At 38.0% G+C, this 288,358-nt stretch overlaps 3 protein-coding genes and 1 long non-coding RNA gene across 14 annotated transcripts; 2 read left to right on the top strand and 2 right to left on the bottom strand.

Moving 5' to 3' along the window:
* Positions 1–48,424: 48,424 nt before the first annotated feature.
* Positions 48,425–78,662, top strand: LOC149792278 (ras-related and estrogen-regulated growth inhibitor-like protein A). Its single transcript, XM_089970831.1, has 4 exons — positions 48,425–49,367; positions 61,753–61,809; positions 75,167–75,243; positions 76,263–78,662. Exons 1-4 carry the CDS (start codon positions 49,304–49,306, stop codon positions 76,734–76,736), a joined length of 672 nt encoding a protein of 223 aa, XP_089826957.1. The 5' UTR covers positions 48,425–49,303; the 3' UTR covers positions 76,737–78,662.
* Positions 55,436–60,144, bottom strand: LOC149792279 (uncharacterized). Its single transcript, XR_016423540.1, has 3 exons — positions 59,430–60,144; positions 57,817–57,872; positions 55,436–56,005 (listed from the first exon to the last, which is right to left on the bottom strand). It is a non-coding gene; the product is annotated as an uncharacterized LOC149792279 (long non-coding RNA).
* A 1,628-nt stretch (positions 78,663–80,290) lies between the features above and the next one.
* Positions 80,291–242,247, bottom strand: LOC149792276 (uncharacterized). 8 transcript variants are annotated; one of them, XR_016423535.1, is made up of 3 exons: positions 241,503–242,219; positions 238,030–238,142; positions 80,291–81,384 (listed from the first exon to the last, which is right to left on the bottom strand). XR_016423535.1 is itself a non-coding variant. In XM_089970827.1 (2 exons), the coding sequence occupies exon 1, from the start codon at positions 210,887–210,889 to the stop codon at positions 210,512–210,514; it is 378 nt and encodes a 125-aa protein (XP_089826953.1). In that variant the 5' UTR covers positions 210,890–211,898; the 3' UTR covers positions 207,285–207,571; positions 210,503–210,511. The 8 variants fall into 8 exon arrangements, 1 of the variants encoding a protein (XP_089826953.1); XR_016423536.1 differs by lacking the exon at positions 241,503–242,219 and adding an exon at positions 239,879–240,042; XR_016423534.1 differs by lacking the exon at positions 241,503–242,219 and having other exon boundaries at positions 80,291–80,806; positions 81,254–81,384; positions 238,030–238,375.
* Positions 104,836–231,173, top strand: LOC149792277 (uncharacterized). Of its 4 annotated transcripts, none has more exons than XM_089970830.1 (4): positions 104,836–105,000; positions 112,103–112,226; positions 212,369–212,515; positions 230,354–231,173. In XM_089970830.1, exons 2-4 carry the CDS (start codon positions 112,202–112,204, stop codon positions 230,437–230,439), a joined length of 258 nt encoding a protein of 85 aa, XP_089826956.1. In that variant the 5' UTR covers positions 104,836–105,000; positions 112,103–112,201; the 3' UTR covers positions 230,440–231,173. The 4 variants fall into 4 exon arrangements, 3 of the variants coding, with proteins under 3 accessions (XP_089826956.1, XP_089826954.1, XP_089826955.1); XR_016423539.1 differs by lacking the exons at positions 104,836–105,000; positions 112,103–112,226 and adding exons at positions 112,253–112,367; positions 227,723–229,886; XM_089970828.1 differs by lacking the exons at positions 104,836–105,000; positions 112,103–112,226 and adding an exon at positions 112,253–112,367.
* Positions 242,248–288,358: the final 46,111 nt, after the last annotated feature.

Here is a 288,358-nt window from a genome sequence, read left to right as displayed (position 1 = left end):
TCACTTCTGTATTTTTTCTTCTGACTGACTAACATATCATAGGCAATGCAATGTTATTTCTTTTCGAGAGTATGGGGTAGCCCTGAAATGTTTTTGGGAACTTGAAGCTATGGCGATCGCTTAGGTTATAAGATGGCGGCCTCCTCTGACGACAGGCTTTCTCACAGGATAAGATCTGCTTCTTCGGAAAAGAGAAGAAGAACTCTTTGGTGTCGATACGACAATCGACAAAGCCTTTGTCAGGTTCATGCTGCTGCTGTTGCTGCTCTCTCTCTGCCGTTTATGAAGTCTGTACTTCTCCATCCATTCTTCTTTCTCCTTCTTGAATTCCTCCTTGAAGAGCTCTTCTTTCAGGTCTTCAGTGACTTTCAACATTATGATATTGTCTATCTCTTCAGGTCTCGGTATCAGACTTGTCATGACCCTATGCAAATTCACGTAGGCTTCGTTCAACTTGGCTAATCTTGAGCACATCTACGTAGGAAGATAAGTTAACAATGGATGGGCAGACTGGAGACTTCCCCGTTTTTATTGTCAAAGCGCGGACGTGAAGGAAAATATTGCTACACGGTTTTCGAGCCGGAACGTTCAAATAGTGTTATGGGAGGGATAGAAAGAAGTCAAAGAGCATGAATCAAGATTCCTATAGCCAAACAAACCACAAAGGCATTTTTTCCTTCAAAACACAACATTTTTTTATTCATACTAACAAACAACTCTAACATTTTTTTAACAATAATCTAACACTATAACATCAAACATTTTTTTCAAATACCAAACATTTTTTTTCAATTCACACTCTACTTTAAACAGGGCTGACAACGTTGTGAATGAAATTGTGATTTCCACTGTTGGAAGTCATCAGGCCATTGATGGACACTACGTTTCCTAGCTTGAGACAAAAGATAAGCATAATGGTCACAAAACCATTGATCTACTTTCACATCGTTTCTAGAAGAAGAACGAGGATCAAAATGAGTCACTAAATGTTCTAAGGAATAGCCCAGGCTGCGATGATGCAGAAAATACACACAATATTGTCCACACACCAAGGAATCTGTGCGTGGTAATTTCACATTATTGAATCGGGTGGTTTGAGCATTTCTTCTCATAAAGTCGATGATATCGACTTCCAAAGGGGGCAATCCGTACGAATCGAAATATTCCACACATCCTTCTTGAGGAAAGTAAACGGCTACCCAGTGGGTTCCTGGGAGATGACTGTCGTCCGTGTTGATCACGTAAGCTAGATGGTCTTGAGGTTTGCGATGAGGGAGTTCATCTTTAGCACAGACGACGGGATTCCAAGAAGACGTATACGAACTGTGGTTCAAAAGGTAATAAAGTTCCCAGGTATCCATGTTTTGTGCGCTTTTTTCTTCTTCTTCACAGGTAATAACAGGTCATCAATTCGATCCTGACTTTTTGCTTGAAAATGTCTGACAAATAACAGTTTCTTCGTTTCGTTTCCTCACTCTGATTCAGGAGAGCTTCGATACGATCGATCTCTTGAGTGTTTAATGGTGGACAAGAATGTTCACGCAAGTCTTTATACCACTGATGCAACACGACTTCGTCCGAGATGAGACTCCAAGCTTCGTCCAGATATTCGTCCAATTTTTCTTCTTGACTCAGCACTAGGCATTCATCGTGTTGAATTTGACTGGGATGATCGTTATGACATCCATAGCAATCTTTCTTGATCAATTCCTTAATTTTTTTTCTGTCAAGACTATAGCATAACAGGAAACTATATGTGATTCTTGTTCTGGCCATCTAGACTTCATCATGATGACTTCTTCGTCTTTGTCTTGGGGTTCTCCTTCCTCAGGATCTTCACATTCCATGTCCAAAGAATCCCTACTATACAAACATTGATAAAAGTCTTCCATGACTTCTAATAGTGTAGAATGACTTCTCTCAAACTGTTGGTTTATATCGTATTGTCCAATTCAGCATACAGGAGGACGTTCACCGTATTATCTGCGCGTAGATTTTCTGCAAACTGAAATTGCACACGCATCTGGCCGGATTTTATAGGGTGAAAATGTCCCTCTTCGCTGTCTTGACTTACAATTCGTTAGAGAACCGTTTTCGAAAATGGAGTTTCACTGTAACTTTCCCTTTGGAGAAGGGAATATTTTGTCCCAGATCTCCTTTTATAGCAATGTTGACAGTGTCTAAATACGACTTACTGACGGGTAAATAGTGAGGATGTACAAATTCACGGTGTACGTGATAGGTGTTTGCACCTTCCTGGTCATTGTTTGTGGTACTATCCACTTTGAAAGGAATGACACGCAGTAACGGAACAGAGGTGTGTCCCACCACGTTGTACTCCACCACATCGGAATACACAAAGATCAAATTAAGCCCTTGGTTCAGTTCTACCGGGTTTCCAAAAGCTCTGTAAAAATCCATATTACTTTTGATCTTGGGGCTCATATTGTTTGCGACCATTTCTGCATGTCCACCCAAAATTTCAAACAAACTACCATTGAACCTGAGGGACAATGTGTCCGTATCTTGAAATTTGATCACGAGACGATGAGCCACTTTATGGTACTCAATCTTCACACTTTTTTTGGCTCTGTTCAGTGCTTTGCCAAAGGCTAAGTTGAACCTGTCCGCAATAGTGTCCACCAAATGTTCACCACTAAAATAATAACCTGAAGGAATTTTCAAGGTGTAGATAATGAAGGCTGGATTGCTGGCTGGTCTTGTGTCCCCTAAAAACCCGATTTTGTTGATTTCTTCCTCCAATTGGGCATTCAGGATTTCCACCTCGAAAGTGTTTTGCTTTTCGGTGATCTTTTTGATTTGTGTTGGGTGAATGATTTCCACTAAAGCCACTTCCCAATGGGCTTCGTGATCTAACTGGATGGTCTGAGGTAATTTGACCGTGTAACAGCACAACGTGTTGTTGGGAAACACCTCCATGGAACTGTCACTGGGTAAGGTTAAGTAAAATTGGCTGTTATTGCTCATAATTCCAGAGTTTTGTGGCTCTCCGAGGCGATACTGGAAGTCAAAGGAGTGTCTCCGCCCAAAATGGAGTTGTTGTTGGAGTGGTGGCTGGCACTGACACTGGACACAAGGTTCCCGTGGTTCCCGTTCGAGGAGAATTTCAGGGAGGGATTGGGAAGCAGGTAACCGATGTAACTGCTCAATACAATGGTCCAGAATTGTTTGTCTCCTTGTTGCAAACTCAAATTGGCGATGGCTGCCCCGATGACACAATACACCACGAAGATTTGGCAGAAAAAGACGATTTGCGTTTTAGGCACACGTTCTCTATACCTCACCCACAAGGGTTGTTTTTGTAAATCTTGCAGAGAAGAATTGGGTGAAGGAGTGATCGCAGTAGCTGAATCTGTGTGAAAGGGCATGATGGTCACTTCTTTTTATAGTCGATGACGTGCGAAGCGTCGATCCAAGAATGATAACTGGTCGGATATCCTTTCCAACGTACTTTAACTTCTTTGACGTCGTTTGCCCACTTTACGGTTTCTGCTAGTTAGCACTCCACCCACCTCGAGAACACAAATAATAACATCTAGTCAACAGCCGACTATACCTAACAAACAACCCGTCCCGGAAAGAGTGGTGGCAAAACAAAGGTCCAATTATGTTAGACAAACGGTATGGCAAACTCAGATGTAATTATCGGTGGCACTACGTTCTTTTCTCACTCCGATACTACAGGCAATCTCAGCTGAAATAACAACCACAACAACAATAACAGCGACAGACACCATAGCGGCGGATTTGAAACTATCTACCTCAACTGAAGAATTAGTATCAGAACCAGAAAAAGAAATTGAGGCGGTTGAGGAGGAGGAGGGGGACGCTGACCCTCGTTGAAAAGTACACCGAAATGGGGCTAGATCAAGCATTGTATGACGTCAACATAGCAGGGCAGTTTATTAGAGCCATACAATACGTTGCCTACAGATCTCTAGACACCTTTAAACCAAGACCTTCTCAATGGGGATTAGGGGTCAGAGTTCTTCCCCAATTCTACAGACAAACCTACACTGGATACCCCCTCAGTCAACTGGTAGAAGCCGCTGCTTACATTATCGCCCATCATGGCTACGCATTTCCTGATATCAAGACTCATGAGACTAGGAGTGCGGGAAAGAACGTGAAAGCAAAAGAGAGACGTGTTACCTTCGAACAGAAAAAACAGACTTTTTTTAGGGCTCCAAAAGATTTCTTTTTATTAAATAGGGAACCATATTTGGCTTGGTATCCCTCCTTGACTAAACTATTCTCGAAACAAACTTGACCCATTGGAACACTGCAACAAACTTAACTTTTTAAACCTAACAGTGACCAAACTGGTATATGTCGCTTAGACATAATAATTTAAATAAGATCAGTATGGCTATTTTTATGTACACTAAGTACTAACATTAGATAGATATGTTAGGAAATTTAACAGACTCGTTAGATTTGAACTAATTGCACAGGTGGTTAACACATTATTGGTACTTATTATTGTCGATTAGCAAAAAACGGGACTTGATTTGAAATAAGTACGGGCTAGCGTTTTGGTGAGTACTTAACATCCATGGCTGTCTTGCTGAGCACCTTTTTCCTCCTTTACCACGCTCGGACAGAAAAATGAGTGTGTGGTGAGACAATTCCCACTCATGTGTAAAGCCTTTCAGTCAGGTTGTTAAGGACTAGTTAGTCCTACACCTGAGTGGCTAAATTTAAAAATAGTCTGTGAGTACATAAAAGCCTGGGGGATGAGGCTCTCTTTCCTTCCCCAGGAGTAATTAAAAATCACGCGGTGCGTTATTGAACCAGTGATACATGCTCCATTAGAGCGAAAATCACTTTAATTCAAGTAAGCAAGCAAGCAAGTTCGGGTACCGTCTCTAGCACTCTTGATGACACCAACTGTCTGGGTTATTTTCTTTCTTGCAAGCCCCTATGTTCCACTTCTGTTTGTGATAATAACTTGTGATACTTCACATTTCCTAAAGTGGAAATCTTTACAAGCCGTACAAAATACAAAACTTATATGACTTTGGCTTTTGACACTTGCACAGACTCTTCACTTTATAAGTGTCACGAGAAAATTGTATAGCCAAGTTTTTACCATTTTCAAAAACACGCACACACTTGCAGCTTGACCAGAAATATGTACATCTTGTTTTGTGGATAAGTCACAGACAAGTCCAAGCATATATAGGTGGTTATGAACATTAGGAATATCCCCTCATTTTTTCAGAAATATCAAAGCTTGTATGTGCATTTTCCCTTTTCCACTCTATATTAGTGCTTAGATTTGTTCCAAAACAAAAAGAAAAAAGAAACGAAATAATTTTGAAGAAAAAAAGAAAAACAACTGAATTTTGAATTCAGGTTTCTCTCTGTTTATAATTTTTTTCAAGTTGATGGTGCATGACAGAGTACATTCGCCTACGTTTCCAAAGTGAGAGGCATTTCTTCACATGTCATTGCCTTTGCTAAATTCGGTTTCATTGGTTAGTTATCGTTAATCTTTAATTTTTTTCATGCATTTCTTTTTGATAGAAGATTTAAGGCTTTCTATTGTTGTAACGGTATTTATGTTGTTTAGTCTGTTGATGAAATTATCTATAGCAAAGTGCTTAAGATTTTTCAGCTTTTTTTATTATTTCAAGCCCTACAAAAGGAGACCAAGTTTGTCTTCAAAGACGATTGAAACTCTAAATTACACAGGCGTGAAGGAAAAACATCGTTGTGTTTAATCTAATCATGCTTGCCGTATCTCTTTGTGTTTTAGAGGTCATATTTCTTCTTAAGTAAATACACGCATCAATAGACAGACAGATTGGGTCATCATCCTTGAGTTTCACTGTACTTTCGGTTCTTTACTTCATACAAACCCCAAATTTATTAGTTTGAAAAAAAAAGATAACATGCCCCTCAATACTGTAACACGTTTGTTCTGATTCTACCGATGTGAGTGTGAGTGTTTATGTCGAAATGTTTAAGTGAGATATAAAAAAATGGTCAGCTTGAAAACGCGAACCAATACTGTGACGCTCAGTATTTTGATGTGGTAAGAGGAAATGGTACAACACACACACACACAAAGAGGGCTTGTAAGTTCACATTTCAGTGTCTGCACTGTAATGGTAACAACGCAAGAACATAGGGATTATTATGCCACACAGTCCTAGAACAAAACAATGCATCACCCGTTGTAAGCCATTTCATTGGCTATACTTATTTTCTTACCGCGTTCGCTTCGAATTGACTTGAGTAGCTATTCACACAGTGACGAGAATGGCCACGCTTTACTGGGTCTATCCTATAGGCGATTTATATAAAAAAAATATTTTTAAAAATTAAACTAATGCACGGACAATCGTACCATGGGCGATCCCATGGAAATTGTGTCCGTCTTATTGCAAAATACATCAACATTTAATTTAACCGTGCAGATCGCTAAACAAACCTCTGATAATACACATTTTGAAAAGTGTTGTGTGACACGGATCGCCATTGTCGTTTGGTGTCTACTTTCTTCTTCGAAAAGAGATCGTTTCGTCTTGACTATAAAAATTTAATTTGACTAAGTTTTACGCACTACTTGAACTCATACATTTACGTTGTAGGTGTAAGCCGTCGTTCTCAGTTTTCTGGAAGTTCGTTTTTGCGTTTATCAGATGTGATACTATTTTGTATGGACCGAACGAAATTTCTTTTGGCATGAATCAGGACTCGTGGTTTTGTGGCAGAAATGGAGAGCATTGATTAAAGCCCAGTTATGTCGTCTTCGAAATCGCTGACACGGATTTGAACTAACACTTCAGGTTTTGTGTGAGGCGATACGGTACATCATTGCCTTTTACTTCCTCAATGAAATCGTTTCATCTTATTGCAAAATTACATTTGACTAGGTTTCATACGCAGCAGGTCTCTGTATATAAGGAGAGTGTCTTAGCGTCAGAGTATTCATTCCGCTCTCAAACGATCAAAGATGGAAGAGTCAGCATAGATCGACCTGCTGGTCAAATATTTGCTAAAAGTCACACGAAAGCATAATTCACATGCGAAAGTGGCAACAAAACTTACTCTTTTGGTCGTTGATTTGATGAGAGTCATACGAAAGTGTGTAAGTGCTAATGAAGTTCGCTATATCTGCAAAGGTAAATGGGTATTTGTCTCCAAAATACCTGCTTCGTCTAAGAAAGAGAGACAAAAGTCAAGATACCTAATATCGTTGTCAGGAGAAAGGACACTGGAATTCAGAGTGCCCTACGAGAAAAGAGAATAAACAAAATACAAGACGAAACAGAGAAGAGGGATTCAGAAGAAGAAGAAGAAATTGAAGATGATGAAGAACTTGTACCAGTAAAGACATGGAAATGGAAAAATTGACAATGTGAGCCGATGCGTTGGCCCTGATGTGAAATTTCATACTACCTTCTAAAAGAGAATAGACTAGAAAGAAAACGTAAGTGTCTCTTGGTCTTGACATTGTATAATAAGGATGGCGTGTTTTGTTTTTACTCACACTTTATGAAATTGTGCTCTTTCACCTCTCTCTATCCCTCTGGATCATGTTTTAGTTAGAATTGAAATGGAAGGATGTTTTCCTTCACGCACGCTCTTTAGGCATGCAAGTCCGTAAACAATAGTCAGTCTATTCATCCATCATTTTTGTGTCTTGATGTTTCCTAAAGCACACACTGATGCCATAAAATAACGGGTTAAATGGGTTTTGTAGTGTTGGGAGTGGGGGTGGGGTGGGGTGTAGGTGTTTGGCAGAGTTGGTCATTGCAGGTGAGGGCTTAGGTGCTTTCAAAAAACTTTTTCTTCCTCACTCTGTGTTGATGGAATATAATGGGTTATTTTCTTCACTCTCTGTTGATAGTATATATAAAGGGTTATTTCTTCACTCCGTGTGGATAGTGTATAATGGTTTTCTTCTTCTTCCCTCTGTGGTGTGCGCGCGCGTGTGTGTGTGTGTGTGTGTGTGTGTGTGTGCGCGCGTGTGTGTGTGTGTGAGTGTGTCTGCGCGTATGTTGTGTGTGTGTGTGTGTGTGTGTGAGTGTGTCTGCGCGTATGTTGTGTGTGTGTGTGTGTGCGCGTGTGTGTGTGTGTGAGTGTGTCTGCGCGTATGTTGTGTGTGTGTGTGTGTGTGTGCGTGTGTGTATTGGTCTCTGTTTGTCCCTATAAAACTCACTTTATCCCTATCAGATACACTCTACCTACCTACCTACAGTAGCGCGTATTCAGGTCAGCCACTTGCAACACTGTTGCCATTTAGCCCCTAGTGTTCAGTACAGTGACGTCACTGACGCTGGAAATTTTGAGACTATAAATATCGACTTGGGGATTTCCACATTTTGTGGAAATTTTGAGACTATAAATATCGACTTGGGGATTTCCACATTTTGTAGCTATACATATATACTAGAATTCATAAACAGGAACGTCACTCAAGCTGAGGCTATAAAAAGATAGTGGGATTTTCCAAAGGAAAAACCCACAAGTTGGAGCTATAAATAGATAGTGGGATTTCATAGGAATTTCAGCTGATTATAGATACATAGGTATTTATCCACGATCGTGACAGAAGTTGATATTGTAAGTAGTTACTAATTTTATCCATTTTAGTCTAAACCATTGTAACTTAATTTTCGGGGATATGTTTATTTTCCTTTAAATTCTGGGACAATTTCGTCATTTTAACGTTACTTTTAGTCACATCCATTTTGTCGTTGAGCATTTCCTTGATTATAGCTATTTATAGCATCATTACAATTATGCAAATTTTTGAACACCCCAGCAAGATTTCAGCTCTTGGTAATGCTTTATATATAAATCCCACGCTTGTACTAGTGTATGTATGTTTCTGTGTCTGTTGTGTTTGACCCTCTACCATCATTGTCCCTAGATAGTCCCACCATGTTCAATTCCCCTTGACGCTATACAGATCCACCATGTTCAATTTCCATATGTTAAACTCCCTTGAGGCTATATCCCCCAGGGGTTTCCGTAATGTTAAATTTCCCATTGTCCCTAGACAGTCCCACGATCTATTCCCCATGTTAAATTTCCCTTGTACGTAAAGTGACCCACGATTTATTCCCATGTTAAATTCCCCTTGTACGTAGATTGTCCCACGATTTATTCCCATGTTAATTCCCCTTGTACGTAAAGTGTCCCCCTTCACTACTCGCATTCATGTGTACTGACAAAGAAGTAATAATTTTTACCCTAGTATTTACTATCAGGCCAACTTATGTATGGTCAATTTTAGTCAAGTTCTTATGTTTGCATGCCACAACTATTTAAACTATACTTACAATATCTTATTGATTTTCAAAACAAACAAGAAATATGATAACTGTCAGAAAGCATGTAGTGCCCGTGTAAAGCAGGATGTAGTTTTTGGACCAAAAATGTTTTTGATACCCCCAAACCAAATTTGCTTTATCTTCCTTAAATAAAGCAAGTTTTCAATGCAGTAAGAACTTAAATATTTATAATATATTTCCTATCAGAAAATATGAAAATATGGATAAATTTAATTTAGTTAAAATTTTAAATAAAGATTTAAATTTTTTTAAAAACCTAAATTAAAAGTAAGTTTCCATACAAATATTATGCAAAAGCTGCCATGTTTTAGACAACAAAGTTAATCAATGGACCACATTTAAGACGAGTGTTAGCTTGGATCTGTGCGAAGCACGACAGCTCACATTGATTTCTGAGGCAAACTGCAATAAGCCTGTTCTAATATATATATATATATATATATATATATATATATATATATATATATATATATATATATATATATATATATATATATATATACCTAATCTTTAGAAGCATTAGACAACACCTATAACATAAAAAAACACAATGATATGATTACGAAAGTAAACACCATGTAATCAGAAAACATTAAAAAAAACATGCTGAGAATATTTAAGGTAGGAAACATTATTAGATCTTTAAGTTTGTTCTTGCAGTCGAAATAAGTGAGTTTTGATAGCCCTCTTAAATGTTATCACTGTGTCTTTGTGTCTAAGTTCAGTGGGCAATTCATTCCACGTTGCTGGGTCCTGTTATGCAAAAGAACGCTGTCCATATGACTTTGTTTTCATAGTGGGAATAATGAGTATACGAGTATATGAGTATATGTGTGTGTGCGTGTGTTCAAACAATGCCAAATGCTTTGTATCGTGTACGGTGGTCAGCCCGTTGTTAGCATTCATATCAGCACTCTCAAATTCCCCATAGTGATTCGACATGTACCATGATGCAAAGCAAACGTGTAAAGCGTTTTCAGCGTAGAAAACCATACAATAGAAAACATAGCTACAGGGAGGCGCTAACCTACGGAACAAGTGGTACTAATCTCTCACGAAGACCTATGTGACATCTTTGAGGCCTTATATCATATGCGCTAATCCTGGTTAATTTTGCTGGGTACATTGAACATGTCTTAAAGTGGCCTCAATATCGCCACCTGTTTGCTAGAGAGAGCATCCAAGCTAATCTAGAATTAACACCTAGTTCCAAATACCAAGCCAGACTTGAAAGCGCTGACATATGTAATTTTCATTTCAGAGATCAGTAAGTTGTTGTTGTTGTTGTTGTTGTAGTGTTTAACGCCATTTTTCAGCACACGATAGGCTATACATGGCGGCCAGTATTAATGGTGGAGGAAGAACCCTGAAAAACCCAGGGAAGAACCACCGACCCACGAGAAGCTACTGGCAGGCTTTCCCACGTACCCACGCTAGCCGAGCCTTGGACTCGAACCCACGCAGACAGAGGTGAGATGGCAGTGGTCCGTAACGGAGAGCGCTTTAGACCACTCGGCCACTCGGGGCCCCTGAGATCAGTAAGATGTGTGTAAATGAAGTGACAATATGCTAGGTAAATGAAGTGACAAGATGTAGGTAAATGAAGTGACGAGATGTAAGTAAATAGAGTGACAAGATGTAAGTAAAAGTGATAAGATGTCAGGTATGGAATGTGCTAGCATATGAAAGAACATTAATCATGACATAGTTGCACTCAGAAATATGAAACAATGGACATGTTCCTATTTTCCCCCGAAATATATGCGGCCTCTGGAAATAGATTTATCAGTGTATGTTCAGCCAATTATCGACAACATAACTAAAAAGGTACACTAAGCTAGATGTCTTACAGTTTAAGGCAACGTGGGAAGGGGTATGTTTGATCATTTGCGCAACAATTGGTACATACAGAGAAGTTAAGTAGCGATACACTAACTTCTAAGATATAACCACAAGAAAACTAAGACGGAAATAACATGTTTGGGTAATTCACGTGCATACAGTGATTCATATACCGGACAGATCGACTCTAGATAAAAATATGTCCTATGTCATCCACCAAAACAAGGATGGGCAATTTGCTAGGGGCAGATACAAATGTACTTTTTAAGATCAATTATTACATAGTTAAGCCCAATGATCTGTTTGAACATTTCCGGTGTATGTTAAGAGAGCTAGTTAACAATTATTAGGTAGAATGGTTTAATAGAATGTGGTATAAGGTTATGCTACAATGTCGTACATTGTCCAAGTACTAAAGTAAAACGATATTACCATAAGTAAACTTTTTCATAGTAGAAATAACATTTTGGGTTATTGTAAAGTGCATAAAGAAAATTATATCCGTGAAAGGGCAACTATAGATATCGTTAGATCGTATAGTATCTGCTGATGTGAAATTCTGACCCCTACAAGTTTGAACAAGGATAGCCAGTTCCTCCATGTGGGACTTTTAACCTTATTAGGCTGTGCAAAATTAATTAAAAAATCAGCTGTTTGAACATTTCTCGTGTATGACTTAAGGTATCAGCTAACAGTTATTATTGGTAATTAATAATACTTACATTAGAATGGTTCATTAAAATGTGATTTCAGCTTATGCTATAATTTCGTACTTTTTCAATCTATATCTCAACCAAATTTAAAAATGTAACGGAATGAATTTAGTGTTAGGCTCGCTTCGTGTTGCTTTTTTTCCTACATCTAAATTCATTGGACCAGGTGCAAGTCCATTTTATCCTTCGTATCTATATTTATGTTTACATTTTTCGTTCTTAGACAGGTCAAATTGGTGTATTAGACGGATATATGGTCTTTACATCCACAATTTCCTTAAATATCATATAACTATTTTTAGAAACAATTATTGTAAGCCGTATAAGCAGATATGTGTTATTCATACATCACAGAATCATAGACACATTAATTAACTTCTTCTACCTATAACAAATAGTGTAAATTACCTATAGGTATAATATAAGTAGAACAATATTTTCTTGGGTTCTAAAAAAAGGTTTCATCCTGGCTTTTAAAGACGATTTCTTGGGAAGAATTCAAACCCAATAGCCACCTTTTGAACCTATTTATGGTGCAGTTATACATACATCATGATAATAATTGGCATCGATTCCACTAGGCCATAATTGTGCACACTTTTGGGAAATTAAAAATAATTAATTTGGTAGGCATATTGCTAATTGTATAGTTCTAATTGAATGCTGTATATATAATATGTCAACAGTTCATATTTCTATTTCAGTTAGTAAGCATGCCATCCCAATTTAAAATTTCAAGATGGCACACTTAAGGGCTCAGTTCACAACTATTTTCCCTACATAGTCTCTATACCAGGGATGCACAACCTTTTTCGGCTAAGGGCCAGACTGCATTTTCTAAGACCACTCGAGGGCCGCAAACACTAATTTCTTTAATATAATTAATGTTCACCGGTCAGATTTCTGTGTTGTTTTAATTTGCCCTGAGGGCTGGACAGAACACGCTCGCTGGCCGGATCCGTCCCGGGGCCGTGGGTTGTGCACCCCTTGCTCTATATATTTGCCTATACTGAACTTTCCAGCGTGCCCAAATTCTAATAAAATTTACATTAATCTAATGCATCTTCAAGGACTAACTCCAGTCAAGTACTTGTGAAAGGTTAACGATCATTTGTTCAGTTAGGAAAAATTGTTAACAAAACAACGTGTCATGGGTCACAGATTGCACTTCTAAGCACGCATCAGTGCGATATTACTCTCTATAAACTGTCGCCAACCTTCACACAGATATACATATCATAATGTTCATATTCTACCGAAATCGTTGAAATCAATACCAAGAATGTCTAAATCTAAGTCACAGATCACAACCAAAAGAAAAGAGAAAAATACTCTAGAATCGGTTGGGACTTCATTTGTGGATACTGGCCCGGAAGTAATCATTTTGACCTGAGTCCGGATGAAATTCTACGTCATATGCACCAATATCACAATTATTACATCAGGGTCATTACTCATAACAGTAGCATCGGCCTGTTTCAAGAGTATTTTATGGATGGTATTTATTTAATGAACATTGAACATCCTACAGTTTTAAAGCAGCTTCGCTCTTCAAAAGATGCTGGCCAATCCAAGGAAAATGACCATCTATTATCGCTTGCATTAATTCGTTAGAAGGTTTGATTAAATGGAAGAATCATTTGAAGCTCAGAAGGTTTTGTGCAAGACTGGCTCGGAATTCGTTGACGATTGATTTAAAACAGCTTGGGTTGAAAACAGTTACTAGCCAGTATTAAACGAAGTGACCAGATACCTTTGAATGAGATTGTCACAGGTGATGAAATGCAGATTTCGAGTGTACGAACAGCATACCAAAAAGTGAATGGAAATGGAATTTAGTTGTATAATGAGACCAAGAAAGTTTGTTAAAGTGCACGGCGAGTACAAGGAGGGATGCTCTCACACGCTGTTCACTAACAAAATATTTTGTTCTACAGCGTATAAATATTCAGAACGATCTGATATCCCTCACTCCTTGTGTTGGAGACGACAATACAAGAATACAGGAGAAATAAAGCTCCTCTTTCTCACACGTTCTCTCTGTGGCTCTACAATTCCTTCTGGACTATCCTCAAACGATACCTACCCTGGCAGATTATTCAAGGTGGGAACAGCCCACATTATTGGGGTAAGGGCTGGCTCGGCTTTCGGCGCCTCAATACAAAAGTGATTAATTAATATCTCCAGTTAGCTTTGTGTACAGCATGTAGTCATCTGCTTTCTCTTTAACACCAATTTTATTGTCGAGGTATATTGAACAATCTCCAACACCACCCCCCCCCCCATTATCTTCTCAACCTCTTTTTGCCTCAGCTGATGTTCTAATATATAATTTGAATTTATACGCATTTCTTCTTCTTCTCTCGTTTTCATTCTGTTTTCTTCTTTTTTCTTTTCCTGTTACTTTTTCTCTTTTCGTTCTTCATTCTTTTTCTTTTTTCTTTCTCTTTCTTCTTTTTTCTTTTTTTTCTGTCTACTTCTTTTTCTCTTTCTTTTTCTTTCTTCTTCTTTCTTCTACAAATTAATTACTACATTAATCACCTGTTGTTATCCTTATCTCTTTGTAACTGTATTGTTTTTCAGTATTCTTCCTCATTGTTTGTGTTGCTGTTATTGTTGCTGGCACTTTATCATTTGGTATTGTAATGTTTCTTATAGGATAATTATTCCAGATTATACACTTACAAAGTTAAAGGAATAATGCTACTGCAATATAGGCATTTCGAGCCATAAAAATGAATGGTCTTAATAGCGGAGAAAAGGAAGGTTTTCCTTATTATTGTATTACTACACTTTTCTATTACAGTGGTAATGTAATGTTTTCAACACGGTTTCATACCCGTGTAGTAAACTACCGTTAGCGAATAGTCAGTGATGCATGACCAGTTACAACGAAAATTAAACACTTCGCTTTCAATACAAATGTAAATTATAGATACCCGTGTATACCTTATAGCTATTCTTTTGTGATTAAAACAAATATAAAAGTAATTTCAGTAATTGGTACTTCAGAAAGACAGCGATCGCATTCAATAAAAAATCTGTGCCATGACCTTTACACACGTTGTTAGGATTTCGTGACTTACCTTTTGGCGTAACTTGATAATTGATTAGAGGTAGACTTTTGCAACCCTTGTTCACTAGGGCAGAAAATGGACCATTTTGTCAGACAATTGTAAACAGTATGGTTAAAATCCATACCAACTTAAAAGATACTCTATTGCTCTTTGATAAATGACACCTGAAACTGCCCCTGTTAATTTCAATTTAACAAGCAATACTTGCATATTCTGTTTCGAAATAAAAAAAAATGTCGCGTAACCCACCATATTTTATTGTACTATCAATTTACCACGGGAATAAAGCGAGGTGAGCTATTAACTGTATTACATTTTGAAGGTTCGAGATACATTGACAATTAGTTAAAAACAATATCATCAATGCATCAGCCGGAAGGAATGACGGGCGTCTGTGTAATTTAATTCCATAGTGGAATATCTTTGCATGTCCTTTATTAGTCATGTGTTGTCACACCTTTAAAAATAAAAGTATCACCACTTCCTCATGCCATTTGATTTACTCAGGGATATGAAAAAACATGTTTCCCATAATTATACACGAAGTATTGGATCACAGGAATATACTTTATATCAGAGGTAGGCAAACTTTCCAGTGCAAGTGCCGCATACACAAATTTACACCTTTTCGCGGGCCGCATAGTTCATTAAGTAAAATAATTAATATTTGAAATAGCAAAAACAAAAGGTTTTTCTAAATAACATCTAATTAATTTTCAGTTGTTAATATGTTGTTAAAATTTGAAAATTTAAACTTAAACTTCAAACGAAGCACATTTATTTGATAAACAGAGTAACATAAACAGAGTCAGTGCGAATGATGACTTGTTCCTAGGCCGCATGAAAACCCTTGGCGGGCCGCATGAAAGCCCATTGCGGGCCGCATGCGGCCCGCGGGCCGTAGTTTGCCCACCCCTGCTTTATATCTTCTATAAACTGTCTGAATATATTATTTTGTCTAGCAATGATTATTGCGTAACAATCTGGTTACTTTGAGTGCCTTAGACCAGAAAATATCGTGATAAATCAATGCCAGGATATATCAGATCGAAATAAACTAAGCCTAATTATACAAACACGACAATAAGAAGCGCATTGGGGTTTTTGGTTTAATGAAAACTGAATTATGATTCGTTCAGTTTTAAAACATAAGTATTAATCCTGCGATGCACCAACATTTTTAAAAGAAGAACAAACAAAGATGGGTGGATGTCAGAATAATTTGAATATATGTTGATCTAAAATTGGTCTTTGTTACATTAATTAGCCAAATATAGCGAGGTGGTCTTTATTACATTAATCAGCCAAACATAGCGACGAAATAAATGCATATGAGGCTTTTAATGTTAATATACCTTGAACACTATTTACGAGCATGAAGATCGTGTAATCGTTAAAATTGTTGACATACTTTCAAAATTATCACTTTCCACTACTTAAACAGTCTGAGAAAAAAAACGTGAATGTTATGTCATTTTTAAATATATGCGATACAGTTTGTCTGTAAGAAAGTCACGTGTAAGCTTGTCCCTGATACTGAAAAACAACATTATGCTTATAACGTCATGAGCGTCTGCGTAGGCCTAATTGTGTCGCGAGCCTTGGTATTAAGAATGCACATTTCTTTGACCTATTTACCGTATTCCTTGTTGAAAATTTGTTGAAACGAAAATTTTCAACCACTTTTTATCGGTTACAATACACTAAAAAACTGCAACGTAATTCATGGTATGCTCTGATTTGAGAAAGAGAAACTCCCCTGGACAGGAAACTCAGAGAAGAGGAAACCCCACTCTCTTGGTCCGACTCTCTGGAAAGAAACTCGGAAAATCTTCTTTCCTGCCCACAGTAGTTTACCGTCGGGTGGTATTTATCTAACCCACATCAGTGCATATAAAGTTTGGTAACAGCGCATTAACATAACAGCTTATCAACCTTTCGAGCTAATCAAAATATTCGTCATGGAAAGAAACAACTTACATCCACAAAGCAAACACTCAACACGAACGTCAAGTGTAGACTAGGAATATTAAATCTTAGAATGACGAAGGGAAGCTACAAGGAGAATTAAAATGTAAGAAAGAAAGCAGAAATAATTGCATAAAGGTCTTAAAATGAGTACACTTCATCCTGCCTATTTTGTGTTTCTGAAAGTTTAATAGTTTTATAAAAATCAAAGATGGAGTGATCATGTTCGTAGTACAGAGAAGCACATTATTTTGACCAACTTCCGGGTTGAGGACAATCGACTATTCGTTGCGACGATCAGCACAGACAAGATACCACAACATTTGGAAAGATATATCCTCGTAATCTTGGTAAACTAAAGCATGGAGGAGGCAGTAAAGGAATATGTTAAGAAAATCTTGTATGTTGTTGTTATTGTGGGGTTTAACACCATATTTCAGCACACGATAGGCTATGCATAGCGGCCAGTATTAATGGTGAAGGAAGAACCCGGGAAAACTCCGGGAAGAACCACCGACCCACGAGACGCTACTTGCGAGCTTTCTCACATACCCACATTAGCCACGCATACAATGGTGAGATGGCAGTGATCCGTACCGGAAAGCGCTTTAGACCACTCGGCCACTCGGGGCCCCGAATGTTGTAAGTATGTATTGAACAAGAGAAGCAATAATAATAATAATAATAATAATAATGATGATGATGATGATGATGATGATGATGGTGATGCATTGGGAAGATTAGCTCTTTCATTAAGGACAAATTCCCTAACGAGTATTCATTGTATGCCTGGATGTATATGTAATCTTATTTGAAATTATCGTCGCACTTATTACATGGTACTTGTATATGTAGTCTTATTTGAATTACCATGACACTTACTACATGGTATTTGAGACTATTCTCTCTGCTGTAAGTTATCTTTGGAATTTATTGAGATATACCCATCAGACGTTTGAAAGATTCAGGATAAAAACTACTTTGGAAAAGTGTCCATCAAATGACAAGATTTGACATCTGCCATTTGATAAGTTTGAAATTTCAAATCTTAAGAACTACTAATTTTCATTTAATTGTCTGTGATTAATACAATATTTTAACAACAAACATGTTAAAGACCGAATTAAGCGGGGCACAGGGGCATGAGCATCCCCCCGTCGTTGGGCCCCTCCCCACCCATCCACTCCGGTTGTTATAGATAAACCATAAATGGGCCTAACTCGTCTAATCTAGCTATAGCAATTATATACATATAAAGGACAGTTAAAGGACTGCTTTCAGGGTGTAGATATATAAGTCCTCCTCCCCAATCTTAAGTTTCCAGCCCTCCCCCAAGCATCAATCAGGCCCTGGACACATTATCCCATAAGAGGATACGATATGTATTATAGCGGTCATGTACTGTGTGTTTATGTGCCAAAGTCTGCATAGCAAAAGTGATGACCTGGATGAGGACAGCGTAGTTAAAAGTAATTCACGAGAACTCCGTCCAACATACAGCAATCATTGCTTGATGGCTCTTCCTAAATGACCATTCACATTAGTAATTGCCATTAACTACCCAACAAGAAAATCACCTTCTTTGCCCACTGTTGACGTAATAATACAGGTCACTAATGTCTTAAATCTCCGTTGTTCTGCAAACGTTGCTAAACACCTATTAGTAAACTTGCAGCAGAGAAAGTTAACGTGGCAAGCGTACTTTTCCTTAGAGTACATATTCCCATGTGGCTGATTATATATATGAAATACTTCACTAATTAATACCATCTAATCAGTGGAAAGCGTAAATTAGTCGTGTTTATGTAACGCATCAAAAAAGTGGAACATAAGGAATAATTGACGTGTTGATATAATTCATCTTCTTGGTGGAACATAAACAGTAGTTGACGTGTTGATGTAAAGCAGTGCTTCCCAAAGTGGGCGATACCGCCCCCTTGGGCCGATGGGATTACAGAGGGGACGCTAATGCTGAACAATGCTTGTTACGGGGTAAGGTAAGGGGCGCTGAGGATAAATAAGGGGCGGTGGCACGAAAAAGTTTCGGAACCACTGATGTAAAGCATCTAATTGGTGGAACATAAATATTAGTTGACGTGTAGACGTAACACATCTAAACAGCAGAACATTTGTGTCAGTTGACGTGTTGATATAACTCATGTCAGTTGACGTGTTGATACAACTCATGTCAGTTGACGTGTTGATATAACTCATGTCAGTTGACGTGTTGATACAACTCATGTCAGTTGACGTGTTGATATAATTCATGTCAGTTGACGTGTTGATATAACGCATGTCACTTGACGTGTTGATATAATGCATGTCAGTTGACGTGTTGATATAACTCATTTCCGGTGCCGTATTGATATAACTCGTGGTATAACTAATCTGTGTTTATTCAATCTTCTTATTTAAAGCTCCAATGCCGCCGTTACGTGGAAAAGATAGTATATGCCAAATCATCGAAATAATATTGCATTTTGAAAGATAGTGGTCCTAGATGTCGTTGGGTTCCATTAAAACCAGATAATATCGACGTTTAAACACATTATGAGAATTGGGAAACCAGGTCATTTTTCACATAAGTACGGCGACATCCGTAGGTCAACCGATTTCAGTCGAAAGCTGGAACACAAGATTAAACACACATTTCTAAATAGTAGCTTACATTAGTGATCATTTGAAGTTTATGAAACTAGCCCAATATTTTCAAGCTCGCAAAGGCACGGAACTAGGAAAAGATACAAATGTTTGGATTTGGTTCATAAATTTCAATGAACACTCATGTAACATCTTCAATTTATGGAAAGTTATCACAACTTCTGCTATGCACAATAATGATAAAGGCGACCATAACGACAACGACAGTTAAAGAAAATGCTACTGACAGTGACAGTTAAAGGCAATAATAACGAGAATGCAGAAAAAGACAACGATGACGACAATTTAGGTAAAGGCAATACCAGTGACAATGACAATTAAAGGCAATAATAATGACAGCAACAGTTAAAAGCAATAATAACGAAAATGCAGTTAAAGGAAATGCTAACGACAACGACCGTTAAAGGCAATACTAATGACAATGACAGTGATGAGTGTTACTGTTATTATAACGTTCACTAATTATAATAGTATAACTTCTATTAATGTTTGCAGCACAATGTCTCTTCATATTAAATTTAATGATTACGATAGAATTTCAACTTGTTATAAGCGGACGACTGTTAATTATTCGTATATGAAATATATGTAATTAAGAACAGGAAATCAGCTTGTAAATTGAAAGAAGTCAGTCTTAATTAAATGATAATCTGTGTATTCAATTTTCTTTAAACCATGCCTAGTTACTTGACATAATGGAGTTCTGACGGACACCGATACGAGATCATGTCATGCTGACCTTTTGAATCAACAATAAAATTACAGCTTTCAGATTTACGAAATTGAGGAAAGCCATTCCAAAAATATCGGTTTCTAATGAGAACTCCCTATATGTAACGATTTGTGCGCTATTAAAAATACGTTGACCTGATATTTGAGTAGTCGGCAGAAGAAAAAAAAAAACCTTTATCGGTACCAGTCAGATCTGTTATTAAAAGATGATAGAGAACTGAATAGAGCTTAAGTCACACATATCGGTGGGCGGATACAACTCATGCCTTCAGTAAAGAAAAGCACCTATTAATTCCTATATCATTACATCGGCGTTCAGTGTTTTTTTTTTTTACAATATATAAATAGTTTAAAAACATCTGTGACCAAGGAGTTTGTCAGTCATGCATAAATTTATAAAGCAAAAGATCATAAAATGTTTATGATTCAATGTGCTGTTTGATTCTAACAGAAATAGCTATGTGTTAAAACAAATGTGCATTGGTTCATTTGTGAATAATAATAATAAAACTTCTCTGTTGCGTATCTAAATTGTGAATCTATCTAGAGACAAAGAGAAAATTTGACAAAGGTTTACTTATTTTAGCACACTACATCGAAAGAACAAAGATCTTTTCCTCTCTTCTGGACGTAACATTTGCACTTAATTTTAAATTAGGAAGCAAAATGAATACATAAAAGCACTTTAAGAGTCGAATATTTTGTAATGCGCCTTGCTTGATTACAATATCAGTTTACCACAGGTGTAAGGCAGGGTGTGCTACTAAATGTATGATATTTTAGGTTTCTCTTGTCATAAATCCCTCATAAATAGACAAGTAGCACATCTGTGCCAGTCGGTATCAGGACAAGACACACAATTAAATACCTTATATAGACACAATACTCCAATGTATGTGATTTAAATTTCCAGTTGTTAGTCGACTGCACAAACACCTGAAAAACGGCACCCATCGCCTTGCCTGCACACACAAGCCCATATTCCCTCACGACTAAGCACATATCACAAGAAAATGATGTTACTCAATCGGTGTTATATGCACTCGTGTGTAGCAGATACACTCGCATGACGACCTAATGAAGAATTCTTATATATATATATATATATATATATATATATATATATATATATATATATATATATATATATATATATATATATATATATATACGAGCGACCAAGTAATAGGTAAATATGACAAAAGTTTTGTCAATCTAATATGGCGTTGCAAGAAACACATTTTAATTTTTGCTTTCTTTTAGAAGAAACAATCAAGTTTGTGTTGATAATTTAATCAGTTGTTTCTATTTTAAAGTGCGATAACCCAGATTTCGTAAAGTAAAGGTAAATGAATGAACAGGATTCTCCGAGTAGGTAACTTAGATGCGGATGCAAAAGTCAGTATACTCTACAAACAGTTATGTATGCACAGGATATAAGAGGTAAAAGAGACTATGTTAAATTTTTCTGTCTAATTTTCTTCCAAGCAACGACGTTGGTTGGCATGTTTACGATATAAACACTTAAAGCCAAGAAATTAATATGTCAGATGTGCAAATGTATACAAATTATAATCAATATAAATGTCTGGAATACATAACTGCATATGGCATTGATATTACATGCATTCAGAGTATCCGTTTGATCGTTGCAAAATGGTACATCTCCATTATTGTGACAGCTATTACGCAGTGGAATGTTTCCCAAACTAGCTATAAAAGTAACATCTCTCTTTAGAGTCGCCTCCAATTTTCGTGAAAACCTCTCTACTGCTCTCACTCACTTAAAGCACAATCGTACCATAAGGCACGCAACATATTCCATACCCCCCCCCCTTCTCTCTCTGAAACATGCTATATTCAAGTACACTTACCTTATAAAGACAAGGCAACTGTAATTTACCCAAAGCAATATGAAATTTGAAAGAAGTACTTCCTCAAAGAATTAAATTCATTTAAAACAGCTTTTGCTTGGTTAATTAAATGTGACATTGTTTTCAATATTCACTAAATTCTATTCAGTCATAACAATACATATAGCCTATATATATATATATATATATATATATATATATATATATATATATATATATATATATATATATATATATATATATATATATATATATATATATATATATATTTGGACCCGCATTTAGGTTGTTGAAGGCCTTATGAGTGAACAAACAGTCAGCTAAAGAATAAAGGCACTTAGGTATACATGGAAGCAAGAAGAATAAGTGCAGATAAAAGACTATCCATAAAAATAATAGAACGGGCATTTATTACACAGGTTGTAAAACGAGTTTACCGAAATCTGTCAAACAAGAATAATGTACCATGAACAAGTTGCAAATTACAATGGAGAAGTCAGTACATTTTCATAATCCCCTAGCAACCTCCCCATGACCCTCACATAAAGCACGCTCACTTGGAGTCTATTATATGTAAATAAAGATAAGGTACGTATTACCTTCTGAGGTGAATCCTTATGTAAATCTACCCTGAAATTTAAGTTTGTAATTAAACCATTTGGTTTCATGAAATGTACATTTTTCAAATGCTGGCGAAAAGAACAATTGTGGCCACCAGAATCCAGTTTCTTTTTTTAACAGGGTAAAAGATGCAATTATTTTTCATCTTCCATTGCACTATCGCCGATCGATTCGTGTGTATGCAGAACGTTTTCAATAAAGATTGGTTTCCCATATTTTCGAGAGAAATTTAGTTTTAAATTTTGACTTAAAGTTTAAAATACCTGTTGAAGAATTTGTCAAAAAGGTTATGTGTTCCTATTTTGGACGCAGACCTGAGAATCAAGGATATGTCATTTGTTCAATAATATAACATTATGGTAAATAAAAACATAGATATAATATATTTTGGTGGTTGGATTTGCAATTTAAGCAACAATGAATACAAAACTTGTTTCACCAGCTGATTGTCCAATTTAGCTGGTGTCTTATAAAGCAACTTACAATCAGTCACATCTTTTATCTGGCAAGTACGGCACGTAGATTTTACTTTATCCGTCCTTTATTTTGGTAATTATAGCATATGCATTGTACTAGGGTCATCTTTTATGTGGGCAACTGCGGCACATGCATTGTACTACGACCGTCTTTTATGTGGGTAAGTACGGTATTTGCATTGACTTTTATCCATCTTTTATGTGGGCAAGTGCTTCATATGCATTGTACAAGGACAGGAAATTATGGAAACATAATTATAACGGTTCTTCTGTGAATCAGAAAAAAGGTACATGAATGAAAATACACGAGTAAGTAAACACAAGATGATGAGATCTAACATGTTTGTCTCACTGTTAGTTTTTATTCTTTCTATCTATTAACACAGGTGGAATTCAAATATTAGTATATGAAATTCGAGGTATGAACAAAATACACGATTTCAAATGTATGCCGATAAAGTAACAACATATCTAAAATGTCCAATGTACGATTAAATGTAACATCACTGATAATGTACTATCACCTGCTGTCAGAGAAATGAATGTGTAAATCGCACTCTTACTGTAACTACATTGAAATATGTCCGACAATCTGAGCGATACCTGAATAGAAAAATCCTGAAATACTGTTATATTTACCAAGTAAATCCTGAATACTAGTATATTTATCAAGTAAACCCTGAGTACTGTTATATTTACCAAGTAAATTCATATCAATATTTTAATAGCACAACACAAAGGAGAACACGAATGAACGCGATGAAGGTTCATTATAACACATTACCGTTTATACTCGCTTATAAGTGGAGTCAAACTGCAAATAACAACGACCCTGAAATGCCGTAACAAAATGTGCATACATATCAGGGTCTACGTTGTTTGTTATACTGATTGCTCCTACAAAACTGCACAGACCCAGATCTGCCAGCGCATTATGCAGTTATACTCGACTTGCAACATAAACGAGTACTACAGAGACATTTAATAAGAAACTACTTCTACGGTGTTGCCAGAGATATGAAACTTTTGAACCTGTAACATATCTGTCACATCAAAGTAGTGGCAGTCAATGGTTAATGTTTAACAAAAGAGCTCCTATGTCAGTTACCCCGAAGTAAACATCAGTAGCTTGGAAATCATTCAATGAAAAACAGCCTGGGCATTCACCTCTAGAAGAAAACCCTCCTGTTAATAACTGTAAAGAATGGTTACACTTCTCAATTTCTCATACAGTGTTTATGTCTCCAGAACGTATTTGTAATGTCCCTATTTCGTTTTTGATCTTACAAATTAAGACCACTTGCTTTATATGCATTCCGATATAGATACAATTGGGTACACGTCCATTGTAACAAAAGAAAATGGAAGCCGAATTTTGTTGCGAAATTGGCTTAATATGGTGCATTTTCAATCTGGAACTTATTTTAGTTGCTGTGTCACTTTGCAAGGGGAAATAACAATGAGCAAACATGATACTTAAAATAGACATAGAAATATTGCAAGTTTTAACCTACGGACGCATGGAGCGTTCGACCGATTACTACCAGAGTAGGACTTAACAAGAAAATATCAACGTTTACGTAGGTGTTACGAGTCTATGATCTTAAAATAAGCATCAAAAAGGAACGAAAAGCAAAAAGCTTTGTAAAATTCAACGAATAATTTATTTTCCTAGAATACAAAGTAAAAATGTAATAAAAAGAAACTTACGGTAATACAGATCAAATCCCAGACTAGTCCTAGAAATACTGACACAAGTCCTAAGAATTTAAAGTCATGGATAAAATTCAGTCAAAGTGTAAAATAAATCCAAAAACTGAGATGTGTCTGTAGTAGTTCCTAGAGTGTTGATGTGCCGACAGTCTTTTATTGACTTACAGTAATATAATTCCAGGTTTGAATTCACCATACATTACAGTGAATGTCTCAATCCAAGAATTATATCAGAGCACTTGTTCATTTCCAGAGAAACAATTAACTTGAATTCAATAATATGAAGAAATAAATTTCCAGCCCGAAGTAAAATACTGAACACAACTTAAATTACACCTCGATTGTGATAGGTCTTAAAGCACGAAAAAAACATCCTCTAAGTTGCAATATTGTATAGTTCTCTTCTCGACCGCAAGTCCCACTTAGCAATTTCTATTTAAATATAAAAACGAAACTATTATCTAATGGAAACAAACCTTCTCGAATGTTCCTGATGTTCATAAAATACATTTTTTATAGTTATTATTAGAAACCAGAACCTGGACTATGCCAACTACATTAAAGAAAGAAATGACACAACCTAGACCTAGATCCAAATAAACGTTTACTTCTATTAATAATAATACTGATTTTAAACACATACACATAGAGAATAATTTAACTATGTATTAGTTGTTTACAGAATAAAGTGCATTCAGGTCAAGCAGAAATAAACTCAGTTTTGGACAAGGTCATGTCCAACATACAATGCTACATAACAATAGCATTCAACGATTTTTTTTAAAGGACCAAACTAACTGACAAACAATGCCAATTAAATATAGATCACAGTAGATCACTCATGATAAAACAATAATCACACAAATATATACTTAATTCATAGTTCCAGTAAACTGCAAATGTCATAAAATCACCAAGCAGTATGCGTGTGACATTTTTTAAATAAACTCTTCTCCTTAACTCGTGCACAGAAAGCAACTAGAATCATACCAGAATCATACTAGAATCATACCAGTCTCATACTAGAATCATACGAAAGTCATTCATACATGGTCATACCAAATCATTCAAGAAATTATACCGAAATCATTCATACTAGAAGCATACCAGAATCAAACTAGTATTATACCAGAATCATACTAGAGTTATACCCAAATCATTCATACTAAAAGCATACAAGAATCGTATTAGAATCATACCAGAATCATACTAGAATCATACGAAAATCATTCATACAGGGTCATACCAGAATGATACTGGAATTATGCCCAAATTATTCACACATAATCATATCAGAATCATACTATAATCAAACCGAAATCATATTAGAATCAACCAGAATCATACTAAAATCATACCAGGATCATACTAGAATCATACCAGAATCATAACAAAATCTTTTCTGAATCATTCCAGAGCCCTACTATCGCTAGGCTGCTGAGCAGCAAGAGTTAACGCTGGTTCTGCAAATGGCTGCTATTTATTTGGTGATAATATCTACAAATGGCTGCTATTTATTTGGTGATAATGTCATGTTTACTTATACTCTGTACACATCATGCTTACTTATACTCGGTATAAGTCATGCTTACTTATATTCTGTATACATTATGCTTACTTATACTTCGTATACGTCATACTTACTTATACTATGCACAGATTATGCTTACTTCTCCTCTGAATTCATCATGTTTACCTGTACTTCGTATACGTCATACTTATACTCTGTCTGCATCATGCTTACTTCTACTCTGTATACGCAATTCGGCCTGTTGGGTTTGTTTGGGTCTTCCCAGTTTTGTTGTTAACATTATGTATGCTGTAATGCAATTGAATTTTCATTTGTAAGCAAGTACTTAGGTTAGAAATAGTAATAAATTGGCAATGAATAACGAAGACCCTTATCACTGGGGGTAGGAGTGAGGACAAATACACGAGAGTAGGACGAACAACCCATCTTTATTCTTTGAACAAAAAGAGCATGGTATCTGCATAATAGAACTGATTTAAATCATTGTACAGAGTTCGAGAAATAAAATGCATCAGTGCTATAAACATAAAGGTATCAGAACACTTCACCAAATATTGATGGGGCTCGAGATGTATTCGCCCGAGCATTTATTTTAACAAGTCTCATGTACATTTATTTTAACAAGTCTCATGTACATTTATTTTAACAAGTCTCATGTACATTTATTTTAACAAGTCTCATGTACATTTATTTTAACAAGTCTCATGTACATTTATTTTAACAAGTCTCATGTACATTTATTTTAACAAGTCTCATGTACATTTATTTTAACAAGTCTCATGTACATTTTTTGCTTGACCCACATGGATTCGGCTCGCCCCAGATTCATGTCGACTTACATTTTAATACATGGACTTATCACATCAAGTGTTGTGAAAATTTGTGTACGGCTAGCTGAACAGAGGAAGATATGAAATATTAAATAATTTGTGACAAGACAGCGCGTGATTGTAGAATATGCAATTTCCACAAAAGCATAAGTCAGAACTGTAATTTTATTTAATGTTATATGTAATATCATGAGTAATTAAGTTCTTTTGTTTTAGAAAATGCATGCAGATACATGTGTTAGTGGTTGTTGCTTTGCTTAATTTACAAAGATATGACTTATAGGGAGGGACTATTAAAATATTTAAACAACAATAATAAATATCTTTATTCTCTGTGGGGTTGTTTTGGGGGAACATAGTGTCTCTTGTAGAAATGAATAATGACTAGGAATCTACATTGACGAGTTGCATGTCAACTTTAAATCAAATTTATACATTAGCTCAAAACAATTTTATTTCGAAACACGTTTACCTAATAGTAAGATTTGAAAGGTACGAGGATTTAGATTAAACTTTTGACTCTTCTAGTATCTTCCATCACACTGTTTAAAACGAGAGAGAGAGAGAGAGATGGAGAGAGAGAGTGAGAGAGAGAGATGGAGAGAGAGAGAGAGAGAGACGAAGAGGGAGAGAGAAGTAAAATTAACTCAGTTTGCATTTAACTAATTACATGACACGTCTTTTAATTAATCAAATATTTGACATGCGTCTGGTTTATTTAATTTAACTTTTTTTGGAATAAGTTTGTGTCAGGTGAAGAATAAACAATATTATACATATGTCAATTTCTTCTATATTCATGAAAAAATAGGTCTAATTTCGTTATGGGTCCATGGCTTGTAAGCGAAATCAGAGGAGGAAAAAAGTCAGAACTGAAATTAGAAACTGATTATTTACTAGTTTAGCATAATATGAATTACTAGCATGAATTATATAGCTTCTCTTTAACTTTAAGGTATGACATGACATTCATATATACTAAAAAATTATAAGATACATAATTAAAGTAGGATAGAATTATATTAACATAAATGCAATTCATAAGTAAAAGTTAAATGTTAAAATTTCCATGATTCTTAAATAAATAAAATTCACAAACTCTATGCTTATACATACAAAATATTAAAAATTATTTACACTAACCTGCCAGGTGGATTTTGGAAGGTAAAAAACATCTGCAGAAAGCTTTTGAAATAGCTGGGACTTTAGATACGAAAGAATGGGCTTTTTATAAAAGACACACTACTCTTTCACTTTGGTTGCTTATTGTGCACAGGTGCAAAAATATGAGCATTTTGTTCATATGGCCTACCTGCTGAATTACCTTATATATGTTTGTATATGGTATGTGGATTACATACTTATACCAGTGACAGCGAGAACTGTTTTTTTTTTAAATATATATTTATGACTATTAATATATGTTATAAATCAATAAAAGGAAATGCAAAAAATTGGCATACACCAGTCATTGGAACAAAACTCTTTTAATTCTTCTACTAATTCTTCAACTTTGTTCCCGATCTATGTGAAATTTTAAAGCCATGTAGCATGATAGTTTAGTAACATCGGATTTACTGGGTACGCATCTTGTAACATCGTGAACAGGCACTTGTCCTGTAACAGAATTAAGAAGCACTAGTCTTGAAACATAATTAATGGAGACTAGCCTTGAAACATAATTAATGGGAACTCTTCGTGCAACAGAAATAATGGGGACTAGCCTTGAAATAGAATTAATAGGGATTAGCCTTGAAACAGAATGTCCGCTAGACGTGCTAAAAAATGGCACCAAGATTGAAACAGAATTAATGGAGGCTCGTCTCACAGCAGAAATAACGGATACCTTTCGTACAGCAGAGAAATAAGGGGGACTTAGCCTTGAACCATAATTAATGGGACTAGCCTTAAAACAGAAATAATGGCACCAACCTTACAACATAATAAATTGGCCTTACCTTCAAACAGAATTAATGGAGAGTAGACTTACAACAAAATCAATAACACCATTTTTGAAACAGAATTGATGAACATAGCCTTGAAACAGGACAATAACTGGAGAGGAAAATTCCATTTTTGTAGAAAGCAGACAATCTAAAAATAACTCTTAAAGGAATTCCATTCATTCATTTTTTGTACACGACGGAAGAATAGTACCGCATTTTAACAAGCAACCTCCCGAACAGACATGCAAAGAATACTAATGTACATTTTAATAAAACGTTTCATCGGTATTTAGTGCAAAAGTTAAATACTAATGGAGAATTGTAGACTGCAATACATTTTCGTCCGAGCACTTTGCATGCTAGGTCTTCAAATAAAGCCCAATTTTCTTGTCGAAATATACATGTGCAATTATATTTTGCGTACATTTGTGATGTTTTATGCATTTGCAAAACAGATCTTCGCCCGATTTATCATATTCCCATGAGAAAAGCAAAAATACTCGACTCAGTCGACCAATATTATTCACTATGTCACCTATATAGGGACTTTATTTATGATAAACACAGAATCAAATGTTTTCAATTTGAATCACTTTTGAACTGAAATGTTTTGCTTTCACAAAATTGTGGCTAACCAGTTACGCTAAATCCTTATCAGACAATGCACTCCTATTACTTCAAGGGGGCAGGAATTATCACTGAAAAATTGACAATTTCGCCAACCTAGCTCTACACTCAAGTGGCATTCTTCACAGTGGATGGCGGCTTGAGATAAGTTCGGACAAAGATTTCACACTTTACAAGGGAAATATGCCATAACTGATTTATCTTCCCAACAGGAATTCATACAACATTCCAAATCATGTATGTATAACTAGTTCACCATCAGGAGGTAATTTGGGATAAACATCCCCTAGTAAGACCCGGTTTGAAAGGGTGAATAAGGACATTAAGGTTACGAGGTTGGACTTATGGGTCATTTGGCAAGTTGAATTTAAAAATATAAAAAACGTTTAATGTTGATGTGATTATTTTCATCGTGAAGTGTTACTACCTAAATGAAAAGATGCAGCACTCCACACCAAGCCAATAAAATACCATAGCAGAGGGAATGGACAGTACAGTAATATGAATTTTTTTATAAGCATGCCATTTTATCGGATTTGCCGTAGATATCGAAATCCCTTGGGTATCTTGCAGCTAGAAGTGCTCAGTTAAGGTGAACAATAGGTATTATTACAAGTATAGTATGCACCCATTTGATTTTTATTAAATGCTTTATATATGTTGACTAAATTTTGAATGTTTTTGTTTACGTTAAAACTTCAATACGTCAAATCATCACGATTTACTAAAAGCCCTTACAAATGTGCAGGAATATTTATAGCTCTCAGTTTTAATTTTTGCATAATTTCATGCAATAAAAAAAGGGTTTCTAAATTACCATTTTGAGAGAGAGAGAGAGAGAGAGAGAGAGAGAGAGAGAGAGAGAGAGAAATAGAGAGTATTTAAGACGTGATGCTAGAAAGGTGAATACTGTGTGGCACGATAGAAACGTTTTCTTTACCTGATGGAAGGGGAATAAAGTTTCAAATTATAGGCATGCAAGAGATGGAAATCGGAAAACTGCTTGTTATGTACACGTACATTAAAAATACAAACATTATTTCACCTAAAGTCAATACGTAGCTCATTATGTGAAACTTTATTTCCCGTGATGTCAGTACGTGACACATTAGATAAAACTGTATTTCACCTAAAGTCAATACGTGGCACATTAGATACAACAACATGTGACAGGAGTGATAGTAACACATGTAATAAGTTCGCTTCATCAAAAAGATTTGTATTAGTATGCAAACGAGATTTACTGTAAAACTATATAAATTGATTGATAAATAAGAAGCATGCATACTGGGTTTATGAGAGAGAAGACATATTCTTACATTCAGTATAGAAAACTATTGTGTTTAGCTGAATACAGCACAGCCGAGTTTTCCCGCCTTAATCAATGCACAAAATGACAACAAGTTAGAAAAATGCTTAAGGAATTTTCTATTACATAATGTCTGAAGATGTACTAGGTAAACAAATGAATCGATCTAATTATGTATCTTTAAAATCATATTCAAACGCTTTTTCTTTGGATAAAGAACATGCGAAAATAAATTGGGTTGGATATAATAAAAAAAGAACCATGAACCATGGGCAAGGGGGCTCGAAAGTGGGAGACGACCCTGCCCTCAACAAAACCAAATATATCTCACGGTTACAGATGCATCCCGTGTTACTTATATCGGCTTTCCGGGTTAAATTATATGTGTATTTTGTTGACACTTTTCAATGCTATTATTTTGTAAGCAAATTGCACCAATTGGCAATCTCTAAAGACGGCTGGAAATGTTTTGTACATTAAAAATAATCCATGAAAATTAGGCCATTTAAGACGGGAGGTACTGAAAGCTGGGTGATTGACGATGTTGTGTTGTTGCTGCTTTGGGTTTAATGCCATTTCTCAGCACAAGATAGGATATTCATGGCAATGGCGGCCAGTGTTACCGGATGAGGAAGAACCATTGAAAATCCCAGTAAATGCTACCGACCAAAATGAATCTACTAGCAAATTTTCTCACATACACACAACACTGGCCGAACCCGAGACTCGAACCCAAGTGGACATTGGTGGGATGGTAGTGATCGGTCAAGGCAACTCGACCACCCATTTAAGACGAAAGGATCAACCTGACTGAAAACGAGTTCAATTGCAATCATTTATGCTTAAATGTAAAATTGGCCGTTGCACACAGATAACGGCAGTTCAAAGAGCGACTTTAAAATTGAAATCCGGGGCTTTAGTTATGTGTTTGATATTGAGAGAGTACATTCAAGCCACTGTAAATATAAATAAAAACGTACAAACTCGACTGTATGCAATTCTACTAATGATGACTTAGGGAGCAACATTTATAGATCAACATACACTAAGAAGCCACTGAAAAAAAGGGTTGAAAATACTCAGAATGTCCAAATAGACTTCCACGAATTTGTTTTCATATACAACAACAATGATGGCAATCATCAGGTTGCAATTTGTCCTAATATATAACAACGATGATGGCAAACATCGGGTTACAAGATACGGGTGTTTTTTGACAGACGTGGTACAACCAAGGTGTAGGAAATGAACTAATGCTTATGGGATTGTTCAAGCAAAGATGTACTGATACTGACATACAAACGTAGAACGCAAACAAGGATTCTTTTAATAGATTAAGACGCCTCCAAATCAAATGTTTCACTTTAGTTGAACACCAACCATATCTGGATAAACCTCGTATTTTAGCTTTTCGTGCAAGCGTAGAGGCAAATATCTTAGAGATAGGGTAAGCATAAGTAGATACAACCACGTTCCATTCTACGAAAGAATGTGTTTGTTTTATAAAAGTTTGCCAGTGTAGATCTTTTTGACTGAACGTAAATATATTTTTGTAAACCTTTCAACGAATACATATTATCGGCACTGCCTAAACGCAATCATAAGTATTCAAAAGTGATCAAGAATTATTTGAGTTATTACAATTTTGGAAAATATGAATATTGTCAACCCGAGAATGCATTTTGCAGAACAATAACATGGCTGCTAGAATATTTGAAAATAACAGTAGTTTTCTATGTTCTAGTAACGCTCGTATATATTAAAAAAGTGTGCTCAATATTCATTTGACAATTAGCATCATTATTTCTCTCTTTTATAGGCAGCTTTTTGTAATTTAACACGTAAGTAAACTTCCCATTGATCTCCGATTTCATGACGTATGCAATTTGTGACTATTAATCTTGTATGCATTCCATTTTGAGGCGTAGGATTATATTTCTGACACTTCAAAAAGAAAAATTTAACTTTTTCGAATTTAATTATCTCCTGTCAGCGTTACCTTGTATAATTTAGTACACGGGTTTATAATGTTTACAGTCGCATTAAGTTAAAATTCCACACATGCCTGCTTTAGGAGTATTTGATTGCAACATCGCCTGTCAGATAACTGAAGTATCTACCACGATATAATCGATCTGCAGAATGAACGAAATAAATATTTGTGCATAGCAGTATCATTTATTCCGGTTTCTAAAAACAAATCAGTTCAGTTCATGTTAAGGTTGCCTACTTCTTAGAAACGTAACAATATTGTTTAGCAGTGAAACTGCCATCGACTGAATGAAGCAAGGCATGAATTTCCACGCTAAATTCATGCACGTATGCTATATAAACATGATGGCAACACAAACTGTGTCACCTGTGTATGTATAATACAGATGCACATGAATGTCAGTGGCATGGATATTTTACATGACAGTTAGTTAAAACCTTTTTCTTTCCTCCATTCACCACATATACTTTTAAATACACGTAACTTGTAGATTTGATTTGAATTTTAAATACACGTTACCTGTAGATTTCGATTTGAGCTCGTTTGCTCTAAATTCCTAGCACTACAGTGCGTTTGATTCCTATTATTATTACAGTGTATTTGATTCCAATTTACATGACAGTGTGTTTGATTCCAATTATGATTACAGTGCGTCTGATACTGATTATTATTACAGTGTTTTTTTTTTTTAAATTACCATTATCATTACAGTGTGTTTGATTCCAATTATTGTAACAGTTTAATTGATTCCGATTATGATTATTGTGTGTTTGATTAATATTATCAATACAGAGTGTTTGATTCCTAATGTCATTACAGTGCGTTTTATTCCTATTACCATTACAGTGTGTTTGATTCCAGTAATGATTAGAATGCGTTTGATTCCGATTTTTATTACAGTGTATTTGATCCCTATTATCATTACACTGCATTTGATTCCAATTATCACTACAGTGTATTTGATTCCAATTATCATTACAGTGTGTTTGAATCCAGGTATGATTACAGTGCGTTTTATTCCTAATAACATTATAGTGTATTCTATTCCAATTATGATTACAGTGCGTTTGATTTCGATTATCATTACCGTGCGTTTTATTCATATTATCATTAGTGTGTGTATGATTCCAATAATCATTGCAGTATTTTTTATTCCTATTATCATTACCGTGTGTTTGATTCCGATTATTATTGCAGTGTGTTTGATTCATATTATCATTACAGTGTGTTTGATTCCAATAATGAATACAGTGTTTGATTCCTTTTATCATTACAGTTTGTTTGATTCCTATTATCATTACGTTGTGTTTGATTCCTACGATTTCTTTTATCATTACAATATGTTAGATTTCAATTATCGTTACAGCGAGTTTGATTCCTATTATCATTACATTGTGTTTGATTCCTATTATCATTACATTGCGTTTGATTCCTACGATTTATTGTATCATTACAATATGTTAGATTTCAATTATCGTTACAGCGTGTTTGATTCCTATTATCATTACAGTGTGTTTGATTCCTATTATCATTACAGTGTGTTTGATTCCTATTATCATTACAGTGTGTTTGATTCCTATTATCATTACATTGTGTTTGATTCCTACGATTTCCTTTATCATTACAATATGTTAGATTTCAATTATCGTTACAGCGTGTTTGATTCCTATTATCATTACAGTATGTTTGATTCCTATTATCATTACATTGTGTTTGATTCCTACGATTTCTTTTATCATTACAATATTTTAGATTTCAATTATCGTTACAGCGTGTTTGATTCCTATTATCATTACATTGTGTTTGATTCCTATTATCATTACATTGTGTTTGATTCCTACGATTTTTTTTATCATTACAATATGTTAGATTTCAATTATCGTTACAGCGTGTTTGATTCCTATTATCATTACAGTGTGTTTGATTCCTACGATTTCCTTTATCATTACAATTTTTTAGATTTCAATTATCGTTACAGCGTGTTTGATTCCTATTATCATTACAGTGTGTTTGATTCCTATTATCATTACATTCTGTTTGATTCCTACGGTGATGCTCTGCAGTTTCGTTTTTTGTAAAGGGTTAGGATAACCACTTTTCCGTACTTTCCTTACTGGTTATAATGGCTATTTATAAAAAGACCTTGAATATCCTAGGTATTTTTAAAAGAACTTTTAATCGCTTTTTCGCTATATGATTGATGATTGTAATTAGGGTTATAGAATATACTGCTTGGCTTTACTTCAGATGTGTACCTGTAAAAAATGCTAGCCCTGCATAGTCATGTTTGCTTTCTGCACATCATTGATAATTTGGAAAAATGAGCTGACGACCTTTTTTATATACTTTTTATTGCATATTAATTATTTTGTATTTCGATTATTACATTTGCAGAAACTGATATTGTCTAATCTAGTAAAATTACTTTTCCCTATTTCAAGAACTGCTAAAGACAGTGTACTTTAGACAAATTCATGCTGCTATATTGAGTACATTGGAGCAGTCATTGTAGTTAGCTGTATGATTAGATCGTATAAGCCACATGACATGAAAGTAACATAGGGGTATGCCAAGAAGTTCTCGAATATGCATGATGCAAAACAAACTTAATCTTACACCTATCACTCTCTCAGAAGTTGCCATTATAAGTAGAGCACCCTCCTCAAGACCACAAAGGTAATTTTGGCTATGTAAATGAAACATTTATGTTGCAAGTATCCAAACATTCCTTTTGAATAATTTTCATGTTTTTTTGTTTGTTTGTTTTTTTTACCCAACGGAACAATATTCATTAATAGCAGAGTTCCACGAAAACGCAGTCCCTCCCGCTTCTATAAAGAAAATTGAGCCATTTTAAAATTTCACATGGCATATTCTCAACATCGCATCCAATGTTATTCTAAAAGACATGAACATGAAACGTGCCACAATTATTCAGGGGATGTCACTAATAAATTGTATAGTTTGAAAATGGATGAAACAGATCAGGTTCATGTAGGTTAAAGGGCATTGTACAGATTGTTATCTAATTCTTATAACGCTAGGACATGTACTAAGCGAATTTGCTTTGTCATCAAGTATTTGTTAATTACATTGAAAAATAATGAAAAAGAATACTTTCGTTAAATATTGTCTCTACTTCATGCCACAATTTTAAGTTTGAGTTCACTCCTATGTTTTAAGACTTCTAATTTCCCCATATTTAAGGTCATATGCACATACATAATGTCAAGGGAAACATTGTGTAAGCAAGAGAAAAATAAGCAGAATTATCTTATTTTTATATATAACATCAATGTTAATGTTCCATTTTGTTGAGAACATTGTACATGATGATTTGAAAACACGAAAAATAATGATAGAAATGTTCGTATTTATTTTAGGTGTCGATCTACCGTTTCGTATTTCACAAAGCGTTGGATTTTTAAAGATGAACAATTTCTAAAACTTCCCTTACTTTTTATACTGGCTATTTAAAAACAAACACCTTATGTATCCTAGGTATTGTTAAAAGAAATTTTAATTACCATTATTTGTTGTCTGATTGATGGGTGTAATCAGGGTTATAGAGCATACGGCTTGGTCTTACTTCAGAGATGCATGTATGAAAAAACTGATAGCTCAGTATGGACTTTTCAAATCCTGGACTTCAGAGGTAAATTGCAAACAAAAGAGCTGATAACTTTTTATATTTAAGATATTTTAATTCATTCGTTAAACTTTCAGAAGCTGGCATTGTCTAATCTGGCAAAATATATTTTCCTTATTTGAATAACTGCTAAAAATAGTTTACTTTAGACTAATTCAGGCTGATATTTAGCACATGGGATCAATCATTTCAGTTAGCTGTATGCTTAGAACATGGACAGTTTCCACAAGTACAATATCCAAATAAATTCAAACACAGTACATGAAAGTAACATAGGGTATCGACAACATTCGCTCGAATGTGCATGTTGTAAGTTCAAACAAACGTCACCTTACACATTCCACCCACTCAGAAGTTTATATTATCTGTAGGGCACAAACGTCATTATTACAGTGTATATTATTTCTGTTATCATTTCAATGTGTTTGATTTATATTATCTTTACAAATTGTTTGATTTCTATTATCGTTACAACGTGTTTGATTTCTATTCTTATTATAAAGTGTTTGATTTATGTTGTCTTTACAGTGATTGATTTATTTTGTCTTTATAGTGTGTTTGATATTTATTATCCTTACTACGTGTTTGATTAGTATTTTCAATACAGCTTGTTTGAATTTTATTATCGTTACAAAATGTTTGATTTCTATGATCATTATAAAGTGTTTGATTTATATTGTCTTTAGTCTTTGTAGTTTTTGATTTATATTGTCTTTACACTGTCTTTAATATATATTATCGTTACAACGTGTTTAATTTGTATTGTATTTACAGTGTGTTTAATTTCTATTATCTTTACAAAGTGTTTGATTTCTATTGTTTTTACAGTGTTTGATTTCTATTGTCTAACAGTGTTTGATAGAAATTACGTGTTTGATTTCTATTATCATTACCACGTGTTCGATTCCTATATTCATTGCAGTGTGTTTGATTTCTATTATCATTACAACGTGTTTGATTTATATTGTCTATACAGTATTTGATTTCATTTATCTTTACAATGTGTTTGAAATCAAATATAGTTACAACATGTTTGATTTATATTGCCATTGCAGTATGTTTAATTTCTACGGTCTTTACAGTGTGTTTGATAGCTATTATCTTTTACAACGTGATTAATATATATTATACTTACAACGTATTTGATTTATATTGTCATTACATTGTGTTTGATTTTTATTATCGTTACAACGTGTTTGATTAATATCATTATTACAAATTGTTTGATTTCTATTATCGTTACAACGTGTTTGATTTATAGTATCATAACAGTGTGTTTGAATTATCTTGTCATTGAAGTGTGTTTGTTTTCTATTAACGTTACACCGTGTTTGGTTTCAATTGTCTTTACAGTGTGCTTGATTTCTATTATCATTACAAAGTGTTTTGACTTCGATTGTCTTTACAGTGTTTGATTTGTATGGGCTTTATGGTGTTTGATATCTATTATCGTTACAATGTGTTTGATAGCTATACTCATTGCAACGTGTTTGATTTATATTATCGTTACAATGTGTTTGATAGCTATAATCATTACAACGTGTTTGATTTCTTTAGTCATTACAGTGTATTTGGTTTACATTATCACTACAACGTGTTTGATTTATGTTATCATTACAACGTGTTTGATTTATATTATCATTACAACGTGTTTGATTTATATTATCTTTACAATGTGTTGGATTTATATCATCTTTACAACGTGTTTGATTTATATTATCATTGCAACGTGTTTGATTTATGTTATCATTACAACGTGTTTGATTTATTTCATCTTTACAACGTGTTTGATTTATATTATCATTACAACATATTTGTTTTATATTATCTTTACAACGTGTTTGATTTATATCATCTTTACAACATGTTTGATTTATATTATCATTGCAACGTGTTTGATTTATATCATCATTACAAATTGTTTGGTTTCTGGTATTATTACAAAATGTTTGATTTCTATTGTCTTTACAGTGTTTGATTTCTATAATATTTACAGTGTGTTTGATATCTATTATCGTTACAACGCGTTTGATTTTTATTATCATTACACCGTGTTTGTTTTATATAGCCTTTACGCTGTTTGATTGCTATTAACATTACAAGGTGCTTGATTTCTATGGTCTATAGAGGGTTTCATTTATATAGTCTATATAGTGCGCTTGATATATATTATAATTGCAGCGTGTTTGATTTCTGTTATCATTACACCCTGTTTGGTTTCTATTGTTTTTAAAATTTGTTTGATATCTATTATCGTTGCAACGTGTTTGATTTCTATTATCGTTACAACGCGTATGATTTCGATTGTCACTGCAGTGTGTTCGATTTTTATTGTCCTTATAGTGTGTTTGATTTATATTGTCTTTACAGTGTGTTTAATTTCTATTATCAATACACTGTGTTTTTAATTATATTGTCTTTACAGTGTGTTTGATTTCTATTACCATTGCAAATCTTTTGATTTCTGTTGTCTTTACAGTGTTTGATTCATATTGACTTTACAGTGTTTAATAGCTATTATCATTACAACGCGTTTGATTTCTATTATCATTACAACCTGCTTGATTTCTATTGTTATCACGGCTTATTTGATTTCTATTATCATTACTGTGTATTTGATTTTTAGTTTCATTACAGTGTGTTTTATTTCTAATATTTTTAGATCGTGTTTGATTTATATTATCATTACAACGTGTTTGATTTATATTGTAATTAAAGGTTGTTTGATTTATATTGTAATTACAGGTTGTTTGATTTATATTGTAATTACAGGTTGTTTGATTTATAATATCATTACAGTGTATTTGATTTCTATTATCATTACAGTGTGCTTAGGTTCTGTCATTTTTACAACGTGTTTAATTTGTATAGTCATTACCGTGAGTTTCATTTCTATGATCATTACAGTGAATTTGATTTCTACTATCATCACAGTTTTTTAAAAATTCCTATTATTGTTACATTGTTTTATTTCTATTATCTTTACAGAGTTTTTGATGCCTGTTATCACCTAATTTGCTGGCTTTTTTCTTCAAAATGTTCACTAAATGTGGCAAAGTTTTAAATACAAATATGGTTGGTTTGAAGAGGTTACAATAACCACAAAAAGTTGGACTATTTCATATGTCAGTTGAGCGTGTGTGAGTGAGTGAGTGTGTGTGTGTGTGTGTGTGTGTGTGTGTGTGTGTGTGATTTGGATTTTAACGTAACTTGAACAAGTGTTCGCTACGATATATGCAGTTTGGCAGTTTATAGTGATGTCTACACTGGGACATCATGCCACAAACATGTAGCATGATGTCCCACCCAGTCACATTATCATGACACCAGGCCGACCAGTCCTAACACTAACCTCTTAATGCTGATCGCCATGCGAGGCAGATGATGGTACCATTTTTATAAGTCTTTGGTATGACTCGGCCGAGGTTGGAACTCGCGACCTCCAGCATCCGAGGTGGACGCTCGAAACGACTTAGGCTACCCGAACAGTCTCAGTTAAATGTATTTATTCTTTACCATCTATATTTAAATTGTCAAAGAGTCGTATACAGGTGTATACATACCTATCTATATTTGACCTCATACAGGTGTACACACATATCATTTCTTGCTGCACCTGGAGTTGGAGTAAGTCCTAGTCTGCAATAAAGATACCACCCTATTTATATACAGATCACGCAGTTTCTAGGCAGGAAATTTATACTGGAAAGAATATTTTATTTCTTTTATAATCAATTATCATTGTATTCCAGTAAATTGATTTATACACGCCAATACACAGTATGCAATTAACTACACAATATAATCGCGTATACCTGTTTTTATAATTGTGAGTTTAAATTGTCCCTGTCTGTTTTCGAAATGATCAATGCAAATAAAACTCGTGTACCATACTGACCATGGCACATAAAATGCGTTTGTTACCAAAAGTCTCGAACTGGTTATTCAGATTAGAAGACTTGATCAACTGCTATTTATATTTAATGTCATTGTTTGTCTGTTAGTTTTAATTTTTAATTTTGTTTCAGTACGGGTTATTGTAATGTAACATTGTTTGCTGGACTTGACCTTGTCCAAAACCGAGTTCATTTCTGCTTCACCTGACTGACTGTTTTATTTATTTTTTATTTCATTTATGTAAACAACTAATTGATTTATACACGCCAATACACAGTATGCAATTAACTACACAATATAATCGCGTATACCTGTTTTATTCTATTTTATTATTTATTCTCTATGCGAATGAGCTTATTATTCAGTTAAACAATAAAAACTAAAAATGTTGATCAGGGTCAGGGTTTCAGAGATTCCTAAGTGAATTTTATAGGCTATTGTGTTGTAAAACAAGGCTCATTGAATCATTTATGAAGGTCATTTTCCATTAGGTACTGGTTGTTTTTAGAAAATGCTAACTGTGACCTGAATTCAAGCAGAGAACTATATTATCTTGTGACTGTGAGGATTTTACCAGTCGTGCTTTTACATCTAGCACTTTAAGTTGTATCATGTTGTGACCAGTTTGGGCTGAATTATATTTTCTTCCAATTATTGAATTCAAGTGGTTATTGTCTCTGGAAATACAAAAGTGCTCTGATAAAATTCTTGGATAAAGACATTCGCTGGAATTTATACTGAATTCAAACCTGTAATAATATTTCTATGATTCAACAAGAGACTGTTGACACATCAGTACTTCGTAGGCTTTAACAGACACGTGATCACCTTCAATTTTGGATCTCTTCGGGACTTGAACTGAATTGTATTCAGGACTTTTTATTACTAGGACTTGTATGTTTAATTCTTGATTAATTTTGGATTTAATTCGCAACACCGTATGTTCTTTTTATCTAATTTTTCACTTTATATTCTAGGGAAATAAATTATTTGTTAAATTTGACAAAGCTTGTTGTCGTCACTCTTTTCTGTTAGTTTTTTTTTACGAACATAAACTAGTAACACACCACAGAAAGAGGTTACAAGTTGATAATATAAATTAATTAAATATAGACCACAAGAAGAACACATTTAAACAATTATAATAAAAGTTCATTATATTTGGACCAATTACCTTTGCAAATAGCAATGCCCATAATATTTCAGATTGTTAACTTCGACAGAAGGGCGTCTTTACACAATTTTAACATGCATTTTTATTGGAATCAAATGGGTTACAAAATAGCTTTATAAGAAACTAACATGAGTTAGAATCAAGTGATAATTACATGTATATCTATTTCGTATATATATATATATATATATATATATATATATATATATATATATATATATATATATATATATATATATATGACAGTAACATCACCTGTAAGAAAATTGTCACACCTGTCGTACACACGTTGATGCTGATTATTACCAGCTGAGACTAAAGTGTGACGCGTAGTTCTATGATCTCATTAGCCCCACCCAGACCCCTCCCACTCCTCGTGATTTTATACAACACTATACGGCTATTAACACTATTAGGTGTTGTTGACGCAATGGTAAATGTGAACAGGGAGTAGACAGACAATCAAGTTTAAAATGGAAGTAAAAGAGTATTGTTATTTTTAATACTTGCCAAATCTTCAGTTTACCCAAAAAGCCAAACATAACACATTTGGTTTCTGAATTAGCTTGAAAATATTTTAACATTATAATAAAGCAAGTGGCATATCAGTAAATAATGGCGAAGCGCAATTGATTTAGAGTTCTATATCCAGCTGTGGCTCATATTCCTATAAGATTACCGGTAGGTGCGAGTGCACTGTAGTAGAATCCAAACGCACTTAATTTTGTTCAAGAAATGCATTCATTCCGCTTTGTAATATAATAATAAGTTATATTTAATATCTATACCTTTAGTTAGACCCTTGTACCACATTCATAACAACCTCTTGGAGTTTAATGTAATACATGAACATATTCGTATAATTTGCTTGATGGAGTTTATTGTATTCATTTATATTCTCTGTCAAATTGTGTGACCAGCCCCGCTCTTAAGATATCTTTTATGGGAACTCGAAAAACAGTACCCCAATGGAACTCATTGCGACTTGATTGAAACGTACATAGACCAGTACATTAGGAACTGATAATCAAGTGTCGCCGTGATATAATTCAATCGAAACATGCCGGGACCTTTCTAAGAATAAATTGGCATGCATTCAAAGTCTGGCAGCTAGTACTCTCACTGTTTCTCCATTGGGTAGTGAATGACGTTGTTTGCCAGTCTGGCTATGTTTTGGCAAATATCCCCTTAATTGCAGTGTACGTTTAGCATAGCTTCAAATCGGTGTAGTGCATACTGGATGAAGAGTACGCAACTTCTGTTATTTTCAAAGATAGCGGATGATAGATATAAGCGGTCACACGAGTATCGGAAGTGTGGCGCAGTTACCATCAAAAGTTCGTCCGTCGGCCATAGCATAGTCCTCACAATTGGTTATCTCCCGCTGCAAAAATAATACCACTGCAACAACAATGTTAACTTTATGCTAAATGCTTAGATGCTTAATACCGTGTGCTTACATAATTGCATTACATTCGATTCTTCGTGCATTTTCTGCGATCTTTTCACTATAACGGCTTTCGTACAGAATGTAATACAGTCTTCTTTATTTCTGAATTTCCCTATGTTAACATTATCTGAGTTTAATTTGTGTATATAAACGGTTACCAGATACAGGTGTCAAGTATTCACATTATTGGAAACCAGAAGAACTATACGAGTCTCAGAGTCATACCATAGTTGCTAGATGAAGTCATTCTAATTGACTTATGGTGAACTTCATTACGCTCTAGTCTGACCACAGACTACATGGTTAGTTAGGCTTTATTTTTCCCTGGTTGAGTGGTAAGTAAGCTGCGTTGACCTAAGTGGTTTAGAGCGTCCGCCGCGGATGTGGAAGGTCGCGGGTTTGAACCCCGGAGATTCATACCAAAGATATATTTTTAAAAAATGTTAATAGCAGCTGCCTCGCTTGGCGCTCAACATCAAGAGGTTAGTGTTACGACTGGTCGGCCTGGTGTCAGGATAATCTGGGTGGGACATGATGCCATGTGTCTGCAGTATGATGCCTCCGTATTAGACATCACTATAAACTGTTTCACTGCAGATATCGTAGCGATATGACTGAAATATTTTTAAAGCTACGTTACAAATTCAAATTACACACACACACACACACACACACACACACACACACTCACATAGAAAGCTGACTGTAAAGCGTATCTACTGACTGTTTACATCGATTTGTCAGATTTACAGATAGAAAACATGTCTTTCTATATTTCAATCAGGATATTTGATCTTAATGATATGTTTTATTGAAGTTTAGACTTGAATATATGATATTTAAATAGCTATTAAAAAGAGTCATGCATTTCCTTTCTAGACAAGGGTTTCATTTCTTATACTTTTAACACAATTACAAAACAAATAACTTGCCAATAAGTCGATATTTTCTTTCTCTTCTACTTTATTATTTTCTTTTCGTTCACAGGAAATTGAAGCACTTAAGATAGGATCAAGTAAACATTCGGTGTATACCCGATTCTCACCTGTATTTGATTGCAAGCTCACCTGTGACAAGACGTTTTGTATCCGTAGCAAAAGAAAGGCATGCAGTGTTACCTCCGGATAATAAATTTTTCTGTGACATCATTATCCTATACTGTTGTTAATACAAGTTTTCAGTGTCCATTCCAACTATTGAGAAAGAAAAAAGGATTTGAACACGTGAATAAATACATGAAGGCATTTGATTTCACACAAAATACGTCCATGGATTGTCCAATAATGTGAGCCAGAAATAAGACAATGAAATAGTTACTGTTGGACCCACGTGTCACTACATCTTGTAGATTTGTGATTTGATTTAGATTTTTTAACGTAGCTTTAAAGCAATTCAGTCATATCGCTACGATGTCTGCAGTGTGACAGTTTATAGTGATGTCTAGCACTGGGCATCATGCCACAGACATGTAGCATGATGTCCCACCCAGTCACATTATCCTGACACCTTACCGACCAGTCCTAACTCTAACCTCTTAATGCTGAGCGCCTAGCGAGGCATGTTGTAGATAGATAGATAGACGAACAGACAGACTGACAGAACGAGAGATAAATAGATAGACCGACCGACCGATCGATCAGATAGATAGATAGATATAGACAGATAGATAAATAGATACATAGATAGATGGGTGACGAACGGAGGGATGGAGAAAGGGAGGGATATCGTCAGGCTATGAATCGTATGTAAGGAATATTTCGTATTTTAGCCACACTTTCATGCCAAATTTACCTTCATAAAGTGCCTCTGTTTTTTTTTTTTTTTTCATTTTAACTGGTACATTTAGTCTATATTTCGTTTTCTTAGACAGACTTTTTTAAGCATGGATATTACAAAGTGTGTATATTTATTTAAATGGAAAACATTTGTGTTCATAACCGAAATAAGGATTATATCTAATGAAATACAATATTATGTCTTTGCATAAACGATTAATAAATAAAAGTAGCAGCTCTTCGTAGGGCTTTTTTTATTTCTAAAATTAATAAAATTATGCTGAAATTTAAACAAACTTTTAGGTCTATTCATAATCTATTTGCCATATGTATACACAACGAGGTGACGAAACTAAAATGAAATTTATCTCAGAAAGTATTACAACAGCTTAAATATTTATCAACACAAGAATGTACCAACTCTCAGAAAGATTCAACACAAAAAACTATTTTTTTGCTACAAGTTTCGAAATATTTGACATGAGATTGAAATGCATAAAACTGTATTATGTGAAGGAAAATTTCATGCACAACTTGGTTTCATCTGTATTTTAACGCAAAGCCACCTGTGAGAAAACTGATACAGCTGGCATTAAAGTAAACAAATCGAGCATTTATTGCACGAGATTGAAGATGATTAACACTAACATTCCTATCTTTAGTTTCAGCGCAAACTTTAAGATTCATGCAAATTCTGGTGTCAGACACCGAAGAAAAGAAGAAAACGTTCTGTTGTTATTGATACACGTAAATATATTTATGAGATACACGAAACGATTTTGTGCAGATTGTTAGTGGAATATAAAAATCATTTGGACGTTTGACCAAAACAAAAACAACCATAGGCACAGAAAATGTGTGGTAGTCGTTCTGCCTGAGTATTAAGTTATCACATGTTACACCATTCTTTGATGATATGTCTTTCCGATCACCCCATCTATTTCTGCGAGACAAAAATATGTCTCGAATGTATATAGGCGCAGTAATTTACATTGAAATCATACCTTTATTTTGCGCGAAATGTATTGGCAAGAAATAAACCTCAATTTATTCGGACGACCTCGGTTACATCTATCATGCGATTGATAGCATGATTTACCGAGAAGATGCGAATGGAAAAATAGTTCAGTGCATTTGCAACTTCGAAATCAACCCTTGTTTCGAAAATAGCTGAGGTGACCAAAATGGCAGCTCTCGGCGTACGTTCGACAAATGACCCCTAGAATTTACCTCGAAGTTGTGAATGGTCATATGTGTCTCAAGATAATGTTCAAACTTTGCTAACAATAAGAACGTTTTGAAATAACTGTGTGATTTTATAGTTGTTTGTTCGAGATTCATTATGGAAATTTAAAAGTTCTATAATACTTGATCATTTGAAATGAAAAGCGTTTAATCCGAAAATCCGTTTGAAAAGGTAACAAAAATGAAAGCAAAAGATTTATTTTATCCGTATCCTCAGATGAAATACTTTTAAAATTGTAAAATATTCCCTGGATTCAATTAGTCTTATGAAAATTTAATATGTTGAAATAATTTGAATTTTGTTTTGTCTAAACGGATGCACAGTTTTAAATTTTGCAGGGAAACTTAATGGTAAATTTTAAAATTTGGTACGTATAACCATAATATATTTTAAACGTTTGCTTTCATTATTCTTATTAATTCCAAAATTCTAAGATTTTGAATGGAACATATGATGTCATTAAATGACGCTTTGTCAGTAAATCCTAGAAGTAATGACTTGAAATAGATGAGAAAACTTGAGACGTGTTGTCTCTACTTCAAAATTTTAAAGAGAGAAAGATTTTGAAGTCCCTGATACAAATCTTACTTGCCGTGTTTTAGTTTTCTCAGTGTTGTCCACGAAGGCGGAAGAAGAGCTTTCTTTCGCTCATCATATGTGTCTTTTAGGCGAAACCATTAACGAATATGAAAATTTGTGTTTCGATCACGTTAAGTAAATTACGTTACAGTGGTAGCGCGTGGAGTACATAATCTATAAATTTATGTTTTCTGTAGTAAAAAACATTGATATATCTGACTCTGGTGGGAGATGAAGTAAGGTATGTAGCTACAAAACTAGCTAGCTAGCGAGCTAGAGAGAGAGATCGATAGATAGATAGATGTGTTTGTGTGTTATTTGAATTTTTAACGTAGCTTTGACAATTTTTCAGTCATATTGCTACGATGTATGCAGTGTGACAGTTAGTGATGTCAAGCACTGGGGCAATATGCCGCAGACATGTAGCATGATGTCCCACTCAGTCACATTATTCTGACACCAGGCCGACCAGGCCGAACACTAACCTCCTAATGCGGAGTGCCTAGCGAGGAAGCTGTTAGTACCATTTTTATACATCTTTGGTATGACTCGGCTGGGGTTCGAACCCACGACCTGCCGCATCCGATGCGGACGCCCTCACCAATAGGCCACCGGAGCGGTCGATAGATAGATAGATAGATAGATAGATAGATAGATAGATAGATAGATAGATAGATGGGTACATAACTAAAACGCCAAATTGCTTGATAAACAAATAGGTAGGCATTTAGCTAGAAAGCTAATTAGCTAGAGAGACAAATATGCAAGTACGTTGCTGGATAGCTAAATAGCTATACAGATAGATAAATTGGTAGGTATGTAGCTACAAAGCTAACTAGCTAGATAGAAAAATAGGTACGCATGTAGATACAAAGCTAAATAGCTTGATAAATAGGTAGACATGTAGATAGAAAGCTAAATTGCTAAATGGAAATATAAATATGAAGACGGAGACTAATATATTAATTAAATTATGCAGTGCATTATATTATGCAGCAACGGATAATAAATGTATTCTACTGAAACAACTGTTTGAAGGTTATTCAGGTATGAATTACCGTTGTCCTAGCAACTATCAGATCTTCCAAGATAAATATATGGTATTATATAGCTAATTGCTTATTCCATGTGATACTGATTCGAGAGACATCAAGTTTTATTTATCAACATTATTATGTTGAGCCTGTTATTGGATTTTTTTTCTAAACGTTCTATTCTATGACTAAGCATTTTTATGTTGAAATGATTTACGTCTACCTCTAAAAACATTTAATGCCCACAAAGGAGTTTTTCACCTGATTTTATATGCGTAAACTAAAGGCCTACCTGCTTCGTGTACACTGTTTTTACTTATGTTGTTGTGAGAATTGTAAACTTCAAAGCCCGAGCTATAAAAGTAGGGTTGACAGGAAAATGTTTGAAGGTATCACGTTAACGCTGTAGTGTGCTAATGTATGTATTTTTGCAGTGTGGTATAGTAAATAGGAGGGATTAATCGATGAACCTTGTTGAGGTTCCTTGATAAAGAGATATGCACGTTTGTTGTTTATTTTAGGTCACGTGCCATGAGTGTTCATGTGTGAGCTCTCGTCCCGTGTACCATATATAAGGACGTTATGGGACCAAATCTTTAGTATAGTGCCAGGGCCTAAAAGCAATGTATCCGATGGCTGGTGTAAAGGTTAATATAAATATGATCTTCAATCGTATCCCGTGATTTGAATGTATCATCCGATTTATAGGGATATAGCATATCGTGGTCTACAGCTGCGGTGAATCCTAACCTGTGAACTTTACATACCGGTGTTTTAAGGACTTAGAGCAGTATTTGTTCTTTCTGTTAGATCAGAACGAGAAGTTGTATATTTTATGCAGGTATACCAACACAAGTAAAGAAAATATCTTGGTCTACAGCTGCGGAGAAGCAAAAACTGGCTTTTGTATACTGGCGATTTAATGACTCAGAGTTGTTGTTTTTCTGGATCACAACGAGCAGTTGTATTTTTTTGTTTTTATCGAAGTATAGTAACAAGTGCAAAGAGAATGTGCAAGGCTTGACATTCGCTAACAGAGAAGTGCGAGCTCTTAGAGACATACGGTCGGTTTGATTTTATAAGTATGCGACAGTCTACCTGTAGAGAACATGAACATCAGTGCACTCATGCGGGGAGACGTATCAACACGGAACTGCCTGACTAGATCATCACACTAACCCCCAGTGAGTGAGCGGACCTGAAGGAAAGCATCTAGACGGACCTAATAGGGAAATTGATTCAATCCATGATCTGATGAAGCACGGAATGACAACTCTGAGGTTGGTTGTACTTGGTGCAGAATCTGTGGGAAAATCAGGTAAGAAACTAGATATATACTACTGTATCCGTGTTTCAATGAAATTTAACTCCTGGCCTATCTTTGGTTGTCTAAACTGTATATAGCATTACCTATCTATTACATGAACTATCTGTTAGTAGTTGCCCTAGCATTTTCGTTGCCCAAAAATTAAACTAGTTACCTTGATTATGAATGTATTGCAGAATAACATGAAAACGTTTCTACCATTACGTTTACATGCTTATTTGCGCTCTCTCTCTCTCTCTCTCTCTCTCTCTCTCTCTCTCTCTCTCTCTATATATATATATATATATATATATATATATATATATATATATATATATATATATATATATATATATATCCAATGTCCATATTGATTTAAATAGTCTTATAGTTGATATGTTTGCATATATTCTTTAACAGCGTATGATGTCATTTTAAGACAACATAAGTGAATATTCACAACGTGGGCAAGGCACACACAGCTTAAATGTTTAATAAGGTAACATTTATATAATGCCCCACTGTATCCTGAGTAATCGATCTCTTCTCAAAATAAAACAAGAGTGTCGTCAGTTTCCTTGAATGTTTGCCTTCATGAGTTGAAACTGTCTCTAATGCGATAAAATCGATTGCGTGAAAAAGAACACGACAGTAACGCTGTTATGTATTTATGTATGTATGAATGTATGCATGTGTGTGTGTATGTATGTATACTTCTAGATAGGTAAATAGGTAGGTTTTTACAAAAAATATGTTTAATCCCTATTGGTTCTTCTTGTTTTTATATTAATATGGAGGGAGAAAAATATATAGAGATCAAAGATAGATAACACGTTAAGGGTAGATGAATAAAAAATTTCTTTATGCTATATGATTCTAGTATTTGTTTTGCGAAAAATTAGGAGTTGTTATAGTTAAATAACATCTTGTGGATAAATTATATTTAGAAAGGATGCAGTCATATATTACTCGAAACTGACTTTGTATTCTTGAATATTTACCCTATCCTATGTATAACAAAGAGCTAGTTTAGTTCGTAGTGCGCAGGACTCGTAATACCGAGGATCGCGGGTTTAGAACGCGCCCATGTCAGCCCAGGTCGTCTGCGTCAGTGTGCCTTTGGGAAAGGTACCAGTCTTCCATGTCCTCAGCATGTTATGACCGCCATTGATGTATTAAACATGCAGTGAAACAAGACCAGCCACCCACCCCAAGAAAACTCCAACTTGAGGATATGATCTTACCTGTATCGATAGTACCAATTTCGATATGATCTTACCTGTATCGATAGTAAGAATTTCGATATCATCTTTTCTGTATTGATAGTACGAATGTCGATATCATAAGTAATGTCTTGTCAATATATTTGTTTAAGGCAGAGGTGGGCAAACGTTCCAATGCAATTGTCGCATACACAAATTTACACCTTGTCGCGGGCCGCATAGTTCATAAAGTAAAATAATTAATATTTGAAATAGCAAAAACAAAAGCTTTTTCTAAATAATATCATAATTCATTTTCAGTTGTTAATATGTTGTTAATATTTGAAAACTTAAACTTAAACTTCAAAAGAAGCACATTTATTTGATAAACAGTAACATAAACAGAGTCAGTGCGAATGATGACTTGTTCCTAGGCCGCATGAAAACTCTTAACGGGCCGCATGCGGCCCGCTGGCCGTAGTTTGCCCACCCCTGGTTTAAGGAGAATCCAGAGTATTATAAATGGAGGAAATAAGCAGTTGAAATTTTGATTGTGCTTTATACTGATGCAGACCTTAAAAGTTCTAGGTGTGTATGTGTGTCGAGGTTGAAGCACATTCGTTCCACGAACGTCCACCTATATCGTCTATTTCGGTGTGTTTACTTTCTGGGAAACACGAACAACCACCCAAATCGTTCTTTTTAACTTCTTTACCTTCTGCGAATTTTCGGTATTTCATGTATTATTATTATTATTATTATTATTATTGGTGGGTGGGTTACATCACTTTAGTACATTATTGGCTAAATCATGCCGAGGAAAAGTAAGCTGTGTCTTTCTCAAGGACACACTGAGTCAGCCTACTCGGGCTGTCCTGGGAAAGGGAGGACAGTTAACCTGAATCCCTTGGATTATGAATGCGACGCTCCACTAACAAAGCTGCCGCGGTTCTTCTGGCATTTCTGACTAACAAGGTACCGACTATATACTGTGATGTGGACGGGCTGAAATCGAGAATTCGCCTACTCCAGATTGTAAACACTCACTTTGTGCAGGTGTGCGGTCTGACCAAGAGCCGACTCCGACACGATAACAGATAGTGACAAAAAATATCTTCCTGCTTACGTGCGAAAACAACTTTGATCGAACTTGACACTAAAGCAATTTTCAAACATTTTATTCTGTATAAAACAGTGTTACACTTCTTATCAGAAAGAAAGAGTTCGTTTTATTACTTTGATATAATTCTCTTCAGCTACATGCATTGTACTTGTGTTTAATGACATTGATCTATCCACCATCTTGACATGGTTTAATAACCGATGGTAAGGCCCAGTTCCACTTTGGGCTGAATAAGCCACAGCCAGGTGCCAAAACCTATGTGTGTCAAAATAAACCATTTGCGTAGTAAGAGTTTGGTGAAAATAAGTGTTCATGTTTTCGACTCGTTCAAAGCGTTTGATAGTGACAAGGGGACAGTGAATGCACGTGTGATGCACTTGACTTTGCCACACTTCGAGAATTAATTACAAGCAGGTTGCGTAGAGTTAAATACACAACGTTGACTCTCCGTCGCTGGTTCGTTAACATTGTCTCAATCTGGGAGAACGTACAGTAAATTACCCAAAACCGAGTTTCGTATGTTTCTGAAACCTTTTTGGTATATTGGTAATTACTATCATGGAAATCGTTTTATTAATTGTCTGAAAACTCGGAAGACGAATTTCGGTAGCTGATTATAAGAAAACATAATTGGACGAAAAATTGACAAATTCACTCTTAATTGGAACAATAGGTGGATTGAACCAGGATAGGAAGGATAGCTGGATTGAAATGGTAGCTGTCTAAAAAGATGTATGGAAAATACGTTTAATTAAAAATATTGTTTCCTGTGTGGAACTAAGCCCTTGAAAACAAATATCATAAACAATGCTTGCAAATTTTGGTTTTCTCCACACATAATTTACGTACACCACCCTCCATCCTGGAAATGGACAGTAATAGCCTTCGTAATAAAATATATCTAAGTGAGTGGACACTTGGTCAAGCACTTATCCTAGTTCTTTTACCTGTTATCAGAACTGCCCAATATTGTAATGCCCAGGAGTTATGCCCATCCGCCGGTGTACGATTTCACGACACGTGTTTTATTGATGCCCATCCACCGGTGTACGATTTCACGACACGTGTTTTATTGGTCTTCATCAGGAGATCCTCACAATCATGTCACGCAATTATCTCAATTTATTTCTTGTTTAGGAAATACAGGTCTAAAATATCAGTTACGGTCAACGTTTCGATACCCGTTATACAACCATTGTAATTCACTTTAGGATATTGTTGGTGAAATGCATTTATTATACAAAGCGGTAATGAACACGGAAAAGAGGATATTCCTGTTCTTTTCTTTAAAAAAATATAGTCTGTGCTGTTTAGTCTTCATCGCGACCTCTTGCAAAGAGCTAATGTACACTGTGGATATTAAAAAATATACCATACATATCGTTGCACCGGCACCTTAATTTCATACTACATAAAGTAGTTGACGATTTCGTTTTACAAGTCACGCTCTGTCTCCCATTACTTCTGACTGAAATGTCAACGAATGAATTATTTGTTGTTTTGATAATTATCAGAACTTCTGGCATCAAAAGTTGATATCAATGACAGCTGTTGAAGCGGGGGGGGGTGTCTTCAAATTTAACTTTCGTGGCTGAGCGTGACTATATTATGACACGTGTAGTTAGCTAGGTAATTAGGTAAATAAGTATTATGGTAATTAGGTCTAAAGACAACTCGAAAGAAAGTCTAATAATTTCAAAGATGTGAAAGCATCCATCTACTTTAGAGCATGGGAATGATTGTTGTAATTTATCTAAATGTAAGCAAAGAGTACTGCGTCCATGAATGTCCGTCTGTGACGCATTCATTCTAGTCCATTTGTTTGGAATGTCTGTCTGTAAGGCATTCATCTTAGTTCATTTGCTTGGAATGCCCGTCTGTAACGCCTTCATTTTAGTCCATTTGTTTGGAATGTCCATCTGTAAGGCATTCATTTTGGTTCATTTGTTTGGAATGTCCGTCTGTAAGGCATTCATTTTAGTCCATTTGTTTGCCAGATTTCACTGTGCTTGATGTCCGTGCTATTAGCTCTTTGTGTTTGTCTGCCTGTTCCTTCAATCACATTTGTTCTGAAAAGTCTGGAGAATTAAGTGAGAGATTCCTATTACTGCTTTTAAAATTTATGTATTTCCCCCCTACACACCGTTGCCATTCAGTTTGTCCTAGTTAAACTACAAATTGTAGTGAAGGTTGGTACTTTTTTTAAATTTACCATACAGTGAAAATCGAAGTTAAAATGCATATGTAGTCAGGGGTGACACTTTGTGATATTTACCATACATTGAATATCAAAGGTAAAATGCATATGGTAGTCAAGGTTGACGCTTTCTGATATTTACCATACATTGAATGTCAAAGGTAAAATACATATGGTAGTCAAGGTTGACACTTTGTGATATTTACCATACATTGAATGTCAAAGGTAAAATACATAGTCAAGGTTGACGCTTTGTGATATTTACCATACATTGAATGTCAAAGGTAAAATACATATGGTAGTCAAGGTTGACACTTTGTGATATTTACCATACTTTGAATGTCAAAAATACAATACATATGATAGTCAAGGTTGACGCTTTGTGATATTTACCATACATTGAATGTCAAAAGTAAAATACATATGGTAGTCAAGGTTGACATTTTATGATATTTACCATACTTTGAATGTCAAGTGTAAAATACATATGGTAGTCAAGGTTGACACTTTGTGACGTTTACCATACGCTCAATATCTAAGTTCACAATTTTATCTTCATCTAAGAAAGACTAAAACTCGGATCAGTATGTTTAAATCTACTTAGCTCGATATTATTGACTAAAATATTTGGACCCCAATCTATCTGAAATGATATCAATGTAAGGACCTGTAATAATTTATAACTTCGCTGTCGCCTTTGCAAATAAATATATCTTCAAATTAAACTTTAATACAACGTGACTCGTAAATAAATGGTTCATATCGTGTTGTCTGATATATGGGTATTGTGTCCTAGCCTTCAGACTTAATTTCCACTTTAGAATAAAACGTCTTATCTCACATTTAACTGATTAAAAGCTTTTGCCGAGGAACCGAAGATTGCAGTTGAACAACAGTTTAGGAAAAGTAGTGCCCCTGCATTGGTTGTCTATCACACTGAGTGCATACGGTTTTTCAATATGCTTCCATGCCATGCTACGATGACGAGTTTTAAATATATAGAGCAGGGAATGAGCTGAATTAAAAAGTAAAAATATCTTTTTAAACTTGCTACCATGAAGATAAATGTATGTTCCTCTTTCGTATCATTGATTTCTTGAGTCCGAATCCGATCTATTAATGTCACACATGTTTTGCTTTGTGCAAACGTTTGCTGTAGCAAAGGGATATATAAAGTTCATAGGCGTTTTGCTGTGTGAAGGCGTTTGCTGTAGCAAGGAGGATGTATAAAGGTCATATACGTTTTTCTGTGTGAAGGCGTTTGCTGTAGCAAGGGGAATGTATAAAGGTCATGCACGTTTTTGCGGTGTGCAGGTGTTTGCTGTAGCAAGGAGATTATATAGGTCATACACGTTTTGCGGTGTGCAGGTGTTTGCTGTAGCAAGGGGATGTGTAGCAAGATAACCGGGTGGGATATTTCGGATTAACAACAGAACACGTAATGACGACACATATATATGATTTAATGTGGCGATTTATATGAATAGTGGATTATGAAGATGTGTGCGTATTTATAATCCAAATATTGGATCTATTTAACATAAAAAACACACAGTTTCAAAGATGGAAAAAATATACAAATAAATTTAGTTCAGTAACCCTAAAATACAGGATAAATGATTTCACAAATGATTCAATAATGGAAAGATGAATATAGTTCACTCAAATAGTAAACAATGTAAGCGTTTACACATAGTAAAAAAAATGTATTCGCTCAGGTAGCGAAATTATGTCACTAAACAAGAACGGATATACAATCTATCCTTCCAGTCCTGAATAATACACTGGGTCTTACTAACCCAAAATTAGCATACAGCTAAAAATACATGTGTGGAGATGCACTCCGTCACCCGTGCACCATATCCGCTCCACAGCTCCTCCGAATCAATTTCACAACCAATATAGACTCCGGACCCTCGGAATACTATGATCACTTGAAACATTAGACCCTCCGGACACTTGGAATATTAGACCCTCCGGACCTACAGCTGGGTCACCTTAGTCCCTCTGGACACTCCGGACGCTAGACATTAGACGCTCCGGCACCTTAAACGCTCCGGACACACGGACGTTTCTACACTCTGACAACACCGGACACCCCGGATATTCCTACCATCAAAACACTCAGCTGAAAATATACCCGATACAGTGTACTAACCTTGATACAGACATAACGTAAGGACGTTATACATGGTAAGTTAAAAAGATTATATTATAATGGCAATTACAAAACAGAGGTTCAATAGTAAACCTAACCCTGCTTGATAAGACAATAGTAAACAATTCTTTTAAAAAATGTAGCTTTACATTACCAATATAAGTCCTGCACTACGTCGCAACAAGAATAAAAAATGCACGCATTATGGTATGTAAAGAGAACTAGAACAAACATGCAAAGGCAAATATGGTAATACACTAGTTATCACTTAAAACCCAAAACTTACCTACCCCTACAGCTGGAGTTGTGCGAATCCTTTTAGCAGGCCGCTTGCTGACAAAACCATTAGTATTGTAAAGGTCCTTTACATGTAGTAACGTATTTATACCTTTAGAATTTTCGTTATTCCTTATCAAAGGCACCTTGCACGTGTGGCACAGGACGAATCGTACTCACGATTTCGAAATACATAGACCATATTATAATCACCCTCGGGTATCGCTGTACAGAGAAAAGAAACGAAACCCGAGTACATGTATTTAATTAACAACATTTACACCATTCCGTGACAGGATGTATAAAGATCATACACGTTTTGCGGTGTGCAGGTGTTTGCTGTAGCAAGGAGATTATAAAGGTCATACACGTTTTCCTGTGTGCAGGTGTTTGCTGTAGCAAGGGGATGTATAAAGGTCATATACGTTTTGCTGTGTGCAGACGTTTACTGTAGCAAGGAGAGTATAAAGGTCATACACGTATTGCTGTGTGCAGGTGTTTTCTGTAGCAAGGAGATTATAAAGGTCATACACGTTTTGCGGTGTGCAGGTGTTTGCTGTAGCAAGGGGATGTATAAAGGTCATATACGTTTTGCTGTGTGCAAACGTTTGCTGTAGCAAGAGAATGTATCAAGGTCATACACGTATTGCTGTGTGCAAACATTTGCTGTGTCAGTGGGATGTATAAAGGTCATACACGTATTGCTGTGTGAAAACATTTGCTGTAGCAATGGGAAAGAGATTAAGCTCGAGTTACATTTTTTTTCTTGACCTATCCTGCGAACATTTGCACACAGTAAACCATTTTATTATCATTCTTTTTGCACGGCCAATAGCTAAGTACATACATTCATAAAATTATATACCAAATCCCTATAGAAAGTGTTTTCTACATGGAAAAAATATGTCCTCAAAGAGCCGGTGCTATTCTGATGTTTGAGTCTGGTTGACATAAACCAATGCACCTGTTCAAACTAGGTAAAACAGACCTGATTATGTAAGAATGATTTAATGAGATGATATCATGACAAACGTAGGCACTAAAATTTACTCCTAATATATATAACTTGTATGCAGACGGTTCATGAGATAGAGACAAAGTTCGTAATATCTATAACTTGTATGCAGACGGTTGGAGAGATAGAGACAAAGTTCGTAATATCTATAACTTGTATGCAGATTGTTGGAGAGAGAGACAAAGTTCCTAATATCTATAACTTGTATGCAGACGGTTGGAGAGATAGAGACAAAGTTCCTAATATCTCTGACTTGTATGCAGACGGTTCGAGAGATATAGACTAATTTCAAGCTGGCATTGCAATACTCCATATTAAATGTCAGGTCGGTTACAGGATAAAGCCTCCATTTTTACCTCATAAATTTAACCAAGCTAAAAGCCTTAAACTCCATTGAAACCTCTTCCAAGACATCATCACATTGTAAAGTGGCATTGGAGAAATGCGGCGTTTAACGCCTGGTGGATACGAATCTTGACGGAGTACTTACCATGCCAGTGTCAACTGACAGTGGAACACGTTCCCGTCGAGTGTGTCGATTCCGCCCTGTAAAGCAAAAGTAGTTTTACATGAGCTGCATTAAGAAATTATAAAAAGATTTACTAATGGAAAAAAAAATTGCACCTCATGATGGATCGCAGGATATATAAAACATTTTGAGTATAGGTTTCGAGGATTTGGCCATACGTTGTCTTATGTTTTATATACATTTTACACATGACTAGGTGCCGTACAACGCTTTTACATACATGTACACGGACTCGAACAACGTTGTATCTGGATTAAACAGAAGAAGCATTGTTATCCTTGTCACATCAACGGGCTGTTCAAATTTATGTTTTAGACTGGTTCATGCAGCTCTCAAAACTTTTTACGAATCATTATGTCCTTTCTGTTATCAAAATGTGTTATAGTTGATCTCAATGACGTTGCAAAAAAATTGTTCCGGTAAACTTCAGTTTATTTTTATTATTCTTGGCGCAAATTAAATAAACTATAAATATATCAGAGTTTGACTGATATTGCTTTCATTTCCTTTTGTTGCTTTTGATGTATAGTCTGTTATGTGTACTTGTACCAGAATGCCTTTAGACGTGAAAGTGCATGAATGAAAACAGAGGTTAAGTTTGTACTATGGATGGGTTCAACAGGGGATGTTTAATCATGAATTTTAGCAAGGTATTGTACATTTTTTTATAGATCCGGCTTTGTTTGGCATGTTTACTCATTGCAAAAGAAAGCCATTGTATTTTCAACCCGAGACTACAGTTGTCAAATTGCGTTATTTTAATCTGAAAGAGGTGTTACAAAATTTAAAGTACCATTACACCTTATGCAATGCTGTAAAATCTCAAACTGTCTGCATGCATATTTGAACAATGTACAACAAAGAAATTCGACACTTTTTATTAACTCATTTATTGTTTGCACTTTTAGATTTTGATGTTGGGTCCTGGCCATCTCCTTATTCCATATGACAAATTTTAAAAAATACTTCAATCATCAAACACTTTCCCAAACACAGTTAATTAAATTTTTTAAAAGTGACTTTTACTTTCTTGAAACTTACTGAACCAGGGGAGGGAGAAAACATAAAAAAATGTATGCCGTACATCGATGATAAAATCGGTGTGAACGGAGTTTACTCCAAAGGGGAGTGTGTCGGGGGAATTTTAAAAATGAGCAGAACTAGTATATGGAACCTGTATATGCCGTATCGACTTTAAAATCCTGGCTTATGAGTGATTGGTTTACACATTGCCCAACGAGTTTTATTACCAGTAATACTTCTTTGATATCTATGTGAATCACAACATTTTCGTGACATATCTTTTGACAGTTTTACATGACCAACATTGCTTGTTTAGATCGGCCAAATCTTCGTTTTCATTACATATCAATCACCCAAAATATCTGAAATAATGAGTTGAAGTTGCCATTAAGTTGACAAATAGTTGATTTATATAAATCACCCAAAATATCTGAAATAATGAGTTGAAGTTGCCATTAAGTTGACAAATAGTTGATTTATAAGAATCACCCAAAAATAATTGTTCCAAAAGCTATATTTCATTCATTATCAGTGTATTTATATATTCCTACCTGGCTTGGGATTTCGAAATTATCCGTATGTTGTGGTTATTTCTGATGGATTAAAAGATTCGTGAACTATTCTAGACATATACTGTTTAAGTAATCCTCTCACACTGTCATTTACGTTATATTTATGTAAACCTAGTACACGATCATGTACGTTATGTTTATGTAGACCTACGAAACGGTCATTTGTTTATCTCAAGCCTACATGCAAAACATTGTATCCATAAACTTAATCCGGGAAGTTTGCCACTGTGTGACAGCTAGCTAGCTCGTCTTGGTTTATTGGTTCTGATGCTCTTAGTTTTCTAACGAATCCTTCAATTCCATTGTTCCTTTCGAATTTAGTATTTTAACAGACTTGTAAAATGGTACGTATTTGATAGATATGCAATAGCCGTTGGCCTCAATATGCTTTTTCTTCTAATTTTTTTATTGACCCTAGGGAGTACTGGTCATAGTCTGAACCATTATTTTTGCGAAAAGTTACGAACATTTCTTCGAAATAACTATTCAATGATCAGAATGGTATTTTCAATACCGCGTCTCTCACGTTTGCTGTGGACATTGCGAATATCATGTTCATTCGTTTGTTTTTTTTGAAAGTTTCATTTGTGACTCAGAGATCTCGTCCTCATGGGCAGTTTATTATCTCTACTTTCAAATAGATAAAACAGCTTGTTTTACTCTATTCACAAACAAATTTAATAAACCAACAAAATCGTCTGCTACATCAGCATGCATTATTTGTTTACAATCAGTTTATAACGCACGATACTATTTATAGACACAGATGTCCTGGTTTATGAAGCAATGCAGTAATAAAACGTAATGCACGATTCTGACAACGTGAAGTTAACGGAGAAAAATAAGCATATAGTAATTTACGTTCTATTTACATAAACCTATTACACGGTCATTTGCGTTATATTTATGTAAACATATCACACGGTCATTTACGTTATATTTATGAAATATTTAAACACTGCAGATAACATCAGATATTTCCATTTAAGATACGCACTTTCAAGTCGTAGGTGGTGGATTCTTATACCAATTAGCGAGGTAGTAAATGACATACGGGTTTATAAATGATTCATCATATACTACTCAAAAACCCTTCTTGTACTGGTCCACCACCTTGTGTCTAGACGGAAAAAAACCTCCCGGGCAAATTACTTTGCTTTGCTTGTTGCATTTCCACGTCCAGGTAAAGTTTTATCTAGTTTTTGTCGGTGTCTGTGAATCTTTAAAGTTTGTAATTATTTCATTTACCATTATTAGTTTCGTTGACGAGATGAGGACTATGTAAAGTTTGATTCGGAATTTCAAATAAAGATAGCTAAAATGCATTCGAGTTTGATGAGAGTTAGTTTACCATGTTAAATGTACTTCGCTTCATTTCCATCCAGTTATGTTTATACATGTTTTTTTTTAAAAAAATGTACCGACATTTACGACTAAGATTATGCAACACTAGTTTGTTCACTGCAAATATTGTAAGTTTTAAAAACAATTATGATTCGCTTTGGCTCAGTGGTTAAAACGTTGGAGTCATGACTTAGAGTGTGCAGGTTCGATTCGAACTATCGATTATCTTGAATCGCCAATATCTTCCAGAGTGTTAGAAGAATTTACCAAAATCAAACAATGTTCAGTTGAAATATTTATGAAGTTGTTACTCTTTTGAGGAACATTTTCATTAATTTTTATAGTGCGTATTAGCTCAGCTGAAATTGTACTCAATAGCCCTTGTGTTCAACGCCTATGTAGTTTGTACGGAATCTAATTTTGGTTTCCTCCAATAAAATGACACCTATTTTACCGAACACCTCCATATAATGACACTCACGAATTAAGAACGACATCTATACAAATTTTTTTTATCTCAATTTCTTATTTATACAAAACCTCTAATTAGGCACACCTGCCCTTATGGTAATTTGTTTTTTGTTCCTTGGAGTTTCTTTTCAAGCCAGATTTCATATTTAATACAAGCATCTAGTATATTTTGTTTATAAAACGTCTAATGTATGTTATAGAAACACCTAATATATGTTGTATACAAACGTCTAATATATGTTGTATCCTAAAACTTAATATATGTGTAATAAAATGTCTAATATTATACAAACGTATTACGTATTTTATACAGCTAATATAGTCATGCGAATTGTGTCTAGGCATTAACTTGTCTAGCTAGTTATTTATGCATATCAGCCGTTTATAAAAGTTTCCAACACATATGTTCTATGTTTTCATATGTATGGTTAACTACAAATATGTTTATTTGGAACGAATAGTCATAACGTTTTACTTTATTTTTCAGCGGTAACAGTGCGATTTTTGACACGAAGATTTATCGGGGAATACAATTCAGACAAAGGTTTGTATAGTTTAAAATAATCTCCTTGCCTTATTTTTAGTAGCCTGTCAGATAAAGCATGGCGTTTCGTGTTTAGGGAGAATTATCGTTAGTAACGATACGCTCTGATTGACTGGTTTCACTTTCAGAAATATGAAAGCTGTAATTTGTTTGGTGAATTAATAGGTCAACAGAACATGGCCGTATCTGTGACCTTCAGATCAAAGTCTTTGAAGCAGATACCGATTTTAACCTGCAAGATCAATTACTGATATATTGGCGAAGATATGCTTGATATATGTCAGTTTCTGCAGGTGAATTTCTAGCCTTTTCTCACGTTTCTCACCCAGTTACACTGCATTTTTATGTTTTTGTGTAATTATGGCTGATAAAGGATAAACCCAAAAATATACACATGACATGTACTGTGTTTGTGTTAATATACTATATTCGGGAACCTTGTGCTAACACCGACTGATACAGATATGTTGTTTAAATAGTAATGTAAAATGCGTGAATACCTTATTTGCTAATGTGATACGTTTGATGTCCACGGTTATTAAGATGATAGTGTAAAAAATGTATGGTACATTAACCACACCTTGACGTAGACGGTTATTAAGGTGATAGTGTGAAAATGTACGGTACAAGAACCACATCTTGATGTACACGGTTATTAAGGTGATAGTGTAAAAATGTACGGTATATGAACCACATCTTGATATACACGGTTATTAAGGTGATAGTGTAAAAATGTACGGTACATGAACCAGATCTTGATGTACACGGTTATTAAGGTGATAGTGTAAAAATGTACGGTACATGAACCAGATCTTGATGTACACGGTTATTAAGGTGATAGTGTCAAAATGTACGGTACATGAACCAGATCTTGATGTACACGGTTATTAAGGTGATAGTGTCAAAATGTACGGTACATGAACCACATCTTGATATACACGGTTATTAAGCTGATAGTGTAAAAATGTACGGTATATGAACCACATCTTGATGTACACGGTTATTAAGGTGATAGTGTCAAAATGTACGGTACATGAACCACATCTTGATATACACGGTTATTAAGGTGTAAAAATGTACTGTACATTAACCACATCTTGATGTACACGGTTATTAAGGTGATAGTGTAAAAATGTACTGTACATTAACCACATCTTGATGTACACGGTTATTAAGATGATAGTGTAAAAATGTACGGTATATGAACCACATCTTGATGTACACGGTTATTAAGGTGATAGTGTAAAAATGTACTGTACATTAACCACATCTTGATGTACACGGTTATTAAGGTGATAGTGTAAAAATGTACTGTACATTAACCACATCTTGATGTACACGGTTATTAAGATGATAGTGTAAAAATGTGCGGTACATAAACCATATCTTACCGCTCCGCTGACTTAGTGGTTAGAGCGTCCGCCTCAGATGCGGGTCGTCGTGGGTTCGATCCCCGGCCGAGTCATACCAAAGACTTAAAAAAATAGTACTAACAGCTGCCTCGCAAAGCGCTCAGAATTAAGAGGTAGTTTTAGGACTGGTCGGTCTGCTGTCAGGATAATGTTACTGGGTGGGACATCATGCTACATGTCTGCGGCATGATGCCCCAGTGCTAGACATCACTATAAACTGCCACACTGTTATTAAGGTGATAGTGTAAAAATGTACTGTACATTAACCACATCTTGATGTACACGGTTATTAAGGTGATAATGTAAAAGTGTACGGTACATGAACCACATCTTGATGTACAATTTTGTTGTTGTTGAGTTTAATTATAGTGGCGTGCGCACAATTGTGCATGTGCCACTTTTTTCTGACTGCACCGCAGCCTGCTAGTTGTTCCTGGGAAAGGGAATGGTGCCACCTCCCCCAGGCTTTTATAGGTTCAAGGAACCCTGATAGATTGGCCTCAGTCTGTGGGTCCATAAAGGTCTCTTACAGCTGAATGGTTGGCTGTGGGAAGGAGAGCTCGGGAACGGTCCTGGTTGCTTTACATCGCTGGTTTCTTGTTGTATTTGCCTGGTGTTTCTTGCGAATTTTTTTCGTTTTTGTTTTCTTCTTCAAAATGTTCTAAAAGGAGTGGGGATGTTCTATGCTGTTTATAGAGGTTCTTAGTAGAAATTATGTATGAAGAGAGATTTTCAAGGTTATTATGATATTACTAGTCGAAGTGTTTAGGGTGTGTTTCCTACGTTATGTTATTTCTAAGTTTTTAGATATTGCCTCTTTAAGTTATTTATTTATTAATGTTTTTAGAGATTGAATGTTATTTATACTTTATTTAGCAAGAGACCGGAGTCCTAGCCGATTACACGGTTCGTTAAGGACATCTAGGACCGGAGTCCTAGCTGATTACTCGGTTCGTTAAGGACATCTAGGACATCCGATTTTGCGGTTTCCTTAGTTTTTGATAGGTGCTTCGTAAGTGAATTATTTATTAATATTTTTTTATAAAATTGAATGATATGTTATGGATTTTTATGTGGTGGCTTCTAAATTTATTTAGCTAGTTACTGGGTCTTTTGGTTTTGTGGGGATAGTAATTATATTTTGTTCCTAAGTCCTGCTGAGTCTATGAATTTATTTATATTTTTATATGCTGATTGTTTCTTTTTATTAGAGTCCATAAGTAACTCTGGGTATGTGTGTGGTGATCCAATCTCTGTTTGGTTTTTGATAAATATTTTCCGAGCGGGTTGATATTTTGGGCATATATTGAATACATGGTGTAGATCTTCTGTGGTGTGGCAGTTAAAGCAGTTAATGGTTGCTGGTTTGGGTCCTATAAACCTTCCAAAACTGCTTGCTAGTTTACTTTTTCCAGTTATTATCCCGTTTATGGTTTTCTGTTCTAAATAGGTACCCTTAGGTAGCTGTATGTCCTATCTACGTTTTTTGGGGTTTTATGGTGCTTTTTACCTTTTGTGGAGGAGTTCCAAAAATCTTGCCATGTTTGGTCTATATATGTTTGTGCGAAGCTTAGTGCTTCTGTAGAGCTATAGTTAAGCTTGATAGAGTTTTGATCTCCTAGTTTGGTTTGTGCAACTTTGTCTGCTGTTTCGTTGCCAGAGATTCCAATGTGCGACGGTATCCACATGATCTCGACTAATTGACGTGTAGTGTATTTCGACTTTGGATCGATTTAATAACCCTTAGGGAATCACTTATAATGACCGCTTTAGGTATTTGGTTGGCTTTGATAGTGATTCAAGTATAGCCCAGAATTCAGTGGTGTAAATGGAGCAATAGTCAGGTAATCTGGATCCCGTTTGTATGTTGAATTCAGGGATGACTATTGCTGCTGGTGTTCTTGGTGGGTTGTTTGTTTGTTTTTGATCCATCGGTATATATTTTAACATAGTCCGGGTATTTTTGGTTCATTTCGTTTACCAGTACAGGTTTTAGTAAGTTTTCTTGTCCTTCTTTATTGCCTAATTTGGTAGCTTCATGTTTGTAACCATGGTGATTTGTTTTGGTCTGTATTGTTTGTTACCTGTTTTTTTTAGCAGAGGTATCTTTTCTCTTAGTTCAAGGATTACTTTGCCACTTGGTGTGGTGGGTATAATTTTGGGTTTGAAGACAACTTTACACTTATTTATAGCTATTTTGGTGGGATGGTTGTCTGGATGGGTATCTAGTCGAATGGAGTATCGGAGGAGCAGTTCTTGCCTACGTAATTTTAAGGGTAGTTCTCCTGTTAGTGTTTGTAGTTCTTCTAATGATGTTGAGGGGAGTGTTCCTGTGCATAATAGTAAGGCTTTTCTCTGGATAGTGTCAAGTTTTTGTAGTACATGTTGCTTAGCTGAGTTATATGCTTGGCAACCGTAATCCAGTTTTGATCTAATTAGGGTTTTATATGTCGTGAGGAGGGTTTCCTGGTTGGATCCCCAGTCAGTCACTGTGATGTTCCTGAGTAAATTGAGATCTTTGTTACAATTCTGGGTGAGTTGTTCAATGTGCTGTTTCCATGTGAGGTGGTTGTCAAAGAACATTCCTAGGAATTTTACTACTGTTACGTATTTGATTAATTGATTTTGTATATAGAAGTTTGGACAGACTAGGTTGTTATTTCGTTTGTGGGTGAATATGATTGCCACAGTTTTTTTCATGACATATTTTGAAACCCCATTTGTCCGCACATCTCCCTATGTTGTCTAGGCTCTGTTGGATTTCTTTAACTACTGTGTTATTGGCAGGATTTCCATTCCTCCATATGCCACTATCGTCTGCAAATTGTGACAAGTTTATTTTTGTGGAGGCTGCATTGAGGTCAAGGTCGTTTACCATTAGATTAAATGGTAGGGGACTTATTACACTGCCTTGCGGTGTTCCATTTTCAAGTGAAAATTCTTCCGAATGGGTGTTGCCTATTCTTGTGGTTTTCCGGCCTGTGAGGAAATCGCCAATCCAGTTGAACAAACGTCCAGTTATTCCAAATTGGTTTAATTTGGCCATTAGTCCATTGGTCCATACTAGGTCGAACGCTTTATCTAGGTCTAGAAAAATCGCTATGAGGTTGCGATCGGTTTTCCTATGTGCGTTAAAAGCGAGTTTGATGTCTGTTTCCAATCTGAGAAGTTGGTCAGTGGTGGACCGTTTGTTCCGAAAGCCACATTGATTTATGGAGAGTAGGTTATTGGTTTCTAGGTGGTGTTTTAACCTATTTGCGATTACACTGGTCAACAGTGAAATCATTACTGACTTGAAAAGGCCCTAATCTGTAGTATTTTGGTGTGCCGAACACGAATATAACCGTGAAAAATTTGTATTGGCTCTCGTTTTGAAGATATTCATATACCTCATTTTCTATGTTTCACTGTGTAAATTTCTCCAGTAGGACTGCAGCAACATCCGGAATAATGATGTAACATTGCATAATACCATCATGCTCACATCATCCACAGTTGATTGCATCATTTTCTGATGCAATGCAATACTAATGCCATGCGGCTGCTGAAGTAAGTTGACGTCAGCAGTGTACTATACATGTGTAGGCCTATTATACTAATGCCAGGCGGCTGCTGAAGCTGACGTAAGCAGTGTACTATATAAAGCCCAATCAGATAGGTTCAGCATTTAAAATATTTTAGACGTTGTGCGAGACAGTTCAAGCTACTGTTACATAAAACTTATTATTTTATCCATTTACGTACAATAAAGAACAGTAATGCCTCGAAAGTGTGTTAATACCGCGGACAATTTTTGCTATATTTGTGGGGAAGTGACATTTGCCAACCAGAAGAAAAGTATCAATTCTCAAGTGAAGAAGGCATATCATCTTTACTTCGGATGCAAGGTTGGTGACCAAGACAAGCCTTGGGCTCCGCATATATGCTGTGCTACATGTACAACACAGCTTTCACAGTGGTTGAATTGCAAAAGGTCATCAATGCCGTTTGCAGTCCCAATGGTGTGGAGAGAGCCAAGCAACCACCTAAATGACTGTTACTTCTGCTTGGTTCCTCCTCTTTCCGGCGGAATAACGAAGCGAAAGAAGTCGAGAATAGTCTACCCAAACATTCCGTCTGCATTAAGACCAGTTCCACATGGTGAGGGACTTCCTATTCCAGAACCTCCAGCAGAATATTCTCTTGATTCATCTGACGAAGACAAAGGTGAGTCGACCTGTTCTTCTCCTGGTCCATCAGCATGCAGTGATCCAGATTTTCACTGTGGTGCATCATCAACCCCACACAGAATAACACAGGAAGAACTAAATGACCTGATTCGTGATTTGGACTTATCAAAGAACAAGGCAGAATTGCTAGGATCAAGACTCCAACAATGGAATCTTCTAGAAGAAGATGTCACAATTACTGCATATCGAAAGTGCCACCAGCAATTGGAGCCTTTCTTCAGAAAGGAAAGTAATCTGATATTCTGTTCCGATATTGAGGGCCTCATGAATGCTTTAAAAATTACTCATGACCCACAAGAATGGAGACTATTTGTGGACTCTTCGAAACTGAGTCTCAAGGCTGTGCTTTTGCACAATGGAAACATTCTTCCATCTATTCCAGTAGCGTATGCTGTCCACATGAAAGAGACATACGATAACTTAAGGCAGCTACTGAATTCCATTGAGTATAACAAGTACAGCTGGCACCTCTGTGGTGATTTGAAGGTAGTTGCCCTTTTAATGGGACTGCAGCAAGGATATACAAAATACATGTGTTTCTTATGCGAGTGGGATAGCCGAGCAAGGGAAATGCACTACATGAGGAAGGAATGGACTCACAGGCAGAATGTAGCCATTGGAGAGAAGAATATCCAACACCCAGCTCTGGTTGAGGCTCAGAAAATCTTGCTACCACCCCTTCACATCAAACTAGGTTTGATGAAGAACTTCGTGAAAGCCATTGACCGGACTTTGCCAGCATTCCGATACCTGCATGAAAAATTCCCTCGACTCAGCGAAGCAAAGATTAAAGAGGGAGTTTTTGTGGGTCCTCAGATTCGAGAGCTTTTCAAAGATGACCGGTTCAACAACTTGCTGGAAGGTGACGCGAAACAAGCATGGAATGCTTTTCGCCTAGTTTCTACAAACTTCCTCGGAAATGTTAGGGCAGAAAACTATAAGGAACTAGTAGAAGACATGTTGATGAAGTATAAGAAACTTGGCTGCAATATGTCTCTAAAGATTCACTTCCTTCATTCCCATTTGGATTTCTTTCCTAGCAACTGTGGTATTGTTAGTGATGAACACGGCGAACGTTTTCATCAAGATATCGCAACAATGGAACAAAGATACCAGGGAAAATGGTCCACTACAATGCTGGCTGACTACTGCTGGACACTCCTCAGAGATGCTCCCGAACAGCTGTACAAGAGACAGGCGAAGAAATCTAAGATGTAGTCAATGACTTGATTTTTTATAGGTAGGCTATTACAGTTGACCTTTTACTATTGGAATGCATTTCGTTATGTAAACATTAATTTCTTGCAGATTACAAAAAAATTAGAGCCAATTTTGCAATTTGACTGTCATATTCGTGTTCAGCACATAAAAATTGATAAGAATTGACTAATTTTATTTCAGTAACATGACTTTTGTAAAAATTTGTTGTCCAGTGTTATTGTTTCCATTATTTTGCAAATATTGTTTGTAAGGGAGATGGGTCGGTACGAATTTATGTTGTTGGGATCTTTACCTAGCTTGGGGATTGGTATTACTATGGCCTGTTTCCATTTGGTGGGTAGTTGTCCTTTATCCCATATCCTATTAAAGAGTTTGATTATGGCTATTGTTATATTAATAGTAGTTTTTTGTAGATAATGTAACCTAACTGATCCTTACCAAGGGATGTTTCGTTTTTGGATCGTAGGGCTATCTCCCATTCATGTACCGTGATGTCGCTATTTAGGTGAGATTCTTTTGTTCCTTGATCTTGAAACATTTGAGGTTGGGTTTTCTCCATTAGTTTTTTGTGTTCTTGAAAGTTTCTGGTGTGATTATTGTTGATACTCATGTTCAAAAAATACTTCGCTAGGACGTTTGCCTTATCTTTATTTGTTGTGGCATTTATGCCTTTTATCTTGTCCCATATTTGCTTTGAGTTTGATTTTAGACTCAGTTTAGAGCAAAAGGTTTGCCATAGATTAATTTTAGCAGCTTTTATAGCTTGTTTTAGTGCTTTTTCTTTATCTTTATATTGCTGGAAGTAGATAGAATTTTTGGTGCGTTTATATTTATTTAAGGCCCTTTTTTGTCTTTATGTGCTATAGTGCACTGTTTAGTCCACCATGGTACAGGGTTTATATTTTGGATATTAGTTGTCTTTGGGATGCATCTGTTAGTTGCCTCTATAATTGTGTCTGTTATGTTATCATAATACATGTCAATACTTGGGCTTTCTAAGTTATCTGGATTTACTCTAGCTAGTAATAATTGGAATTGGTCCCAGTCTGCCTGTTGGTACCTCCACTTAGGAGGGGTTTCGTTTGGAAAGTGTTGAGTTCTTGTTTGAATATTGGTTGTGATGGGGAAATGGTCACTTCCTAACGTATCTTCTTCATCCACCCACCAATTTGTGATTTGAGCCAATTTTGGGGTAGTGATGGTTAGGTCTATGGCTGGGAGAATGCCATCCTCAGGGTTTAATCTCGTGTTCGACCCGTCATTTAAGATAACCAGATTGTTCTCAGTTATCCATTTTTCAACCATTTTCCCTCTTTGATCTTTCTTTTTACCTCCCCATAATTCACTGTGTGCGTTGAAGTCACCACAGATAATTAGATTGTTGTTTTTGTTATTAGTGATTGCCTTTAGTGAGATTAGGTTGGTAGGGCAGAAGGTACCCCCTGGGTCGTATGCATTTATTATTTGAATGTTTGTGGTTCCTATAGTTATCATTACTGACATTATTTCGATGCTATTATTGATGTTTAGGTTAGAGGGTACTTCTATTATTTCATAGTAGATTAGTGTATCTATCAAAAAATTGCTTGTCCACCCCCTTTCTGTCCCATGGATCTGTTTTTAAAGATTCCCTGGGTATAGCCTTGTAGTTTGGGCAGGCGTTTGTGTTCTTGTGTTATGAGGGTTTCCTGTAGGCAGATTACGTCTGGTATTACGGCCGTATTATTCAGTTTGTTCTGCAGTTCTGATAGGTTTTTAAAAATTCCTCTGCAGTTCCATTGCCACATGGTGATTTTATTGTTTTTTGTACTTGCCATTTTTGACGTTGTCTTTATCTGTTAGTCTTGTGGTCCAATCAGCTAGTATGGTGAAAATGGTTTTGAGGGTTCTCATTATGCTATTGAGATCTTGTATTAGGGTTCCTGTTGTTAGGTTCATTATTTCCCGTATTAATTCTGTGTTGGGGAATGTGTTAGGTTTGGGGATGTTTGGGGTGACAGTTTTGTTTGTATCTGGAGTGTTATCAGGGTGTTCTTGGTTTGTTACAATGTGGGTTGTAGTTTTTGGTTCTTTTGTTTCCTGATTAGAGGGTATGTTTTGTGGTGCAATGTTTTCCCTTCAGATTCTGCGTGGAGAGTTTTGGTGCTCATTGATTGTTTCAGAGGTAGATTTTGGTGTGTTGTGGTTGTTTTTACAGATAATGATTTTGGAAGAATGATAGGTGAGGTGTTTTTCGTTCATTAAGTCCACTATTTGTTTCTCTTTTATTGCAAATCTGCATTCTGCCGATCTAGGATAATAGTTTTCTTTACAGTTAGCACATTTTTGTTTAGTTGTGTGGCATTCTCCTTTGTGTGGACCTCCGCAGTGCTTACGTCCTGGTTTGAATCTACGTCTGAGGGCATAGTGTCCCCAGTGCAGGCATTTGGTGCAAAATCTTGGCCTATTTATGTAGTTTTCCAGCTTATGGTACACTCCTGACTGTCCTAGTTTTATTATTGAGGGTATTGGCTCTGTAGCCTCTATAACTGCTTTGTTTGTTCCTTGTCCCTTGTGATTTTTAAGATGATAGACTTTGGTGGTCTGTGTTCCATTTGCTGTGAGTTTATGAAGTAGGAGTTCATTGCTTATGTCCTTGTTGTATCCGTTTAGTGCTATTACTTTTTTAAAGATAGTGGTTTTAGTGGGTTCAGCCAGATTAGTTGTGGTTTCACTGTGTTTGGAGTTCGAAGTGACTCGTGTTTTCCTCTGAGTGCTATGGTGTCTCTCTACTTTGATCTTTATTAGGCCTATAGTTTCAATTTGGATGAATTTTTCCACCTGTTGAATTGTGCTGCATTGGACAATCAGGTAGTTTCGCCTTTGTCTTATCAGTTTGAATTGTCCAGTGTGAATTTTGACCAGTGCTGTCATAATAATACTGGTACTTAGACTAGCAATTCTGTTGCACCTGCTGCTTATGTATTTGGTGTGTTCGATGGAATGATAATTGTACATTTTGTTTTGGGGGTTATGTTGTTGTTTTATTTCCTGTTTTTAGTTAACTTTACTTGTGGGTTTATTCTTGGTTGTTTTGGGGTTTTAGCGGGCCCTTGCCTTTTCCTAGGTATGTGTTTTGGGTGTTTTGGGTTGTTTGGGGTCTTTGGGTTGCATTATTAGTGATGCTGCTGGGTAGTTTGGTAGTGTCTAATTCATTGGATTTGTTCCCATAGGTTGGTGCTTCCGTTGCTGTTATTATCCCAGATGGTCCAGGAGTTGGCTTGAGTGTATAGTTTCTTTCCTAATGCTTTGATTTATTGTTTTTTGCTTGATTTCCTGTTGTTGGTTTGTTTGCATGTTTCTAGAATTGGATATTTCATTTTTGGTGAATTTTGGGCTGCTGGTTATGGTTATGTGGTCTAATTGTGTGGAGTTTAAGGTAAGTAGGTTACTGTCAAATTCATTTGTTAGGTTTGGAATAGTGGTGTCTATATCTTCATTTGTGTGTGGTTTTTCCGCTTCCTTGAAGAGGATTGGCGATAGTATTGGCATTGTATTTATATTGTTCCCTGGAGTGTAGTTTTGTATTTCTAGTAGTTTCTGTTGGTGGGGTGGGTGTGTGTTAGTCACGTCTGCTGGTTTGTGATTTGTTTGTTCTGTGTTTGTGACCAGAATTTGGGGCCCCAGTGTAATGTTGGTTGAATTGGAGTTTGCTGTGGTTGGTACGACTTGCGTTAATCTTGCTTGTTTTACATGCTTTATTGGTGCTGTTTGGAGTTGTGATACATCCAATATTTTTACTGATTTATTGATAGGGTTGTTTGGTGGCTTGTGTGTTTGCGTGTTTGGATTGAATAGAGCCATTTGTTTGGACCTAGTTTGCATTCTTCTATTTCAACTGCATATAGCATTGAATGATGACTTATCTTTTGTTTTTGTCCTAACGCCCAGTCTGCTCCTCCGCTCCAAGTCTCTCCTTTGTTCCTTTGTTTTGTTACGTGTTCCTATCGTTCCTTTGTTTGAGAATCCCTTTGTTCTGTGCAATTACTTTGTTCACGGCTTGGCGGGTTGCTAATCGTTTCCTCTTCTTGGTATTATTTCTTTGCTCTTGTTTTTCTGTTCCTTTATTCTATGTTAATTGGTGATGGTGGTGGCCGCACTCAGTAGAACTTTTAAAATTATACACCAAGCCGGTTTTGCACAGTAAACAAATCAAGCAAACTGAGAGATAGTTTTTAAACTTGACGTTATGGGAAGTGTAAGAATGTACTCATTAACCACATCTTGATGTACACGGTTATTAAGGTTATAGTATAAAAGTGTACGGTACATGAACCACATCTTGATGTACACGGTTATTAAGGTGATACTGTAAAAATGTACGGTACATGAACCACATCTTGATGTACACGGTTATTAACATGATAGTGTAAAAATGTACTGTACATTAACCATGCCTTGATGTACACGGTTATTAAAGTTAAAGTGTACAAATGTACGGTACATCAACCACATCTTGATGTACACGGTTATTAAGGTTATAGTGTCAAAATGTACTGTACATTAACCACGTGTTGATGTACACGGTTATTAAGGTTATAGTGTAAAAATGTACTGTACATTAACCACGTGTTGATGTACACGGTTATTAAGGTTATAGTGTAAAAATGTACTGTACATTAACCACGCCTTGATGTACACGGTTATTAAGGTTAAAGTGTACAAATGTACAGTACATCAACCACATCTTGATGTACACGGTTATTAAGGTTATAGTGTAAAAATGTACTGTACATTAACCACGTCTTGATGTACACGGTTATTAAGGTGATAGTGTAAAAATGTACTGTACATAACCACGTGTTGATGTACACAGTTATTAAGGTGATAGTGTAAAAATGTACTGTACATTAACCACGCTTTGATGTACACGGTTATTAAGGTTAAAGTGTACAAATGTACGGTACATCAACCACATCTTGATGTACACGGTTATTAACATGATAGTGTAAAAATGTACTGTACATTAACCACATCTTGATGTACACGGTTATTAAGGTAATTGTGTAAACATTTACATCAACAATATCCTTTTCAAGAATGTTAATACATACAGTGTGCCTTATATCAGAGTAAACGGGTTTCCTGTGTAACATTTATGCTGGATAGCAAAACAAATATGATCTTTATTGTAACTCTGTGGGTGTCTTACGTTGTAATGTTTTATGTATTATTGCTGAAATATGTATATTCCATCTGCAGAATTGGATAATATTTGCACTGTATGTAGGAGCCAGGACTTATTTTGTTTGTTTTCCTTTTGTTTCATTTATTAATAATTGGTTTTTCTTTTTATTATTATTATTATTAATAGTATTGTTATTAATAGTATTAATATAATTATTATTATTATTATTATTATTATTATTATTATTATTATAAATTTAATTTATTGTGTGGTTTCTTTTTTAAATTTACTTCCTCAGTTGCTTGCTTAATGATCTATATTGATTTCTTTTGTATATTTACTTGTCTGCTTTTTCTTTGCTTGCTCACTTCTTTAACGTATAATTATATTGTTGTTCGTGCCTTTTTTACATTTGATGTTTACACGCATCAGAAAATTTGAATTGACAGAAGATGGTCAGTCCATGTGTCTCAGATTTTAACCACGATGCAACCCCCCCCCCCAAAAAAAAACCTAATTCCAAAATATAATGAAAGGGTGAAAATAAAGTTGCGGTGATAAAAAAAATCCATTTTAATTACACTATATTTGTCTCACTGACATTGCCAATTTTGTTTATATGTTTCTGCAAACATTTGCCGGTTTCTTATGTTGCAATTTAAAATCACAGAAAATTCTGTAGCAATAAAATTACCTTTTACGATGCCCTCTGGTTTGGTTAGATGTGTGACAATAACACTTTTAAGGTTACATCGTACTGAGGTAAATTTGTTTTTCTGGGGTTTAACGCCATTTTTTTTTAGCACGGGTTATATTTGGTGCCCAGTATGTTTGGTTGAGGAAGAATCTGGGAAGTCTCCAGGAAGGGCCACCGACTCACGAAAAGCAAATGGTAAGCTTTCTCGCGTAGCCACGACTGTAACTCGCGCGGACAGAAGAGAGATGTGTCAGTGAGCTGTAAAGGCGAGCGCCTTAGACCACTCGGCCACCCGGAATCCCAAATTAGTAAGTAAAGTGCCCTACTCAAGGACTCACTACGCTAGCCGATCCGGACTGATAAGGTGGTGGGCATCAAACCGGTATCCTTCAAGTTACTAGTCTAACGACAATATCATTGAGCAAATGGGATCCCTGAAGCATGTAAAATATGTAAAAATTGTAAGAACATATCATGGAATAAATGTTATTGAATTAGTGTCTTATCACTGAGCAAGCACATCCCACATAATATCCTTTAAGTGTAAGACTGGTTTAAACACTCAAACTGTCAGGGCCGTTGCTATTATATTGCAGAAATTTATTTATTTATCGTTTTTAATCTATTTCAGACCTTTTATACCGATCGTCCATAAAACAGGAAGACAGTTTCACTGAACTTGAAATCCTTGACACCTGCTCACAGAAGGTAAATATTAAAATTCACTTTCTATCTCTTTTTTTATGGTTGACAGAATTACGTTTCTAAATTACGTTTACTCGTAAGTAAGTACATCCTAGACACACCGAAACAAAACGATATTCGTCTACTATAGCATAGTTGCCACACAGATATAACACATTTCACTTCTATTGGTTAATGTGTTTCCATAGCTGCCAGTTTTGATTCTCGAATTAGGGGAGGACACTCTGATTGTTATCAGATCAATTCTATGTTTATGGTTCAGCAATAATTTGAAAAAATCTTCGAGGCCGAAGTCAGAAAAAGTCAAATTTTGGTTGCAAACAACCCAAATACTATTAAAATAAATTGTAACACAGTACAATAATTTAGCGTGCCACAAACACCATCCACACCCACACAGAGACAGATATATAATCAGTCCAAATCTTTAAAATTGTATTTCATGTATTTGAAGAGATTACGAGATACTGAGAAAAAGCTCTAAGTTTACCAGATGATATACTAATTGTGTTCACGAAATTTGTAACCAAACGTAAATTAATTTTTTTTTAAATTTAAGCACTTATTAAGCACATGCCTGGTATTAGTATGATGGTCTTAATTCTCATTTGCAGCAATTATTTCACGTCAGCATTTAGAAACCTGGTATATTTATCTTTTTCTAGTATTTAGAACAGAATGAGTATTACCACCGTCATCCCATATCATTAAAAACCGTCGCACATGCCCTTCTGGGCGCACGCGACGTAAATCCAATCAACCAATCAAAATTAAATGCTGAATAAATGTTTACATAAATTGTCGTCCTTACTGAGGTTAATAATTTCTTTTTCTAATATGTCTAGAATGTACTAATTTTTCCTAATGAATTAAACTGATAATTTATGACACATATTGATTGACATTAAATATAACCATCTGACAGTAAAACCTAATGTTTAGAAAAGTAAATAAAACATACTTTTAAGATCTAAGTTGTTTGTAGTACTCTATTACTCAAATGACTCATTCTTTCTTTCAAGAGAAATTCCGAGATTCCACGTGAATCACATGTACAGTGGGCGGACTGCTTTGTGCTGGTGTACAGTATATGTGACAGACAATCTTTTGAGAAATGCAAACATATTCTGAAATCTCTGCTGAAAATGAAATCTCCATTTATAGTGCCGATTTTGTTGCTTGGCAACAAGAAGGACTTAGATCACAGACGTCAGGTTGGACTTGATGAGGGTCATGAAATTGCAGTGGAAAACAGCTGCCAATTTTACGAAGTGTCCGCAGCAGAAACATTTATGCCGATAAATATTGCATTCCAGGCGCTTTTGAGGGACGCTAAGATTATTCAGCTTCAGAAGTCCAATATTTTACGCAGAAGGAGAAGCTCACTCTTAAACATGTCCAGAAAAATTGGTGCAATATTCGGAAGAAAAGACAATGACGTCGACAAAAAGCGGCCATCTTGCGATGTAGTGCCGGACTTTGCCATGTCATTCTAGATCATAATTGGATTTACGCCAAAACTAATTTTAATATGTATCCAGAAAGAACGGAAATCGAATTTTATTTAAATTTTGTGCTTCATTCTGACTTGCCTATTTCCACATGCCCATCATTCCTAATGAAGTAGGCGTGAATCGTGTTTAGTCATTCAGAAACTTTTCACTATGGAAAGTGTTTTATTTTTAATTTATACGTTTATAGGATAGAAGGATGAGAATTCTTGGCGAAAAGCGTAAAACTTCATAGCAATGCATCATGTTTCATGAGTGATTAACTGCTTTAATTTTTTTCAAAGGATTATATGTAAATAGAACTGCAATTAGGTCATCATATTTGAAAGATACTGCTCAGATCTTCTTCTGGTGTATATTTATAGACAGGCTATGTTTGTACCGAACGGCTTGACCATGTACTTGGCGGAATTTCTTGTTACGTTTCACAAGCTATATAACATATTTTATGTGATATTTAGTTAAAAAGTGTTAGGTAAACAGAAAGCAATAATGTAGTCGTTAGACTTCGGTAAAATGGATCTTTTCAAGTTCTCACGTGATATATAAACCCATAGATGCGGAATCTTTCAGAAATTAGGTAGAACATAGTAGAGATATCATTATGTTTCCAACTATTGCTTTCAGTTTACCTTATGTATTTATTTAATCGCATGTTGCATCTTAAATATTATAAAGTGGATTTGAATGTTTCTGTGGCAAAAAGTATATTTTGCAAACTTATTTCTCCATAGCAAAATGGACTGTGAGGAGAGAAAAAACTTTGCTTCCGTTGAGATCATGATGATGGGATATGTTTGACTGTGAATGTATCTCAACCATCCATCGCCTTCCGTTACTTTATGTTTATTAAAGACGGACGATGCTTAATATCTCTCCTTGTTTTTTTTTTGTGATATTACTCTTTGCTACAGGTGGTACTTAAACAAAAATTGCACTATATAAACTGAATTCTTGGCCTTGCGTGACCTATGTCAATCGCCCATCGCATACCAAACATTCCAATCATAAACCCGTTGACTAACCTAATCTCCCAGACAGGTGTAAACATGTACACGGCTGCACTTTTAAGCTGTAGCTTGGTTGTCAAACAAGACGAAGTCACAAGTACAAGTTTAGCTATATAAAATGTACAATTTCAAATCATCATTGCTCCAAACTTTTTCGTCCAAGTCTCTTAAGATGTTCACAACTTACTTAAATGTATTCCGTCCATTACCGTAATCGTTTTAGGAAAACATCCGTTTTAAATAAATATCTATGCTAATTAGATGGCGAATCATTCTCATAAAATCAGGAACGTTAATTGACCCGTTGGAATAAAATTAATATACCGACAACTCAGTAACATATTCTCTCATTAGTTGTTTTCAGAAGAAAAAAAATTTCAGTGATTAAAATAAGACACCCCAGCATATTGCAAGGCTTTCATGAAAATTGGATGAAATATCAGAATTATGAAGGGTCTGTTGGTCAGTGCTTAACAGCACAGCCACACAAGTGGATTATTTAATGCCAAGTCCGAGGACATACTAAGGTAGCTGACCTAGCCTGGTCCGATAATAGGATTCGAACACGCACCCTTTCTGCCGTGAGTTCGGCCGCCGCAGCTACCTGTGAAGAGATGTAGCTTTATATGCTATATAGGTTATTGTATGTATTTGCCCTAGTCAGCCGGGGAACTCTGGTACGGTCAGACCCTAGTCAGCCGGGGAACTCTGGTACGGTCAGACCCTAGTCAGCCGGGGAACTCTGGTACGGTCAGAAGTTTAGCCCTAGTCAGTCAAGGAGCTCTTGTCCGGACAAGCAGTTTGTTGCAAGTTTACACCTAGCTGACGATTGAATTCGTCAGTGATTGATTGGAATCTGTTATGCTATTATAGTTAATAAACAGCCACCTGCAATCAAGAATCAAGACTCGGTTGATTGTCTAATTTATTTCCTTCTATCAATGTATTCTCTCTCTCTCTCTCTCTCTCTCTCTCTACTTGTGTTCAATGCGTAAAAGTTTGATGCTTCTAAATTGGGTTACAAGAATTAATGAAACTTCAATCAATTGGTCAACCAGTTTCCCCTCCAGACATTCACGAATCCAATCAATCGGTCACATATGGGATAAGAGGATGGGCTCAAACTTTTGCATAGTTGATGCATACAATACTCAAGGATAGTTAATTATATATATATATATATATATATATATATATATATATATATATATATATATATATATATATATATATATATATATATATATATATATATCCTTTTTACTTATTTGTTCAGACTTAACATCACTGTATTTTTTGCATTACCTTATTTCCTTTAGTTCGAAATAAATGTGACTATAAAGTATATACATTAGCTCCCATCAACGGATATAACATGTATGTATGTATGTATGTATGTAAGTAAGTACATACGTAAGTAAGTAAGTAAGAAAGTAAGGAAGAAAGTAAGGAAGTAAGTAAGGAAGGAAGGAAGGCAGGAAGGAAAGGAATGAAGGAGGGAGGTAGGTAGTATGTAGGTAAATATGTAGGTAAGTATGTAGGGAAGAAAGGAAGGAAGAAGGATGGATGGATGTATGTAGGTATGTAAGTAAGTGTGTAGGTATGTAGATATGTAGGTATGTAAGTATGCATGTATGTATGTAAGTATGTAAGTAAGTATGTAAGTATGTATGTATGTACGTACGTGTGTAAGTATGTATATAAGTATGTAAATAAGTATGTAAGTATGTATGTAAGTTAGTATGTAAGTGTGTAAGTATGTTAGTAAGTATGTATGTATGTATGTAAGTATGTAAGGTATGTAAGAATGTATGTATGAAAGTAAGTATGTAAGTAAGTAAGTAAGTAAGTCATTCAGTCAGTCAGTCAGTCTGACTGACTGACTGACTGACTGGATGGATGGATGGATGGAGTTATGCAAGTATGTAGTTATGTACGTATGTAGTCATGTAAGTATGTAGTTATGTAAGTATGTAGTTATTGTAGGTGTGTAAGTATGTAAGTATGTAAGTTTGTAAGTATGTAAGTATATAAGTATGTAAGTATGTAATTATGTAGGATGTATGTAAGTATGTATGTAAGTATGTAAGTATGTAATTAAGTAAGTATGTAAGCAAGTAAGTAAGTAAATAAGTACGTAAGTATGTAGGTATGTAAGTATGTAAGTAAGTATGTAGGTATGTAGGTATATAAGTAAGTAGTAAGTATGTAGGTATGTAAGTATGTAAGTAAGTATGTAGGTATGTAGGTATATAAGTAAGTAGTAAGTATGTAGGTATGTAAGTAAGTATGTAGGTATGTAAGTATGTTTGTATGTACGTATGTAAGTAAGTATGTAGGTATGTACGTATGTAAGTAAATATGTAAGTAAGTTTGTAGGTATGTATATAGGTTTGCATGTATGTAGGTAGGTAGTATGAACTTTCAATCAGAGATCTGTAAAAGGCGGTTGGAACCACAGTTGAAGAAAACGCGGTGTATTCGTTTGTATGTGCATGGGTTGATGGAAATTAATAAGTATATCTATAATATGTTTAATATTTTATTATAATAGTTTTTGTAAGAGTCATTTAGTTAATGACATGTTTAATTCAAAGATCTTAGGAATACGTTTTGTGCTTTTGTATGAGTCATGTATAATGTGTAGGTCGATTTCATTCATACATTCCAAGGTCGATGCTCCATGTTCAAATAAACAACATCACGTAGTCCAAAAGGCCATAAGTGACGTGAATGAAGGTCAGAATAATCTCACGTATCCAACGAGGACACTTATATGCTGATAGAAAGGCAGGCTGTCCAGGTTCTTGACATGTTAAAAGAGGAACAATTGATTTTGTTTACTCACGAGTTATTTCGAAATGTAGATGATTTTCTGAACGTCTGGAAGCACAGTCTAGAAATGTATTAAGTTTTAACTTAATATAACTTTCTATATAAGAGAAGTAGAATGCGGAATTCTCAGTTTTGAAGTTTGTTCTAGTTGTAAGGAGTTGATGAGTTCATTTATTAAATCAGTGATAACCATTAGTTGGAATTGCAGTGCTGTGAAAAAAAAACAGTTATTTAAAGATATTCGGATATTACTAGCTGTACTGCTTATTGTGAGTTTATTAAATGGACAGTTGGATATTTACAATAATATTCAAAGAAGAATATTAGTTTGTATTTTATTGTAAATTAACTTCAAGGCTATTTAAATTGATTTGTATTTTGCAGTGAATTAACTTAAAGACATTATGACTTAAAACTGTGACTTATTATGTTGTGTTAGCGTATAATCACATTAAAATTATCATTCAGAATACCTTCAGATGATATGTGGATTACTTTCGATCTAATGTAATTGATATAATTATTTTAGGAAATAGGAATTCATATTATTTTCATTTCTTTCACTTTGTTTGCTTATTTTTTACCTTTTAATGTATGAAGTTTAGAAAACATTTTGATTATCGATCTTTCTTTGTTATGCAATTTAAGCCCCTATACCGTCACAATATGTATATGTCTAGTTGTTTAGAATTCCATTTCCCCTCCCTTCCTCTGTCCTCTTTCCATTTTTAAGAATTACTTCAGTAGTCCAGTTCTATTCCAAATCATTCGCTCATGGCAGTCTGTTCCTAAAAAAAAGCATTATTTTAAAAGGAACGTTACGAAATTTTAGCTTACACGTGATGAAAACTGTGTCAGATTTGTTACTGATTACCTAGTATCTATGTTTTGAGACGGGTCTGTTGCCAGATCAATTAACAATACACTTGAGCCAGCTCCATTGCTGAATCAACTAACAATACACCTGAACCAGGTCTATTGCCAAATCAACTAACAATAAACTTGTGTCAGATCTATTGCCAAATCAACTAACAATACACCTGAGCCAGGTCTATTGCCAGATCAACTAACAATACAACTGAGCCAGCTCCATTGCCAAATCAACTAACTATAAACTTGTGTCAGGTCTATTGCCAAATTAACTAACAATACACTTGTGTCAGCTCCACTGCCAAATCAACTAACAATACACTTGAGACGGGTCTATTGCCAAATCAACTAACAATACACTTGAGCCAGCTCTATTGTCAAATCAACTAACAATACACTTGAGCTAGGTTTATTGCCAAATCAACTATCAATACATTTGAGCTAGGTCTATTGCCAAATCAACTACGAATACATTTTGACCCAGGTATATTGCCAAATCAATAAGTAATGCACTTGAACCAGGACCATGGCAGTTCATAGCAAAAGACGTTTGTGCACCCCAACCCCAAATTTCTACCTGCAATTTTCATGTCCGAAGGTCATTTTTGACACCATGTGATGCTTACAGTGCAAACACAAGCCCTTTTCCTGGATGACATTGCTGCAAAACAGTGTGTACTTAACAGGCTAACGCATTTGAAAATAGTCGTCATCCATGCCGCTTTTGAGATATTCTACTTGTCCCAAACCCATGTGTTTACTGTTATGGGAGGCTGGCTCTTCTTCCTAGACGACTATTGGTATTTCACTATCAACACACTCCAGAGTTACTATGGAAGGTGTACATGCCTGACATCAATTTCAAGAACAACACATGCGCAAAACACCCTGTTCACAAATATATCCATATCTTTAAATAGTAAAGAAAAATATCTGAAAAAGTCACACCATAGCCTTACGTTAAGAAATTTGCCAGGGGCCAATTTATGTAACTGTACCCTGTCACCTTTAAAGGCAGCTGCCACGTGATGAAATAAAAATGGATAAAGGCTATCGCTGTTCTACATTTTAAAACATGAGGACTGTTGTTGTTGTTGTTGTTGTAGGGTTTAACGCCATTTTTCAGCACACGATAGGCTATACATGGCGGCCAGTATTAATAGTGGAGGAAGAACCCGGGAAAACCCCGGAAAGAACCACCAACCCACGAGAAGCTACTGGCAAGCTTTCTCACATACCCACATTGGCTGAATCCGAGAGTCGAACCCACGCAGACAGAGGTGAGATGGCAGTGATCCGTAACGCTTTAGACCACTCTGCCACTCTGTGCCCCACACGAGGACTGAGAAATCTCATATGTGGTTTCTAGAAGTAGCAATGATGAAAAATGCATATGTACTAAAGGAAGAGCACTTAATTTCGCTTTATATTTTTAGTTATTTATCAACTGATTGATTAATTGGTTTATTATTATTATTATTATTATTGTGGCATAATAAGTTATCATAGTCATTCGGAACATCGCCCATATTATGATCGCAGCCACCATCATTATCATTGGCTATGTGGACGTAGTTGCTTTTTTAAAATGTTTATTCCGTGCAAACTGTTTTTTTTAAATCATAATGGTAATAATATTTTACAAATCTTCGAGGCGCTAAAATCTTTATAAATCGAAGCTTTCTTAACGTCTTTGTGATAAAACTGCAATGAAGGGAAAATCCCTCAAAAAACCATGATTGTTTCGAAATAATTTTTATCAAAATTAACTAAAACAAAGCCTTACTTGATATAAGTATATTCAAACTTTAAAACAGTCACAAACATTAGGTTTTAACAGACGCCATAGGTCACAATCATTGCTTTTTATCTAGACCTTTACTGAAATGTAATTGACCTATCAAAAATGATGACTATTATATATACAGTGTAAGTCAAATACAACGACCTATCGCGATCGGATCATCTGTCAAAAGTTAATTAATAGATATCTAACAGGACACCTGTTTGCACTTTAGGGACCTTGTTGAATAAAATTGCATTCCAAATTCATGACAGGTCATTGCCATGTGTTCATGTATAACATTAGACTTACTACGTAAAGAGTGTCTCTATCTCTTTGTATGATGTATACACAAACTGTAAAAAAGAAAGAAGAAAAAAATCAAAGAAAACAAAAATGTGCTGATGTGTATTAAACATTCCTTGCTCGTTTGCAATTGACCGGAGTTCACAAGTTGATGCCATCATTTTGTATTAGTATTGTGATTCGGGGTTTTACTTATAATGTTAAATACATTCTCACTTCAAAACAGACCCGTTATCCCATTACCCATTTAATTCAGTTGATACGCTACTGGATTTATATCTGTATTTCCAGTTTTACACTAAATTGACCAGATATTGTGATGAAGTGTTCAGGACATACAATGACAGAAGCAAATACACTTTATTGTTGAGGTATACAATTTACAATACAAAAAGAACAACTCGAAGCTCTCAGTGTGACCTTTTTACCCCTTAAACCTGGATGTCAATCAAAGAAATACTTTAATTTACTGAGATATTATCTAAAAAGCTATTTACGTATTTAATAACAATTAATACAATTTACAATAGTCTGCGTATGGTAAAAGTTATCCGGAATGTGTAAAATATATTCATATGAGGGATGAGAGAACCATTGTTACATATAACTACTATGCATAATAATCGATGAAAGTCAATACAAATTTTACGGCATTTCAATGGACTACATTTTTTTTTTTAACTTTGAATAAATTTGCTCTGGTTTTGCCTAACAATTTTCTCCCGTTATTCTTAGAGAATCATCTCATCTTAATCATATGTAATACAGTTTAGGTATTACTGTTTTCTATATGTGTTGAAATGTGAACATTGAAACAGTCAGGAACCTCGTCATTCATATTATATGAATTGCAGTGTACAGTAATCAGGGCACAATCATCGATATTTGTTTGCTTTGCCAATGTATTCTTTTCTTTTTATTCCCCGCTGATAATCCGCAGAAAATAGATTATCATTGCGCTCTATTCAGACTGTGACGATATCGACAAATGAAGACATGCAACGTATATTCCGTGATGAATATCAATGGCCAATTAACAAAAGACCTTTAATTCCAAAATGAGGCAACGATACCCTCTATGGATACCAATCTTCTCAGACGCAACCGATAATTTTCTGTCAAAATCTTTCAATGCTATAAATTCACGGCAAAAGTGATTGATAGGAACATTCTTTTTTTTTTCCTTTCCTTCTAATTTGTACAATAGCGAAATGGTTATGGCAATCAATTCAAAGCCAGGCTATGAGGATACTTGCGTTCTTTTAGAAGCAAGAACAACTTGATCCAAGTTATTGAGCACGAAGTTAGCTCATTTTATTCTAGCGGCAGCAGAGGGCAGTAGTGAATGGGGATACATTAGCGACAATGGGAATTAGCATTACAGACCCCCCTGGGTCAGATTAGCGACAATGGAAATTTAACATGGCGAAAAATCGTGGGTCAGATTAGCGACAAGGGAAATTAACATGGGGAATAAATCGTGGGTCACTCTAGCGACAAGGGGAATTTAACATGGAACTATAGTGTGGATCTGTCTAGCGACAAGGGGAAATTAACATGGGGAATAGAGTTTGGGCTTTTGGGATTTTTTTTTTTTTTTTTTTAAATTTTTAAAAAAAGGGGTAGGCAATGGAAAGGCTATCTCTTTTCGAGAAATATGGCTGGCCCTGAAAAGGGCCTTTGGGTTTTTTTCTTCTTCTTTTAACTTCTTAACTTTTTCCACCATCCTCTTATTTTGTCCATCATTCCTTTCTTCTTCTTTTCTGTTTCCGGCAGCCAGTCCGGGTGGCCCATGGCCCGGAACCTCTCTTGGATTTTCATCCAGTTTGTGTTCAGTTTTTCTAGTTCATCCTTTTTTTTCTATTTTCTTCTTCTTTTCTTTCCTTTGACCACTTTTCTTTGATCTTCTTGACCTCTTCGGTCAGCACATTCCTCATTACTTCTTCCGTTTTTGTCAGCTGGTCCAACCCCCATTTTACATATCGCCACTCCGTCCAATTCAATATCTTTTCTAAGAAGCACCTGACTTCGATGACATTTTCAAGTGCTTCCTTTAAACTTCCAACTCTTACATAAGGCGGGTCAATCAATCCTCTCAGTCTCTTTTCCTCTTCTTCCATCATTCCTGTTATTATCTCCTTTGCTTCCTTCAAATTATTAAAATAGTCGAGACACTTTTCTAATTTGAATTCTTTCTCTATCTTCTCCATGACAAACGTAACATCTACTATCCAATAATAAATGCCTATCAAATGATCCAGTAACGCTGTTGCTACCACCATTTTCTTTGTCTTTATTCATTGGAATGGGTTCTAATGGCTAAACTGTTAGCTTTATAGTTAAAGCGCGGACGTGATGGAAAACATCCCCTAAAAACATAAAATTGATCTTACCTAGATCATGACCGAACAACGCGCGGACGTGAAGGAAAACATCCCCCACTTTTCTCATTTCATATAATCAAACCCAAACTATACTCTCCACATACGCTAAGAAACAATAAAGTAACCCATAATCTACTATTCACACAAACATACCTGAGCTCTTACAAACACAAACACACAAACACATACCCTCACACAATTAAAAAAAGAGTTATTGTTTATATTCACACTACTCTACATACACACATTGGCAAAGTTAAACAGCATAAAATTGGATCCCCAACAACATACCCAGAATTCTTGATGAACACAAACCCCAATATTAATCTAACATTCAAAAATATCATAAGTTTTATACACGAATCCAATCTACTCAAAAAAATCTAAGAAAGTAAATCAAAGACCAGTTAAAAATATAACAAATCACTGTTTGGGAATTATGACGGCCGGCTCGGTCTCGTGGGTTCACAGACTGACACAGCCGTTCATAGCCCGAATAATAAAAACCAGTTAAGGACGAATATTACAAAATCACTGTTTGGGAATTATGACGGCCTGCTAGGTCTCGTAGGTTCACAAACTGACACAGCCGTTCATACCCCGAATAATAAAAACCAATTAAGGCCACAAAAAATTAAAATAGGAAAATAGGAATTAATTAAAACAGGACTCCATAATAACATACAAACAACCATAAAAACAAGTTTTCATTCCAAACCAATAAGATAGGGAATCAAAATAAATAAGGAATTGATGAATAAAAAAAAAAAAGAAAACGAAAAAAAAAAAAAAAAAAAAAAAAAAATACTCCTAACCGTCTCCTTGTCTCTTAAAACAACATCTGGCTGAACTTTTAAATCAAGCTTCCACAGCTATTTCTACTAACATACTCAGCCAAATCCAGGCAATGTTGGCAGACGACACTGAAGAATTTGAAACTTCCACGCTGGCAGCGGCCCTGGAAGTATCATCATCCAGCGGCGATGAAGCTGATGAACCTGCACCACCTAAACAGAGTGGAAAAAAGGAAGGCTCTGTCTACCGGAATATCGGACTGGGAAAGGCAATTGATGATATCAAAAAAGCGGGCCACTTCGTCAATGCCACAAGACCGGGTGTCCTAATGTGACGTCATCGCTGCCGACCAATCGTGGCGGGAGTCACATACTGCTTGGTTTGACACCTGGGGCATTTCAATCCAACTAAGAAACACGAGTGTGTGGTGTGACTATTCCCACTCATGTCTATTAGCCTTTCAGTCAGGTTGTTAAGGACTAGTTAGTCCTACACCTGAGTGGCTAAATTAAAAAGTACTCTTTGAGTACATAAAAGCCTGGGGGATGAGGCTCCTTTTCCTTCCCCCAGGAGTAATTAAAAATCACGCAGTGCGTGAATAAAAAAGTGGTACATGTTCAAAAGAACGAAAACCACTATAATCCAATTAACTAACTAACACATTGGCAAATCGATAGTTATTTCTTTTCTAGAGTATTGGGTAGCCCTGAAAAGGGCTGTTTTTTTGGAACTTCATGGACACCTGGTTAATGGTGGCACTTTCCAGGCCTGGCGCCGCATACAAATCTTGTTCCCCAGTTACTTTTTACCTTTTTGGGGGAGAGAGCAGAGGCAGGATATGTGGCTTCAGAATCCCAATTTTCGGTTTCTGGGATTCTGAAATTTTTTCTTCTCTCCTTTTCCTCCTCCTCCTCTTCTTTGTTTCTTCTCTCCTCCATTTTGTATCTTCTTTCTTCTTCTTCTTCTTTATATCTTCTCTCCACCTCTTCTTTGTTTCTTCTTTCCTCCTCCTCTCTTATCCTTCCCTCCTCCACAATGGCTTCCGCGGCCAGTTCATTTAATATGCGCCTGGCATATTCCAGATGCACATGAAGTTCCAACAGTTTCGTCAGTCTCGTGTTCATTCTTGGTGTTGATCAATCAACAAGGGTAGTTGGACTGCCGAACGAGTTTCAATTTATAGTGAAAGCGCGGACGTGAAGGAAAACATCCCCCTAAAAACATAAAATTGATCTTACCTACATCATGACCAAAAACAACAACGCGCGGACCTAAAAGAAACACTCACTCACTTTTTTATGCTACCCATCACTATTTTAAAATTTTTTATAAATCACTTCAATAGACTATTTACATACGCAAAGCAATCCAATCTAACTCCTAATCTACACCTCAAACACCAAAAAAGACATTATTTTAATCTACTATCCATACCAACCTACTTAACCACTTACAAACAAAAACACACAAACACATACCCTCACATTTTTTAAAAAAGAGTTAGTGTTTATTTTCACACTACTGTACCTACACACATTGGCAAATGGATTGTTATTTCTTTTCTAGAGTATTGGGTAGCCCTGAAAAGGGCTGTTTTTTTGTTTGCTATGGCATTCTTTTTTAGTTTCTAAGAATGCGATGTCCTCTGAGGATAGACTTTCTGGCGATAGGTCTGCTTCTTCGAAAAGAGAAGAAGAACTCTTTGGTGTCGATACGACAATCGACAAAGCCTCTGTCAGCTTCAGGTTGCTGCTGCTGTTGTTGTTGTTGCTGCTGTTGCTGCTGTCTCTGAAGTCTGTACTTCTCCGTCCATTCTTCTTTCTCCCTGTTCATTTCTTCTCTGAAGAGCTCTTCTATCAGGTCTTCAGTGATTTTTAACATTCTCACATTCTCTATTTCTTCTGGCTTCGGTATCAGACTGTGTCTGACCCTATGCAAATTCACGTAGGCTTCGTTGAGTTTAGCTAGTTTGGAGCACATCTTCGTAGGAGGATGAGTCGACAATGGATGGTTAGACTGGAAACAACTCCGGTTCTTAAAGTCAAAGCGCGGACGTGAAGGAAAACATCCCTCCACGGTTTTCGAGTCGCAACGTTCAATGAGTGTCATGAGAGGGATAGTAAGAAATGAAAGAGCATCAATCCAACATTCTTATAGCTAAACAAAAGACAAAGGCATTTTTTTCAAAACACAACATTTTTTATTCAAAAATCACTTAACACTAAACAACAACTCTAACATTTTTAACAATAATCCAACACTATAACATCGAACAAATTTTTCTCAATTGACAGTCTACTTTAAACAGGGCTGACAACGTTGTGAATGAATTGTGATTTCCACTTTTGGAAATCATTAGGCCATTGATGGACACTACGTTTCCTAACTTGAGACAAAAGATAAGCATAATGGTCACAAAACCATCGATCTACTTTCACAACGTTTCTTGAAGAAGAACGAGGATCAAAATGAGTCACTAAATGTTCTAAGGAATAGCCCAGGCTGCGATGATGCAGAAAATACACACAGTACTGTCCACACACCAAGGAATCTGTGCCTTGTAATTTCACATTATTGAATCGGGTGGTCTGAGCATTTCTTCTCATAAAGTCGATGATATCGTCTTCCAAAGGGGGCAGTCCATACGAATCGAAATATTCCACACATCCTTCTTGAGGAAAGTAGACGGCTACCCAGTGGGTTCCTGGGAGATAACTGTCGTCCGTGTTGATCACGTAAGCTTGATGGTCTTGCGGTTTGCGATGAGAGAGTTCATCTTTAGCACAGACGACAGGATTCCAAGAAGACGTATACGAACTGTGGTTCAAAAGGTAATAAAGTTCCCAGGTATCCATTGATTTGTGTTTTGTTTTCTTCTTCACAGATAATAATAAGTCGTCAATTCGATCCTGACTTTTTGCTTGAAAATGTCTGACGAATAAACGGTTATTCGTTCTGTTTCCTCACTCTGATTCAGGAGAGCTTCGATACGATGGATCTCTTGAGTGGTTAATGGTGGACAAGAATGTTCACGCAAGTCTTTATACCACTGGTGCAACACGTCTTTGTCCGACATGAGACTCCAAGCCTCGTCTAGATACTCGTCCAATTTTTCTTCTTGACTCAACATCAGGCATTTATCGTGTTGAATTTGACTGGGATGATCGTTTTGACATCCATAGCAATTTTTCTTGATCAATTCCGTCATTTTTTCGACCAAGTGTTTGGCAAAACAGGAGACTAAATGGGCTTCTTGTTCTGGCCATCTCGACTTCATCATGATCACTTCTTCTTTTTCCAGGGTCTCCTCACATTTCATGTCCAAAGTTTCTCCACTAGGTAAAGAGGGACAACAGTCTTCCATGGTTTCTAGCAATCTAGGATGACTTCTCTCAAACTGTTGATTTCTATCGTATTATTGAATTCTGCATACAGGATGACGTTCACCGTTTCATCAGGGTCTCGGTCTTTAAACTGAATTTCCACACGAATCTGGCCGGATTTTATAGGGTGGAAATGTCCCTCGTCGCTGCCTTGGTCTGGAGTGAAATCAAAAGCCCACAAAGCGTAGCCTCCTGCATAATCCTCGTACGTAATACCGTGACTGGTGTTGGTTCCTAACTGTCCAGTGGCTTCGTACAGGGACAAGTACGATCTCAAGTTATTCTTCTTGGCAAAGTCAGGTTCGAAAGGTCTGGTACACAAGGTCTTGCCATCGCGACTGACTTCGATCTTGGACACGCCAAAGTGTTGAAAGTAGAAAGGATTTTTTTCGGCAGCTCCGTTGAAGGCTGTATTCTCGACGATACCAACGATCAAACGTTTGGGTAACTGTCCTTGGAACAGATGATCTTCGATCATGGATCGCTGTCCCTTGGGAATGGTGAAGGTTTTCACTTCCACGCTTCGTATGGGATACTTGGCGGTCGTTCTGCTCAACGTCTGACTGATGTCGTTTCCCACTTTAGGTAACACTTCCACACGGCGTACGTAGAGTCTGGCTTCTAGGATTTTGGTTTTGTAACCGTCACTATCAGCCATCAAATGGAAAGCGGCACTGCTACGATTCAGTCTCAGACGGACATCCACCCCGTTCAGCAAATACTTTTCTTGCAACCACATGTCCAAATGCAAACGATCCATCAGTTCTAAACTTGTGTCGACTCCCGTGATTCTCTTTCTTCGTTCTACAAATCCATCATTGTTGTCTTTCTTTTCATCAGTTTCCAAACTTTCAAACTTGGTAGGTTCGTCAGCTTCCCATACCACACAGGCATTGAGATGAGTGTTCTTGGCATCTATTCCGTACGTCAAGAGATTTTCCAGGTAGGCACGATAAGGGTAAGTATCCATGCTGCTACTGACCAGTTTGTTATTCAAGTACAAGTCCACTCCACTGAACAAGGAATGCATGAAATTGTTGACGGGAGCTACTGCTTCATCGTCTATAGGACCTCCAGTCTTATCTAGAATTTTGACTTTCAGGTACAAGTAACTGCTATTCAGATCGATGTAATCTTCGGGCTGTCCTTTGATTTCAAACTCGATGGGAGCGGAATCGGTCAGTGAGGAGACGGGGTGAAATTCCACCCACTGGGATTCTTGCATGGTCATCATGGTAGGGGGCATGGCAAACAGATCCAGTTCCGACTTGGAACAAGCGCAAGACTCTCGGTGCATCATTTTTTTTGTCCTTTCTCAATAATCGAAAACGTCTAAGTCTCGAACGGTTCTTCTTTTCTTGGCCTTTCTAGCTTGAAGTCTGGTGAAAGGGTGTTTTCTTCGTCGTCTCTTTCTGCCTTGTCCTTGCTGAATGCCTGATTCGGTAGCGTGCAGGGCATTTATAGGTGTGTCTTGTCGGCCTAAAATGTCTTTGCCCTTTTGCAGCAAGACATTTTTGCCTGCCCTCATGAAGGCTTCTTTAGGGTTTTGTTTGTCGATGATGACATTTTGGAGAAATTCTTTGCCTTGCGTCAGGCCGCATCTTTCAAGGCGTGCAATCCGCGTGTCACCATCGGTTTCAACACCGGGGCCACCGAACGAAAGGCCGATTTTAACATATCTCCTAAACCGTGTCCTCGCTGTCGAGCAACCCCTCGGTACACTGGATACATGACTTACTTACGAGTCGTGAGAGAACCGTTTTGGAAAATGGAGTTTCACCGTGACTTTTCCTTTGGTGAATGAAATATTTTGTCCCAGATCTCCTTTTATAGCAATGTTGACCGTGTCCAAATACGACTTGCTGACCGGCAAATAGTGAGGATGGACAAATTCGCGGTGAACGTGGTAAGTGTTTCCACCTTCCTCGTCAGCGTCCGTGGCAGAATCTACTTTGAAAGGAATGACACGCAGTAACGGTACGGAGGTGTGTCCCACCACGTTGTACTCCACCACATCGGAATACACGAACATCAAATTCAGTCCTTGGTTCAGTTCTACCGGGGCACGAAATAACTTGCTAAAAGACTCGTTGTCGTAAACGATGGGTAATTCGTTTTTCTTCATCATGGTCTTTCTCATGTCCATGTCTCAGCCCAACATGTCAAACAATTCAGGACAAAATAAAATGGACAGGATTTTACTTCGTTCAAATTTCATCAAGAAGCGACGAGCTGCTTTGTGCTACTCCATGGTGACACTTTTGTTGACATGCTCCAAAGCTTTCAGAAACACGACATTAAACCTGGAGGTTATGGTGCTGACCAAATGTTGACCACTAAAATAATAGCCTGGGGGAATGAACAAGTGATAGCTGGTGTACTTTTGATTTTGTGTACGGGTTTTCTTGTCATATTTGACATTGCTATCCATCCACTGTTGCATTTGCTCGTCATGAACTTCCACATCAAAAAAATTTTGATTGGGAAGGACATTGAGGACTTGGGTCGGGTGAATCATTTCTACTAAAGCCACTTCCCAATGGGCTTCGTGATCTAACTGGATGGCTTGAGGTAATTTGGCCGTGTAACAGCACAACGTGTTCTTGGGAAACACCTCCATGGAACTGTCACTGGGTAAAGTTAAGTAAAATTGGTTTTGGTGACTCATAATTCCAGAGTTCTGTGGCTGTCCGAGGGGTTAGTGGACGTCAGAGGTGTGTCTCCGCCCCAAATGGGGTTCTGGTTGTGGTTGGAGTGGTGACTGGCACTGGCACTGGACAAAAGGTTCCCGGGGTTCCCGTTCGAGGTGAATTTCAGGGAGGGATTAGGAAGCAGGTAACCGATGCAACTGCTCAATAAAATGGTCCACAATTGTTTGTCTCCTTGCTGCAAACTCAGATTGGCAATGGCTGCCCCGATGACACAATACACCACGAAGATTTGGCAGAAAAAGACGATTTGCGTTTTAGGCACACGTTCTCCACACCACACCCACAAGGGTTGTTTTTGTAAATCTTGCACAGAAGAACTAGGGGAAGGAGGAGTGGTCGACGTAGCTGCGTCTGCTGTGTGAAAGGGCATGATGGTCACTTCTTTTTATAGTCGATGACTTGCGAAGCGTCGATCCAAGAATCAAAACTGGGTGGATATCCTTTCCAACGTACTTTGACTTCTTTGACACGTCGTTTGCCCACTTTACGGGTTCTGCGTTCGAGAATGCTTTCGATGTCGTACACGTCGTCTTCTTTTTTGGTGACACGTTGTAACTCGGGCAAATAAAACGTTCCTTTGAGCACTTCTCCGTTCATGTCTTCCAATTTATAGACGGTAGGATGACGGCCATGCACTCGTCCAGTGACGCGAAACAATTCGGTCGTCCAGTTAGGTAAGTAACCTTTGTCGAAAGTGCGTTTGGTTTTGCCAATGCGCACCCAATCTCCTACGGTCAACTCTCCACTTTTCTTGGGGACAGCCCTCGTCGGGGACGTACCGAACAGGCGCTCAAACACCAACACTTCGTTCTCGGGAGTCACGTCTTGCGGGGCACGTCCGATGCTTCGATGGTAAGATTGGTTGTACGCTTGCACCAGGTGTGGTAAGATGTCGATGTACTTCAGAGTGTGGTGATGCGTAAAATATTTCCACATGCGTTCTTTCAAAGTGCGTTGAAAACGTTCCACGATGCTGGCTTTGGTTTCGGGATTCTCGGTGGTAAAAAAATGAATGTCACGTTTCTTTAATTCTTTTTGGAAAGCTTGGTTCAGAAATTCGGTGCCTTTGTCCGTTTGCCATCGAAGAGGGTGACGACCGCTTTGTTTCAGCACTCGTTGCAGGGCTCGCACTAACTCGCTGCTCGATTTGGAAATCAAGGGTACGACCCAAGCAAATTTGGAAAAGACGTCGATGACACAAAACAAATATTTGTAGCCACGATTGTAGCTGGCCAAATGAGAGACATCGGCTAAATCGGCTTGCCATTGATGATCGATGCCTTCCACTCGGGTGCGACTTCTGGCAAACTTGCGTCGAATGGGTTTGTGTAAAGTGTAGGTAGCTTGTTCTTGTAACCATCGTTGCACTTGAGGTAAACGGAGACTTTTCAGTCGCGTTTTGGCAGCACGATACAATTTTTGAACTCCTGCGTAACCTGCAGGATGGGAGGGATCGTAGTAAATGCTGGCTAAGACTTTTTCCATTTTTTTGTGTTGGTTGGTGTGTTAATAAGGCACCCACTCTTGGAGGATGCTACTCTTTTTCTCTTGGGGTATTTTCTTGGATTGCAATGCTTTGCGTGTGCGACCGGCAATAGGTGTTGAAGAGGAGGAGGATGTCTGAGCGGGGGATATCGGTTCTTGTTTCACTTCTGTCTTCACTTCTGTCTTCACTATCTTTTTCTCTTGTGATGAAGAAGGGGTGGCCATCATCTTTTTAATCCATCCAATTCTGGAGGTAGGTGGTGTTGATAACTTGCGTACTTTTTCTGGTGGAGTTTGAAAACCTTCTTCTTCTTCTTTTCCTTTTTCTGTCTTGGTCACTGGTACTGGTACTGGTGATGGTGCTGAACTTTTCATCAAGGTCTTAAAATCTTTCAGAGTGGGTAGAGCTGTTTCGTCTAAAGCTTTCTGGTGAAAGAGTTGCAGTCGTTGCAAGAGTTGACCGTACTTTTGCGATTTTTCTGTTTCGGACAAATCTTGGCGATCCATCAAGGACTGCAATTCGTGTTGTAACTGGGACATCTCGCTCAAATGGGGATTGGGAGGTAAATGCGGGGTGTGTTGTTCTTGCCACCGATGGTATTCCATCCATCGTTTGTAAGGCACTAAAGCTAGTTTTCGTCCTTCCATGGGGTTGTCAGGGGTCGATTCTGAGATCTTGGAACTTCCGAGGCCTTTTTATCTTGCTCCCACCAGTCCTCCCAACATGGTTCCCAAGACTCCTTTCAGTATGGGGCCTAACAAGAGAGGTAAAATACCTCCACGTTGCACTAACATCTTCTTTTTTTGACGAATGGGAATTTTCTTTTGAACCATTTTCCGAAGAACGTGACGATGTTTGCCTAAGCATTGTTTCTGGTGTTTGGACAAAGGGATCGTGCCTTTCAAAACGTTCAAACAACATTCGCACACGGTATCGATGACCTCTTTGGAGGCTGTTTGAATGAGTTTTTTTCGTAGGGGTGGAGAAGCTTTGGACAGGACATATAACATGTCCCCATGTTTGGCTAAACGTGGTGGCAGTCCTTTCCTTTTCTTTCCTTGGGGTTTTCTGGAGGGTGACATCTTTGAGTCTTCAGGAGCACCAAAAAACACTGATACCCGACTTGGTCACAGGCCTTTTTTATACTGGAACGCGTCGCCACTGATTGTCTTTACGTCGTATTAGTTTGAGGACAGGCATGACACGTCGTGCAGGGGTACGTAACGGACTAAATCGAGCCAGTTCTTGCTTGGACAAATCCAGTAAACTTTGTAACATGCCCGATCTTTCTTGAACTTTAATTTTGGGAGAAGGTACTTTGTGAGCAGCAGCCACTGCCACTAAATTGGAAGGTCCTGCCACTGGGGAAGTTCTTTTGGGGGTCATCAACGGAGAAGTTCTTGGTGTGATCAACGTCTCCAAGTACTCTTCAGTTCTGGGTGTCATTAACGGAGAAGTGGACAAACGTGAGGCTGCCGGAGACGCAGTCACCGCTGTGGCAGGTCGTGGTTTGCGAGTGTAAGGTTGCGTCCTGGCCGAAGTGCCTCTCTTGCGACTAGTTTTCTGTGGACTTTTCTTTTTCTGGGGGCTTCTTTTCTTTTTCCGGGGTGGTGTCTGGTCAGAGGAGGGTCCTGCCACTGGAGAAGTTCTCCTTGGGGACCTGGTCTTTTTCTTCTTGGGGCTTCGTTGGACTTTTGTCTTGGGTATAACTTTGGGGGCATTAGGATCCCATCTTAAGAGTGAGCGAATTATGACCCCTCCTAGAGTACCGCTCCCTCCAGGTTTCAAAATGATTTGTTTTTTGGTTTAAGTGTCGATGCGGGGATCGGCCAGTTGGACCAAAGCGACTTTGTTTCGATCGAAAAAGCGTTTGGTTTGATGAGGAATCTGAATGATTCCTTGGAATAATTGACGTGCCGTCACCGTGAACCATCGTAAGACTTCTTTGAGACTAGCTTCTAAGACACGAGCTCGTGTTTGTGGATCTTTTTCTCGTCTGATGCCATACAAGGCACGAATCAATTTGACGGGAAGATGCGACTGAAGGGACGTCATGTTCGCACTGAGAGTGAGACAGACGAAAAAGGGTCTGAGGTTTTTATAGATTTTTTTTATGGGGAGTGAAATGAAGTCGAGGACGGAGACGTGTACAGGACAGGCCCTCCGTCTTGGCACCAGTGGTGAAACAAGTGGGTACGAAATCGCAAATCCTCGGGGGTCGTAGGTTTCAAATCGACGAGTAAATAGGCGTGTGGAGTTTGAGTGGCATCGTCGTACGCCTGAGTCAGCCAAGGCGTTCCTAACTGTTTGGCTAAGACTTGCACTTGCGATTTATCTCGAGGGCTTTTAAACAAGACCACGTAATGCGCATTGAGACTGATGGTGCGATGGGCTTTACTTTGTTGAAACAAATTTTGGGTGATGTAAACGACACTGGCATTACCGTGATGCCCTTTGCGCGTGAACCAAAGTTTAATTTCTTCTTCGTCTTCTCCTAACATGTCGTCAAAAATGACCAAATGGGTTAGACGGGAGTCAGAGACGATGCCATCGTCATCTTTAGGAATGCCTTCCACAAACACGATGGAATCGCCTTGACTTTCTCGCAAGAGGCTGTACGCCGATTGCCACTCTTTGTAACACCACACGATTCGTTGAGGGGGTCGATCGATCAAATGATGTTTATGTTCGATCAAACGTTTGACGAATTCGGTTTTGCCTGAACCGCTAGGTCCAGCAATGAGCATGTTAAAGGGATGGCGAAGATACAAAGCCTCCCAACTGGCACGATCTAAGTGTTCGTCGATGACTTTGACAGTAGAGGAAGAGGAAGCAGAGACAGCAGAGGTAGCCATGGTGTGAGAAATGTCACTTGTGACACGAAAAACAAACAAGACAAGAGTTTATATACTTTTTCAGAACACGTTTATTGAATGTTTTTTTCAAACATGAATACGAAAGACAAAAATACATAAAAGCCAAAGGCTTAAGTACAAGAATAAAAGGCACATGATAACCATGAACGTGGAATAAACACAAGTGTCTGTACAACATGTTTTGGGTAAAGTTCTAACCAGTTCTATAGTAGGGGGTAAGGTCACACAAGTGTCCTCCCGAAAGGGTCTTTCAGGCCTGTCCACGACAGTCCCGTCCTGGGTGACGGGTTCTTCTGGCACCGTCACTAACACGGGTTCAAAAGTAACTTTTTTCCTTGAATAACTCTCGTGCATACTGGGCCACCTCTTGGGTCCAAGCCAAACCAATCTGGTTTCTTCTTCGTCAACGACATGGTAAGTTACTTCAATGAACAATGAACTATCGATCTTGCCTAGGGTTCCTTTTTATATTAAGACCAATACCGACGTGACCGTACGGTAAGGTGAAATGATTGGGAAGTCGCACTCGCTTCTGGTATACAATTTGATAGACTTTTTCCAAGGGTCGACTGACGATGTGGTGAGTGGGTAAACGTACAATCTTGTTCGGTTGATAGGTGGTCACTTTAAAGTTTCCATCCTCTCCCGATTGCAAAGCTTCTTTCAATACCCCAAAGTTGACCACTCGACTGGTACGATAATTCAGAGTCAGTCCTTTCACTTTGCACGTCGTGTGCACTTCTCCTTGTTTGTCCCGGTATTCGTAGCCGTAATTTTTGGGGCCGCCACTGACGAAACTTAGAATCTTGTCGTCGGGATGCTCGTCTGTCCAGGCTCCTAAACGGTCTCCTTCGATGTCAGGGTGATGTTGACTCGGGTGATGGATGTAAATACAATTGTCCGTGTCAAAGTACAGGACGCGTTCTACTAACAGTTCTAAAGCTTCGTACAATTTTAAGCGAGCATGAGCTGTCACGTAAGCCGCAATGATGACATTTCCAAAAGGGTCGTCTTGTACAAAGTTCAGATCTTCTTCGTAATTGACCAAGATCAAATCCTCTCGAACGACGTCCACGTGTTTCATGTATTTGGTTTTGTCGTGAATCATCTGGAAGTAGCGGGAAGGTTCTGTCAAATATTCCGTCTTGGGTAAACACGGTCGTTGTGCCATTTTACCCCACAAGCAATTTAACATCACTTTGGCAAACGATCGCCTGCCTTCGTTTTTTTCGATGTGGTCTAAAGAGATGCCTTCTTGTTCGTAGTATTTCTCTTTGAATTGTATTTCGTCTTCGGGAGTGTGACACCAGGAAGGATAGCCGCTGGCTTCTTGTTTCAGTTTCAAAAAGGCATCCACGTAGTCGGCGAAAATGCCTTTCTGAGTAGGGTCACACTTGTGGTACTGTTGTGTCTTGGGAAAGTGGCAAATTTCGTACACTTCTAACAGTTGGTATCCCATGTCCAGAGCTTTGAACAATTCTACGCTGACCCAGGTTCCCGTCAAGGCCCGTTCTTCCTGGGTGTGCTGACAAGGCTGATCTTGGTTGCACGTTTCGGCACAAGTACGGCACAAGGGAAACATCAGTTTGCCTTGACAATGGTGAGGTAAGACGGGATGGTATAGGTTCGTGGGAGGCAAAACTTTGCACTTGATCAAGCCTACGTATTGTCGAATGTTTTTCAGGTCGATGTGTTCCGTTAACAATTGCGGGTGTCCTACAGGAAAGCGAGAATATTTGCACACGTAGGGATACAGCGAACACACGTCCAAGTATTTGATTTCTTCTCCTTTCTCTTCGTCGGCTTGGTACAGCAAACAGGTGGCATTGGTCCTTCCTCCGTACAAACTATCCCTCGGGTTCAGCGGGTCCATGAACTGGTAACTTTCCACGAGGCGTTTAAACTCGGGATCGGTTTTCATACGGTGATCGTACTCGTGTTCCCACATTTCCACCACTTGGTATCCTTCCTGTTCTAACTTTAGGCGCCGCTGACAAGTGTCCTGGTACAAGTCTTCCATGGTTCGTTGCAAAAACTGATTTTTAGTGCCACGGTCAGGGTAACAGACGGGACATCCGTGAAATAAGCAACCGTTAAACTCGTACACGATCTTGGGGTTTTCTAAGTCCCAGCCATCGACCAAATACGTTCCGATGGTCTTTTCACCCCCTCCGTTGCGGGCATGCTGAATCCATTTGTCTTCCTTGTCGCACAAGTAATGTAACCAACGTAGGGCTTTGACCGAGTATTGACGTTTGACATAGTGGGTCGTTTGAGGGCTGATGACAGCCACGGTGTTTTCAGGCATGAATCGTTGTCGATACACTAAGGAACACGCTTTGGCAATGGTGCAAGCTTCTTTCAAAGGATCGACCCCTCCGTGTTCCATGAACAGTTCTCGAAATTTTCCACCGCAACGTCGTAAAATGTCCACGTCGGAACGACGATACTTTAGCATTTCTTCCTGAAAGTCGAAAGGGTCCGAGGCGTGAGCCTGGTACCAAGCGTAGAAAGCTTCTCGTTGTTCGGTACGCATGTTGTCGGGGTCGTAATAGTGAGCCTCAGGTAAATGGGGTAGAACGGCATGTTGATTGGCTTTCGTATTGAAAAAGTGTGGAAAGTACCCTTTAGCCATTTCTGTCATTCCAAACGTTTTAGGCATTCGGCTCAAAGGCATGGCCAAATAGCTCATCGAATCTTTAAACTGTACTTGTCCTACTTGCATGAAAATGATTTTGGCTCCGTTCAAAGTGACTTTAGGACGTTCGGTGCCTTGTTTCGTATAGTATCTGAGAAGAAACTGTCCATCGTATCCGGAGAAATTGTGAGCCATCACCGTGGCATGACGATGACAATCTCCGTAACGTTCGATGTCCTCTTGGCTCCACGTCTTGTCGATGGGGTCTAAGACCCATTGGGCAAAATCGGCTAACGTGTTTGGTCCCCGAAAGATTTTTTCACGCCCTCCGGGAATCTTGCTGCAGTGAGGGCAATGACTGAAGATAGGTTCTTGAATGCACTTCTCGCACGCTCGATGAGCCACGCAGAAATTAGGAATGTGAATGCCAGTCTCTTGCATGCATTTGAAATCGAAAAAGATGAAATTGCCTTTCTTCTTGTGACCGTCCTCTTTCTCTGGTGGGGGTTGGTATTTTTGCACGTAGCATTGGTGTTCCAAGTCCACGATGTGGTGACAAATGTGACATTTTTTCTTTCCTGAACATACGTGTGCCTTAGTACTATTGGTACGTATGCCTTGTCTACACGCAGGGCACAATCTCAGCAGTTGACAAGCGCATTTCCTCTGTGAACCTTGTGTTTTCAAGTGTTATGGTAACAGGTAGGGCTGACAAACGTGCGCAGACAAGTTGAACAAGGCACTGGTTCTTCGCTCAGTCAGGGTGGAGAGGCCAAACATCCTGAGCATTTCCATCCACAATGTTTGTGTTGCTCTCGATTGTTATAACCATAGTCACATTTCTCACAATAATAACCGTATCCCAGGAATCCAGTGATACTGGTAATGGTATCGAAATGTTCATCGTGATAATATACATGAATGTATTTTCCGTCCTTAAAATCTTGGCCTCGAAACAACAGAGTTCCACGCATTTCTTGAGGGTGCACTTTCAAGGTGTAGCGTGGAGCTAGGGCATCTTGCAATTTTTGCCTTTCAGGAATGCCACAGGGTGTGTCTTTGGACAGGCCAGCTTGTTGCAACAGGAGTTCTGCTTCATTTCGTTGTTTGGCTCCATCGGATCGTTGAATAGTTTTCCAGGTTCTTTTCCATTCTACCGTGTCGTTCTTGTTGGCATAGGTTCGTCCCACCACGATGGCACGGGCTAAACACATCTGGTCTTGAGGGTTGTTAATTCGGACGAGACTCTTTTTGGTGTTGCGAAGGTCGTCCACCAATAACATCTTTTTGCATCCAGTCCCTTGAGGAGGAGAGACGTGGGCCATTTTCAGTGTGGCTTTACCATCGGTGATGTCAAACTGGTCATTAGATTGTTGTACGTGTTGAATCTTGTCCATGACTTTGGAAGGGGTTAGTTCTGCGGGTCTGCTAAACTCGATCCAAACAGGGGATTTCAAACCGTCGTGATCTATGGATAGTGTCAAGCGATCGTCTTCTTTGGGTTGACATTGTCGCTTGAGTGCGGTGAGCAAAGAATCCCACATCTCGGTGATAAACCCTTCTGCTTTCTCCAAGGGTACGTCGGACTTGAAATCTTTAAACTTCACCGTGTAGGTGTAAGCCGTGGTTCTAAATTTTCTAGAGGAGCGCTTTTCCGTCTCTCGAATGGAATAGTATTTTTCAGGATTGACTAAGGGTGGTGAACTTGGTTTAGAGGTTTCAAATTCTGGTTCACTCATGTCCTCTTCAAAATCACTGGCATGAATTTGTGCCAAGATTTCAGCCCTGGTACGAGGCGATAGATCACGTTTCTGCCTCTTACTTTCTTCTTCTTCTTTCTTCTCAAATGAATAGGATCGTTTCATCTTGAGTGCAAAACGTCAAATGACTCAAGTTCAAACACCATAGACTAATTTATAGTCATGGCAAACCAGCGTATATAAAAAGGGTGTGTGTCTTGTCCTTTCACTATTCATTTCACTCTCAAGCCGAGCACAACGATGGAAGAGACTACCCAGATGGAACGTTTAGTCAGAGCTTTGCGAGGGGTCATTAGAAAATTTTCTTCAGACCAGCCGACGGACTACTCTCCTTCCTTTCGAGATAAAAGTCAAGATACTTGCTATATCTGTCAGAAGAAAGGGCATTGGTCTTCAGAGTGTCCAGACCGTCAAAAAAGAAAAAAAAAACAGGGGCTAAAAAAGACAAAAGTCAAGATACCTGTTATTATTGTAAAGAAAAAGGACATTGGTCTCCAGATTGCCCAAAAAAGAAACAAGAGGAGTCAGAAGAAAAGAAGGATTCTTCAGAAGAAGAGAGGGATTCTTCGGAAGAAGAGAGGGATTCGTTGAAAGAAGAGAGGGATTCTTCAGAGGAAGAAGAGGAAGAAAGAAGACAATTCTATTTAAAAGAAGCAAAGAAACAGGAGAAGAAAAGAAGAAGGGAAGAAAATGAGGAAAAAACGGTGAAGAAATTCAAAAAACAGAGAGACTAAACAAGGAGAAAGAAGAAGTCAATGAACTTTTAATTAAAGTGTTCTGTGGTGAATTGTGAATTGGATTGTAAAAAATGGATAAAAGAATACATGAATGATATAAGGTAAGTGTCTTTGAGTTTTGATTTTAAAATAAGAAGCTACACTCACGCACTCATACACAGAGATGTACTATAAGGGTAAAATGGTTTGTTTTTTTTTTGTTGATTTTTGAGTTATTGGCAAATTGAAAGGCTATCTCTTTTCGAGAGAAGTGGGTGGCCCTGAAAAGGGCCTTTTTATTTTGGTGTAGGGGTGAGTTTAACCAATCAACTTTAACTGCCTTAAGCCTTTGCCACGGCCGAGGCCTACTTCTGATGATTGGGTTGAAATCACTAAGGGTGGTACGATAGGCTTAGTCACAGGGTTGGCGTGTTTAGCTCGGGAAGGTCGTATTCTCTTCGGTCGTGATAAAGAAGTCTGATACATTTGTTTCAGACTTCTTAACTCCGCTAAAATGTCCAACAGTACCGTGACCGTTTGATTTTCACCCTCTTGTTTCTTTGCTGCTACTTCTTCTTGCTGTTGCTGCTGTTGTTTTTTTCTTACCTCTTCTTGTTGCTGTTGCTCTTGCTGTAGGAGAAAAGCTTGTTCCGCTTCCTTTTGTCGTTGCATAAATTTCTCCATTCTTCTTTCTGTCTCTGTCTAAAATTCTCCACTTGCGGTAATGAAGAAGGTAACGAAGGTTCCGGAACAAATTCTTGCGAGGTAAGAAAATCCACAAAATCCCAATGTACCTCTTCTGAAAGTAAGTCCGGGTTCCCTTGGGCAGTCTCCCCTGCTGGTGCACCCCAATGGATCGTTTTCTGAGTTTCCGTCATGTTGAATCACTGTCGCATAGATTGACTGCACACAAGCGCTAACGAATCGATATAGACCACGTGACGTCACAGACTGCTCTCTTCGGATTGGATGCGAGCTGACTGAATTTTGTAACGCGTGTTTGGGTTGGTGAATGAACTCAATCCGTTTCAATCCTTCCTGTACCTATAAATAAGCGCAGTTCAGTGCATTGATTCACTTGTTCTCGTCGCTTCAAGATGTGGACCACAGTTGAGTCATCCACCCTTGTGTCTTCCATGATGTTTAGGACGGACATGCTCATGTATGTCCGGTCCAAGTGGACTGTTGTTGATAGGACAGATACTAGTCAATGGATGAGGAGAGTTTACATAGAAAGACAAGGATGTCTCAAGAGGGTACTTGTGTTTGGACCGGCAGTTAGAAGGAGTTTAAGAAGAAGAAGAAGAAGATGTGACAGATGCCATCTATGTCAATATTAATATTAACATAAACCCAAAGGCCCTTTTCAGGGCCAGCCATATTTCTCGAAAAGAGATAGCCTTTTAAAAAAAAAAAAAAAAAAAAATCCCAAAAGCCCAAACTCTATTCCCCATGTTAATTTCCCCTTGTCGCTAGACAGATCCACACTATAGTTCCATGTTAAATTCCCCTTGTCGCTAGAGTGACCCACGATTTATTCCCCATGTTAATTTCCCTTGTCGCTAATCTGACCCACGATTTTTCGCCATGTTAAATTTCCATTGTCGCTAATCTGACCCAGGGGGGTCTGTAATGCTAATTCCCATTGTCGCTAATGTATCCCCATTCACTACTGAGGACGCTGTGCCTTTTGTACCCAGGTCTTCAATCTAAAACTTTATGAAAATTGACCTGAGTGTAGCCCAGGTTAAGTTTACATATTCGCTTTGCGTTGTACAGTTTGTCTTCAGTTGGCATCTACTTACCAATGGAATTTTTCAACACATATTCCATTTTATATCACCACTCTCTGTTACAGAACACACACGCTTCATTTCATTCTCCTATAATAAAAGCCTGTCAATAATTACTCCATTCTGTATTTGATTTTCAAATTAATTTTGTTCCGCAAACAATTTTTATTAACATTCGATTTTTCAAAACATATTTGGCCTGGTACAATTGTCATGCACTTTGTATTATCTGTGTTGAATCATATTTCATTGTTTTCGCATCACTGTATAAACGGCTCGACGTCCTGATGTTAATTTAGTTCAAGGGAAGGGAGAACTTCGGGAAGTTTCAAGATAAGCAAAGACCTGACATTACTCAGTAATGCAAGCATCATAATTTTACAATTCGTATACTTTGTATTTCCAATTCTCATTTATCAACAACACTGCCTTCTGTTTAAAAAATATATGATGAATCATGTAGTATCAATAAGCGGAATTTCTAATTGTTTCTTTACATCAAAGCTATACAGTTGCTAATGTTAGTCTATTATAGTCTATTTTCCTGATAAATTAGGTCTAATGTGTAATTTGAGTAAACCTCCGAAATGATCAAATATATGTCCTGTATTAAATCATACATGTACAAAATATCATCATTCGTGATATTCCTTTCAGTCTTTTGACTATCATATAGCCCTGTTCAATAAAGGTTGTTACCTCCCCTGATGTATTACCTCCCCTTGCAAGCTCTTCATAAATAAAGATAAAATTGTACCCTAAGACTCATTAGAAGTGACAGGAAGTTTTCAACACCAGGTACAATCTTCATAAGGCCTGTCAGTTTTAGCATTAAAAGGTTCCATTTCAACTTCTGAAGAGACTTACATGACTGCATTGCATGTTTCGAATGAGTGTCATACAGTAAGTATTCTGGCGTCGTCAACTCACCTTCATTCAATTTAATTTCACCTAAACCAAGCTTTGAAGGAATTCACGAGGACCCTATGTTTCAGATTACTTCATCATCATCATCATCTTTATTTCCTTCCATGGAAGATTACATGATATAAGAATAAATCATCTGAATACAATCAATAAATATAAAAAAAAAAAACAAAAAAAACAAAAAAAAAAAAAAAAAACAAAAAAAAAAAACAAAAAAAAAATTCTATATTGGAATACAAATTCTTACACATTATCAATCAACAAAGTGTTCGTCAACTCATAAGTTGCAAGTTTCAGTACCATATTTACAGAAGATAGCTGCACACTGCATGACAAAGTATGCTGCATACAGGACGAATAGCTTGGAGTTTTCTTTGTCGATTACTCCTGATGGTAACCTTTTACCTAAAAGATATTGTAGTTGCAGCTCATCTTCTGCATTAAATAACGTAATGTGCAGGCTCAGGGGAAATTTATCAGTAAGGAAATCCCAGAAAGAATTTCGAAAGTTCGACATATAAGGACAACTAACACAACAATGAAGTATCAAGTCTGTATAAACATTCCCACATCTAATACACATATCAAGCTGTGTTTGTGGAACAGCAGCCCATAGTTTAGCTACATATGTAAATACCTTAGTGTGTTGTCTAGTTTTAGCCGACTGCCACACTGAGGCAGGTCGTAAGTATTCGTGTATCGAAGAGAATCTATCAAAATCTGCTTGATTAGACATACGAACTCTCCAGAGGCTATTTTCAAGACCAACAATTTTTGACCTTACAATTTCTTTCCAATTATGTTTATCTGGAATTTCAGAATGATGTAAATAATCAGTTAGATACCCGAGCAAGTCAAACTTCTTTGAGGTATAATATAAATTTGAAATTAACCCGCAGCTTGACATGCATCCGCTCAGAATGAAGTGAAATAACGCAACGTTAAACACACGTTTAGTATGTACATTGTTAGGCATCAAACACAATCTGTGTAAAAACATCAATTTTCTTCTATCAATTTCGGACTGCGCTGATGTCCATCCTAGCATTCCCAGGGCAATGTCTGATCTTGTATGTATTGGAAAACCTTGTAAATGTTTGGCAAAATACCTCAGAGTTTTATCCAATAAAGCGAGGTCACTTTTTGAAATGTTACACCATAATTCACTTCCATAAAACATTGAAGGGAAAATTACCTTTTTAATTACATTTGCAGCAACCAAAGGATTTAAACCATTCGGTTTAATGCCAATACCAAACAGACCGTGAAAAGATTTTTTCCCTTTCTTGCATGCATCGAGTATTGCGTCATGCGACGTCAGCTTTGAGTTAATCCGGTGACCCAGGTGTGTTGCCGAATCGGTGACCGGCAAACATGACGGGCCAAGATACCATTTCATATTGATAAAATTCTTGTATTGGGGTCCGAAAATGATAATGTATGACTTTGTAACACTAAGCTCGAATCGCCACTTATTACTGTAGTCGTATGCTATATCTAACAGCTTTTGTAGATTGCTAGGATATATAGCCAAAAGTGAAATATCATCAGCTAGGGTTGGATTTCCCACAGCTAAGGATCCAGTCTTTGCTCCAAATCCACTATTTTCTAACTGTAGCAGCAAGTCATTTATAAATATTGTGTACATCAAGGTTGACAAAACACCCCCTTGTCTCACTCCTTGGCCAATTGAGAACCAATCTGAAAATTGCCCATTTACAAGAACTTTACTCTGTAAATTTGTATACATGTTAAAAAATATCAAAAGGGATTTACCCGTAATTCCCAACGTGAATAATTTAAAAAGCAGTCCTTCGTGCCACACGGTATCAAATGCCTTTTTTGTATCAAGAAAAGCAGCAAAAACCCGTGAACCCATGTTTACATTATATTGTACTGATTGCAACAGCACAAAACTCGCTGTTGTGCAGCCTAAACCTTTTTGGTAACCATGTTGTTGTGAACTGGGTATACTAGAATTAGTATCTTTGAGCCAAGTTACCAAACGTTCATGAATAATTTTCTCAAAGGTTTTGTAGATAACAGGCAGTAAAGTAACAGGCCTGTAACTTTCGAGGGAGTTCTTTGATTTTCTGTTACCTTTGTACAGTGGTATTACTAACCCTTTTTTGCAATCTACAGGTATGTAAGATTGATCAATCATCCGAGTAAATAAAATTGTCATACACTCGATGAGGTAGTCGCTGCCATAGATCAAATGTTCATTGCAAATTTGATCATGGCCCGATGCTTTTGATTTCTTTAGACCTTTAATGATTTCTCTTACTTCATTTAAACTGATACTGGTCTGTAAGGCCTCGATATGGCTTACTTCGTCCTGTAGACCCCGATTTAATTCTCTCTCTATAAATTCATAAAAGTTTCCGTCAAAACTATGGTTTAAATTCGGCGTGTGAATGTCCTCATAGTATCTAGCAAAGCTATTTGCGATGGAATGATCATCACGGACACAAACTCCATCAGTTGATAGTTCCTGACAAAAATTTGTATTGTTCCCTCTCTTAATGTTGATCATTTTCCAAAAGTGTCTTACATCGCATTCATGTGCTTTTTCAATTTCTTCATACACCTCCCCCATATATTTTTCCACAGCCAGTTTTTGAACGTTTCTAAAGTCTCTCTTCTTATCTTTATATTCTCTGTAAGAATTAAATTGACTACCCCTCGGTCTTCCCTCATTTATCCAAGTATACCTAGCTTGTCTTTGAAGTTTATGTGCTTCTTTGAGTTCATTTGACCAATATGGTTTGGCATGATAATTGAATTTAGACTTTGGAAGCGCGATGTCGCTTGACTGCTGTATTGCATTAACAATGTGCTGGTAAAAGCTATCAACATTGTCCGAAATAGTATCTATATCTAAAGTTTTCAGGCGAAGGTCCAGCTCAGATTGATAGTTTTTCAAGATATCAGCGTTTAATTTATTCCAGGCTATGTTGTTTCTCTTCATAGACTGTCTGAAGTCTCTCCCACAGGTCACTGTACGAAGGGAAGTAAGGATAGGGAGGTGGTCAGATATCGCGTGCTCTTCGTGATCTGAAACAATGTGCACACTTCGTAATCTACCTATGCATTGATCCGACAGTACAAAATGATCAATCATCGTTCTTGCTGGGGTGAACGTATAGCGGGAACCAGTGCATATTATTAAATGTCCAGCACTCACTAGATTATTATATCGCAAGAACTCATGAAATACTCTATCTTTGTAATCTCTGAAAGTGGCTGGTTCAGCTACTGCATTGAAATCACCAGTAAAATACACGTCCCCCAGCTGTGAGTACTGATCATAGAGATTTTGAATCAACTCAATTTGCGCTTTGTAACAATCTATGCCATATAATAGGGTCGGCATATATACACAAAAAATATATACATTTTGCATATCAGGAAATTTGAATTCTATGCCAACAACTCTGTCACTATTAACTTCATCTATAAAGTTAGCATATCTCATGAGAGAAGTTTTGCAGAAGATTGCAACTCCTCCTTTACCACATTTTATTAACATACAATTAGAGGAAATATCCTCTGCCTTAGCAGTGCATTTATAATCAGAACGAATAGTATCGCAAAATGGAAGTATGTGCTGTAATAGTTTATGTTCAGTTACGCAAGCTACGTCAACATTATATTTATCCAGCATTGCACTAAAGCTAAGAGCAGAGGACATAATTCCTCTAACATTCCAGGTCAGTATATTAAGATTCATATTAACTTGCAATATAGGCATATTAATACTTATGCATCGTGAAAGCAGGACTAAAATGACAAAGATGACAAAACACATTAACTTACGACAGAACATAATGGCAAATTTATGAACAATTAACTGTCACCCTAGTCACAGAATATCGCATCCTGCACCTTCATTTGCCTCCTGATCGCGATTGCTAAACCTGTCTCGCCAAGATTGATTCCCATACCACCTTCTTACATAAACACCTTTTGGCCATGTTACATCATTTTCAACAGTGTCGCAGTCTGAATTATATACAGTCAGCTTGGCCGATAGACAATTACGTCTACTGTGGATAAACTTTATGGATAACGGATCTATATCGTATTCTTTCAAGAATTTACCGAGGCCTTCAGCAGTAGATTTGACGCCAATGCCACCCACATAAAAGCGCCTTGTTCTACGTCTAACTACACCTTCAAATACAACATTCTCATTTTTGTCATCAACATCCTCATGTCCAACAATACTCTCTGAACCTATTTCTAAACCTGATTTACCAAATGATCTAGGTCTTTCTACCTGACCCCCAATAACGGTAGGTATCTTGCTAGGAGGGGTTTTCAAGTCTATACCTTTCACATTACTGTTGCTAGTAATCGGATGCCTAGCGTTCTCTATCCTGGTCGAAGTCGAAGTTAACAGTTTATTTTGATTCTGAATGGGTGTGCGCACAACATTTGTCACATCAGGATGAACACTGGCTTTATAAATCTGTGGGATATTTCCATCGAAGGGGGCGATATGTCTTCTAACGAAAGTCTGTGAAATTATATCCGAACTTTTTGAAACCAGAGTTTGCAGAGCACTGACCCCACTCTTTTCCATAGTTGTTTGGGCCGTTACACCGGTTCGTGACTCCACTGCCGTTGTACCTGGTGTAGAGTCGTCAGCCTCAACCAACACGGGAGACAAACAGTTGGACACTGCAGTTCTGTTCTGAGATTCACTTGATAGGCGGCAGTGTGTATCGCAACCAGTTTTGTTAGAGTCAATCAAGACGGAAGATGAACAGTTAGACACATGAATCTTGTTCTGAGCAGCAACTGATGGAGAGCTATCACCACATCCATTGGGACTACATGATAGGTTACTTACAGCTGGACTATTCGTGCGAACGACATCCGAATAAGACATGGGTTTACTCAAAGATTTCATCAGCTTAACTCTAACACCTTCATTCAATTTAATTTCACCTAAACCAAGCTTTGAAGGAATTCACGAGGACCCTATGTTTCAGATTACTTGAATTTATGGGCTTTGCTTTGCAGAATATTCTTAACCCTAAAGCCAATGTTATTGTGCCTTTTCAAATACAAAATATGTCAATCATCTGCTGATTGGGCTTTATCGTAAATTGACGCTCTTCTGAGTTATCGTTCCTAGGCATATGTAAGAGGGCAAGGGACAGTTTTATGCACAATTATAATGCCGCATTCACCGGCCTAGTACAAAAATCATTAAAAGTGAAATGCACAAGTGAGGTCAAAAAGGTCCATAGTTTTGGATAGCTATAATATAACAAAATATAAAAATATTATTCACTTGACCAAAGAAATCAGAGGCAGTTCGTTACAAAAGAAGCTTATGCAACACATCCCAATTATACACCTGCATTTTTCACGTCCGATGGTCATTTTTGACACCATGTGATGCTCACAGTGCAAATACAAGCCCTTTTCCCAGGTGACAATTCTTCTAAACACTGTGTACTAAACAAGCTGATGCAACTGAAGATAGTTGTCATCCAAGCCGATTTGAGATATTCGACTTGTCCCTAACTCACGTGTTACAGCTACTGGGGACAAGCTCATCTTCCTAGCCGACTAGTGGGACTTCACTATATACATACTGTAGAGTAACTATGGGAGGTGTACATGCCTCACATCAATTTCAAGAACAACACAAGCCCAAAACATCTAGGTCACAAAAATATCTATATCTTTAATTAGTAAACAGTAACAGCTGAAACATTCACACCATAGTCTTAGGTTAAGAATTTGACAGGGGACAATTTATGAAAGTATCCCCTGCCACCTAAGGAGTACACGTACTACAACCTGTCAGCAAATCTTCTATTGGTTTAAGGGGGACAACTCGGAAAATCCCGTCTTTCTCTGAAAATGGGTGTTACAACTCAGTGGTCTTAAACTAAGTAAAAGAAAGAAGGAAAACCAACAAGGTTCGTAAAACTTAAAAAATAATTTAATTATCATCGTTATAAATGAAGATTTTAGAGGAAGTTATAGTATTATGAAGTGAATCCAAAATATTCCTGATAAAGGTATATGAAAGTCCAAAAGAATGAAAAGTTCCCATTAAACATCAAAACCGGAAATGGACGGGTCCGCCAAGATTCGTGTATTTGTCTAGATGGCGTCATCCAGAACTCCTTTGAATAATTCACGATAGTTCCAGATAATATTATAATGAACACTTTCTATTTGCACTGAACAGTTCAAGCAAATATTTTTCATCTCGAACAATATCTAAGTACAACACAAAACACGTCCGTAGACTTTCAACAGGAATACAAGAAATGAAGATGACTTCCAAATAGCAATGAAACTGATCTTTTTTGCGTCGATATTTCAGAACAAAACCCACGTGACTGATCTTTCTATTCAGTTTGTCTCAAATTGCCTATTCATGTGACCTAGCCCAATTACTGTGAAGACACAGAATTCTTCTGGAACCGTCCCAACCTCATCAGCCAATGAGAAACTAAACTAAAGTAGATATTAAGCCTTATTTTTAAGATTATTATTAGTAATTGTCAACACATACGTAAGCACCTATTTACAGATTCTATGTATTTTTACGCTCTTAACAGACCACGTCACGTAGGCAAAATCCAACTAAATATAATCTGTACAACTTTCTGCCATGAATAAAAGTTACAAAACTTAAATAAAAGCAGGTACCAGGAGTTACAAAAGATATAGATATGCATAACACCTTTTCTCATAAAGAAAAGAAAGGTTTTTGCAATAAAGCTCTCTTTTTCAATATTAATCTAAAACACACACACACATGATAATGCTAATGAAATTCCACAGAAAGACGTAAAATGAATATTCAAAATGTTTACAAAATAAAGCAATATACAACTCCTATACAGGTGAAAGTACATCTCCGATTAAATTTTTTTTTCCCTTAATGTGCCGAATGTTGATATTGTATTCTTGCAACATCAGACTCCATATCAACCATCCGTGATTTTTATTTTTCATTGCAAAGTGTGTTAACGCCAAGGCCAACACATCCTTTCGATAGTGGAATAATTTATCTGGTGCTTTTTTAATTTTTTTTTTATAGAAATTAGCACACTGGATGATCAACACCATTTTAGCTTCCTGAATTATTAAGCCGCAAGTCCATACTACATGTGCATCAACATACATCTTAAACGATTGAATGAAATTTGGATCTGAAAGAACAGGTGAGAGGAATTTGCACTATGATGAAGTGAATCTAAAATATTGCTGATAAAGTTCTATGAAAATCCAAAAGAATGAACAGTTCCCTATAAATGTCAAAACAGGAAATCTACTGGTCCGCCAAGATTTGCGTCGTTGTCTAGGTTTGTATAACTTAACAAATAATTTAATTTTCAACGGTATAAAAGAAAATGTGAGAATTATTACGCCGACAGCCCCTACCGTAGTTACATCAATATACATCTTATTCCTGAATTAATACGCCGCCAGCCCCTACCGCACGTGCATCAGCATACATCTTAAACGATTGGATGAAATTTGGAGCTGAAAGAACAAGTGAACATTTAAGTATGGCCTCTAATTTATCGAACGCATCCTGACATATGTATGACCAATTAAATTTTGTCTTCCTACTGAATATCGGTATGAGTCTCAGCAATTATGGAAAATGTGAGCGAAATATCCGATAATATCGAGCCCTACCCAAATATCGCATCAGTTGCTTTTTAGTGATGAGTACAAGAAATTCAGAGGTAGCTTTCTACGTAGCTTATACGGGCTTAACTTGACAATATCCCACAATATGTCTAAAAATGTGACACAAGCTCCGCAAAACTCATTTTTACTTCGAATAATTGTCACGTTTGCTTCACTCAAGCGAAAGAAGAATTTTCGGATAGTTTCCTGGTGATCTCTCCATGAATCGCTGTTTATAATGACATCTATACCGAATGCTATCATGTTCATTAAATGCTGGAACGCAGAATTTTTCATACCAATTGATATAATTTTGTGTTGGAGTTACAAAGGCGGAAATTTCTTTTGCTCTATTCGTAAGTGGAATCTACCATAATCATTGTAACAGCCTCAACAAGGTGACGTATTTAGCATGTCCATTTCAGTCAATATAGTTCACAATTATTAGTATTGGAAATGAGTCTGTGACACTGTTCACGTTTCTGTAGCCAGTGCAAATAAGGTAAGAATTACTTAGCCTTTGCACAAGAATATACGGCGAAATCCAGTTCTTTGTTTAGTTCAATAACGTAATTCTTCAACAAATATTCAAGCACCTCTTTCAAACATTCCTGCTTTAGCATCTTGTAAGGGTCCTGTTTTACAGAATTAGATTCTATAATTTCAGAATCATGATAGGCCATGTTTGTTCTAGCTGAAACATCTGTGAACAAGTGCTTATATTCATATATTAGCTCATTTAAGTAATTCTTTTTCTTGTGGCTGTAGATGTGCAAGTTTAGTGTCCAGATTCTTTAATATTTTACCAGACGTTATATTCTTTTAAGTTGTACTAGATCGAAATTTGTAAGTAGATGATTGATACTGAATTGGTTTTTACTAACCATCTGCTGAGAGGAAAACGTATTGACAAATAAAACTTTGAGAGCCAAGGAATATTCGTCTGCTGTACGAGCAACGTTTTCTAAAGTATATATATTATGCTCATCAATGTACATTTTAACGTTACTATGGACGCACCACTTCAACTCTTCAATTAATATCAGATGTCTAAATTTGTCATAATATTTATTAATATATTTTAATTGCACATTAACAGTCAAATAGTTGTTCGTTTTCCCTAACAAACTCGACATGGCTTTGACCTATGTCTCATTTTTTTCAATTCCGAATCCTCTGTCGATATGCCTCATGCAGCAACTCATAACCCTCCAAGATAAATCCTTGACCAAATCATAATCAACACTTGTTTCTACTGACATACAAGTATAAACTTTATGATCTTTGCCAATAAGAACACCCTGTAGTAACAAAATCCAAATATCGGCTTTTTCAAATTGTGAAAATATTGATGTACATCTTTTTCATTAAAATAGGTAATAATCTAATGTTTTTTGTAACATCAGAACTTGAACGTTCAGGTGTGGAGTGCTTTCTGCTTGCCAGTTCCAATTCTTGAAATTTCAATTGCATTTGCATTTCTATTTCTTCCTTTTTGTATTGGCATTTTCATTTGCATCTCTCTTTTTTTTTCTGAATAGCAAGTGCACTTTTCTCTCATTCTCTTTATATTTCTATATCTTGTATTTGTCTCTCTCCTTCTTTATCCTGCATTTACATCTTTATTTTTCCCGTGGTATTTGTCTCAATCTTGCTTTTTTTCTGCATTTGAATTTGCAATTGCATCTCAATTTGTTTCTTCTGTTTTGAATTAATCTCGTCACTCTCTTTCCCCTTTTCGAGTTGAAGCTTTTTTAACTTCATTTCTTTCTTGTATTTTGATTTCAGCTCCATAACTTGCGATTAAGAGTTAGATGAAGAATCACTAATCAAACTCGAAACAATTTTTCCAAAATATTCTACTCGACCAAATATTAAACCTAAGTATATTTTTTTACAAATACGGCTTTTATTCCGAAAGATCCCATATTGTCGGGCACGTTGGAGCAATTAATACCTTTTGTCAAGGACTTTAACAGTTACTGGGTAGGACTTAAAATAAAGTTCTCCACTTCAGACGACATTGTAAAACTTTGTTGGTTTCACTGTGTAAAATCTAAGGAGCAGAGATAGATAAATGTCCATAATGAAATAAATTTTAATTTGAAAACAATTTCAATTTCTCTGAAATATTTATATAATTCGTTTGCCGGACGAGCCCCCAATGTTTAAAAATTAAGTGACAGGAAGAAGCAAAACCAAAAAGCTTTATCAAACTTAATAAACGTTTTAACTGTCAAAAGTGAGTCCAAAATAATCCTGATAAAGGTCATCGAAAGTCGCAAAGAATGAAAAGATATTATTCTAGGGGAAAATGGTTGTATTGTAGGTGGGTGGGCTGTGAGGGCATAATCGATGTCTGCAGACCCCCCCCCCCCATACTCCCCAAATGTAATATGTACGAAACAACTAAAACGTCCATAGAAGTTTTCTTTCCCGTCGGGTGGTTAACATTATGTTATGGAACCTTTTTAAATGCAAAAGCTTTCAGAGGCTTTGTCACATGGGTCCCATTAGAGGGTTCCATTCCACAGACCTTCGCTTACTTGTTTACAAACTCTATAAACGATATTTTTGGATTCGCATTGGATGCCATAACTGAGGCACCGTAACTGATTCAGTAATATATTGATCAAACACGGACAGATGAAATGCACAAGTCGCACACAGAGCTATCTGACACAAAAACAGTAAAAACAGCATAGAGTCTTTGACTTTTCCCTTTGTTCCTGCTCACCTGTGCGAAGGACAGCGGAGGTTATGATGCACGCTCCTACTTCGTCTAGAGACGTCATTAGGCATTTCAATAATTTTCTTGTATTTTGTGTATAGGCATTTCAACACTATGCCAATATATCATATCCGATAGACCACTATTCCTACATATTAACTAACCTGACTTCAATAAATTCACAAAGTTTTATTTTACGTTGTCCGACTGGCATTCTGCATTACTAAAGAAAAGAAGCTGACGTAGAGCCAGTAACCAAAAAACATCTGTATGACCCAGAAAACATAACGATTTTACATCCTACTGTTTTTATTAAGCAAGCAAATGAAACTTTAATAACGTTGCAGGTCTACCCTTTCACATTTATAACAATAAGTAACTTTACCACAGAGGTCAGTGGCAAACAGGCTATGCCAACAAGGCACAACTTCACCGGAATAACTTCCTGATTTTGGTCCACCTCAAACAAGGTGGGTTGGGGGTAGTTGCGGTCTGAGGCCATTACTTGGGTGATCAGGCAGTTAATATTTTAATGGTTCTTCAATGCCACCGCTGCAAGCTGTGGACATTATATCATCCCCCCCCCCATCATCTAGAAGTTTGAGCATCTATTTGATACACGTGCTTTTATTACTTTAGTATTAAATATTACGGTATTCGCAGTACATGTGTTGGCTTCTTGACACATCTCCAGCTGCAGGCATAGTATGATCACGCAGCCTGATTGTCACAATCAAGCTACGGTATTATAAATGCCGAAGATGTGCAGAAACAAATTTCGAGCACCATCAGCGAAATATACACCAGAGCTTTATAAAACAACTCACGATTCAACAGATGAAAGTTTTATTAAAATACTGTATCAAGTTTATGCTCTTAGGCTAAATAAAATAAGAAAGGAGTGAAAGGCAATACATTTTTGTAAATTTCAACAAATAATTGATTTCCCTAAAAGACAATGTGAAAATGTCGAAAAAGAGCTTACGGGTAATGCGCATTAAATGCCAAATTAAACCAAGAATTACAGACACAAATCCTGGTAATTTAAAGTCCTGAATAAAATTTAGTAGACGTCCAGAATAAATCCAAAAACGAAAGGCGATAATGTCTCTTGAGTATCTTATACAGTGTTGATGTGTCAACAATCTGTTGTTGAATCACAGTAATATAATTTAAGAAATCGTCTAAGCTACAAGATTATATTGTTCTCAACGTGACCTCAGGTCACAGTTAGCATTTTCTAAAAACCAAACTTTTACCTAATGGAAAAAAACCTTTTGAATGATCCTAATGTTTACTAAATAGTCAAATACACTAAGGAAATTCCAAAACCTATACATAGTCCCAAAAAACATATTTGCTTCAGTTAATAATATTTCAGATTTTAAACTCATACACATAGTGAATACTTTATCTGTGTATTAGCTGTTTACACATAATAAAATAAACAAGTCAATTCGGTTTAAGCAGACATGAATTCAGGTTTGGACAAGGTCAAATCCAACATACAGTGTTCCATTATACTAGTATACAATGAAATAAAAAATAAAATAAAAACTAACTTACAAATAATGTAAATGAAATATACACAACACCACTTCCCTTCATAATGAAAGAGAAAGATTTATGCAATAAAACTTTCTTTTATTATTAGTTAAATATATATGTGCTACTTTAAAAAAAAAATATACATGAAGTAATACATTTCTAAACACGCGAAAGTGCATCCGCTATTAAACTGTCTTTTCTCCTAACCTGCCTGATGTTAATATTATATTCCTGCAACATACACCTCTAATTTACAATAGCTGATTTTTTGTTTTTCATTTTGCCAGTGAACGTAAGGGGGCTGTGATCACTAAACACAATAATGGGAGAAGGAGCTGAACTAATATAGACTTCGAAGTGTTGTAATGCCAACACCAAAGCCAAACATTCCTTCTCGACTGTGGAAAATATTGAATGATGTTTATTTAATTTCTCAGAAAAATAACTTACTTGATGATCTACATCACTTTTGTCTTCTTGAATCAATACTGCTCCAACCCAACATCACTTGCATCAATAGTCAGTTGAAATGATTGCCTTAAATTTGGAGCTGTAAGAACTGGTACACTCTTCAGTATGGGCTTTTAATTCAGGCGAATGAAGATTGGTTTTCTTGCTCTATAAATTCGTCAGAGGTTCATCAGTTATAGAGACATTGGAACAAAATTTCCGATAGTATCCAGCCATACCAAAATATTGCATCAGTTGCTTTTTACTGATAGGTACATGCAGTTCAGAGATATCTAATGCCATAGCAGCTGTAGGTTTAACTTGTCAATGTCCCACGATATGTTCTGGAAATGGTACACAAGCAGATCAAAACTCAATTTTAGATACATCAATTGTTAAATCTGCATCAGTGAGTTCCTCAAAGAATTTCCGAATTGTCGCTAAATGATCTATTCAGGCGTCGTTGAAGATGATGACATCATTGATGTAAGCATCACAATTATCTCGACCAAGTGTCATCATGTTTATTAAATTTGAAAACTACTAGGCGAACCTGTCATCCCAAATGGCATCACTTAATATTGATAAAGTCCATATGGAGTCAGGAATGATGATATTTCCTTTGCTCTTTTCGTCAGTGGAATTTCCCAAAATTCGTTCAGAAGGACGAATTTTGTGACATACTTTGCATTTCCAATTTGATCAATGCAGCCGTCGATAATTGATAACGGAAATGAATATGCTTTAGTCACACTGCTCACCTTTCTATAATCAGTACACATGCGGAAAGTTTAATCTGGTTTCGGAACAAGTATACACGGTGAACTCCAGCCACTTTTACTCATTTCTATGAAATCATTCTCCAGAAAATACTGAATTTCTTTTTCCAAGTATTCCTGTTTGAGAGTGTTCATCCTGTATGTGTGTTGTTTCACAGGTATGGAATTTACAATTCCTCGTCACGGTATATTTTATTTGTTCTTGTAGGTACATCTGGCAATAAGTGCTCATATTCAAGTAATAACTGTTTTAGTTCAATCTTTCCTGGTTACTGCAAATGTGAAATTTTCTGGTCCAAATTATTCATAATTTCTGAATTTCGAAGGTTTGATACTCCAAAGTCAATACCGTCTGATTGCATACCATCGCTCAACTCCTCACTGTGTGGGACAGGGAGAACTAAATTAATTGCAAGCATTAACCTGGCTACATCTTTTAAGATACCGGTAATCCGTTAATATAGTTACATCCCAGGAGTACTATTATTATAATTTAACTCAATCATTTTCTTCTTATCTTTATAAGGGCCATAATACCTAATCTGAAGTAAAGTTTGAAGCATGAGCAAGAGAGACAGAACTCTATCACCATACGGAACAGTTCTCTTCATTGTAGTTATGTCATACCTTAATTTCATGTATGACCTGAATTGCTGGATGCTAAATTCAAGCATATCTGGCTGGAAAGTTCCAGACACAAACTTTCACCCTCGCTCAAATTGAAACGATATGGGAAGGCCAAATTGAGTAAATAACTTTATAAAAGCTTTTACTATTTTTTAGTTTAATCTTTCTCATAGGAATTGTTTTTGAGAATCTTGTTGACGTAAACATTATGGTCAATAAATATTGGCTACCTGACTTGGTGTTAGGTAAGGGACCGACACAATCTTCCATTATTCAGCTAAAGGGTTCGTCAAATGCAGGAATTGGTTTCAGATGAGCCTTACACATCTTCTGATCGGGTGTTCCTACCATTTGGCAAGTGCAACAAGATCTGCAGTATTTTCAGTAGCTGAAATAGTTCACAGACCATTACTTATATATTATTATAAGACATAGATTGGTATATCATAAATTCTTTTTGACAAGCGTGACTAACTACACTTTTTTCTTGTACAGTCCAGCAGCAGAGGGGGGGGGGGGAAGAGACCACTTGTCTAAAACCTAATTTGCTTAAAATATAAGCTTCTTCCGAAATAAAAAAAAATAAGGTCACTACTAACCTGACCGAGAGTTGTGTTTACATACCAGAGGTCCCGCCCCCTCTGCTGCTATCAATTTATCCAAAAATTTTATCAAGTCCAATACGATATCTTGTTCTATGATCATGTAAATTTATTGTTATAAACCCGTGCTGGGTTGATTGTGCATGTGAAAAGAAATTTCTGAATTTAATTATATCCATGTCACCGCTACACCAAGTTTGATGAATATTTCGCAACGTATGCGTATCAACTCCATTAAACATAGCTAAAATATTACAGTTATCTCTGATCACTTTTGGTATTTGTGTGTATTGCTCAGTAACATAAATCACATCAGTGTTTTTATGTCTGCCACGTGAAAAAATTCTGGCAGGGTTTGATTGTTTGTCCAGCATCACATCATCGTATACAACTAAATTATTAATAAATCCGTCTAAAACATCAACGCTCGGCCATTCATCAATAACGGTTATAAATTCTATAACATCATTATCTTCGTCCAGTAATCTTGCGTTTTCATTGAAATCTTTAAGTACATCATAACATCGTTGATCATCAACTGATGGTGCTGCCAAATATAACTTATCCCATTTTAGCCATCTCATTATCAAATTAAATAATAATTGCGTCTTACCCGATCCAGATGGACCTATTATTATCATTCTGATCGAATTTGGCAACGCAGGATGGTGTTTAACTAGCTCTTGTTTTCGTGTCGCTGAGAAATCAATTATATCCATATATAAATAATATGAATCTATATTGTTTACGTTTTAGAGTTAAAACTCCAACTAATGATCTATCTACGGTTACAACAAAAAATGCGAGAATAGCATATGGTGGAAGGTGCGCAGTATGTAATAGAAAAAAGTTTTCGTTTTTGCCCACAAAAGATGGTGGTGATATTGCTAAATTAATGTCAAAGTTCCCAGGAACCCCACGGGCTAAATATCCTTCGAGAAAAACATCTACCAGGATATAATTATTGTGGTCCTGGTACTCGACTTGATATCAGGCTTGACAATCAGGATCAACCAAAACCAGGTGAGTATCCCATAAATGATATTGATAAAGCATGTCACGTTCATGATGTGGCTTATAAAAATAAAGATCTTCAACATAGGCATATTGCAGATGTGAAGTTGATTCATTCGCTAGATTCCATAAAAAATAAAAATATCAGAGAATCATTAGCTAATTGGTTAGTAAAATCTGCAATGAAAGGTAAACTCATATTAGGGGCTGGTAATTAATTATAAATGGAATCAATTTATTATAGTCCAAGGGGATATTGGAGGGGTAAAGCAGCAATTAGTAAACTCGCTGATGCAGCAGCGGTTAAACATTCTACTGCTAAAGCGTGGTTATCCAAACAAGCAATATGGCAAATTTACCTACCATCACCGAAACGAATTCAGTACGCGTATTTCGATGTTAGTGTTCCTAATGAAGTTCATCAAGCAGATATTCTGTTTTTACCTTATGATACGATTAAAGTACATGGACGTCAAATAACATACAAATACGCGTTAACTGTCATTGACGTTGCAAGTAGATATAAAGAGGCAGAACAATTATCAACGAAAACATCATCTGAAGTAGCCGATGCATTTGAACGAATTTATTAACGAGGACCATTACGATGGCCACAACTATTACAGGTTGATCCTGGCAAAGAATTTATTGGTCCAGTATCATCGTTGATGAAACAACATAATGTCAAAATCAGACGAGGACACACTGCAATTCATCGTGATCAGGCAATTGTTGAACGATTTAATCGAACACTTGCTGAGCGGTTATTTGGATATCAATACGCGAAGGAATTCATTCATGATAAAAGATCTCGCGAATGGGTTGCAAGATTACCAAGTGTGATAGCCGCGTTAAATAATGAAATGACTCGAACAACCAATATGAAACCTATTAACGCAATTACCAAAAAAAAATATACCTGTACAACGACGTGATTTTTCAACACAGCCAGTATTAGGTAATGTGACCGTAAGATATTTATATGAACGATGTGAACTTGAAGGTGGTAAAAAAAGAGCGACTGATCCTATTTGGAGTATTACGACACACAAGATATCTAGCGTAACAAGATCCACTGGTAGATCAGCAATCTACAGACTAGATTCAACTGCTCCTCAACGTGGATTTGTACGTGAACAGCTACAAATAATTCCCGAGGACACTCAATTACCACCGCAATCACTTAACTAGCACCCCTGCGTCGATTACACTCAAGACAGGTCAACATCGTGTTTTCTCGTGTATGGCCAAGATGGTTATCTTTCCTATCTACGGTAAATTGTCTTGGATCATTTTTCAGATACCGCCATAACATTATACAATTACAACTCGCACAGTGATTATTCTGCTGCTGTTTCAGCGTATTAATAAATTCAACGTCAACATCAAAGTCGCGTTTATTTTTTTATCACACTGTTTATAACCAGTTAATTTTTTTCTTATTATGTCACCGTCAACATCATCATCATTGATCACTGACTCGTCCAGGACAATCCTTCGTAGTTGAGACATTCTTCTGACTCTAGATACAGTGAGATAAACCAAATTTGACCACTCTATACGATCATCCACGATCCAAACAACTGTATCAGTAATAGTTAATCCTTGAGATGAATGAATCGTCATCGCGTATTCTAGTATCCACGGGGATTTATTTGTTTTTAGCGCATCTTCAACAACATTGACATCGACTGCGACAATATCATTCAACACTAAATTCCGTTTCTCGATCTGTCCTGGTATATCAACGTCAATATTTTGTCGTCTCGTGTCTGCAGGTCGATAACATAACGGCACTGGCAACGTTGGAAACTTTTCTCGTTGTAACTGAAACAACCGCTGCTGAAGTGTGTCTCTCACTATCTTTCTACTTGCAACTGTCAAATCGTTTGGTCTCCACGCGCGCAAAAAGTCGTTCATGGGTGTTTCTGAAATCACCTCACGCATTACTTCACATTGAATTTATTCGGCTGCAGTCTGATTAATTTTTTAAACTCCCTTAATTCTGGATCAAGTGCTCTATGATCATCAGTCACTTCTTCGAAGTGGTCAACAAAATCTTTCAGCCAATCATGTGGAGATGGTCCAACAAAAGGTGGTGGTTGACCGTGATCGCCACACATTATCACAGCAGTATTTTTTGTTAATAGCCAATCAAGAAACGTTTTTAATGTTTCTAACGGTACTGTACATATTTCATCCCAAACGATAATCCTCGGAATATATTTTTCATCCATCCTCGAAGAAGTCCATGCATCACCCTTCCATCGGAAGAAGCTGTGATAGGTACACGATTGTACTCCTCGTTGTTTCATCTCTCGCGCGAGTCTATGTGTAGGAGTTAAAACGATGATATCTGAATTCTGAAATAATTCGATTGCTCGGGTCGTCTTACCAGAACCCCCCGGTCCGTTCAGATAAACCGTTTATTTTCTGGTTATTGGATCGTACACCGATGGTGCAGAAGATAGCTTTAATGTTTGATATTTTTTACAATAAATATCTTTAATCGCAACATCAGCGGATTCGGAATAATCGAGTATGTTTTGTTCTTTTATTCTCCACGAACCCCACTGTGCACAAGTATCGATATGTAGTTGTTCTAGCAATCCTGAATATTTTTTATTGATATAAAACGAGTCCGTGGCAACTCTGACAGCAAACTTAGAAACCTTATTTATCATCCATAATAGATTTATTGAAACATATGCGAGCATCGATGATCTTAAATGAGTATACTGAGGTGACTCACCGTCCATGTAGCTCACAATTGTGCCTAGTTTAGTTCCATTTGACAAGAAAGCTATTTCTCGACTTATAAACGTGTTTTTCTTCGTTGTATCAGCGATTATAAAATCTAACTCAGCATCGTCCATGATCAATCTTGCACAATGTCGTTTATGATCGTATGATCCTCCTTGAGTGAACTTGCCAATTATTTTTCTGCCAAGATCTTTCGTAATTGTATTCTCGTAATCTGTTTTATCCGGGTTTTCATCATCAGAATACTGTTTTTGTTGTGGTAACCAAACTTCGGTTTGTTTCCGATATGATATAATTGCTTCGCTGATCGTCAACGATATTAACATCGCACAATGAAGGATATACCGTAACAGTACTATTGGTGCCCACACTTTTTCTGAAAAATGTTTTCCAAACCAAACATAACAAATTGGATGAAGTCCCATAGCAAACTCGAATGACTCGATACGAGCGAATCCAGTCAGGTCAAAATCCGGTAATGGTCCATTTATTGATACTCGTGTCATTTCATGCGTCGGATGACCGAATCGCTCAAAGTACACAGAACAATCTCCGTACCCGAGAAAACTTCCAGGATAACACGCGACCATATCAACCGAAATAACATCTCTGTGATCGTATTTAGTATTCCATAATCCACCGTGTCCGTATTCGACACAACTGGATATTATGTCATTGAGAAAATCAAATCTAGTTGGCTTCCACGAATTTTTCTTTCTATCAAAATGATCCGCAACTGACGGAACAGTAAAACAGTTGCTCAATAGTTCGTCAGTATCATCAGTATATTGCAGCGCAAGATTTTTCATTTTCTCGTGGAGAAGATCTTTTCGATAAATAACGCCATTAGGTCGTACAAACTGATCAAATTAATTTTTTTCTTCCACGCATGATTCGTCGTTAGAACTCTGAAATAACCATACTGACACAGGATCATCTTTACTTATTTCGTTAATAAAATCAAACATATCTCCGCGGTAAATTTTAACAGTTCGATTACGTGGAAACACTGTTACTGCGCTGGTCCACTCGTGTGCGTTATGATCAATAATTTCGATCGAAGCTCCTTTTGATTTATATTTTGATTCAAACAATATTTCTCCTGTTATCGTCGCTACGGTTATTGGGAACTTTAGTTTTTTCCCTAGTTCAGCCACATCTTTGATTGACGCTCCGGTATCTTTAACCATTTCTCCCCATGTGTTTATTATTTTACGTCTTTTATCCGTTAAGCCGTTTCCAGGAGTCAAAACTGTAAAATGTTCTATTACTCGTTCAACCACACAGTTTATTTTTGAAAATTTCATCGGCGCCAGTTTATCAACGTTGGGTTTTTCATTTATCACATAGATTCCATAAGTAATCGTGGTCACAGGATACGCTCGCTCATAATACGGTTTGTCAATGCCAGTCAGTAGACCTGGCTTAGAATCTTTACTTAGTACGACAGTTTATTCACCCTTGTGTACAGGATCATATTTGTCACGGATAATCCAATTACCTGTTTCTGCTAGCACAACAAATTTTATTCTGAAAAGATATTTGCGATCATCAATGTAGTTAGTGATAGTTTCTGCTCGTTCGTCATTCATCGTAGCGTCGATGACACCGTTGCGCATAATCTTGAACGTTGACCATACATGAGATGCACCATCTGTGTGAAATTCTTTCTTGGCGCCGTGAATTTTATTAATAAAATTTTTATTTTTCGGATCAACCAGATCTCGCATCGGTAGGGCGGGAGATATTCTGTCGAGATTAAATTTATGTGCGCTCCAGGGCTTGATTCGGGACAATCTATCGAACTCGCTCATATTATATTTCAAACAAGTATTTAAATGAAAAATAGTATATATAATGTCTCGATGCAAATGGTTGATGATCGGTTCATTGACTCGCTGTAATAAATCATGTAAAAACGAATTCTGCGGACAACATTCACAATGTGTTCGTAATGGTAGTTCAGGACCAATACCGTGTCTGCGATGTGGTGTAGGAGTCCGGGGGAAGACACAGTTATGTGCGTGTTGTGGTGGTAAGCGATACAGGGAACTTAAAAGATATTATGATAAAAAAAAATAATGCCAGTGACAGAGTTATAAAACGTGAAGAGGATTATTTAAATAAATTCTCAGACAAATTATGATTTAAACAAATACTATTATTATATAAATGGAGCAAAATATGAACGAGTTTGTGAAGCATCCTATAATAACGAAATACGAATCAAATCGTAATGGTGTGATCAGAAATTGCAGGTTGAAGAGACCAGTTGGTGTTATTAGTAATACTGGTTATCTCCAGTTTAATGCTGGGAATAAAAGATATTATTGTGGTCGTTTCGTATTCGAATGTTTCTTTGGGGTGATTAAAGACGGTCTTGTGATCAATCATATTAACGGAATCAGACTTAATAATTTATTTATCTAATCTTCAGGCTATCACACAAAGCGAGAACTCTGCACGGGGAGGGACATGTAAATATGAAAAAACAGTTGCAAAGAGAGCGATTAAATCTGTCAATGTAGAGACCGGCGACGAGATGATATTTCAGTCAATGAAAGCGGCTGGAAAATATTTTGATATTAACTCGCGTATGGTAAAATATGTTGCAGATAACACTGGACAACAAATTTTTACAAAAGTCATGTTGCTGAAATAAAATTAGTCAATTCTTATCAATTTTTATGTGCTGAACACGAATATGACAGTCAAATTGCAAAATTGGCTCTAGTTTTTTTGTAATCTGCAAGAAATTAATGTTTACATAACGAAATGCATTCCAATAGTAAAAGGTCAACTGTAATAGCCTACCTATAAAAAATCAAGTCATTGACTACATCTTAGATTTCTTCGCCTGTCTCTTGTACAGCTGTTCGGGAGCATCTCTGAGGAGTGTCCAGCAGTAGTCAGCCAGCATTGTAGTGGACCATTTTCCCTGGTATCTTTGTTCCATTGTTGCGATATCTTGATGAAAACGTTCGCCGTGTTCATCACTAACAATACCACAGTTGCTAGGAAAGAAATCCAAATGGGAATGAAGGAAGTGAATCTTTAGAGACATATTGCAGCCAAGTTTCTTATACTTCATCAACATGTCTTCTACTAGTTCCTTATAGTTTTCTGCCCTAACATTTCCGAGGAAGTTTGTAGAAACTAGGCGAAAAGCATTCCATGCTTGTTTCGCGTCACCTTCCAGCAAGTTGTTGAACCGGTCATCTTTGAAAAGCTCTCGAATCTGAGGACCCACAAAAACTCCCTCTTTAATCTTTGCTTCGCTGAGTCGAGGGAATTTTTCATGCAGGTATCGGAATGCTGGCAAAGTCCGGTCAATGGCTTTCACGAAGTTCTTCATCAAACCTAGTTTGATGTGAAGGGGTGGTAGCAAGATTTTCTGAGCCTCAACCAGAGCTGGGTGTTGGATATTCTTCTCTCCAATGGCTACATTCTGCCTGTGAGTCCATTCCTTCCTCATGTAGTGCATTTCCCTTGCTCGGCTATCCCACTCGCATAAGAAACACATGTATTTTGTATATCCTTGCTGCAGTCCCATTAAAAGGGCAACTACCTTCAAATCACCACAGAGATGCCAGCTGTACTTGTTAGACTCAATGGAATTCAGTAGCTGCCTTAAGTTATCGTATGTCTCTTTCATGTGGACAGCATACGCTACTGGAATAGATGGAAGAATGTTTCCATTGTGCAAAAGCACAGCCTTGAGACTCAGTTTCGAAGAGTCCACAAATAGTCTCCATTCTTGTGGGTCATGAGTGATTTTTAAAGCATTCATGAGGCCCTCAATATCGGAACAGAATATCAGATTACTTTCCTTTCTGAAGAAAGGCTCCAATTGCTGGTGGCGCTTTCGATATGCAGTAATTGTGACATCTTCTTCTAGAAGATTCCATTGTTGGAGTCTTGATCCTAGCAATTCTGCCTTGTTCTTTGATAAGTCCAAATCACGAATCAGGTCATTTAGTTCTTCCTGTGTTATTCTGTGTGGGGTTGATGATGCACCACAGTGAAAATCTGGATCACTGCATGCTGATGGACCAGGAGAAGAACAGGTCGACTCACCTTTGTCTTCGTCAGATGAATCAAGAGAATATTCTGCTGGAGGTTCTGGAATAGGAAGTCCCTCACCATGTGGAACTGGTCTCAATGCAGACGGAATGTTTGGGTAGACTATTTTCGACTTCTTTCGCTTCGTTATTCCGCCGGAAAGAGGAGGAACCAAGCAGAAGTAACAGTCATTTAGGTGGTTGCTTGGCTCTCTCCACACCATTGGGACTGCAAACGGCATTGATGACCTTTTGCAATTCAACCACTGTGAAAGCTGTGTTGTACATGTAGCACAGCATATATGCGGAGCCCAAGGCTTGTCTTGGTCACCAACCTTGCATCCGAAGTAAAGATGATATGCCTTCTTCACTTGAGAATTGATACTTTTCTTCTGGTTGGCAAATGTCACTTCCCCACAAATATAGCAAAAATTGTCCGCGGTATTAACACACTTTCGAGGCATTACTGTTCTTTATTGTACGTAAATGGATAAAATAATAAGTTTTATGTAACAGTAGCTTGAACTGTCTCGCACAACGTCTAAAATATTTTAAATGCTGAACCTATCTGATTGGGCTTTATATAGTACACTGCTTACGTCAGCTTCAGCAGCCGCCTGGCATTAGTATAATAGGCCTACACATGTATAGTACACTGCTGACGTCAACTTACTTCAGCAGCCGCATGGCATTAGTATTGCATTGCATCAGAAAATGATGCAATCAACTGTGGATGATGTGAGCATGATGGTATTATGCAATGTTACATCATTATTCCGGATGTTGCTGCAGTCCTACTGGAGAAATTTACACAGTGAAACATAGAAAATGAGGTATATGAATATCTTCAAAACGAGAGCCAATACAAATTTTTCACGGTTATATTCGTGTTCTGCACACCAAAATACTACAGATTAGGGCCTTTTCAAGTCAGTAATGATTTCACTGTTGACCAGTGTAAGAGAACGAAATCATCATTTTTATACCGGTTTGGAAACTGGATTTCGTTTTCTTATATTCCATTGGTGTTAGATACAGATAACTCTGCCGCAATTGTGTAAAAGTCAATGATGGAAATAAATCGTCAAATTACCTCGAATTATATTTATTTAATATTTGGGTCTATAGTATACGAGCAGACTGCTTACCTGAAGAAGGGGGATAACTCCGTTGAGCATACCCATGCAATTGAGTTACTTCCCTTTGACCGTGTCACGGATCCGCATACGATTGTAAGCAGAAAATTGTTGCACATAAATATAAATATAAATAATATTTTTTATGTGTGTTTCTAAAGTCAGTTGAGTTCGACAAAACCGTATTTAATTTTGATCTGTCTAGAGCTGGCTAACGGGAAAAATATCAGTTATTTTCCGTTGTCTTACAGGAAGAGCATCAATCATCTTCTTATATCAGTGACTGTATTTTGCACAAACAATATATTTTTTTTTTATTATCGGTTTTCCTGGTTCGCTACGATGTCTGCAGTGTGGCAGTTTGGTCCATTTATCGATACTCGTGTTATAGTGATGTATGTATTCTGCGATAATAACAAGTAGCGGAATCGTTCGGTTTTCCTGGTTCGCTACGATGTCTACAGTGTGGCAGTTAGGCAGAACGTTTTTCCGGTACATATGTTATCCCGAAAAATAACTAACTTTTTAAATCTGACTGGTACGTTTTACTTGTATTCAGAACTAAAAAGTTTTACAGGAATAGTATCAATTATCTTTCTTATTTTATATCAGAGTGACTGTATTTAGCATAAACAATATATTTTTTTTTATTATCGGTTTTCCTGGTTCGCTACGATGTCTACAGTGTGGCAGTTTAGCCAGAACGTTTTTCCGGTACATATGTTATCCCGAAAAATAACTATCTAAATCTGACTTATTAAGCAGAAATACGTTTTATCTGTGTGCAGAACTAAAAAATTAGTTATACTGAGTTCATTTGTTTTATCGAATGATTTGATATTAAGTTTGTAGAGATAGAGATTTCTTCAGTGATGGTTAGCTATATAATAACTTTTAAAGCGTATATAATCAGATTAGGAACCATGGCGCAAGTGATAGAGCAGCTGACTCTCATTCTGGGGGTCGGCGGTTCGAATCTCGTAACGGACATACTGTCGACGGTACCTATGGTAGGGTTTTTCCTACATAAAAGTGGGGGCAGCAGCAGCCCTTGTACATCTCACACTACAAAATCGTAGTGTGAGTGCGTTTTAGCAACCCCGGGATTTTCTCCTGGGGGGTGTACATGGCGCACAGACAATCGTCTGAATATTCTAGCATTTCGTTTCGGTTAGAAAAATTCTCCGGAGATATGTCTTTCACGCCCCCAAAATAAACAGTAGCGTGGATGTGTAAGCTCTACGTCACATGGGTACAAACGATCATGGGATGTCGAGAAGACCATAAGAAAGGTCTCAAACAAAGGATCCCATAAAAACAAACCCATGAATGATAACCGCTCATCATGCTACTGTTTAGTTTTGTTAAAATTTATTTATTCTAAAATATATATATTTTTTTTATTCGGAAATATTGTTTATTTATTCTGAAATATATATATATATTTATTTATTCTGAAATATATATTTTTATTCTGAAATATTTTTTATTTATTCTGAAATATTTTTTATTTGATCGATGTGAGTACCAACCACGCCATCAAAATTAACAAACTGATTGATTTACATGATTTTAAGTACCAACCACCCCATCAATAATAAAATATTTCTGAATAAAATATTTCAGATTATAATAATTATTTCAGAATAAATAAAATATTTCTGAAAAATCATTAAGATTTCACATACAAATTCACAATCAATTCCTCTCCCCGTAGGTCAATTAAGTGTCCAAGGTGGTCAGTTAGTTTAAAATTTATTCGTGTTAACATATTATTATGACACCGCAGATACACAGGATTGGTTGGTACTTGCACGATCAAATCCCCAGGGGGTACTTGTGGTGTGAACGTGTATAAAATGTATCCTTGTTGAGCCTGATTTGATTTTCCAAGATCTATTTGATAGCTGCCATCGATCACATCACAAACGAGATTAACCGCGATTGTCGATGTTATATTAACGATTCCTGGTGAAACATGTCTGCCGCCGCCGTATGGATCATTGTCATGTCTTAAAATAACCGAGGTGGTGCTATTTTTTTTCCATGATTCGATGATTTTAGGAAAGTTCTCATTGATAAGATCGTTGAGTGATTTTACTAGTTCGTCGGCATTAATCCCTGGTATTACAAATGCTGGTAATTGTTGTTCAGTTATTCGGTAATGATTGAGAAACAACTGTTTAAGGGTCACTGTTGTGCGTATTTTATAAATTTTAAAGAAATCACCACCGTGGTGAATCATATTCCAAATGATAGTTTTATTTACGTATCTAAAATCTGATATAACCTGATTTAGATGTTTTATCGTCTCAACGATTTCTTGTTTCACATCATTACTGTAGTTGTCAGAAAAGAAAATTCGTAGTTGGTTTATTAATCGTCCAAATTCAGAATTAATAGGATCAGAATATGACTGAATAAATCCTTCATTGATGATTGGATTCACTTTATCATCATGGGTATACAATTGTTCTATTATTTTAGGAAGAATTTCACCATCAGGAGCAGATATAAGATAGGTAGTTCCTTTCCAAGGATATCTACCTCGATACCATGGAGTTGTTACAAATTTCTTTTCATCTGTAATAAAATCATCCCGACGTGGTTCTGGTCGTCCATGATATTCTGGCACAATGTCAGGCCAACCTAGTACTGATCTTATCTATGATTGATAAATATCAACGGCGTAATCAGGTGAATGTATCTCAATCGTTGCTGATAGCGTCGGCTCATGAACTTTAAATGATATTTTTGCTTCTTTTCCCGTTATTGATTTTATTCTACGCGCAAATTCTTCATTGATCTCTTCAATCTCATAACTGCCAGTTGATATTCCAACAACGATTCAGTCAGGTGTTCCATCATCTTTATTTTTATTAGCAAATACAAGCGAATTATTTGCTGGTGTACCATTAAATGATTTCGATCTGATATTTGGCCATCTGTAATATACTCGTAATTGTGCTAGTGCAATTTCTTTTACCGGAATCGAAGTTCGAAAACTAACGTTAAATTCAGGATTAATCGAACTTACTGAGATCATCGCTGTTTTCAGCGCAGTTGTGTTTGTCACGATCTGCTGGAGTAGCTCTAGTGATGTCATTATTTAATATATTTGTGCCTTTAATACCAGCACAGTTGTATATTTTAATCATTTCTGTAAACTCAAAATCAGATATAATTCCATCATTAAGACCTGTCGATAACAACGAAGATAACTTCGAGTATGCTACCGTCGCCGTGTGCAACTTTATAATGTAATCAGATAATTTTTTATTCGTGCAAGTATTTATCTTTTTTGCAATGATATTGAGCACACCTGCAATTGATGTTGTAGCTGAGATACAGATTGTTACGGCTACTGGTGCCATCATTGTTATCGTTGATAATAATACGCCGGTGGACACAACAGCAGCTGATACTGAATAAATGATTACGTCAACGATAACTAGTCGTCGTCGATATTTCTTTATTTTTACCGTATATTGTTCTACTCGATTTTTTAAGTTCGTTTGCCATTCACGTGCTTGATTGTACCTGTACTGAGGTACTCATTATATTTTATACAGTGACCAATTGAGGTGTTTGTAGACACCACCAGAAAGATGTTGCCATTAACCTCTTATCAGCTGCTTCCAGAATAAATACTTCTTCGTTTCCGCTATTTAATATGATAGACACAACTCCAGAAAACTTGTCAGTGGAATGACGCCATGGATACGTTGTAAAAATCTCGAATTTTGCAAGCACTGAACACAGACAACCTGTACACGCCAGTGACTGTTGCGGTATATTTAATAGTTTTATTTTGCTACGACCATGTTGCGAATCCAGATGACACCGTGCATACGATATTGGTAATATGCCCGGGAGTTATTCCGGCTGGAATTTTAATCAGACTAATTTTGTTAACGATATCAGGAATTCCACGCACGACATCTTCTAGTGTTTTTTTAGTTGTGTCCAGATTAGTTTTGTTATCAGAAAGTTTTATGTCAGCGGCGTGCTGAGTGCCGAAGAATTTATTTATGAATTCATCGGTTTTTTGAAAATTTCTTCGAAATCTTCCAAAAGCGCCTACGTGCACAGCATACTCGGCCCGCAACGTGGATAATTTACCATCTACGGTATTGTAGTTGACGTCGATGTATTTTTTCGTTGCGGCATCTTCGTCGGATGTTGGATCCCTTAAAACTACTATCTTGTTTCCGTTCATGCTGAGTTCACCTGTCATTGTGTCGCCGGTATTTTTCACGCGATTAGCAACACTTTTTGCAATTTCATCTCTGATGGTTATAAGCGATATACTTGAATCCCTGATTCTACCGCCGTCAGTAAACACAGGGATGTTATCCGTGACCGCACCGAGTACTCGTCGAACTATATCATTCCATTTGATATTGCTAGTTTTTAGTTTTCCGTATCGGTCCGGAAAAATAACAATCTCATCTGGGTCAACTCCAGCCAGGTTCATAATATCAGCAAGTTCATCTTTAGTCGCGTACTTCGACAAATCAATGTCGAATTTTTTTTCTTACCAGTAGAAGAAGATCTTCCGCAAATATCAACCATTATAATTTAAGATCTGTTCAAAACGAAGCGGTTACTTGTATAATCATGCACGACTTTATGAGGTGCCGCGGAGGACTTTGATATAGCGTCGAGTACATTAATTACTTCACTGCCGCATATTGGCGGATCCGTCATTGTTTGTGTTGGTAGCGTTGAATACCAAACCGCTGCGTGAAGTGGCGCGACATACTTGATAAACTCACGAGGTGGAGCTAACCCGTACCAATCAAAATAAACGATTCCACGTGGATCAATTGCGTATGCGGTCCAATGAGTACCAGGTCCTGAATTATCATCGATATTAATAATACCTGTTTCAGCGCTGTTTGGTAGGTCCGGCAATTGATCTCGCATAAAAACACCTCTGAAGTTTTTTTATTTTTAGTTGTTTAGCAGCATCAAGTAAATCAAAATTTGATGCTGAAATAATTAACGAAGTGATCCTGGAAGCCTTAGACCTCTTTCCCAACGAGATCCCGGTAATCTTAATCCGGTCCCTCTTTTTTTTAATCTTCACCCTGTTGCTTTCTTTAGAGCCATTCCAGCAGCGGTTCCAACAGCACCTAATGCGGATCCTGTTGCTACGGCAGGTGCGGCTGCGGCAATTAATGCTGGAATAGCCGCGAGAAGTGGAAAAATATCATCTGTTTTAATTGAGTCTTTAACCGCACCCGCAGAGAGATTAAATTTGACGCCTGTTTTTGATTGTTTAGCGCTATTGAAATGCTTCAGTTGACGTTCTGATAATGGTAATTTATTTTGACCGCCCGTGATCTGATCTCGCTTTAGTGATAATTTCATTCCGCAGTTGTTTTGCTGAATTTGATTGAAGGTTTTTAATCTGACCAGGAGTCAGACTGACACTAACGTGATGATATGGCATTTTATGATAATACTCGTGTTTTTTTAAATAAGATGATTAAAGATTTTCCACTGGTGCATCAATAACCCTCATTCGTCCACTACCACCTTCAAGTAACATCGCTTTGTCACTGAGTATGACCGTGATTGCTCTGTAGAAGGCACCACCACCTGGTGGGTCATTAACACGAGCTCGAAAGTGTATATCAACGACAGATTGCTTGGATAAATCAAGATGCTCCAGCGAAAAGTAATAAATTGGATACAGATTTATAAAATCTAACTGTGATATTTGCAGCCCAGTATCCACGTTTTGATCACGTCCCATAAATGACATCAAACGATGATATGCACGCGCTACGTGATTTTGACCAAAATTTAACAATATATCTTCAGCTGGTTCTTGATGTCCATTTATCCGCAAGGAAACTTCATCAACTCCAAGTTTGTCAAATATCATATGTGAACGTTCTTGACTATTCGTCCGATCATTATTTTGCAGCGCAATAAAAATATGTCGTGGCGCAGAAACACCTTGCTGTGATGCTATATTCCATGTGAATAAACCATTAACATTACTTTGAACAGCATCTGTGGTTACTGTTAACCGTGATAGCAATGATTTACCGCCTTGATCAGTAAAAGAGAGTAATTTTTGTTCTTCATCAATAGATGGAATCATTACTGGCATCCGCAATGAAAGTTTCGTTATATTTACTTTACCAGCATCAGCAACACCAACACCTCGCCAGATTGCATCATTATCATCACGTTTTCTTACGAGCTCAACTGTGTGTTTAGCTCCAAAGATGACCTTTCTAACATTTCTGCAAAATCCAAAGATGTGAGAAAGTGGAATCGCACATGAAATTTTTTTATTATTTCCTGACAACGCTGCTCGGCGTGTTGCAAAGCCTAAGTTGTAAGTTGCATTAACACTTTTTATAATATCAAAAGCAGCACCTGGTCTGGCTGCATATTCAGGACCATCAGCAACTGGTTGTGGATCAGATGCAGTACCTGCTGGTGTCCGTAATGTAATATATTGAACATGATCAGCATTGTTGGTAATATCCTTGGCAAACATCATTGTTGGACCAGCTGATCTTGTGTAATCATCAGAATATCTCGCTAGACCAATTATTGTTGTAGCAACATCAACATCCTTCTGAATTGATTCAATATTTTCTCCATCAATCATGTATGTGGCGCTATCAAACAGCACCATAATCCCGTTGCTGACAAAACCAACTCGCAAATTGGCCTCATATGGCGTATTAGCCGAAACATTTGTCACAAGTTCACCTTCTACTTCAATAAACGTCTCAGGGGGCAAGAAATATCTACTTGTATCCTGAACCTGTAATTCGATTCTCCCCCGCTGATTTGGTTGTCTTGCGTCATAGGAATAAAATTGATAATCACGTACTGATTCATCTTTGAGGATCGGTGCATCCATGTCAAATGCTGGGTAGGACATACGCTTGAACATTTTATTATAATTATCAATTTTCCAAATGGTGATCTAAATTATCGTTGAAGACCACTGCCCGCCATTAAATTTGCAGTTATATTTCTTTCTGCTTCTTCAGATAATTCTGTTAGTTTTTTATTTGCGGCTTGATTTATTATTTTACTAACATTTGCGGGCATAACTTCAGTGCTGGCCAGTTTCATTGGTTGCTGCTGTTTTCTTCGTACTAATCGAGGTAGTCTGTCCTTGACAGTCGAAAACGCTTTACTAGCAAGATTACCAATGGCGCCAGGAATTTTATCACGAACAGCCTCAATAGCCTTCATCCCTAATTGTTTTGCAATTGGTATTGCTTTTGGAACCATCCTTCTAAATAGACCCTGAACAACATCACCAAGTCCATCTCCGTAAATTGTTTTGTAATTTGGCAGTCGTGAGTTTACTACCCTGACCATGATAGGTCCACGTTGAGCAGTGTGTATAATCATTTTTATATACTGATTAATTAATTGTTTAGTCGCTGTGATAATCATCAGCAATTTCATCAATAAGAGAACGATAAATACTGCGATCCAAAATACCGCCTTGAAATAATCTTCGACAAATATCAGATATTTCATTAACAATTTCTGAAGAATTATTCCCAGCTCGATTTCCTCCAATCAGTATTTCTAGTCGTTCTACGTCAGAAAGAACACTGTTAGGACAGGCAATAAGACCACCTCCCAGGCCACTTTCAGTAGCACCTGGTGCATCATCGTCAGGATCTTCTTTTGGAGACTGTGGTCGAGGAGGTTGTTTTACTAATCGAGGAATTTTTGACTTTTGTGATGAAGGAGATTGTTGTGGAGATGATTGTTGTTGTTCTGCTTGTTTCACTCTCTCTATATAAAGTCTCTTTACTTCTTCTTCAAGACCTCTGTATTCTAAATCATCATCTCTGGCCTGTTTTTTGTTTTCATATATGCGATATATCCATTTAATAAGATTATCATCATTTACCTTTTTAAATACCCGGTTTTAAGATAATAGATTTATTAAATATACTAATTAATATTTTTTCAGGTAATTTTTCTTTTTTAGTATTTCTAATATCTTCGACAAAACCCTCACTAAATTTTGAAATCAGTCCAGTATTTTCTTTTATTGGTTTAAATGCAAGTTCTTTTTTCACGTCGGCGATTTCAGCACGAACTTCACCAGTACCTTCAGGTATTTCTTCATCGACAGGTAGAGGCTGAGCTGCAGCTATTTCATTCGGAAGATCTCGTAAAATCTTTTTTGTTTTCTTCGTTCTTTCTGCTATTTTTTTTGTCTGCGCAGCGGTTTGTTTTAATACTTGAAGAATACCCTTCTTCTTCTTTTCCTCGTCCTCGTCATCCTCATCATCCTTAAAATCTCCCCATACAGCTTTTTTTAGTAATTGTTGTAATGGGTTTAAATAACTGTTCTGTGCCTTCTGTAAATTCAACTTGGGCTTCTTGACGTTCTTGCAATTTTTGTCTAACAGAATCACGAACAGGAAGAAATGTTTTGATTGCTTTTAGTCTCTCTCGAACTAATCTAGCAGTGTGAGATTCCTTAGCTGGTGGCATTATTAATACGATAATTTTTAATTGATAGCAGCAGAGGGGGCGGGACCTCTGGTATGTAAACACAACTCTCGGTCAGGTTAGTAGTGACCTTATTTTTTTTATTTCGGAAGAAGCTTATACTTTAAGCAAATTAGGTTTCAGACAAGTGGTCTGTTCACCCCCTCTGCTGCTAGTCCTGATCTATATCACATTATTGAAACAATTAAGGATGGCTATATGTAAAACTACCAATTGAACAACCCCAGTTTGGCAGAGCTTAAAGGTGTTGGGAACATTCTATTCAGAAATAAACAACAACACTAGCTGTGATTGGTACATTATGTAAGAGTTGTACTTTCTGTTAAGCTTAAAAAAGTTGAGCTTTTTGAGATCCTGTTTTGTATATTTTGTGATTTTTTTAATTTAAAAAGTCTGGTTCACATGACTGAAAATGTGTCTGTTGTGGCTAGATAACTCTTACAACTGTCTAGTTCCAGCAGAGTTGTCTCTCTTAAATGCAGTGGAGTACTTGAATATGTCCTTGTCAATTGACAATCAAACATTGTTCTCTATGACAGTGTGTGACATGCGTGCTGAGGTAGGATAGAAAGTATATTTATCTCACAAAACATTAGCATTGAGATATATGTAAAAACAATTGATACCGTGATACCATCAGATAAAATCACCCACAAGGGAATCGAGATAATTAGTATTGTTCATAACATTCTTTGTTGTCTTCTCCATCATAACTATCAAAGGTAACTATCAATTTTTGTTGGGGGGTTAAAATGGCGGCGTTTGTTTAATCGCGTTGCATTTTGGGAACTTTTTTATCTTAGCGTGACCTCAGTGAACACAACCCACGTTGTTCCTTCTGTAGTGTCTGATCACTAGGTGCAAACGCCATACTAATTTGTTGTTAACTTGTTTCTCCTTTACATCTAGAAACAACTTTTCCTCTGTGGACAGCTTTTTTTTATAGTAGAAAATTAAGTCCCGTCATCCTGAATGGCGACGGCTATCACTATCCAGGACACACGGTACTAATTATACGGAAGAACTGTGAACCAGTCTAGAAATGGGCGAACAAATAATAGAGTATTTACGGGTTTGGTGGTCCATAATTGGTTAATAATGAAAATTAAAATTTTAGTAAAAATATCTTTTGAGAGCTTATCCTATATGTAATTTTAAAAAAAATATAGACAAATTTCTACTGATGCAATTTTATTATTTTTACAGGCTTGACTCAGGAGTACTCAATAATGAAAGTAGCACCTGATTCATTTGGTGCAGAATCAATAACATGTGTTTCATGCACATGTAAATAAACGAAATGCCGCGGCTCATATGGTGTTCTCCACACATAAGCTTGCACCAAGCTTAGATGTGCATGGAGAAATATAGGTCTCATCATCAGCACCCAGAAATTTTAAGTTATTGAATTTTGAATATGATAGTGTTTCCATATGTTTATTATTGGAGTTGAATTAGTACCGTGAGTCCTCAACTAACCATATATGCTGCTGAATACCGGATATAGACTAGGTGTGTAAGTAACCGGTGTGAGATGATTCTGTTTACACCAGCGATTATATCTGCATTTCATTTCTGAGAAACAAACAAACAAACAAAACAAACAAATAAGCAAACAAACAAACTAAGCACAAGAGGATCATTAGAAAATGCATTTTCACCTTAAACCAGTTTCTAAGTAATATGAAAAAACACGTTCTTTGGAGTCCAATTTACAACGATTGACTTGCCATCGTTGCTGTTTACTACTGCAGCTGTCACAGGGGCTCGTATAGTTCCTTTTAACTTACCTGTTACACGTGTACTCTATAATAATACAAGGGAGAACATTTCTCTCCCTTCTCGCACGAACTATTGAAGAATAAACTCTGCTATTTCAAGCTACATTTCGCGTAGTGTAATAAATTTGGTACCAATGTTTAGCTCTGGCATTTGACTTTGTATTCATATCTGCTATGATATCTTTAAGGAATCCCAGATCATTTTCCAACGCTGCCGCTAGACATGGCCATGATCGTGCCCACTTAATATGCAAGTGCAACTCGCTGAATTAAATACTGTCCTTTCAATGGCAAAAGACAAATGACTTACTGTACCTATTCATAGATTATTTTCGTCTAAATTCATTTCTGATTCATTAATTTTTCTAGGTTTGCTTTGAGGCTGAAATTAAGCTCCATTACCAATTTTAAAAAAAAGAAATTAAAAAAACTGTCCTTTTGCCCCAATTTGAGTGTAAGAGATTCAGAACCTCATTCAGAACTTTGCAAAACCTTTGATACATTTTGCCAAGAAACTCTATCTATTTTGAATGTAACACGGAATAGAAAGATTAAAAGTAAACCAGTTTATGAAATTATTTAAATATTAAAGAACAAGTTTTGTAAACCCTATTTCATGGCCCATGGGGACACGTTTTGAAAATGGTACAAACATTTTGTCGTTTTACGTGCGCTACTACTACTACTACTACTACTACTACTAAAGCCTGTACATTATCTATCTGCCAGTTTGTTGATAAGCCCGTAAGTCATCCTCACCCGCTGTGTAAAAAAAGAAGAAAAAACCCTACTTAAATTTCTAAAATATTTCTAAAATGACTTTAACGCATACATCTCCCCTATTTCATGGCCCACGGGGACACGTTTTGAAAATGGTACAAACATTTTGTCGTTTTACGTGCGCTGCTACTACTACTACTATTACAGCCTGTCCATTATCTATCTGCCTGTTTGTTGATAAGCCCGTAAGTCATCCTCACCCGCTTGTTAATTGATATTTCTTTTCTTTGTAGTAGCCACACGTATTCGCATTTAATATACACATGGTCTAAGGGAGACAACTTCGTCAATGTAGGTAAAACCTCTTTGTTCGTGGGTTCTAATTATATGGTGCTTGACATGGGGAAAAGTCATTGACAATTTTATTAAATAGTCTTTATTGTGTCTACATTCAAAGTTCTTGATAAAAGAGGTACTGGAACCGTAGCTCAATCAATGCACGGTGTGCGACCTATTCTTGGCTTTTCCACATAAAATAGATCATGGAAACAATCTGTATGAAAATTTAAAACACCCCACCCCGACCCCAAAAAGACAACAACGTTTCCCTTGGTATATTATTTTCTCTAAGTGGTATATAATGTCTACCTATAAAGTTAATATAAATCAACTGTATTTCAGAAACCGAAGACTTTCAATAAAGTACATTGCTGTTTATGTATGTTTCCTCGGCGGTTTTTAAAGGTAGTGTTGTTTATCATTTCTTTTTCGTGCATTGCTTCAAACTTTATTTAACAGATGTTTATTTGTTAATTACATTCATCAATATTACATGTTGCTAAATATTTCAAAACAACACATACTCTTCTACTATTCGGCCGAGGACACCAAAAGTCGTCGAAACGTCTGACGAACTCGGGTTAGTGTCGGACCGCTTTGATATTGTTGGTGATAATAATAATAATAATAATAATAATGACAATACTACTACTACTACTTCTGCTAACAATACTATTAAGAACAATAGTCAAAAACAGCAGTAGCAACAAGAGCAAAGTCATCGTGACCACAATCTGCGTCGATATTACGCCAAACGTTGAATAGATATTCCTGAACTTACGCTCTCAAGTTGAAGATATTTGGCTTAGTTTGAATCCATGCTAAATGAAGGCTTATAATCTCCACGCTTGAAATGATACGAATTGTGTATATGATACAATATGGAATATTTTAGAGCAGTATAGGATACCATTGTAGCGTCAAGCAGGGAAAGCCTATGTCGGATCTAGTCTTTACAGCCATCGTGTGAGATTCAGGTGACAAGATGTAAAGTTCTCTGTTACTAAAGTCCATACCTTAAACATGACGCATCGCTTAGGTGTTAGTATAGGAAATCCTTTTGTTAAATCATGCTTTTGCCACCATCTGTCTGGCGCTTTAGCGTCAAGCAAAGAAAGCCTATGTCAGATCAGGTTTTTACAGCCATTGGTTGTGATTTAGGTGACAAAATGTGAAGGTTTGTGCTAGTAATGTTCATGCGTTAAACATTATGCATCATTTGGGTGTCAGGATGGAAAATCCTTTGTTTAAAAGTTCACGGGCTTAACATTATGGGTTTCTAGTTGACGTTATGTTGTGGGGGAACACATTATTTTTACAAGTTGTTGATTCAAAATGGAGCCATAGGATCTTCCTCCTGAATCGAAAGACATACCGACTTAAGAGTTTTTGCATAAAGATTTCTGATGATGTATACCTTGTTTCTACGGAAAATAGTGGCGATCTAACATCGTATATGGTCACCATGGAGACCAACTTGAAAATCTTGTTATGGCTGTTGCTCCAGAATGGAGAACCATATTGACATAAGGGTTTATGAAAAGACTTATATTGTCATCTAGTCGGTCCTAAATGAAAATGTGCCAGTCGTACATCCAATATGGCTACCATATCATACTATTCATCTTGAAAATCTTGCTATAGTTACTTCTGAATTTATGATCATACTAACATCGAGTTTTAAAGGTAAACTTAAAGACTTATAATGACATCTAGTTGGTTTTAAATTACATAGGTGCCGATTACATCTAATATTTTCTCTAAAGACATCAATTTGAGGTCTTGTTATCGATCACGAATATATGGGATTGTATGCTCAGCAGTTAAAATGAAGACAGTGTCTTCTTTTAGATTTCTATATTTTCTTTTCAGCCAACACAACGTACGTCCGTTTGATGGATAATTGATTCTTTTATAGCTGTAGCCAGAAGAGATTATGGGATGGCCTATTGTCTGCCGTACGTTAGTCCTACCAGGAAGATTGCCCTGAAACTTGACACATGCTTTCATCCCAATGTTTAGTTGTCTCTTAATGACAACAGTGTCGCTCACACATACAATATGGCTGCCACAGTGGCTTTTTGATAAATCTTGTTATCGCTGGTCCTCATGAACAGACAGTCATATAAACATGACGGGAAAAACTTGGAATGAAAGTCACTGTGATAAACATGAACGAATAAATACTTTGATGAAAACATAACTGTGTCGTATTGCTATTCATATTTGACGATGTTTTAACTGTTCAACTGTGTAGTATTGTTATTCATATTTGACAATGTTTGAACTGTTCAACTGTGTATTATTATTATTCATATTTGGCAGTGTTTTAACTGTTCAACTGTGTAGTATTATTATCCATATTTGACAATGTTTGAACTGTCCAATCACATACACAAACAGTGTAGAGAAAGATAACATGAAGCCTTCGCCCTCACATCAACGACTTCGTCAGCAGACTAATGTAATCTCTACTGATTGTTAAGATGTTAACAGATCGTTCCCGATGTGCGATTGATTGTAACAGCCACCGTCCATGTTCAGCGTCGGTTTGTGCATAAGGAAGTAGATCGATTTTTTTTTAACCCTCCTCCACTACCACCTACCTCCGCTTAAACCAGACTTGTTCTCGATCTAAGATATTCACTGAGTTCCAAGTTACAGTATGGTCAGGGCAACCATTATGGTCGTACTTCAGACTGTCTTGAACTTGGTCTTCTATTCTCACTAAAGATTGTTTGGAAAGCTTTGGGACGTGCCTGTTGAGTTAAAAGGAGTTATTGTAAGAGGACATTACAGGAAAGCTAAATAAGGGAGGCAACCTGCACTAGCATCCATAAGTGTTTGACATTATTGTATCCCCACGACCAAAATGTTGGAAATGTTTTTGTTTGCGGTGTTTAAAAAAAAAGAATGAAATATGATCTGATTGGTGCATAAGCAATTGTGACTGGGACCAAACTAATTTGTTGCTGATGCGATTATTATTTAAATATATCATATCACAAGTTTTGATCGTTCACCCTTTTAATATATTGCATGAACAAGAACCGCGACTCTAACGAAAAAAATATTAAATAAACGAAGTAATAAATCAAATCAGAAAGAAGTAGAAAAAGGAAAGAATAAATGCTTCAACATGTTCAGCGATACATGTCTTTCACCGACTCGAGTAGTCGCAGCTGTTCACATGTATATCATTCTAGAAGACCATACCACTGAGTAATGGGAATGGGCTGATTGCCAAGACAGTTCCTGGTAAAGAGCAGCAGAGAGGGCGAACAGACCACTTGCTGGATGGTCCATTTATGAAAGAAAAAAACTTTCTACGAAAAATGAAAATATAAGATCAATAACGTTAACCCGAAGCTTCTAACTAACCGAGAGTTTCTCTAATTGGGTTAGTTTATGTTGTTACTTTATCTTTGTCGTTCGTGTTTTTCAAAACGTTTGTGTGTGGTTTATTTATCTTTCGGACACTCATCTGTGGTCGCACCCTCTCTGCAGCTGTATTGTATGAGTAATTAAAACATTTTAATATCAGTCTCTCAACCAAATATTTTATCAAGCCCTATACGATATCGTGATCGATGATCATGTAAATGTATTGTTATAAATCCGTGTTGGATAGATTGTGCTTTTGAAAAGAAATTTTTGAACACCAGGTCTGATGAATGTTTCGCAGAGTAAGTGTATCGACTCCATTAAACACAACTAAAATATTAGGTATCTCTGATCACTTTAGGTATTTGTGTATATTGCTGAGTAACATAAATCACGTCTGTGTTTTTTTGCCTGCCACTAGAAAATATTCTAGCTGGATTAGACTGTTTGTGCAGCGTCACATCATCGTAAATTATTAATTAATCCATCCAGATCATTTACAGATGGGGATTCATCAATATCGGTGATACGTGTAAAATGTGGAACAAATTTTTTAAAGACATTTACCACCGTTGGCAAGTCAAGGAAAACAGATGGTGATATTGCCGCTTCATTAGGAAAATTACCAGAAGCCCCATGGACTGAGTATCCAGGAGAAAAACATCTTCCCGGATACAATTATTATGGTCCTGGGACTCGACCTGATATCCGACTTGACGAGCGAGATCAACCAAAACCTGGAGAGTATCCGGTAAATGTTCATGATATAGCGTATACAAACAAGGATTTACAACAACGACATATTGCAGACGTGAAGTTGATTCACTCGTTAAATTCCATAAAAAATAAATCATTCAGAGAATCATTAACTAATTGGTTGAGAAGATCTGCGATGTAAGGTAAACTAGTATTAGAGGACGGTCATTTTTATTTTAATGGAATCTATTTATTTTAGCCCAAGAGGTTGTTGGAGGAGTAGAACAGCGATTAGTAAACTCGCTGATGCAGCAAATGTTAAACATTATCTTGCTGCAAATCGGTTAGCACGACAGGCAATATGGTAAATTTATTTACCACCACCTAAATAAGTTCAGCATGCACATTTTGATGTCAGCACTCCTAATGAAATTCATCAAGCAGATATTTTATTTTTACCACAAGATACCATTAAAGTTGGTAGACGTCAATCACGTACATACCTTACGCGTTAACCGTCGTTGACGTTGCAAGTAGGTATAAAGAAGCAGAACCACTATCAGCTAAAACAGCACCTGAAGTTGTATCTCCTTTTGAACGAATGTATCAACGAGGACCCTTGTGATGACCACAGTTACTACAAGTTGATCCTGGCAAGGAATTTCTTGGCACAGTATCATTTCTTATGAAAAAAAAACATAATGTCAGAATTAAACGAGGACATACTGCAATTCATCGTGATCAGACAATTGTCGAACGATTTAATCGAACACCACTTGCTGAGAGATTGTATGTATATTAATATGCCAAGGAAATAATTCAGAAAGATATGAGATCTCGAGAATGCGTTACAAGATTACCACGTGTGATAGCTGCGTTAAATAATGAAATTACTCGTGCAATTTCTATGACACACATTAATGCAATTAGAAAAATACATATACCAATACAACGACGTGACGTTTCAAAACAACCAATATAACAATATAAGGTGATGTGACTGTCAGATATTTATATGAACGTGGTGAACTTGAAGGTGGTAAAATAGAGCGACTGATCCTATTAGGAGTATTACGCCACATACAATTTCCAGCGTGGTAAGACCCACGGGTTGACATGCAATCTACTGACTATATTCAACTGCTCCTCAACGTGGATTTGTAAGTGAACAATTCAAGTAATTCCTTAAGATACAAAATTACCACCGCGCTCACTTTTGTAAACTAGCACCTCAACCTCTATTACATTCAAGACAGGTCAGCATCACATTTTCGCGTGTATGAGCAAAATTACTAATAATTCTATCTACGGTAAATTGTCTTCGATTATTAATTGAATACTGCCACAGTATTACTGTGTTACAGCTTGCACATTGATTATTTTCCTGTTGTTTCAACGTGATGATAAATTCAACATCGAATTTAAAGTCACGTTTATTTTTATTTTCACACTGTGTATAACTACCAGTTTATTTATTACTACATCATCGACATTGTCAGCAGCAGTTTGATTATTATTTTCTGTGGAGTCTATGACAATTCTCGGCAACTGTGATATTCTTGTGACTCGAGACACTGCGAGATAAACAATGTTTGAATATTCGAAACGATAATCCACGATCCAAACATTGTATCAGAGATTGTTAATCCTTGTGATGAATGAATCGTAATTGCGTATCCGAGCGTCCATGGATGGAGTTTTGTTCAGAGTGAACGCGCTGTCAACAACACTGACAGGAACTCAATCAATATCATTTAATACAATATTTTGTTTCCTTGACTCTCTCAAGGAGCCTGGTATATCAACATCGATATTTTGTCGTCGCGTATTTGCTGTAAGATAACACAATGGTACTGGTAGATTGGAATTTTTTTCTTAATGTAACAAAAATATATGTTGCTGAAGTGTATCACGAACTATCGTTCTACTTGTCACTGTCAAATCATTTGGTATCCATAAATTCCAAAAATTGTTTATAAGAGTTTCTGAAATTATCTCGCGCATTATTTCGCACTGAACTTTATTCGGTTATGATCTGATTAATTTCTTAAACTCTATTAATTATTCATCAAGCACTCTATGGTCATTAGTTATTTTTTAATAATAATCCACAAGTTTTTTTGGCCATTTATGTGGAGACAATCCAAGAAAAGCGGTGATTGACCATGATCGTTATATATTATTACAGCAGTATTTTGTGTCAATAATCAATCAAGAAATATTTTTTTAATGTTTCTAATGAAACGGTGCATATTTTATCCCGACCAATAATCTTTGGAATATATTTCAAGCCCATTCGTTCATGAGTCCATTTATCTCCCTTTCATCAAAAGACTTTGTGATAAGTGTATGATTTAATATTTTTTTTTCATTCATTTATCTCGGGAGTCTGTGTGAAGGTGTTAATACAACTATATCAAATTTACGAAATAATTAAATCACACGAGTTGTTTTACCAGAACAATCTGTTTCATTGAGATAAACAGTCATATTTCTTGTCACAAGATCATATACCGATGGCGCAGATGATAATTTTAATATTCGAATTCTTTTATAATAAATATCCTTAATTTCAATGTCGGTGGATTCAGAAAAGTTAAGTATATTTTCTTGTTTTATTCTCGATTCACCCCATGATGCATAAGTATCGAAACATAGTTGTTACAACAATCCTTTTTTTTCTGTTGATATAAAATGAATCTCTGGAGACACTGACAGTAAACTGAGAAACTCTATTTATCATCGACAATATATTTATCGAAACGTACGCGAGCATTGAAAATCTTAAATGAGTATACTCTGGTGATTCACCATCAATATAACTCACAATTGTACCTAATTTAGTTCCGTCTGATAAATTAACATTACTTTGACTGATAAATGTGTTTATGTTCGTTTTATCAGCAATTATAAATCGAGTTAAGCATCATCTATATTTTATCTTGTACAATGGCGTTTATGATCATATGATCCTCCTTGGGTGAATATACCAATTAATTTTCTGCCAAGATCTTTCGCGTTTTTATTCTCAAAATCAGTTATATCAAGATTTTCATCATCAGAATATTTCTTTTGTTGTGGTAACCAAACTTCTTTCTGCAGAATATATGATATAATTGCTTCACTTACTGTCAGAAATAATTTTATTTTTGCATCAATCATTTATCTTAATAATACTATTGGTACCCAATTTTTTTCTGAAAAGTGTTTACCAAACCAGACATAACAAATCAGATGAAGACATTTAGCAAACTCGAATAGCTCGATACAGGCGACTCTAGTCAAGTCAAATTCCGGTAAAGGTCCGTTTCGCAACACTAATCATTTTGTGCGCTGGATGTTCAAATATCTTAAAATATTCCGAACATTCACACATTCCAAGAAACTTATTATAGTTACTATTGTCTAATACGAAGAACACTTCCTGATATCAGACTTGTATTTAGATCTTTTTCTGATAGTTGTACATTAGCCAGCTCTGCTCGTTGTTGATTTGCAGCTTGATTTAATATTTCGCTAACATTTGCAGGCATAACCACAGTACTGGGTAATTTTAATGGTTGTGGGTTTTATCGTATTAATTGTGCTAGTCTGTCATTTAATGCCGAGAATGCTTTACTAGCAACACCACCAACAGCACCAATACCTTTATCACGAACAATAGCTTTCATTCCCAGTTGCTTTTAAATAGGTATTGTTTTCGGTGCCATGCTTTAAAATAAACCCTGAACAATATCACGAAGTCCATCTCCGTAGCTAACTTTGTACGTTGGTAATAGCGAATGTATTATTCTGACCATTACAGGTCCATGTTGAACATTATATACGATAATCTTATTTTATTGTCATTGATCTAATTGCATACCCTCAATCACTGTGATAATCATCAACGATTTCATCGATGAGAGATCGATAAACATTAATGTCCATGATACCGCCTGTAAATAATCTCTGACAAATATCAGCTTCTTCATTAATGATCTCTGGGGAATTATTACCGGCCCGTTTTCCGCCAATCTAAATTTCTAGTCGTTCAACATCGGCAATTCCTGAAGGCACACAATTACCACCGCGTTAACCTTTGTGAACAAGTGCCTCAACGTCGATTACACTCAAGACAGGCCAGCATCACATTTTCGTGTGTGTGATCAAGACTACTATTAATTCTATCTACGGTAAACTGTCTTTAGTTAGTTTTTAATACTGCCAAACCAATACTATGTTACAGTCACACAATGATTATTCTGTCGTTGTTATCAATATCCTAGCGTACATGGAGATTTGTTAGTTGTTAACGCGCTCTCAACAACACTAACAGGAACTAAAATGATATCATTTAACAAAACAATTTGTTTACTACCACATTCTGGAATTTCAACGTGGATATTTTGCCTTCGAGTATGTTCTGGGCGATAACACAATGGTACTGGTAGATTTGAAAACGTTACTTTATTTAACAGAAATAACTGTTGTTGAAGTGTATCACGAAATATGTTGCAACTATCAAATCATCTGGCCTCCACAAATTCCAAAAATCATTCATAGGAATTTCTGAAATTATCTCACGCAATATTTCACACTGAATGTGATTTGGTTGTAGTCTGATTAAGTTCTTAAGCTCTCTTAATTCTGGATGAAGCGCTCTAAGATCATATTTTTTCTCCTCATAATAATCTACGAACTATTTTATACATTCATGCGGAGCTAAGGCAACAAAAGGCGGTGGTTGATCATCATCGCCACATGTTATTACAACAGTATTTTTTGTTAACAACCAATCAATAAATATGTTTGATGTCTCCAGCGACACTATACATATTCCATCCCAGATAATAATGTTTGGAATATATTTTGTTCGTGTATCTCTCTTCCATCGGAAGAAGCTGTGATAAGTATATTTAATTCCTGGTTCGTACATTTCTCTGGCGAGTCTGTGTGTAGATGTTAACACAATTATATCAAATCCACGAAATAATTAGATCACACGTGTTGTTTTACCAGAACCTACCGGTCCATTAAGACAAACAATCATATGTCTGGTTACAGGATTATATACCGGTGGTGCTGATGAAAATTTTTATTTAATTATTTTTGTAATAAATATCATTGATTTCAGCGTCGGCGGATTCAGAATAACTAAGAATATTTCTTGTTTTATTCTCCATTCGCCCCATGTTGCATCTGCGCCGATATGTAGTTGTTCTAGCAATCCCGTATCTTTTTATTGATATAAAATGAATCTGTGGCGACTCTAACAGCGGCATCAGGAAGTATATTTATCATCAATAATAAATGTATTGATACTTACGCGAGTAAGGAAGATCTTAAATGAGTAAACTGCGATGACTCACCATCATTGTAACTCAAAATTGTATCTAATTTAGTTCCGTCCGACAAATTAACATTACTTCGAACTATAAATGTGTTTCTCTCAGTTGTATCAGTAATCATAAAATCTATTTCAGCATCATCTATAATTAATCTTATACGATGTCGTTTATGGTTATATGAACCTCCTTGGGTAAATTGGCAAATTATTTTTCTGCAAAGATCTTTTGCGATTTTACTCTCAAAATCAGTTATATCAGGATTTTCATCATCAGAATATTTATTTTGTTGTGGTAACCAAACTTATTTCTGCTGACCGTATGATATAATTGCTTCACTCACAATCAATGATATCAATATTTTACATGAAGCATATATCATAATAAAACTATGGTAGCCCAACCTCGGTCGTTAAAATGTTTTCCGAATCAAACAGAGACACTCAGATGAAGACCTTCGGCAAACTTGAATGAAGTAATTCGTGCAAATCGAGTCAGGTCAAAATCTGATAAGGGTCGGTTTATTGCAACTCTGATCATCTCATGCGTTGGATGTCCAAAACCCTTACAATACTAAGAACGCTCTCCCTTTCCAAGAAAACTTCCAGGATAGCATGCAACCATCTAAATCGAGATAACATCCTTATACTCGTATTTAATATTCCACAATCCGAAGGTTTCAACACAACTGCGTTGAATATATTCAAGAAATTCCAATCGTGTTGGTGTCCGTGAATTTTCAGTCTAAGCGAAATGAGCAGCGACTGGCAGAACGGTAAAACAACTAATCAGTTTTTTCAGCATCGTCATGTGTATATTTCAACGCAATAGTTTTAATTTCTTTGTGGAAAGATTCTTTGCAATAAATATTTTTATTAGGTCGTACACATTGATCATAGTTTTCATCATCACAGCATTGAAACAGCCACATGGATACATTATGGATTTTACAGATATTTCTGATAAAATCAAACATGTCACCGTTATAGAACTTAACAGTTCGATTTCGTGAAAATATTGTAGTGTAACATCTCGTGATGGTATCATCAGGAAACGTCGAATAAAGAAAACAGTCGGGGCTGTTAGGAATATTAACTATTTTAGTTTTAATGCTGGAAATAGCTATTGCTCACATACATTTATCAATGAATATTTTCAGGGACTAATTGAAATGAGTTTTTTGAGCGATCATATTAATGTCCAAACACTTAATAATTCATTAGGCAATTTGCAAACAAATACACAAAGTCAAAATTGCAAATTTGGTGAGATTGGTATGCACAAAATACTTGCAAGGAGAGCTATTAAATTTCTTAACGTGAAAACAGGCGACGAAATAATATTTGAATCAGTGAATACAGCTGGTAAATATTTTGATATTTTTCCAGCTTCGGTATAACACGTCGCAAATAATATAACCAAATCACCATTTTCGAAGAACAATAATAAAAGACTATTTTAGTATCTCCCGATAGTGTTAGAAGCAAATACTCCAGATGAAGGGAAATAACTAGGTCTTACAAATCTTTATCCGGTAGAGTAATTAAGTTCTTATCCCGCTTGTTACTGCGTAATATTATATGACTAACGCGAATTATTTTTATTTTTGTGTGTGTCATCATTCAGTAACTTAACTATCTGTGTAGCTATTAACATAAGATTAAGTTCAGGAAAATGTTATACTTACCTGTTCAATCATGAATATACTTGTTGAATGACCAAGAAGAAACATTCTGGTTGCCTTTTATAATCACGGAATTCCCAAAGGGAAAGATGTAATGAATTTTTTGGAAATTCGAAAACTTAAATATGTGATGAGTTGTTTTGGAAATTCCCAAACCGTTCTAGAAAATACGTTAGGAATTTCCACGTAGACGTAATGATGATTATAATAGGGAACCATACAATTTTTCGTGGTCATTCAGGAAGTGTTTTCATGGAGTGAACAAGTAAGTAAAACATTCGTTTGCTGTGACTGCTCAATACTGTACAATTGTTGTGTCAACCTTATAAATTACTGGTTGAGGAATATTCTTTCAAAGAGATATTTAGTATGTAGTGAATTTTAAAAATATTAATACTATTATTGATATAATCTAAAAATGATATAATACTGGTATCAAAATTTCTGATCCTAGATAATTACTTTTGATGTTGAATCATTACAACAGCGAAAAGTTAAAGATATATATGTACTACTAGCAGAATACAGATTCGTTAAGCTGATTCAACAATCTGTGTTACAATCCTTGGCGACAGTGTAAGACAGAGAAGTTAAACAATTCGTATCACTAGCACGTGTGATTGAAAAATTAGATCAGAGTTATCTCACGAATGTTGTTCATGTTGGCGCGTTCCAGAACCTCTATATTGGGTACTTTGTCCTGCGAATGGATTTGCAGAATGCGCCGGAGGCACCTTAGGTGGAAGCTGTTGCGTTTCTTCTCGTGTCTCGCAAAGGTTGTTCATCTTTCGCTGCTGTAGAGGAGTGAACTGAGCCCGCCGGCCTGACAGACACGTAGTTTGGTCTACTCAGTGAGGTTGGGGTTGTTCCAGATAATCTGGTTAAGTCTGGCTATCACTGCTGCTGCCATGGCAATCCTGCCATTCACCTCAGAGTCAATGGAGAGTGAGCTGGAGATGGTGGACCCAAGATATGTGAAGTTCTCAACAACTTCCAAGTTGTACCCATCGATGGCGACTTAGGGAGGTGAGTCTGCATCCTGCGTCATGACATTTGTTTTCTTCAAATTGATGGTCAGTCCAAAATCCTTACAGGCGTGGGAGAGGCGGCATAACAGCTGCTGAAGTCCATCTTCCGTGTGTGATGTCAGTGTTGCATCGTCGACGCAGGAGTTGCCAGAAGGACGTTGAAGTCAGTGTCAGACCGTCTTAGGGACTCCGTCTCCGGATTTTCTGTCGGGGTTTACTCTCTTAGCCTTTCCCATGAGTGGGTATAGCCGCAAGGCAGCAGAGGTTTAGAATCGGGGTTTTCCTTCTCCTAGATGAGCTACCATCCAATATTTACGAGTCCCATCTACCCGAAGTGACTTGTTTTAAGGCGCCAGTGGCCCGCCTTCACATCTTCTCCTGTTAGTGGAAAACATGGTCCGCCGGACTTCGAAGCTAAGCCACATGCGAAGACCAGAAGCTGGATTTTAGCTGACAAAGGCGATCAGACTCGTAAGCCGTATGGGGCATTTCTGGAGGAGTGGGCCGCTTGTCACCCACTCAAGCGCCCCACTCCTCCAAAGTATTTAACTACACACACTATATCAAAGTATTTAACTACACACACATTAATCAAAGTATTTAACTACACACACTATAATCAAAGTATGTAACTACACACACTATATATAATCAAAGCATTTAACTACACACACTATATCAAAGTATTTAACTACACACACTATATCAAACTATTTAAGTACATACACTATATCAAAGTATTTAACTACACACTCTATAATCAAAGTATTAAACTACACACAATATATCAAAGCATTTAACTACACACACCATATAAAATTATTTAACTACACACAATGTATCAAAGTATTTACTACATACACTATATCAAAGTGTTTGACTATACACACTATAATCAAAGTGTTTAACTACACACACTATAATCGAAGTATTTAACTATTCACACTATATCAAAGTATTTAACTACACACACTATAATCATAGTTTTTACCTACACACACTATAATCAAAGTATTAACTACACACACTATAATCAAAGTGTACCAGTTATGTGCTAAATAAAATTATTTTATTTGTATATTTACCTAATACCCATAGTGGTCACCTGATGGCGAGTATTTATTCTATATGCTGAGAGAGAAAATTGCTATTAAAAAGATTACCTATTGTGTCATCTATTGCGGAAAAAGTATCCTTTGTTAGCTAGTATGTGATATAACAAACCAAAATATATTAATACAGTTATGCACTTCAGCCAGTTACATCATCAAAAATCCACAACGTTCTCCAGGGGTGTGCCGAGTGAAGTTGATCAGACTCAGCCCGGGGAAAATTAGCTTTTCCATGTCTCCTCCCTCAATCGCCAGATCCCAACTGAGGCTTCATTTACCTGTTTGCCAACCTTGGTGACTAAATACTGCGGCTGGGTGCTGTGATCACGATAATACAAAAAGCGAGCCAAAGGGTCTGTGCAGCAAATCCACGGCATCCGATTTCCACGTGTAGATTCCAACCCTTCCATCCATTCTGCTGCCATTCCTTGAGGGGTGGCTGACACTTGACCAGTTCCTCTCATGGGCGTCCCACATTCCCATGGTACTGCCAGCTCCAACAAAATCACATTTTTGGTACCTCCTGACCGCAGTAAAATATCAAGTCTAAAGTTGGTGTTCCAGATGTCCATTGTGAACATCAGCTGTCTTCGACATCTGCGCTCATTTCCTAAGCCAGTGCTGTTGTCGAGATGCCACTTGTTTCAGCCATTAGCCAGAGTATCGCACCTAGTCAGAAAGCTGATGAAGTTAGGACCGCTTTTCACTTGATGTTTCTTCCTTCTGACTATATCCATACTGGCAGTAATATCAGCTAGCACTTGGACATGGCGTCAACGATAACAACCATCTGACAGAGCTATATTGCAGGATGAAAGCATGTGCTGTAAATTTACAGGGAGAATATCATACACTGAGCTTAAGAGTGGTACTCAGTCAGAAAATAATCTAATAATCACAGGTCTAAACCACTGAATGCTCCCAGATACTATCATGGTTCTCTAACTCTCATACAAAAATATTTTAAAATTCAATATTAGCATTATTCACGCCGCCCCAACCCCCTAAATTCGTCACAAAACTGTCTGTCCGTGCGTCCCCATTCATATTTCAGTAATAAACCTTTCCGTTAGTTTTGCCTTCCTCTTTTGGCTCATTCATTCATTCTAATTATCTAACGTGCAGAAATATGATAGAAGTTTATTTCTGATTTGCGTATTACTAAGTAGAATATGAATAGACTTAAACGTCACTTCTCATAATAAGTAAATGTATCTAAATCCCTCCATAACTAATCTCTCTCTCTCTCTCTCTCTCTCTCTCTCTCTCTCTCATATAAGCACCTGCACATAGGGGAAAGAGGGTGGGGGAGACTTGTCGATTCCTCATGATTTCACCTCTAAATATGTTTTGGCCTACTGTTGTGAGTGTCACGGAATTCTCAATAAGTGTGTTTGTTATGGAGGGGGATTAACGCCATAATTCTATGCGTGTATTTTCTAATCGCTAATCTTCCTTGATACATTATTGCAAATGGCTGCTTGCAAGTGCAACTTTCATAATTCTATCGTGTATATTGTATTCTTCATTGATGCAATTTGTACGTGACAGTTTGCCAGTGCTACATTCCTTCTGCATTATTATCAATGGCTGCTTGCAAGTCCTACATTCATAAGTATAGTCATGAATTTTCTATTCTTCACTGACGCAAGCTGTAGATGGCAAGTGATTAGATCTAATTTCAGCCTGCCTACTACTCAATTGATTCTGTAGTATGTCGTATAGCAAACGCTATGTCAGTTATTTCAAGTTTTGCATATTCTGTTTATAAACTTGCAATATTACAAGTACATCATTCCAACTACAGTTTTCATACAGATATGGTCTTGCAACAATGTAAATACCAAGTTTTATCAGTATTGTCTTTGTTGTCCAACTCGTGTCGCCATCTGTTGTCATAATGGCATACTAGAGATTAGCATGGCATTAGGACAACAGACGGCGCTCTAAATTTCTAAAGTTTTTCCTTTACCTTAAATAATTAATGAGCCACGTGCATCTTTACGACATTCATTTTGTGTTGGTGAACATTGTACTGTTTCAGTCCCTTTTTTAAAGGTGTACGTTTGCAACGAAGTTTTTTAATCGTTCTCTAATACCACGTGGTTTCTCGAAGATCTAAGTGATTTCTAGTACCTTACAAAGAAAGGCATACACTGGAGCAGGATGGCCTATCTTCTTCAACCCCAGTTTTGATGCAATTAATTATTTACTTTCACGGTTTAAGAAATTTACTTCTTAGTGATATCTCTCATTACTTTGGAAACATGAGTTATTGTAGCAAAGTAAGTGTCATAAATGACAATGATATATTCCCTCGCACACTCTTAACGAGTTTTCATCAGACGACCCCTGGTTGTAAAGATAGTATTGCACGTCATCCATTCTGATGCAACTATCAGACGTCTGTCTTTTCATATGATATTATTTATTGTTCGTAAGCTCCGGCGAAAATAATATATTTCAGAGCAACATCAATCGCACATAAAACATTTTATAGATAAAATGACATTTAAAACAAATTAAGCATTCCTAAAGGTTTTCTTATTCTTGTCACATCTTCATTTTAGAACATATTTTGTTGCAAAAGCTGAAATAATGAAATTGTCGACAATCATGTTCATATCATGATAAAAATGTGTGTGAGTGTGATTTAGATTTTTAACCTAGCTTTAACAATTTTCCAGTCATATCGCTACTATGCTTGCAGTGTGGCAGTTTATAGTGATGTCTAGCACTGGGACATCATGCCGCAGACATGTAGCATGGTGTCCCACCCAGTCACATTATCCTGACACCCGGCCGACCAGTCCTAACACTAACCTCGTAATGCTGAGCGTCAAGCGAGGCAGCTGTTACTACCATTTTTATAAGTCTTTGGTATGACTCGGTCTGGGATCGAACCCACGACCTCCCCATTCGAAGCGGACTCTAACTACTAGGCCACCGGAGCGGTGATGAAAATGTTTACTTGCGATTAGAAGTATTAGATTTAGTGTATTATTGTCTTCCAATATTTAATTCGCATTGTTAATGTACAGAACCTCAACCTTTGAATGTATTAAAAAATAAAAAATATTAACAAACAAACAAAAAAAACCCCCAAAACATTTTTAAACTGAAAATAGAGACAAAAGACATAATTAACAGGAGATTTTAGTTCAATGTATTGTAATTCTTCTCGTTATCAAACCAATTAAAAAAATAAACAGGTTCAAGAATTTTAAATATATAAATATGGCACCCTTAGTTTCTAATTATTCAGCTGCTCTTTGTCACATTAAAGATTACAACAAAAAAAAACAAACCTTAAACAATTTTTTAAAATATGAATATAGGTACGCATGATTCCAACTTATTAAGTTTGCTGCTCTTTGCAACATTAAAATAGTTTAGAAATTATCTATGATCAAAGAGAGAGAGATGGAATGTACCAAAACTGCATGTTTCATTACGTTATTGTAATTGTATACATGTATCCTGGGTCGATGAGCTTGTTTTGTGGTCTTTCATTCAGCAGTATTAACACATTGATTACTGATCTTACTCAATAATTATACAAGGGATAATTTTATTGATCACTGTATTGTTATTTGGCTTGATTTTATTTCATTTCTTACATGTATCCCGGGTAGTTGAGGGTGCTTTGGGATCTTACTCGATAATTATTCAATGCAGGATTTTAAGGTTTGATTTAATATAATGTTATACATGTAATCTGGGTAGGGGAGAGTGTTTTCGGACAGTCTTGTGATAGGCAGAAATGTTAAACTGTTGGATGTCTAATTCATGCATAAGTTGTTGGAAATAATAAAACATAAAATTGCTGGACAGACAAACAAGTGTTAAGAAACATTTCCTACACTTTTAGAACAGCTTTTGCTTAAATATTAATCAGACGAATAGCCTATGGAAATCTTGAGGACGCACACATTATGGTGAACAAGTATTGGTTACTTGACTTGGTACTAGGTAAGGAACCCACAGTCTACCATTATGCTGCTAAATGGCTTGTGAAATGGTCAAATGGAGGAATAGGCTGCAGATGTACCTTAGATATTTTCTGATTGAGATTTCCTACCATTTGACGAGTGTGACATGATATATGGTATTTATAGACATGACTTTAATTTCGGCCAATAAAAATGTTTCAGGATCTTGTGATAAGCCTTATTGACACCAAAATTACCAGCTGAATGCGTTTAACGGGCTAGACTATGAATTTCCTGTCGACACGACTTAGGAACAACAATTTGATTGGTCACTGACCACTCCTCACCAGCAGGTATATCATGTGGTCTCCATTTTCTCATAATGAGCACTACTTTCACAAAGTAGCAAACTGGTACTTGTGTGACTTCAATTTCTGAAACCCAGTCTTGTGTCTTCTCTGAGGAATAGTACTTGGGGACCTATATCTCACATTAAAATGTACTGCATGCTTATAAAGTAGCTGTTACTTTCTGCTCAGATATCTTACAACTGCAGACAGAATTGGCAAATGGTTTCTTTTATTCTGTGAAGAAACTAATGTACTTATGAATCTCTCTCTCTCTCTCTCTCTCTCTCTCTCTCTCTCTCTCTTTGTGCTGAGTGAGTAAGACATTTAAATTATGGAATTTACCGTAAACATTCTTCCAACGCACATATATTAGGGATAAGAGGCCAAATTTAAAATCTCATCCCAGGTTCATAAATATAATAGTTTTGTGAAGGTCAAAACATCAGAAGAAAAAACATTTTAGCAGACAAAGTTTAAACCTTTTCGTTGTTATTTGGCTCATAGCAAGTGCAAACAATTAATTTTATTGCCCGCAGAAATAAATTCTTAAAAAAGTGAGCATTTTTGTACGGTGTATAAACAGATCCAGTAATGGAATTTTTTAAAATTTTTATTTAAGGATTAATTCTTGAAACAGCCACATAGGAATATAACCTGACTGTTCTTGAGACATAATTTACAAAGGGAAATGTGTTTCGGCTAATCCGGAATTTTACAGATATAATTCATCAAAATATGCAATTATGAGTGTATGTCCAATCCAAAAGCCAAATTGTGTGACCAGCGTACCTTTATTCATGTTTTATTCATGCGAGAGCGAAAAACGAAAGGGAGTGGCAAATAAATCTGTAAGAATAATGGAAAAAGACAATCTAGGTTTTTGTTCCTTAGTATTGCCTACCTGTAGGATAATATTTGCTTTAGACTAATTCATATATCATTATTGTTTTTTTTTTGCAAATGCCGGTTTACATTTAATATTTATTATTTTCTAATATTTCCAATAAAAAGTTAAACACATGGCTGTATAAAGTTTTTATTTATTTATTTTGCTTTATTGCATAGTTGTATTGTGCTGACATTTTTTTGTCATGACAATATTAACTTATATTTTGGGGTGGGGGTGTATGCAACAACAGCCTGAGCTGTGAGCAGTCTTGAGAACTTTTTCTTTTTTAAATGAAAAATTATCGGGGGTGGGGGGGACGTCTTACTCTTCTAACAGAAAACAGCCAAATCTGTAGAAAATATATGTAAAAAAATTTGTATTGAACTTTTTTTTAACTACTATACTAATTTCAAATCAAAATGTATCAAGCAAGTATGGTGCTGTATTGTGGCAGTAATAATAAAATAAACTGAGCTGGTTGCTGGTAGCGTATCAACGTTATTTATATTCAATATATTTTATTTTTATAATTGCTACCAAAGGATGTTTTATCAATAAAGTACCTTACAATTAATTATCTTATGTGTACTTTAAATATCGCTGCATATGTGGATGAATACGATTTTAAATAATATAAAAATGTAGTTTCCAGTTTGATCTCTGTGGAAATAAAGCATCTAGTAATTGGTTGGACATGTTCTTTATGTTTAGATATAGAAAATATATTTTATACTATTATAATTTATTTTCTTATACAATGAAATAAGTTCATATTTTTGTATAGCTAAGCTACGGTATATACATTGTATGTGATGTCCTTGTTTCAAGACATTTGCCTCTTGCTATTGTATTGGAATTGGAGATTTAAAATGATGAAATTGGACATACGAGGTACTTCTCACATACAGCTAGTGACAATACTTGCTGGCTATTGCATAATCATCCATGCCATACATATATTAGAATTCTATATAATTTGAATATGTACCTTACTTCTTGTTATATAAATATATATATATATATATATATATATATATATATATATATATATATATAAAATTAAACTCACACTATAAACTGCAGATTAACAGTAAAAGTTAATTTCATAGGGATGAAAGAATAAACAGAACCCTCTTCTCTGTAATGTACTCACTCTCTCTCTCTCTTTCTCTCTGCTGAATAAACAAGAAAGAGAAAGTATGACCTTGAAGTGCAATTATCTGCAATTTGCTCAAACCGTACGAGTTCTTTACTGATTCGAAAAGCAGTATTCGCACTGCATTCTACAATATCAAACATGCTCAAAATTGATAACATTGCGAATGAGAATACATAAACAAGTTGTGTCCTTAAACCATGCTTGTAAGCGGCTACCCTATTCTGCCAACGTGCGGCAGAGGTAAATTACACCCACAAAATGTCCAAATCAAAATGGGATTGGAAGGGTCAGCGGAAATATAAGATTGTGTAAATGCACCTCATTGTATGCAATTTGATACAATTAATTTGTTGGGGTTTTTTTGGTGTGTTTTTTAATAAAAAAATTTCTTTCAGTCCACCCGTCTTCCAAAAGTTAATACTCTGAAAAATCAGCTGGTTGTAATTCGGTAATATAATTCGAATGATATTTTAAATAAGATGCCCCAAACATACCGTAAAGTGGTATAACCTCTTGTTGCTAGGGCTTGGGGAGTACTCGTATTTTAAGAAATTGACGTGTCACAGCGCCATTTGTTGTCATAATGAGGCATTATTTTATGCTAACTTCCGTGATGCTAACTTGCGATGTGCTTGATGCTACATTATAATCATAATTTTAGAAGGTGCAATCTGTATAACTTGTGATATAGCAAGTTTATAAATAGAATATTTAAACTTATAGTAACTGACATAGCATTTGCCATACGACAAACTACAGAATCAATTCAGTAGTTGACAAAATACAAGATATACAATGACGCAGAAGCAAAGTAGATCTAAGCATCTGCAAGCAGCCATTTACGACTTGCATCAATGAAGAATAGAAAATTCATGACTAGAATTAAGAATGTAGGACTTGCAAGCAGCCATTGACAATAATGCAGAAAGAAAGTAGCACTTGCAAACTGCCACATACAATTTGCATCAATGAAGAATACAATATACATGGATAGAATTATGAAAGTAGCTCTTGCAAGCAGCCATTTACAATAATGCATCAAGGAAGAAAATAAAATACATGCAGGTAATTATGGCGGTAATTCCCCTCCATAATTTATGCACCATGCACGGTGAAGGTGAGTCCTATATGCAGGGCCGGAGCCAGACCCGGCCAGACTACCTGGCGCCCTTGGCAAGGTTAGATTCTGGTGCCCCCACCCCCCTCCGAAATATCAATTTCAAAATTTATAAACAATACATTTTTTTTAAAAAAAAATGAGCCCCCTTGAAATCAGCGCCCTAGGCGGCTGCCTAGTTTGCCTATATGGTAGCGCCGGCCCTGCCTATATGCACTTCCGTGATACGCGACTTGAATGCGCTCTTCAACCCGTCCGATTATACATGTACGTATACATGCATGCTAAATATACCGTTGAAGATGATGTGACATGGCAAGGTGTTGTGAGAACTTTTCCAAAGAATTCAGTTTAACAAACGCCATTAGGAGGCAAATGGTGTATCAGGGCGGTGATGTCCAGTGACTGTGGCACCATTATCGATCGTTTTTAAACTTGTATTAATTTTCGGACGCAAGTTAGTGTGATGGAATGTTAAAGGAAGCGTGTGCTCTCGTCTGAGCCCTAGTGAAATGCTGGATAAATGGGATGCTGATGCATGACACCTTTTCAGCTCATACTTCTGTTTTGCGATTTTAATCGTTCTAACTACAAGTGCAATTGTCAATGAATAGGAAGCTTATGTATTCGTGCATAGTAGTGTCTAAACATGACGATCACGTGATACCTCACCACCGCCTTATGCATACCTCCCTTTGTACAATTATGTGTTACAGTTTGGAAAGAGTCAATTAAAGGAAATAACATAGCCTGGAATAAATTAGATTCTGATATCTTGAAAACTATAATTTGCAATGAATGCAATTTACACGTGTCTTAATAGTTTATTCCTATTTGTGGGAAATAATGCGTATCTCATCTTTGACTCATTTTGTTATTGAGATCGAGAATCCATGATTATTTTATATTTAATGATCATAGTCAACAGAAATCGTTATACATGCATCTCTCTATATATATATATGTTTCTACGTGTCTGTATGTACATTTCTAAGTGCGTGTCTGCATGTATATTTGTATGTGTGTGTCTGCATGTATGTTTTAACATTTATGTCCTTATGAATGTTTTCATGTACGTGCCTGCATGTATTTTTGTGTGGGTGTCTGCATTTATGCTTTTTATGTGTGTGTATATGTGTCCGCATGTATATTTTCATGTGTGTATTTCCGCTGGTATGTTTTTATGTGTGTGTGTGTGTGTGTGTGTGTGTGTGTGTGTGTGTTTCTGCATGTATCTTTATATGTGTGTGCTTGCATGTATTTTTGTTTGAAGCTCTGTATTCATGGTGTTGTGTGCGTGTGTGTGTGTGTGTGTGTGTGTTACTTTGTTTTTACTCTTCTCTCATTTTATCAACTGAATGCACTGGTGTTTTACTTGCTACCTTAATGGTAATTGATTTGATTTGATTTAAGTTCGGAAAACCTTTATGCAATCTTGATCTCATTTAAAAAATAAATCGCTATATTTAATTTGTTTACTCTACAAAGTACATTTTGAAATAATATTTATGAAGTGCGTTTCACTGGTGATCCAACGTGAAGCTGAACTCTTCACCGCTGCCAGACGCCCTTTAGGGTGAAATTTATGCTGACATTTATTTGCACAGAACGAATGGGTGCGATGGGAAAAAGAGCTTTGGAAGTAAATTTAAACTAGTAGTTATTATTTTTAACATGTAATACAAGTATTAAGTATGTGATGATCATCACCTTTTAACATTTTAACATTTAAATGTATTGTTGTGGAGAAAAGCGTAACTGGTGGAGAGATATATAGATTCGAGTTGATTGACTGATTGATAGATAGATATATAGATAGACAGATAGATAGATAATCCGAGGGAAATCAGTAGTTACTGGAGCTCATCTTACGCTTGTCTTTGCTTTTCTTGCTCCATCCCCCTTCTATTAACTCCGATTCCCAAACCCTTCCATCCCGGCCCCTAGGTCCATACCCTTAAAGTAATAATAATACCGAACCTAGCGAGTATCCTAAAACGCGTACATTTCTTGATTTTAAGAATAAGTGTTTATTATGTTACGTATATTGGATTTAATTAATATTTGATTTAACTTAATTGTTTGTAAGTTTTAAATTTGTTACATTTTCTTTACATGTCAACGTAATGTAGTTTTGTTTACTAGGAACTGGATACTTTTCCAGATAATAGTTTTAGGTGACTCTTTTCGTGGACAAATTCTAATAGAAACACTTTTTTCAGTTTTTACCTTTTTTTGTGGTCTTGATTGAGGGTCAAGTAAACAACTTCTTTTTTATTCAGTTTTGATGTGTGAATGGTGGTGGTGAAATCGAGGCTGATCTGTATGCTACGTGAGTAGTGAAGTGGGATAGTATAGGGTCTATGGGACTTATCATTAAAAACACCCTTGGGAACATATAGGGTCTATGTAAATTTAACATGGAGAAAAATCGTGGGAACATATAGGGTCTATGGGAATTAACATGGCCAAAAACCCATGGGACTGTATAGGGTCTATGTAAATTTAACATGGCCATGAAACCCCTGGGACTGTATAGGGTCTATGTAAAATTGAAACAGGGAGGGTCTCTATTTTTTTTAAAAAAAATAAAATTAAAAAAACAAAATAAAAAAGGGGTAGGCAATTCAAAAGGCTATCTCTTTTCGAGAAATATGGCTGGCCCTGAAAAGGGCCTTTGGGTTTTCTTCTTCTTCTTCTAATTTCTTCTTTTCCTCCACCAAGTTCTTATTTTATCTCCTACACTCTTCTTCTCTTTCTTTTTTTTCTTCTCCTCCTCTTCTTTCTTCTTCTCTTCCTCCTCTTCTTTCTTCTTCTTTTCATTTTCTTCTTCTTTTTCAATTTTTTCGTTCCAATTGCGCATTCTTATTCTTTCCTCTTCATCCTCCTTCTCCTCCTTGATCTCTTTCATGACACCACTAATCTTGTCCTTTGCTTTCCATAAGTTATTAATTTCCATCTTCACACGATGGGGACTATAGGAATAATGGTCTTCAACCAGTCTTAATAGCATCTGTTCCATTATTCCTAAGTTGTCTAAAACGTCTTGCAAGGTTTGTATTTTGTCGATTTGGTTTGACGCCATCTTCTTTTTATTCTTTGCAGAATGGTTTGAACAACGAACACTATGGGTTCTTATAGTGAAAGCGCGTACGTGAAGGAAAACATCCCCCTAATAACATAAATTTGATCTTACCTAGATCATGACTAACATCGCGCGGACGTGAAGGAAAACATCCCCCTACTTTCTCATTTCATATAATATAACCCTAACTATACTCTCTACATACGCTAAGAATCAATAAATAAAGCCATAATCTACTATTCACACAAACTTACTTCATCATTTACAAACACAAACACACAAACTTACTTCAGCATTTACAAACACAAACACACAAACTTACTTCAGCATTTACAAACACAAACACACAAACACATACACTTCCACTATTAATAAAGAGTTAGTGTTTATTTTCACACTACTCTACCTACACACACACAATGGCAAATTGATGGTTATTTCTTTTCTAGAGTATTGGGTAGCCCTGAAAAGGGCTGTTTTGTTTGGAACTTCATGGACACCTGGTTAATGGTGGCACCTTCCAGGCCTGGCGCCACATACACATCTTATCCCCCAGTTACTTTATACCTTTTGGGGGGAGAGAGCAGAGGCAGGATATGTCGCTTCAGAATCCCAATTTTCGCTCTCTGGGATTCTGAAATTTTTTCTTCTCTCCTTTTCCTCCTCCTCCTCTTCTTTGTATCTTCTCTCCTCCTCTTTGTATCTTCTTTCCTCTTCTTCTTTATATCTTCTCTCCTCCTCTTCTTTGTTTCTTCTTTCCTCCTCTCTTATCCTTCCCTCCTCGACAATGGCTTCCGCGGCCAGTTCATTTAATATGCGCCTGGCATATTCCAGATGCACATGAAGTTCCAACAGTTTCTCCAGTCTCGTGTTCATTTTTGGTGTTGATCAATCAACAAGGATAGCTGGACTGCCGAACGAGTTTCAATTTATAGTGAAAGCGCGGACGTGATGGAAAACATCCCCCTAATAACATAAAATTGATCTTACCTAGATCATGACCCAAAACAACGCGCGGACCTAAAAGAAACACTCACTCACTTTTTTATGCTACCCATCACTATTTTAAAATTTTTTATAAATCACTTCAATGGACTATCCACATACGCAAAGCAATTCAATCTAACCCCAAATATACACCTCTAACAGCCAAAAAAAAACAAACATCATTTTAATCTACTATCCATACCAACTTACTTAATCACTTACAAACACAAACACACAAACACATACCCTGACATTTTTTTAAAAAAGAGTTAGTGTTTATTTTCACACTACTCTACCTACACACATTGGCAAATGGATCGTTATTTCTTTTCTAGAGTATTGGGTAGCCCTGAAAAGGGCTGTTTTTTTTTGTTTTGCTATGGCATTCTTTTTTAGTTTCTAAGAATGCGATGTCCTCTGAGGATAGACTTTCTGGCGATAGGTCTGCTTCTTCGGAAAGAGAAGAAGAACTCTTTGGTGTCGATACGGCAATCGACAAAGCCTCTGTCAGCTTCAGGTTGCTGCTGTTGTTGCTGCTGTTGCTGCTGTTGCTGCTGTCTCTGAAGTCTGTACTTCTCTGTCCATTCTTATTTCTCCCTGTTCATTTCTTCTCTGAAGAGCTCTTCTATCAGGTCTTCAGTGATTTTTAACATTCTCACATTCTCTATTTCTTCTGGCTTCGGTATCAGACTGTGTCTGACCCTATGCAAATTCACGTAGGCTTCGTTGAGCTTAGCTAGTTTGGAGCACATCTTCGTAGGAGGATGAGTCGACAATGGATGGTTAGACTGGGAACAAACCGGTTCTTAAAGTCAAAGCGCGGACGTGAAGGAAAACATCCCCCACACGGTTTTTCGAGCCGCAACGTTCATGAGAGGGATAGTAAGAAATGAAAGAGCATCAATCCAACATTCTTATAGCTAAACAAAAGACAAAAGCATTTTTTCAAAACACAACATTTTTTATTCAAAAATCACTTAACACTAAACAACAACTCTAACATTTTTAACAATAATCCAACACTATAACATCAAACAATTTTTTCAAATCACAAACATTTTTTTCTCATTTTACAACCTACTTTAAACAGGGCTGACAACGTTGTGAATGAAATTGTGATTTCCACTGTTGGAAATCATTAGGCCATTGATGGACACTACGTTTCCTAGCTTGAGACAAAAGATAAGCATAATGGTCACAAAACCATCGATCTACTTTCACATCGTTTCTAGCAGAAGAACGAGGATCGAAATGAGTCACTAAATGTTCTAAGGAATAGCCCAGGCTGCGATGATGCAGAAAATACACACAGTACTGTCCACACACCAAGGAATCTGTGCCTTGTAATTTCACATTATTGAATCGGGTGGTTTGAGCATTTCTTCTCATAAAGTCGATGATATCGTCTTCCAAAGGGGGCAATCCGTACGAATCGAAATATTCCACACATCCTTCTTGAGGAAAGTAGACGGCTACCCAGTGGGTTCCTGGGAGATGACTGTCGTCCGTGTTGATCACGTAAGCTTGATGGTCTTTAGGTTTGCGATGAGGGAGTTCATCTTTAGCACAGACGACGGGATTCCAAGAAGCCGTATACGAACTGTGGTTCAAAAGGTAATAAAGTTCCCAGGTATCCATTGTTTTGTGTTTTCTTCTTCACAGGTAATAATAAGTCGTCAATTCGATCCTGACTTTTTGCTTGAAAATGTCTGACGAATAAACGGTTATTCGTTCTGTTTCCTCACTCTGATTCAGGAGAGCTTCGATACGATGGATCTCTTGAGTGGTTAATAGTGGACAAGAATGTTCACGCAAGTCTTTATACCACTGGTGCAACACGTCTTTGTTCGAGATGAGACTCCAAGCTTCGTCCAGATACTCGTCCAATTTTTCTTCTTGACTTAACATTAGGCATTTATCGTGTTGAATTTGACTGGGATGATCGTTTTGACATCCATAGCAATTTTTCTTGATCAATTCCGTCATTTTATCGACCAAGTGTTTGGCAAAACAGGAGACTAAATGGGCTTCTTGTTCTGGCCATCTCGACTTCATTATGATCACTTCTTCTTCTTCCACAGTCTCCTCACATTTCATGTCCAAAGTTTCTCCACTAGGTAAAGAGGGATAACAGTCTTCCATGACTTCTAGTAATCTAGAATGACTTCTCTCAAACTGTTGATTTCTATGGTATTGTCAAATTCTGCATACAGGATGACGTTCACTGTGTGATCTGGAGGTGGATTTGCAAACTGAAGTTCCACACGAATCTGGCCCGATTTTATAGGGTGGAAATGTCCCTCGTCGCTGCCTTGGTCTGGAGTGAAATCAAAACCCCACAAAGCATAGCCTCCTGCATAATCGTCGTACGAAATACCGTGACTGGTGTTGGTTCCTAACTGTCCCGTGGCTTCGTACAGGGACAAGTACGATCTCAAATAATTCTTTGCGACACCAAAGTTGGGTTCAAAGGGTCGGGTACACAAGGTCTTGCCGTCGCGACTGACTTCGATCTTGGACACATTGTAATGTTGAAACTCAAAAGGATTTTGATCGTGGGTTCCGTTGAAGGCTGAATTCCTGACGATACCAACAATCAAAGGTTTGGGTAACTGTCCTTGGAACAGATGATCTTCGATCATAGATCGCTGTCCAGCAGGAATGGTGAACGTTTTCACTTCTACGCGTCGTATCGGATACTTGGCAGTCGTTCTGCTCAAAGTCTGACTGACGTCGTTTCCCACTTTAGGTAACACTTACACACGACGCACGTAAAGTCGGGCTTCTTGAATGATAGTTTTGTATTCGTTGGCATGGGCCATCAAATGGAAAGTGGCACTGCTACGATTCAGTCTCAGACGGATATCCACCCCGTTGAGCAAATACTTTTCTTGTAACCACATGTCCAAATGCAAACGATCCATCAGTTCTAAACTTCGCCCTTGCAGAATTTTCTTACGACGGTCGTTAAACCCCACATTGTGAGGATTGTCATCTTCTGTCAGGACTGTGTCGCTAAACGTGCCTACACCTGCTGTGTCAGGTTTCCATACCACGCAAGCATCCAGATGAGTATTCTTGGCTTCTTTTCCGTACGTCAAGAGATTTTCCAAGTAGGCACGATATGGGTAAGTATCCATGCTGCTGCTGACCAGTTTGTTATTCAAGTACAAGTCCACTTCGCTAAATAAGGAATGCATGAAATTGTTGACAGGAGCTACTCTAGCATCGCCTCCTAGATTGGTGTTGTCCGTTTTGATCACTTTCACTTTCAAATACAGGTAACTGCTATTCAGATCGATGTAATCTTCGGGTTGTCCTTTGATTTCAAACTCGATGGGAGCTGATTCCGTCAAAGAGGAGACGGGATGAAATTCCACCCACTGGGATTCTTGCATGGTCATCATGGTGGGGGGCATGGCAAACAGGTCCAGTTCCGTCTTGGAACAAGCGCAAGACTCTCGGTGCATCATTTTTTTCTCTTTCTCAATAATCGAAAACGTCTAAGTCTCGAACGGTTCTTCTTTTCTTGGCCTTTCTCGCTTGAAGTCTGGTGAAAGGGTGTTTTCTTCGTCGTCTCTTTCTGCCTTGTCCTTGCTGAATGCCTGACTCGGTAGCGTGCAGGGCATTTATAGGTGTGTCTCGTCGGCCCAAAATGTCTTTACCCGTTTGCAGCAAGACATTTTTGCCTGCCCTCATGAAGGCTTCTTTAGGGTTTTGTTTGTCGATGATGACATTTTGGAGAAATTATTTGCCTTGCGTCAGTGCCGCATCTTTCAAGGCGTGCAATCCGCGTGTCACCATCGGTTTCAACACCGGAGCCACCGAACGAAAGGCCGATTTCAGCATGTCTCCTAAACCGTGTCCTCGCTGTCGAGCAACCCCTCGGTACACTGGATACATGACTTACTTACGAATCGTGAGAGAACCGTTTTCGAAAATGGAGTTTCACCGTGACTTTTCCTTTGGTGAATGGAATATTTTGTCCCAAATCTCCTTTTATAGTAATGTTGACCGTGTCCAAATACGACTTGCTGACAGGCAAATAGTGAGGATGGACAAATTCGCGGTGGACGTGATAAGTGTTTCCACCTTCCTCGTCAGCGTTCGTGGCAGAATCCACTTTGAAAGGAATGACACGCAGTAATGGTACAGAGGTGTGTCCCACCACGTTATACTCCACCACATCGGAGTACACAAACATCAAATTCAGTCCTTGGTTCAGTTCTACCGGGGCACGAAATAACTTGCTAAAAGACTCGTTGTCGTAAACGATGGGTGATTCGTTTTTCTTCATCATGGCCATTCTCATGTCCATGTCTCCGCCCAACATGTCAAACAATTCAGGACAAAATAAAATGGACACGATTTTACTCCCGTCAAATTTCATCAAGAAGCGACGAGCTGTTTTGTGGTATTCCATGGTGACACTTTTTTTGACACTTTCCAAAGCTTTCAGAAACACGACATTAAACCTGGAGGTAATGGTGCTCACCAAATGTTGACCACTAAAATAATACCCTGGGGGAATGAACAAGTGATAGGTGGTGTACTTTTGATTTTTTGTGCCAGGGGTTTTCTTGTCATATTTGCCATAGGTATCCAAGTACTGTTGCAATTGTTCGTCATGAACTTCCACATCAAAAACATTTTGATTGGGAAGGACATTGAGGACTTGGGTCGGGTGAATCATTTCCACTAAAGCCACTTCCCAATGGGCTTCGTGATCTAAGGGGATGGTCTGAGGTAATTTGGCCGTGTAACAGCACAACGTGTTGTGGGGAAACACCTCCATGGAACTGTCACTGGGTAAGGTTAAGTAAAATTGGTTTTGGTGACTCATAATTCCAGAGTTCTGTGGCTGTCCGAGGGGTTATTAATGGACGTCAGAGGCGTGTCTCCGCCCAAAATGGGGTTCTGATTGTGGTTGGAGTGGTGACTGGCACTGGCACTGGACACAACGTTCCCGTTCGAGGAGAATTTCAGGGAGGGATTGGGAAGCAGGTAACCGATGCAACTGCTCAATAAAATGGTCCACAATTGTTTGTCTCCTTGTTGCAAACTCAAATTGGCAATGGCTGCCCCGATGACACAATACACCACGAAGATTTGGCAGAAAAAGACGATTTGCGTTTTAGGCACACGTTCTCCACACCACACCCACAAGGGTTGTTTTTGTAAATCTTGCACAGAAGAACTGGGTGAAGAAGGACTGGTCGACGTAGCTGCGTCTGCTGTGTGAAAGGGCATGATGGTCACTTCTTCTTTTTATAGTCGATGACTTGCGAAGCGTCGATCCAAGAATCGAAACTGGGTGGATATCCTTTCCAACGTACTTTGACTTCTTTGACACGTCGTTTGCCCACTTCACGGGTTCTGCGTTCGAGAATGCTTTCGATGTCGTACACGTCGTCTTCTTTTTTGGTGACACGTTGTAACTCGGGCAAATAAAACGTTCCTTTGAGTACTTCTCCGTTCATGTCTTCCAATTTATAGACGGCAGGATGACGGCCATGCACTCGTCCAGTGACGCGAAACAATTCGGTCGTCCAGTTAGGTAAGTAACCTTTGTCGAAAGTGCGTTTGGTTTTGCCAATGCGCACCCAATCTCCTACGGCCAACTCTCCACTTTTCTTGGGGACAGCCCTCGTCGGGGACGTACCGAACAGGCGTTCAAACACCAACACTTCGTTGTCGGGAGTCACGTCCTGCGGGGCACGTCCGATGCTTCGATGGTAAGATTGGTTGTACGCTTGCACCAGGTGTGGTAAGATGTCGATGTACTTCAGAGTGTGGTGATGCGTAAAATATTTCCACATGCGTTCTTTCAAAGTGCGTTGAAAACGTTCCACGATGCTGGCTTTGGTTTCAGGATTCTCGGTGGTAAAAAAATGAATGTCACGTTTCTTTAATTCTTTTTGGAAAGCTTGGTTTAGAAATTCGGTGCCTTTGTCCGTTTGCCATCGAAGAGGGTGACGACCGCTTTGTTTCAACACCCGTTGCAGGGCTCGCACTAACTCGCTGCTCGATTTGGAAGTCAAGGGCACGACCCAAGCAAATTTGGAAAAGATGTCGATGACACAAAACAAATATTTGTAGCCACGATTGTAGCTGGCCAAATGAGAGACATCGGCTAAATCGGCTTGCCATTGATGATCGATGCCTTCCACTCGGGTGCGACTTCTGGCAAACTTGCGTCGAATAGGTTTGTGTAAAGTGTAGGTAGCTTGTTCTTGTAACCATCGTTGCACTTGAGGTAAACGGAGACTTTTCAGTCGCGTTTTGGCAGCACGATACAATTTTTGAACTCCTGCGTAACCTGCAGGATGGGAGGGATCGTAGTAAATGCTGGCTAAGACTTTTTCCATTTTTTATTTTTTGTGTTGGTTGATGTGTTAATAAGACACCCACTCTTGGAGGATGCTACTCTTTTTCTCTTGGGGTATTTTCTTGGATTGCAAGGCTTTGCGTGTGCGGCCAGCAATAGGTGTTGAAGAGGAGGATGTCTGAACGGGGGATATCGGTTCTTGTTTCACTTCTGTCTTCACTTCTGTCTTCACTTTCTTTTTCTCTTGTGATGAAGAAGGGGTGGCCATCATCTTTTTAATCCATCCAATTCTGGAGGTAGGTGGTGTTGTTAACTTGCGTACTTTTTCTGGTGGAGTTTGAAACCCTTCTTCTTCTTCTTCTTTTCCTTTTTCTGTCTTGGTCACTGGTACTGGTACTGGTGATGGTGCTGAACTTTTCATCAAGGTCTTAAAATCTTTCAGAGTGGGTAGAGCTGTTTCGTCTAAAGCTTTCTGGTGAAAGAGTTGCAGTCGTTGCAAGAGTTGACCGTACTTTTGCGATTTTTCTGTTTCGGACAAATCTTGGCGATCCATCAAGGACTGCAATTCGTGTTGTAACTGGGACATTTCGCTCAAATTGGGATTGGGAGGTAAATGCGGGCTGCGTTGTTCTTGCCACCGATGGTATTCCATCCATCGTTTGTAAGGCACTAAAGCTAGTTTTCGTCCTTCCATGGGGTTGTCAGGGGTCGATTCTGAGATCTTGGGACTTCCGAAGGCCTTTTTATCTTGCTCCCACTAGTCCTCCCAACATGGTTCCCAAGACTCCTTTCAGTATGGGGCCTAACAAGAGAGGCAAAATGCCTCCACGTTGCACTAACATCTTCTTTTTTTGACGAATGGGAATTTTCTTTCGAACCATTTGGCGAAGAACGTGACGATGTTTGCTTAAGCATTGTTTCTGGTGTTTGGACAAAGGAATCGTGCCTTTCAAAACGTTCAAACAACATTCGTACACGGTATCGATGACCTCTTTGGAGGCCGTTTGAATGAGTTTTTTTCGTAGGGGTGGAGAAGCTTTCGACAGGACAGATAACAGGTCCCCATGTTTGGCTAAACGTGGTGGCAGTCCTTTCCTTTTCTTTCCTTGGGGTTTTCTGGAGGGTAACATCTTTGAGTCTTTAGGAGCACCTAAAAACACTGATACCCTACTCGGTCACAGGCCTTTTTTATACTGGAACGCGTCGCCACTGATTGTCTTTACGGCGTATCAGTTTGAGGACAGGCATGACACGTCGTGCAGGGGTACGTAACGGACTAAATCGAGCCAGTTCTTGCTTGGACAAATCCAGTAAACTTTGTAACATGCCCGATCTTTCATGGACTTTGATTTTGGGAGAAGGTACTTTGTGAGCAGCAGCCACTGCCACTAAATTGGAGGGTCCTGCCACTGGGGAAGTTCTTTTGGAGGTCATCAACGGAGAAGTTCTTGGTGTGATCAACGTCTCCAAATACTCTTCAGTTCCTGGTGACATCAACGGAGAAGTGGATAAACGTGAGGCTGCCGGAGACGCAGTCACCGCTGTGGCAGGTCGTGGTTTGCGAGTGTAAGGTTGCGTCCTGGCCGAAGTGCCTCTCTTGCGACTAGTTTTCTTCTGTGGACTTTTCTTTTTCTTGGGGCTTCTTTTCTTTTTCCGGGGTGGTGTCTGGTAAGAGGAGGGTCCCGCCACTGGAGAAGTTCTTCTCTTTGGGGTCTTTTTCTTTTTCTTCTTGGGGCTTCGTTGGACTTTTGTCTTGGGGATAACTTTGGGGGCATTAGGATCCCATCTTAAGAGTGAGCGAATGATGACCCCTCCTAGAGTACCGCTCCCTCCAGGTTTCAAAATGATTTGTTTTTTGGTTTGAGTGTCGATGCGGGGATCGGCCAGTTGGACCAAAGCGACTTTGTTTCGATCGAAAAAGCGTTTGGTTTGATGAGGAATCTGAATGATTCCTTGGAGTAATTGACGTGCCGTCACCGTGAACCATCGTAAGACTTCTTTGAGACTAGCTTCTAAGACACGAGCTCGTGTTTGTGGATTTTTTTCTCGACTGATGCCATACAAGGCACGAATCAATTTGACGGGAAGATGCGACTGAAGGGACGTCATGTTCGCACTGTGTGAGACAGACGAAAAAGGGTCTGAGGTTTTTATAGATTTTTTTCATGGGGAGTGAAATTAAGTCGAGGACGGAGACGTGTACAGGACAGGCCCTCCGTCTTGGCACCAGTGGTGAAACAAGTGGGTACGAAATCGCAAATCCTCGGGGGTCGTAGGTTTCAAATCGACGAGTAAATAGGCGTGTGGTGTTTGAGTGGCATCGTCGTACGCCTGAGTCAGCCAAGGCGTTCCTAACTGTTTGGCTAAGACTTGCACTTGCGATTTATCTCGAGGGCTTTTAAACAAGACCACGTAATGCGCATTGAGACTGATGGTGCGATGGGCTTTACTTTGTTGAAACAAATTTTGGGTGATGTAAACGACACTGGCATTACGGTGATGCCCTTTGCGCGTGAACCACAGTTTAATTTCTTCTTCGTCTTCTCCTAACATGTCGTCGAAAATGACCAAATGGGTTTGACGGGAGTCAGAGACGATGCCGTCGTCTTCTTTAGGAATGCCTTCCACAAACACAATGGAATCGCCTTGACTTTCTCGCAAGAGGCTGTACGCCGATTGCCACTCTTTGTAACACCACACGATCCGTTGAGGGGGCCGATCGATCAAATGATGTTTATGTTCGATCAAACGTTTGACGAATTCGGTTTTGCCTGAACCGCTAGGTCCAGCAATGAGCATGTTAAAGGGATGGCGAAGATACAAAGCCTCCCAACTGGCACGATCTAAATGTTCGTCGATGACTTTGACAGTGGAGGAAGAGGGAGCAGAGACAGTAGAGGTAGCCATGGTGTGAGAAATGTCACTTGTGACACGAAAACAAACAAGACAAGAGTTTATATACTTTTTCAGAACACGTTTATTGAATGTTTCAAACATGAATACGAAAGACAAAAATACATAAAAGCCAAAGGCTTAAGTACAAGGATAAAAGGCACATGATAGCGATGAACGTGGAATAAACACAAGTGTCTGTACAACATGTTTTGGGTAAAGTTCTAACCAGTTCAACAGGGGGTAAGGTCACACAAGTGTCCTCCCGAAAGGGTCTTTCAGGTCTGTCCACGACAGTCCTGTCCTGGGTGACGGGTTCTTCTGGCACCGTCACTAACACGGGTTGAAAAGTAACTTTTTTCCTTGAACAACTTTCGCGCATACTGGGCCACTTCTTGGGTCCAAGCCTCAAAACCCCATTCTTTCCAGGCACGGACATCTGTCCAATGGGGATGTAAGTCACAAGCTACACACACATCGTCATACACGTCTTGGGTAGCAAAAAGTTGACGAATCTTTTTTTCCCGTAGAGGTCGAGAAGTATCCAGATGAAAACGCAAGGCTTTGAGCAAAAGGAGTTTTTCGTGACCATTTAAGGCCATGGGGGTATGGTAAGTACTGATCGTAAAGAGTCCACAAAGAATCGGCTGGTAAACGAAATCCCAGAAAACAAGTCACTAAGACACACACCACTTGTCGTCCCAAATTGAATGGATACAATTCTTGTAATAATTGATGGTAATGATCCACGGTTTGAATATGGTCATTGAGTTCCTTCCACGGAATCTGTTGGATGACATACGACATAAGTCGTGGCATAACAGCCTGTTTTTATAGTCTCTTTGTTTCGAAAAGAATACACGTACTTTCTAGCCAGAGATCTTCGTTTTCCAGTTGGGAATGTAAATCTTGCATACTGTAACCGAAACGTCAGAGTTCGTTTAGGTGTTTCCTCTTCCGCTAAGTAGATTCCACGTAACAAATGTTGGTAATCCTTTACCTCGTCTTCCTCAATGGGTTGCTCTAGGTGAATCTCGAAGTAACCAAAATGATCAACACGTGAATCATCGGGGGCCTGGAAGTATTGAACAAGGTCTGACCACTGAAACAATTTCTGTCGAATCAGTTCTCTTATACCATTCATGTACCAGTGGTTAAAGATCTGGTGACGTAACGGATGCAGTTGTTCTTTACGTTTCACTTGTATTTTCATCAGCTCTCGGTAAATCCTCTCTCTCAACTCCTCAGGCAAGCCCAAAATGTACTCTTGTAAAGTATCCATAATTATATACACTGTTTTTGGAATCGTTGGGTGGTGACCAATAGCCTCGTTTAACTTTGTGCCTAATGTAATATCCACTCATAATCAGTCTTCTTGTACTTTGGAACAGAGCACAATTTAAAAACGGATGAATCACTTTGAGTTTGCGTTTCACTTGTATTTTCAACAGCTCTCGGTAAATGCGTTCTCTCAACTCCACAGGCAAAGCACGAATGTTCTCTAACAAAGTATCCATAAATAGGTCATACTAAATCCTCTTTGGTCTGACACAAGAAATGTACTCTTTGCACAAACATGGTTTCACTTCAGTGTCGAATTTAAATCGTTGAGTCACTAATCTACACATTACAATTCGTTCAGAAGTTTCCTCTTTCACCAAGTTGACATTGTGTTTAAGATGTTGGTAATTCGTTAACTCTTCCTCTGGAATTCGATGCAGTACGTTTACAATGATGTAACTACAATCGTCCATACCAAACCAATCCTTTTTAAAACTAGAGGATCGTTGATCAATGTCTGTCCGATGGAACACTTTCAATTGAATCAATCCTTGTATAGCCTTCAGGTACCAGTGGTTCAAACACCGGTGACGTAACGGATGCAATTGTTCTTTACGTTTCACTTGTATTTTGACCAGCTCTCGGTAAATGCGTTCTCTCAACTCCACAGGCAAAGCACGAATGTTCTCTTGTAAAGTATCCATGAACAAATTATTATGGTAAGAAGTTACTTCAATGTCTCGGTCCCACTAAGGGTAAGTAATGACAATTCGGTGACCATCGAGCATGTTCAACGTAGGCCGAATCTTGCGGTTCCCAGTGGTGAAGTGACATACCGCAACTGAAGCACTTGACTTTATCTCCTTCGCCCAAGTAGAAAAATCCGGCTCTGGCTAATTCTTCGGGGGTCGGTCCTCCCAGATACTTAGGCCATTTTCCTTTGAACGATTGAAGACGATTTTCAAAGTCGCAGTATTCCGACAAACGCACAGGAAACGAATATTCGTCTTTCACAGGTTCGTTTCGATGAGGGTTGGGTGACATGAACAGGAGTTTGCTCAGGGCTGGATGACATCCGTAGGGGGAAAGACGTGAAGGTGAACATTCCCCTTTAAAACGAAACCCAGTAAAATGTCCAAGAGGACGAGCAGCATCGCTTTCGCACCCCACAGGTTTGACACGCACAGCATCACTTTCCATGATAGGGGTAGGGGCACTAAAGTTCCCATGATGCTTTACGGCATCGCTCAGGTCACAACGTACAGCATCGGTCCCATCGCAAGGCTCACAATCGCACTCGTCTGCAAACTCCGTTACGCAATTACAATGGTAACCACATGGACAATCGCAGTTTCCTTCCGGACATTTTCCGTCGCAATGTCTGGGTCTTATCCATCCAGTATTAGTCACACTAGAGAAAGATACAGCTTTTTTACAATCCCCAAACTGGAACGATGTCTCTTTCAAAGTATTCATCTTGTTCGCTCGGTCTTGGTAGTCACAATGAACTATCGATCTTGCCTACGGTTCCTTTTTTATATACAGACCAATACCGACGTGACCGTACGGTAAGGTGAAATGATTGGGAAGTCTCACTCGCTTCTGGTACACGATTTGATAGACTTTTTCCAAAGGTCGACTGACGATGTGGTGAGTGGGTAAACGTACAATCTTGTTCGGTTGGTAAGTGGTCACTTTAAAGTTTCCATCCTCTCCCGATTGCAAGGCTTCTTTCAATACCCCAAAGTTGACCACACGACTGGTAACTCAGAGTCAGTCCTTTCACTTTGCACGTCGTGTGCACTTCTCCTTGTGGGTCCCGGTATTAGTAGCCGTAATTTTTGGGACCGCCACTGACGAAACTTAGAATCTTGTCGTCGGGATGCTCGTCTGTCCAGGCTCCTAAACGGTCTCCTTCGATGTTAGGGTGATGTTGAATCGGGTGATGGATCTAAATGCAACTGTCTGTGTCAAAGTACAGGACGCGTTCTTCTAACAGTTCTAAAGCTTCGTACAATTTTAAGCGAGCATGGGCTGTCACGTAAGCCGCAATGATGACATTTCCAAAAGGGTCGTCTTGTACAAAGTCCAGATCTTCTTCGTAATTGACCAAGATCAAATTCTCTCGAACGACGTCCACGTGTTTCATGTATTTGGTTTTGTCGTGAATCATCTGGAAGTAGCGGGAAGGTTCTGTCAAATATTCCGTCTTCGGTAAACACGGTCGTTGTGCCATTTTACCCCACAAGCAATTTAACATCACTTTGGCAAACGATCGCCTGCCTTCGTTTTTCTCGATGTGGTCTAAAGTGATGCCTTCTTGTTCGTAGTATTTCTCTTTGAATTGTATTTGGTCTTCGGGAGTGTGACACCAGGAAGGATAGCCGCTGGCTTCTTGCTTCAGTTTCAAAAAGGCATCCACGTAGTCTGCGAAAATGCCTTTCTGACTGGGATCACCCTTGCGGTACTGTTGTGTCTTGGGAAAGTGGCAAATTTCGTACACTTCTAACAGTTGGTATCCCATGTCCAGAGCTTTGAACAATTCTACGCTGACCCAGGTTCCCGTCAAGGCCCGTTCTTCCTAGCTGTGCTGACAAGGTTGGTCTTGGTTGCACGTTTCGGCACAAGTACGGCACAAGGGAAACATCAGTTTGCCTTGACAATGGTGAGGTAAGACGGGATGGTATAGGTTCGTGGGAGGCAAAACTTTGCACTTGATCAAGCCTTCGTATTGTCGAATGTTTTTCAGGTCGATGTGTTCCGTCAGCAATTGCGGGTGCCCTACAGGAAAGCGACAATATTTGCACACGTAGGGATACAGCGAACACACGTCCAAGTATTTGATTTCTTCTCCTTTCTCTTCGTCGGCTTGGTACAGCAAACAGGTGGCATTGGTCCTTCCTCCGTACAAACTATCCCTCGGGTTCAGCGGGTCCATGAACTGGTAACTTTCCACGAGACGTTTAAACTCGGGATCGGTTTTCATACGGTGATCGTACTCGTGTTCCCACATTTCCACCACTTGGTATCCTTGCTGTTCTAACTTTAGGCGACGCTGACAAGTGTCCTGGTACAAGTCTTCCATGGTTCGTTGCAAAAACTGATTTTTAGTGCCACGGTCAGGGTAACAGACGGGACATCCGTGAAATAAGCAACCGTTAAACTCGTACACGATCTTGGGGTTTTCTAAGTCCCAACCATCGACCGAATACGTTCCGATGGTCTTTTCGCCCCCTCCGTTGCGGGCATGCTGAATCCACTTGTCTTCCTTGTCGCACAAGTAATGTAACCAACGTAGGGCTTTGACCGAGTATTGACGTTTGACAAAGTGGGTCGTTTGAGGACTGATGACAGCCACGGTCTTTTCAGGCATGAATCGTTGTCGATACACTAAGGAACACGCTTTGGCAATGGTGCAAGCTTCTTTCAAAGGATCGACCCCTCCGTGTTCCATGAACAGTTCTCTAAATTTTCCACAGCAACGCCGTAAAATGTCCACGTCGGAACGACAATACTTTAGCATTTCTTCCTGAAAGTCGAAAGGGTCCGAGGCGTGAATCTGGTACCAAGCGTAGAAAGCTTCTCGTTGTTCGGTACGCATGTTGTCGGGGTCGTAATAGTGAGCCTCAGGTAAATGGGGTAGAACGGCGTGTTGATTGGCTTCCGTATTGAAAAAGTGTGGAAAGTACCCTTTAGCCATTTCTGTCATTCCAAACGTTTTAGGCATTCGACTCAAAGGCATGGCCAAATAGCTCATCGAATCTTTAAACTGCACTTGTCCCACTTGCATGAAAATGATTTTGGCTCCGTTCAAAGTCACTTTAGGACGTTCGGTGCCTTGTTCCGTATAGTATCTCAAAAGAAACTGTCCATCGTATCCGGAGAAATTGTGAGCCATCACCGTGGCATGACGATGACAATCTCCGTAACGTTCGATGTCCTCTTGGCTCCACGTCTTGTCGATGGGGTCTAAGACCCATTTGGCAAAATCGTCTAGCGTCTTTGGTCCCCGAAAGATTTTTTCACGTCCTCCGGGAATCTTGCTGCAGTGAGGGCAATGACTGAAGATAGGTTCTTGAATGCACTTCTCGCACGCTCGATGAGCCACGCAGAAATTAGGGATGTGAATGCCGGTCTCTTGCATGCATTCGAAATCGAAAAAGATGAAATTGCCTTTCTTCTTGTGACCGTCCTCTTTCTCTGGTGGGGGTTGGTATTTTTGCACGTAGCATTGGTGTTCCAAGTCCACGATGTGGTGACAAATGTGACATTTCTTCTTTCCTCGACATACGTGAGCCTTGGCATTGTTGGTAAGTATGCCTTGTCCACAGGTAGGGCACAATCTCAAGAGCTGACAAGCACATTTCTGCTGTGAACCTTGCGTCTTCAGATGTTGCTGGTAACAGGTAGGGCTGACAAACGTACGCAGACAAGTCGAACAAGGCACTGGTTCTTCGCTCAGACAGGGTGAAGAGGCCAAACATCCTGGGCATTTCGATCCACAATGCTTGTGTTGCTCTCGATTGTTATAACCATAATCACATTTCTCACAATAATAACCGTATCCTAGGAATCCAGTGATACTGGTAATGGTATCGAAATGTTCATCGTGATGATAAACGTGAATGTATTTTCCGTCCTTAAAGTCTTGCCCTCGAAACAACAAAGACCCGCGCACTTCTTGAGGGTGCACTTTCAAGGTGTATCGTGGAGCTAGGGCATCTTGCAATTTTTGCATCTCAGGAATGCCACAGGGTGTGTCTTTGGACAGGCCAGCTTGTCGTAACAGGAGTTCTGCTTCACTTCGTTGTTTGGCTCGGTCCGATTGTCGAATGTTCTCCCAGTCTCTTTTCCATTCTACCGTGTCGTTCTTGTTGGCATAGGTTCGTCCCACCACGATGGCACGGGCTAAACACATCTGGTCATGAGGATTGTGAATTCGGACAAGGCTACGCTTAATGCTGCGAAGATCGTTCACCAATAACATCTTTTTGCGTCCTGTCTCTTGAGGAGGAGAGACGTGGGTCATGTCCAATGTGGCTTTTCCATCGGTGATGTCAAACTGGTCATTAGATTGTTGTACGTGTTGAATCTTGTCCATGACTTTGGAAGCAGTCAATTCTGCAGGGGTGCTAAACTCGATCCAAACAGGGGATTTCAAACCGTCGTGTTGTATGGAAAGTCTCAAGCGATCGTCTTCTTTGGGTTGACATTGTCGCTTGAGTGCAGTGAGCAAAGAATCCCACACCCCAGTGATGAACACTTCTGCTTTCTCTAACGGCACTTCAGCCTTAAAATCTTTAAACTTCACTGTGTATTTGTAAGCCGTAGTTCTAAATTTTCTAGAGGAGCGCTTTTCCGTCTCTCGAATGGAATAGTACTTTTCAGGGTTGACTAAGGGTGGTGAACTTGGTTTAGAGGTTTCAAATTCTGGTTCACTCATGTCCTCTTCAAAATCACTGGCATGAATTTGTGCCAAGATTTCAGCCCTGGTTCGAGGCGATAGATCACGTTTCTGCCTCTTACTTTCTTCTTCCTTCTCGAATGAATGGGATCGTTTCATCTTGAAAGCAAAAAGTCAAATGACTCAAGTTCAAACACCATGAGCTACTTTATAGTCATAACAGACCAGCGTATATAAAAGGGTGTGTGTCTTGTCCTTTCACTATTCATTTCACTCTCAAGCCGAGCACAACGATGGAAGAGACTAACCAGATGGAACGTTTCGTCAGAGCTTTGCGAGGGGTCATTAGAAAATTCTCTTCAGACCAGCCTACGGACTACTCTCCTTCCTTTAGAGATAAAAGTCAAGATACTTGCTATATCTGTCAGAAGAAAGGGCATTGGTCTTCAGAGTGTCCAGACCGTCAAAAAAAAAAAAAAACAGGGACTAAAAAAGACAAAAGTCAAGATACCTGTTATTATTGTCAAGAAAAAGGACATTGGTCTCCAGATTGCCCAAAAAAGAAACAAGAGGAGTCAGAAGAAAAGAAGGATTATTCAGAAGAAGAGAGGGATTCTTCGGAAGAAGAGAGGGACTCTTCAGAGGGAGAAAGAAGACAGGTGAAGAAAAAGAAACAGGAGAAGAAAAGAAGAAGGGAAGAAAGTGAGGAGGAAGAAGAGGAAAAGAGTGTGACGGTGAAGAAATTCAAAAAACAGAGAGACTAAACAAGGAGACAGAAGAAGTCAATGAACTTTTAATCAAAAGTGTTGTGTTGTGAATTGTGAATTGTATTGTAACAATGGATAAAAGAATAAATGAATGATATAAGGTAAGTGTCTTTGAGTTTTGATTTTAAAATAAGAAGCTACACTCACGCACTCATACAAAGACACGTACTACAGGGGTAAAATGGGTGGGTTTTTTTTTGAGTTATTGGCAAATTGAAATTGTATTTCTTTTCGAGATATGTGGGTGGCCCTGAAAAGGGCCTTTTTCTTTATGGTGTAGGGGTGAGTTTAAGCAATCAACTTTAACTGCCTTATGCCTTTGCCACGGCCAAGGCCTACTTCTGAACTGCGTAATGTTGATGATGATTGGGTTGAAATCACTAAGGGTGGTACGGTAGGCTTAGTCACAGAGTTGACGTGTTTAGCTCGGGAAGGTCGTATTCTCTTCGGTCGTGATAAAGAAGTCTGATACATTTGTTTCAGACTTCTTAACTCCGCTAAAATGTCCAACAGTACCGTGACCGTTTGATTTTCACCCTCTTGTTTCTTTGTTGCTACTTCTTCTTGCTGTTGTTTTTTTCTTACCTCTTCTTCTTGTTGCTGTAGGAGAAAAGCCTGTTCCGCTTCCTTTTGTCGTTGTATAAATTTCTCCAATTCTTCTTTCTGTCTCTGTCTAAAATTCTCCACTTGCGGTAATGAAGAAGGTAACGAAGGTTCCGGAACAAATTCTTGCGAGGAGAGAAAATCCACAAAATCCCAATTCACCTCTTCTGAAAGTAAGTCCGGGTTCCCTTGGGCGGTCTCCCCTGTTGGTGCACCCCATTGGATCGTTTTCTGAGTTTCCGTCATGTTGAATCACTGTCACATAGATTGACTGCACACAAGCGCTAGCGAATCTATATAGACTACGTGACGTCACAGACTGCTGTCTTCGGATTGGATGCGGGCTGACTGAATTTTGTAACGCGTGTTCGGATTGGTGAATGAACTCAATCCGTTTCAATCCTACCTCTGCCTATAAATAAGCGCAGTTCAGTGCATTGAGTCACCTATTCTCGGAGCCTCAACATGTGGACCGACGTTGAATCTTCAACCCTTGTGTCAACAATGATGTTCAGGACGGACATGCTCATGTATGTCCAATCCAAGTGGACCGTTGTCCACAGGACCAACAGCAGCCTGTGGATAAGAAGAGTCTATATAGAGAGACAAGGTTGCCTCAAGAGGACTCTGATGTATGGTCCTGCTGTAAGACGAAGTTTGAGGACAAGAAGATGTCGCAAATGCCCTTTATGTTAAGGGCATATTAACATAAACCCAAAGGCCCTTTTCAGGGCCAGCCATATTTCTCGAAAAGAGATAGCCTTTTGAATTGCCTACCCCTTTTTTATTTTGTTTTTTTTATTTTATTTTTTTTTAAAAAAATAGAGACCCTCCCTGTTTCAATTTTACATAGACCCTATACAGTCCCAGGGGTTTCTTGGCCATGTTAAATTTACATAGACCCTATACAGTCCCATGGGTTTTTGGCCATGTTAATTCCCATAGACCCTATATGTTCCCACGATTTTTCTCCATGTTAAATTTACATAGACCCTATATGTTCCCAAGGGTGTTTTTAATGATAAGTCCCATAGACCCTATACTATCCCACTTCACTACTTACGTGCCATTAGACTTGTAAATATTTTCTAAAGCTTTCTAGAATGTGATCACGCAACCCTCATCCGGGAATCTGTTTTGCATCTCGAATTACCGTATAATCTTTGCTTATAGAGATATTTTTCTCATTTTGGGCTTAAAACACGTGATGTCAATGTGTTCGTATGTTTGTGACCAGTTTGAGAATTACATTTTAATTTTTATTCAGATTATTCAAATTCAAAAGGATATTTTTGTCCTGGAAAGCTTTGAGTGCTCATATAGAACTCTTAGACAAAGACATTTCATTAAACTAAACACAGGATTATTGTTTGTGAGTAACACAGAACTTTGAACCTTACAACATCACAAATGATACAGTATACGTCATTGCCTTCCATCTTGGATTCTTCGTTGACACTCGAACTTGAATTCATTAGAACATTTCATTAGTATGACTTCAAAAAAATTAATTTGTGGGTTATGCTTGGATAATTTTTGGATTTGATTCTTAAAACGGTAAGTTTTTTTAATTTCATTTTTACAGAGTTTTTCCAGGGAAATAAACTATTAATTTTTTCAAAGCTATTTGTCTTCACTCTTTATTTTGTTACTGTTTATTCACGCCTAAAGACGTAACATAATAATTGGGTTGCTCGTCCTGGAATTTTAGAATTTTGGCTAGAATATTTCAGAAAACGTTGTTGTTTTTATTTTTAAATTTGAAATACTCATATTTTTAAAATCTTAAGTGAAATCGGCAAGCTTTTTTAAAATGTCATTGAGAGTGGAAGATTTTCATTCAAGTCCTACCCAGGACCAATTAGATCCTTTAAAAAAGATGAATTAATTTAACTTGCCAGAAAATATGATCTTTCTGATGTTAAGGCTTCCATAACGAAGCAAGAAATACAAAATATTGTGTTCCAGTACTTGGTAAAAAAGAATGTTTTGGATAAAAGTGTTTTGTTTTCGATCAGAAAATCTGTATCAGACTCTGACATAAAAGTAAAGGAATTACAAGTAAAATGCAAGATAGAACTGGAGTTGAGGAAGCTGGAACTTCGGAAAGATAAGCAGAAAAACAAATGCAAATGCAATTACAATAAAAACAAATGCAGTGACAATATGCGAAAGAGGAGAGAGAGACAGGAAAAAGAGAAAGAAAATCAAATGCATTTATAAGGGATATAAAGAGAGAAAGAAAGACAAATGCAGTTACAAAAAGAACAAATGCAAATGCAATTGGATAACGAAGAACAAGAGAAAGAGGGATGCAAATGCAAAGAGAGAAGGAAGAGAGGAAATATCAATTTAGAAGAAAAGAAATGGAGCTGGCAAGTGAAAAGCACATTCCCACTACAAGTACAAATTTAAGTTTTGATATTGCAAATAATATTATGTTAGTGCCCCCCTTTCAGAGAAAAAGAAGTAGACAAATATTTTACTCGTTTTGAAAAAGTTGTTGAAAAATTGAAATGGCCAAGGGAGCATTGGACTCAATTATTACAATGTATACACACTGGTTAGGCTTGTGATGTTTAAAATTCATTGTCAGTTCAACAAAGTGGTGACTATGATACGGCTAAAGAATGCATCTTAAAGGCTTATGAGTTAGTCCCTAAGGCTTATCGGCAAAAAGTCAGAAACTATAAAAAGGAAGCTGGACAAACTCGTGTCGAATTTGCAAGAGAAAAAGAGCAGTTATTTGATAGATGACGCTTAGCCAAGAAAGTTGAACAAGATTATGAAAGTCTCAAACAATTTGTATTACCTGAAGAGTTCAAGAACTGTGTCCATTGTGAAGTCAAGACTTATCTTGACCAGCATCACATCGAAACCTTGGAAAATGCTGCTCGTGATACTGATGAGTATTCTTTAACTCATAAAGTTCCTTTTGTAAACGATAATTCCACTCAGCAGTCTTCTGGCAGAAAAGTATTTCAGCCTAATACAAGCCCTTCTAAATCTAAAACTGGCACAACTTTTAACAACCAAGCTTCAGATAAGCTAAGCTCAAGATCCTTGTCCCCTACGTGAACTTATTGTAAGAAGAAAGGACATGTTATTTCTGATTGCTACAAATTGCATGAGAATCAAGACAGACTTATTCCAGATGATTTTATTTCTAAGATGTCATGGCCTCGGTCATGTATTGAAAGCAATACATTTGTTGGGTCTAATAAACCCCAGTCTGATTTTATTATGAAGAATTATTAACCATTTATATCGAAGCGTTCTATATCACTCTTGGGTGATCCGACCAATCCTATATCTATTAAAATTTTAAGGGACACAGAAGCTTCTCAATGTCTTATTTTATCAGGTACTTTGTTTTTTTTCTGAGAAGTCTTCTACTGAGGGTGTTCTTTTTCAGGGAGTAGAGTGCGATTTTGTTAATATTCCTGTCTGTTGTGTATATTTGTCATCAGACTTAGACTCAGGACCTGTGACAGTCGGCACAGTGTCTGTTTTACCCGTTGAGGGTATCATTTATTACTAGGCAACGACCTAGGTGGAGCCAAGGTTGTAGTTAATCCACTTGTAACCGACAAGCCTTGTTAGGACCAGAAAGTCGATCCAATTGAAAAAGAGTTCCCTGATTTATTCCCAGCTTGTGCAGTTACCAGAGCTATGGCAAATAGATCTCTTAAGAATGATGTTGGTAAGGAAAGTATTCCTTCAGCAGACACGTGTATTGGTCAGGCTTTCGATGAGGTCGCTTTCACTCCTCGTTTGGATCAATCAGAAGGTATTGATCACAAAGATACTCTTTTAACCTTACCTTCTCTTTATTCTGATCAGTGTGATAAACGACAATCACAGTTTGGGCTTAAACACACGATCAATGAATTCGTTTGTTTGTGGCCATTTTGGGAATTATATTTTAATTTTTATTCATATTATTTGGATTCAAAATGATAATTCTTTTTCCTGGACAATTTTGAGTGCTCATACAGAATTCGTAGACAAAGATATTTTATTAATTCAAACACAGGATTATTGTTTGCGAATAACACCGATCTGTAGACCTTACAACACCACAAAGGATACAGTATACGTCATCGCCTTCCTTCGGGACTCGAACTTGAATTCATTAGAACATTTCATTACTAGGACTTTTAAAACAGGATTTCGTAGATTATTCTTGATTATTTTTGGATTTGATTCTTAAAACGGTAAGTTCTTTTTTTCTTCATGTTTACATAGTTTTTCCAGGGAAATAAATTATTTGTTACATTTTTCAAAGCTTGTTGTTTTCACTCTTACTTTTGTTGCTGTTTATTCGAGTCTAAACACGTAACATAAGAATTACGACTAAACATGGAAAAGAAATTGTCACCATCGACAGCAACAATACATTTCTAATAATAATAACAACCACAACAATAACAACAATAATAATAATAATAATAATAACAACAACAACAACAACAGAACAGCCCTTGAATGACAATAAAATGAGATCTTAAATATAAATAGATTTGTGCGTTTCACTAGATAATATGGGTTAATTTGTTTCAATTCTTGGAGTACTTTAGAGAAATGGCATTATCGACAATATCTTAGAGATGACAGGTTTCGATAGTTCATCTTCATATGGTCTAGACAATAAGTCCTTAATCCACAAGAGAATGAGTTTGAATGTATATATTTCATGTACATTTGTATGACATGACTTAGAAAACGTTTCCTTCTGTGATCATACCAACTTAACCAATATATAATTTTGGAGCAATGTATGTACCCTAAAGACGTAGTGATGGGAACAAAATTAATGTTTTAAAGAATAATTTCTTGAATCCAGTTAGCTGAAATAAGTTGGACGGAACATTTTAAAAGAACTTCATCTGGTGAAAACAGTCATTGCACAGAGTGACCGACCAGGATAAACTCGCAAAATATTCTTTTTATTAAAAATCTTACTTTCATTATCAATCAATCCTAACCAGCGGAACCCATATATACTTAATTTTATTTTCACCCATTTCTAAACTGGGTCCCATTCTTCAATATTATTAGTACCGTGAGAAGTTCAGCAATCATTGCCAGCGCGAACGTTTGCTTCTGGCTATTTACCGCAAATGATCTTTCATGCTGTTTCAATTAGCCAGTCATGGTTTCTCTTCAAGAACAGTCATTTATCGATCGATAAAAAGGAAACTTTCACTGATATGCGGAAAATTGTTACATTGTCTTGTTGGTGACGTATTTTTTTTCTGCGTAATCATGAAAAACGAGGAACTCTCAGCACTGTCCACGGGCGTTAAAGGAGCGTACCGGAGTATCATTAGTGACTTGCAGCGATTGTGCATCAGAGAATATTAAGGCATCCATTAATGTTTACTGATGAATGATGTCGTTGTCACTTAGAAGTTTTCCCCGTTAAATGGACATGTGCCATTATAAAGATAGTACATATTTGTGTCATTAAGTGAATTTACTAATCGCATGGGAATCATTAAATAGATTGTGAATTACTGATCATAATCCGCAAACACGGATGTCCTTAGTTTCTTGAGCGTTAAGATTTACTGCAAGGATGGTCTTGTGACTGAGGTGTGCTTTAATGGACTTGACCCATGGCTTTCACAGTATGTGTTTGAAAGCATTCTTATATGAAATAAAGCAAGCTAGAATGACGCTACTATAATCAAATAGTTTAGATAGTTATATTTTGTTCCAAGAAGGAATCGAATCGATAACGCAAGGGACATTATATATCAGTTAGTTGTCATGTGTCAGTGCTCTAACCCACATGTACATTCGCTCATCCCTCCAAAAAGCTTGGAGTAAGGTCTAATGTAAGTAGCTGAGGTGCAAAAGAACTGACTTGATATGCAGGTGGAATATGACATTCATCAAAATGCACAAAATCCATTGCATGTATATTTACAAATACAACTTATGCACATGAAATTATAACCACAACTTGACACCTATATACCAGAAAGTAAAGGGTTTATCCCTAGATCTCACATCTCGAAAGAGTCGATCAAAAATAAGTTATCGCTTAGCAGTTTATAAGTAGTAAGTACGAGACAAATAGTCATACAGGAGCTGGATCTTCGATTTCCAAAGTAGTGTAGAAAATTCGAAATAGGTCAAACGTAACTTGATTATGAACGGTAATGTTTAAGATGCGATGGAATTTAACTTTTCGATTGACATGTTCTAAATAACGAAGAAAGATAAGACAAATTATCAATTACCTGACAACGTTACCTATGTTCGCGTTTTGTTTCTTTTCAATTTCTGTTGCCTCTCTGTATACTAATCGAATAAAACTAAGGTCAAAATGGTACAAACAACGGACGCTTATCGTAGTTGGAACTATACATCTGTTTTTCAGTGTTGGGACGGTATTCTACTTTTTAGAAAGGTAACTCCAATTTTGTACCTGTACTTTATTAAATAAATTCTTCTAATTTTTATTATCAAACCCAATGGAATAACGATGAGTTCGTTTTATTATCAACATTCATTTGAGTCCTTTTCGTTAAATAAATCTCGGCTGACAGTTTTGTTAAATAAATCTGGGTTGAGCGTTTCCTTGCATAAATTTGGGCTGAGCGTTTCCTTACACAAGACTGGATTAAACGTTTCGTTACATATATCCGGGTTCAGCGTTCCCTTAAACGAAACTAGATGATCGTTTCCTTACACGAATCTGGGTTGAAAGTCTTCTTACATAAATCCGGGCTCAGCGTTTCATTACACAAATCTGGTTTGATTGTTTCCTTACAGAGTATAGCTTGTTTGAGACGGGATCAAGTTGGAACAGGCTTCAGCGTTAGAATACCTGCTGAAAAGATGTAAAGTTTTCCATGCCTGCGTTCTATATAATGACCTTAAGAAGTGCTTGCTTGCACCATTTTGACATTTGTTTTATGTTAAGATTTCTTAAATAAGTTCGATCATTTCCCAAAGGAGGCAATTCTCCTCATGCATACCATCTGTGGACATAACGCCATCCAGGTTAAGTGCACTCTGATAGCAAAGTTAAAGTGTAGAATTTCAAAGTAATATATTTCATTACGAGTGCTTGACAATTGTTGAGCTTATAATCGAAGATGTTGATGTGAATATTTTCAAATGTAACGCTTTATTGTGCCCTAAAGAACATCGTCGCCAGGGGGAAAAAACACGTCATACTTCTATAAGTTTTTGCAGGTACGCAATAAAATATATTTTTTGTTTAGTGCAATCATACAAGTTCGTACAACCCTTTACACAAAGTATAATAACTGGCAATCAGCTATTGAATGATTTGGCACAGGTATTATGTGTATATAAGCTAGTTCGAATGTTCGTATTCTTTGATATTAATTGCATATTTTGGAAAATGAAAGCAGTTCACATACTTTATTCGTAAAAGAATATGGCACGACGTGTAAAGCATACAAGTCGTCTACGATTCAACTACAGGCAGATGGATCAAATTGAGACATATGGGGAAATACATCCAGACCAATTAGAATAATCAATACTTGAAATTTTCTCTCTATCTCCTATGTTGTTTAAGTGAAACCCCTAGCGAAAAGTGAATGCACAATGGATACATAGCACGCATACAAAAATTTTTAAACAGTTTAAATATCCCGAATTCACACAAGAACAAGATAACAAGTGTTCCATTACAATTGATAACGTTTGGACATTTCCATTTGTTACCGTCTTGTTCGAAAATCGATTTTATGTGAAATTATAGGCATTCCCTTTGTAATATCTTACTCCTTCCCACTAATGGAATTCTACCAGTTCACTGAGACAGACAGCAAGGAAAGTTATTTTACCAAATATTATGGACTTAATGCAAACAATGTTCCATAGGGAGGGCACTTTTAGGTGTAACATAGTTTCCATAAGACAGCTGACAATAATCAAAAGTTGCTAACTTTATTTCGTGCAGTGCTTTCTCCCAGAAGCGCTATTGTGCGATCCCTCCCCCCAACAATTAATGGATCGTCCCATAAATATTGCCCGCAGTTGATTTGCGGTGGGCCTAACAAAGGCGGTATCATGTATTAATATTAACAAAGTTCAGTATGGTCAAAAAGCGCGTGTCATCTAAATCAACAGCTATAATCATGTGCTTTCAAAGTGTCATTTTGCAATTGAGCAATGTAACTATTTCATTATTTACTAAGATTTAGTTATTGGTTACGAAGATTTAGTTACTTAATGAACTTAACAAGATAATACAGTGGCACACACACTGTTTTTAGTAAGCAGTGGTAATACATGTATATATGCTGTAACATGTAGTTATAATGCGTACAATGTAGTTGCACTGTGACACTCAGACAACAATGAAGAGTAACAACCGCGTTTAGTCGTTATTCATTAAAGGTTTTTTACCATCCTCACAGTTGTATAGGGGGTCTGTTCACAGATAATGTAGTCATGTAAAAAGTGCCGACCTTAGAAAATGAAAATCCCGTCCACCCCCGGAAATGCCAGAAAGATAAGTTCTCTACCATGAGAAAATACTGGAATAATCGCTTGACAGTAGCACCCCTTAGTAAGAAAGAGTATTTACGGGTTTGGCTGGCCGTGGACGGTTGATAATGAAAAACATAACTTTAGTATAAAGAATCTTTCATGAGCGTATCCGCTTCTGTAACTGACAATACAGAGATAATGTTTTTTATTGATTGAATTTCAGTTATTTTATATATATGGCTTTGGAACAATTATTACAGAAATTAGTTTCTACGAATTGAAATTACACGTTTGGAATACATGTAAATAAAAAACTACCACGGGAAATGTCGGACTCTCTTTACAGACATTTAAAGTCATTAAGTTTTGAATATGGTGTTGGTGTTTCCATCGGTTGCTATGATAGCGGAATCTGTACCATGAGTCCATTAAATACTGTTTGATTCCTTTGTACGTATGCTTTTCAGATATAACGTGAGAATGACTAAACACAAGGAAACAAGTGAATTTGTGATATAATACCATATTACTATAATACCAATTGTTGATTTTGGAGACATATCGCACGATAGCAATATGTCACCTGTTGATTTTAAGACACGTCATGCAGGTAGCTTATGTTGTTTGATATCATGTCCACAGACCGCTCCGGTGGCCTAGTGGTTAGAGCGTCCGCCTCGGAAGCGGGAGGTCGTGGGTTCGAACCCTGGCCGAGTCATACCAAAGACTTACAAATATGGTATTAACAGCTGCCTCACTAGGCACTCAGCATTAAGAGCTTAGTGTTAGGACTGGTCGACCTGGTGTCAGGATAATATGACTGTGTGGGAGATCATGCTACATAATGCCCCAATGCTAGACATCACTATAAACGGCCACACTGCAGACATCGTAGCGATATGACTGAAATGTTTTTAAAGCTACGTTAAAAATCCTAATCACATACGCGTCATGTTCACAGCCAAATACAATATTGCAATATAAACTTCAAAATAAACTTTAGTATAATATTTTGAGCGGATTTTTTAAAAAGTGTCTTATGTATTTCCACCGACTCAATAAAATCCAGGTATAATTAGAGAAGGATATTCATGGAACAAATAGGATCAATCTATTTGAAGTGCTATGTATATTCTATTTACATTACGTGTTTTACCTTTGTCGGTAACTGAAGGTAGAGATTTTGTGGACCTAACTTTTGTCATGGTTCAGGGTTGTGTCTACCCGATTTGTGTCAGTTATTTAATTGAAGTTTGTTTCAAGACCTGGCCTTATTTACGAATTAGTTAATGTTTTCATTAAGGATCATTAATTTTCCAGAATAGTCTGTTGCGTTATAAATCAGGTGACATTTTGTATATAAAGGGGTTTTAGTAAACAATTCATCACTCCTATTTCACACCAGTCTTTGGGAATCTAGGATCAGAGGTTTTAGTTGTGTTCAGATATAATTTGAGAGGGATCGTTTACTTAAATTATTCATTGGAATTAAAAAGTACTCATTGACTATTTGGACTACAAACTGCTTTTGGATTATTGTGAACTGATTCAAAGACGTTCCAGATTATATCATTGTAATACATCAAGACTGTTGGTATATACGTACTAAAGACTACCGGTACATCAAGACATTTTATACTATTAGTACATCAGATCATTAAACATTATCTAAATTCATTTTGACCAACCGATACTTTTGGACTTGTTATACAACATTTAGGATTATCTGGGATTTGATTCACCATACTTTAAGTGTCTCTTGAATTTTCACTTTGTATTCTAAGGAAGTATATTATTTCTTAGTTTTAATAAAGTTGTTGATTTCGCTTCTTTCTGTTATTTAGTTTAACTAACGATGTACTCTTTTACTTCAGGGAACGGAAACTTCCTCAAATGCCCGTATGCAAAAGAACAAAACTAATAAAGAGGTCGCCATGGCGTCGTAAAAACATGAAAAGGTTTATGTAACAAAACTTAAAGCCTCAATTCTGTCATTACGTGCAAAGTTCGTATATGCCGGATCACTCTGAATAATTTCCGAATCTTGAAGAATATTAGTCCAAAACGGGTTTCATTAGAAATAGATAATATCGGTGTTTCATCACACTATGAGTCATGTAATATCTCCTTCGAACTAAAATACCTGCCACAGGTGCTTGTTACAAAGAAAATTAAGAGAAAACTCTTAAGTTTGTTTGTAACGAACTCTTATATACCCAGTCATTATTCACATTAATACGAATTAATCCAATGTTGATTGGCGATATGCATGGGTCAACAGATTACAGTCGAACGCTGGCACACAAAATGTGATGACGTCACCGTTGTAAACATAAGAAGCTAACACCACGCGATCTCTGACTGTCTTCAGTCGAAGTTCGCCCTTCATTGTATATTTCTGCCCCATCGTGTATTCAGCCGAGTCTTAATTGTGTCTAATGCACGCTTTCTTATCTCAGATCCGCTTAAAATAACGTATTTTTTAATGTATAGAATCACTTCTTGTGGATCACACTGGAAAACGATTGGATTTACAAGGAACCTCGTTGACTGAATTAAGGGGTGGCGCCTCATAATTCTAAACTAAATATTGATCATCGTTTTATCGCACAAGTAATTGGGTTAAAACCTACACATGATTTCACTACCATGTGGTTAGACCCATTCGGAAAAAATTTCATTCGTTTCTGTATGCACCGGGGGAGATATAGTTAGAAGGAGGACAACGTCGTGCTACTGCCCTGGTATGGTTCATTAATGTATTTACTCTCTCATATCAGATTGATACTTCAAGGCAGCCAACATGTTACCATTTTGCACTTGTGGATCAATGAACGGCAAAACCTCCCAGAAAAGGAATTTATGGAGTGGAATTGCAAGTCATACCAGCGCACACAAACTCTCGCCATGGTTCAATTTAAAAGCACAAGGTGTTTTACAATCTCGTGGTGTCCGTACGCGTAAGTAGTGATTCCATCACGTAATATCTATCGTTTGGTGTCAGGTGATGAAAAATGTACCTTCATGTAACGATCCACACCCATCCAATGTTTCTTAGACCGGATCAGATTTGCCGTGTTGCAAATTCGCGTTGTTACTGCTCATACTCCCCATCAATATCGATCCGATGATCCTTTTTCAGAATTACACGTGATATGTATTTTGCCTTCATGGCATATATTATAGGATCCTCTGCATACACCAGTTCGTACCACAATCGAGTACAGCTTGGGGACGCAGACCCACATAGGTTTCGATAAACTAGCCCATTGTACTATTCTTTGAAGTTAACAACTGTTTTATTCTGTTTCTCAAACAGTGGTGGATCTTTCCCGCATTCGTTCATGTCAAACGTATTATCCAGTGATGCCTCACCCATGTCCGCGTACACATCATTGGTGGCAATAGGCATCAACAACAAATCAGTGTCGGTGTACGGCGGTTTGATCTTATCACACTAAAATAGCACATTAGGGGTTTATATATATCTTGTACTGAGGCGCCAACGTAGATGGGTTTAGTCAGCAACACGTTCGACATTTTCTACTGTGTATGTCAATGAGTCTGTCATCGAAGACCATTCAAGACTCGAACGCCAGGTCAGCAACATTCACGGTATGCATCATTGTTCATCAGTAAAGATTGTTGTGGTGAAGATACGTGATGCAACTGTTGCAAAAAGGCGGAATCGTATCCGTGAGCGTTTGGGTTGTTGGTTTGCGTGAAGCGGTGACTCGACAAGGTGATATCTGCGCGAATACAGCGTTCAATAAACATATTCTGATCTATGTCGGTGAATAGTTCCCACTCGACCTTGTTTTTTTATGTCAGTGCATCCTACTCATTTCAGGTGATAAACAATAGTACGCGAGATCACTCTTTCATATATAATTGTCTGTTTCACCAAAAATCTCAAACCATATTCGCGAGCAGAAACACATCAGTGCGCAATTACACATCATGACAGTCATCGAGGTTTTGACAACGAAACATGGACCAGACTTAGTTTGCATGTGTATAGTCGTTGGCGGGAGTACTGCCACTGTACAACATTGAATGGAATACCTTGATTGATAGCAATTGATTTTCAGTAAAGTTGTCCCATTCGCTCATGTACTCATAGGGATACACACCTTTCTTAATTGTCAACTTCAACTTGTCACCGTAGTAGTAAAATATCGATTAGTGATTGTAAAATAATCTATGCCAAGGTTACTGACTAGCTTGTCAAAGTTTGGATTCAGAAACTACAGCGAGTCAATGAACTACATTGGGCAAACGAATCAGGATTGACGGGGAAATATGCAGCGGAAGTTTAATACCTCGGTCTACAGTCCATCCTGATTCTGCATTCGTAAATTTTTCCAACGTCTCAAGAATCTTTGCAAAAGCTTTATCTATTTTATCATAAAGGATCTCAGCATTTACTGTTTAGGATTACACGAGAACCGCTACGAATTAATGGATTCTAGATGCGTTAAGTGGCATAATCAAATACACACGGATAAAAATATCTATCTTAGCAGCTAAGGTACCTGTATGTAGTAATATTGGTGTGAATCCTGGATGCATATTTGAGAGCAGTTTTTCCATGTCTTTACCTAGCTCGTATTCGACTGGAATTATAGCTCTTTAATCTTGTAAATCGCCATGGTGTTCATGCAACTCAAACTCCGGGACATGTAATTGTGCTTTCTCGGCAGCCTCAATAGCAATCTTAATTGCAGGAAGGCGGCGAAGTTCTTGTTCACCAATAAATACCTGTGCAATTTCACCTAACTTGGCTAGTGTAGGAATTTTGATATAACACCGCGCTGTTATTTTACTCAGATGCATTACATTTAACCGTGGGCACTATGATGCAAGTCCTAAGTTTTAAAGTATGTTAGCTTTATACGTATCTCTTACCATTCGTATCACAGTTGTCATGCTTATATATATATATATATATATATATATATATATATATATATATATATATATATATATGTGTGTGTGTGTGTGTGTGTGTGTGTGTGTGTGTGTGTGTGTTTGTGAATATGTATGTATGTATATATATATATATATATATATATATATATATATATATATATATATATATATATATATATATATACACATACATACATATATACATATATGTTGTTGACGCTGTCAATTCAAAAGTGTTCTCCATGGTATAGCAGTGTTAGGGACCAGCTTCGCACTGCTAAAAGAGACCGCCGTAAAGCTGAGAGGCTCTGGCTTTCCACCAGACTCACTATTCATAAGCAAATCTACGAAGTCGCTAAGAAGAATGTCACAAATATAGTCCATGCATCGAAATCAGCCCACTACACTACTAAGATCATGGAAAGTTTCAGCTGCAAAGAGCTCTTCGAGACTGCTAACACATTAATGTCAAGGAACAAATCCACACCACTTCCAACTACCTTCTCCCCAGTCGACCTTCCGGACATGTTTGCACATTTCTTCCGTGACAAAGTACAAACCATAAAAGATAAGCTTGACACCTCAATTTCAATTGACTCGTCGTCACCATACAGTTGGGATACAGAATTTCAGCGGCAACCATTAGCAGCATTTTAACCTGTCTCTATGGATTTCGAACGTACAATCCTGATGAAGAGTGCACCAAAGTCATATGAACTTGATCCAATTCCAACATCACTGCACCTTGAATGCTTAGATCCAGTATTGCCTTCACTAACTGATGTTATTAATACCTCTCTCACATCCGGGGAATTCCGAACATTTTTCAAAACTGCCATTGTAAAGCCTCTGCTGAAGAAACCAACAATAGACCATAACGATTTAAAGAACTACCGCCCAGTTTCAAATCTCCCATTCATATAAAAAATCTTAGAAAAGGTTGGTCTATCCCAACTTGTATCTCATCTAAATTCAAACAGTCTTTTTAACAATGTACAATCTGCATATCGCCCTTGCCACAGTACTGAAACTACTCTTCTAAAAGTAGTTAATGACATTCTCTCTGTGTTGGATAGCGGAAAGCAGTCCTCACCCTCCTTGATTTGTCCGCAGCATTTGACACAATAGACCATGATATATTACTTCACCGTCACCAGCATGTATTTGGCATTCATGATACAGACTTAGTGTGGTTCAAGTCCTACTTGGTCAACAGGATACGAATTGTATCTGCAAATGGAATACACTCCAGCCCAGTTGAGCTATGTTGTGGTGTTCCACAGGGGTCTGTTCTTGGACCTGTTATCTTCATTATGTACACGCAGTTGCTCCTAAGTGTCACAGATCATCATCCAGTGTCTCACCAATTGTACGCTGATGACACCCAAATGTACAAATCTAGCCACCCAACTGAAGTTGATGCTACCATCCAAGGTGTAGAGATGTGCATTTCTGATGTGAAATCATGGATGACATGTAACAAGCTGCTGATGAATGATGATAAAACTGAGGCCATTCTGATCACAACACAAAGACTTTCTCATTCACATCCTTTACCTCAAACAATAAATATCAGCAACACCAACATTAAATTCACACAATCAGTACGAAACCTAGGTGTTACTCTGGACAGTACTCTCACATTGCACCAACATGTCATGAACATATGCAAGGCTGCATATTTTGAGCTGAGACGCATCAGCTCAATTCGCAAATATCTTTCAGTTGATGCCACTAAAACACTTTTGTGTTCATTAGCACTTTCAAGACTGGACTATTGTAACTCAGTTCTTTCTGGTTCATCTCAATATCTGCTCCAGAAACTTCACAAAGTTCAAAACACAGCTGCTCGGATCATACTTAGAGACCACAATCAGAGCACACCACCCCGCTGCTCTGTACCCTACACTGGCTATCCATTCGATCCAGAATCAAACACAAAATATGTTCTCTGCGCTATGTTTCATTGACGGACTCTAGTCCAACATACCTATCCGACCTCACCCATGTATACACACCTTCAAGATACGTACGCTCCTCTTCTGACAATCGTATACTCATTATTCCCACTGTGAAAACAAAGTCATATGGACAGCGTTCTTTTGCATACCAGGGCCCAGCAACGTGAAATGAATTGCCCACTGAACATAGACACAAAGACACAGTGATCACATTCAAGAGGGCTCTCAAAACTCTTTTATTTCGACTGCCAGAACAAACTTAAAGACCTAATAATGTTTCCTACCTTCAATATTCTCAGGATTATTTATTTTAATGTTTTCTAATTTCATGGTGTTTGTTTTGTAATCATATCATTATATGTTTTTTTTTAATCTTATAGGTGTTGTCTAATGTTGTAAAGCACTTAGAGCTACTAAAGATTAGGCGCTATACAAAGTCCTCATTATTATTATTATTATTATTATTATTATATATATATATATATATATATATATATATATATATATATATATATATATATATATATATATATATATATATATATATATATAAGGAAAATAATAATTATCTAATTTATAACTTTTGTAGTACTGGTTTCACTTATGATCAGGAACTGCAATCGCTTCCATCCTGCTCTTATTTTATTGATTTCTGTCTAATTTCTCAACGAGATCTGGTGTTTTAACAGTTATAGGTAAGGCGAGTCTTTAAGTCACAACAGGTCCGCATTGGCGGCAAAGCTGATTACGTGATTTTACTTCGATACCACGTTTAAGACTTGGTCAAGTACTGATACCAACCAGTAGTGCCAGCAAATGTGATTTACAGTATTCATAAGGGCTTGTCCTGCCTCATGGTTAACGTCCTAATGCCGTGAACTTTATCTATAGGTAATAGTTTATCTAATTGTATTGTGTTTGTATTTATGGTAATCTACAATCTTGTAAATAGACAGGCTCGCATTCTAAATAGTAAGCAACATATAAATCAATAAACTTGTGCAAAATACGTAATAAATCGTTATTGATCCAGATAAGTTCAAATAATCAATTGCTAAGGATTGCGCCAAGTGCATACTACCATGAGTTGCGTCTAATCCAAGATTTCTAAACATTCTGGGTTGTTTGTATCTCCACTATGATATTTGTGGAAAGACATTCGTAAAATATTACCCACTGGGATACCATTATATTAATTTTTAAAGTATCTTTTTAGTTTTGATGATCTTCGCTATATTCAATATATTTATTGGTGGCTTACACATTTATTTTCGCTAGATTTACTCATGACGTCAACGGTTCGAAGTTTTCTTGCGCAATATCAAATAACGACTTTTCACTGTTTTAATTTATATTCGGCACCAAGTTGACGTCATTGCGTTTCCACGATAATTCCTAAGTCAACCTCTTATCGTTATAATCTGGATGTAACTTTTAAAAAACCAAATCTTTTGAGCATATTTGATAAATCCGTATGATGCATTAATTGCAATGTAATCTTTTCTGCAACTTTAGGATTACTCCATTGATTTGATAGTATGATGCTGGCATTAGATTATATACGCTCATAAATCCTTTCAAAATACTATTCGCATCAATTTGTGAATTCTCTTTATTATCTATAATGTAAAAATCGTTTAGTATAAAAGGAAACATCTCTGCTCAGAGTATGGAGAAGCTACCGATTGTATTATGTTACGCATGAATTTCTTACGACCCGCTTAATGCGTGTAGTCCATATAAATTCAAGCGGTTTGAATGTAACCCCAGATAGACCATGTGTGGACTAAACGACATGTTAAAAAGCGCAGAGGTTATTGAAACCAGATAAGTTTTAAAGATTTATGTGTGCCTTGTAATTCTAATGGACATCAATCTTCCATCATATTAACGTTCATATTTCATTTATAAACAGCTTAACCGACAATATTCTGACCAGCAGTTCTAACTCATCCACTGTAGACACTTAGAACCTAAATGAGAAACAAACTCATGCTTGAAGTTCAGTGGCTGATGGAAAACATGCGCACGCACGCCCCTTATAATACAACGATACGAAAGCTGTATCGTTTTGAATTACTATTTCATGACTTTATTATAGACACATCCGTACATTCTTCTGTGTAATGGTAATCATACGTAGTCTTGGAATAATTGTAAGGTCTCCCAAATAGTTGGTAGCACTTTCGCCAACTAATAGCTTAAGTAGCTTTGAAACTGGCGAAAATCAGCATGAACGACGCTTGGGGGTAGCAGATGGGGCAACCGCCCCAGGCCCCGCTCTTGAGGGGTCCCCGCGCTTCAGGCCTAAGGTCGTCATTATGAGTTTGTCAAGCTATATTCTCCGGTAAATTGGAAGCGCTGATACAGACCCCGCGCGGTTATAGTCGGCCCTAGGCCCAACGTACTCCTAACGCCGCCTCTGAAAATCAGTTTGACTTGATCTTTTACATGGACAAGACATGTGTAGGCCGTCTTTGACATACTGGCACTCCAGAATTTTAAATTTCTTGCTTAAGTCTATAATAGTACCTATAACCTGAATGGAAAGCAAAAAACGATGTTTAATAAACGGTATACCAGAGACAAGTGCACTCTACTCTACTAACAAAATAACACAGATCATATGTGCAACTATTGATCGATCTGCCAACACTGCAAATATTGATAGGCCTGCATTAAAAACTACACTCATGTACAAAGATTGGATTTGTAATACGTTTCCACACACATGTCCCACGCTAGCATTGATGCAAATCACGTATTTACTTGTCATGTTCGTGAACCGTGTGGCCCATGTTGACGGTATACGTAGCTGATTTAAGTGCAGGAAAAGTAGAGCAATTACCTTTTCAAACATAAAAGTATATAAATGCCAAGAAAACAAACAGACCTTACACGGCAGGCTACTGCGGAAATATAATGCCTCCATGGATCCATAACAGCCTCAGAAATACACGAAATATATGGAATCATCTCAACATTATTATATCTGATATGAAATACTCTCAAACCTTACCCAACTGTAAAATTTCTGACAACAATCTACGGCCTATAAATGATAGTATTAAGTATATAAAACAACAACGGACACCAGCATAAAGCCTATAGATGATAGTCTTAAGTACATAAAAACAAATCTGACATCACCTACAGCATCGAAATGATAGTAATAAGTATCAATAAGATATATCTCTTTCATACTCTCCAAATAAGTTGCCCCGAGTGGCCGAGTGGTCTAAAGCGCTCACTGTTCCGGATCATGGCCATCTCACCTCTGTCTGCCTGGGTTCGAGTCCAAGGCTCGGCTAGCGTGGGTACGTGGGAAAGCCTGCTAGTAGTTTCTCGTGGGTCGGTGGTTCTTCCCTGGGTTTTCCAGGGTTCTTCCTCCACCAGTTATTGTGGCCGCCATGTATAGCCTATCTTGTGCTGAAAAATGGCTTTAAACCCTAGAATAACAACAACAACAACTCTCCAAATAATACGAGATGGATTCAAGGTCTCGGAGGAGAAAATATCAGGACAGGATAAACGAAATATCAGCAACCCACGACAATATTAATCCGAAGACCAGTACTCCTAATACTTGCACACTAGCCTGACGCTTTATTACAAAAATCATAGAGCATGTTATGGAACAACGATGGAAAAAAGGAGGCAAACGTTTGACAGAAGAATCATTATGTGATGTATTATAAGAAACTGGGGGAACAACTAATGTGATAACTCCCCGATGTACATATTAGGTTGTACGCGGTCGGTTTGTTTAGCATGCTAGCGTGATGCAACACACACACACACACACACACACACACATATATATATATATATATATATATATATATATATATATATATATATATATATATATATATATATATATGCCCTGATATTTTCTCCTTCAAGACCATGAACGGGTTCCAAGGGATGTCATCGCCTGGGGCGGATGTGGGAGATAAGCACCCACTTCCCTTGGAAATCTCCCAATGACTTGTGTCTGATAGAGCCTCTGACAACCAAATCCAGCTCTAGGCCTTCACGAGTGGCGGAACCTGTTTAAATTGACTGCAGAAGGGATGACAGGCGAGTTTCTGGCGCCTCAAAACCAGATGCTTCGGGCAGAGTGGGCTCATAAACCTTGGGTGGTCGCCCATCTAGGACAAGGTAAACTCCGATTTCAAACCTTCGCTGCCTTGCGACTATACCCTCTCATGGGGAAGGCTAAGGGAGTAAACCCCAACAGAAAATCCGGAGACGGAGTCCTTAAGGCGACTTGGCATTGATTTCAGTGTCATCTCGGCAACTCCTGCGACGCAGCTGGTGCCATGACGTATCGGCTTGTGCTTTCCCTTGGATCCATCACCAGCATAGAGAGAGGGATCAGTTGCATGGGCAACAATTGATTCCCCATATCACCTTGCCCAGGCTTGCGCCCTGGAGAGGACACTCCGGCTTCGCTCCACAGCGTCGACACAACACGGGAAGCAACAGTTTACCGGTTATAAGTCACCGCTCAATTGGCGTAGAGCCAGACGCCAGGGGTTGGTTCTGACGGTGGGAGAGACCAACATGTTTCACTGGACAGCTACCGCCCGCCTCAAACTGGGCAGCCCCCAGCCAATAAAGTGCCGTCCCGCCACAGTTCGCCTGCCTTGCTGGGTGCGTAAGGCTTAAGGTTCGCGAGTACCTGACAAGCGGACTGCAACTACTGCACCAAGAAATAACAAAATAAAAATAAAAAAAATACTTCAATCCTCAAACTAGGTACCTGGAATGTCCGGACCATGCTGACTGGGCTTTCAGATGATCTCCAGACAATCAGTGATGTTCGAAAGATTTCAGCAATCAACGACAAACTTGCAAGGCTCCAGGTCGACATCGCCTCACTACAGGAGACATGACTACCAGATTCCCGGTCCCTCAGAGAAAAGAACTACACGTTCTTCTGGCAAGGAAAGAGCGCCGATGAAGCCAGAGAGTTTGGTGATGGATTCGCTGTCAGGAACACTCTGCTGGGGATGATAGAACCCTGCCAAGAAGGAAATGGATGACTGCTATCCCTCCGCCTCCACACCACAAACGGGCCTGTCAACCTGATCAGCGTTTACGCTCCCACACTAAGATCCTCTACATATACCAAGGATGAGTTTTACGACGAGTTAAACTCGCTCATCGACAAAATTCCCAAGGAAGAGAACTTGATTTTGCTGGGCGACATCAGTGCTAGGGTGGGTGCCGATCATGACTCTTGGCCCTTCTGTCTTGGCAAGTTTGGCGTTGGGAAGATGAATGAGAATGGGCAGCGCATTCTAGAGATGTGCTCGTAACAGGACCTCAGCATCACCAATTCATTCTTTCAGACAAAGCGACAGCACAAAGTGTCTTGGAGGCATCCCCGGTCTAAACATTGGCACCAGCTGGACTTGATCATTACAAGACGTTCAGCCATGAAGGGTGTGCTTCTTACCCGTATCTTCCACAGTGCTGACTGAGACACCGACCACTCGCTGGTGTGCTGCAAAATGAAGCTTCAGCCGAAGAAGATCCACCGCTCTAGGCAAGAGGGCATACAGAAAGCAATGGGTCCCACGAAGAAACTGACAGCACCACTGAAGTCTGCCACAGGCGATACCATCCACAACAAGGGCAAGCAGATGGAGCGTTGGGTGGAATACTACTCCGAACTGTACTCCAAAGAGAAACACGTGACCAATGATGCCCTCAACGCCATTGAAAACCTCCCTCTCATGGCCGAACTGGACGAGATACCTACTGTAGACGAACTAAAGAAGGCCTTTGAGAAACTGTCCCTAGGTAAAGCCCCAGGGAAGGATGGCATCACAGCAGAACTCATCAAGTGCGGATGTAGCGTGCTGCTCACACACATGCACGACCTCCTCTGCCAGTGCTGGGGCGAGGGTGCAGTGCCTCAGGACATGAGAGACGCTAACATCATAACTCTGTACAAGAACAAGGGCGACAGAAGCGACTGCAACAACTATAGGGGCATATCACTTCTCAGCATCGTGGGTAAAGTTTTCGCACGCGTCATCCTGAACAGACTTTAGACGCTTGCTAACACAGTTTACCCAGAGTTGCAGTGCGGGTTCCGCGCAGAGAGGTCCACAATCGAAATGATCTTCTCTGTCAGGCAACTGCAGGAAAAATGCAGAGAACAACACAGACCCCTCTTCCTGGCCTTTATAGACCTCACCAATGCATTCGATCTGGTCAGCAGAGACGGACTCTTCACAGTCCTGGCGAAAACTGGTTGCCCTCCAAAGCTGCTAAGCATGATCCAGTCCTTCCACGATGACACGAAAGGCACAGTGCAGTACGATGGCTCAACATCCGACCCCTTTGACATCCGCAGTGGAGTTAACCAGGGCTGTGTCCTTGCCCCACGCTCTTCGGCATCTTCTTCGCAGTCCTGCTCAAGCACGCCTTTGGGATGTCCACAGAAGGGATTTACCTGCACACGCGATCAGACGGCAGACTGTTCAACATGGCACGACTGAAGGCAAAGAGCAAAGTGCGTGAAGTAACCATCAGGGACATGCTCTTCGCAGACGATGCTGATCGAGCCACCCAAACAGAAGCTGAGCTTTAGCGCCCAATGGCCCGCTTTGCTAAAGCATGCGATGAGTTTGGGTTAACCATAAGCCTAAAGAAAACAAACGTGTGGTTCAGGACGCGGACCCCCCAAGCATCAATATCAACAACTACGAACTTGAGGTGGTGAGTCAGTTCATGTACCTCGGTTTTACCATCACCAACAACCTCTCGCTCGATGCTGAGCTCAACAATCGGATCGGAAAGGCATCAACAACTCTCTCCAGGTTGTCGCAGAGAGTGTGGAACAACAGCATGCTGACCATGAACACTAAGATGACCGTGTACCGTGCATGCGTGCTAAGCACTCTCATGTACGCCAGTGAAACCTGGACTCTGTACGCCTCACAAAAGACTGACCACCTTTCACATGCGATGCCTCCGACGCATACTCGGGATCACCTGGAGCGATCGAGTAACAAACAACGAGGTGCTCGAGCGTGCTAATATTCCAAGCATGATCACACTCCTTCGCCAACGTCGCATCAGATGGCTGGGCCATGTACGTCGGATGGATGACGGGTGGATCCCCAAAGACATTCTTTATTCGGAACTCGCCTCTGGCAAAAGGTCGATCGGACGGCCACATCGCCGCTTCAAGGATGTCTGTAAGCACGACATGAAAGCCCTTGATATCGATGTCAACACCTGGGAAGAGCTCGCTCTAGACAGATCAACCTGGCGACATGCTCTGATCACTGGTCTGAAAGCCGGAGAGGACTAGCAACGCTTACTAGCCGATGAAAGACGATCGTAGAGGAAGAAGAAGCAGCTCCAACCAACACCAGACGCAACCTTCAACCTTCAAGTACAGCAAGTGCAACAGGGACTGCCACTCCCGCATTGCACTACTTAGCCACAGCAGACGCTGCACAACCAGCAACCGGGACATCTCTCATGGGCGCAGTTCCATCGTCTGTCGAGACTAACTGGTGCCAACAATGACAATTATATATATATATATATATATATATATATATATATATATATATATATATATATATATATATATATATATATATGGGTATGTCTTCAAGTGTTTATTTCTATATGGGGATGCAGACATGTCCAAAGATTGTGTTCCGCGTGAGCACGGATGCAAATCACGTATGTACTTTTCGTGGTCGTAAACCGCGGACTTTGTGGATCCTATTGCAGTTGTATACCGTGTACGTAGTAGCAGGACAGTAAAGGATTTGTTCATTACTGCTCTAGATCACAGTCTTCTACACACCACCCCCACCCCGATTCGCCTCTTGCATGGGCACCTCTACATCACGTTCAGATATATATATATATAAAAATATAGAAAGCTCCTATTGTCTTACTACTTTTTGTTACCCATGACCTATCCGATGCGTTATGCTTGTAAGCTTGATATTGTACGTGTCAACAGCGCTCATGTATTTGTTGCTGTTGTGGGTTTAACGCGATCGTTCGGCGTATGATATACTATATATGGCGGCGAGTATACGTGATGGAGGAATAACCTGAAAAAATCACTATAAGGACGACGTCCCTACGGGAATATACTAAGATACTGGCAAACCTTTTTTCGTAACATATTCCTACGTTGACAAGGTGAGATGGCAGTGATTGCCAATGACGTGCGCTTTAGACAATTTGACCACCCAATGCCCAGACATGCATTTAAATGTATAAAACTCCAGACATGTACTTAAATGACTAAACCCTCAGTAATGTATTTAAATGAATAAAACCCCAGACATGTATTTAAATGTCTAGAACCCAAGACATGTATTTAAATGACTAAAACCTCAGTAATGTATTTCAATGACTAAAACCTCAGTCATGTATTTAAATGTCTAGAACCCAAGGCATGTATTTAAATGACTAAAACCTCAGTAATGTATTTCAATGACTAAAACCTCAGTCATGTATTTAAATGTCTAGAACCCAAGGCATGTATTTAAATGACTAAAACCTCAGTAATGTATTTCAATGACTAAAACCTCAGTCATGTATTTAAATTTCTAGAACCCAAGGCATGTATTTAAATGACTAAAACCTCAGTAATGTATTTCAATGACTAAAACCTCAGTCATGTATTTAAATGAATAAAACCCAAGGCATGTCTTTAAATGACTAAAACCTCAGTAATGTATTTCAATGACTAAAACCTCAGTCATGTATTTAAATGAATAAAACCCAAGGCATGTATTTAAATGACTAAAACCTCAGTCATGTATTTAAATGAATAAAACCCCAGACATGTATTTAAATGACTAAAACCTCAGTAATGTATTTCAATGACTAAAACCTCAGTCATGTATTTAAATGTCTAGAACCCAAGGCATATATTTAAATGACTAAAACCTCAGTAATGTATTTCAATGACTAAAACCTCAGTCATGTATTTAAATGAATAAAACCCAAGGCATGTATTTAAATGACTAAAACCTCAGTCATGTATTTAAATGACTAAAACCTCAGTAATGTATTTAAATGTCTAGAACCCAAGGCATGTATTTAAATGACTGGCTGTCAGAATAAAAAAGGAATTGCTTGCTTGTCCTTGTTAAAGGAATTTTAAACTTTGTACACACAATATCAAGTTTAATAAGAAGAAGCACAAGAAGTTGTAAAGTGAATAATGTTGTACTAGTAAACATACTAGTAACAATACTACATGGTTAATTCCCAAACATATTCATTAACAATACCCTATTTCCCACCACTGATTTTGTGATCTCTAAAACCTGATGTAGCAACAATACTACATAGCTCTCCACCAAACCCATGTAGTAACAATACCTTACTTCTAGGTACTGATTTCTTTTCTTCAAAATCTGATGTAGTAACAATACTACATAGCCTTCCACCAAACCCATGTAGTAACAATACCCTATTTCTAGGCATTTATTTGTTTTCTTCAAATTCTGATGTAGTGACAATACTACATAGCTCTCCGGCAAACCCATGTAGTAATAGTACCCTATTTCTAGGCACTGATTTTGTGATCTCCAAAGCCTGATGTAGTAACAATACAACATGGCTATCCCCCAAACACGGGTAGTAACAATACCACATTTCTAAGATACTGGTTTTGTGATTTCTAAACCTGATGTAGTAACAATACTACATAGCTATCCCCCAAACACATGTAGTAACAATACCACATTTCCAGTCACTGATTTTGTGATCTCTAAAGCCTAATGTAGTAAAAATACTACATAGCTCTCCACCATACCCATGTTATAACAATACCACATTTCTAGGGCGCTGGTTTTGTGGTTTCCAAACCTGATGTAGTAACAATACTATGTTGCTCTCCGATGACATAATATTACTTGCAAATGTAGCATTTCTACATTGTTAAACTTGATATCCTTTTGTAATAATGTTGTTCCTAGGAGACTGCATTGTTCTGAAGCTGTCATCAACAAGTTTGGTTTAATAGTATGGCCAGTAATAATACAGTCTAGTTGCGATTGTTGAAGGTGCTATTTATAGAAGATGTTCAGTATATTGAAGTACTTGTACACAACATTTTAATCATCATGAAATATAGATATTTTCAACAGTAATGAATTGCACAATTTCTTTCTCATGTAATAGAATTAAAATGTCACTAGCATCTCATGCTGTTATTTCTGGTAGTTCTTCCATATAAGGCAGATATTTGGGTAATTCTTTCCTTAGGAGGCTGTTAGAGTTTCATACAAATTCTGTTCTGTTCTTCCATCGATCTCTTTTCAACATATAGCCTACGCATAGAGTCATTGTCTCCACTAATACTGAGTTTTGCCCGCATCAATTTTCTGAAAAGATAAAATAGTTTATTTGAAAACATTGCAGACACTAGCATGGAAATTTTGTTAATGCTATTTTGATCCACCATGCACATAGCATATAATATGACCTTTAAAACTATATATGGTTATAGGGTGCTCTCAACAGCTTCCAGGGCATCACTGGAAAATGGGAAGACCCAAGAGTGTAGTTATGAAACCTATTACATATGCCATCTTTCAGATCTCCACCTGCATTTCTTAAGAACCTACAGTATGTATGTATGTATCAGCATACATATAGATGGATGGACAGGCTGGATCGTATGTGTGTGTGTGTGTGATTTGGATTTTTAATGTAGCTTTAACCATTTTTCAGTCATATCGATACAATGACCGCAGTGTGGCAGTTTATATAGATGTCAAGCACTGGGGCATGATGTCCCACCCAGTCACATTATTTTGACACCAGGTCAAGCAGTCTTAACACTAACCTCTTAATGTCTTGGCAGAATCATATAATATCTGCCTTTACAAAAAGCAGAAGAATACATTTATTATGAAAACTGAATACAAACTTCTAAAATATTTTGTAATATTTATTAGTGAGAATATTTTCACGATGGCATTGATCGATTTCATATTAAATTATTTGATTTACCCTGTTTACATTCAGTATCAGTTAGAACAGAAGTTGAAAGATTGTGTCAAGTTCCTGACTACTTCGTAGTAATGATAATCATTAAACTGCATGCAATTGCAAAATGACTTGATATTAAGGCCAATAGAATTCAGATTTCACATGGACAGTAATGTCCATACTCTCGTAATGAACATTATATGTGAGAGTTAGAGTCATGGCAGTGATGATTTATCACATAATCTGCATATGAACTATGGCAATTATACAACGAGTCAAGTTAATTAAATCATGGTTTAAGAAAATTTCATAACCTGTTTTATCTTCAGGTGATGGAAACTTTTATTCCACATGTCCAAAAATGTTGACTGACTAACTGCATGGATCATTTGTTTTAATGCAGATACTGCTCGTAGACTGTTAATTTTCTAGATTTGTAAGGCAGCATCATATCACCATTATCTGCCATTCTGTCAGCATGGTGGTATGCATAATACTGAAGCCAAGATATTGCATGTTCTCTTCCTTGTCCTTGACCACTCTCTTTCCTGTATCCAGCTGAAATTGTGCCACCCTTAGATTTCTTTATGTATATATAAAAACATCTGAAGCAAATCCATAAACACGCTTTCCATCGACCGCTCCGGTGGTCTAGTGGTTAGAGCATCTGCCTCGTATACGGGAGGTCGTGGGTTCTATCCCCGGTCGAGTCATACCAAAGACTTATAAATATGGTACAGTACAAACATCTGCCTTGCTTGGCGATCAGCATAAAGATGTTAGTGTTGGGACTGGTCGGCTTGCGTGCCAGGATACTGTGACTTTGTGGGACATCATGCAACATGTCTGCGGCATGATGCCCCAGTGCTAGACATCACTATAAACTGTCACTCTGCATACGTCGTAGCGATATGACTGAAAAATTGTTAAAGCTATGTTAAAAATCCAAATCACACACACACACACACACACACACACGTTTTCCACTATCAGGAAAATAAGAAACATTCCTTTTTTGTCCTTCCCATCAGCTATTTTGTCACAAAAAACTCAACTCTGCTTTCAAAACAATTGTTCAGTATCAATATCTTGCTTGTTTGATATCAGTTTCTGTTATCATTTTTAGACAGTAATTCACACATTGTTTTGCTTTCTGTAAGCATGTTGTTGCATCTTGCATAGCTTTTCCCAGCAGCTTGGAGTTACTGTAAGTTCTTAATTGTTTGCTCTTTATCGATTTGCATGTATCATCAAAGATGTAATTGTATATGTTTAAATCATAGATGAATATGCTTAAATCGTAGGTTTTAGAGTTAAATTGTGTTACAAAGTGTATAAGTTTAAATTTGTTTTTTGTTATTTTATTTTACTTCATATTTTGGTACAAGAACATAAACATCAGTAAAACACACTTTATAGCTATAATGATTCAACAATGAACATTTTATCTTCAAAATACAAGAAAATTAGAATTGTTTCGGCTTTCTTAAATGACACTAAAACCCTGAGCATCACCACATGCCCTATCTTCCAGCAGCAAATAATGTCATAACTAATTAACAAACATATTTCTTGCTAAAATGCAATTCTGGATAAAGTGCATACATTTGTTGTTGGGTTTAATGCCATTTTTCAGCATACGAAAGGCTATACATGGCGGCCAGTATTAATGGTGGAGGAAGAACCCGGAAACCCCCCGGAAAGAACCACCGACCCACGAGAAGCTACTGGCAAGCTTTCTCACATACCCACATTAGCCGAATCCAAGACTCGAACCCACACAGACAGAGGTGAGATGGCAGTGATCCGTAACGGAAAGCGCTTACGACTACATGGCCACTTGCATACATTTGATGTCACATGAAAACTAAGGATAACTAAGATCATGAACATCTTTATATGATGAAGTGAACATTTAAGTGGATAGGTGCATTCAGTTGTGTCCCTCTCCCAGTTTTGAGGCTTAAATTGCATGCTAGAACTGGAAACTATATCAACAGATTAACAGTTATTTCTGTATTGCTGTGATGTGCTTATATTAATGGCACAATAAGAACTGTAAACATTCTACACATGCCTACATCTACAAAACGTATTGTTCCACACCACCTGGTTAAATAATAAATGATAACTAAATTTTAATCAGAAGTAGGATATTGAAGAATCATATAAAATAATGTAATTGCTAACTGCTACATCTGAAATAAAAAATGGTAGATATTACAATTAATTACAAGCAGAATAGATAGAATCCTCAAATACATTGCTTTATTTTAAGGTTTATAAATATTTTGTGGTATAACATTTAAGATGCTACATACCTTGATCCCTTAAGTAAATGATGGGTTTTCCATCTGGATATCCATGAAGCAACTGCTTGAATCTGCTGGTTTTGTAGACGTTATTGATGATCCAAATCCATCAACATCATCTTTCTTAGTCATGTTGTCATCTTGAAAAGTGATGTGTTCCTCTGCAACTGATGTGTCTGAAGCATCATGACTTTTTGACAGATCTTCTTGCAGAGAACTTCCCAATTTGTCAATAAGTGCTGTACCCAGAACTTCAATACTTTTGGATATATTATTATCCTGCCACACATAATTTTCCATTAATGAGGTTCCTAAAGCATTCTTGCTTTCAGTTTCATAATTGTTTTCCATGGAATTGCTAAGTTCATCAAAGACAAAGTCTGTTTCACTGACCATTTCAGTGTTATATGGCAATACATTCAAGGATTTACTTCAGGCAGCTTATAATACTAACCCATTTAATAAGCCATATGTTTACATTTACTGCTTATTAGCAGTTATAATACAAAGCATTGGGCATTGCATGAATCACATCTATCATAGCTAATGTTGGTAATTGGATTTTCTCCAGTCCTTACCCTTCTGCATTGTTTTACAACTAGAGAGCCAATTGGGATCCCATTCATTACCCAACAGGTGCTGACATTTAGTTTGATACTCCCATCATTAGTTCTCAGACACTAATTAATTGTACAAATATAGTCCAACAAAACCCACATGTGTCTTGCTATGTCAGGCAAAAGAACTTCTCTGCCATTCTCTGTAAGGTCTCACTGGATAGTTTCATATTTTGACACCCCCTCTAATTTGTAAGGTAGAAGGCATGAACCTAATTATGACAAGCCTAGCATTTATAAATTCACACGTAAGCTAAATCTATAATGTGGTTTAGATTTTCTTTGAGTTAGGCTTGGAAATAGGTTGGCTTGTTGGTGACTGCCTGTCACAGTTAGATGAGCATTGGAGATTAAATGCGTAACTTGGGCTGCAAATGACTGCCGACTTGGCTTACGTATTTATGTGTGTCTGCTACAGAGGCAAATATCTAAAAATCTAGATGGTTGAGGGGTGATGAAAAGTATGCTAATTTGTTATAGTACTAGTGAACTTTATTCATGCATAAGGCACATACTGATTCTTTTAGCTGCCTTGTCACAGAAAAATATTCAAAATAGCTATTTTTTGTCAAAAATGAATGCAAAATTTAGGGGTTGGTGGCAGTGTTGGTTCAGTATAAAAACCACCAGTTGCATCAGGAATTAACTTGATTACTGCAGTCAAAATCTCACATGTATGCTTTCTGCAAAAATCATTAGTTTGTTTTTATTTGTATCTTCAGTGTAAAATTATTCTCATTTTTCTGTAATTGGTCATTGTCGGATTAAAATTCACCAGATAAACTGTCCAGTGAAGAACTGGAATCATTTTTTCAGTCTTGTCAAATGTGATTCACTGTACCATAAATCATTTCCTTATTACCTCCGTATCTTGAATCTGACATAGTTAGGTATTCCAAACATACACTTCATATAGATTTGATAGCACTTAATCATAGTAGAAGAAGGGAGTTAACTCAACAGTTTTAATGCTACCAGGTATTGCTCCTGATCCATTCTCCTAATGAACAACAAAAGCCTGATAAGTTTCATGCAAGGTGGTTTAATTGAAGTATTTCACATACTTATTCAGTTTATCAATATTTTCAGTTCAAACTTAGTATATTTTTCTAATTTTATGATGATTGCCTTAATTTAATGCTCTTACATTCATATCTACGCATGATGTAATGTTTCAATACATATATTTCATCTTATTTACAGAAATTTAAGTTATAATACCTATATATAAGAATTTCAGGGTTTTATTTTCTTGTAGGCCTAAAGGTGTATGGGAGCACACCTGCCGAAGTGATATTGCTAACAGCAGGACAACATCAAAAATTTATTGGGAGTCAGACATGCCAATTGTTGTGGAGCTTTCACAGGAACAAATATATCTGCACCAGTTTCACTGAAGTTTTTGGTGAGCTATGTTAAATGGATGTCCCTTTTTACATTGTGTTTTTTTTCTCCTCCCCTTTTTTACTTTGCATGATTTTCTATTTGCTTTAGATTCAATTCTATGCAGGTGACAATCACTAGCAAAACAAACTTCTAAATAGCAGCAACTTCAACAACATTATGTGCCGGCCAGTATGAAAATGATTTAAAGGTGACCTTAGTGTTCTTAAAATAAATTATCCATGCATATTGTTTTATCAACAGATGGGATAAATCTGGGTATAGAATTTCATTGTTTAAGTTGCCCAACTGATGTGGTTCAATTTACAAAGATTGGTCCATATATTTGATGTTACCTGATGAGTTGCCTCCCTTAAGTCTACCTTGGATTTCTCTATTCTAGAATAGATTGGACCTTCATCAAATCAGTGAGAGAGTTCTGGTCAGTTTATATATGCAGTGCATCGTTATTATTCTTTCAAGTACTTAGCATGTATATTCTGCAGCTATTGTACAAGAAATTCAGCTTGGCTTCTTTTACATCTTTTATTCACTACTATTTCAGATTGCATGAAGAGTTGTATTATTTGTGCTCTCAGATATCTCTGATATCACCAGGCACTAACAAGAGAGGGTGTATTAGCTATAAAAAATGATGAAACTGACATATTATAAGGAAATTGTATGTTTCAGAGGGGAAAATAATACATGAAGTATGAAGCTGTCTCATAGCTGTTGCGCTGTTTGATAGCTTTTGGTCATCGATAAATTCAATAAATCATAGGAAACAAACAATTCTGAATTTTAAACTTCTTAAGGTTACGTTTTATTTAGAATTGGCCAAAGTTTTGAAATTAAGAAGATTTTCCCTTAATCAGACTGCAATTTGAATTCTTAAGGTCTCACTGACTAGTTTCATATTTTGACACCCCCTCCAATTTTCAAGGTAGAAGGCATGAACCTAATTATGACAAGCCTAGCATTTATAAATTCACACATAAGCTAAATCTATAATGTGGTTTAGATTTTCTTTGAGTTAGGCTTGGAAATAGGTTGGCTTGTTGGTGACTGCCTGTCACAGTTAGATGAGCATTGGAGATCAAATGCGTAATTTGGGCTGCAAATGATCTGCCGACTTGGCTTACGTATTTATGTGTGTCTGCTACAGAGGTAAATATCTAAAAATCTAGATGGTTGAGGGGTGATGAAAAGTATGCTAATTTGTTATAGTACTAGTGAACTTTATTCATGCATAAGGCACATACTGATTCTTTTAGCTGCCTTGTCACAGAAAAATATTCAAAATAGCTATTTTTTGTCAAAAATGAATGTAAAATTTAGGGGTTGGTGGCAGTGTTGGTTCAATATAAAAACCACCAGTTGCGTCAGGAATTAACTTGATTACTGCAGTCAAAATCTCACATGTATGCTTTCTGCAAAAATCATTAGTTTGTTTTTATTTGTATCTTCAGTGTGAAATTATTCTCATTTTTCTGTAATTGGTCATTGTTGGATGAAAATTCACCAGATAAACTGTCCAGTGAGACCTAACTGCTATCTCAACAGCTGTAAATTTTGATCTTTTCACACAAGGGATTTGTCTCTCCATTTGAAGTAATTATAAAATAACTTTACCATACCTGAGTTTTCTCCATAATACAAGTGGGAGGGGATATGCTTTCCTTTATTCTTGAAACACTCAATTTTCTTGCATGCACTCTGATTAGAAGTATATTTAAGATGGAATAATTTTTACAACAGATGTAGACAGAAATGGGCTTGCATTTCTGTCCTACAGAATAATGATTACATCATATGGACAAGAACTTTGAGTATGTATGTATGTATGTATGTATGTATGGCACATCTGCCAGTAGCTTCTCGTGGGTTGATTAATTAATTAATTAAATAATTAATACTGGCCGCCATCTATAGCCTTTCGTGTGCTGAAAATGGCGTTAAACCCTACTGATGAGATAAGCCACTCTCAGATTTGAGCAAATTCATGTGGGACCTGCTCTTAGGACTGATTGAATGTATTTTAAATTTTATTTCAAACAACTTCCAAGCTCAGTATCAAGCCCTAATAGTCAGGGTTGGTTCATAATGCTAAAACTGTTATACACATAGATATCCTAAACTTCAAAGCCTAGAGACAAGAAAAGTTTGGAGGACATGTGCAATATTATTAATAAATCAACTCATCCATATATCCAGGATCGCATAATCCGTAAACTTTCATCAAAATGCTCAAGCGAACGAGCAGATTTACTTTGTGTTTTTTTGGAAAACAGTAACATATCCAAGTCTTGACATATATTTGTTCAGTCAGAAAGTGCTCTTGTTTTTACATCTTAATGAATCTCTCTCTCTCTCTCTCTCTCTCTCTCTCTCTCATTAAGAATATATTTAAACTTTAGTGGTTTTTCACACACTTTTGCTGGGGAACTAATGATATTTTTTTATGACCACTGACACCCCCTCCGAAAAAAAACATTGGCTAACCTAGTCTGCCCTCCTGTTAAGCAAATTACATTGTATGATAAATAAACTAATATACAGTATTCTAATTGCATTCTTATGCTTTAGTGACAAAATATAAATTATTTAAATATTACCTATATAAACCATAAACACAGTTACAAGAACACAACAGTAATGTAATGCTGGATAAAAAAAAATTAAAATTATCTAAATAATTGATAATTGTTGTTGAAAACTATTTTGCACATATATAAAAGCTATAATATACCTACTACTATTATTACTACTACTAATTTTAATAATAATCTAATTTTAAACTTTCTTTGTCAGATAGTTTAAGGCCAGCAAGGCAACAAATTTATTAAAACATATGATTTTAAAATAAATTTTAATCTTTTTCAAATAATCTTGCTAAAATATTTTTCTTATAAAATATAAGTTGAAAAGGTAAATGTGTAAAAAAAACATCGAACAAATATTCTCATGAAGGCAGCCACAGTCTCTAGGCTGAAATTTTGTTTTGAAATCAATTTCATTACTTCTTTTTAACTGCTGAATGTGGAAACCATCTCTGATATTCTTCAACAATAACACCATTTTCAATTTAACTGCTATGGTGGACATATTGGAATCCATATTGGCATTATTTAGGACCAACAAGGCATCATAAGAAGTCTTTTGGTGGAAATCCCATGTTGATATTAATTTCTATTTTGGAGGAGAACAATCTGGTGTATGCTCTTCATGTTAATGTTTAAATAATCCCAGCCCTTTTTTCTAAACATATGGATAACAAGTTGGTGCACTATATGAATTTGTGGAAAGCATTATCATATTAATGTCTACCATTTTTTCTTTAAATCAGAAATTATTTTATTCTCATCATACTAAAAATATTTACAACTCCTTCTCTTTACATTATTTGATTGGCAAGATATTTAATATAAAGGCCTCATTGGTTGTTAACACCTGCTGTGCATCCAACTGTGTTTTGCTAATATCAGCATGCTAAACAATTATGAGCTCACAGTTAGCAAGTTCCTCAGTAAGGAGAGTGCATGGATCAGATGTTTACAGCGATAGCGTGTTTGAGCCCAAAAATCTTCTTTATACCCATAAAATAACAAAGTTTTGTGTGGAGACTTCATTTATAATGCTATGGAAAGTAGAAGAAAGCAGGTTTGGATTACTGAACTATAATTTATACTCTGGAAAGCCAATATGCAGCTAGCAAAACTGCACCAGAAAAACAAACCAAATAACTCTAAGAAACTACCACCACCCCACCCGGGAAAAGCCATTTACAATGAGCTAGCAATAAGGACACAAGCACCTAACCCTTCCACCCCACCCCCCAATATGCAGTGGCCCAAATTCGCTATTTAAAACCCAACAAACCCAAACACATGTATTAAAGTTATATTAGCACCCCATGACTCCGTTCCAGCATATGCTGGTAAAGAGTTGGAGGTGTCACACTGTTGTTCGTTTCTAAAGGTCATGGATTGCAATTTATGTATTCCCCGTTCTCCCAATTTTGGATTTCTTGTGTGCATTTTTTTTTCTTCTTCATGTCAGGTTGTTCTTTGTTTCGTTTCGTCATATTTTTTTAGTTGTCCCTGCATGCTGGTTGTGAGATGTACTCCATTACCACCCAGTACATAGGTTAGTTTCCATTCTCAGATCAATACTTGCAAACACTAGTGCTAGTGTGTTTTCTTGCCTTGAACCTTACATGCATGAAGGGGGGGGGGGGCCGAGTGGTCTAAAGCGCTCTGTTACATATCACTGCCATCTCACCTCTGTCAGCATGGGTTCAAGTCTCGGCCAATGTGGGTATGTGAGAAAGCTTGCCAGTACCTTCTCGTGGGTCGGTGGTTCTTTCCGGGTTTTGTCTCGGGTTCTTCCTCCACCATTAATACTGGCCGCCATGTACAGCCTATCGTGTGCTGAAAAATGACATAAAACACTACAACAACAACAACATGCATGAAACTTAGGATCATACTCCTTTTTCCTTTGCTGAAGTCCAGGGTTAAAGTTTCCGCTCCCATCCCCATTTTGTTATCATTATTATTTTGAAGTGAATTGCCATAGTCATTAAAGTCCGGTGTGGTGCTGTTTGTGTGTGGTGTTGTGATGTAACCGTATGCTTAAAAAAAAAAAGATCATCAGAAACTAATTTAGACACATAGTGCCTCTAACACAATGTGCAGGAGAAAGTGAACCGAAATCCCGCCAGCTGATGACAGATGGAAGACAGCAGGCGGTGAAGCCGAAATCAAATAACCAAACAAGACTGATAAGTGCGCCCACATAAACACGCAACCTAATGATGAATGATAATCACAGAAGGATCTAACATTAGGCCATATACGAGTGAGTCATGCAAAATACCACAGTGAGAATTAGCAGTAAATAACCAAGAAATAGAGCACTAATTACAAACTAATTCTTAAACACAGGGCAAAATAAGAACAAATGAAACTTTTGAAACCAAAATTTTCTTTACCTTGCCTACAATAAAAAACATCGATACCCACGACAACAAAAACAACATAATATATCTCCCTGGAAAAGCCATCTCAGGATGTGCTGGCTGAGAGGACATCAGACCACCTTTAAGCAAAAAATTGCATTAGAAAAATCATCTTGTCTATGGAAAGCCTTCCAAGGTGGCTAGTAAAATTACACCATAAACTCTTCTGATTAGCATATTTTCCATCACGTCAGCGTGTTGGAAAATTTCAAATGTATATAATTTTAATCATTCTTAGTAGAACAATTTTTTGCCATCACACTAAAGTGGATTTGGAATGGGCATACTGATATACGGATATAAGGACATAGAAATTTCCTGAAGGACACAAGCAAAATAAAAAGGCACAAGGAAGACTTTAAAGGGCTCATACTATGTGATAAAGGAAGATATAATGAAGGCAACATATGACTTCACGGTAAAAGTAAAACATGAATCTTTGGAAACTGTCATTTTTGGAATGGAAGAATAATGGGAAAATGAATAATGAAAAAAAACCTCAGATTCTAGCTGAGAAAACCTGTCAAAACTAAAAGACCACATTCCCAAGTAAAATCTTACAGCATAGTGCAATCTGACCAAGTATGTAAGTAAAACTTATAAATTAGTATCATATAACTTTTTAAAATTTAATATATGGAAGTGTTCCTTTCTTACAATATTTGTCTTATGTTTGATACTTAATTAAATTGTTTGTAAGATAGCTTTTTTTACCTATTTAACCACTAGTGGTTAGAGCATCTGTCTCGAATGAGGGACGTCGTGGGTTTGAACCCTGGCCAAGTCATACCAAACACTTCTAAAAATGGTACTGACAGCTGCCTTGCTAGGCAGGTTAATGTTAGGACTGGTTGGCCTTAAGTGTCCGGATAATGTGACTGGGTGAGACATCATGCTTCATGTCTACTGTATGATGCCCCAGTGATATACATCCCTATTAACTGCCACACTGCAATCATCATAGCGATATTACAGATTTTTTTTAAAAGCTACGTTAAAAATCCAAATCACACACACTCACACATTTAGCCTTCTTTCTATCTTGACAAGGAAGATACCTATTGTTAACCATGCAAAACTGTAATGGATGTCCCCGAAGTACCTATTTTTAGCAATCATTATTTAGTATAACTGGAGTTCTAGCTTGTGTAGTTACAAGAAGAGTTAGAAAACCAGTCTGCTTTTGTTTCTACAAATCGTCAAAAGGCTTACTGTCAGGCTGGAGAGCTAATAAAATCCACTTCTTTGATGCTGATCATATAGTACGAAAACTGGTCATGGGTGCAAGGGACAGTTTTTATGATAAAATTTAATGTTGCATAAACCTAACAAATAACATTTTTAAACAATACATGAGTGAGGTCAAAGAGGGCCATAATTTTGGATTGGCATAATAAAGCAAAACATAAGAATATCACTCACTTGGCCTGATAAGTCATTGGAAGTTCACAGAATAAAATGTTTTTTGCACCTTATCCCCAAATTTTTACATGCATTTTTCATGTTCGAAGGCCTGCCATTTTTGAGAACAATGTTTTGTGATGCTCACAGTGCAAACACCAGCCCTTTCCCTGGTTAATAATTCTGAAGAACATTGCCTACTTAATAGCTAGATGCAAGTTAAAATATTTGTCATCCATGCAATTTTTTAGACTTCTACTTGCCTTGAACCAACATGTCTACTGCTATAACTGGCTAGCTCTGCTTCCTAGCTGACTATGGGTGTTTCATTGGCTACTTACTGTGCAGTGATTATATGAGGTGTACATGCATCACATCAATTTAAAAAAAAGTACAAATCTAAAAGACCTAATTAACAAATATATCCATATCTTTAATTATTAAACAATAATAATTTTTTTAAAAGTCACACCACAGCCTTAAGAAATTTGCCATGTCCACTGCATCTTTAATACCTTGAGGGTGGGATTGGGGGTCGGTGAAGGGTATCCATTGGTAAGCCAAAAGCAAGATTTTTCACTAATACCAAATGAATAGCAATGAAGCAGACTACACGGGTTGCATCATTTGGATTGCTGAGATATTTTAGTTAAAAAGAAATTATAAAACGCAAAGCTAAAAAATAAGTGACAAACAAGTCACATCAATACTCTTATTGAATTACTGGGCATTGGTTTTACCATTTTAAAAACATTTAGTTCACTTAACAACATGGAAAATTTGTGTTTTAGATATCACGTGTCACTTTGTTTACTTCTTCTCTTTCCTCTTTTCTCAGTATCTTACTGACAGTATGAAACTTAGTTTTATATGTAACCAAAGAATAACAAATAAAATGTTCACTATTGCAGTTTTGGAGAAGAATGTCTCTGCAAATACAGAAATAAAGTACACAGCAATGTCAAATATCATTAATTTTAAGAGAAGGACAATGGATAAGTTATTGAGAATTGCCTGCATGGGTTTGGACAACCCAGTCAAAAAAAGGGATGTTTTAAAAACCTGAAAAAGAATGCAATACTTAATATATCTGATGCAAGATTTGCATATTATAAAACGATGGGAGACATATTAGATCATGATGGGGTTATGAATGTATCTTCAATTCCTTTGCATCCAATTCAAGGGGAATACATTTTTTTTACTAAACAATAACTTTCAGTTTTCCATACACAGTGCAAAAGCAGATGTAAATGGCAACAAGATAGTTTTAGATATATCAGCTAAGAATCACAGGTATACACTTATAAACAAAGAATATATAGTTTCACAGTATGCAGATGACACCACTCTCACCCTGGATGACTTTTCAAAGTCCCTTAAATCAACTCTGTATGTTATCTACTAATATTGTAAATTTTCTGGACTCTGTATAAATGGTGAAAAAAAATTAAATGTGTATTTATATAAAGTACAATAAGGTACTGTGAAGAATATCATTTAGATTGGAATACATCTTATTTTAGGTATGTAGGTACATGTATTACATTCTCTATAGAGTTAGACAATATGGTGAAGCTTAATTATGAAAGCAAATTCAGAGACGTTAAATATTTACTTTTACAGTTGTCGGTATGGCCTTGTTTATTTGATGCTTTTGTTGTTGTTGTTGTTGTTTTTGTAGGGTTTAAAGCCATTTTTCAGCACATGGTAGGCTATACATGGCGGCCAGTATTAATGATGGAGGAAGAACCCGGAAAAACCCTGGAAAGAATCACCGACCCACGAGAAGCTACTGGCAAGCTTTCTGACATACCCACATTAGCTGAATCCAAGACTCGAACCCACGCAGACAGAGGTGAAATGGCAGTGATCCATAACGGAGAGCACTTTAGGCCATTCGGCCACTCGGGGCCCCTAATGCTTTTGTTGAAAGGAAAAGAAACATGTAGCAGTTGTATATACACATCAGTAAAGAAAAATAATTTCAAAGGTAATAATGCAGTAAATTGTTAAAGTGCTCTTTGTCTCATATGAGATTGGTAATAAGAGAAAATAATTATTTAAAATAGTAACTGAATGCAAATATTGTCAACTTCATAAAGCTTGTAATAACAAGCAAATGTTGAATCTAGTCATAACATGCATATGTGCATGACCATATAAGTATATTTGTGTATATTGTCTAAGTGTTTGTGTTGATATATGTTTGTATGCTAAATATGTGTACATGTAGAAAATGCTTATAATAAATATATGTTCTTTTTGTCACTCTCACTCTTTTTTTTTTTGCACTCTCTTTCCTTAAGAGACTGACATATTTGTCTCCCTCTTTCTTTTTCCTTCTGTACAGTAGCCAATATTAAGTTCTGTATTGGGCTTAGAATATAATGCTATATAGTAGTGTTAACCAATACTCCCTGTAAAGTAATGTGCTTACAATGAATTATGATGTAGTCTGTCAGATGGTTCCCTGAACTGTAGTCTATGTTCAGGGAAATATAAAAAAATGACCCTTTCTTTTATGGCAGTGGTGTTTTCCCAAATTGTTCTGTTAGAATTGTTGGCATAAGGTTGTATGACATTTGTGCAAATCAGCTTTCACAGATGCATACAACAGTTTTGAAATTTTGTAATGCAAGATTTTAGCTTGGATACTACATGTATTTGGATCCCTATCTTGGGACAATATTTAGAATCCTGTTATTATTATTCATATTAATTAATATATTTTAAAATTATATCATGCGATCAGCACATTGTAATGCCAAATGTTACCTACCATTTGTTTGGTTATTTGATCTGATGCAGATAAACTTATTTTTACATAGTAATGTTTCTTTTTATTGTCATAGTAATGTATTTTTTTAGTAGGATCTTACTTTTGTTGACATTGATATAACCTAAGCCCAGTTCGCAAACATGTTGAAATTATTGTAATATTATGTACTTTAATGTACATTGATTTGATACACAGAGAGAGCTTAGTTTGCAGGTTGGATACCGGCCTGTATGCCACCCTGGATTAGCATGCTATAGACAATAATGTGTTGAAAGTGCAATAAAAAGCACAAGAAGATTGATACTTGGAAATGTCTGAGGCCAAAAAAGTATATTTAATATTGCACTATTAGATATATATATATATATATATATATATATATATATATATATATATATATATATATATATATTGAAATGAATAGTATATATAATCTACTAAGCACTTCAAATACTTTGCTCAATTAGATGCACAAATCAATTTTGGGATTTTAAAAAAAATACTCCAGGGGGAAAAAAATGATAGGGGTCAGCAACAAAAAACAGAGATGGTCAGCCAACCAGAAACATACATATTTGCTTTTTCTTGCCTAATGTAGTGATTTTTGCTGAGATGTGGCTTAAGCATAGTATTCTAAATGATGAAATACAGGAAGGAAAGGTTACACTTGAGTGTGATACAAGCATTAAAAAAAACATTCAGACTGTTCTACAGTGTGACTTTGACATTTCTGACCTTGAATGTATATGGATAGAACTAAATAATACAGGGAAGAAGATAGTAGCTGCAGGAATATGAAGATCACCCAATTATAACATAGCTGCTTGGGAGCAACTTGAATTTAGTATAGAGATAGCCCAATCCACTAAACTTAACCATTTCATTTCAGTAGATTTTAACTGAAAAAGTTTCTCCTTCCTGAATAAAAGAATATCACTGTTTTGAAACTTAAACTCAGTTAATGTGTAAGGATATAGGAATGGTCCCAAATTTGGTTGGCTACATTTAATTCAAAGAAGACTGAATTAAATGTAATACAGTACCACAAAAAGGTACTCAAACTATCCAAATATTTATACATGGCTGAAATAAACATGCAAGAAATTACTTAATGTAAACATATGGGTGTTATCTTTGTTAGAGATTCCTCATTGTACACACATACTCAATATATTCCTGATAAAACCTGCAAGGAAGCTTAAAACTTGAGAAAGTTTCAAATACAAACCAGATTGATTCTCCTTGGAAAAATGTACACAGTGGTTATATTTTATTAAGTTTTGGTTGAACTGCAGTCTCAGTTTGTTGAACCTAGGACTAATAATGACTTAATGGACACAATGATTTTTTGTGTTAACATACATATATACAAATCTAGTTAAAGCATAATAAAGATGGTCTTCCTTAGTAGATATGGAGATATGAATGTAATAGTGCCACTGATGTTCTTGTTTCAGTTTTTCTTTTTGTTTTTATTCAACTTAAAGAATGCTACACAGAGCATACATTCTATGAATTCTGTAATTTTCATAAATAAATGATAGCTATTTGAAGTAAATTTATGACCAGGTATGTGTATCTGCCAAAAGAGACAGTCTCATTGCACCAAGAGTGACAGTCACATTGCAGTAAAGAGTGACAGTCACATTGCAGTAAAGAGTGACATTCACATTTCACCAAGAGTGACAGTCACATTGCAGTAAAGATTGACAGTCACACTACAGTAAAGAGTGACACTCACATTTCACCAAGAGTGACAGTCACAGTGCAGTAAAGATTGAGTCACACTGCAGTAAAGAGTGACACTCACATTTCACCAAGAGTGACAGTCACACTACCGTAAAGAGTGACAGTCACATTACAGGAAGGAGTGACAGTTACATTGCACCAAGGGTGTATGTCACATTGCTGTAAAGAGTGACAGTCACATTGCACCAAGAGTGAGTCACACTACAGTAAAAAGTGACAGTCACATTGCACCAGAAGTGACAGTCACACTTATTAAAAAGTGATGGTCAAACTGCAATAAAGAGTGACAGTCACATTGCAGTAAAGAGCGAGTCTCCTTGAAGTAAAGAGTGAGTCACATTGCAGTAAAGAGTGAATGTCACATTGCACTAAAGTGTGTGTGTGTGTGTATGTATGTGATTTTGATTTTTAATGTAACTTTAACAATTTTCCAGTCATACCGATGTCTGTAGTGTGGCAGTTTATAGTGATGTCTAGCACTGGGCATCATGTCACATAATCCTGACACCAGGCCAACTAGTCCTATCACTAACCTCTTAATACTGAGAGCCAAGTGAGGCAGCTGTTAGAACCATTTTTGTAAGTCTTTGGTATGACTCGGCTGGGGATTGAACCCACGACCTCCCGCATCCAAGGCGGATGCTCTTACCACTAGGCCATCGGAGCAGTGTGCAGTAAAGTGTGAGTCACATTGTACTAAGAGTAACAGTCACCTTGCAGTAAATTACTTAACTGGAAGCCCATAATTCCTGAGAAAACAAGAAATGGTTAATTGCAATCTACAAAACATGTACAGACTGTGAAATGGTGAGAATTACAGCAAATTCAATTTCTAAAATCAAGTTAAACATATATGTTACTCCTGCTGACACAAATGTAATATACTCTTGTGTTTGCATGAAGTTCAGGCATGTATAATACCTTTAATTAGTTTGCCGTTTTATCCACCATTGCATGCAGTAATCAGTAACAATGATACCGTGATTTTCAGAATCCCTGCAAAGTTATAAAACTTGTGCATGTCTAGTTTTAAAATGACTAATAGACACATAAACCTTAAGATATCATGTTACTACATACTACTGCGTACAGTATGAGCAAATATATTATTAATATTACTCTGTTTATCATATCTAAGAATTAGTTTGCCGTTTTATCCACCATTGCATGCAGTAATAAGTAACAGTGATACCGTGATTTTCAGAATCACTGCAAAGTTATAAAACTTGTGCCTGTCTAGTTTTAAAATGACTAGTAGACACACAAACCTTAAGATATCATGTCATTACATACCACTGCATACAGTATGAGCAAAGATAGTATTAATATTAATCTGTATTATATCTAAGAATAGCAGACAATGGGACATGTATATCATTTGGTTGTATCTATGGCAGATATATTAGTTAGATTGCTTCAGTTCATGTTTAAAGCTTGCTTTTGAAGAAATCAAGACCATGAGTGAGACATTTTATGCAAATTTTCAATCTGTATGTAAAATTTGTACAGCTAGCTAAATATGTTTAGTGTTGTGAAGTAAGGTTGAGGGGTAACTCACTGTTACCAATTTTTTAAATGGTTAGCAATACTATCTGAATGATCAGCAGTCATTCCAGGTAATCAATACAGTACTAATAAACATGACATACAGTAGCCATCACAAAAACCAAAACATTTAGAATTGAATGTTATTTGGGTTCAATAAAGAGAGATTAGAGGAAATTGAGATTAGATTTCGGTTCAAACCTTTAAATGCATCAGAAAAACCACTTTTTTAAACATAGTTATAAACTATCATGAGACTTACCTTCTTGGTATATATTTTCATATAATTTTTACATTTGGATACAGAAGTGATCTATGATTTTTTTTGCAAAACTGACAACCTATCTGTTAGGATAGTTTATGACATCAGTACTGTTTAGAGGAAAAGATACCGTTTGCTACATGTAATTGCTTTAAATAAACTGAACCAATCAAAATTACTATATTGTTACTTTACATAATCATTTATTGTAGCAAGATATTGTTGTCTGCAAGCGTGTTTGCTGAAAGCACACTGATGCAGAAAATGTCATACAGTTTCATAAAATAATAGCTACAGCATTATAGCTTTGAGTACAATGCTTATTTTTTATACTGGAACATAAATCAATGAGAGAGAGAGAGAGAGAGAGAGAGAGAGAGAGAGAGGAATGGGTACACAAAACTTGTGAGGGCTGAGTGTTTTTTGGCTTAAAATTCATTTTCGTATGATAATGATATTAGACTAGACATGGTTCTGTTATGTTTGTAGTTATGCCTGACATACTTGCTTGAAAACAATTCAAGTAATATGGTTCTGATAACTTTTTCTCCTTTTTAACTTGAGTGCCTTTACTAAACAGCAAGTTCCAATCTGTTATTTATTGTACACTTTTACACAGGTGTAGGGGAGTCATGCACATGAAATTATTGATTATGTTTAGATCTTTAGTGTCATCTCCTCTAAACATCTTCTCTGACTGGGAACTACAAGCACTGATACTTTGAAGACCATGCAACTAAGGCAGGTGATCTGATAATTAACAGAGATTGATGTATCATTGGACATTCAGGACCAGCAAATATATTTAGTAACACAGATTAGAGATAACTGTGGTTGATACTTGTACTAACAGCTGAAATAATTTTCAGCCTAACAACCTGTGTGTCAAGGCTATCTTCATTAACTAATTCCCATGGGTCAGTGTTTAACAGAGTCAGTGTTTGAACCATGCTGCCTCTAATGTTAACCCTCTCCTTTTGAAAAGAGTATCACTCTGAATATAGAATGAAGATGATCAGTTTTCTATGCAGTTTATTAATTACAATGAATTGAATAAAGGTATGGTATATCACTCAGCTGACAACTTATGCTGGTGTGACAAATTATGTGTGTGTGTGATTTGAATTTTTAATGTAGCTTTAACAATTTTTCAGTCATATCGCTATGATGTATGATGTCTGCAGTGTGGTAGTTAATAGTGATGTCTAGCACTGCGGCACAATGACGCAGACATGTAGCATGATGTCCCACCCAGTCACATTATCCTGACACAAGGTCAACCAGTCCTAACACTAGCCTCTTAATGCTGAGTGCCAAGCGAGGCAGCTGTTAGTGCCATTTTTGTAAGTCTTTGGTATGACTTGGCCAGGGATCGAACCCATGACCTCCCACATCCAAGGCAGATGCTCTAACCACTAGGCCATGAGAGCGGTCTTGAACAATGTAACCATTTGTAACTTTACATGAGCCAGAGAATAATCAATATAACTACCATTTCAAATCTTTTAGAAAAGTAATCTCTAGATGCCATTGGGAACAACAATTATGAAGTAGAAAAATTCATATACAATTTATCTTGACAATGAAATGATGTTCACAGTGATAAGACAGGACATGGCATACAATAACTTTCTTTTATATGATATCAAGGTAGGTACTATAATGAGTTGATAAAAACCCAGACGTTAATTTTGTTTTCCTTGTTACTGTAAGTATTTGTTCTTAGAGCCTGCTTCATTAGCTATTATATTTTTGACCCACAGAGCCGGATTTTACTAGATGCTTGTTGTGTTTTGCTTTTGATGATTTTGTCAGCACCATTATAACCAAATACTTTTCCCAAGGAAACACCAAAGCAGTTAGCCCAATGCTGGCTTGAGCCAGGCTGTCAAATCTTAAATGTTAGGATTATGAGTCTGATTCCCTATGAAATGAGCCATCACAGGTTGCTTTACTAGGTGAAATTACATACATACATACATACATACACACACAAATACATACATACATACATCCATCCATCCATTCACCCATCCATACATACATACATACAAATACATACATACATACATACATATTGTCTTTCCCATGCACAGTTACATAAATACATACATAGCCAATAATGATATAGACAGAATATGTGAATTTCTTGTACTTGGAATTGTTGTAAGATAGCATGTTCTTGTACAAAGTGTTACAAAGTGTGGAAAGTATAAAATACAATGAAGTTATAATGTCCTGAACATCTAATTGGGTCAGATATATATATATATATATATATATATATATATATATATATATATATATACATATATATATAATCTGCCTTCCCCAATTGTTTTTGCTTAATTGTGCTAAAATGTTTTTATTTTCAAAATCTAATTCTGAAAAGTCCACATCCAGGTGACCCTGCACAGCTACAGGGGAACAGCTGCAGAATCACATATCAACCGGTTTCTCTTTGTAGCAATTACAGTCAATTGGATTCCAACAAACTGACATTGATAATCTGAAATATGATAGCCTTCATGTCCTCCAGTCCAGTAATTGGGTTTCTAATAAAAGGCAAACTGATATCATTTTGCCTGTCATTTCTGAAACTCCATCCTTAGTGAAGTGACATAGTGGGTTCCTTCTATGATGCAAGTCTGAGAGGGATCACACCAATAAACAGCAGAGCCAAATGGCAAAGAAAGATAAGTGGGGGATAAAAGACAATCTTTTTGTTTTGAAAGATGTTTTGATGACAGAAAATAAGATACTTCAGATATCTGCAACAGCAGTCAGACAACATGCAAAGGTATGTTTTCAATGTCATGATATTTGACAATTGATTTAATATTTTCTTTTAATTTGATAGTTATATTTTCAGTTGACTTTTTTAATCTTATATAATGTAATTTCCATAAACAAAATTGGCATCAAACTGGTTAATTCTAAACTAGTAAATTACCTTCTTTTAAAGATGGATGAATATTTTATATGAGATTTTCCAAGTCATATTTATTTTTTTTTTCAATTTATACAGTAGATGTGATTAGCTATATCAGTTATGTATGTAAAATGTGTTGGCTTTAACTGAGCTGCAGATTGTGTTTAAGCTTAAGAATGGCCTTATAGATATCAGTAAATATTCTTTCAAGGTATTTTATATAAGAATTTGATGTATTGTGACTAGTACCACAATAATAACCCAAGCAGACCTTTAGTCTAAAAGACAATAACATCATTAGGCTGGGTAATAAGAGTTGGAAGATATTCTCCATTTGGTCATTATGAAAGATACACAGTTGCAAGTCCAGTAATGTTAAATACTTTGACCATATATTTATTCATATTGGAACCATTTGTGGAGAATTAAGTAAAAAAGAACCTCTACAATATATGCTATGAATATTGGACACTGGTAGGAAGAATACAAAAGACACAATTTTATATATATTGGATAACTGATTATAAAAGTCCTTACTTCATAATGAGGTCCACAAACACAGGATGTGAGTTACCAAGGGACCTCCAAAAACTGAGAGAAAAAAAAATCCCTTTGATATCAAGAAAACTAGGGGGGAAGCGACGTTAGGGAACTGTGCTGTTTATTGACTAATTCCTCATTTTACAATCTTGTAGATATTAATTTTTAATAACGCGATTTTTCTAATGAAGTTGATTGTTATTCTGTTTAAATAACATTTATTTTCAAAATGTCCAACATAAGAAAGATTGTTCCAACTGGTTTCAACAACCTATCACGTGTTACGAATTAATTAATTGGAATTAATAATGAAACTTCTTATCATCTTTGAGGATATCTCTAAGTGTCAGTTCAAGAATTCTCTGAAACTCACTTGCCTACAATGGTCCATATCTGTGAAATCCAACTCTTTATTTTATGAAGTATCCATTTCGCTTGGCTGCCTTGTCATCTTTATGTTACATACACAATAACATTTATAAGTGTTCGATTGATCAAATGAAGTAAGTTCACCTGACATATGACCGGGGCTGCTATATTTTAAGTTTGTAGAGTTTTCGTGCCTTTTAACTTTTCTTTTATTCCACCTCCTTTATTTGATTCAAAAGACATAATTATCATGTTAATACAAAGGAGACCAGCTTTTAATTCAGTGCAACAATACAACAAATACTTCTGGAAGTCAGTTATCAAAACACGGTCAGCACTTAATTAGGTTTTCATAGAAACGCTATCGAACATAGCTGTTACGATAGATTGACGCATTTTATGTTTAATTACAAGAGGACACATTGCATTTATGATGTTTACACTAAAAAGGAACTAAAAGATAGAATGAAAACACTAATTTCAATTGATACAAAAATTATTTAATTTGTATTTATTTATTAAAGTACTGTCTCCACTCAGTGTGAGTGACATTTTCATTGATCAAAATTTCCTTACATGTTGTTAATTGCAGTGTGCTAGGAATGTCGTATGGAAAGAAAATTGAAAATATTGTATGACCTATTTTTAAATTTGATAATTCATAGTGCTGATTAAAATTTTTAGGTCCTATCTACCTTTTTCAGCGATAAAGTGAGCAATACATCAAAGTTTCCATTACCAACTTTGATCGCGATTTGCTTCAAGTTCAACAAAGGGATCAATTGTTGGGGTATGTTCTGGTTTAAAAAATGGGATCCATGCCTGACCCCATGTTATAAGCAGGTTTGCAAGTTATCAGGGCATGAGTTATCGAGGAAGCGGTGTACTTTGTTAGCTTAATTCCAAATGCACACTTATTAAGCTTATATTTTTGCAAATAAATGTTAGTGATTATTCGGCATGATTCTGACTAACTTTATTAAATTCCATTGTACAATTCAATACAAATCAATAATGCCTAACATTTATCCCAATGATATGTTTCTTTATGCTGATGTGAAGTTTACAGAGGTTTACTCATTCATGTAGTGGGTCTTTTGTCTTTAGGACATTTGTGACAGAAAATTCAACATTTATATGCTTTAAAGTGTATGTTTCTCAAGATTATATCCTTAATTATTTCATTTTCACAGATTTTATGCAGTTAGTTGTTAGCTTAGAAGTAACAAATTAATTTTTTTCTATCTTTGATTGCAGGAAGAAAAAGGATCAGAAAGCAGAGACCAAGAGTTAGCTTTGTATCTGGCCATTTTTTTCAGATGAAAACACTTTATATTTTGTAAAGAACCAATAGCAAAAGTGCAAAAAGAGAAATTAGCATACAGCAAAATGTCAATGAAGCTTGATAGAAAAGGCAAACAGATTATAGATACAGCTTATCTAGCATGTAAATTGTTTGGACATGTCACCAAAGATATAATTTCAATGAAAAATATTAACAAGAAGTGGCTGGAAACTAGAATAAGAAATTATTCAAAATAAGTCTAACAATCTTGGCACTAGTGGCACAAAACTGCAAAATTGATATTAATCATATGACAAAAGTAAATTGCTGTATGATTTGTGTGATTTATTTTCCTTTTGAGACCGGTTTGATTCTTTCAAGACATCACTGTTTTGAGCAAAATTTACAAACTTTTTGAATCTTTAATGCTAAAATATGAAACTTATGACATAATCTCTATAGGAAGTATTTTGTACTATTTTGTGAAGACCGTATATGCACACTTGTTACTGTTTGCTTCTTTACAAAGATATGATTGCGCTATTATAACCATTATGGCTGTTCCATTTAAACATACATGGTACTCAGGGAAGGTAGTTTTTTAAAAATATTTGCCAAGGTACTTTGATTTCAACGAGTTCATATTAAAATGATAAGAAATTTATAAATTGCATCTATGGGTGAGTACCCCACTTTAAAAGTGCCTTCCCTTTGTCCCAAGTATGTTTTAATGGAACAGCCCTTATTATCTAGAACAATGTTCATTATTCAGTTTAAAGTGACACACTTGTTAGGTATCTATCTGTGCACTGATCATAGAAAGAACGCTTAGCATGGTCTTCAGGATGACAAACTTGATGTAGGGGTGACATCTTTCTTTGTATCCAGATATTATTCCAAAATAAAATCTATAACTAGTCACATTTAACATTAGCACCTCTTGGTATAAGCAAATATCAAATGATATGTAAATGTATTCAGCAATCACCTTAAATTTAATTAGGTATTTGGTATATTTGGCAATATTATAGTGATATTATCACATTCATATACATATTAACTGGGAGCACACAAAATATCAAATGTCTTGATTTGCATCATCACCTGAACATATTTTTCCAGTAGTATAAACAAGCATTTTAAGCTGAAAAAGCTGCTGTTGTAATTGTTGTTTTGTTTATAAAAAATACATTCTTATTGTATCTTTTCTGAAGGGTAAATCAATTGTAACTCAAAGTTGAATGAGAACTATGTCATTATTTTTGTCCATCTTGATTATTCTTATCAATAAAAGTGGACTTATTTTTGTGACCTCTTCCTATGTGTATCATTGCTATGTCATACACAATTCAGACACTGTGTATTGGCATTACTATAAAAAAAATTTAACTACTGTGTTTGTGTTCTTTGAAAGCTAAAAGGAACATCACTGAAAGTTTCCACTGAATAGTTAAGTGTAAATCTAACTTTTTAAGCTCTATCATTAGGATAGGAAAGTTTCAATGGTTCTTTTGCAACATTAAAGTTGCTGCAATATTAACAGTATGCCTTTTTGACATGAACTCCCATTTTCATTAAAATGTGTCAGAAAATAATAATCATTGTGCTTTGATCTGGGATAGAAATTTTCCCCTTGGGATTAAAGATCTGCATCAAACACTCAGCACAGCCTTGTGTACCACTTTAAATTCTGAGCCAAGGATGGAATGTTCATAGTCTACACAGAGGCATATGATGGATTCTATTATTACTACCATGGGCAGTCTCCACTTGGGAGGGTAGTACATTTGATAATCAATAGAGTAATATAAGAACATAAAAAGCATTTACAACTAATATTAAACACAGAGTTCAAGTCCTATACCAATAACAATAAATCATTTTTTTATATTCTGTAGGCAGTGTGAGGCATAGATCTAGTAATCTTACATCAGATATTTTAAACAACCAAATGAATGTTATACTGTTACCAAGGAAATAGGGTAATGTTGCTACTTGTGCTTTGGAATTAACGATATAGTATTTTTACTACACCAGGTTTTGAAATCAAATAAGTTAGTGTTACACTGTTAAATGGAAATAGGGTAATACAACTAAATGAACAATGTAGTATTATCTCTACATCATGTTTTGGAAATAAAGACAATCAGTTTTACACTGTCACCTAGAAATAAAGTAATTTTACTACACAGAGTTGGTGATTGACAATGTAGCATGTTACTACATCATATTTTGGAGATCACAGACTCTGCTTTACAATGTCACATGGAAATAGGGTTATATTACTACATGGGTTTGGTGGAGAGCTATGTAGTATTGTTACTACATCAGGCTTTGGGATCACAAAATCTGTGCCTAGAAATAGGGTATTGTTACTACATGGGTTTAGTGGAAGGCTATGTAGTATTGTTACTACATCAGAATTTGAAGAAAACAAATCAGTGCCTAGAAATAGGGTATTGTTACTACATGTGTTTGGGGGATAGCCATGTAGTATTGTTACTACATCAGATTTTGAAGAAAACAAATCAGTGCCTAGAAATAGGGTATTGTTACTACATGTGTTTGGGGGAAGGCTATGTAGTATTGTTACTACATCAGATTTTGAAGAAAACAAATCAGTGCCTAGAAATAGGGTATTGTTACTACATGTGTTTGGGGGAAGGCTATGTAGTATTGTTACTACATCAGATTTTGAAGAAAACAAATCAGTGCCTAGAAATAGGGTATTGTTACTACATGTGTTTGGGGGAAGGCTATGTAGTATTGTTACTACATCAGATTTTGAAGAAAACAAATCAGTGCCTAGAAATAGGGTATTGTTACTACATGGGTTTGGGGGAAGGCTATGTAGTATTGTTACTACATCAGATTTTGAAGAAAACACATCAGTGCCTAGAAATAGGGTATTGTTACTACATGGGTTTGGTAGACAGCTATGTAGTATTGTTACTACATCAGGTTTAGAAATCACAAAACCAGTGCCCTAGAAATGTGGTATTGTTACTACATGTGTTTTGGGGATAGCCATGTTGTATTGTTACTACATCAGGCTTTGGAGATCACAAAATCAGTGCCTAGAAATAGAGTATTGTTACTACATGGGTTTGGTGGACAGCTATGTAGTATTGTTACTACATCAGGTTTACAAATCACAAAACCAGTGCCCTAGAAATGTGGTATTGTTACTACATGTGTTTTGGGGATAGCCATGTTGTATTGTTACTACATCAGGCTTTGGAGATCACAAAATCAGTGCCTAGAAATAGGGTATTGTTACGACATGGGTTTGGTGGAGAGCTATGTAGTATTGTTGCTACATCAGGTTTTAGAAATCACAAAATCAGTGGTGGGAAATAGGGTACATGTATTGTTAATGCATATGTTTGGGGATTAACCATGTAGTATTGTTACTAGTATGTTTACTAGTACAACATAATTCACTTTACAACTTCTTGTACGTCTTCTTATTAAACTTGATATTGTGTGTACAAGGTTTAAAATTCCTTTAAAAAGGACAAGCAAGCAATTCCTTTTTTATTCTGACAGCCATTATTAAAACCCCAGACATGTATTTAAGTGACTAAAACCCTAGTTGTGTACTTAAATGACTAAAACCCCAAACATGTATTTAAATGACTAAAACTCAGTCATGTATTTAAATGACTAAAACCCTATTCATGTATTTCAATGACTAAAACTTCAGTCATGTATTTAAATGTATAAAAACCCAGTCATGTATTTAATTTATAAAACCTCAGTCATGTATTTAAATGTCTAGAACCCAAGACATATATTTAAATGACTAAAACCCCAGATATGTATTTAATTGTCTAAAACCCCAGACATGTATTTAAATGACTAAAACTCTTGGCGTGTATTTAAATGACTAAAACACCAGTCATGTATTTAAATGACTAAACCCCGGACATGTATTTAAAAGTCTAAAACCCCAGTCATGTATTCAAATGTCTAAAACCTCAGACATGTATTTAAATGACTAAAACACTAGTCGTGTATTTCAATGACTAAACCTCAGTCATGTATTTAAATGACTAAAACCTCAGACATGTATTTAACTGACTAAAACCCTAGTCATGTATTTCAATGACGAAAACTTCATTCATGTATTTAAATGTATAATATCCCAGACATGATTTTAAATGACTAAACCTCAGACATGTATTTAAATATATAACACCTCAGGCATGTATTTAAATGTATAAAACCCCACACATGTATTTAAATATCTGAAACCCCAGACATGTATGTATGTGTCAAAAACTGCAGACATGTATTTAAATGTATAAAACCCCATACATGTATTTAAATGACTAAAACCACAGCATGTATTTAAATATCTAAAACCCCAGACATGTATGTATGTGTCTAAAACCGCAGACATGTATTTAAATGTCTAAAACCCCAGACATGGTTTTAAATGACTAAACCCCAGACATGTATTTAAATGTATAAAACCCCAGACATGTATTTAAATATCTGAAACCCCAGACATGTATGTATGTGTCTAAAACCGCAGACATGTATTTAAATGTATAAAAACCCAGACATGATTTTTAATATTTAAACCCCAGACATGTATTTAAATATCTAACACCTCAGGCATGTATTTAAATGTCTAAAACCCCAGACATGTATTTAAATATCTGAAACCCCAGACATGTATATATGTGTCTAAAACTGCAGACATGTGTTTAAATGTCTAAAACTGCAGACATGTATTTAAATGTATAAAAACCCAGACATGTATTTAAATAACTAAAACCCCAAACATGTATTTAATAGTCTAGAACCTTATTCATGTATTTAAATGACTAAAACATCAGTCATGTATTTAAGTGACTAAAACCTTACATACATACATACATACATACATACATACATACATACATAGACAGACATACATACATACATGCACTCTAGAAGAGCAGAAAGTGCTATACGTGGCATACAATAGCAGGATATGCGTTAATATTAAGTGCAATGAAAGGCATGCAGAGATAACACTTATCTTACAGGAAGGAGATTGTTTAAATCTCCCCCCCCCACACACACACACACTGAGTATAGAACCAAAGTGTATGTGAGTTATGGCACCCATACCTTCTTATTATGATACAATAAATAGGTCAGCAACTTATTGAAGTGAAGCTGAAAGAAATATTATAGAAAGTAAATCTCACCTCTGAACTATTACCCATATTAACATTGTATGGGACGGGTGGGTGTGGGAGGTAAAATGTATTATATTATGCACACTGGAAATATCCCATTCAAGCCTAAGATCGTGAATGAAACAGAGATTGCTTGAGGAAACCTCAGTTTAAATACAAAAGTATAATATATTATAAATTGCTAACTTGCAGACCAAGCATGCAAGCAATTGAAAGCAGATAATAAACAAAATAAACAAAAGAGAAAGGAAGAAAGAAAATGTTGGGCGTTGAGGATTAACTCTTTTAAATTTGTATTGCTGTTACACTTCCACCGAGAACAAGTATCGGATGATTGATTCAGAAATGGACACACATTTGTCATTTGAATTTACTTGGGTAGGCTGTAGAAGAGAGTATATTTGTCATATATATTTATGTGCAATTAGCTTGATATATTATAACCCAGCTAGCGGTCATACTCTCTTAGAACAATAACATATGTAGTATGTACGCTTTCAAGCAGAGACAGAACCGCCAGAAATGTTGTAGTACATGATTAATGTAAATGAATAACAATTATCTAGTGTCGTCATTAACACGAAGTTTGCTTCCCGGTTCTCTTGTCCATAAGAAACACAATCGGCTTTTCTTTCGAAATAAAATGCTTGTGGGCGATACAGGACGTATAAGTAAACGATGAAAATTTCATGAACATTTGATAAAAAAATGTAATAAAGATTTCAAATTGAAATGTATATATTCAAGAGTGAAAACCACCTGGGTAATTGATTTTCTTTTACTGTCATTGTTTGAACAATACACATGGTGCCTGCCAACGGTGTCAACACTAATTTCAGCTTTGAGTATAATGTTCTTTAAGATCATTGTTACTTTCAAGCACAATACACAGTTGAGATCGGATGATATTATTCATTATAGATCAGTGTTACTATAAAGCATAACACTCAACTGAGATCGGTGGATATTATTCAATATACATCATCGACCGCTCAGGTGGCCTAGTGGTTAGAGCGACCGCCTCGGAAGCGGGAGGTCGTGGGTTCGAACCCCGTACGAGTCATACCAAAGACTTACAGAAATGGTACTAATAGCTGCCTCACTTGGTGCTCAACATTAAGAGGCTAGTGTTAGGACTGGTCGGCCTGGTGTCAGGATGATGTGACTGGGTGGGAGATCATGCTACGTGTCTACGGCATGATGTCCCAGTGCTCGACATCACTATAAACTGCCACACTGCAGACATCGTTGCGATATGACTGAAAAAATGTTAAAAGCTACGTTAAAAATTCTAAACACACACACACACTACATCATTGTTATTATGGGTGTTACTTTCAGGCACAACACGGAGCATAGAAGTATTTGCTATTTAATGCGATAAATGACATTTTCCTTTCTTGTTCATTCAGCAAGCTAACAATAAACATGAACAATACAAACAACTATCCATTATGTTGCATTGTATACATGCAGCCCAACCGACACCTGCATTATGGGAATTAATGACACATAAATAGCTGCTCGACTATATGTTGACCCATTGTGGTATTGAGATCATCCGATTTGACTTGGGTGGAAACTATTCACCTGTATCCATCCTACGCTGAAAAAGTTTATCCCGTGCAGGTCAGCTATGACGTCAGAGTGCTGTTGTCAACCAAATGTATGCAATGTAACGTTAAAAATGGAAAAAAGACGACACGTGATCTGTAACCTGCTTCTTAATCATATTAACAATGATTTTTATATTTTAGTGGTCAATGTTTATGGTCAGAGATTTACAAACATCTGTAAGTTGCAATCATGCTCTATCAGTTGGAGTCGGGTATTGGCGCTCCAGAAGGATTAAGGGTTAAAAGTAATTAGGAAAATAACTTTAGCTGGGAATATTCCGCACGCTTTGTTGTACTGCAGCTTGTCTTTATACGCAATATACCGGTAGTCTATAGATGTAGATACGTATGCGTATAGAGTTTAAGAGCAGGTCAGCACAATCCTGGCTATATATTGCCTATGAAAAGTTAAGTTCTGAAAAGATTACATATCCATGAATGTGATCGTGAACGTGTTGCGAAAGAGAAACTCAGATGTGTGTTCTTATGACAAATTAATGTATGTATGTATGTAAAATAACATTTCTCATTGTAGTGTTAATGGATGAAACCCGTGTGCACTGTTGATAATACTCAGAAAACAATTAAGGGTTCGTGTTGTATCATATACTTCCTTTAGCCTCTTAAACTTAATTATAATTGACCAGTTTATAACTTTTCAACAGTGTATATCTTGTCTGCCAATTGATGCTATGAAAGAGAAACCCTAGAAGGTGATCACATGACTATCACTGAGTATGTTACAGAAAGTTACAGTTAGGTTCAGTTCATGACATTTAGATCAAACATTGTTCATACACACGGTGTTGTTTACAACAGTATACTATAAAATCCAACCTTCCATTTATGGCCACTTTTCTCAGATGTTCACCGCTAATATTCACTGTGCTATGTACGTCTCCGCTAGTGTCCGTGTGGTATGTAATGCACCCATCTTCAGCAGTCATTTCCTTTAAAAAGAACATCCAGTTATTAGCCATCATCTATGTGGTTGCTTTTGGAAGTGGTATCTTATTTCCCGAATCTTCACCTTCGGTAAATTTTATACAAGTCAAGACTCCTTGTCGGTTCTAAAAGTTGCTGTACCATATATTTCAATAGACAGTCAGCTTTTAATAATTATGTGTGTGTGAAAGAAGAACTGTTCAAAGAAATGTCTGAATGGCAACCATGCTACTTTAAGCATTTCTTGAAACAGCTCTTATTTTGAACTTTTGTGGAGTATACGTGATCCCAAGTTCCCCTTTTAAACTTGGGGGTGGTAATCCTTCTTGTGGAAGGAATCTGAACTTTTGAATCATCGCAGTTATAAAAATAAAAAGTTCCATCCTAGCTACTTTTTCTCCTAGGCACATACGTCGTCCTGTTGAAAAAGGAATAAATTCCTCAGGTCGGTGTACTTTTCCATCAGCGTCCAGAAATCTCTCCGGTTGGAACTGTTCAGATTTGTCAAAAATTCTACTGTCATGAAAGATAGAATCAAGATTTATTAAAATACTGCTTTCTTTAGGAATTCGTTTGCCTTTGAAAATTGTATCTTTTTGCACTGCATGTGGAATAGCAAAGGGTGTGGCATTTGATATTCGGAGTGACTCCATTATGGTCGCTTCTATGTAAGGTAGTTCCAGTTTGTTTGCCATGGTTGGAAACTGGTCTAGACCTATGACATTTTCTAGCTCCCGATAGCACTTTTCTTGAATTTCAGGGTAACAGACTAGATAGAGTATAGTCCAAAGCATTGTGGTCATTGTTGTTTCGGTTCCTGCCCCAAAAAGGTCACCCACGAGAGCAGCCAACTGCATTTTATTGAAGTTGTTTTCTTTCCCAGATTCCAACCCTTCTTTCATTTCTAAAATGTACCTATCCATGAAATCTCGAATATTTTCTCTATCCAAAGTAGCCTCGTGGGCTGTGTAAATTTCATCAAAGAATTCTAAATAGATTGCATGATGCGACATCAACATCCTCGAGTTGAAAATATCACCGGGTAAATAATGAAGGAACGGGAAGCAATTCATCAAGACGCTCGCATTTCCGAGAGCTTTTGAATCTTCGTCAAAGTTGTGAATAATTGTCAAAAATTTCCTATCATCATGGTTGAAGCGTTTTCCAAATACTATCCCACACATAACATTTGATACACAAAGTCTCAGCATTTTCTTTATATCAAAAGGATGCCCCTGTGTGGAATGAATCATCTCCAACAGAATCTGAACTTCAGCTACTATGTTCTGCTCAAATGAAGTTCTTCCAAAACCAAGATCTTGCAAAAAATTCAGAGATAATTTCCGTTGCTTTCTCCATGAAGGACCAGAGGTGAAGATAACCCCTTCTCCCTTTTTGATTTTATCTAGGAGATAATTTGGTGGTCGTTCGGAGAATTGATTCCCTCTTCTGACGAGGGCTTCTTTAATTGTTTCATATCCATTGATAATCACTAGTAACTGGTGCCCCATATAAACACTGAAAACATCACCATATTTAGTTCTCCAGTCCCTGAATAAACACATCGTATCCTTCCCTGTAAGCTGAGGGATATTTCCTAGTAAAGGAATATAAATATTCGGTCCAGGTGGAGTGTCCCTAGGTTTCTGAATTCCATAGAAATACAGCAGAAATACAACACAACAAAAGAGAAGTGTAGTGACACTGAAGTCTGGTATAATTCCGTAAAATATATTTATACCTGTCATGTTTTCTTTAAAATTACTGTCAGCCAGATAGGCGATAAAGGACTTGTCTAGTCAAGATATCAGTCGCATTTGGTCTCGTCTGCTCGACGTAGTTAGTATTCCGCATTGTAATATATACCACTGACTGTGATTAAACTAGGTAGGTCGCTGTAGCAGAGATCGGCGACGCATTATGTAAATGTGTTATGCGCATCACGTGATACACAAAAGTGAAAATGTGGGGCAAGCAATGACAGCGGCTGATAATATAGCATGTGTAAGGAAATACAAAACAATGGTATGGAACTGTATTTTTATTGCTGCTTTCATCTTACAGTCTTCAACAATGGAAAATTTATATCCATAGTGTACACACACACACACACACACACACACACACACACACACACACATTTGTGTGTGTATAACAGAAAAAAGGTATAAATATAAACAAGTAACTGACATGATTCTCTGTTCAGACTTAGTCTTTATTGAAGACAGTTTTAATTCATGTGTTTAGAACATTTTGAAGAGTTAATCTACAGGTATCATTTCAAAATAATAAAGTTGTATATTCTTTTAGTGATAATACACTTGTACACACAAGAAGTTTTAAAACTGATGACAATGTAGAAATGCGTATCATTTAGTAAATAACATGCCATCCTGAAATATTCATGAATAATTTTATTTTTAGATAAAATATCAAAATAAAATCTATTGGTGATGCAAATTTTGTCCTTTTTTAAGGAAGTTTCCACCGTTGTTGAATCGTTTTCTTTATATTTTTATTGGCAAACAACATCACTGCCATATTAAGTAGTTTGTGTCCCAGCATCACAAACAAGGGTTGCTCTATACATAATAGCCTCTTCTGGTATCTACAAAACGAACCAGAAGACATAAGTAAATGTGTTACATATCACAGTTGAATTTTGAATGTGTGAGATTTATAAGTTTGTTTACTCGTCTTTTTATTTGTACCCTTAAAAAGAAAAATCTGAATAAAGGTTCCTGCATATTAAATAAGCTGCCATTTGAACATTAACATTGTCTTACAATGTAATATATAAACTGCAATTTTTGGTAGTACATAAATTATGCCCCATGAGTCCAACTACTTGTCTATCTTTTTGTATATAAACATCTTTGTACAGTTTTGTATATCAAGCCTGTAGTAATCTACCATTATTTAGACACCTGCAAGGATACCATTTGAAAATTTATTGATAAAATATTTTTTCTTTTGATATCTGAGTCGATGGCGGGACCCTAAGAACTCCCTCCCCCTTGCACTGAGCAGGCCTGTATATAATTCTGAAGTATACAAATGAGTGAGGAGGCAGGACTCCTCTCGCTCTCTCTCTCTCCCTATATATATATATATATATATATATATATATATATATATATATATATATATATATATATATATATATATATATATATATAAGTTTAAGCTCTTGTGTACTTTTGTATTTATTTATCTAGACCCCCTCTGTTTCATTCTTGGATCCGCCTCTGTATCTCGGAATTGAAAGGCCTTGCATTACTAGCACATTCTATTGATTAAAACATCCCCCACCCCCGACGTTAATCGAGCATGTTCTAGTTTCTAAATAGATGTAAATGACGAACCTGATTTGGTGTAAGTGTTGCTCAGATAGGGTCTGGATGATCCGTCCTCGGTCTATTCCCACGTACGAAATGTTTACTGCAGATACATGTCCATCTTGTGATTTTGTCAGTAGTACAAACTCCCCTTCCACAGGCACGCACCTAATGCCCGCACTTCTCGAGATTTTTTTTCGGTTTTGGAAATGGAATCGAAAATACACACGTCATATGTTCACGATCTGAATATATACTATCGCTGTTACAAAGCCCAAAGCAACAATGTATCGAAGCACCACGATTATTTCGCTTTTCAGGGATAGATGCAATCTCTTCAGTATGTTTCACCATTTATATTGTAGTACAAAGCCGGTTTATTTGTTCTACATTCTGCAGCTGATTCTGCGAGCTATAAACAGGCGGGTTATTTTTAGCAATTAACAGTGTCGGTCGATCTCTGCTATATCTTAGGCATACACTAAAATGTGCTGTCCCTTGACTGTTCCACAAATTGAGTATTCAAATGTCCCTTATTCAAAGTGTTGAATTATCGATATATGATTGGCTGATTCTGCCCCGATATAGTTCCGTTATGTATACTAAGTCAATATTTACGAACACATGGTTTCAGGTAATTCTAGCTCGCCCCTTGTCGATCAGTGATATAAATAAGCAAACAAGAACAGGTGAACTACATTGTACATTTGCAGAGTAGCGTTGGCTAACTTGTGAATTTTGCAGTGTTTTTATCATCAAAGGATTAGTGGTGTAGTTTTGTATGATGAACACTGGATTGTAGGAATGTAGGAATGTATTTCAAAATAAATACACTGGGATGGGCACGTAGTGAGATTAGTTAAAATCACGACAACGTGTGATATGGAAGGTATGCTTTGCATAATGCAAATAACGCAGTGGGATTTGTTAAAAGTCATGACCACAGGTGAAATTGACAGTATGCTTTGCACATGAAAAGAACTTAACACCTGCATATCAGTTAAACACATTGTTCCTTCATGTTGATGTTGTTGTTGTTGTTGTTGTGGGGTTTAACACCATTTTTCAGCACACGATAGGCTATACATGGCGGCCAGTATTAATGGTGGAGGAAGAACCCGGGAAAACCCCGTAAAGAGCCACCGACCCACGAGAATCTACTGGCAAGCTTTCTCAAATACCCACATTGGCTGAATCCGAGACTCGAACCCATGCAGACAGAGGTGAGATGGCTGTGATCCGTAACGGAGAGCGCTTTAGACCATTCGGCCACTCGGGGGCCCCTCATTTTTGCTAAGAACCACAACTAAGCTAGCTATGGAAGTCATAAACCAAAGTCTGACTCGTCGTTTCTTCACATACATACATACATACATACATACATACATACATACATGCATATATAGTCACGTTAATTCCGCATTACACTAAGAGTTACATGATTTCATTGATAAAGGATAAACAAATCTTGTATTCGTTCTTCTTTAATCATAGCTTATGAGAGAAAGAGGACGAAGTACCAAGAGTTGGTAGAGTCTTATAGAGGCAAAGGATGGAAACATTGTTATTCTCTGTGGAAGTTCGTTGTAGAGGTTTTCCGGCCCAATCAGTCTGGAGGATGGTCAGTGAGCAGCAGGGGGGGCGAATCGGACATTTTGTCCAATCGTTATTTTGCTTAATTAATACTTTCTGCAACTCAACGATCTAGTGTCGTCAGCGCCTGGTAAAAAAAAAACGACGTCGTCGTCGAGGGGATCGTCCGGACGTCATTTGGTTTAATTAATACCTTCTGCGCGCCGATCCCCAGCGTCGTCAGCGTCCGGTAAGCACAGCGACGACCGCGTCGATGTCATCGCCCCCCCTGCTGCTATGATCTTACAAACAGAGTGATCACTAACTCCTCCTCTTGTAGGTCAATTAGGTTATTTGACTGATCGGTAATTCTAAAATTAATTCTCGTTAAAAACCGATCATGGCATCGCATATAGACCGGATTAATCGGACTCTCAACGATTAAAAATCCCGGAGGGGCTGTTGGTGAAAATATATCCCTGTTGAGCTTGGTATCCACCTGGTAACTCCCTTCGATAACATCACACACCAGATTGATTGCTATCACTGATGTGATATTTACGTTGTACGGGGCAGTATACAATTTGGTCAAGTCCGATGTAAACCCATCGTTACAAATCCATGTGGGGTCGACTGAGCGTTTCGATTCAGCATCGATGGAATCAATAATGACATTTTCTCCATGTGTAACGGGTCAGTTTCGATGAAGGAACTGTCATAGTTCCTATAAATAATAATTATGACATTTCCTTCATGACTCTGTCATGACTTTGTCATGGGTATTGTTGTTGTTGTTGTTTTACAAAATAAAAATTTTTTTTATTAAATAATGCCCCATCGGCGGATTTTAACCGACGAGGATACCAATGAAATAATAAGACTCCGTGGGAAAACACCAATATCGGAAATAGCAGATCGATACAAAATCAGTTACCAGCGTATTTACAAAATTTGGAAAAATGAGCCTGACAACGATATCAGAATGATGGATCTCAGCATCGACGATGAAATAAACCAAATTGTTGATGCGCCCAGTGATGCGAATTCATTCATGGACGCCATCGTGGATAAACAAACAATTCAGGACTTGCAATGGCGGCTAAATAATTTGACCAACGAGAATAAATCACTGCAACGACAGTTAAAAAACGCGTCAAGCACGGCCGATTATGATCGAGTACAACGGCGCTATGATTATTTGCAACAGCGTTATGACGACCTGCAACAGCGTCACGATGATATGCAACGGCGTCACGATGATGCGCAACGACGTCACGATGATGCGCAACGGCGTAACGATGACATGCGACGCATCATTGGTGGGCTCCAGCACGAACTCGGAAATGTTCGGAAGGAATTGAATAAAGCGCAACACGATAATGCGCTACTGATTCAGCGAATCACCGAAATGACCGCTGCCCCCAGCGAGCCGGAAATAATCAGAAAAAAGAATAAACCCCCCTCGGACAAATCTCGTGAGGACAAATTTACGATCGACGAAATCCCCGGTGTGGTATCTCGCAGCGATATCAGGTTTGTGAACCGCATGGACAGGGTGCTTCAAGATGGCGACTAGGCCTTTCGTTCGGTAATTACCCATACTGTGCCAAATCGTTTAACATCATGGTTTGGAAACATTTTTTTATATTCTCGTTGGTAATATTTGTCGCGGAGACACAACCGAGCTTTCGCTGAACGACTTTCAAATACCATACAATCGTATTTATCCCCGCTGGGGAATTTCTGAACCGCATGAAATCTTCCGTTCTTGAATTTTACATTGATTGGCATCCTCGGGTAGGACTTTTTGTAGTCGTTAATGACGCTGTCGAATTTCACCGGGTGATATTCCAACAACGACATTATAATTAAAGCCGTTATTTAATTAAATATTAAAATGATATCAGGTGGACGATCCTGGATGAACAATTGCGCCGAAAACTTTTCCAGACAAGCTAGTCATTTCGTTGATGATGTTGCCTCGGGGCGAATTAAACTAGCACCGCCGAAGTTACCATTATTTCGGTACGACAAATCCAGAATAATTTCCCCGGCGAATCAACTTTACAAGGACAATAGAGTTAATACTATCTGTTTAAATATCAACGAGAAAAGGATCATCGAATTTGATTCCATCGCGGACACGTGTAAATGGTTCAACCTCAGTCCGGACACAATTCAACAACCCTTTTTTCAGGCACGAGATGGAATATTATGGATCGTGCTGCGCGGTGATATCGACGCGGAAAAGCGGGCTTGGTTTGATGACATTGATACTCTATTTGATAACGCGATTAATAGTCTTCCAGAAAAATATCGGCTGCGGGTCAATTATTTACTCAAGTCCGGGGAGAATAAAGCGAAATACGGCCTCAACCCCAAGATACCCACTGTTGCTGTTAATTTAACTAAACGAACAATCCTGCGATTCAGTTGTATCAACGAAACAAATAATTACTTCCATGTCGGTACGTCACGAAAGCCGTTTTTTAAGTCAGCGGGGGATTATTGGATCGTAATTCGCGGTGATAAAAAACATTGTACCACCGAGGAGATAATTTCCGACGCGATGAAGAATTTAACGCCCGACCAGAAAAACGCGATGAAGGAACTGTCATAGTTCCTATAAATAATAATTATGACATTTCCTTCATTGATGGGAAAACTATTGACACTTTCCCCATTATCGGGAAAACCATCCATTAACCGACCACACATGGAATCGTAACATTGTAGTGTGCTCGTCCGTCGCGGTAACATTTCTCCCGGCGAATCCAACATCATCGATGGTCTCGTTGATCCACGCTGGATCACCCACAAAATCAGACTCGGGCCACTTAGGATAATACAGCACGTAGTCGGATCGACCTGAGTTTTTAGTACCGTCCGATTGTAATCGCCCGCCGAATCCCTTGTAAATCGATTTGATTTTTTCAATGATATTTTTTAGCGTCAATTTACCCCTTCTAAACCGCATATCCGGAAATATATCGCCGAAATGTTTCAACAGCGCGTTGTACTTGTCAAGTTGATCCGGTTGCGCTCGCATTTCTGAGACGCTGCTGACTAACTTGGCACGACTCACAGGAACGCTTTTCACATCAAGTCGATCCGGAACCACATCGGGGAGACTTAACGCGCCAAGAACGTTTCTAAGGATGTTAAGTTGTTGCCGCGGACTGATTTTATCGGATCGGCACGGCGTCGTTGCCACAGCGCTACCGTTATTATACTCGTCGACGAGAACGCGCTGATATCGCTGCAGCCGCGAAATGTTTTTATTCAGATGTTCTATCCGGTATTTATCTAGTTTTCTCACGTCGGTCTGAAACACGTAATTAAGATACGTCAATGCCTTTTCGTATGGCTTCAGTCGCTGTTCGGGGTCGTATTGGTAGTATTTATCACTGGTGTTGTCACCGGCACCGGTAATTTCATTACCGACAGTGATTTCATCACCAGTGATTTCATCACTGTCATTATTTCCCGCCGCAGCAATTCTCTCTCCGACGGAGGATTTTAAAAAATCATCTACGCGTGGATCACTATTGAGTATAGAGTCGCCGACTCGTTTCTGCTTTTGTTGTTTTTTTTCCTTCCATATTTCGTATTCATCCGGTAATTTCCATTCAACTGAATAACCGGTTCGTTTCATCATTTCAACGAGTCGGCACGTGAAATAACGTTTTGAATTGTTATTGTCGATAATCGTGCTAATAAACATGTATCCGTAGCCGGTATGTACATCACAGCGGTTGGGCGTTCTAAACAGCAACTCGTCGACGATAAATCCCTTTCATGCGATTCGATTGCGGAAATAATATCATCGCGGGTCAGTGGAAGCTCTGTGCGGCTCTGTTTTGTTGCTGAATAACGTACTTCCGAAATATTTCTAAAACGATGGATGGCTTGTTTGGTCGCCTCTACAGAGCCTAGTTCCTCGGAAAACACCGTCATGTACTTGAATCGCGGGTCCACAATGGATATCCCGGCCTCGATGGTACAATTATAGATCACCACGTCGATGTTTTCAAACGCCGCAGTTGTATCAGCGAAATCTCGTTGTTTTTCGTCCGGGTCGGTGTACGCATGATAGTACTTTACTCGGTATCCTAATTGCTGTAACAATTTGGCGAGCTTCTCCACAGAATAATTTCCGCTTCGTTTGTGCGTGAATACAACTGCACGATTTCCTCGTCGTAATATGTCCAACAGTTTACTGTAGTTGTCGTTGTGAGATTGTTCCACAATAAATTTTTTACCATGATCGGGCCGATATTCGTTGGTGATGAATTTCATGTCCGGGCGATTCAAGTATTTCCTGAATAATTCCAAGTCGTCATTGTTAGCGTCCGCGTCAAGTACAATTACCCGTTTCGCGGATGAGATCAGCCATGTCAGTGTTCCCCAAATTTGTTTACTGCGTCTTGATGAGACTATCTGTCGAAGGATTCCGTGCCACTCATCCAGCAATAGAACATCGGGAATTCCCTCGACCCGTACAATTGCTTCTACTTGTGAAATGACTTTACGAGGCTTTTTAACGTTGAATACAATGTCTCCATGGATACTCTCGTACGATTCGAGATTGTAGTCGATGGCGGTCTTTCTGGTAAAGGTCTTTCTGTACGAGACGCACAACACAGACTGATCATCTCGTATTGATTTCCACGCCGACTCTGACTTGCCGAGTCCACAGTGGGATCCGTCCATGTAGTCGTCGTTGAGAATGATTTTACATCCCCGGCCGCCTTCATGAACGGGTGACTCGCGGTAGGTGTAATCGGGAGTCCTCTTGGGAAACTCGCCACTGTAGTCCTTGCGGCGATAATTGAAACTCCTCACGTATCTCTCGTAGAGGGTTCTATCGTCATCACCGGGATTTTTATCACCGGTGATTTCATCACTAGCACGCTGTATTATTATTTTTTGCGTGCTTCTGTAACAACCGATCACAAACTGATCAGAGTAAACACGCACAAATGCGTCAATGGCCTTTCCCTCAACGAATCCACCGATCTCATTGTACCCGTGACGTCGCTGACATATGCTGCAAAATGAGCCCGCAACTCGCCCCAGCGATATTATGTTGCCGAGCCGATTTGTAGTCCCGGTGATTTGATCGGGTTGTCCGGACAACAACGTGGAAAATTGTCGAATTTGTTCACCAGTGATTTCATCACACTCAGTGATTTCAGGTTCCGGTTCAGGTTCCAGTTGTTCGTAACACGGCTGAATAGAGACCGGACAAGATAGCAGCGTGCCGGTGAATCCAATAGGGTAGATCAATCGCTTATCAACGCTATTTGGTTTCGCCGACCTGGTTCCGGACAATTTGATGCTATACAGTCCAGCTTGCGTATCAACATTCCATGCTGGTCTATCCGCGGCGACTTTCTTCAGCAGCGATTGATGTTCCTCGAAATCCACCGAGATCGTTTTCAACATGATGTGATAACCACCGCTGGTTTCAAAAACCAAAACATCATTAATGGAATCAACTAACTCGTGGAAATACGACAACAACTCGGCCAGCGATGGCGTCTTGGAATCCACGTCGATGGTAGGATATCTGCACCGGTGTTTCGGAATGATTTCATTGACCGCGGAATATCCCTGAAATTCCCTTATGTCCGGATCATCTACGAATACATAGAATCGCCCCATTTGTTGGATGATTACTCCACGAAACCGATAGTTTGCAACGGTGAGGAGTTCCATTGCGGTCTTTTTACTGGAAACACTCCAAGATGGTCCTAAGTGCCTTCGGTAGTATTCTCGCACGTCGTGATACGTCTCCGGGGACGTAAAAAAGTCATCCGGGGACTCCTCATAGTAAGATGTTCCGCGCCCCAATTCGTCGATGAAGGTGTTATTGGAATAATGATTATCCATTATACTGTATGCTTTTTAATATTTAATTGAATGTTTAATAATGGTTAATAATAATGGTTAATCCGGCGCTTGCTGTCAACAAATGCAAATGGCTTCCCCAGGGATCAAAAAACCCGTGTGGAAAAAACTGCTACGGTGAGTTTTGCGGGATGCATAATAGTAGATCAAAACAGGGGAGCAAGAACGGTCCTCAGCCCTGTCTTGGATGTGGAACGGGCGTCCGAGGAAGGATTAAAATTTGTATTGGCTGTGGAAGCCCCCAGTATCGGTCCGCGGTAGAATACTGCCAACGAAAGAATAAACCGGTACCATCCCCGGAAGAATTCTTAAAAACACGACGCGGTGATCCGTCACCCATGACAGAGTCATGGAAGGAAATGTCATAATAATTATTATAGAAACTATGACACTTCCTTCATCGTGTCGAAGTTATGCACAATTCCAGCCATGTATAGAGCTCTCTATCAGAGCGGTAGTGTAATCGCGCGATCACGATGAAATAAAAATTTGAAATTGCAATACTGTAATACTAGTAGTGTTACCATGCATACGTATTTGTTGATTTTGCTGGTTGCTACCACCGCGCATGCAGGGTTGTATTTACCAGGGACTCCGTATAGTTGGTATGGTAGAGCAGGTCGAAATTACGAAAGACGCCGGGACCGAGATTGTCCTGAGTGCCCGCGTCCCGTATGCAATTTCCCTACGTGTCAGCAAGTGAATGGTGGAAGCGTTTATTCCTATGTCAGCAAGGACTGGCTTGTAAAAAACTGTGATTGCGGCATAAATATCAAAAAAAAAAAATTAATGGAGGATAAATGAATTACAATTTTTTTTTCACAGGAGAAAATGTCAATAGGCCCCCCCCCCCCCACGATGACGGTAACCGTGGATGACTTATTACGTCGTGAAAACGGCTCTATCATCGATGAAGGAAGTGTCATAGTTTCTATAATAATTATTATGACATTTCCTTCCATGACTCTGTCATGGGTGGTGACTTGTAAACGCTAGGATACGTTCGTACCAACACAAAAATGGCGGATGTATTTTATGATTCACAAGTAAATTACCTATCGCGGCGATGAATTACAAAAAAATATCGCGGCAATAATTACAATTAATTTTTTTCTTTGCGGTAAAATATATCAGTTGTTTTTATTGTTGTTGTTATTGCAAGGTTGCTACTAATAGTAACTGCTTAGGGGTCAATAACAACAACAATAAAAACAACTGATATATTTTACCGCAAAGAAAAAAATTAATTGTAATTATTGCCGCGATATTTTTTTGTAATTCATCGCCGCGATAGGTAATTTACTTGTGAATCATAAAATACATCCGCCATTTTTGTGTTGGTACGAACGTATCCTGGCGTTTACAAGTCACCACCCATGACAGAGTCATGGAAGGAAATGTCATAATAATTATTATAGAAACTATGACACTTCCTTCATCGATGATAGAGCCGTTTTCACGACGTAATAAGTCATCCACGGTTACCGTCATCGCGGGGGGGGGGCCTATTGACATTTTCTCCTGTGAAAAAAAAATTGTAATTCATTTATCCTCCATTAATTTTTTTTTTTGATATTTATGCCGCAATCACAGTTTTTTACAAGCCAGTCCTTGCTGACATAGGAATAAACGCTTCCACCATTCACTTGCTGACACGTAGGGAAATTGCATACGGGACGCGGGCACTCAGGACAATCTCGGTCCCGGCGTCTTTCGTAATTTCGACCTGCTCTACCATACCAACTATACGGAGTCCCTGGTAAATACAACCCTGCATGCGCGGTGGTAGCAACCAGCAAAATCAACAAATACGTATGCATGGTAACACTACTAGTATTACAGTATTGCAATTTCAAATTTTTATTTCATCGTGATCGCGCGATTACACTACCGCTCTGATAGAGAGCTCTATACATGGCTGGAATTGTGCATAACTTCGACACGATGAAGGAAGTGTCATAGTTTCTATAATAATTATTATGACATTTCCTTCCATGACTCTGTCATGGGTGACGGATCACCGCGTCGTGTTTTTAAGAATTCTTCCGGGGATGGTACCGGTTTATTCTTTCGTTGGCAGTATTCTACCGCGGACCGATACTGGGGGCTTCCACAGCCAATACAAATTTTAATCCTTCCTCGGACGCCCGTTCCACATCCAAGACAGGGCTGAGGACCGTTCTTGCTCCCCTGTTTTGATCTACTATTATGCATCCCGCAAAACTCACCGTAGCAGTTTTTTCCACACGGGTTTTTTGATCCCTGGGGAAGCCATTTGCATTTGTTGACAGCAAGCGCCGGATTAACCATTATTATTAACCATTATTAAACATTCAATTAAATATTAAAAAGCATACAGTATAATGGATAATCATTATTCCAATAACACCTTCATCGACGAATTGGGGCGCGGAACATCTTACTATGAGGAGTCCCCGGATGACTTTTTTACGTCCCCGGAGACGTATCACGACGTGCGAGAATACTACCGAAGGCACTTAGGACCATCTTGGAGTGTTTCCAGTAAAAAGACCGCAATGGAACTCCTCACCGTTGCAAACTATCGGTTTCGTGGAGTAATCATCCAACAAATGGGGCGATTCTATGTATTCGTAGATGATCCGGACATAAGGGAATTTCAGGGATATTCCGCGGTCAATGAAATCATTCCGAAACACCGGTGCAGATATCCTACCATCGACGTGGATTCCAAGACGCCATCGCTGGCCGAGTTGTTGTCGTATTTCCACGAGTTAGTTGATTCCATTAATGATGTTTTGGTTTTTGAAACCAGCGGTGGTTATCACATCATGTTGAAAACGATCCCGGTGGATTTCGAGGAACATCAATCGCTGCTGAAGAAAGTCGCCGCGGATAGACCAGCATGGAATGTTGATACGCAAGCTGGACTGTATAGCATCAAATTGTCCGGAACCAGGTCGGCGAAACCAAATAGCGTTGATAAGCGATTGATCTACCCTATTGGATTCACCGGCACGCTGCTATCTTGTCCGGTCTCTATTCAGCCGTGTTACGAACAACTGGAACCTGAACCGGAACCTGAAATCACTGAGTGTGATGAAATCACTGGTGAACAAATTCGACAATTTTCCACGTTGTTGTCCGGACAACCCGATCAAATCACCGGGACTACAAATCGGCTCGGCAACATAATATCGCTGGGGCGAGTTGCGGGCTCATTTTGCAGCATATGTCAGCGACGTCACGGGTACAATGAGATCGGTGGATTCGTTGAGGGAAAGGCCATTGACGCATTTGTGCGTGTTTACTCTGATCAGTTTGTGATCGGTTGTTACAGAAGCACGCAAAAAATAATAATACAGCGTGCTAGTGATGAAATCACCGGTGATAAAAATCCCGGTGATGACGATAGAACCCTCTACGAGAGATACGTGAGGAGTTTCAATTATCGCCGCAAGGACTACAGTGGCGAGTTTCCCAAGAGGACTCCCGATTACACCTACCGCGAGTCACCCGTTCATGAAGGCGGCCGGGGATGTAAAATCATTCTCAACGACGACTACATGGACGGATCCCACTGTGGACTCGGCAAGTCAGAGTCGGCGTGGAAATCAATACGAGATGATCAGTCTGTGTTGTGCGTCTCGTACAGAAAGACCTTTACCAGAAAGACCGCCATCGACTACAATCTCGAATCGTACGAGAGTATCCATGGAGACATTGTATTCAACGTTAAAAAGCCTCGTAAAGTCATTTCACAAGTAGAAGCAATTGTACGGGTCGAGGGAATTCCCGATGTTCTATTGCTGGATGAGTGGCACGGAATCCTTCGACAGATAGTCTCATCAAGACGCAGTAAACAAATTTGGGGAACACTGACATGGCTGATCTCATCCGCGAAACGGGTAATTGTACTTGACGCGGACGCTAACAATGACGACTTGGAATTATTCAGGAAATACTTGAATCGCCCGGACATGAAATTCATCACCAACGAATATCGGCCCGATCATGGTAAAAAATTTATTGTGGAACAATCTCACAACGACAACTACAGTAAACTGTTGGACATATTACGACGAGGAAATCGTGCAGTTGTATTCACGCACAAACGAAGCGGAAATTATTCTGTGGAGAAGCTCGCCAAATTGTTACAGCAATTAGGATACCGAGTAAAGTACTATCATGCGTACACCGACCCGGACGAAAAACAACGAGATTTCGCTGATACAACTGCGGCGTTTGAAAACATCGACGTGGTGATCTATAATTGTACCATTGAGGCCGGGATATCCATTGTGGACCCGCGATTCAAGTACATGACGGTGTTTTCCGAGGAACTAGGCTCTGTAGAGGCGACCAAACAAGCCATCCATCGTTTTAGAAATATTTCGGAAGTACGTTATTCAGCAACAAAACAGAGCCGCACAGAGCTTCCACTGACCCGCGATGATATTATTTCCGCAATCGAATCGCATGAAAGGGATTTATCGTCGACGAGTTGCTGTTTAGAACGCCCAACCGCTGTGATGTACATACCGGCTACGGATACATGTTTATTAGCACGATTATCGACAATAACAATTCAAAACGTTATTTCACGTGCCGACTCGTTGAAATGATGAAACGAACCGGTTATTCAGTTGAATGGAAATTACCGGATGAATACGAAATATGGAAGGAAAAAAAACAACAAAAGCAGAAACGAGTCGGCGACTCTATACTCAATAGTGATCCACGCGTAGATGATTTTTTAAAATCCTCCGTCGGAGAGAGAATTGCTGCGGCGGGAAATAATGACAGTGATGAAATCACTGGTGATGAAATCACTGTCGGTAATGAAATTACCGGTGCCGGTGACAACACCAGTGATAAATACTACCAATACGACCCCGAACAGCGACTGAAGCCATACGAAAAGGCATTGACGTATCTTAATTACGTGTTTCAGACCGACGTGAGAAAACTAGATAAATACCGGATAGAACATCTGAATAAAAACATTTCGCGGCTGCAGCGATATCAGCGCGTTCTCGTCGACGAGTATAATAACGGTAGCGCTGTGGCAACGACGCCGTGCCGATCCGATAAAATCAGTCCGCGGCAACAACTTAACATCGTTAGAAACGTTCTTGGCGCGTTAAGTCTCCCCGATGTGGTTCCGGATCGACTTGATGTGAAAAGCGTTCCTGTGAGTCGTGCCAAGTTAGTCAGCAGCGTCTCAGAAATGCTAGCGCAACCGGATCAACTTGACAAGTACAACGCGCTGTTGAAACATTTCGGCGATATATTTCCGGATATGCGGTTTAGAAGGGGTAAATTGACGCTAAAAAATATCATTGAAAAAATCAAATCGATTTACAAGGGATTCGGCGGGCGATTACAATCGGACGGTACTAAAAACTCAGGTCGATCCGACTACGTGCTGTATTATCCTAAGTGGCCCGAGTCTGATTTTGTGGGTGATCCAGCGTGGATCAACGAGACCATCGATGATGTTGGATTCGCCGGGGGAAATGTTACCGCGACGGACGAGCACACTACAATGTTACGATTCCATGTGTGGTCGGTTAATGGATGGTTTTCCCGATAATGGGGAAAGTGTCAATAGTTTTCCCATCAATGAAGGAAATGTCATAATTATTATTTATAGGAACTATGACAGTTCCTTCATCGCGTTTTTCTGGTCGGGCGTTAAATTCTTCATCGCGTCGGAAATTATCTCCTCGGTGGTACAATGTTTTTTATCACCGCGAATTACGATCCAATAATCCCCCGCTGACTTAAAAAACGGCTTTCGTGACGTACCGACATGGAAGTAATTATTTGTTTCGTTGATACAACTGAATCGCAGGATTGTTCGTTTAGTTAAATTAACAGCAACAGTGGGTATCTTGGGGTTGAGGCCGTATTTCGCTTTATTCTCCCCGGACTTGAGTAAATAATTGACCCGCAGCCGATATTTTTCTGGAAGACTATTAATCGCGTTATCAAATAGAGTATCAATGTCATCAAACCAAGCCCGCTTTTCCGCGTCGATATCACCGCGCAGCACGATCCATAATATTCCATCTCGTGCCTGAAAAAAGGGTTGTTGAATTGTGTCCGGACTGAGGTTGAACCATTTACACGTGTCCGCGATGGAATCAAATTCGATGATCCTTTTCTCGTTGATATTTAAACAGATAGTATTAACTCTATTGTCCTTGTAAAGTTGATTCGCCGGGGAAATTATTCTGGATTTGTCGTACCGAAATAATGGTAACTTCGGCGGTGCTAGTTTAATTCGCCCCGAGGCAACATCATCAACGAAATGACTAGCTTGTCTGGAAAAGTTTTCGGCGCAATTGTTCATCCAGGATCGTCCACCTGATATCATTTTAATATTTAATTAAATAACGGCTTTAATTATAATGTCGTTGTTGGAATATCACCCGGTGAAATTCGACAGCGTCATTAACGACTACAAAAAGTCCTACCCGAGGATGCCAATCAATGTAAAATTCAAGAACGGAAGATTTCATGCGGTTCAGAAATTCCCCAGCGGGGATAAATACGATTGTATGGTATTTGAAAGTCGTTCAGCGAAAGCTCGGTTGTGTCTCCGCGACAAATATTACCAACGAGAATATAAAAAAATGTTTCCAAACCATGATGTTAAACGATTTGGCACAGTATGGGTAATTACCGAACGAAAGGCCTAGTCGCCATCTTGAAGCACCCTGTCCATGCGGTTCACAAACCTGATATCGCTGCGAGATACCACACCGGGGATTTCGTCGATCGTAAATTTGTCCTCACGAGATTTGTCCGAGGGGGGTTTATTCTTTTTTCTGATTATTTCCGGCTCGCTGGGGGCAGCGGTCATTTCGGTGATTCGCTGAATCAGTAGCGCATTATCGTGTTGCGCTTTATTCAATTCCTTCCGAACATTTCCGAGTTCGTGCTGGAGCCCACCAATGATGCGTCGCATGTCATCGTTACGCCGTTGCGCATCATCGTGACGTCGTTGCGCATCATCGTGACGCCGTTGCATATCATCGTGACGCTGTTGCAGGTCGTCATAACGCTGTTGCAAATAATCATAGCGCCGTTGTACTCGATCATAATCGGCCGTGCTTGACGCGTTTTTTAACTGTCGTTGCAGTGATTTATTCTCGTTGGTCAAATTATTTAGCCGCCATTGCAAGTCCTGAATTGTTTGTTTATCCACGATGGCGTCCATGAATGAATTCGCATCACTGGGCGCATCAACAATTTGGTTTATTTCATCGTCGATGCTGAGATCCATCATTCTGATATCGTTGTCAGGCTCATTTTTCCAAATTTTGTAAATACGCTGGTAACTGATTTTGTATCGATCTGCTATTTCCGATATTGGTGTTTTCCCACGGAGTCTTATTATTTCATTGGTATCCTCGTCGGTTAAAATCCGCCGATGGGGCATTATTTAATAAAAAAAATTTTTATTTTGTAAAACAACAACAACAACAATACCTATGACAAAGTCATGACAGAGTCATGAAGGAAATGTCATAATTATTATTTATAGGAACTATGACAGTTCCTTCATCGAAACTGACCCGTTACACATGGAGAAAATGTCATTATTGATTCCATCGATGCTGAATCGAAACGCTCAGTCGACCCCACATGGATTTGTAACGATGGGTTTACATCGGACTTGACCAAATTGTATACTGCCCCGTACAACGTAAATATCACATCAGTGATAGCAATCAATCTGGTGTGTGATGTTATCGAAGGGAGTTACCAGGTGGATACCAAGCTCAACAGGGATATATTTTCACCAACAGCCCCTCCGGGATTTTTAATCGTTGAGAGTCCGATTAATCCGGTCTATATGCGATGCCATGATCGGTTTTTAACGAGAATTAATTTTAGAATTACCGATCAGTCAAATAACCTAATTGACCTACAAGAGGAGGAGTTAGTGATCACTCTGTTTGTAAGATCATAGCAGCAGGGGGGGCGATGACATCGACGCGGTCGTCGCTGTGCTTACCGGACGCTGACGACGCTGGGGATCGGCGCGCAGAAGGTATTAATTAAACCAAATGACGTCCGGACGATCCCCTCGACGACGACGTCGTTTTTTTTTTACCAGGCGCTGACGACACTAGATCGTTGAGTTGCAGAAAGTATTAATTAAGCAAAATAACGATTGGACAAAATGTCCGATTCGCCCCCCCTGCTGCTCAGTGCACTGGGAGTAAAAGGAAGGGCAGGCGAGACAGCCATTCAAGCACTGGGCAGGACCGCAGAGATAGCGTGTATTTAGCTTTGGCTCAGACGTGAAGACCAAAATGTGGTAGCTATCATATATATAACCATGAATACAGACACATCACAAAAATACATGCAGGCACACACATGAAAAGATATATGGAGACACGCACGTACACACATAAAAGCATACCTGCATACACACAGATGAAAACATAAATGCAGACACACACACACACACACACACACACACACAGTTCTTAACTAACAGTGAGGGAGTCACACTGGACCAGTTGTAGCGTCTTCTTGTATATGCACGTGGAGCTTTTGGTAAATTTAAATGAATCTGTAAAGACTCTCAAGGTTGTTTTGCTATCTGATTTACTTCAGTTGTTTTGCTATCTGATTTACTTAAGGTGTTTTGCTATCTGATTTACTCCAGGTGTTTTGCTATCTGAATTACTTCAGGTGTTTTGCTATCTGATTTACTTAAGGTGTTTTGCTATCCGATTTACTCCAGGTGTTTTGCTATCTGATTTACTTCAGGTGTTTTGCTATCTGATTTACTTCAGGTGTTTTGCTATCTGATTTACTCCAGGTGTTTTGCTATCTTATTTACTTCAGGCGTTTTGCTCTGTTTTTAGTTTTACCAGATACACTGTCAAACGACGTTTTGATTCCGATGAAAACTACAGGGTAGTTATACTGGATTTTGACGCCGAAGAGATCCGAGATTAATAGAATCTAATTTCGTGTTTGGACCGAGACAAGGAAAGCCCACTCCAAGGGTTACATTATTTAGCCTCGTGGGGAGACAAATAATGTAACCCTTGTAATGGGATTTCCTTGTCCTTTTACAATCACAGATATAGATTATTTTTCTCACCCAGTTTTCTTAAAACTAGATTGAAATAACCCTGCCCTCTGCACCCTTGCAATTTAGTTACAAGATTCAAAACACAGTGTTCATCAGGTACTATTATTGCTTCTCACTCTATATAACGCAGTATTCATAAAGGTCATCAGGTTTTATACTCTTAATGAAAATGTGAATAATTATCTAAGTAGAATCTATCCATATATGGCGTTCTTAGAAAAGGAAAACAACCTCAAGAAAAAAAGTAATATGCCCTTCTAAAAAATGAACAAATCAAGAAGAAAAAAGTTGAAAGTTTTAAAGTTTTATTGTTGTTGTTGTTGTAGGGTTTAACGCCATTTTTCAGCACACGATAGGCTATACATGGCGGCCAGTATTGATGGTGGAGGAAGAACCCGGGAAAACCCCGGAAAGAACCACCGACCCACGAGAATCTACTGGCAAGTTTTCTCACATACCCACATTAGCCGAATCCGTTGAAAGCTTTATATGTTGGAAGTATTGCGCAATGAGCGTATCGAGCCACGTGCTTTTGTTTATACTGCGCATTATAACAACCATGTTACACCAGTTCTACGCATGCTAAAATTGACACGTTTGTTATTACTACTTTATTATCACATTTGATCGCTGGATGTCATATGAAATTTTCAATAAATAATTAATAACTTTTAATCGGTTAACTTTTAACTGTCATCAGTTCTAATTTGGAAAACCTTTTATGCTAAGCAACTGTTATGACATTGCGCAGTACAATAAACCTACTTGGTACCGTTTTAATGAAATCGGTTGTGACATCACAAAATTTCTAATTTACGAGTTTCTTGGAAATTTATATTTTCTGTCCTGGAAATGTGTCAAGTGTTGCTATAACTAGTACAGTGATACTCTACAAGGAAATCTTTTTATGGTTCAGCAGGAGGACTGATGAATGAGTCACTCTGATTGGTAAGTGCAGCCTTCATATGCAGTCTCATCATTATATTTGATTCAACTGTGGCGGATTGCATGTGTTGAACAAAGTAAGAAGAAACCAGTCGGACATAACACATATTTGATTTTTGCCGGCTTTGCAATCGCACTTGAGAGAGTTTGATTTTGTGTGGCCAGTGATGTGTATTGCTTGTGTGTATGGAGCCCTATAAAATAACTCGACTTGTGTTTGTGTGTGTGTGTCTGTCTGTCTGTTTGTGCCTCTGTGTGTGCGTCTCAATGTTTTGTATGGTGTTGTCAATATTATAGAGACCTTAAGTTGCTATATGAATGAATTACGTTCTGTTTTATATATATATATATATATATATATATATATATATATATATATATATATATATATATATATATATATATATGATAGGAAATGTAAGGTTGGCTAAACAGGTAGATGTCTCTGCCACATGGGTGAGAAAAGAGGAGCTAACGCGTTTTCGGAAAGAGCTATTACTTTATAAATGGAAGTTGGTGCCCATTGTACGAACCTTACACAGCGTACTGAGATATAGTTCACATATCTCGACGCACATTCTGGTATAAGACAAAGGCATGTAAAGGGAATACAATTTACGTTTTAAAGGATGTCAGCTCAGGAAAGAAGCTTTATTATAACAATATGGATTTTATCTAAACGTTTGACTAACGTTATATGGTGCATGACAATGTATATTTAAATGCATTTGCTTCATCCGTGTATGCCATTGATGCGAAAGGTATAATTTCTGTTGTGGATCCATGAGGAGTTGAATGGTGGCCAAGTTTGCATCCTGTACATTAGCTTCAGACACGGAAACAAATCAGTCCGTATGGGTGAATAAAGAGTACATTTTTGGGAGTGGAGAAATGTCGATTTATCGGTCTCGGAATGAAATCTCGACAATAAATTCCGTCAAATGTACCACCTTGAATATTACATACCTATGACCATACTTCTTAAGATATAACTAGAGAGCATTAAAATATCCCGTTTTTGGAGGAAAATTGCATAGATAACACAAAAACATATATGCAGATACACAATCACACAAATGACCCACATGCAGATACACAATCACACAAATGACACGGACTGATACAAAAAAATCACACAAATGGCACACAGGCAGACACAATATCACACAAATGACAAATAGGCAGATACACAATCACACAAATGACAAATAGGCAGACACACAACCACACAAATGACACATAGGAAGACACAAAATCACACAATAGGCACATAGGCACACACAAAATCACACCAATGACAAATAGGCAAATACACAATCACACAAATGGCACATAGGCAGGCACAAAATCACACAAATTACAAATAGGCAGATACACAATTCAACAAATGATGCATAGACAGACACACAATCACACAAATGACACACAGGCACACACACAATCACGAAAAGAGAAAAAGGCAGATACACAATCACACAAAAGACCCACAGGCAGATACACAATCACACAAAGTATTATATATTATCTGATCCTCTTTTTGTCCTCTTCATCCTCCTTCTCCTCTTCTTCTTTTATCGTCTCCCACAACATTTCTTTACACTTCCTCAAGTTGTTGATCTCCATCTTAACTCGATGGGGAATAGTAGTGTCAATGGGAATTAGCATTACAGACCCCCCTGGGCCACTCTAGCGTCAAGGGAAATTTAACATGGAGAAAAACCCTGGGCCACTCTAGCGTCAAGGGGAATTGAACATGAGGAATAGAGTTTGGGCTTGTCTAGGGACAAGGGGAATTGAACATGGGGAATAGAGTTTGGGTCTGTCTAGGGACAAGGGGAATTTAAATTGTTAAAAAAAAAATTTAAAAAAGGGGTAGGCAATGGAAAGTCAATCTCTTTTCGAGAAATGTGGGTGGCCCTGAAAAGGGCCTTTGGGTTTCTTCTTCTTCTAACTCCTTAACTTCTTTATCCATCCTCTTATTTTTTCCATCATTCCTTTCTTCTTCTTCTTTTCTGTTTCTGGTATCCAGTCCGGGTGACCCATGGCTCGGAACTTCTGTTGGATTTTTATCCAGTTAGCGTTCAGTTTCTCTAGTTCTTCCTTTTTCTTTCTATTTTCTTCTTCTTTTCTATCTTTTGCCCACCTGTCCTTTATTTTCTCCACTTCTTCATCTATCACCTTTCTCATCTTTTCTTCCCCTTTTTTCAATCTTTTAACACTCCTTTTGACAAAGGGCCACTCTGACCTTTTTTCTATCTCTTCCAAAAACCTTCTTACTTCTTCTACCTTCTCCAGGGCCTCTTTTAATGTTCCCACTCTGACATAAGGGGGATTTATTAGCCCTCTCAGTCTCTTCACTTCTTCTTCAATTAATCCTTCTATCATCTCCCTGGCTAATTTTAGTTCGTTCACATAGTGCACACTGGTTCTTAACCTCCAATCTCTTAACCATCCACCATCCAAAAATAAACATGCCTTAAATCATTGAACAGTTGGGACACTTCCATCTTCTTTGTTTATTCCTTAGAATGGTTTGAACGACGAATACTGTGGGTTCTTATAGTGAAAGCGCGGACGTGATGGAAAACATCCCCCTAAGACATAAAATTGATATTACCTAAATCATAACCAAACAACGCGCGGACGTGAAGGAAAACATATCCTACTTTCTCATTTCATATAATCTACTATCCACATAAGTGAAGCAACATTTAACAAACCCCAAATCTACTATTTACACACTCAAATCATTAAAACAAAATCCATAATTTACTATCCACACAATCGTACGTGAGCGGTTACAAAACCCAAACTATAATCTCCACATACGCTAAGAAACAATAAACAAACCCATAATCTACTATTCACACAAACGTACGTGAGCGCTTACAAACACAAACACACAAACACACAAACACATACCCTCACACTAGGAAAAAAAGAGTCAGTGTTTATATTCACACTACTCTACCTACACACATTGGCAAATCGATTGTTATTTCTTTTCTAGAGTATTGGGTAGCCCTGAAAAGGGCTGTTTGTTTTTTTAACTCCAGATGCACCTATCTAATGCTGGCACCTTCCTGGTCTGGCGCCACACACATATCTTCTTCCCCAGTCTCCTTTTACCTTTTTTCTTGGGAGTGCAGAGGCGGGATAAGTGGCTTCAGAATCCCAATTTTCTGTCTCTGGGATTCTGAAATTTCTTCTCTCCTTTTCCTCCTCTTCTTTTTTTTCTTCTTTCCTCCTCCTCTCTCATCCTTCCCTCTTCCACAATGGCCTCCGCGGCCAGTTCATTTAACAGGCGCCTGGCATATTCCAGGTGCATCTGGAGTTCTAGCAGTTTCACAATTCTGGTGTTCATTCTCTTGATCAATCAACAAGGATAGCTAGACTGCCCAGCGAGTTTCAATTTATACTGAAAGCGCGGACGTGATGGAAAACATCCCCCTAAAACAAAATTGATCTTACCTAGATCATGACCAAACAACGCGCGGACCTAAAAGAAACACTCACTTTTTTATACTACCCATTACTATTCTAAAAATGTTCATTAATCACTTCAATATACTATCCACATACGCAAAGCAATCAAACCCCAAATCTACTCTTCCCACACGTCAAACAGCAAAAAAAAAAAACATGATCTTAATCTACTATCCACACCAACGTACGTGAGCACTTACAAACACACAATCCTATACACAAACACATACACTCACATCACAAAAGAGTCAGTGTTTATATTCACACTACTCTACATACACACACACATTGGCAAATTGATTACTATTTCTTTTCTGAAGGTTTGGGTAGCCCTGAAAAGGGCTGTTTTTTTTTGTTTGCTATGGCAATCGTTTAGTTTCTAAGAATGCGTCGTCCTCTGAGGATAGACTTTCTGACGATAGGTCTGCTTCTTCGGAAAGAGAAGAAGAACTCTTTGGTGTCGATATGACAATCGACAAAGCCTCTGTCAGGTTCAGGTTCCTGCTGCTGCTGCTGCTGTTGTTGTTGTTGTTGTTGCTGTTGCTGCTGTCTCTGAAGTCTGTACTTCTCTGTCCATTCTTCTTTCTCCCTGTTCACTTCTTCTCTGAAGAGCTCTTCTATCAGGTCTTCAGTGACTTTTAACATTCTCACATTCTCTATCTCTTCTGGCTTCGGTATCAGACTGTGTCTGACCCTATGCAAATTCACGTAGGCTTCGTTTAGCTTAGCTAGTTTGGAGCACATCTTCGTAGGAGGATGAGTCGACAATGGATGGATAGACTGGAAACTCCCCCGGTTCTTAAAGTCCAAGCGCGGACGTGAAGGAAAACATCCCTCCACGGTTTTCGAGTCGCAACGTTCAATGAGTGTCTTGAGAGGGATAGTAAGAAGTCAAAGAGCATGAATCAACATTCTTATAGCCAAACAAAAGACAAAGGCATTTTTTTTTTCAAAACACAACATTTTTTATTCAAAATCACTTAACACTAACCAACAACAACTCTAACATTTTTAACAATAATCCAACAATATAACATCAAACATTTTTTTTCAAATCACAAACATTTTTTTCAATTTACACATTATTTTGGACAGGGTTGGCAACGTTGTGAATGAAATTGTGATTTCCACTGTTGGAAGTCATTAGGCCATTGATGGACACTACGTTTCCTAGCTTGAGACAAAATATAAGCATAATGGTCACAGAACCATTGATCTACTTTCACATCGTTTCTAGAAGAAGAACGAGGATCAAAATGAGTCACTAAATGTTCTAAGGAATAGCCCAGGCTGCGATGATGCAGAAAATACACACAGTACTGTCCACACACCAAGGAATCTGTTCCTTGTAATTTCACATTATTGAATCGGGTGGTCTGAGCATTTCTTCTCATAAAGTCAATGATATCGTCTTCCAAAGAGGGCAATCCGTACGAATCGAAATATTCCACACATCCTTCTTGAGGAAAGTAGACGGCTACCCAGTGGGTTCCTGGGAGATGACTGTCGTCCGTGTTGATGACATAAGCTAGATGGTCTTGAGGTTTGCGATGAGGGAGTTCATCTTTAGCACAGACGACAGGATTCCAAGAAGCCGTGTACGAACTGTGGTTCAAAAGGTAATAAAGTTCCCAGGTATCCATGTTTTTTTTTTCTTCTTCACAGGTAATACTAAGTCATCAATTCGATCCTGACTTTTTGCTTGAAAATGTCTGACAAATAACCGTTTCTTCGTTTCGTCTCCCCACTCTGATTCAGGACAGCTTCGATACGATGAATCTCTTGAGTGGTTAATGGTGGACAAGAATGTTCACACAAGTCTTTATACCACTGATGCAACACGACTTCGTCCGAGATGAGACTCCAAGCTTCGTCCAGATACTCATCCAATTTTTCTTCTTGACTCAGCATCAGGCATTTATCGTGTTGAATTTGACTGGGATGATCGTTTTGACATCCATAGCACTCTTTCTTGATCAATTCCGTCATTCTTTCGACCAAGTGTTTGGCAGAACAGGAGACTAAATGGGCTTCTTGTTCTGGCCATCTTGACTTCATCAAAACTTCATCGTCTTTGTCTTGGGATTCTCCCTCCACGGTCTCCTCACATTCCATCTCCAAAGTTTCTCTACTAGGTAAAGAGGGATAACAGTCTTCCATGGCTTCTAATAGTCTAGAATGACTTCTCTCAAACTGTTGATTTCTATGGTATTGTCGAATTCGGCATACAGGAGGACGTTCACCGTCTCTGTTAGATTTGTAGTAAACTGAATTTCCACACGAATCTGGCCCGATTTTATAGGGTGGAAATGTCCCTCGTCGCTGCCTTGGTCTGGAGTGAAAGCGAAAGCCCACAAAGCGTAGCCTCCTGCGTAATCCTCGTACGAAATACCGTGACTGGTGTTGGTTCCTAACTGTCCCGTGGCTTCGTACAGGGACAAGTACGACCTCAAGTAATTCTTCTTGTCAAAGTTAGGTTCGAAAGGTCGGGTACGCAAGGTCTTGCCATCGCGACTGACTTCGATCTTGGACACATCAAAGTGTTTAAAGTGGAAAGGATTTTTAGCCAGAGCTCCGTTGAAGGCTGCATTCTCGACGATACCAAGGATCAAACGTTTGGGTAACTGTCCTTGGAACAGATGATCTTCGGTCATGGATCGTAGCCCCGTAGGAATGGTGAAGGTTTTCACTTCCACGCGTCGTATGGGATACTTGGCGGTCGTTCTGCTCAACGTCTGACTGATGTCGTTACCCACTTTAGGTAACACTTCCACGCGTCGTACGTAGAGCCTGGCTTCCTCGATGACAGTTTTGCAAGCACTAGTACCTATCAAATGGAAAGCGGCACTACTACGATTCAGTCTCAGGCGGAGATTCACTCCGTTCAGCAAATACTTTTCTTGTAACCACATGTCCAAATGCAAACGATCCATCAGTTCTAAGCTATCTCCACTTTTGATTCTGTCTCTTCGTTCTACAAATCCCGCATTGTGTTCTTTGGTTGTATTAATTTCGAATTCTTCAAACTGGCCTGCATCGTCAGCTTCCCATACCACACAGGGATTGAGATGAGTGTTCTTGGCGTCTATTCCGTACGTCAAGAGATTTTCCAGGTACGCTCGATAAGGGTAAGTATCCATGCTGCTACTGACTAGTTTGTTATTCAAGTACAAGTCCACTCCACTGAACAAGGAATGCATGAAATTGTTGACGGGAGCTATTACCTCATCCTTTTCTAGGGGCGTATTATCCTCATCGACAACTTTGACTTTCAGGTACAAGTAACTGCTATTCAGATCGATGTAATCTTCGGGCTGTCCTTTGATTTCAAACTCGATGGGAGCTGAGGCTGTCAAAGAGGAGACGGGGTGAAATTCCACCCACTGGGATTCTTGCATGGTCATCATGGTGGGGGCATGGCAAACAGATCCAGTTCCGACTTGGAACAAGCGCAAGATTCTCGGTGCATCATTTTGTTCTTTCTTAATAATCGAAAACGTCTAAGTCTCGAACGGTTCTTCTTTTCTTGGTCTTTCTAGCTTTAGACGTGTGAAGTCTGGTGAAAGGGTGTTTTCTTCGTCGTCTCTTTCTGCCTTGTCCTTGCTGAATGCCTGACTCGGTAGCGTGCAGGGCATTTATAGGTGTTTCTCGTCGACCCAAAAGGTCTTTGCCCGTTTGCAGCAAGACATTTTTGCCTGCCATCATGAAGGCTTCTTTAGGGTTTTGTTTGTCGATGATGACATTTTGGAGAAATTATTTGCCTTGTGTCAGTGCCGCATCTTTCAAGACGTGCAATCCGCGAGTCACCATCGGTTTCAAGACTGGGGCCACCGAACGAAAGGCCGATTTCAGCATATCTCCCAAACCGTGTCCTCGCTGTCGAGCAACCCCTCGGTACACTGGATACATGACTTACGAGTCGTGAGAGAACCATTTTCGAAAATGGAGTTTCACCGTGACTTTTCCTTTGGTGAATGGAATATTTTGTCCCAGATCTCCTTTTATAGCAATGTTGACCGTGTCCAAATAAGACTTGCTGACAGGCAAATAGTGAGGATGGACAAATTCGCGGTGAACGTGGTAAGTGTTTCCACCTTCCTCGTCAGCGTTCGTGGCAGAATCCACTTTGAAAGGAATGACACGCAGTAACGGTACGGAGGTGTGTCCCACCACGTTGTACTCCACCACATCGGAGTACACAAACATCAAATTCAGTCCTTGGTTCAGTTCTACCGGGGCACGAAATAACTTGCTAAAAGACTCGTTGTCGTAAACGATTGGTAATTCGTTTTTCTTGATCATGGCCATTCTCATGTCCATGTCTCCGCCCAACATGTCAAACAATTCAGGACAAAATAAAATGGACAGGATTTTACTCCCGTCAAATTTCATCAAGAAGCGACGAGCTGTTTTGTGGTATTCCATGGTGACACTTTTTTGGACACTTTCCAAAGCTTTCAGAAATATGACATTAAACCTGGAGGTAATGGTGCTCACCAAATGTTGACCACTAAAACAATAGCCTGGGGGAATGAACAAGTGATAGGTGGTGTACTTTTGTGTACGGGTTTTCTTGTCATATTTGACATTGCTATCCATCCACTGTTGCATTTGCTCGTCATGAACTTCCACATCAAAAAAATTTTGATTGGGAAGGACATTGAGGACTTGGGTCGGGTGAATCATTTCTACTAAAAACACTTCCCAATGGGCTTCGTGATCTAAGGGGATGGCTTGAGGTAATTTGGCCGTGTAACAGCACAACGTGTTCTTGGGAAACACCTCCATGGAACTGTCACTGGGTAAAGTTAAGTAAAATTGGTTTTGGTGACTCATAATTCCAGAGTTCTGTGGCTGTCCGAGGGGTTAGTGGACGTCAGAGGCGTGTCTCCGCCCAAAATGGGGTTCTGCTTGTGGTTGGAGTGGTGACTGGCACTGGCACTGGACACAAGGTTCCCGTGGTTCCCGTTCGAGGTGAATTTCAGGGAGGGATTAGGAAGCAGGTAACCGATGCAACTGCTCAATAAAATGGTCCACAATTGTTTGTCTCCTTGTTGCAAACTCAAATTGGCGATGGCTGCCCCGATGACACAATACACCACGAAGATTTGGCAGAAAAAGACGATTTGCGTTTTAGGCACACGTTCTCCACACCACACCCACAAGGGTTGTTTTTGTAAATCTTGCACAGAAGAACTGGGTGAAGGAGGAGTGGTCGACGTAGCTGCGTCTGTGTGAAAAGGCATGATGGTCACTTCTTTTTATAGTCGATGACTTGCGAAGCGTCGATCCAAGAATCAAAACTGGGCGGATATCCTTTCCAACGTACTTTGACTTCTTTGACACGTCGTTTGCCCACTTTACGGGTTCTGCGTTCGAGAATGCTTTCGATGTCGTACACGTCGTCTTCTTTTTTGGTGACACGTTGTAACTCGGGCAAATAAAACGTTCCTTTGAGCACTTCTCCGTTCATGTCTTCCAATTTATAGACGGCAGGATGACGGCCATGCACTCGTCCAGTGACGCGAAACAATTCGGTCGTCCAGTTAGGTAAGTAACCTTTGTCGAAAGTGCGTTTGGTTTTGCCAATGCGCACCCAATCTCCTACGGCCAACTCTCCACTTTTCTTGGGGACAGCCCTCGTCGGGGACGTACCAAACAGGCGCTCAAACACCAACACTTCGTTGTCGGGAGTCACGTCTTGCGGGGCACGTCCGATGCTTCGATGGTAAGATTGGTTGTACGCTTGCACCAGGTGCGGTAAGATGTCGATGTACTTCAGAGTGTGGTGATGCGTAAAATATTTCCACATGCGTTCTTTCAAAGTGCGTTGAAAACGTTCCACGATGCTGGCTTTGGTTTCGGGATTCTCGGTGGTAAAAAAATGAATGTCACGTTTCTTTAATTCTTTTTGGAAAGATTGGTTCAGAAATTCGGTGCCTTTGTCCGTTTGCCATCGAAGAGGGTGACGACCGCTTTGTTTCAACACCCGTTGCAGGGCTCGCACTAACTCGCTGCTCGATTTGGAAGTCAAGGGCACGACCCAGGCAAATTTGGAAAAGACGTCGATGACACAAAACAAATATTTGTAGCCACGATTGTAGCTGGCCAAATGAGAGACATCGGCTAAATCGGCTTGCCATTGATGATCGATGCCTTCCACTCGGGTGCGACTTCTGGCAAACTTGCGTCGAATGGGTTTGTGTAAAGTGTAGGTAGCTTGTTCTTGTAACCATCGTTGCACTTGAGGTAAACGGAGACTTTTCAGTCGAGTTTTGGCAGCACGATACAATTTTTGAACTCCTGCGTAACCTGCAGGATGGGAGGGATCGTAGTAAATGCTGGCTAAGACTTTTTCCATTTTTTGTGTTTGTGTGTTAATAAGACACCCACTCTTGGAGGATGCTACTCTTTTTCTCTTGGGGTACTTTCTTGGATTGCAATGCTTTGCGTGTGCGACCGGCAATAGGTGTTGAAGAGGAGGATGTCTGAGCGGAGGATATCGGTTCTTGTTTCACTTCTGTCTTCACTTCTGTCTTCACTTTCTTTTTCTCTTGTGATGAAGAAGGGGTGGCCATCATCTTTTTAATCCATCCAATTCTAGAGGTAGGTGTTGTTGTTAACTTGCGTACTTTTTCTGGTGGAGTTTGAAACCCTTCCTCTTCTTCTTCTCCTTTTTCTGTCTTGGTCACTGGTAGTGGTGGTACTGGTACTGGTGATGGTGCTGGACTTTTCATCAAGGTCTTAAAATCTTTCAGAGTGGGTAGAGCTGTTTCGTCTAAAGCTTTCTGGTGAAAGAGTTGCAGTCGTTGCAAGACTTGACCGTACTTTTGCGATTTTTCTGTTTCGGACAAATCTTGGCGATCCATCAAGGACTGCAATTCGTGTTGTAACTGGGACATCTCGCTCAAATTAGGACTGGGAGGTAAATGCGGGGTGCGTTGTTCTTGCCACCGATGGTATTCCATCCATCGTTTGTAAGGCACTAAAGCTAGTTTTCGTCCTTCCATGGGGTTGTCAAGGGTCGATTCTGAGATCTTGGGACTTTCGAGGGCCTTTTTATCTTGCTCCCACCAGTCCTCCCAACATGGTTCCCAAGACTCCTTTCAGTAAGGGGCCTAACAAGAGGGGTAAAATGCCTCCACGTTGGACCAACATCTTCTTCTTTTGACGAATGGGAATTTTCTTTTGAACCATTTGGCGAAGAAAGTGACGATGTTTGCCTAAGCATTGTTTCTGGTGTTTGGACAAAGGGATCGTGCCTTTCAAGACGTTCAAACAACATTCGCACACGGTATCGATGACCTCTTTGGAGGCTGATTGAATGATTTTTTTTCGTAGAGGTGGAGAAGCTTTGGACAGGACAGATAACATGTCCCCATGTTTGACTAAACGTGGAGGTAGTCCTTTTCTTTTCTTTCCATGGGGCTATTTAGAAGAGGGATGTTTTCTGGAGGGTGACATCTTTGAGTCTTCAGGAGAACCAAAAAACACTGATACCCCGACTTGGTCACAGGCCTTTTTTATACTGGAACGCGTCGCCACTGATTGTCTTTACGTCGTATCAGTTTGAGGACAGGCATGACACGTCGTGCAGGGGTACGTAACTGACTAAATCGAGCCAGTTCTTGCTTGGACAAATCCAGTAAACTTTGTAACATGCCCGATCTTTCTTGAACTTTGATTTTGGGAGAAGGTACTTTGTGAGCAGCAGCCACTGCCACTAAATTGGAGGGTCCTGCCACTGGGGAAGTTCTTTTTGGGGTCATCAACGGAGAAGTTCTTGGTGTGATCAACGTCTCCAAGTACTCTTCAGTTCTTGGTGTCATCAACGGAGAAGTGGATGAACTTAAGGCTGCCGGAGACGCAGTCACCGCCGTGGCAGGTCGTGGTTTGCGAGTGTAAGGTTGCGTCCTGGCCGAAGTGCCTCTCTTGCGACTAGTTTTCTTCTGTGGACTTTTCTTTTTCTGGGGACTTTTTCTCTGTTTCTTTTTCTGGGGGCTTCTTTTCTTTTTCCGGGGTGGTGTCTGGTAAAAGGAGGGTCCCGCCACTGGAGAAGTTCTCCTTGGGGACCTGGTCTTTTTCTTCTTCTTTGGGCTTCGTTGGACTTTTTTCTGTGGGAGAAGTTTGGGGGCATTAGGATCCCATCTTAAGAGAGAGCGAATGATGACCCCTCCTAGAGTACCGCTCCCTCCAGGTTTCAAAATGATTTGTTTTTTGGTTTGAGTGTCGATGCGGGGATCGGCCAGTAGGGTCAAAGCGACTTTGTTTCGATCAAAAAAGCGTTTGGTTTGATGAGGAATCTGAATGATTCCTTGGAGTAATTGACGTGCCGTCACCGTGAACCATCGTAAGACTTCTTTGAGACTAGCTTCTAAGACACGAGCTCGTATTTGTGGATTTTTTTCTCGACTGATGCCATACAAGGCACGAATCAATTTGACGGGAAGATGCGACTGAAGGGACGTCATGTTCAAAATGTGTGTGAGACAGACGAAAAGGGTCTGAGGTTTTTATAGATTTTTTTATGTGGAGTGAAATTAAGTCGAGGACGGAGACGTGTACAGGACAGGCCCTCCGTCTTGGCACCGTCTCCGTCAGTGGTGAAACAAGTGGGTACGAAATCGCAAATCATCGGGGGTCGTAGGTTTCAAATCGACGAGTAAATAGGCGTGTGGAGTTTGAGTAGCATCGTCGTACGCCTGAGTCAGCCAAGGCGTTCCTAACTGTTTGGCTAAGACTTGCACTTGCGATTTATCTAGAGGGCTTTTAAACAAGACCACGTAATGCGCATTGAGACTGATGGTGCGATGGGCTTTACTTTGTTGAAACAAATTTTGGGTGATGTAAACGACACTGGCATTACGGTGATGCCCTTTGCGCGTGAACCACAGTTTAATTTCTTCTTCGTCTTCTCCTAACGTGTCGTCAAAAATGACCAAATGGGTTTGACGGGAGTCAGAGATGATGCCGTCGTCTTCTTTAGGAATGGCTTCCACAAACACGATGGAATCGTCTTGACTTTCTCGCAAGAGACTGTACGCCGATTGCCACTCTTTGTAACACCACACGATCCGCTGAGGTGGCCGATCGATCAAATGATGTTTATGTTCGATCAAACGTTTGACGAATTCGGTTTTGCCTGAACCGCTAGGTCCGGCAATGAGCATGTTAAAGGGATGGCGAAGATACAAAGCCTCCCAACTGGCACGATCTAAGTGTTCGTCGATGACTTTGACAGTAGAGGAAGAGGGAGCAGAGACAGCAGAGGTAGCCATAGTGTCAGGAATGTCACTTGTGACACGAAAACAAACAAGACGAGAGTTTATATACTTTTTTTCAGAACACGTTTATTGAATGTTTTAAACATGAATACGAAAGACAAAAATGCATAAAAGCCAAAGGCATAAGTACAAGGATAAAAGGCACATGATAACCATTAACGTGGAATAAACACAAGTGTCTGTACAACATGTTTTGGGTAAAGTTCTGACCAGTTCTATAGGGGGTAAGGTCACACAAGTGTCCTCCCGAAAAGGTCTTTCAGGTCTGTCCACGACAGTCCCGTCCTGGGTGACGGGTTCTTTTGGCACCGTCACTAACACTGGTTGAAAAGTAACTTTTTTCTTTGGACGTTGAAAGGAAGGATCAGAACTCTCGAGCATACTGAGCCACTTCTTGGGTCCACACTTGAAGTGTGCCTTTCTAAACTTGTTTTGTGTTTCTCTGAAAGTATTCATCTTGTTCGCTTGGTCTTGGTAGTCACAATGAACTACCGATCTTGCCTAGAGTTCCTTTTTATATACAGACCAATACCGACGTGTCCATACGGTAAGGTGAAATGATTGGGAAGTCGCACTCGCTTCTGGTACACGATTTGATAGACTTTTTCCAAGGATCGACTGACGATGTGGTGAGTGATAGGTGGTCACTTTAAAGTGTTCATCCTCTCCCGATTGCAAGGCTTCTTTCAATACCCCAAAGTTGACCACACGACTGGTAACTCAGAGTCAGTCCTTTCACTTTGCACGTCGTGTGCACTTCTCCTTGTGGGTCCCGGTATTAGTAGCCGTAATTTTTGGGACCGCCACTGACGAAACTTAGAATCTTGTCGTCGGGATGCTCGTCTGTCCAGGCTCCTAAACGGTCTCCTTCGATGTCAGGGTGCTGTTGACTCGGGTGATGGATGTAAATGCAACTGTCCGTGTCAAAGTACAGGACGCGTTCCCCTAACAGTTCTAAAGCTTCGTACAATTTTAAGCGAGCATGAGCTGTCACGTAAGCCGCAATGATGACATTTCCAAAAGGGTCGTCTTGTACAAAGTCCAGATCTTCTTCGTAATTGACCAAGATCAAATCCTCGCGAACGACGTCCACGTGTTTCATATATTTGGTTTTGTCGTGAATCATCTGGAAGTAGCGGGAAGGTTCTGTCAAATATTCCGTTTTGGGTAAACACGGTCGTTGTGCCACTTTACCCCACAAGCAATTTAACATCACTTTGGCAAACGATCGCCTGCCTTAGTTTTTCTCGATGTGATCTAAAGTGATGCCTTCTTGTTCATAGTATTTCTCACTGAATTGTATTTGGTCTTCGGGAGTGTGACACCAGGAAGGATAGCCACTGGCTTCTTGCTTCAGTTTCAAAAAGACATCCACGTAGTCAGCGAAAATGCCTTTCTGACTGGGATCACCCTTGTGGTATTGTTGTGTCTTGGGAAAGTGGCAAATTTCGTACACTTCTAACAGTTGGTATCCCATGTCCAGAGCTTTGAACAATTCTACGCTGACCCAGGTTCCCGTCAAGGCCCGTTCTTCCTGGGTGTGCTGACAAAGTTGGTCTTGGTTGCACGTTTCGGCACAAGTACGGCACAATGGAAACATCAGTTTGCCTTGACAATGGTGATGTAACACGGGATGGTACAAGTCCGTGGGAGGCAAAACTTTACACTTGATCAAGCCTTCGTATTGTCGAATGTTTTTCAGGTCGATGTGTTCCGTCAGCAATTGTGGGTGCCCTACAGGAAAGCGACAATATTTGCACAGGTAGGGATACAGCGAACACACGTCCAAGTATTTGATTTCTTCTCCTTTCTCTTCGTCGGCTTGGTACAGCAAACAGGTGGCATTGGTCCTTCCTCCGTACAAACTATCCCTCGGGTTCAGCGGATCCATGAACTGGTAACATTCCACGAGGCGTTTAAACTCGGGATCGGTTTTCAAACGGTGATCGTACTCGTGTTCCCACATTTCCACCACTTGGTATCCTTCCTGTTCTAACTTTAGGCGTCGCTGACAAGTGTCCTGGTACAAGCCTTCCATGGTCCGTTGTAAAAACTGATTTTTAGTGCTACGATCAGGGTAGCAGACGGGACATCCGTGAAATAAGTAACCGTTAAACTCGTACACGATCTTGGGGTTTTCTAAGTCCCAGCCATCTACCGAATACGTTCCGATGGTCTTTTTGCCTCCTCCGTTGCGGGCATGCTGAATCCATTTGTCTTCCTTGTCGCACAAGTAATGTAACCAACGTAGGGCTTTGACCGAGTATTGACGTTTGACATAGTTGGTCGTTTGAGGACTGATGACAGCCACTGTGTTTTCAGGCATGAATCGTTGTCTGGACACTAAGGAACACGCTTTGGCAATGGTGCAAGCTTCTTTGAAAGGATCGACCCCTCCGTGTTCCATGAACAGTTTTCGAAATTTTCCACAGCAACGCGTAAAATGTCCACGTCGGAACGACAATACTTTAGCATTTCTTCCTGAAAGTCGAAGGGGTCCGAGGCGTGAGCCTGGTACCAAGCGTAGAAAGCTTCTCGTTGTTCGGTACGCATGTTGTCGGGGTCGTAATAGTGAGCCTCAGGTAAATGGGGTAGAACGGCGTGTTGATTGGCTTCCGTATTGAAAAAGTGTGGAAAGTACCCTTTAGCCATTTCTGTCATTCCAAACGTTTTAGGCATTCGACTCAAAGGCATGGCCAAATAGCTCATCGAATCTTTAAACTGTACTTGTCCCACTTGCATGAAAATGATTTTGGCTCCGTTCAAAGTCACTTTAGGACGCTCGGTGCCTTGTTCCGTATAGTATCTCAAAAGAAACTGTCCATCGTATCCGGATAAATTGTGAGCCATCACCGTGGCATGACGATGACAATCTCCGTAACGTTCGATGTCCTCTTGGCTCCACGTCTTGTCGATGGGGTCTAAGACCCATTGGGCAAAATCGGCTAACGTGTTCGGTCCTCGAAAGATTTTTTCACGCCCTCCAGGAATCTTGCTGCAGTGAGGGCAATGACTGAAAATAGGTTCTTGAATGCACTTCTCGCACGCTCGATGAGCCACGCAGAAATTAGGAATGTGAATGCCAGTCTCTTGCATGCATTCGAAATCGAAAAAGATGAAATTGCCTTTATTCTTCTTCTTGTGACCGTCCTCTTCCTCTTGTGGGGGTTGGTATTTTTGCAGGTAACATTGATGTTCCAAGTCCACGATGTGGTGACAAATGTGACATTTTTTCTTTCCTGAACATACGTGTGCCTTGGCATTATTGGTACGTATGCCTTGTCCCCACGTAGGGCACAATCTCAGCATCTGACAAGCGCATTTCTGCTGTGAACCTTGCGTCTTCAAATGTTGTTGGTAACAGGTAGGGCTGACAAACGTGCGCAGACAAGTTGAACAAGGCACTGGTCCTTCGCTCAGACAGGGTGGAGAGGCCAAACATCCTGAGCATTTCAATCCACAATACTTGTGTTGCTCTCGATTATTATAACCATGGTCACATTTCTCACAGTAATATCTGTATCTTAGAAATCCGGTGATACTGGTAATGGTATCGAAATGGTCATCGTGATGATAAAGGTGAATGTATTTTCCATCCTTAAAATCTTGGCCTCGAAACAACAGAGGCCCACGCACTTCTTGAGGGTGCACTTTCAAGGTGTATCGTGGAGCTAGGACATCTTGCAATTTTTGCCTTTCAGGAATGCCACAGGGTGTGTCTTTGGACAGACCAGCTTGTTGCAACAGGAGTTCTGCTTCGTTTCGTTGTTTGGCTCGGTCCGATTGTTGAATAGTTTTCCGGGCTCTTTTCCATTCTACCGTGTCGTTCTTGTTGGCATAGGTTCGTCCCACCACGATGGCAGGGGCTAAACACATCTGGTCTTGAGGGTTGTTAATTCGGACGAGACTTGTTTTGGTGTTGCGAAGGTCGTCCACCAATAAGACCTTTTTGCGTCCAGTCCCTTGAGGAGGAGAGACGTGGGTCATGTCCAGTGTGGCTTTTCCATCGATGATGTCAAACTGTCATTAGATTGTTGCACGTGTTGAATTTTGTCCATGACTTTGGAAGTGGTCAATTCTGCAGGGGTGCTAAACTCGATCCAAACAGGGGATTTCAAACCGTCGTGTTGTATGGAAAGTCTCAAGCGATCGTCTTCTTTGGGTTGACATTGTCGCTTGAGTGTGGTGAGCAAAGAATCCCACACTCCGGTGATGAACCCTTCTGCTTTCTCTAACGGTACGTCGGACTTGAAATCTTTAAACTTCACCGTGTATTTGTAAGCCGTGGTTCTAAATTTTCTAGAGGAGCGCTTTTCCGTCTCTCGAATGGAATAGTACTTTTCAGGGTTGACTAAGGGTGGCAAACTTGGTTTAGAGGGTTCGAATTCTGGTTCACTCATGTCCTCTTCAAAATCACTGGCATGAATTTGTGCCAAGACTTCAGCTCTGGTACGAGGCGATAGATCACGTTTCTGCCTCTTACTTTCTTCTTCTTTCTTCTCAAATGAATTGGATCGTTTCATCTTGAGTGCAAAACGTCAAATGACTCAAGTTTAAACACCATAAACTAATTTATAGTCATGGCAGACCAGCCTATATAAAAGGGTGTGTGTCTTGTCCTTTCACTATTCATTTCACTCTCAAACCGAGCACAACGATGGAAGAGACTACCCAGATGGAACGTTTCATCAGAACTTTGCGAGGGGTCATTAGAAAATTCTCTTCAGACCAGCCCACGGACTACTCTCCTTCCTTTCGAGATAAAAGTCAAGATACTTGTTATATCTGTCAGAAGAAAGGGCATTGGTCTTCAGAGTGTCCAGACCGTAAAAAAAGAAAAAAAAACAGGGGCTAGAAAAGACAAAAGTGAAGATACCTGTTATTATTGTCAAGAAAAAGGACATTGGTCTCCAGATTGCCCAAAAAAGAAACAAGAGGAGTCAGAAGAAAAGAGGGATTCTTCAGAGGAAGAAGAGAGGGATTCTTCAGAGGAAGAAAGCAGCCAGGTAAAGAAAAAGAAACAGGAGAAGAAAAGAAGAAGGGAAGAAAGTGAGGAGGAAGAAGAGGAAAAGCCTGTGAGGGTGAAGAAATTGAAAAAACAGAGAGACTAAACAATGAAACAGAAGAAGTGAATGTAATTTATAAAGTGTTCTGTTGTAAATTGTGAATTGGATTGTAACTATGGAGAAAAGAATACATTAATTATAAAGGGTAAGTGTCTTTGAGCTTTGATTTTAAATAAGAAGCTACACTCACACACTCATACACAGACACGTACTATAAGGGTAAAATGGGTTGATTTTTTGTTGATTTTTGAGTTATTGGCAAATTGAAAGGCTATCTCTTTTCGAGGGAAGTGGGTGGCCCTGAAAAGGGCCTTTTTTGGTGTAGGGGTGAGTTTAAGCAATCAACTTTAATTGCCTTAAGCGTTTGCCACGGCCGAGACCTACTTCTGATGATGATTGGGTTGAAATCACTAAGGGTGGTACGGTAGGCTTAGTCACAGGGTTGGCGTGTTTAGCTCGGGAAGGTCGTATTCTCTTCGGTCGTGATAAAGAAGTCTGATACATTTGTTTCAGACTTCTTAACTCCGCTAAAATGTCCAACAGTACCGTGGCCGTTTGATTTTCACCCTCTTGTTTCTTTGCTGCTACTTCTTCTTGTTGTTTTTTTTTCTTACCTCTTCTTGTTGCTGTTGCTGTTGCTGTAGGATAAAAGCTTGTTCCGCTTCCTTTTGTCGTTGCATAAATTTCTCCAATTCTTCTTTCTGTCTCTGTCTAAAATTCTCCACTTGCGGTAATGAAGAATGCGACGAAGGTTCCGGAACAAATTCTTGCGAGGTAAGAAAATCCACAAAATCCCAATGTACCTCTTCTGAAAGTAAGTCCTGGTTCCCTTGGGCTGTCTCCACTGCTGGTGCACCCCAGTGAATCGTTTTCTGAGTTTCCGTCATGTTGAATCACTGTCGCATAGATTGACTGCACACAGGCGCTAGCGAATCTATATAGACCACGTGACGTCACAGACTGCTCTCTTCGGATTGGATGCGGGCTGACTGAATTTTGTCACGCGTGTTTGGATTGGTCAATGAACTCAATCCGTTTCAATCCTTCCTCTCCCTATAAATAAGCGCAGTTCAGCGCAATCACTCACCTGTTCTCGGAGCCTCAAGATGTGGACCGACGTTCAATCTTCCACCCTTGTGTCAACAATGATGTTCAGGACGGACATACCCATGTATGTCCAGTCCAAGTGGACTGTTGTCGATAGGACAGATACTAGTCTATGGATGAGAAGAGTTTACATAGAAAGACAAGGATGCCTCAAGAGGGTACTTGTGTATGGACCTGCAGTTAGAAGGAGTTTAAGAAGAAGATGTGACAGATGCCGTCTATGTTAATATTAACATAAAACCAAAGGCCCTTTTCAGGACCACCCACATTTCTCGAAAAGAGATTGACCTTCCATTGCCTACCCCTTTTTAAAAATTTTTTTTGTCTTCAAAAAATTTAAATTCCCCTTGTCCCTAGACAGACCCAACTCTATTCCCCAGGTTCAATTCCCCTTGTCCCTAGACAAGCCCAAACTCTATTCTCCATGTTCAATTCCCCTTGACGCTAGAGTGGCCCAGGGTTTTTTCTCCATGTTCAATTTCCCTTGACGCTAGAGTGGCCCAGGGTTTTTCTCCATGTTAAATTTCCCTTGACGCTAGAGTGGCCCAGGTTGGGTCTGTAATGCTAATTCCCATAGACGCTAGGGTGGCGCCCTTCACTACTGGGAATGTAATACTAATCTTCGTCTAGTTTTGTTAACATTTCTTCTGTTCTCCCTAAACTGTCCAGAACATATGGTAACTTCTATATCTTTTCAATGTTGTTAGTTATCGTTTTGGTTTTTTCAATATTGAATGGAGCGAATGACTAACGCCCGGCCTTATATTTGTCAAGCACGGACTTGAACTAAAACATCCATTACAATCACTTCACTGACTGTGGAGTCGTCCTTACCTCAGGCTTGAAATCACACAGAGGTCTTAGCATGAGGTAAGGCAGGATCCCTCTCTTCTTTTCCTCTTCTTATTTTTCTTTTTTTCCCTCTTCCTACTCTTCTATCCTGGCTTTTTCGGTTATGACCTACATAGCCAACTCATCTAAAAGCCGCCAGGCATACTCCAGGTGCATCTGAAGTTCTGTCAATTTCTTTATTTTGCTCTTTATGTCTAGACGTTGATAAATCAACAATGGGTTGCCATAATAACGAACACTTCTCTTTATATTATTGATGCGTGGATGTGAGGGAAAACACCCCTGATACCAAAAACTCACAATACCCATATCATCATCATTTACCTACAATCCCTAACTACAAACAAAATCACACAATTTTACAAGTTACGGAAACAAACTGCTTATTGACACATTTCTATTTTTTATACATCAAACATAGAAACGAAGTGCTTAGAGACACACTTCTATTTTTAACGTACAGACAAACACAAATACACACAACTTTGGCAATATGACTAGCATGTCTTTTCTAAATTCAATCATGACTATTTGCTTGAAAATCTTTGCCAAGTAATCGTCTGTTCGCTTCGTCTGGGCCAAGAGAGCTTCGATACGATCGATCTCTAGAGCAATCAATAGAGGAGAGGAATGATCATGCAAGTCTCTCTACCACTGATGCAACACTGCTTCTGCTACAATTCAGTCTCAAGCGGACATCCACTCCGTTCAGCAAATACTTCTCTTGCAACCACATGTCTAAACGCAAACGATCCATTTGTTCTAAATTTTGTTGGGTCCTTTGATTTTGTTTCGTCGACCGTTGAATCCCAGATTGTGGTTTAGTTCTTTATCTGTACTCAAATCGATATCGTTGAATTTGCCTGTTGTGTCAAATTTCCATACCATACAAGCATCCTGATGGGTGTTCTTGGCTCTTTTCCGTACGTCAAGAGATTTTCCAGGTACGCTTGGTAAGGGTAAGTGTCCATGCTGCTACTGACCAGTTTGTTGTTCAATTACAAATCCACTTCACTAAACAAGGAATGCATGCAGTTGTTGACGGGGGCAACTTTATCTTCGCCCTCCGTATCAGGACCGTCCGTCGATGTATCGATCTCTTTCACTTTCAAGTACAAGTAACTACTATTCAGATCTTCGATCTGTTCTTTGAGTTCAAACTCGATGCGAACTTATCCTAAGTCATTGACAGAGGAGACGGGATGAAATTCGACCCATTTGGATTCTCGCATCGTCATCATGGTGGGTGGCATGGCAAACATATCTAATTCCGACTTAGAACAGACGTAAGACTCTCTGTGCTTCATTTTCTTTCTTTCTTTTTCCATGTGTTTTTAATAATCAAAAACGTCTAAGTCTTGGACGGTTCTTCTTTTCTCGGTCTTCTAGCTCTAGTGGTGTGAAGGTCTCTGGAAGAGTGCCTTCGTCGTCTCTTTCTGCCTTGTCATTGCTGTGGCGTAAGGGAAGCAGGAATGCCTGACTAGGTAACGTCCAGGGCATTAATAGGAGCTTCTCGTCGGCCCAAAATGTCTTTGCCCGTTTGAAGAGAGACACGTTTTTCTGCTCACATGAAAGCTTCTTTGGGGTTTTATTTGTCAATGATGACATTCTAGAGACATTCTTTTCCGTGCGTCAATGCGGCATCTTTCAAAACGTGCAATCTTTGTGCCAGCATCGGTTTCAACACGGGAGCCACTGAACGAAAAGCCGATTTCAGCATATCTCCTAAACAATGTCCTCGCTGTCGAGCGATGCCTCGGTACAATGGATACATGACTTACAACTCGTAAGAAAATCGTTTTCGAAAATGGAGTTCCACCGTGACTTTGGAGAAAGGAATATTGTGTCCCAGATCTCCTTTTATAGGAATGTTGTCAGTGTCAAAATACGACTTACTGACGGGTAAATAGTGAGGATATATAAATTCTCGGTAAACGTAATAGGTGTTTTCACCTTCCTGTTCATTGTTCGCGGTAGAATACACTTTGAAAAGAACGACACGTAGTAACGTTGTACCCCACCATATCGGAATAAACAACAATCAAACTGAGTCTTTCGTACAGGGGATCCTAAAGCCTTGCAAACATTCATATAGCTGTTGATCGTCAGGCTCAGATTCTCTCCTACCATCTCTGGTTAACCACCCAGACTTTCAAACAAACTAGCATTCAACCTGATGGACAACGTTTTGGTATCCTGAAATTTCATCAGTAGGCGACCAGCAACTTTATGGTACTCAATCTTAACACTTTTGTTTGCTCTATTCAGGACGTGCCAAATGCTAAAGTAAAAGCCTGCCTCAATTTTCAACGTTTTTATACTAAATGATGGATTGCTTGCTGACTTTATGTCACCTAAAAACCCAATTTTAATCATCCCGTCTTGCAATTGGACGTTCAGGATTTCGACTTGGAAAGTGTTTTGAGTTTCAGTGATGTTTTTGATTTGTGTAGGGTAAATTAGTTGCACCAAAGCATCTTCCTAATGGGCTTCGTGATCTAATTGGATGGCCTGAGGTAATTTAGTCGTGTAACAACAGAAAGCATTGATGGGAAACACCTCCATGGAACTGTCACTGGGTAACGTTAAGTAAAAGTTTCGTTGTTCATAATTCCAGAGACTTGCTGCTGTCCGAGGGGTCACTCGAAGTCACAGGAGTGTCTAAAGGAGGATTATTTTAGTTATTCTTGGAGTGGTGACATACGTTGGACGAAAGGCTCCCGTTGTTCCCGTTAGAGGAGTATTTCAGGGAAGGATTGGGGGGAAGGTGACTGATGGAACTGCTCAATAAAGTGGTCCACAATTGTTTGTCTATTTATTGCAAACTCAGATTGGCAATAGCCGCACCGATGAAACAATACATCACAAAGATTTGGCGGAAAACGACGATTTGCGTTTTAGGCACACTTTTTCCACACCAAATCCACAAGGGATGCTTTTGTGGATCTTGCAGAGAAGAACTGGGTGAAAGATTAGTCACAGTTGCAGTGGCAGCTGAGGCTGTGTTGACGGTCATGATGGTCACTTATTTTTATAGTCGATGATTTGCGAGACGTCGATCCAAGAATAAAAATTGGAGGATATCCTTCCCAACGTACTTTGCTTTCTTTGACACGTGGTTTTCCTACTTTACGGGTTCTTCGTTCGAGAATGTTTCGATGTCTTCGTTTTTAGTCACTCGTTGTAACGTTCCTTTTACCACTTCCCCGTTCATTTCTTCCAATTTAAAGACGGCATGATGACGGCCACCACATGTCGAGTGACACTAAACGATTCGTTGGTCCAGTTGGGTACGTACCTTTGTCGAAAGTACGTTTGGTTTTGCCAATGCGCACCCAGTCTCCTGATGCCAACACTCTACCGTTTTTGGGGACAGCCACCGTCGGAGCCGTACCAAACAGGCGCTCAAAAACAGTCACATCATTGTCGGGTGACACTTCTTGCAGGGCACTTTTGATGCTCCGATGGTAATATTGGTTATTCACCTTGACCAGTTGCGGTAAGACTTCGATGTAATTGAGAGTGTGTTGATGCGCAAAATATTTCCACATGCGTTCTTTCAAGTTGCGCTGAAAAGGTTCTACGATGCTGGCTTTGGGTTTAGGATTCTTGGTAATAAAATACATGTCACCTTTCAATAATTCTTTTTGGAATGATTGGTTTATAAATTCGGTGCCTTTGTCGGTTTGCCATCTAAAAGGGTGACGACTACTTTGCTTTTTTAGCAGTTTGAGGGCTTGCACCACTAACTCACTTCTCGATTTGGACGTCAATGGCACAGCCCAGTCGAATTTGGAAAATCTGTCGATGACACAAAACAAATATTTGTTGCCACGATTGTATGTGGCCAAATGAGAGACTTCGGCTAAATCGGTTACCATTGATGATCGATGCCCTACACTTTGGTGCGATTTATGGAAAATGTTGCTCAAATGCGCTTGTTTAAATTGTGTGTAGGTTTTTATTGTAACCGTCGATGCACTTGAGGTTAACAGATACTTTTCAGTCGGGTTTTGACAGCAAGGTAAAATTTCTGAACTCCTTATCCTGCACGACGGGATGGATCGTAGCAGATGCTGGCTAATACCTTCTCCATTTTTTAATACGTCACCCACTCTTCGCTGATGCTACTTTGGATTCGGAGAAATGGTGGTTTGGAAACGGCTTTACATGTATGATATGCCATAGGAGTAGAAACCGAGTGTAGTCATGGCGGTGGTGGTAATGGGATGCGATGGCTTTGGACTTCTTTTCTTTTTTTACTTTTGGTTTCTCTTCTTTCTTTTTGACTTCTGTCGAAGGAGTGGACATCATCTTTTCAACCCAAGCTTTAGGTTCTACTCTTTGAGGTGTTGGGGAAATGGTCAACAAGGACGCTTCAATCTTACTAGGAATATGAGCTGTTGACGGTATTTGAAAGACTTCCCGTGCATCTTCGTCCTCAGGCATTCGTTGCACTGCGTCTGTCTTGACCGCTGAGGGTGGTAGTGGTGAGGATGGAATTTTGATCAGGGCCTTAAAATCTTTCAGAGTTGGCATAGCTGTTTTGTCTAAAGCTTTCTGTGGAAAGAGTTGCAGTCGTTGCAATAGTTGACCTTATCTTTGTATTCTTTCCGTTTCGGACAAATAGTTGCGATCTATCAACGACTGCAATTCGTTTTGTACAATGAGGATTGGGAGGAAAATGTGGGGTCCTTTGTTCTTGCCAACGATGGTATTCTATCCATCGTTGGTAAGGAACTAAAGCCACATTTCGTTTTTCCATTAAACTCTAAATGTCTCGTTTGAGATCTTTTGACTACAAAGGTCCATTTTATTTTCTGGACCCTTGTTATCTTGGATCCATGGGTAAAACATCTCCCACCACCTTTGACAAGAGGTCCTAAACTAATCCTCCACATTGCATCATCATCTTCTTCTTTTGACGAATGGGTATTTTCTTTAAGACCATTTGGCAAAGAACGTGTCTATGTACGGCTATTCATTGTTTTAGGCAAAGGTATCGTTCCTTTCAAAACATTCAGACAACATTTGATCCCGGTATCGATGACATCTTTGGAGGCTGTTTGAATGCGTTGTTTTTGAATGGGTGAAGGAGCTTTGGACAGGACAGACAACATGTCCCAATGGTAGGCTAAACGAGGCGGCAGTCATTTCCATTTCTTTCCATTTTTAGCCAGAGAATGGTGATCACTTCGTTTAGGTGATATCTTTTTGGTTCAGGAGAAACAATATACCGCAGTCCATCGCTCTACATGCGTCTTTTTATCTTTTTTTGAGAAGATTTGAAAGAACCACCCTCCTATTTCGTTGCTCCTCGTTTTCTTTGGACGACTGCGTCTTTTCAGTGGTAGACGTCGATGCTTGGCTAAGTGTTTTTTTTTTCGGATGATGAGACTGTCCTTTTCATTTCCGTTTCCTTTTTTGGACATAAGAACGATGGCGGTGATGGTGTGCGCTTATTTGAGGGGACATCTTTGGGAGTTCAGAAGCACAAAACACTGTTCGACATCCTTTACCTAGGATCTTTTTCATACTGAAATGCATCGCCACTGATTGTCTTTTCGTCGTATCAACTTGATGATAGGCATCACACGTCGTAGAGGGTCCGCAATGGACTAAATCGGGCCAGTTCTTGCTTGGACAAATCGATTAAGCTCTGTAACATGACCGATCTCTCTTGGTCTTTGCCTTTGGGGGTAGGTACTTTGTGAACAGCTGCTATCGCAGCTAAAGAGGCGGAGGGAGTCACCGCTGGAGAAAACGTTTTTGGAGACGCGGGTTTCCACTGTTTCGTCAAATGATGAAGAACCGCTGTCAAAGTGGGCTTAGCTGGCATCACAAGCAACGGAACAGTGGAAGACCTGCGACTACTGGATGCGCGATCATCGTCGCTGAAGGTCGTGGTTTGCATATGTAAGGTTGCGTCCTTGCAGAGGTGCCTCTCTTGTGGGTAGAAGCTGTTTTCTTGGAGATTTTATTTTCCTGGGGTTGTGACCTCGTGTTGACACCACTACTCTTTTTGCTTTGGGTCCGTTTGGGTTTTTAGTAAGTGTCTTTTTTCCTGTGGAGAACATTAGGGGTATTGGGATCTCATTTTAAGAGGGAGCGAGCGATGACACCTCCTAGTGAGCTCCTACCACCAGGTTTCAAAGTGATTTGCTTTTTGGCTTGAGTGTCGATGCAGAGATCGGCTAGTTGCATCAAGGATACCTTTTTCTGTCAGAAAAGTGTTTGGTTTGATGAGGGGTATGAATGATGCCTTACAGTAATCAACGTGCTGTCACCGTAAATCATCATCAGACTTTTTTATACTGGCTTCTAAGACACGAGCACGTATTTGTCGATGCACGAATCAATTTGACGGGAAGATGAGACTGAATGGATGCTATGTTGACAAGATGGGAGACAGACCCAAACCGACTGTGGGTTTTATTGATTTGTTGTTGTTGTTAAGTTGACGACGGGGACTGTGCACGACAGATCCTCCGTCTTGGCACAAGTGGTGAAACATATGGGTACGAAATCGCAAATAACTGTGGATGGAGGGTGGGTTTTATATTCATGAGTAAATAGGCGTGTGGGGTTTCTGTGGCATAGTCGTACGTATGAGTCAGCCGAGGCATTCCTAACTGTTTGGATCAGACTTGCACTTGATATTTATCTCTAGGGCTTTTAAACAAGACCACGTAATGAGCATTGAGACTGATGGTGCGATGGGCTTTACTTTGTTGAAGCAAATTTTGAGTGATGTAAATGACAGTGGCATTACGATGATGCCCTTTGCGGGTAAACCACAGTTTAATTCCTTCTACGTCTTCTTCTAACATGTCGTCGAAAATGACCAGATGGGCTTGACTGGGGTCATACACGATCTCGTCATCTTCGCCAGGAATGCCTTCCAGAAACAAGATGGAATCGCCTTGACTTACTCACAAGAGACTGTACGCCGATTGCCACTCTTTGTAACAACATAACACCCGCTGACGTGGACGATTTATCATATTCAATCAAACGTTTGACAAATTCTGTTTTGCCTGAACCGCTGGATCCGGCAGTTAACATGTTAAAGGCATGGCAACGATACAAAACATTCCAACTAGCACGATCTAAGTTTTCGTGGATAATTTTGAAAGTGGAGGAAGAGGGTACAGAGACAGCAGAGGTAGGCATAGTGTAGGGAGTGTCACTTTTGACACGAAGATAAACAAGACAAGTGTTTTTATACATTTGTCAGGACACGTTTATTTCAACACATGTTTAAAATGGAACAACAAAAAAGACAAAAATACATAAAAGACAAACGATTAAGTACAGCTATAAAATACGCATCAAAACGATCAATGTGGAGTATAAACAAGTCTCCGTACAACATTTTTGGTGACCAGTGTGTGGTGTTCATGGGACAGTGTGTAATGTTCTTAGAGTCTCTACATTGGGTATAGTCACACAGGCGGTCCTCCCGGAATGGTCTTTCGGGAATGTCCATGACGGTCCTGTCCTGAAGAGAGTGGTTTTCCTCGGTGACGGGTTCTTCTTCTGATACTGTCACTAACACAGGGTTAAAATTTACTTTTTCACTGGACACTTTAAATTTACTTTTTCCTTTGAATGCATAGCACAAATCTCTGGCAATGTAAGCTACTTATTTTGTCTAACCTCAAAACCCCAACTTTTCTAGACACGTACATCTTTCCAGTGAGAGTATAAGTCACAAACTATGCACACATCTTCGTAAGCACCAGGAAAGTCTAAAATTTCACGAAAAAACGATTCTTCAAACAGACGTCAAAATGTTTGAAGATGAAAGTGCAAGGCGTTTAGCAGAACGAGTTTCTCGTGCTCATTTAAAAGAAACACCATCGTGTTGTTTTTGTTGGTATAGTACAGATCGTACTGAGTCCACAAGGAATCGACTGGTAAACGAAATCCCAGAAATCAAGTCACTAAGACACACAAAACATGTCGACCCCAATTCAATGGACACAGTTCTCGTAATAGATGTTGGCAATCCTCCAGATTAAATACTGTAATTTATTTCCTTCCACGGAATATGTTGCATCACAAACGATAAAGGCCGTGGGATGGTAGTCTGTTTTATACATTCTTTTAACGGTGGTAATACGTGTACTTTTGGGGTCCCGAGTGACCGAGTGGTCTAAAGCGCTCTCCGTTACGGATCACTGCCATCTCACCTCTGTCTGCGTGGGTTCGAGTCTAGGATTCGGCTAACGTGGGTATGTGAGAACGCTCGCCAGTAGCTTCTCGTGGGTCGGTGGTTCTTCCCGGGGTTTTCCAGGGTTCTTCCTCCACCATTAATACTGGCCGCCATGCATAGCCTATCGTGTGCTGAAATATGGCGTTAAACCCCACAACAACAACAACAACAACAACGTGTACTTTTTCCACAAAACTGATCGTACTCCAGTAGCGAATCCAAATGTTTTAGTCACTAGTTCACACACCACACATCGCACAGAATTTGCCTACACAGACAAAATTTGATAGCGTGAAACATTTTGGTAATCCTCTAACTCTTCCTCTGGAACTCGTTGTAGTATGACCAACTTGTAACAGTTAGGATGAGTAGCAACCAAAGTCTTCTGTCCTCGTCCAGTTGAACAAAATCTAACCATTGGAAAGCTTACAAATGAATCAGTCCTTTCATGGCAGTCAGGTAGCAGTGGTTCCAACATTGGTGACGTAACGGATGCAGTTGTTCTTTGCGTTGGACTTGTAGTGTGACCAGCTCTTGGTAAATGCGTTCTCTCAACTCCACAGGCAATAGGCGAATGCTATCTTCTAAAATATCCATGCAAATGTCAGCCAGTGTTTAAACCAAGTTGAAGGTCACTTCTGAATGTTCCTTAAATTTATAAAAGTTTCCTTTTCTTTACAGGGTGAATTTGACAAAGAATGGGGCATAGTTTCTTCTTAGGCAATTTCACCCGATAGTATACCCTTACACAAAGAGTATTTGTTGATAAATCTAACATATGTTACGTGTTTAGGCTCAAATAAACAGTAACACAAGAAAAAATGAAAACAACAAGCTTTGAAAAAAATATAATTTTTTTCCTGGAAAAAATCTGTAAAAATGAAATATGAACTTACGGTTTTAAGAATCATATCCAAAAATAATCCAAAAATAATCTCCGAATAAAATTTGTGAAGTGCTAATAACAAAATGTCATAATGATTTCAAGTTCGAGTCCCGACGAAGAATCAAAGATGGAAGACGATGACATATGTTGCAACCTGTAGTGTTGAATTCTACAGTTCCTTGTAGAAACAAGAATTATCACTCAGGGTTTGGAAATGTTAATAATTTTGTTAAAAATAAAAACTGCCGTGGTCAACAATTTCAAGTGAATACACTATTTTCCAGGAAAAAGAATTAATCCTTTGGGAATCCAAGTAATTTGAAATAATTCTAATTTGAAATAACTCCTAACAGCACAACATACAACTTTTAGTGCAAGATAAAGCCAAGTTTCTACTGAGAATAACTCTTAAAAACAAAGGTTCTAACGTATTCTAAAAAGCTTAAAG

The sequence above is a fragment of the Sinohyriopsis cumingii genome, chromosome 9, assembly GCF_028554795.1.
Source record: "Sinohyriopsis cumingii isolate HCF-2022 chromosome 9, ASM2855479v2, whole genome shotgun sequence".
NCBI lineage: Eukaryota > Metazoa > Mollusca > Bivalvia > Unionida > Unionidae > Sinohyriopsis > Sinohyriopsis cumingii.
This window is presented reverse-complemented; position numbering and strand designations above follow the sequence as displayed.

What these genes read in the sequence shown, in the direction of transcription:
- LOC149792278 (XM_089970831.1), top strand. Translation starts at nt 49,304, where the DNA reads ATGAAGCACGGAATGACAACTCTGAGGTTGGTTGTACTTGGTGCAGAA. An exon ending in AGAATCTGTGGGAAAATCAG is followed by an intron (nt 49,368 to 61,752) that starts GTAAGAAACTAG and finishes TTTATTTTTCAG; the next exon opens with CGGTAACAGTGCGATTTTTG. An exon ending in GGAATACAATTCAGACAAAG is followed by an intron (nt 61,810 to 75,166) that starts GTTTGTATAGTT and finishes AATCTATTTCAG; the next exon opens with ACCTTTTATACCGATCGTCC.
- LOC149792277 (XM_089970828.1), top strand. Translation starts at nt 112,283, where the DNA reads ATGAAAATCCAAAAGAATGAACAGTTCCCTATAAATGTCAAAACAGGA. An exon ending in AGATTTGCGTCGTTGTCTAG is followed by an intron (nt 112,368 to 212,368) that starts GTTTGTATAACT and finishes ATTTTCTTGTAG; the next exon opens with GCCTAAAGGTGTATGGGAGC. An exon ending in CAGTTTCACTGAAGTTTTTG is followed by an intron (nt 212,516 to 230,353) that starts GTGAGCTATGTT and finishes CTTTGATTGCAG; the next exon opens with GAAGAAAAAGGATCAGAAAG.
- LOC149792276 (XM_089970827.1), bottom strand. Translation starts at nt 210,889, where the DNA reads ATGGTCAGTGAAACAGACTTTGTCTTTGATGAACTTAGCAATTCCATG.